General features: G+C 32.6%; 6 protein-coding genes and 2 long non-coding RNA genes across 17 annotated transcripts; 3 read left to right on the forward strand and 5 right to left on the reverse strand.

Moving 5' to 3' along the window:
- The first annotated feature begins 3,405 nt into the window (after nt 1-3,405).
- On the forward strand, nt 3,406-38,726 carry LOC134715841 (delta-1-pyrroline-5-carboxylate synthase-like). 5 transcript variants are annotated; one of them, XM_063578343.1, is made up of 15 exons: nt 3,406-3,475; nt 10,375-10,717; nt 11,627-11,767; nt 12,116-12,220; nt 12,952-13,104; nt 13,961-14,176; nt 21,345-21,504; nt 24,025-24,168; nt 27,381-27,598; nt 28,274-28,411; nt 33,554-33,749; nt 34,140-34,261; nt 35,024-35,210; nt 36,044-36,139; nt 37,851-38,726. In XM_063578343.1, the coding sequence occupies exons 2-15, from the start codon at nt 10,382-10,384 to the stop codon at nt 38,069-38,071; spliced, it is 2,433 nt and encodes an 810-aa protein (XP_063434413.1). In that variant the 5' UTR covers nt 3,406-3,475; nt 10,375-10,381; the 3' UTR covers nt 38,072-38,726. The 5 variants fall into 5 exon arrangements, with proteins under 5 accessions (XP_063434413.1, XP_063434411.1, XP_063434410.1 ...); XM_063578341.1 differs by lacking the exon at nt 3,406-3,475 and adding an exon at nt 8,841-8,911 and having other exon boundaries at nt 37,851-38,725; XM_063578340.1 differs by lacking the exon at nt 3,406-3,475 and adding an exon at nt 8,852-9,186.
- Nucleotides 38,727-47,955: 9,229 nt separating this feature from the next.
- LOC134714145 (uncharacterized) lies at nt 47,956-50,083 on the reverse strand. The gene has a single exon (XM_063575388.1). The coding sequence runs from the start codon at nt 50,073-50,075 to the stop codon at nt 48,456-48,458; it is 1,620 nt and encodes a 539-aa protein (XP_063431458.1). The 5' UTR covers nt 50,076-50,083; the 3' UTR covers nt 47,956-48,455.
- Nucleotides 50,084-68,371: 18,288 nt separating this feature from the next.
- LOC134715844 (uncharacterized) lies at nt 68,372-72,366 on the reverse strand. The gene is made up of 5 exons (XR_010106809.1): nt 72,121-72,366; nt 71,770-71,832; nt 70,657-70,724; nt 70,088-70,148; nt 68,372-68,932 (listed from the first exon to the last, which is right to left on the reverse strand). It is a non-coding gene; the product is annotated as an uncharacterized LOC134715844 (long non-coding RNA).
- A 40-nt stretch (nt 72,367-72,406) lies between these two features.
- On the reverse strand, nt 72,407-118,325 carry LOC134715843 (uncharacterized). 2 transcript variants are annotated; one of them, XR_010106807.1, is made up of 4 exons: nt 118,213-118,325; nt 113,990-114,078; nt 74,110-74,208; nt 72,407-72,546 (listed from the first exon to the last, which is right to left on the reverse strand). It is a non-coding gene; the product is annotated as an uncharacterized LOC134715843 (long non-coding RNA). The 2 variants fall into 2 exon arrangements; XR_010106808.1 differs by lacking the exon at nt 74,110-74,208.
- Nucleotides 118,326-123,492: 5,167 nt separating this feature from the next.
- LOC134715845 (golgin subfamily B member 1-like) lies at nt 123,493-204,011 on the forward strand. Of its 5 annotated transcripts, XM_063578346.1 has the most exons (37): nt 123,493-123,635; nt 127,227-127,391; nt 127,869-127,916; nt 128,402-128,542; nt 129,407-129,577; nt 130,362-130,433; nt 131,339-131,455; nt 133,474-133,602; nt 134,552-134,635; nt 143,285-143,350; nt 143,958-144,068; nt 158,138-158,260; nt 159,454-159,597; nt 160,445-161,107; nt 162,637-165,705; nt 167,387-167,493; nt 171,803-172,127; nt 174,650-175,561; nt 176,189-176,467; nt 177,044-177,115; nt 177,880-177,940; nt 180,360-180,550; nt 186,224-186,707; nt 187,053-187,204; nt 187,756-187,821; nt 188,249-188,311; nt 193,855-193,950; nt 194,373-194,519; nt 194,789-194,965; nt 198,389-198,484; nt 198,937-199,062; nt 199,532-199,718; nt 200,098-200,376; nt 200,815-200,912; nt 201,430-201,783; nt 202,386-202,451; nt 203,017-204,011. In XM_063578346.1, the coding sequence occupies exons 1-37, from the start codon at nt 123,555-123,557 to the stop codon at nt 203,053-203,055; spliced, it is 9,561 nt and encodes a 3,186-aa protein (XP_063434416.1). In that variant the 5' UTR covers nt 123,493-123,554; the 3' UTR covers nt 203,056-204,011. The 5 variants fall into 5 exon arrangements, with proteins under 5 accessions (XP_063434416.1, XP_063434417.1, XP_063434418.1 ...); XM_063578347.1 differs by lacking the exon at nt 160,445-161,107; XM_063578348.1 differs by lacking the exons at nt 123,493-123,635; nt 127,227-127,391; nt 127,869-127,916; nt 128,402-128,542; nt 129,407-129,577 and adding an exon at nt 129,896-129,946.
- Nucleotides 204,012-216,178: 12,167 nt separating this feature from the next.
- Nucleotides 216,179-217,820, reverse strand: LOC134714146 (beta-microseminoprotein-like). The gene is made up of 3 exons (XM_063575389.1): nt 217,717-217,820; nt 216,726-216,837; nt 216,179-216,320 (listed from the first exon to the last, which is right to left on the reverse strand). The coding sequence occupies exons 1-3, from the start codon at nt 217,796-217,798 to the stop codon at nt 216,197-216,199; spliced, it is 318 nt and encodes a 105-aa protein (XP_063431459.1). The 5' UTR covers nt 217,799-217,820; the 3' UTR covers nt 216,179-216,196.
- A 3,702-nt stretch (nt 217,821-221,522) lies between these two features.
- On the reverse strand, nt 221,523-229,550 carry LOC134715846 (transforming growth factor beta regulator 1-like). Its single transcript, XM_063578351.1, has 10 exons — nt 229,400-229,550; nt 229,039-229,085; nt 227,731-227,824; nt 226,970-227,040; nt 226,002-226,177; nt 225,167-225,309; nt 224,488-224,634; nt 223,649-223,746; nt 222,818-223,035; nt 221,523-221,732 (listed from the first exon to the last, which is right to left on the reverse strand). Exons 1-10 carry the CDS (start codon nt 229,514-229,516, stop codon nt 221,644-221,646), a joined length of 1,200 nt encoding a protein of 399 aa, XP_063434421.1. The 5' UTR covers nt 229,517-229,550; the 3' UTR covers nt 221,523-221,643.
- A 17,667-nt stretch (nt 229,551-247,217) lies between these two features.
- Nucleotides 247,218-250,792, forward strand: LOC134714147 (acanthoscurrin-2-like). Its single transcript, XM_063575390.1, has 4 exons — nt 247,218-247,408; nt 249,050-249,115; nt 249,468-250,034; nt 250,716-250,792. Exons 2-4 carry the CDS (start codon nt 249,055-249,057, stop codon nt 250,724-250,726), a joined length of 639 nt encoding a protein of 212 aa, XP_063431460.1. The 5' UTR covers nt 247,218-247,408; nt 249,050-249,054; the 3' UTR covers nt 250,727-250,792.
- Nucleotides 250,793-262,801: the final 12,009 nt, after the last annotated feature.

Below are 262,801 nucleotides of genomic sequence, written 5' to 3' on the forward strand. Positions count from 1 at the left end.
TTGCATCGTAGATAGTAGTCTCAAGGTCTAGCTGACTATTCACATTGCATTGTAGATACTAGTCTCAAAATCTGGCTGACTATACACATTGCATTGTAGTACTAGTCCAAAGATCTGGCAGACTGTACAAATTGCATTGTAGTACTAGTCTAAAGATCTGGCTGACTGTACACATTGCATTGTAGTACTAGTCTAAAGATCTGGCTGACTGCACACATCGCATTGTAGTACTAGTCTAAAGATCTGGCTGACTGTACACATTGCATTGTAGTTCTGGTCTCAAGCTCTGGCTGACTGTACACATTGCATTGTAGTACTAGTCTAAAGATCTGGCGGACTGTACACATTGCATTGCAGTACTAGTCTTAATATCTGGCTGACTGTACACATTGCATTGTAGTACTAGTCTAAATATCTGGCTGACTGCACACATTGCATTGTATTACTAGTCTAAAGATCTGGCTGACTGTACACATTGCATTGTAGTTCTAATCTAAAAATCTGGCTGACTATATACATTGTATCGTAGATACTAGTCTCAAGGTCTAGCTGACTATACACATTGCATCGTAGATAGTAGTCTCAAGGTCTAGCTGACTATTCACATTGCATTGTAGATACTAGTCTCAAGATCTGGCTGACTATACACATTGCATTGTAGTACTAGTCCAAAGATCTGGCAGACTGTACAAATTGCATTGTAGTACTAGTCTAAAGATCTGGCTGACTGCACACATCGCATTGTAGTACTAGTCTAAAGATCTGGCTGACTGTACACATTGCATTGTAGTTCTGGTCTCAAGCTCTGGCTGACTATATACATTGCATTGTAGTACTAGTCTCAGGCTCTGGCTGACTATATACATTGCATTGTAGATACTAGTCTCAAGATCTGGCTGACTATATACATTGCATTGTAGATACTAGTCATAAGATCTGGCTGACTATATACATTGCATTGTAGTACTAGTCTCAAGATCTGACTGACTATATACATTGCATTGTAGTACTAGTCTCAGGCTCTGGCTTACTATACACATTGCATTGTAGTACTAGTCTCAAGATCTAGCTGACTATATACATTGCATTGTAGATACTAGTCTCAGGCTCTGGCTGACTGTATACATTGCATTGTAGATACTAGTCTCAAGATCTAGCTGACTATATACATTGCATTGTAGATACTAGTCTAGAGATCTGGCTGACTGTACACATTGCATTGTAGATACTAGTCTCAAGATCTGGCTGACTATATACATTGCATTGTAGATACTAGTCATAAGATCTGGCTGACTATATACATTGCATTGTAGATACTAGTCACACGATCTGGCTGACTATATACATTGCATTATAGATACTAGTCACAAGACCTGGCTGACTGTACACATTACATTGTAGTACTAGTCTCAAGATCTGGTTGACTATATTCATTGCATTGTAGTACAAGTCTCAAGATCTGACTGACTATATACATTGCGTTGTAGTACTAGTCTAGAGATCTGGCTGACTATATACATTGCATTGTAGATACTAGTCTCAAGATCTGGTTGACTATATACATTGCATTGTAGATACTAGTCTCAAGATCTGGCTGACTATATACATTGCATCGTAGATACTAGTCTCAAGGTCTAGCTGACTATACACATTGCATTGTAGTACTAGTCCCATATACATTGCATTGTAGCACTAGTCTGAAACTCTGACAAATTGTTTGTCTTCCAAGAACAGACCTATTTCCCTGACATACTAAAAGCAGTGTTTTTGTCGACCCTGCGACTTTTGTCGCAGAAACCTCGACATAGGGATAGTGATCCTGCGGCGCCGGTGGTGGCGTTAGCAACTTCTTAAAAGCTTTATATTTTAGAAGGTGGAAGACCTGGATGCTTCTTACTTTGTATATAGATGTCTCATGTTATGAAGTTTCCGTCAGTCACATGTCCAATGTCCTTCACCTCATTTTCATGGTTCAATGACTACTTGAAAGTTAAGATTTTTTTAATGATTAATTCTCTCAATATAAGTAATAGCTAGGATAACTATATTTGCAAGGTACTTATGCCCGTCAGACATTTTTCACTTGACCTCGACCTCATTTTATGGATCAGTGAACAAGGTTAAATTTGGTGGTTTACTATATTTGGTGTATGGAATGATTGTAAGGTGTTCATGTCTAGCTGGTAGATGTTATCTGACCTTGATCTCATTTTCCTAGTTCAGTGGTCAAAGTTAAGTTTTTGAGTTTGGTCTTTTTTTCTAATACTATATTCAAAGTGTCAACTATACTTGATGTAATGTCAACTATACTTGGTGTATGGAAATATGTTATGATCTTTATGTCAGTCGCTCGGGTTTTATTTTACCTTGACCTCTTTTTCACGGTTCGTTGCTCAGTGTTAAGTTTTAGTGTTTTGGTATGTTTTTTTTAAACTATATATATGTTGTGTACAAGTTGTAAGTTTGTACAAATTACAATTTGTACAGAGATTTTGTACAAGTTATAAGTTTTTTTACACATACCTTCTTGCACCAAATGATACAGTTTTGTCTTCTAAAATGTACTAGTTTGTTGTTTTAAATTCAAATTTATAAACTTCAACCTAACATTTAGTGCTATTCTCCTTATCATCCAAATGGAAATGAGGATACCTGAATGGTTTAAATTAAAATTTTATTTTTTCTCCTGATACCATATTCGTATCCATAAAAAGTTTTTTTATGGTCTTATAATGTTTTTTGTATTTATGCTTTATATTAGATCGTATCATGTAATTGTGAAAATATGACAGAAGTATACTGTGTGCTTGACTATCATCCATTTGTGTTAAAAGCAGTTCATAAAACACTGATAACTTGTACAAAATATCTGTACAAATTATACAAATTATAATTTGTACAACATTACAATTTGTACACAACATATATACATGTATAATCAATAAGTCAACTATATTTGTTGTATGGAAGAATTGTTAGCTGTACATGTTTGCCTGGCATAGTTCATCTGACCTTGAACTCATTTTCATGGTTCATTGGTCAATGTTTAGTTTTCTTGCTTAATGTTAAGTTTATGTGACAGTTGTAATAAAGCTTTATATTTAGGACTATCAACATAACATCAATATCGATAGTAAAGGAGGCAACACATTTCAGTGTGTGCACTCTTGTGTTTAGGATAGCAAAGAGACACCGAGAGTAGGTTTCATAAAATACTCGCATAAAAAAATCAAATAAAAAGTACTTAAACATAAATTCTGACGAGCAGCTAGAATATACATTTATCTAGTGGTTTGTTAACCCATCATTACACAATTTATACGATTTTTTTATGCACAATTTTCCATAAATACACTAGCAACGTGTCGGAATCAATAACGGTAATAGTGTGATCACGTGATAGACAGCTGATTTAGAACACTTTATTGCATCATCACAATGACTTTAGATTTATAGATACCACTATTTCTAAAAGGTAAGTAGATAGGCTCAAATCACACTACTATTGGTTATATATATATTATATGTCATTTAATTATTTTTTTTGCATCTAGATCTACTGTGTGAGGAATTTTGTACTAGTCAATTTGAAATAAGGTTGTATAAAAACAAGAAAACAAAGACATTTATTTAATTGTATGTTTCAAGGATTTACTAACATTATTTGTTTTCCAACGGCTACCAACATGAGGAGGTATAATGGGAGTCATTATTTGGCCCCTGAAATTAAAAAAAAAATTAGTATAATTATTTAATCCTTTTATAAAATCCTCAGTTAAAATCATATCTCTTCAATCCTTTTAAAATTATGTTAGTTTGTATACAAGAATAAGGAGATATGGTATTGTTATACATAAGACAACGGTCAATCTGAGTTCAAATGACGAGAATAAAAACAATCTTAGGTCAACGTACGGCCTTCGCCAACGGGGAAAACCCCTGACTGAGCTATATATATATAACATTAGAACATTAAAAATGTGAAACAATATAAATTAGACTGAAACAACAGCCTAAATGATTTATACGATTATCTTCCGTTTGGGTGCTTGCTATCCTTCAAATATAAATTGATATATGAACTCATATCTTCAATTTACTAAGTATCTTATAATATTGTGAGTGTGAGTGTGATTTTTATACGACCGCAAATTTTGAAAAAAAATTTCGTCGTATATTGCTATCACGTTGGCGTCGTCGTCTGCGTCGTCGTCATCGTCGTTGTCGTTGTCGTCGTCGTCGTCGTTGTCGTTGTCGTCGTCGTCGTCGTCGTCGTCCGAATACTTTTAGTTTTCGCACTCTAGACTAACTTTAGTAAAAGTGAATAGAAATCTATGAAATTTTAACACAAGGTTTATGACCATAAAAGAAAGGTTGGTATTGATTTTGGAAGTTTTGGTCCCAACATTTTAGGAATTAGGGGCCAAAAAGGGCCCAAATAAGCATTTTCTTGGTTTTCGCACTATTACTTTAGTTTAAGGTAATAGAAATCTATGAAATTTTGACACAAGGTTGATGACCACAAAAGAAAGGTTGGGATTGATTTTGGGAGTTTTGGTTTCAACAGTTTAGGAATTAGGGGCCAAAAAAGGGCCCAAATAAGCATTATTCTGGGTTTTCGCACAATAACTTTAGTATAAGTAAATAGAAATCTATGAAATTTAAACACAAGGTTAATGACCATTAAAGGAAAGTTGGTATTGATTTTGGGAGTTTTGGTCCCAACAGTTTAGGAAAAAGGGGCCCAAAGGGTCCAAAATTAAACTTTGTTTGATTTCATCAAAATTGAATAATTTGGGTTCTTTGATATGCCGAATCTAACTGTGTATGTAGATTCTTAACTTTTGGTCCCGTTTTCAAATTGGTCTACATTAAGGTCCAAAGGGTCCAAAATTAAACTTAGTTTGATTTTAACAAAAATTGAATCCTTGGGGTTCTTTGATATGCTGAATCTAAAAATGAACTTAGATTTTTTATTATTGGCCAAGTTTTCAAGTTGGCCCAAATCGGGGTCCAAAATTAAACTTTTTTTATTTCATCAAAAATTGAATAAATGGGGTTCTTTGATATGCCAAATCTAACTGTGTATGTAGATTCTTCATTTTTGGTCCCGTTTTCAAATTGGCCTACATTAAGGTCCAAAGAGTCCAAAATTAAACTAAGTTTGATTTTAACAAAAATTAAATTCTTGGGCCTCTTTGATATGCTGAATCTAAACATATACTTAGATTTTTGATTATGGCCCCAGTTTTCAAGTTGGTCCAAATCAGGATCTAAAATTATTATATTAAGTATTGTGGAATAGCAACTCTTTTCAATTGCACAGTATTGTGCAATGGCAAGAAATATCTAATTTCACAATATTGTGAAATAGCAATTTTTTTTTTAATTAGAGTTATCTTTCTTTGTCCAAAATAGTAAGCAAGAAATATCTTATTGCAAGATTTTTTTTAATTGGAGTTATCTTTCTTTGTCCAGAATCAACTTAAATCTTTGTTATATACAATATACAATGTATATTCACTTTTTACTACCAACTGATAAATTTAAATAATCTTTACCATTCAGTGATAACAAGCAGTTTTTTACATCTTAATATTTTATGATGTATTTAAATGAGTAGTTATTGTTGCAAACTCCATTAGAATATTTTAATTGAGATTAGTTTTGGAATAAGGGAAAGGGGGATGTGATTAAAAAATTGGGTTCAATTTTTCTCATTTGAAATTTCATAAATAAAAAGAAAATTTCTTCAAACATTTTTTTGAGAGGATTAATATTGAACAGCATAGTGAATTGCTCTAAGAGAAAACAAAAGTTTTAAGTTCATTAGAACACATTCATTCTGTGTCAGAAACCTATGCTGTGTCAACTATTTAATCACAATCCAAATTTAGAGCTGAATCCAGCTTGAATGTTGTGTCCATACTTGCCCCAACCGTTCAGGGTTCAACCTCTGCGGTCGTATAAAGCTACGCCCTGCGAAGCATCTGGTTTGCTTTGCTTTGGTCTAAATATACGAGAAAAACAGGGGAAAATATAGAACTGAATATGGTTGAAAGAAAATGTAGATATAATATGAATGAATGGAAAAGAATCATAAACATGAAATATTTTTCATCATTCTAACCGTAAAATAGGTGCTATTTTTTTTTATCATATATATGTGATATGATTTACTGTGTTTGTTGGGATCGATACGTCATGCCATGTTATGTTCCATGATATATACATGTAGTCTAGACGATACTATCCACATATGAAAAGAGATGTGGTATCATTGCCAATTAGACCACTCTTCACAAGAAACCAAATGACCGTGACAAAAATTAAGAACTTTAAGTCACCGTACGGCCTTTAACTATGAGAAAATCCCATACCACATTCTTAGCTATAAAACCCCGAAATGACATATATTAAACAATTCAAACGAGAAATCTAACGGCCTAATTTATGTTTAAAAAAATGAACGAAAAACAATTTACAACACAGCAACGACAACCACTGAATTACAGCCTCCTAGCTTGGGTAGGCGCATACATAAACAGTCATGAAATTGTGCAATGCCAAGATACAGACCTATATTGACAGAGCGCATGAATGTGTATGTGTTAAGAAAGTATGCTTTTTAATTTTACTGATAACAAAATCAATAGTAATACCTTTAAAACTATATTGATTTCAAAGATCTAATTACAGTGTCAAATTGGTAACCTTATGGAATAAAATTGTTTAAAATGATCAAAAAGTTTACCAGGATCGTTTCTAAATCTCTGAACACGTAAAAATGAAGAAGCCGTAAACATGAAGATGTGCTATCCCTTGTGAAATAAGTTTTCTACAGGTAGAACCAAACTTCAAAACCAAATCTTTATATCTATGGAAGAATTTAGTTTCTATTTTAAGTAATTTGCGGTAACGAAATATCTTAAATAATGACTTAATAATTTACAAGTAATACATATATAGATTACGTTTATCAAAATATAAAACGTCACAACAGCTAGACACGGGCATAGCACGTGTCAGGTTTCGTTCCATTTTACATATATGTGTGCCAGTAATCTTTATGCAACCTTGTGCCATGCCATTGTACTTATATTAAAGGCCATTAAACGAACGGTCTGCCAGAACTGGTGTTTATATCTACATATTTATTATCTGTTCTTACATTTAAAACATCCACTATAAAAATAAAGTAAAGATTCGTTTTTGAGATTGAATATGAAATAAGTTTCGTTATACTTTATCAGAGACATATATACACATACATGTGTATATATGTCTCTAACTTTATGTAGTTTTCTCATTTATATATAACACTAAATGAAGAAAATAACATTGTATATAATTTCGTGCGTTCAAAGCACAATTCTGAATTTACCCGGCTTATTTACCAAAGACGACCAATGTCCATACCCAAAACATTTGACAGCCAGGGATTTATAAAACTTTATTTGATAAAATTAAGAATAATGGGGAATATGCCAAAAGACAACAACCTGGCTGTTTTCTAAATAAATAAGGCCACACGTTTTCGTTTGAAATTCTTTTTTATTTGCCAAGATTGAACAATGTTTCGGACTCTACGCTTCACTGATATAGCAACGAGCTCTACTTGTAAGGATCAGTGCTCTAATCATAATTAAAAAGGCTCCCCTGGCTCCAAATACGTTGGTTGCGGACACCTACAAAACTTTAGATCATGTGATTTGTCTCAATAAGTTGATTGATTCTGATTTATCATTACATCTTGTTTTACTTGTTACAAGTACCTCATAAGGGCCGTTTTTTCCTCCATATTAGAATAAAATGAGAAAATTGTTCAATCTAATTTGCGATCACGTTTGTCAAAGATCCTATCTTTAACTAGAAGAATGGGTTGTTTTGAGCCTGCATCACGATTTTGAAACTTCTAATAACTGCCCTTTGTTTTTCTTATATGATCTTATATCTTTGCGTTATAATTATACGAAAGGATTTACAGTATATCATATTTTTTTTATATCTCTATTAAAAATCGTTAATCCTCATCAGCATTTACTTTACACACTGATAAAATCAGATGAGTTGTAGTGCTAACATTTTTAGATACTTGATATCTACTTTGTTTAAATGCTAGTTGAACAAACTTTCACTATTAGTCTGCAATTGGTGACAACAGTCACAGACAAAAATACAGGATTCGTTTGTTTTGCCATGTTGCGCCCTACTGACACAAACGTGTCCTATCATGACATAGAGAGCCCAATGATACGGAGGTGGGTTTCTCCGGGGGACAATTAATACATGAGTCATATTTTGGAAAAGTATACTTATAAATTATAGACAATTGATTAAATATCAGAGGGGAATTTTAATGGGGTTACAATATATCATTACTGCCGAGCGGAGCGAGATTAAAAAAATATTTGGAGACATTTATGTTACTTAAAGTCACCGTGATAAATCTCGCGAAACATGAGATTGAACAACAAACAATGATATAAGAATGGGTGTACGCTGTCTACAAGCGATTCCGGGATTAGCCACTGGAGATATATTATACCGTGATCACAGGTCATACATGATGCATGTGCGCCACACATCTGTATCTGTAGTGGTACGTGTAGAATCCTGTTTAGGCTTTTATACACATGTTGGGGGTTGTCGCTTTAGCATGGACTGATGGCATATTTTTTTTTTTGTGTTTAAAATTTTATAATTAACCTTTTTTCAACATCTTTTATAGTATTACCCTTATATTATCTAATGTGTTTTTGCTCTTACTTATAGTTGGTCATAGTTTGTTTAATATTTCCACTTAGAAATCCGGAATCATTACATGTCCTTTCCTACTTTTTGTTTTTTCACCTAATTAACATATGTCTGTTGTTGTGAAGAATCCCTTTTCTAAAAAGGCATAATATAGGTTAAAATTTGAGTGTCATTTCATTATTTTACCCTCAAAAGTTTCCCTATTTTACACAGAATTGGGCAAGACCGAGTTTTATACTAGTTTGCAGTGAAAAACTTTTGTATTTCACTATTTGCCTGATATGCCGGTACTTCCCTACCGATACTGGTCTAGACCAGTTAACATCAGAATACACAATAAAAAAAGAATTTGGTGTACATATTGTTATTCACACGAATGACAACCAAACCATTGACACGGATACTAACTCCTTTAACAACTAAAAGAAGGTTAGTAGTGTGTCGAGTTTTGCTTAGCACTTGAATTGGTAAGTAAATTTAATCCATTCAGTTTTCTTTTGTCTAGAACTTTTTTTATGATTTAGTAAATAAGTAAGAAATGACTATTGTCACAGTGGTAAATAGCTAGTCCAAATAATTATGATAGTCTTGCAAGGCTATTATTTTTTGTCAGGAAGGCATTTCAAGAAAAAATAGCCTTTCAAGACGTCATAATTACTAGTACCAAGGATTTGTATAGTAAGAATAGTACACATCTAGCATGAAATAAGACATTGGTTCTCAATAAGCTTTATCTAAAGTCAGTGTATGCAAGTCAATTACAAACATGAGCTCTGGGTAATTTTAAAGTCATGAAACAAAATCACCTTGAAGCATATATAATAGGCATACAATACATTTCAAAACATGCACAAATACAGCTGAGCACAGATATACTGCATACTTGAAAGACAATAAAGCTGTAACGCACATATCAATATGAAAATCAAGAAACACTTATTAACCACACCAACATTGAACATACAACAACCACTGAACAACAGCTAGGCTCCTTGCTAACTTAGGACAGCTACATAACTAAGCGGGGTTTAAAAATTTTAACAGGCCCCATCCTTCACCCTAACCTGAGTGAGTACTAAGTGTAACATTACAACATAAGAAGACACACATGCATATTTCCATATTGCATTTCCAAAGTTACTTTGTAGCAAAATCTTGAGGAGAATTCTATCAGGAATCCTTTCTGTATCACTTGCCCTTTTGCATGTTATCTGGATTGAATCATAAAGATCACCAGGACATTCTTTAACATATTTATTAATAATCTTGAAAACTTCATTAGCCATTGATGATTTCATTCTTAAAATTTTTAAAGATGTTAAGTTCGATTCCCAATGTACATTTGTATAGATCTTCATGCATTGCTGAACATGCTGAATAGTCTGTAAATAAATCTTGGAGCCCAGTCTCCCAAATTTTTACCATTTTTTTTATTTACCTCCCCTCAATAGTGCCAAACTAGTGTGCAGTAATTAAAGTTAGATATTATTGTTTTCAGTAACTGCATTGCCTCATTGATGCTTGCTCCAAATCTCATTTTATTCTTATTAATAAATAAAACTTATTTAAACAATGAATTAAGGAATGAATTGTATTTTATAAGAATGATTATTTCAGAGTAAAGATGGCCCAGGCAAATACCAGACTACTTAAGCTATGGCCACATAATACATTATGCCAATGTTATCAACAAAGCTCCTGGCCAGCGCTATTATCATATCATAGAAATTCTCACAGACACCTTAGTACAGTCTCAAACAAACCAGTTCAACTATACAACCAGAAATCCTACCCAAGCATTAGTGTGATTCCTAAACACTTTTACAGTGGAATAAATTTATCTACACGAGCAGACCTCCTAGACGCCAAGAGAGTGATAATCAAATTAGGTAGTGCTGTAATCACCAGAGAAGATGAATGTGGACTATCATTGGGACGATTGGCCTGTATAATAGAACAGGTATTTATATTTTATATTGAAATAAAAACACCCTCATATTAAATATGTTAAACGTTAAAGGCTTTTTATATTTCTTAGTTGATTTTTTTTAGTTCTTTGAGCCTTGTTATTTTAAATCTTTGAAAAAAAATAAGATGAACAGTTGCATACTTTAAAGAGGATAAAGTCAAGATTTTCCTAATCATTAAAAGTGACCACTAAATTCCCACCACCACTACTCTCTTTCTCCATAAATGAAATGAAATATAGAGGTGGTGCATTCTAGTTATAGTCTAACCAGATATTATTGTTCTAATTGTCAGAGTATTTGGAAATGGAAAACATTACAAAAAATGAGAAATGAATTTAATTTTGCTATTTTGAATCAATTTCATAAATATATATATTTGTTTACAACAACAAAATTACTATAATTAATATGGATTCCTTATTTGAATAATGCTTACAGTAAAGATAATAAGCATAGTACTGGTATTTTAATATTTTTCAAAGGACGGCAAATACACATTTATTTTTAAAGTCCATGAAGTTTTTCTTTTAACATGCATGTACTGTGGATTCATTTATTTTCGTGGGTACCAATTTTCGTGGATTCAGGGAAATTTACATATTCGTGGATATCTAATTTCGTGGTTCTATTGAAGTCTGCATACACGCCTTGGCAAAATTTGTCATTCGTTGACCATTTAATTTAGTGGTTTGCCTGTACCAACGAAATTCACAAAAATTGGTATCCCACGAATAATAATGAATCCACAGTATTCACACTTTAATACACAAGTAACTAATTCTAATTTTTTTTTATGGTCCAAATTTAATTCAGTAAATGCCTCAGTTTGTACCAATAGACTGATGTAAATGTACAATCCTACAGAGAAAACTTCATTATGTTGGTTTTTTTGTTACAAGGTAGCTGAGTTACAGAATCAAGGGAAGGAAATGATGATGGTAACAAGTGGGGCTATAGCTTTTGGTAAACAGAAACTACAACAGGAAATCATCATGTCCATGAGCATGAGACAGACTCTCACGTCAGCTGACAAAAATAAGGTGAGCATGAGACCGTCAGACACTAACATCAGCAGACAAAAATAAGGTGAGCCTGAGACAGACTCTCATTTCAGCTGACATAAATAGGGTGAACATGAGACAGAAACTCACACCAGCAGACAAAAATAGGGTAAGCATGAGTTGACAAAAATAAGATGACTGCCTTGTACCAAACAGAATCATTATAACCAGTATACAAGTATTTATATCAATAAACAAAACTAACATGACTAAGGTGGGCTTGTGAAAGAGAAAAAGATTTCAGCACAAAACTGACTCACACATACATGACATAACACAAAAATAAGGTTTCTCTGTAACCAACAGAAATTTATTTTATTTTTGTAGCATGGTTTATTTATTGCCCCAAGAGCTTGTGCAGCAGTTGGACAGAGTGGTTTAATGTCACTTTATGAAGCCATGTTTATGCAGTATGGTGTCAAGGCTGCACAGGTAATTTTTATAAATAGAAAATTCAAGTGAATGAAAGGAGGTATGGGCAAACATGACTGAAGCAGTAAGCCAACAGTACAAAAAGTCCTGATACATCTAGGTCTGTTCAGGTTCTTCAACAGTAGATAATTACATACACTATGTAAAGCTCTAAATGGTCCAGAGTCAATAAGATGTAAATGAATTTAACAGACAATTACAATCTGCCTTCTGTTTAACACCAATTCAAAACTCATGGTACTACAAAAGTTCACCAAGATCATGACTTTGAACATGCACAATACACATGCAGTGGAGTATACTTTGAATTCAGTTTTGGTGATAAATTAATATCTAATAAAAAGTCTATTAGTTCTTTCTTGTAAATAAATCGAGACTACTGGTAGTGTGTGTGGTTTTAGATCTTTTGGACTACTACTTCTTGTTTTCCAGCTCTATAAATTAGGAGCAAGGGAATGCTTAAAAGGAAAGCACATGCATTCCTTTTTTTTCTTGAAACATATAAAGTCATTCAAAAACAATTAAAATTTTTAAAACAGTTAAACATTTCTATCATCAGTTCAGTTTTATTTGAAAACCTGCAATCATGGAAAATTAATTAAATTAAATTCTTGGCACAATTCTGAATTTAATCACCTCTTGTATAGCTGTTCTTCGTCAAAATGTCACTTTATGGCATTTAACAAGGAATACCAAAGAGTATAATTTGAAAACATTATTCTATTGTGTAGGTACTGATTACCAAGCCAGACATAGATGACCCAGAAAGCTGTAGAAATTTGTGTGGAACATTGAATGAGCTGTGTAGACTGAAGATTATACCTATTCTAAACACAAATGATGCAGTGGCGCCACCACCAGCCCCTGATAAAGATCTTAAAGGGGTAAGTAACTAATTTTAACTATTAACTAATTTAGCAAATAAACTCTGAATAGTTCGAAGATGAATATACTCAATTAGGTGTAAGCATTCAATAAAATTGAGAAAGGAAATGGTGAATATGTCAAAGCGACAACCACCCGACCATAGAGCAGACAACAGCCGAAGGCAACCAATGGGCCTCCAATGTAGCGAGAATTCCTGCACTTGTAGGTGTCCTTCAGCTGGCCCCTAAAAATATGTATTAATGGGGATTTCCAATAATGTGTTTGCTCTCATGAATATCTTTCTGCCAAATTATTTGGTTTAAATTGCTATGTAATTTGTGCTTTTGTTGGTCAGTGAAATGAGCAAGGGATGTATATCTCAATTTGGATAATTTATTTATCACAGCACACATAATGGGATGCATGAAAACATCTTAATATTTCTGCTGCAAGGGGTTAATAAAATATAAATTCAAATATTGGATGGATGCTTGAAAAAGTAGGAAAAATGACCTTATTAGTTCAAGGATGCAGGGATTCAGCCTGCTTATAAAAATCAAATAATGTGGGGAAACAATTGTATGGTACTGTGGATTCATTATTATTCTTTGGAGACCAATTTTTCATGGGTTTCATGGATACTGGTGAACCACAAATTTAAATCTTCTAACTATAAAGTTGTATCAAGACTTTGGCAGAACCCCAAAATGACGTATTTACAAAAATGTGAGGTTTCTGCATTCTACGAAAATTAGTACCCACGGAAATGAATAAATCCACAGTATAAAGAATTTTTCTGGTAATAGATATGACACAACTGCAATCCTAGCATTTACAAACAACAATTAAAATTGTATGTATTCATTGCTACAGGTAATTAGTCTGAAAGATAATGACAGTTTGTCTGCTAGACTGGCCAGAGAAGTCCGAGCTGATCTTATGGTCCTGATGACTGATGTCAATGGTATATATACCGGACCACCAGGACAGATTGGGTCCAGACTTCTCCACACCTATAGTCCAGATGATAGGACTAAAGTTACATTTGGTGCAAAGTCCAGAGTAGGACTTGGTGGAATGGAGTCTAAGGTTAGATAACAATTTCTGGTCCTGCTTTTGAATACTGCAGTAAATAGGATTTATCTCCCATTGATCAATGGCAAATATATTGTAAAGGTTAATAAACATGATAAATTTAAGTTATTCTTACTTTTAAATTTGGGAAAAATTTAGTAAATGGAATATTTTTGCAATGACCTTAAAGTAAAAGAATGAAATGTTAGTCTTAATTTAAAATGTTATTTTAGAAGTCAAAACCAGTCCACCACCTAAGTTCATATATTCTTATTTTTAGACATCCGTTATTGTTTATGCAATGTGAACTTTTGATTGGTAGATATAGGATATATTTGTTAACTTACTCTAGCCATTTGAACACCTTTAAATGAAATTTATCAGAATTATGTGACAGAATTATATCATGTGTATATCTTGCAATTGATATTTATTTCATCTGGTGCTTTTATACTTTATATATAAATATTTGAAAGCTGTGCTATCTAGCTGTGTGAAATGTTTTTTTTCTTTATCCAGTATGTACTTTAACGGCCATGAATATTTATGAAATTATCGCCACTGGACAATAAACTCTGCATAGAAGAAGCTTTCTTGCTATGAATGTCTTAATCACATTATACCCCTTTTAATGAGATCAAAACAGGGAAGTGATCTTATTAGACAATCACATTTCCCTATATCCATATCACCTCTGACTGTTATATATGGAAGGGGTTTAAAATGTTTAAGCCTTGTTTATAATAGACATTCATAGAAATAGTACTTTTTGTCTTGCACTTGACTTTACAGAATATGAGACATAGGGCTTATAATCCTCCTGCAGAAAAACTTGAAACTATTTTTGAAAAGGTTTATATTTTAGATGGTAGAAGACCTGGATTCTTCATATCTTGTATGCAGATACTTTATGTTATGAAGTTTCCGTCTGTCATATTTCCATTATCTTTGACACTATTCAGTGACTGCCTTAAAAAAAAAATTTTTTTGTAATGTGAAAATCTCATTTATTATGAGTAACAGGATTACTATATTTATAATTTAGGATCCTATCAAGGTCTACATGTCTACCATATAGGGTTCACCTGACCTCGACCTTTGACTCATTTCATGGACCAGTGATTATTTTTTGTGGTCAAGTTATATCTCAGTTACTATATGCCATAGGTCATCTATATACAGTGTTTGGTAAGATTTTTTTAAAGGTGTACATTTCCAATCTGACCTTGACCGCTTTTAAATCGTTCATTGTCTATTTGTAGGATACTACATGTATTAAGTAATATGGCCACTAAATTGTGTGTATATATATTAAAGGCTTAGGTAAATTAAATGTTTACCTTTTTTTTGTGTTTTGGGCAATAATTTAGTGAATAGATAGAAACTGTACACAGAAAAAAATTTCAATGAGACAAGATCAGGAACAAGAAGATTCAAGTCATGAATTTGATTCTATTTTAGGCCATAATAAATAATAGGTTTGTTTGCCCAAACGCTACCTACCCAGAAAAAAGCTGCCTACTCAAATTCTTTTATTGTCCTGATTTGAAGAAGGTTTTTTTTAATCAAATAGGCATGAAGACTTATAAACATCTGACACTTCAATTTCTTTTTTTGAAGAAAAAAAAAGAAAATGCCTACCTTCTACCCACTGTCTCAACCTTTGGGTAGGGTTTGGGCAAACCAAAATATTTTTAAGTGTGGCCTTACTCAATGTTAAAGACACACTTGTGAGCTACTCAGGCACTTTAAAGCACCAAACTTTGATTGTCAGCCTTTGTCTTCTATAAGTAGAATACACAAAACATACATTAAACTGTGTTCTGTTCTTTGGCCATGTTGTTGTCTCTTTGACACATAGCCCATTTCCATTCTCAATTTTTTTTTTAAAGAACATGCAATAAAAAGCCAGAAAGGTAAGTGATCTACAAGTGTTTTCTATTCAAGAAAACAAGAACTATATTATTCAGGATATTTATGCTTATATGTATACCACAATATGACCACACTATTTTTCTGCTTCTTTTAACTAGGAAAAAAAAGTTAAATGCCACAGACATAATGCAATCATTTATTCAGTGTAAGATAAAGGTAACTAACTCTTGTCGAAGAAGCCTCAGGATGCAGGAATTTCTCACTGCTTTGAAAACCAATTGGTGGCCTATGGATCTTAACTACTCTTTAGAATGGTTGTTGTCTTTTTGACTCATTCCCTATTTCCATACTCAATTTTATGCCTATTGTTATACAAGCAAAGATTATCCATCTACATGTGTAATTATCACCAATCAAAAAACTTGTTGATTCAATGTTCAGAGTTTTATTACGGTATAAGAAATATAGCAATAAATAGGTACACACAAAGTAATAAATATTAGTTAGATAATCAAAATGATATTGTTAATTATTAGTAAAAATTTCAAGTCTAATAATGTGCTCATTATCAGACATGTTGTAATGTAAAATATTATAAAGACAAAATATGCAGCTTTTCTCATGTATTAAGTTGCATTAAGTTGCATATGAGTATAAAATTGATGCAAAAATTGAATATTAGATTAATCTAATTTAATTAACAAACTTTAATTTGAAAAGATACATACAAAACATACCGCAAGATAAAATATGTCATATTGAATGCTTTTTTTGTATCATTATTCATAGATTTTAAAACTTGGGATGATTTTGAGCTTGATATTTCAAAAAAACACCTTTATGTTAAAGAACGTGTGTTGTCTTCCAACTGTCTTTTTGTTTTTTTCTGTCAATGAGTTGTTTCAATGACATATACCCCCACATATCCTTTGATTACTATGAAAACTAAAACTTCACAGCTCTACATTCAGAAGCTTGAACTTTAGTTTCATTACAAACAGTTTCAACTGTTTTGGGATATCAGAGGAGATAATAAATTAATTTAAGTTTATACAAACAATGGACCATATTGACATGCTGGTACAAATATAGTATCTATAAACTGTTACACTGACTCTAGTGAGATTTACTGTATGACAATAAATGTACATGTAAACAACAAGTCATTCCAGGGTTAAGCAGTTTTAAAATATGCTCCTTGATCTGATGTTAGACAAAGAATAATAATGTGAATATATTTTATCTAACTAAAAAAAAATAATAATATGCAATTTCTATATTTTGTAATTAAGAAAAGGATTTGAATAATGTCTTCCTAATGTACTGCCCACAACTTCTTTTTTATTTCAATTAAAAACAAATTTCCAACACAAGTGCTGTCAAAAAATATATAAATTACTTTTGTTTACTGGTGGTATTGAAATGTAAATATTATATAAATGTTTTAACATCCTGATATGGTCACTTCATATAACTTGGCAGCCTTGGTTGTACTGACTGCTGAATCAGATGTAGCACATCCTATGTAGAGTTGTCCACTTGGAGTGAATACAAGGGACAATGGAAATGCTATGTTTATGTCACTTGTTTTATAACATGTCATCAACAGGCCAACATTGGTCAGGATATGTAGTGTATGAGAAGGCCAATCAGCTACAATAACATTGTCTCTAGATGTTGTCACTATGTCTCCTGGTTTGAATGGTCTGTCTTTGTTGATCACTGTATCTCCTGTATAGATATTGATTATATCCCCATCCTGTCCTAAAACAACTACTCTACGTCTGTCATCACTTACTATATCCACCACATGAATATTCCCATTCCTGGTACTGGTTATACTTCTGGGACAGGTTAATATAGGTTGTTTATGTTGGTCATGTTCATACACTCTTTCATGGTCTCCATTCTTATTCATTAGTATTACAACCCTTCTCCCTTGTTTAGGGTTGTCAGTATTAACACCTCCTACTAAAACTTTATTGTCACTGTTAATATGGACTGCTATAGGTGCTAATGGTGACACATTATATACTGAGTCTGTTAGAGTACCTTTATTACAACTGATCTGTTTTATTCTTGATTCCCCTGTAGATATAAGTAGATTGTTTGATTGAGTAACAGCCATACCATAGACCTTGATGTCATAGCTTGAGAGTATCTTCAGTTTAGCTCCATCAAGTTTCACTTTTTGAACTAGACCAAAATCACCAGAACTTATCCAGAAAGAGTCATCAATAGAGGGACATACATATGTTACACGCTCAAGTTCAGTTTGATATTGTTTATTTATTTCCAGATTAACATGCGGTTTAAATGATAATTTTTTATCAAATTCCAACACCCCGATGTTAGACTGAGTGATCTTCCCTGGAATGTAGTTTGGTAAAGAGCCATAACTTGATCTTGGTTTGGGGATTTGGATGTCAATAGATTTTTCTAAATTGTTGATTTCTGTAAAGAACTTGGAGGCATTGCTTATTTGAATGAATTCATGGACATCATTGTTTTTATTGTCAGCTTGTTTTAGTATAACTGAGACAGCATTTAAATCAGATTTGATTGTGTTAGAAACAGAGTTGTGATTCTGATCTAATTTATCTCTAAGTTCTTTAAAATGCCTTTCTACGGCTGCTTTGACAGATTGTTCATGCTTAAGAACATCTTGCTTCACCTGGTCATATTTAGAATTTTCTGATGATAAAAGTTGGTTAAGCTGTTCTTTTCTTGAAACAATTTCTATCCTATCTCTTTGAATTTTACTTTGTCCTTTTTTTAACTTGTCAATTTTCATATCATATCCTTCCTGATTTTCTTTTAGATCATGTTTCTTGTGAACTTTTGACACACAGGTTGGACACACAAGAGTGTCACATGTCTTACAATAAAGACATGAATATTGCCCAGCATGGTCCTGACAGGGAATATTTGCAAAATCTAGTTCTTCCTTATATAGCCCAATGTCTTTGATATCAATTACTCTGTGATCCTTTGCAGTTTTCACTCTTAAATGTACCTTCTCCTTACAATGATTACACAATAAAAGGTCACATTCTAAACACTTCCATTTAATGGGTCTATCAGTTTCACATAATCCACAACTTACAGGAATTTGTCCTTTTCTGATAGATTGTGAAAACGCCATTTTTAAGATCCAGGTATATTACTTCCTTGATTGTGATCAGGTTACGTCCTTGATAACTTTATCCAAGGTTAATTATTTTTAGAAACATTTCTCAGTTTATCAATATAGATTTTTATAGATTGTTTGAATAAACTTTAAATCACAATTTAAAGTTTTTTGACTGTTGTTAGTGATATGCATACAAATAACAGGCTATTATTTGAACTTGGAATTATTTTTAATTATGGAATTTGCTTGATTTCTTATTATTAAATTTTTTAACAAGTTCCATGTTTTTTCTGTACTGAAATGTTCTGTGCTGCGCACAACACTTTCTATTACAAAGAAAATAGTATATTTTCAATAGAATGTACTGTGCCGCGCACAACACTATCTTATCAAAATACATTGTATGGAAAGTGTTATTAACCACTCAAAAGATTATAATACCAAATATACATGAAATTTATTATAAATTTTAAACACAGGAAATCAAGCAAATTCCATAATTAAAAATAATTCCAAGTTCAAATAATAGCCGGTTAAATGTAGAATAAGTTAAAATGGATGCGTGAAGAAGTGTACATTCAATTTGTAGTGTATAATAAACACAAACTGTATTTGACCATAAAGATAAAAGATTTAAATAATTATTTTAAGTGTGAAGCTTTTCTGTAAAATTATAATTTAACTGTAGGGAAATACGACTCAGATATCATCTTGCTAAATTGAAATAGATTGTAGATAGATAAATAACTAAACTTATTTTACATCAATTCCCCCTAAAAAGACAATTAGTGCAAAAGTTCTGAGTATTACAGTAACTGTAAATGAGGATATCTGATAGAAATTTCTGTATGAAATCAAAAAGATGTAATTTAAAACTAAACAAGGTTGGCAAAAAAGGTATCCATTCCAATTCCATGACAATGGTAAATAACAGGAATTACTAGCTAGCATATACTGGTCATTTAAATGTTCCTATTTGGTCAATAACTGGGTAAATGGACAGATAGCCACAGGACAGAAAGTCATTTATGGTTTTCAGTAGGTGTTCAATAGTGTTTTTCTTTTGTATTTTTTAAAAGAGTGACATGGAAATTTTATTAGTAATTAAATATAATGAGATTTAAAAACAAAAGCTATCAACCTTCCCAGACCGGCTAACTTTTATGATTTATGTGGGATTTCCCCCATGAGAGATGTTGACTTAAATTTTGAAATTTTTCATTATGACAATTGAATGAGTTTAAAGGATTTTTCCAGCAAATGTATGCTCTTTCAAACAATATATACAGAGGATAAAAAAAACATTTATGTCAAATTTATGGGAAGAATTAACTATAGGTTCTCTTGCACTAAAAATTAGCCATGGAGATTTTGAAAAGTATGCATGACTTTAAATTGTTTAAATTTGATTAAAGTGTTATAATTTGGCCAGATATCATACAGTTATCAGGAACTGTAAATAGTGAATTGAAGGTAGTTTCAAAAATATCTGTTAAATTGTTTAAACAAACCTTGACATTATCACAGTTCTGTTCGTAATCTAAGAAACTTTATTCAATTGCAATAAACACAAACATTGAATTACCACACACTTAGCATACTTACTTCGTTTATAAGTTCATTCAGACAAAAAAAAATGGGTCTCAGTACAACTGGAATAAAGTACATAAAATTCTTAAAACAAGAAAATGTATTCAAAATTTTAATTTTCAAATGCATTTTTGCCTACAATCCAATTGCGACTAAAAGGGGTTACAATCCTTTGATGGAGAAAATAATTTGTATTAAGCTTAAAATTTCAGAAGGAAGATAACCTGGATGCTTTATACCTTGTTTGTGGATACCTTCTGTTATAAAGTTTTTCGTCTGTCACATGTCCATTGTCCTTGACCTCGTTTTCACTTGGATTTTTTTTTTTTTTTGTCATGTGAAATACTCTGTTTCTATGAGTAATAGGATATTTGGTATCTGGGTTTCTTGCAAGGTTTAACGTGACCTCAACATCAACCCAAGCATTAGTAATCATGGTAAAGTTTTTATGGTCAAATCAATTTCATTGGATACTAAAAACAATAGGTAATCTACATTTAGTGTATGGAATGTGTCCAACTGACTAGTTTCATCTGACCTCAACGACATTTCCCTGGTTGATTGGACAATGTTTATTTTATTCAGGTTAAGGCAGCTGAGTGGGCCTTAGATAATGGTGTTGCCACTGTAATTTGTAATGGTAACCAGGATCATGCCATCAGAGATATATTTGCTGCAAAGAAAATTGGCACCTTTTTTACTAAGACAGAGAGTTCTGCTCCCGTAGAAGTTCAGGCTATACATGGTATGTACAAAGTAGTTATAATCAACTGGACAGCAACCCAACTATACATGTAGTCAAAAAGACTTATTAAGGGCAACATAAATTCTTGAACAAAAGGCAGGGGTGAATAAAATAAGCCATGCTCTAAACCCTCCTACAAAATAATAAAAAAATATTTATAGGAAAGCTACAGATAATAAAACACTTTGACAAATTTAACTTAATTTCAAAGGTGAAAATTCACATACTTTTTTTCAGACTTTTATTCATGTATCTCCCATCAAAATGAGGTCAGTGGCATCTGTAAAAGCACAAGAGCTTAAGCCAGATATGGGAATTCATCTTTTGTCAAGAAAGAGTGTGTTTGATTTCACAAACCTTTCATTTCAGAGTCACTAATATTTTTCAAAAAGTTTAAATTTGTTGAACATATCATGTCAAGTGACAAAAAGAAAGCAGATAAGTGATCCTTCAGTTAATTAATTATACCCCACGCAACGAGTTGCGGAGGGTATAATGTTTTTGATCAGTCCGTCCGTCTGTCCGTCAGTCCTGTTTCTTGTCATCGCAACTCCTCTCAAACCACACGACAGAATTTCACAAAACCTTTTCAGATAATAAGGACATACTATGTAGTTGTGCATATCGACAGGAAATTGCGATTCAATTTTTTTTCTAGGAGTTACGCCCCTTTGAACTTATTTACTTTAATGTACTACTGCAACAGTTTGTCATCGCAACTCCTCTCAAACCACACAACAGAATTTCACAAAACCTTTTCAGATAATAAGGACATACTATGTAGTTGTGCATATCGACAGGAAATTGCGATTCAATTTTTTTTCTTGGAGTTACGCCCCTTTGAACTTATTTACTTTAATGTACTACTGCAACTATTTGTCATCACAACTCCTCTCAAACCACACAACAGAATATTTATAGGAAAGCTACAGATAATAAAACACTTTGACAAATTTAACTTAATTTCAAAGGTGAAAATTCACATACTTTTTTTCAGACTTTTATTCATGTATCTCCCATCAAAATGAGGTCAGTGGCATCTGTAAAAGCACAAGAGCTTAAGCCAGATATGGGAATTCATCTTTTGTCAAGAAAGAGTGTGTTTGATTTCACAAACCTTTCATTTCAGAGTCACTAATATTTTTCAAAAAGTTTAAATTTGTTGAACATATCATGTCAAGTGACAAAAAGAAAGCAGATAAGTGATCCTTCAGTTAATTAATTATACCCCACGCAACGAGTTGCGGAGGGTATAATGTTTTTGATCAGTCCGTCCGTCTGTCCGTCAGTCCTGTTTCTTGTCATCGCAACTCCTCTCAAACCACACGACAGAATTTCACAAAACCTTTTCAGATAATAAGGACATACTATGTAGTTGTGCATATCGACGGGAAATTGCGATAAAAAAAAAATTTCTAGGAGATACGCCCCTTTGAACTTATTTACTTCAATTTACTACTGCAACTATTTGTCATCACAACTCCTCTCAAACCACACAACAGAATTTCACAAAACCTTTTCAGATAATAAGGACATACTATGTAGTTGTGCATATTGACGGGAAATTACGATTTAATTTTTTTTCTAGGAGTAACGCCCCTTTGAACTTTTTTGCTTCAATGTACTATTGCAATAGTTTGTCATCGCAACTCCTCTGAAACCACACAACAGAATTTCATGAAATTTTGTAGATAATAAGGACATACTATTTAGATGTGCATATAGGCAGGAAATTAATTTTCTTATACAATTTTTTTTCTTACACTTATTTAATTTCTCCAATGACAATTTGGGGACATGGGGTATGTGAGCGTGCTCACTAAGGTTCTTTTAATTTCATATGAAAATGAAAATAACAGTTTATAAAAAAAATTATGTCCAAAGCGCTTTTCTGGATTAAAATGTAGCATGCAGTATAATTTTTGAAATAAAGAATTGAAAAATTTGCTTAGCCATGTGAATATCCAAAAATGTCAAACTTCCAAGATAATTCCTTGAGAGCTGTGCCTTCATGGAAATACCCTTTCATGTTGATAATTTCAAATCAAACCCTACCTATAAAATTTATATGTCAATATAACAAATGATTGTTTTGGTTTTCCTTTTATCACCCAAATTTGATTTTTCCATGCATAATCTATACAAAATATAACAATTTTGCTGATCCAGTCACTGTACCGTAAAAAAAAAAAGCAGGGTGACCTACAGTTGTTAATTTCTGTTGTCATTTTGGTCTCTTATGAACAGTTGTCTCATTGGCAATCATACCACATCTTCTTTTTTATATGGTGACCTATACTTTTTCTTATTTTTGAAAAAAGGCATGATGTAAACTATAGTTTGACAAATTATCAAAAGACGTTAAACTAATATATCAAAATGACAAAGGATTATTTTGTTTGAAAATATTTGTTTATTTGTTTGTCTTATTTAGTACAGTATCTTAATGTGTAAGACAAGAAGAAAAAAAATGATATAAAAATAAGAAGTTATTTACACTTTTATTTAAATTTGTTTCAGCCAGAGAAGGAAGTAGAGCATTACAAGCTTTGACTGGTGAACAGAGAGCTGTTATAATAAACAAATTAGCTGATTTATTACTGACAAGACAGACAGATATATTGAATGCCAATCAGATAGATGTAGATAAAGCTTATACTGATGGTAAGAACTGATAAAATGTATGTCAAACATGCTGTGCCTCTTTTTCATGCTTAAACATCAAGATTTAAAAACTATTGTGGATTCAAGGAGTTGTGTAGTATAAGTCAATCAGACAGCAAGCTGACATTACAAAAAAAATAATATGTAGAGGTCAACATGTAGTTTCCAAAAAAAGATAATTGTCTTTGAAATATAACAATTTTTGTTCCCGTACTTTAACTTTAGTCGCTAATTACTGTTCTATAGTTTTGCCCATTTTTATACGACCGCAAATTTTGAAAAAAATTTCGTCGTATATTGCTATCACGTTGGCGTCGTCGTCGTCGTCGTCGTCATCGTCCGAATACTTTTAGTTTTCGCACTCTAACTTTAGTAAAAGTGAATAGAAATCTATGAAATTTTAACACAAGGTTTATGACCATAAAAGGAAGGCTGGTATTGATTTTGGTAGTTTTGGTCCCAACATTTTAGGAATTAGGGGCCAAAAAGGGCCCAAATAAGCATTTTCTTGGTTTTCGCACTATAACTTTAGTTTAAGTTAATAGAAATCTATGAAATTTTGACACAAGGTTTATGACCACAAAAGAAAGGTTGGGATTGATTTTGGGAGTTTTGGTTTCAACAGTTTAGGAATTAGGGGCCAAAAAAGGGCCCAAATAAGCATTATTCTTGGTTTTCGCACAATAACTTTAGTTAAAGTAAATAGAAATCAATGAAATTTAAACACAATGTTTATGACCAAAAAAGGAAGGTTGGTATTGATTTTGGGAGTTTCGGTCCCAACAGTTTAGGAATTAGGGACCAAAAAGGGACCCAAATAAGCATTTTTCTTGGTTTTCGAACCATAGCGTTAGTATAAGTAAATAGAAATCTATGAAATTTAAACACAAGGTTTATGACCATATAAGGAAGGTTGGTATTGATTTTGGGAGTTTTGGTCCCAACAGTTAAGGAAAAAGGGGCCCAAAGGGTCCAAAATTAAACTTTGTTTGATTTCATCAAAATTGAATAATTGGGGTTCTTTGATATGCCGAATCTAACTGTGTATGTAGATTCTTAATTTTTGGTCCCGTTTTCAAATTGGTCAACATTATGGTCCAAAGGGTCCAAAATTAAACTTAGTTTGATTTTAACAAAAATTGAAACCTTGGGGTTCTTTGAAATGCTGAATCTAAAAATGTACTTAGATTTTTGATTATTGGCCCAGTTTTCAAGTTGGCCCAAATCGAGGTCCAAAATTAAACATTATTTGATTTCATCAAAAATTGAATAATTGGGGTTCTTTGTTATGCCAAATCTAACTGTGTATGTAGATTCTTAATTTTTGGTCAAGTTTTAAAATTGGTCTAAATTAAAGTGCAAAGGGTCCAAAATTAAACTAAGTTTGATTTTAACAAAAATTAAATTCTTGGGCCTCTTTGATATGCTGAATATAAAAATGTACTTAGATTTTTGATTATGGGCCCAGTTTTCAAGTTGGTCCAAATCAGGATCTAAAATTATTATATTAAGTATTGTGCAATAGCAAGTCTTTTCAATTGCACAGTATTGTGCAATGGCAAGAAATATCTAATTTCACAATATTGTGAAATAGCAATTTTTTTTTTAATTAAGAGTTATCTTTCTTTGTCCAGTGAAGTAAGCAAGAAATATCTGCAAGAATTTTTTTTAATTGGAGTTATCTTTCTTTGTCCTGAATCAACTTAAATCTTTGTTACATACAATATACAATGTATATTCACTTTTTACTACCAACTGATAAATTTAAATAATCTTTACCATTCAGTGATTACAAGCAGTTTTTTTACATCTTAATATTTTATGATGTATTTAAATGAGTAGTAATTGTTGCAAACTCCATTAGAATATTTTAATTGAAATTAGTTTTGGAATAAGGGAAAGGGGGATGTGAATAAAAAATTGGGTTCAATTTTTCTCGTTTGAAATTTCATAAATAAAAAGAAAATTTCTTCAAACATTTTTTTGAGAGGATTAATATTCAACAGCATAGTGAATTGCTCTAAGAGAAAACAAAAATTTTAAGTTCATTTGAAAATATTCATTCTGTGTCAGAAACCTATGCTGTGTCAACTATTTAATCACAATCCAAATTTAGAGCGGAATCCAGCTTGAATGTTGTGTCCATACTTGCCCCAACCGTTCAGGGTTCAACCTCTGCGGTCGTATAAAGCTACGCCCTGCGGAGCATCTGGTTTGAGTTGGAAAGGTGAAAATCTTGAAGAGGCATTCTCATTTAATTGATTAATTGATTTGTATGTCTATTTTCCAATGGATTTTTTTGGCAATTTAATTATATGTACTGGTAGTGTTATTTATTATTACAAGAGTAGACAATGTGTTAACTATTATTACAAGAGAAGACAATGTGTGTGCCGATTATCAGTTTATCTACATGTTGATATCGTAAAATATCAGCTGCGAGACATTATATGAGGCTTTTTGTCGAGTGAGCGTAGCGAACGAGATCAAAAAGCCTTCATATAATGTCAAGCAGCTGATATTTTACAATATCAATATGCAGATAATCTGATAATCAATTTATCGGGCTATATTTGCGTGTTTCAGAAGTGTTTTCTTTGTTTCACCAGCACACAAAAGATAACTTGATAAGTTCGGGTCAAAGTTATTAACGTCGGTTCAAACATTATGACGTCGCTGATATGTCCGGGTCAAAGTTATTAAGGGCGGGTCAACGTATTTGACGTCACAAAGACATGATAAGGAATAATATTAAGAGCTGAACAGAGTGATATAGACAGTGGGACTATTATTACAAGGGTAGACAATGTGTTAATATTTTTTCAAGATTAAACAATGTGTTAATTTTATAATAAAAGTAGACAGTGTGTTAATTTTTCTTACAGGAGTAGACAGTGTGTCAATTTTTATGTCCCATTTAGGGGCATTATGTTTTCTGGTCTGTCCGTCAGTCCTTTCGTTAGTATGTTTGTTCGTCGGTTCCTTCGTCTGTCCCGCTTCAGGTTAAATATTTTGGTCGAGGTAGTTTTTGATGAAGTTGAAGTCCAAGCAACTTGTAAACATGTTTCCTATGATATGATCTTTCTGATTTTAATGCCAAATTAGAGATTTTACCCCATTTTCACAGTCCACTGAAGGTAGAAAATGATGGGGGTGGATGGGGCACATTATTGTTATAACAAGAGTAAACAATGCGTTATTTATTATTACAGGAGTAGACGATGTGTTAATATCAAGACTTGTGTTAAATGAAAAGAAGCTGAAGACATTACATACAGGACTGAAACAGATAGCTAAAACCTGTGATTCTATTGTTGGCAGAGTAACCAGAAGAACTCAAGTAGCTGAGGGTTTAGAACTTTGTCAGGTTACTGCACCAATAGGTGTACTGATGGTCATATTTGAATCTCGTCCAGATGCACTCCCACAGGTATGCTATCTTTTGTTGTCAACAAGGACCTGTTATTTAAAACTTGTCCCAGCTTTCTATTACTTACTTTATGAAGACTTCATATTAACAACTAGATGTGTTCCTTGATTATTGTGTTGTTGAGTAATAGTTTCATTGAGCCCTCCCATCCTTCCCAGTACTTTTTAAATGTTTCCAAGCTTGTTAGAAGAGGTGTCATACCACCAACTACTTTCTCAAATTTAGAAGGTATGTGAAAGTAGGCCTACTCGGACAAAAAAATAGTGCATTTGATGTCATTGTTCACCTAAACTAACCAACAATTTTGCAGAAATGAAACTTTTGAAAAACATTTTGAGCCAAATTTTACCTGTCTAGGAGTTTGCATTTAAAATTGAGGATTAATGCGCTCCATGGTATACTAATTTAAGATTTCCAGAAAACCAGGGGTTATTTTTAGTGGTACCTCCTTTCGGGAGCTCTCTTCTTTCTTATATGATTTTGCATGTATGTACCTAGTTTCTATGAAGTTAAACTTAAGGTAAAATATATAGAAAGCTGTTAAAATTGCAAAATTTGGTTTAACAGATAGGGACTTTTAATTGGTGGTATGACACCAAGAGATACACAAGTATTTGTTTTATTCTTGCCATATATTTTAAAAATACTAAATCACATATGTAAATCTATTGTTAGGTTGCTGCTCTGGCTATTAGTAGTGCTAATGGTTTGTTACTAAAAGGAGGAAAGGAAGCATCTAACAGTAATAAATTATTACATGAATTGGTGGAAGAGGCATTAGAACCTTTTGTTCCTAAAGAAACAGTAGCTCTGGTAAGTTTATATACTCTGTCAATTATGGGAAATAGTGAATATACCCAATCAATCATGGGAAATAGTGAATATACCCAATCAATCATGGGAAATAGTGAATATACCCAATCAATCATGGAAAATAGTGAATATACCCAATCAATCATGGAAAATAATAAACAAATGCTATTTTTCAATTTACATACATGCTGAAAAGAATATTTCAATGTAGGAAAATAATTGCATGAAAATCTTGATTTGATGGGCTACTCAGTATTATGAATCAAAAGAGTTTCTATTTTTTTTTATAGTTTATTGTCTGTTTAATCAAATTCTGTTGACCTAAAATGATAAGCAATCAACTTTGTCAATCCTAAGCACTAATATAAACATTGATTGACTTATTCATTGCTTGTTTTTGACATAACCTCAATACTTTCAGCTTACGATCTAGCATGATGCTTTTACTAGATAAATTATTATTGACTGAAAACTTATTTTAATAAGGAATTTACTTGTCAAATCACATGACAGATTATAAAATTGTTAAAAAATACCATTTTGCATTGACAGTTTAACCGAATCAAGGTGTGAATTTCCTATTATCTTGGCCATTTCGAGTTTAAAATACCGGTATACATTCTTTTTCAAAACTAAGTTCAAGTCATGAAATATGATGTGGAATGATTGACAATGATACAACTGAAAAGACCTAACAACTAAAGGGCAAGGATGATAACAATAGCAGGTCACATTATGGCCTTCAGCATTGAGCCATAATCCATACAATATACATCTAGAAAGGCCCCTGTTAAGGAAGTTAACTGCTCTTATTTTGAGCTCACAAGGGCCCCTTTGGGTCCCATGTGAAGTAATGTCATCACTTGGCATTCATCTGTTGTCTGTCTTCGTCTGTCATTGTAAACTATTTAGAAAATCGTCTCCCCTGAAACTACTGGGCCAAATACCTTTAATCTTTAACTAGATGTTTCTTAGGGTATTTAGTTTATAAATTGTATCCAAAGTTTTAATCCATCGACAAACATGACTGCCATGGCTAAAAAATAGAACATAGGGGTCAAGTGCAGTTTTTAAACGACCGCAAAAATTGGAAAATTTTTGGTCGTATTTTGGTATGACATTGGCTTGGTCGTCGTAATCGTCCGAAGACATTTGGTTTTCACACAATTACTTTGGTATAAGTAAACAGAAATCTATTAAGTTTTAACATAAGGTTTATAACTATAAAAGGAAGGTTAGGATTGATTTTAAGAGTTTTGGTCACAGCAGTTTAGGAATAAGGGGCCAAAAAAAGGTCACAAATAAGCATTTTTATTGAAATTTCCTATTGCTAAAAAAAAGACTACTTTATGTGGTAAATTAAGTTTTACCTTTATCCATCTGTAAGTCACAAAGGTTCTCTAACTTTGTTTGCCTCAACCAAATGTTATGAAATTTATAAACAATGCTTATTTCCACAAAACACAGATTGAGTTTCAATATTGGGTTGCGTCACTTAATTTATTCTAGAGTTATGCCCCTTTACAAATGGAAAAATTGCTGAAAAAATTGCTGAAGTTTTCATATCTGTTCCTTTACTTTAGTTTACCTTAACCACATGTTATGAAACCTATACATAATCCTTATTACCATAAAACATAGATCAAGTTTGAATCTCAGTTGCATCACTTTAATCGTTCCAGAGTTATGCCCTTTTACAAATTTTTCATTTCATTCTCTAACTTTTGGTTTGTCTCAACTAAATGTTATAAAACTAATATACACTATGCTTATTACCACTAAACACAGATCAATTTAAAATTCATCTGGTGTCACATCTACCATTCAAGAGTTATGCCCCTTTACAAATGGAAGAATTGCTGAATTTATCTTTTCTCTTTTTCACTTAAGTTTGTCTCAACCAAATGATATGAAAATTATTCACAATGCTAACTACCAGAAAACTCAGATTAAGTACAAATTCAGGTAGCATCACTTTTACCTTTCTTATGTTATATGTCCCATTATAACATTGATGCAATCAGGTTCATCATTTGTGTCCATGGGGACACATTCCCATTTTTTTTTTCTGTTGTATAAGTTCTATTATTTATATACTATCAATTTTTATACGCCCGTCTTTAAGACAGGACGTATTATGGTATACCGTTGTCTGTCCATCCGTCCGTCGTACCGTCCGTCCGTCGTCCACACTTCGGACAATAACTCAAAAACATTTTCACCAATTTCCATGAAACTCAAGTGAATTGTTTATATCTATTGATGTAAGCTCCCTTTTGTTTTTTTTTTCATTTCAGATTTTAAGTTTTGGATTTATGGGGCTTTATTCATAAAAAAGGGGGGATTTTCAACACTTCGGACAATAACTCAAAAAGGCTTTCACCAATGTCCATGAAACTTTGGTGAATTGTTTATATCTATTGATATAAGCTCCCTTTTAATTTTTATAAATTTCAGATTTTAAGTTTTGGATTTATAGGGCTTTATTCATAAAAAAAAAAGGGGTATTTTTGACACTTCGGACAATAACTCAAAAAGGCTTTCACCAATGTCCATAAAACTTTGGTGAATTGTTTATATCTATTGGTGTAAGCTCCCTTTCAATTTTTATAAATTTCAGATTTTACATTTTTCCGTGTTATGAATTTTTATGCTTAAAAAAGGGGGGATTTTCCAATTTTGGGACAATAACTAACACTTTCACAAAATTTTATGCAAATTTGATAAATTGTTTATATCTATTGACCTTAATAGTGCCAATTTTTTGTGCATTTTTATTTATTATTTGGGGAGGGGGGTATTTGACAGGGCTCACACTATTTCAAGTTGATCATATAAATTCATTTAAAGCATAAAAGACAAGTTAAAAGAGCAACGGGCGTATCTTGCTCTAAAGCGCAGCCCTTTATTCTCTAATTCTAACTCGATTTATCCTTTTCTCCTGACATCAATTTTTATTGCTTTTGTTCTGAATTTCCCATTGTGACAACAGATTCCACCACCGAATCCTGCAATACAATATTTATCTGCTCTGGTCTGTTAAATTTTAAATATTTTAAAAGCAATTTTATTGTCTTGAGTGGATAATGTTGTATCACACTCTATGTACTGGTAGAATCTGTAAATACCAGTCTTTTAAATAGCTTGTAATTTTGAAATAACATATTGAACATCCTGAAAAAAAGGTGACAACGGTCTGAATTGAGTAATTTGTGATTTTACAGATAAATGAGGTACAGTAGAGAAGTGAACAAGGGATAAGTTTCAGATGCCTATTTAAAAGCTATATATACTCTGAAATTAGATGCTTTTAACAGCTTTCAACTATTGGTGGAGGGCAGATTTGGATAATTGAAGAAAAAAACATTGAAATATGTCACAAAACTCAGATCTTACCTCACCTTCTCCTTTTAGAATGACAACATTTTTCATGAAATCTATATACATTTTTGATATTCTATAAGATATGGCTAATGAATTGAATTTTTTTCTTCAGCCTGGTGATCATGAGGGATAAAGTTTCAAACCTGCTTTAGTATTTTCTTTCTTTTTTAGCTCACCTGGCCCGAAGGGCCAAGTGAGCTTTTCCCATCACTTGGCGTCCGGCGTCGTCGTCCGTCGTCCGTCGTCGTCCGTCGTCGTTAGCTTTTAGAAAAATCTTCTCCTCTGAAACTTTTGGGCCAAATTAATCCAAACTTGGCCACAATCATTATTGGGATATCTAGTTTAAAAAATGTGTGGCGTGACCCGGTCGACCAACCAAGATGGCCGCCATGGCTAAAAATAGGACATAGGGGTAAAATGCAGTTTTTGGCTTATAACTCAAAAACCAAAGCATTTAGAGCAAATCTGACATAGGGTACACTTGTTTATCAGGTCAAGATCTATCTGCTCTGAAATTTTCAGATGAATCGGACAACCCTTTGTTGGGTTGCTGCCCCTGAATTGGTAATTTTAAGGAAATTTTGCTGTTTTTGGTTATTATCTTGAATATTATTATAGATAGAGATAAACTGTAAACAGCAATAATGTTCATCAAAGTAAGATTAACAAATAAGTCAACATGACCGAAATGGTCAGTTGACCCCTTTAGGAGTTATTGCCCTTTATAGTCAATTTTTAACCATTTTTCGTAAATCTAAGTTATCTTTTACAAAAATCTTCTCCTCTGAAACTTTTGGGCCAAATTAATCCAAACTTGGCCACAATCATTATTGGGGTATCTAGTTTAAAAAATGTGTGGCTTGACCTGGTCAACCAACCAAGATGGCCACCATGGCTAAAAATAGAACATAGGGGTAAAATGCAGTTTTTGGCTTATAACTCAAAAACCAAAGCATTTAGAGCAAATCTGACATGGGATATAATTGTTTATCAGGTCAAGATCTATCTGCTCTAATATTTTCAGACGAATCGTACAACCCTTTGTTGGGTTGCTGCCCCTGAATTGGTAATTTTAAGGAAATTTTGCTGTTTTTGGTTATTATCTTGAATATTATTATAGATAGAGATAAACTGTAAACATCAATAATGTTCAGCAAAGTAGGATTGACAAATAAGTCAACATGACCAAAATGTTCAATTGACCCCCTAAGGAGTAATTGTCCTTTATAGTCAATTTTTAACACTTTTCATAAAATTTGTAAATTTTTATTAACATTTTCCACTGAAACTACTGGGCCAAGTTCATTATAGATAGAGATAATTGTAAGCAGCAAGACAGTTTATTACAGTAAGATTTACAAACACATCACTATCACCAAAACACAATTTTGTCATGAATCCATCTGCTTCCTTTGTTTAATATTCACATAAACCAAGGTGAGCGACACAGGCTCTTTAGAGCCTCTAGTTTACAAATCTATTGATAAATACATAGATGGCACACAAACAACAAACTGGTAATAATTTATGTCAAATATAAATGATCGTTCACCCCCCCAAAAAATTACTGTTTTCAAATATAATAAAACTTCTTTAGCTAACATAACTTTTATACTTGGATTCCATTCAATTTTAATATTCACTAGGCCTTGGTTTGCTTGTCCTAGGCTACATATAGATAAAAAAAGGTGTGGTATGATTGAAAATAAATTAACTAGCCAACAAAGACAGGAGGGGTAATATATTTGATATTTACAGGTGAGCAGGAAAGAAGACATAGAAGATTTATTACAGATGACAAACTACATAGACCTTGTGATACCCAGGGGATCTAGTGATATGATAGCTAAGATCCAGGCTGCCAGTAAAGGGATACCAGTCCTTGGCCACAGTGAAGGGGTCTGTCATGTCTATATAGATAAAGAAGCCAATCACGACATGGCACTAAAGATCGGTAAATACTATTATACTTTCATAATTTAAGTCTGCTAAGAAAGGAAAGTGGAGAATATTGAGTAAAGTTATAGTCTTTGTAAGATTAAGTTTTTGTACCAACCATCTTATTTCAATACCTCCATTGTACAGTTGGTAATCTGTTAAAAGTAATGATTGAAAGTACACTAATGAGATCAATGGGAAATACTCAAAAGTGTGAATTCAAAATTGACTTTTTTTTTTGCAAAATGTCAAGAAAAGGTCCTTGTGAAGATCTCTGGTACCATATTCCATTATAGAATAAGCTGGGGGGGGGAAATTTAGGCATTTCAAAATTAATAAATGTTTATAAATTTTGTTTGTTTTGCTGAATTCGCCTGACTATATTGATCTGACTTCTATTTTTCAGTGAGAGATTCTAAGTGTGACTATCCTTCCGCATGTAATGCAGTAGAAACCGTCCTAGTCAACAAACATCTACTAAAGTCAACTTTCTTTGAGACACTTTTAGACATGTTAAAGAGCGAAGGGGTAAGTACATTATAGCATAATATTTATACATTAATTAAAATGTAATCGGTCACACAAATGTTTGCTATACAATTGTTACTACTTTACAGACATTGAGATGCAAACAAATAAATTTCAATATTATATGCGGCAAAGCTGTATTTCAGTGAATTGATTAAATATTTGGTACAAATATATAGTCCTAGAATTTACAGATTACTTTCTGGTTTGGTTCCAGTTGATCACTTTGCTGAATTTATAGCCCGAGGACTAATTGCATAAAAAATGTCAAATTTCTGCACATTTTTCTTGAATTTTCGATGTCATTTTTTCTGCTATTAGGTATGTATACATGTATTGCCAAAAAAAAATACCATTATCAATTTTCTAAACGAAATGAAACTGGATGGTCTAGCAGTTGTTGAAACTGTTGCTATCTTTAAATGTTTTTACCAAATTTTTGATAAGATGTTCATTTGTAACACTTATTCAATATGAGCTGAAACTTCACCAAATTGTTGAAAAAATGTCATTATATATTTGAAGATTGATATTGTTTGTAATGGAACATATTATTTTTTTTTAATTTCCGTGGTTACCAAAAAAACAAGAAGCTAAGAAAAATCGATATTTAAACCTTCATAAGGTAAATACATTACACTTGCCTAATTAATTGGCATGCTTTTTGTAATGTGGTGCTTAACCATCTGGGACCTATAATACATTCTTCCTCTACAATTAGCATTAGTTTGTTAATCTTTATAAACTTTATTGTATTGTCAGGTGAAGATATATGCTGGACCTAGAATGGCCAGTGTTTTAAAGTTTGGACCACCACCTGCTGTTTCCTTACATAAAGAATACGGAGGATTAGAATTGACCATGGAAATCGTAGAAAATACCACCGAAGCTGTCAACCATATAAATAAATACAGCAGTTCACACACAGATGTTATAATTACTGATAATGGTATTATTTCCTTTTAAAAGAAATGATTTTTTTAATGGATACCAACTTCTAGTTTTTCAAAACAAAAACAAAAATTTACCAGAGGCTTGAGAGCAAATACAACACAATTTTCAATAAAATGACTAATTCCATGGTGCATAACATAACAAAAAAAGTATGATTAGCACTGATTTTAAACATTGCTGATATAAAACTATGATTTAGTTTTATAAAAACCTGGCAAGAATTGTACAGACAGACATCCAGTGATTTTTAAAGAGTTATCTATACTACAAAGAAATAAATGTATGGCAATTGATCAATGTTAATAGCAAGTATATGTCACCATACAACTTCCAGCAATGATCAAAGTATATAAAATGGAGAATGGGGAATATCTTAAAGAGACAACAACCTGACCAAAGAGCAGAAAATTGCCACAGGCCACCAATGGGTTCTCAACAAAGCCAGAAAATCCCCCACCCAAAGGCATGCTTCAGCTGGCCCTTAAACAAAATTGTGTACTAGTTCAGTGAAAAAGAAAACTCCCAAAAACATATAATACTAAAAAAATGACTATTTGGTACAAGACTTACAAAGGCCAGGGGCTAATGACTTGGGTCATGTTAAAAAATCATATAAGATTCTTCATTCATGTTTATTTTTTTTTAGCATTTATAAGCATAATTTTTATAAGGCTACTTGTTTTGTAAAGTTACATTTTAAGCATTTTTGAAGAAAAATTTAATTGTTTAAATTTATTATTTTTACAACTTTTTAATCAAGATTATATACTGCATCTTCTCCATTGTTGGACAAACATTCTTGACTATTAGTTTTAATCCATTTTTCAGAACACTATGCTAGTGAGTTTTTGAAAGGTGTAGACAGTGCCTGTGTATTTCACAATGCCAGTACAAGATTTGCTGATGGTTACAGATTTGGTCTAGGTAAGTACAATGTATTGAATAAAGTTTTCTTCTTACTGCTGACAGCATACCTGTCAACCTGTGATGATGAAAATGCAGGTCATGACCTGCATTGAAGAATCAAATCTCAGGTCATAACGCGTACAAACTTTTTCGAGCAGAATTTCAGTATTAATGGTACATTTTCTTAAAATGTAAATCAAAGATACCAAAACATCAATGCATTTTATTAATTTGAGTAACACAGTCTTATGTTGTTGCTTAACTATCTATAGTGGTGCTGCAAAAGGGCAAACTGAACATAATAAAGAGCTTATCAAATACTACTATTCATATGTAATTTTAAAAGGTTTGACACTACTGGCTATGTAGCATTTAAACTTGCCTTAACTAAGCTTATAAGGAAATTAGGATTTGACAAAGTTAAAGGAAGTATAAATGTAAAATATAATTTTCAACTATTTTTCAAAAATTGTATAAAGGTATAAAAATAATGATAAGTTATTTTGCAATATGTATTTGAATTTTATATTTATATTATTAAATCTTTTTCACCCATAACACGTAAATATAAGTAATATTTTTAAATAATTACATTAGATGTATGTTTCATTATAATACGTTATTCTGATTGGCTAATTGCACATCACATGTTATTTCGTAAGCAGTTGCATGAGACAATAACATTTCATTCATGATGACACGAGGTTCCACAATAAAGTGCACAGGTGAATTTAAAAATTTAACTTCATGAAAATCGTGTTTTTATAATCCTAGCTAAAAAATGTAATTATAAGTATTGAATGCTTCTTTTTGTAACTGTGCGTACATTTTTAGAATGAAGCGCTTCCACACTTCATACAAAATGTACTTCGGTCAACTCTTTTACAACCCTATAAATTTACAAAAAGAAGCATTCAATTCTTAAATGGTGAAAAATAAGGGGAAGTAAATCTTAGTTGAAATATTTTTGTAAACAAAAATTTATTTACGACCTAAAGCTAAGGTAATTGGTGTTAATTAACAGTGTGTTTGACACCAAAGCTGTCAAGTGAAGCCATGCACTTAACGGGTCACTTAATTTGACACTTAACATAGCTAGATGAACTTATTGTTCATGGAAGAATTACGAATTTGCCGGTATTTCAATTGAATATTACTTATGAAATCAATCTCAAGGCTAAGAAATACGGGTGAAATCGGGTCATTTTCGGAATTCCCGGGTTATTTCAATGACCCGGCGGGTGATCCCTCAGAATTGTGAAAATCTCGGGTCACACCCGCAGAATACGGGTCAGTTGACAGCTATGTGACAGGTTTAATCAATATTATAATTAACTTACTGTTGTAAAAACTGTTAGATTTTATGCAACTTCAGAAGAAATACCCTTCAAGTACTGCTGCATTTGTTGGAGACATGCATCATCAGAACACAATCTATTTTCATTTCGGAAAAAAGTAACAATGCATGTAAACCCTTCATGAATACTTTGCAACCAATATTGATATAAAAGGTGAACTCATTCTCGACGCATGAAACTAACTACCACAAAAGAATTATTATGAATTGAATCCTCAAAATATTCACAATGATATTATATACAATTACTAGCTTCATTTCCAATTTTATTAGAAATTGCAGAATTATTTTTAGATAGCTCAGTGGTTGTCACTCAACATCAATATATTATGCTATTTATATATTCATTAAAACATTATATTTTTTCTGTAGGAGCAGAGGTAGGCATCAGTACAACAAGGATCCATGCTAGGGGACCAGTAGGAGTTGAAGGGTTACTAACATCCAAATGGCTTTTACAAGGACATGGACAAGCAGCTGCAGATTTTGCTGACGGACAGGAGCAATTTATACACAAAAGTTTACCATTAGACTACAGTGACAAAGTGTTAAACAGTTCAGACGTTGACAATTCTACTGAAGGACAGCAATAAAATTAGTCTTAAAATAAAAATAGAGACCAATAATAATGTTTAATTTTTTGTTTTAAATGATTATAAATGAGTCATATTGTAAACTTTTGAATTAAAAATTTAACCTGTTGATTGATCATAAATGCCAATTTCTCAGGTAATTGAGATTGTCATGTTTCACTTATTAACATTTTGATTTATATTTGGCCAAAGAAACTAATTGCAAGTTACCTAAATGTACAAAAATTTACAAAAAATTGTTTTAGTAGCTATTTCTTGTTGACTTAATATGATGTCATAGCTGAAAGCCAAAAATTTCACAAATCTTTTTCAGACTAAAATATATAGCACAAGTGTAGCCCAAACTTTTGTTTGCCACTAATAAGATCATGCCAATATACTTATTATTTTCATCTTAATGTGAGTCATATTAATGTATTGTAAATAATATTGCACTTCATTATATAACTTGTCATTTCATTTGTTAAATCAGGAATTTTTTTTAAATGGTTTATTTTTGGACAAAATTGGTCTCACTTTGTTCCCCTTCCTTTTACTTCATTTCATGATAAACACAGGAAAATGGATTTAAAATCTAGGAAATTGTAAACTCTGTATTAGTCACATGTGTTAGTAATTTCATTTTACAAAATCGAGGGTTATTAATAAAATGAAACATCTTAGCACTCCTAACTTTTTTTAGCTCACTTGGCATAGCCATGTGAGCTTATGCCATCACTTGGCGTCCGTCGTCGTCTGTCGTCGTCATAAACTATTTCAAGAATCTTCTCCTCTGAAATTACTTGGCCAAATACTTCCAAACTTTAACTGAATGTTCCTTAGGGTATCTAGTTTATAAATTGTATCCAAAGTTTTGATCCATCAACAAACATGGTCGCCATGGCTAAAAATAGAACATAGGGGTCAAATGCAGTTTTTGGCTTATATCTCAAAAACAAAAGCATTTAGAGCAAATCTGACATGGGGTAAAAGTGTTTATCAGGTCAAGATCTATCTGCCCTGAAATTTCCAGATGAATCTAACAATCCATTGTTGGGTTGCTGCCACTTAATTGGTAATTTTAAGGAAATTTTGCAGTTTTGGTTTATTATCTTGAATATTATTGAAGATAAAGATAAACTGTAAACAGCAAAAATGTTCAGCAAAGTAAGATCTACAAAAAAGTTTACATGACCAATATTGTCAATTGACCGCTTAAGGAGTTATTGCCCTTTAAAGACAAATTTGCTCTATTTGTTCATCAAACTTGCTTAAATTTAAAAAATCTTCTCCTCTGAAACAACTGGGCCAAATACTCTCAAACCTTAACTGAATGTTCGTTGGTGTATCTACTTTCTAAATTGTATCCGAAGTTTTGATCCATCAACAAACATGGCCGCTACGGCTAAAAATAGAACATAGGGGTCAAATGCAGTTTTTGGCTTATATCTCAAAAACTAAAGCATTAAAAGCAAATTTTTCATAGTTCAAAATGTTCAATAGGTCATGATCTATCAGCCCTGAAATTTTCAGACGAATCTAACAATCCATTGTTGGGTTGCTGCCACTAAATTGGTAATTTTAAGGAAATTTTGCAGTTTTTGGTTATTATCTTGAATATTATTGAATATAAAGATAAACTGTAAACAGCAGAAATGTTTGGCAAAGTTAGATCTACAAATAAACAATATGATCAACATTTAAATGGCATTTTAAAGCAAAAATAATAATTGTGAAAGGTTTAAGCAAAACGTTTCAGGTGAGCGAATCAGGCTCTTGAGAGCCTCTTGTTTTAAAAGGTTTCATAATTGTTTTGAAATTTTCATGTTTGGATGAGGTCCTAAAATAAAATATACAACATGCAGTTATGATGTTTCTACAATTAGCTTTGTTATGGTGTGGAATGGAGATATAGTAAATCTTCTAAAGAAGTTAAAAGAATCTCATTCTAATCTACACTTTGGATGATGACAGCTATATATAAAACATTTCAGTCTGATTTATATCCATACTTTGATGTTCTAATAATTTCTATATAAATTAATCATCCACATTGTGCAATATGTTTTTCAAATACCAATATGATTTTTTCAGTATCTTTTTTAAATTTTGGTAACGGATCATTAATTGTTAAAAAATTGTTGACCAGTTTATTTAACATACAACAGTAACAGAAAATGAAATAGATATTGTATATTTTGTTAACAATGAAATACTAAGTACTATGAGTAGTTGCGGGTCGTGCAGTCTGCTCATTCCTGCTAATGTTAATTTTACTACCTCAAAATTAAGAAGAGAATCCTTTTTTTGTTTAGAATGTTTGCTGTCTTTATGAACTTCCCTGGATACCTTTATCAGCATATATGTACATATATCACCTCACAAGACTATATGTGAGTGTAAGAAAATCACCTGTTTCCTAACTGAAATCCTGTGTGTCTAGAAATGTTGAATTGCACAGGTTATATATATGCTTATCATTGTGGCTACCATATTTTGATTGTTATTATGTCAATATGCTGTCTCACTGAAATTTTACTTGAATAGCTCTTTAATCATATTCTTAATACAAATAATTGTGATATGCAATATTCTCCATGTTAATTGCTAGATCTGTTTATATTTTACTATACATAAATTGAAGGGCATATTATATTGTTCTCCACCAAGCATTAATTCCAAGATCTGAATGAATTTTTATATTACAGCTTTTTCCATCTTTTTACTAGATGATGAAAAAAGTACTTCTCTGTTATCAAGCTTGTTTAAAAAAATGGTAACTAAATATTTTGACAATTCATTGAAAATGCACAAACTGATGTGTAATATACATGATAAATGTTTTATTAAATGTATGAAATAATTATGACTTTTAAGATTTGATATCAATGATCTTTTCCTGATTACCAAATCACTAGTCTTAGTCATAGTCTTGTTTTCAAGATTTATCTTTTTATACAACTTATAACCAAACATTAGAGGAAAACCCTCGAGAGAAAAGGTTTTGTTATGTTTTCCCATAATAAGCTGTAGTCTTTGATTGGTTTTTGATAGACATGTGGTGCTGGTGCTTGTTGTTTGTCTTTTATATTTCATTCATTGTGAATATTTCTATATAATTTTGAATTATACTGTTATTCATGTTAATATAGTTTTGTATGATTGTTTTTTTTTTCTCTTTTTGTACATTAAACAACAATATATTGCACACTTTGTTACTGTGTTACTTCACTGGTTTAGCCATCTCAACGAAAAATTGTATGAATATTTGTACATTAAAATCATGAAAAGTTTACACCTAAGGGTAAATAGATGATTGTTTCTCTAATTTTTGTACTATTTTCACATTTTCTGACTGGTGTGAGAAAAATATTTCTCCTCACAAGTGAAAAATCTGTCCTCGGCAAATGATTAGTCGAAATTTGATTATGACATCTAAATGTTTTGTTTTCTTCTGAATTTTCCTATTGTGACGTCATGAAAAAAGGCGACAATGCCTGATGACGTCGCATATAAAGAACACAAGTTTCTGAAAATCTTTGAAAAAGAACGATACAAAGCATTAGAGAAACAGATTCGGACCCTATAACTTGTGTATTACGATATTTCTCCACTCTCGACAGTTAAATTTTATTATCTAATAAAATTTAACTGTCTCGAGTGGAGAAATATCGTAATACACTTGTTGCAGTGTAAGAATCTATATTTATTCCTAGAATATCTAACAGTAACTACTTGAATAGTTTACTGTGATACCCTAATCAATAAGGTATTTTTATGTTCATTATAGATAGAAAAAAAAACGTTATCAAATTTCACAAATAAAAGACATTTTCTTATTTAAACAACTGGTTCCAGCTTTGGACTATGTCATATATTGTAAAATATTGAAAAAGTCATGTGTGCTTAACAATTTATAGAATATTTGTATAAAAGTTTCATATTTAAATCATACTTAAATCAAAGTTTTGTAACTCAGGTGCTCTAAATAATTACAGTTGTACATATATATGAGACTTGAAGTGTTGGGAATTTGATATTAAGAACATTTAATTACACCATTCCAACTTTATACTGATAAAAAAATATTCTTGGACAATCAGCTGCACTTTTTGTCCATTGGTAAATGACCATAAAATTGAGAATGGAAATGGGGAATGTGTCAAAGAGACAACAACCTGACCAAAGAAAAAAAACAACAGCAGAAGGTCACCAACAGGTCTTCAATGTAGCGAGAAATTCCCGCATCTGGAGGCTTCCTTCAGCTGGCCCCTAAACAAATATATACTAGTTCAGTGATAATGAACGCTATACTAATTTCCAAATTGTACACAAGAAACAAAAATTAAAATAATACAAGACTAACAAAGGCCAGAGGCTCCTGACTTTGGACAGGCGCAAAAATGTGGCAGGGTTAAACATGTTTGTGATATCTCAACCCTCCCCTATACCTTTAGCCAATGTAGAAAAGACCAGTCTGATTTAGAATAAAACTATAAATCCAAAAGTCTTTACCCATTTTTATTGTCAAAGGGTAAAGTACAGTATTTTCTAAGGGATGTATTGTATTTCTTGTCGTTAGCTGTCTATAGTCAAAGATCTGCATGTTGATTAAAATAATATATATTGATAAAAATTCTATTAATATTTTTGCAGAAAAATAACTTGTACTTCTGTTGATTTCGTTTAATTGTTTTGGATAGTTTGTTAACCTTGACAAAGCAAAACCAGACAAAAGTTGATTTCAGTTTTTTTGTCAAATTGAGAATTTGTTCATGAGACTACTGCACATTAAATGAATATTTCCATAAATCATGAAATTAAATTGTTCCACAATTAGCAGTATTGTAATTTATTAAAAAAAATATAAAATAATTTGAAGTATAACATATGTTGAAATAATGATTTTTGATTAAAATTGAAATGCTATTTGTTGTTATTTATGATTGTCTGGTATGAAGTTCAGCCACAGACGACGGACCCCGGACAACGGACGCCAAGTGATGAGAAAAATTACTTGGCTCTTTGGGCCAGGTGAGCTAAAATTTAAAAAGAGCAACACACAACTGATAACTATAGTGATGTCAATTATTCGATTCAGTTACATTTAAGTTAAAGTTTAGGCATGCCTAAAGTTTAACTATGGTGTTGCTGTCAAGTTTTATGTACAGTTCTACCATTGTAATATAACGATATCATTTGTTACTGTAACTTATTTCTGTTATAGATAAATTAAAGACATGTCGAACATTGGGATTTTATCTATTCAGGAAACACATTGTGTTATAAGAAATCCATGGTAATGATACGTATTCTGTGTAGTTCTTTAATAAGGAAATCTTGATCTCAAGTGTTCCAAATTGCATTTAATAATGACAAAACAGTGACAATGCCAAATGTTCTTTACAGGTACTGGTAGACCACAATGATATTACTATCTAATTTGGTCAAGTAACACGTGGAAGTTATAGTTTTAATAATAGACACAATCAACATACACCAAAGTCGATAGCCAATTCAGAAGGACATTTGAATAATCTGAAATCCTCTACTTCATTCCAGTGCGGACTCAAAAAAAATATTAATCTAAACTGTCCTGATTCAGGAAGACTCAAATCGGTGTTTAATTGATTCATATCCATTCACACGAGCCTTGTTAATAGTGAGGTAATATAACAAAAATACCTTATTCCATGGAATATTCAAAAATGAAAGACCGTAGTCAAATGGGCTAAAGCGCAATCACATCAAACGAATGGGCAATAACTATCATATTCACTACTAAGTAAAGGCATTTTCTTATGTAGAAAACGGTGGATTAAACATGGTTTTCAGTAAAGTTAGCTATACCTCTCACTTGAATGACAGTCGCATGCTACTACATTATATTTACAACAATGTGTAAACTAATCTTTAAACATACATATTAGGTAAAAATGTAAAAAATACTGAACTCCAACGAAAATTCCAAACGGAAATTCCCTAATCGTATAGCAAAGTCAAACCTCAAACAAATAAAACGAATGGATAACAACTGTCACATTCCTGACTAGGTACAGGCATTTTACTGTGTAGAAAATGGTGAATTCAACTTGGTTTTATAGCTAGCTCAACGTCTCACTTGTTTGACAGCCGCATGCACATGCCATTACATAAGGAACGATGTGTTAACAATATAAACAGAAATAATAGGTAAGGTTTTAGGGGTGTATCAGTCAACATTGTGTATAATATAAATCCCTACAAAAACATATATGTAACAACGAAGCACAAAAGGGCATAAAGACAAAACACATTAGCAAAAAAATGAAAGACATTAGTACTAAAACTTGCCGTAAGTCAACGCGTCATTTTTGTCATAAATGAGCCATATTTTAGATATTTTGGGCATCTCATATAGCAAGAGTATAAAATAAGTTCTTTACTTCAAAGATTGAACAACCAAGAAGACAATGAACAGTCTCAAACTTATATGCTTTGTTTGGCAATAAATATATCCATTCATTTGATCTAACAAGATTTTGACAACCCAAGGTCGTAGTCTTGACCTATGATGAAGATGTCTACCATATTGAAATCATTATATTTCGATCACAGAAAAGACACAAATTTAAGTTACATTAAAACTAAGCTATGTCAAGTGTTCTGTGCAATTCTTCAATAGTGACATCAAAATCTTATATAAGTAAGTGCTAGTTACATTTGTAGGTTAAACATATGGTAAACCCAAGTTCTTTTCACAGTTCTTTAATAGTGATAGTGTAATATCATGTTCTCTGGTAACCCATTCATGTTATAGTATAACCATGATAATGATAAGGATTCTGCACAATTCTTCCATAGTGACATCATGATCTTATGTGTTCCGGGTATATGTATGAGCTATTGAAAACACGTGGTTATGTTAAGGATTCTTTAGAATACATGAATATTGAAATGATGACCTAATAAAAGAATAAGGAATAAATGAGCACTCAGGTAATCCCATGTACAAAAACATATCATTCGGCAAGGATGAGATTTTGGCGAATCATAAGTTCTTCGTGGCTTCTATGAACATTGCATTGAACAACAAATCGGAGGACTTGTTTGTATTGGATACCTAAACTTCTAAAAATTCCGTAAAAACAACGGTATATTGCTGGCTTATCTGCATGTTCTACTAAAAAATTGTCTATTAGATTGATTAAAATTCTGTTCGCAGTTAAAGAGGGTCTTCAGATATACTTTGAAACTGTTTACTCGCGTAGTAGTATTAATCATATGTGGATTCTTAAAACTCTAAAGAACTTCTGGATGATTTTAAAACTCGGTCTTTTTCTGAAATCAGTTCTATTAAAATTTTTGATTTTTAAAACTTGTATACAACCATTCCACATGTGAAATTGAAAAGCCGTCTAAAAGAAATAATCCACAATGGTTTGCATCATAAAAATGGTAGCATTTTGGGAAACCATAAGGCATATTTTGTTAATAAAGAACAAAAAGGTAAAACATACTACACAGAAGAACAAGTGATTAGTATGCTGGAGTTTCTTATCGACAACATATTTGTTGAATTTGGAGGTAGACTTTTTCAACAAATTGTCGGCATTTCTATGGGAACGAACTGTGTGCCTCTCCTTGCCGACCTCTTCTTATTTTCATATGAATCAGAGTTCCTTCAGACACTTGTCAAAAACAAGAAGATCATAGAAGCCAGGTCAATTAATTTAACTTTCAGATATATTGATGATGTTCTTTCCATTAACAATCCGAACTTTTCTGATTGGGTTCAATTAATGTGACTACAGACACGGCTTCCTCCGCCTCATTTTTAGACTTATACCTCAAATTTGACATACACAGTCATTATGACCAGTATTTATGACAAACGAGACAATTTTAATTTGGAAATTATCAATTTCCCCACCTTAGTAGCAATATACCAACTTCACCTGCATATGGGATATACATTTCCAAACTTATTCGGTTTTCAAGAGCTTGCAGCTCCTATATATTCAGACTTTATTAAACGTCACCAGTGTCTCAGCAGAAAGTTGATGAACCAGGGATATGTCAAAGAACGGAAGATACCAAGAACTTGTTGATAAATATTCCGTATCAACTTCAGAAATAATACAAGATGGCCTTGAAGTATAGATCTTGCATACTGACGTTGGATATCATCTTAATAACGTGTTATAGTATTCTTTAGTTGTCTTTATTAATATTACTTTTACTGTTAAGTCAGTGTTTTTTTTATATTCATTTGACGTGACTCTGTGCTTATGTAAAACATCATACTTTAAACGACAAAATTATTTCATTTATTAATATTACTTTTACTTATGGATTTTGATATACTTTGAATGACATAACTGTTTTATTCAATAATACTTCTTTTTCTGTTAAGTCTTTTTTTTTATGATATACATTTGACGTGAAACAGTACTTATGTATCCCGTCATACTTTGAACCACACAATTATTTTATTTATTATTATTACTTTTACTGTCTGTTTTTTGTTATATCCACTTTACGTGACTCTCCATAATGTATGCCTTCATTTTCTGAACGACAAAATTATTTTTTGTCTACCTGTGCAAATTTCAAACGCGCAATTTTACACCAGTACTAAAAACCTTTCACCCTTTACGGGTAGAGTTTACATAAATATATAAAGTCGTATAAGATAAACAAAATGAGTATGTTAAATTTGATGTCTGCCTTTTTGTGCTTCTTCGTTACATTTGTTCGTTTTTACATTGATTAAGATGATAACACAATATTGACTGCTGTACCCCTATTTTTAACATTTTTACTCTTTGAGCCTATGTTTGTTTTGTCCATACATCGTTGACAATGTAATGGAATTTGATGCGACTGTCATATAAGTTAGAGGTTTAGCTAGCTATAAAGCCAGGTTCAATCCACCGTTTTCTACATTAGAAAATGCCTGTACCAAGTCAGGAATATGACAGTTGTTATCCATTCGTTTGATGTGTTGGACTTTTGATTTTTGCCTTTAATTTGATTTTGGACTTTCCTTTTTGAATTTTCCTCGGAGTTCAGTGTTTTTGTGTTTTTACTTTTTTCAAGTACTAGTAACATTTAAGATACAATAAAACCATGGTAAAGTCAAATGTTATATAATGTGAAGTAGTGTGTACAGTTCTTCTACACAACAATCCTGATTTTGTTGCAGTGTAAACTGTTTTTAAGGTAGATTCATGGTATACCGCCATCATGGATTGTACAATCACAGCAAAAATTTCAATTGCACAGTTTTGCGCAATAGCAAAATATCTTCAATTGCATAATTTTTTATTAACTGTGCATTTGCATTCAGATATCGCAGATCAAATTTATTCGTTCATAGTGTATTGATTTACGGTTTGTGAATGAGTTATGCCTTCCAATTAATATTTTATCGTGTGTTTTTCTATGTTGTGATGTTATATGCTATTGCTTCAGAAAAAGGAAGAAGGTTTGGTACCATTAAAACGTTTAATCCCTCTGCATGCAAATTTTTACACCTGTCCTAAGTCAGGAATCTGATGTACAGTAGTTGTCGTTTGTTTATTTTATTTATACATGTTTTTCGTTTCTCGTTTTTTTTATAGATTAAACCGTTGGTTTTCCCGTTTGAATGGTTTTACACTAGTAATTCTGGGGCCCTTTATATCTTGTTGTTCGGTGTAAGCCAAGGCTCCGTGTTGAAGGCCGTACATTGACCTATATTGTTCACTTTTTTAAATTGTTATTTGGATGGATAGTTGTCTCATTGGCACTCACACCACATCTTCCTATATCTATAGACTACATTATGTTAATTTATTTTATCTGATTAAAATATGAAAATTTTCTACAAGTAATTAATGGTAGGATTGAAGATTGTGTTACTCATGTACAGCCATCATCTTCTTTTTTATATATAAATTAATCAAATTTCCAACACAAGTGCTATCAGAAAATATATAATTTACTCTCGTTTACTGTTAGTATTGAAATATAGATGCCCTATGAATGTTTTACATCCTAAAATAGTCACTTCATATAACTTGACATCCTTAGCTGTACTGTTTAACGGTCTACTATATCCTTTGTAGAGTTATTTTGTTGGAGAGAAAACCAGAGAATAAGGCAACACTTAACATCACTGAACTAGTATATATATTTTTAGGGGCCAGCTGAAGGACGCCTCCGGGTGCGGAATTTTCTCGCTACATTGAAGACCTGTTGGTGACCTTCTGATGTTGTTTTTATCTATGGTCGGGTTGTTGTCTCTTAGACACATTCCCCATTTCCATTCTCAATTGTATACTATACATGTTCTGTAAATGTTTTTTCAACATTCTGATGTGGTCACTTCATATAACTTGGCCTCCTTGGATCTACTGCCCGGTTGTCTCTGACATCCTATCTAGAGTTGTCCTGTTGGAGAGAATGCAAGAGAAATAGGGAACATTATGTTTATGTCACTTGTTTTATAATATGTTATCAGCAGACCAGTATTGTTCAGGATATGAAGTGTATGAGTATTGATATCAGCTATAATAACATTGTCTCTAGGTGTTGTCACTATGCCTACTGGTGAGAATGGTACCTCTTTGTTGATCACTTTGTCTCCGGTATAGATATTGATTATATCACCACCCTGTCCTAACACTACTACTCTATATCTGTCATCACTTATTTTATCCACCACATGTATATTCCCATTGATTGTACTTGTTATTCTCCCTGGACAGGTTAATATAGGTTGTTTATGTTGGTCATGTTCATACACTCTTTCATGGTCTCCATTCTTATTCATTAGTATTACAACCCTCCTCCCTTGTTTAGGGTATTTTTTATTAACACCTGCTACTAGAACTTTATTGACACCAGTAATATAAACTGCTGCAAGAAGGAGTGGTGACACATCATATACTGAGTCTGTTAGTGTACCTGTATTACAACTGATTTGTTTTATTCTTGATTCCCCTGTAGATATAAGTAGATTATTTGATTGAGTAACAGCCATACCAGAAACCTTGGTGTTATAGCTGGAGAGTATCTTCAGTTTGGTTCCATCAGGTTTAATATTTTGAAATAAACCAAAAGCTCCAGAACTTATCCAGAATGACTGATCAACAGAGGGGCATACATATGTTACGGCTTTAAGTTCAGTTTGATATTGTTTTCTTATTTTTAGATTAAAATGGGGTTCATGAGATGAATTTTCATCCAATTCCAACACCCCAATATTAGACTGAGTTATCTCTCCTGGAATGAAGTTTGATACAGAGCCATAACTAGAAATTGGTTGTAGCATTTGGATGTCAATCGAGTTTTCTAAACTGTTTACTTCTGTAAAGAACTTGGAGACATCGGTTATTGCAATGAATTCCTGGACTTCACTGCTTTTAGTGTCAGCTTGTTTTAGTAAAACTGAGACTGCATTTAAATCAGATTTGATTGTGTTAGAAAGAGAGGTGTGATTCTGATCTAATGTATCTCCGAGTTCTTTAAAATGTCTTTCTACTGCAGCTTTAACAGATTTTTTATGCTCAAGAACATCTTCCTTAACCTGGTTGTATTTAGTACTTTCTGCCGATAAAAGTTTGTTAAGCTGGTCTTTTTGAGAAGCAATTTCTCTTCTATGCCTTTGAATTTTAGTTTGTCCTTTTTCCAACTTGTCTTTTTTCATATCATATCCTTCCTGAATATCTATAAGATCATGTTTCTTGTGAACTTTTGACACACAGGTTGGACAAACTAAAGTGTCACATGTCTTACAATAAAGACATGCGTATTGTCTAGCATGGTACTGACAGGGAATGTTTGTAAAGTCAAGTTCTTCCTTATATAGTCCAATATCTTTTAAATCAATTATTCTATGATTGTTTGCTGTTTTTACTCTTAAATGTACCTTTTCCTTACAATAATTACACAATAAAAGGTCACAGTCTAAACATTTCCATTTAATGGGTCTATCAGTTTCACATAATCCACAACTAACGGGAATTTGTCCTTTTCTGACTGATTGTGAACATGCCATTCTTAGTACAAGTCAACAGGTATATTCTACTTCCTTGTGTGTGATCAGGTAACCTTTCGTTGTCAACCTAATCACAGGTTAATTATTTTTAGAAATATTTCTTATTTTATAAATATTTCTTATTTTATAAATATTTCTTATTTTATAAATATTTCTTATTTTATAAATATTTCTTATTTTATAAATATTTCTTATTTTATAAATATAAAAACTTTAAGTCAATATTTAAAGTTAAATGACTGTTATAAGTGATACCATAGTTCTAGCAAATGATATGTTGGAGTTTAATTTGATGTGCGAAGAAGTGTGATTGTTGAAAATGCCTGTTTTGTCATTTGATTTTGCCAAGTGATTATAAATAAATTTTGTGTATAAACTGTCTTCTGATTGGTTAAAATTATTAGTTTTATTTTTAATGTTGTCAATTTTGATGGAGACACGCCCACGTTGTGAATTCATACGTCAGCAGGTGTGGACGTTGTTATTATCAAGAAAAATAATATAAAAAGTTCTTTGAGCCTTATTTTTGATAGAGATTTATTTATAATGAATGGCTTTTATTTATTTTGAATTTATTGAACCATAAAACTAATTTCTGACTCTTCACATTGAATAATCCGCGAATTAAATGGACTTTCTGATTGAAATTTCATCGAAGTTCAGTATTTTTTGTGATTTTACATTTTTTTGTTATATATACATGTATAACAAACACAAATTTTATTTTATTTATTAGCTTCTCAATGATAAAAAAGTGTATGTCTTATTGCAGTATATCTAATAAAATCTCTGATAAATTGAGTAGTTCAATATTTTATATATTTTTGTCAAAGGATCAAAGTAAATATATTGTTTCCAAATCTTATAAAAATTGAACAAGCCAAACTAATTTTATTCACGGTGGTTTGTACCTCATTCACTAAACATAACCTTAAAGATAAAAGATTTTTACAAAGTTTGAAGCTTATTCAATACCAGGCTAATGGTAAATAACAGGAATTACTGGCAAATTATCTATTCAGTAATTTACTGAAAAAGGGTAGTGCTTATCTGCTACAAATAACCATTGGACAGAAAGTCATTTATGATTTACAGTAGATGTTCGATATTAGATATTCTTTTCTATTTTTATGCCCTATTTACGGGCATTGTGTTTTCTGGTCTGTTAGTAATAAGAAGATGATCCTATTATACAGTCACATTATGACCTCTGACTGTTACAACTATGGAAGGTGTTTACGCCTGGTTCATAATGGACATTCATAGAATCACCTCTGATTGTTACAACTATGGAAGGTGTTTACGCCTGGTTCATAATGGACATTCATAGAAGGTACTTTTTGTCTGGACTTTGACTTTACAGAGTTTGAAACAGGAAGCAAAATTTGAAACTGTTTTCTAAAGCTTTATATCTAATATGGAAGCAGTCTGACCTGGATGCTTCATACCTTAGATATAGGAAGATGTGGTGTAAATGCCAATGAGACAACTCTCCATCCAAATAACAATTTAAAAATTAAACCATTATAGGTTAAAGTACGGCCTTCAACACGGAGCCTTGGCTCACACCGAACAACAAGCTATAAAGGGCCCCAAAATTACTAGTGTAAAACCATTCAAACAGGAACACCAACGGTCTAATCTATATAAACAAAACGAGAAACGAGAAACACGTATATATTACATAAACAAACGACAACTACTGTACATCAGATTCTTGTATGCAAATACCGTCTGTCATATGTCCATTATCTTTTACCTCATCATTATGGTCCTTTGACTGCTCAATTTTTTTAGGTTTCTTGTGATGTATAATACTGACTTATCATGAGTACTAGGACTTCTTTATTTCGAATTGAGGATCCAAGCAAGGTCCACAAGTCTATCAGAAAGGGTTCACCTGACCTCGAGCTCATTTCATGGATCAGTGATAAGTTTTTTTGTCGTAAATTTACATCTCAGATACTATAAAAAGTAAAATCACAAAAATACTGAAAATCAATTAGGAAAGTCCATAATCACATGGCAAAATCAAATAACAAAATGCATCAAAAACGAATGGACAAGAACTGTCATATTCCTGACTTGGTACAGGCATTTTCAAATGTAGAAAATGGTGGATTAAACCTGTTTCTATAGCGCTAACCCTCTCACTATAATAACAGTCTCATCAAATTCCATTATATTTACATGATGCGTTAAATAAACAGTCACAAATAATAAAATAGTCAAAATATGGGTACATCAGTCATCATCGTATAACAATTTTAAAAGGGGACAATTTAACCGAACACAAAAACATCTTCTATCTACGAACACATTAAATTGATTTGAGTGTCTGACGTCAGAAAATGTTATACGTCACTTAAATTTGTCGTTCAATGTGCATACAAAAGATTTAAAATTTACATAGGCAATGTAAGCATACAGGGTTAAAAAATCAAAAGTATGTAAGGATAAATTACAGAAATAGACCGATATTAAAACTAGTCCAAAAGTTATAGGTAGAATTTATGAGAATCCAAAAATAGTTAATACCACTACGCGATTGAATGATTTTGACGTTTGTGGTTAAACGTATATAGTAATTCATAATAGAAATATATCATAATGACATATAATAGACCAATTTAATACTGACGGGATCTTTTAAATTACAGAGTCACGTAATAAGAAGAAAAGAAATACAAAAAGTCGCATATACAAAATAAACCACAAAAAAATGAAAGCCAATACAAACACATTGACTAGATGTATAAGTACCGAGCCACGTCAAACTGATATCCCATAAAACCATTCAACAGTAAAAGTAATATTAATACTTGAATAAAGACAAATGAAAGAACAATAAAACATGTTGTAAAGATGATAAACAACATCAGTACGCAGAATCTATACATCATTTACTTTTTTAGCGAATAGTTCATCTGTTGATACATGATGCAAACGTTTTGAGTATATTAAACATGTTCCCCTAAATTGAAAGAATTGTATAGTGTCAAATCCTGAAATTACAAATAGTTAAGTCGCAAAGAAAACTTGTAAGATTTCTGCAGCTATTTTTGTTGAAATTGCACTAATTTGGGTACTGAGACATTGAACACTTAGCAGCAGGTACCTAACCAAAATATGGGATTGATCTGAAATGTCTGAGTCTCAGGCTCTGAGGTGATCTTGAAAAGTCACCAAATCATTCTCAATATGAGGCACCCATGTAAAATGTCTAAAATATTTTATTAAAAATGTGCTGGTTTTAAACTTTACGATTGACATTCAAAGTTATTAAGAGGACCAACACCAGGTCTAGAACTGCACCACTGCATGCAATTGATAAAGATAGCATGTTTACTAATTATTGCTTACAAGCAATGGGGCTACATCTCATCATTATGAAGCTGCAGAACCTTGTCTGCACCCAAAAACTAATATTCACTCAATTAATGTAGTTGGGGGGATAGGACCTTTATCGGGTGTTTTTAAGTTTGGGATTTCGGAATTGACCCTTTCAGTATCCGGGAATTCTTGTTTCCGAATTTCGGGACGTCGGTATTTACTTTATTTAATTTCGGGACTTCGTATTTTTAAGCCCTGGATTTCGGGATCAGGACAAATTAAGACATGTAGATAAAAGATTTTTGTACAAGAACTCAGAAATTTTTTAAAGGATAACCTCCAGCCCCAGACTCCAAAAATTAGTTGGGCAGGGTAATGTCTTTTTATGCTAATTATTAGGTAGTGTTTTACAACTGTAAAGTTTCACCAATATCTGTCAATCGTGCCATTGCAACAATTAATATGGACAGACAGACAGTTGCATCAAATTCCGTTATTTTTTACAACGATTCGTGAACAAAACAGACATAAACGTGTAAGTTGCTTTTTGCTATTTTTCTGATAAACATATAAGATAAAAGTAAATCTTAAAAAATTCTTTCAACAGTTTTACAATATATCAAATTGAAAAGAGAAACATAGTATTGTCTTCCTTACTCTAGTAGATATGTGTTTAAAGCTGGCATGAAACAGTGTCAAAACAAAAAAGAGCCCTGATAGTCTGATAACTCATGAGGATAAGAATAATTAAAGTCATACAGTTGTGCAGTATGTTTAAAACTAACACAAATGATAACTTTGATGATCTCAAGTATTCTATGCAGTTACATGGTTTAGTTGAAGCTTAACCATGGTGATGGCAAGTCTTCTGTACAGTTCTAACACAGTGACATCACGATATAGTGTGTTACTGTAACTTATTTCTGTTATAGTTAAATCAAAGACATGTAAAACATTGTGGTTTTCTTAATTGAAGAAACACATTGTGTGTTAACTTATAGTTTTTTAATTAGGACATCGTGATCTCAAGTTCATTTTGATTAATATGATAAAACAGTGACAATGTCAAATGTCCTTTACAGGTACTGGTAGACCACAATCATATTACTCTCTTATTTGGTCCAGTAACACGTTGAAATTATAGTTTAATAATAGACATCATCAACATAACCAAAACTGATAGCCAATCCAGAAGGACATTTGAATAGGCTGAACTCCTCCTCTAAATTCCAGTGCGAACTCAAACAATATATTAATTTAAATTGTCCTGAATCTGGAACACTCAAATGGATGTTTAATTGACTTATATCCATTCACATGAGCCTTGAAAATAGTGAGGTAATATAACAAAGATACCGTATTCCGAGGAATATTCAAAACGGAAAGTCCGTAGTCAAATGGGAAAGTCAAAAGCTCAATCACATCAAACGAATGGACAACAACTGTCATATTCCTTATTTGGTAAATGCATTTTCTTATGTAGAAAACGGTGGATTAAACCTGGTTTTAAAGTTAGCTATACCTTTTACTTAAATGACAGTCACATGTAACTCCAAATGATTAGAAGGGTTTTTTCAACCTCTACTACACCTCTACTAATACATTGACGCTGTTTAATTTGTGTTGATTAAGGTTTACCGAATTTTTATAACCGCCTCAATGAGTATGGCGTAACAACGGGGTGTGAAAAAGAAGTATAACAAAAATACAGAACTCCCACAAAAATACAAAACGACATTCCGCTATCAAATAGAAAAAAAAAGCTCAAACACACCAAACGATGGAAAACAACGGTCATATTTCTGACTTGGTACAGGCATTACCTTATAAAGAAAAACAGGTGTTTTACCTGGTTTTATAGCTCTAAACTGCTCTTAAGTATGCCGGAAAGTCGTATAGAATTCTATTCGATTGAAAACAATATGCGCACATTAGCTGTCCGCATACAAGGAAGTATTAACTTAAGATGCTTAAAACTAAAATACTAATGTATTAAATTGATGAGGTGCCGTACATAATTCATCCTAAATATATCACTGTAAGAACAGCTATATAATTAAGATAAATGATAAATATCTTCGTGGAGATTGATGTTCGCCCCCCTTTGCTCGGACTTTTTTTTTTTGGGGGGGGAAAATGATTAATCAGACTCGACTTCGTGAACTTTGCCATTTCCCGAGTATTTAATTTGTATACGACAATTCTTTACTTATAAAGATATTTTTCGCTGGTATTTACTGACTGTCAAAGTGATGTGATTTGCTATGGTGGAGTTGACCACTGCGTTGAAAAAACGTCACTCGGTCATTTTGAAATTCAAATTACAGTAATACACATTGCTTAGGCTGAGAATGTCATGATAAACAGGAAATCTTCAAAGCGACACAGGATTGAGCAAGAACGTATTGACTTCTGTTTCACTATTCCACCAAAAAGAAAGTAATAGTAAATACTCTATAGACTATTATACTCTCAGGCATGAAAAAAATGTCCACAATAACTACGAAAACATGTTTAGCCCAAACACCCCAGCCTTTTTTTAAAACATAGCTAGTTTAAACAATATTTATTCAGATAAATTCATCATGATACGATATAATACAAATATATTCAGGATTCAGAAACAAGCAATTTGCTATTACAAATCTGTCTCCTTTACAAAAATAATACACTTATTGAACAATACATAAAATAAATAACTGGCATGCTCTGTAATAAATATATGAATATGAAAAAGGCGAAAGAAGAATAAGAAAAAAAAAAATTAATGAGAAAGAAAAAAAATAAAGAAAATAAAAATAAACATGAATTATTGTAATGTATACAGTGTGAAATGCTTTGGTTCCTTTGGGAGAGTACAGCATAAAACATAGCTGAATAATGATCCCCAGTCAGTATTAGCTCTAGAAAGATTTTAAGTCTCAGGTACGAAGCATTTGATTTGAGGAGGCAGTCTGAGATATTTGAGAGAAAAAAAAACGAAAATTTCCAACAAAATTATTTAGCATTAAATGAACATGATTAATAAAAACGGGCGTATTTTTTGTGGCCGGGGTTTGCATGTCTGACCGGAATGTCTATTTCGCCAGACTTATATATATTGAATACTTTTTTCAAGACCAGACTGTAACCTGCCTGGCGGTTGTGACCTTTATGTCTCCATTTGTCCACCGTCATTCATAAATGTGTGGTCATTTCAGACACTTTCGTAGTCTTTGGTGGATTTGGAACCCCTCACTTCGGTTCCCTTAGTTCCCTTAGTTATGTTGGGTGAAACATAATTAATCAAACATTTTGATAAAAACTGCTTTTTTGTCTTTTTTTAACTGGTGTCAGTCGTATTGTAAATTTCATCGCATTTCCATGTCTATTTTTTACTGACAAGTCCTACATCAAATATATCAGTACATAGCTTTAGATCAATACTATCATTTTATGATGGACAATTTTAAATAGGGAGAGTACAGCATAAAAAAATGTCCAACCCTTTACAGCAACTATAAAATATACATGCCCACGCAAGGAACCGTTTAAATAGTGCATATTACACTTATTTTTTATGTTTCTTTGTCCAAAAAAGGTCCCAATTTTTTTTTGCCTCGCTCCGCCAGGCGAAATTTTAAATCTTCGACCCCCCTTTCCAAAATCCTGGATCCGCCCCTGGACTGCTAGATTTATTTCTATATTTAACCTAAGAGTAGAATACTAATAAGTCTAATAAAGTATACGATGTCAAAGATTTAACTGACTTCTATATTTATTTCTATATTTAACCTAAGAGTAGAATACTTATAACGTATACCATGTCACAGATTTAACTGACTGAAGATTAAGACGTTTTCTGGGATGACAGATAGCTCATCAGACATCACATAGAGGCCAAATTCAGTCGATTAGCAAAACTGTTGTTAACCTTTGACCAAGTGAAATAAAATGCTTCATACAAAATATACTTTGGTCAATGCTTTTACACCCAAATAAATTTACAAAAAGAAGCATTTAATTCTTAAATAACAATAATATTTAGTTTGTTTTTTTACCTTACTGATAACAAAATCAACATTAATACCAATAAAAACAATATTCAATGAGCTAACTACAGTGTTAAATTTCGTATAAGTTTATTCAAAGGATCGACAAGTTTACCAGGATCGTTTTTAAATTATCGGGTACGGTAAACAACATTTTCGTAAAAATGAGAATTTGCTGTCATGTTTGAAATAAGTTTTCTACAGGTACAACCAAACTCCAAAACCAAATCTTTATTTTATATTTATTGGAGAATTTAGAGTAATTTGAGGTAACAAAATCCCTGGCTTAATAATTGACCAGTCAGTTTGTTTTCGACTAATGAGTTTGATTATCCCTTTTGGTATATCTCGTTTCTCTTGACTATCAATAACTTTTATAGTAAAGCCTATGACCATGATGTAACTATTTAAATTTTTGCATTTAAAAACTCTATGGACGTTGTTGATAAATATCATGCTCAATTGGGTTGTCTATCATAATTGATTTTGTTTGCTCTCTACACCTCATTTCCACACAATCTAATCAACCGCAGAATTTTTATTATTAGAATTAAAGTTTCTTTGAAAAATTAAAGCCAATGAAAAGGGTACCTATTCTTGATATACTTAGTTACTAGATGTTGATAGCTATATATATATCTGATGGAAAACAGTCAATATAAATTTAAGTTCTTGGACAAAATTTGTTTAAGGAGTTCCACAATGATCCATTCTAAGCTCATGCAGTATTGTTTAACCTATTTCGTAATTAATTTCTTAATTTTGTAAAGGAAAGTGCTCTCTAACTATTCCGGTGATTGACATTCTCAGGACCAGTATTAGTACAAGAGTGCACACACTGAAATGTCTCGCCTTCTTTACTAATCCTTGATGCTATCTTGACAGACCTAAATATATAGCTTTATTACAACTGTCACATAAACTCAACATTAACCAAGAAAATGAAACATTGATCAATGAACCATGAAAAGGATGTCACGGTCAGATGAACCATGCCAGGCAGATATGTACAGCTAACAATTCTTCAATATTACAAATATAGTTGACTTATTGCTTATAAATAAAGAAAACAGACAAAAACACAAACACTTAAAACTTAGCAATGAACCGTGAAAATGAGGTCAAGGTCAAATAAAACTTGCGTAACCAACATATAGATCATAAAATATTTCCATACACCAAATATAGTTGACCTAATGCATAAAGTATTATAGACCAAAACTAAAAAACATAACTTTGACCACTGAACCATGAAAATGATGTCAAGGTCAAATGACACCTGTCAGCTAGACATGTACACCATACAATCATTCCATACACCAATTATAGCAGACCTATTGTATACAGTATAAGAAAAACAGACCAAAGCACAAAAACTTAACTATAACCCCTGAACCATGAAAATGAGGTCAAGGTCAGATGACACCTGCCAGTTGGACATGTACACCTTACAGTCCTTCCAAACACCGAATATACTAGACCTATTGCTTATAGTATCTGAGATATGGACTTGACCACCAAAACTTAACCTTGTTCACTGATCCATGAATTGAGGTCGAGGTCAAGTGAAAACTGTCTGACAGACATGAGGACCTTGCAAGGTACGCACATACCAAATATAGTTATCCAATTACTTATAATAAGAGAGAAGTTAACATTACAAAAAATCTTAACTTTTTTTTCAAGTAGTCACTGAACCATGAAAATGAGGTCAAGGACATTGGACATGTGACTGACGGAAAGTTCGTAACATGAGGCATCTATATACAAAGTATGAAGCACCCAGGTCTTCTACCTTCTAAAATATAAAGCTTTTAAGAAGTGAGCTAACACCGCCGCCGCCGGATCACTATCCCTATGTCGAGCTTTCTGCAACAAAGGTTGCAGGCTCGACAAAAACTGATTTAAGAAACCTTGGAGAAGGAAAGTTTTGAACTGTTAAATTGGTTTTGGAATTAACAGTTAAAAGCAAATTCAGAAGAATCTCATGTTTTTGCCTTTAAAAACACACCGACAATCAGAACTTATAAAATTTAATTTGTTTGAGAATGACACTAGTGTTAAAATGAAGCCAAACTTCTGTGTGTAGCAATATTTTATTATCTTAAACTTGATACTCATATTTCTGTTATATACAAGAAAGCAACAGAGTGAATTGAAATTTAATGTTCTGGTTTACATGTACAATTATCATTTGAAGCTGATTTAATTATCTATTAATCATTTAGAACTTCGAACTTTAATAATGGTACGATAGTTTAGCATTTTTTTTGGGCAAATGATACTTAAAATATGGGAAAATAAAGGAACACGCCTTTCGCTCTATCTCTGATGAATATAAAAGTACTCTTGAAAATTTACTTATACAATTAGACTTACCATTATTAAGAATTAAACTAGAGGCTCTCAAGAGCCTGTATCGCTCACCTGATTCTACCTAGGTTTTTAAAATCATAAAAAAAAATTAAAAAATTGGCTAAAAGTAAAAACACAACCTCATAAGGAAAGGAACATTCAGGCTATGTTTGATTTCATTCAAAAGTCCCCCACTGGCGGCCATCTTGGATGATGGATCGGCTACAAAGTAACAACACTTGGTCAGCACCTCATAAGGGAGCTACCATTTGATTTTTAGGGGGGGCTAGGATGAATAATTTTGTCCTGCATTTTTTTTTAAGCTGTAATCTCTGTCCTGCCTTTTTATTTTTCACTCTGTTCGGTCCTGCGGGTTTTTTTTTAGTTTATCCTGACTTTTTTTACCTAAATTGTCGTCCTGACTTTTTTTTTTACTCAAAACTCCTGTCCTGCCTATTTTTTTTCAAATTTCATCCCCCCCCCTCCCCAAAAAAAAATCAAATGGTAGCTCCCTAAGGAACATTCATGCCATGTTTGGATTCATTCCATTCAGTGGTTCTCTGAAAGAAGACATTTGTATATATTTCCCATAGGGTCCTTTGTTAAACTAAGTCCCCCGCTGGCAGCCATCTTGGATGATAAATCGGCTACAAAGTAACAACACTTGGTCAGCACCTCATAAGGAACATTTATGCCATGTTTGCTTCCATTCAATTCAGTGGCTCTCTAAAAGAAGTCATTTGTATACATTTCCCATTGGGTCCTATGTTAAACTCAGTCCCCCGCTGGCGGCCATCTTGGATGATGGACCGGCTATAAAGTAACAACACTTGGTCAGCACCTCATAAGGAACATTCATGCCATGTTTGGTTTCATTCCATTCAGTGGTTCTCTAAAAGAAGTCATTTGTATATATTTCCCGTAGGGTCCTATGTTAAACTGAGTCTCCTGCTGGCAGCCATCTTGGATGATGGATCGGCTACAAAGTAACAACACTTAATCAGCACCTCATAAGGAACATTCATACCATGTTTGGTTTCCTTCCATTCAGTGGTTCTCTAAAAGAAGTCATTTGTATGCATTTTCCATAGGGGTCCTATGTTAAACTAAGTCCCCCACTGGCGGCCATCTTGGATGATGGATCGGCTACAAAGAAACAACACTTGGTCAGCACTTCATAAGGAACATTCATGCCATGTTTGGTTTCCTTCCATTCAGTGGTTCTCTAGAAGAAGTTCAAACTGTAAAAAATTAATGACGAAGACGACGCTGGATGACGGACGCCAAGTGGTGAGAAAAGCTCACTTGGCTCTTCGGGCCAGGTGAGCTAAAAAGATTAAGAACTGTGATTTTAGAAATGTTTAAGACTTTACACAGACAATGTCCGGGCAGTATATGTTCATGACAATGTACAACTGTTTGGTATGAGTGCCAATGAGACAACTCTCCATCCAAGTCACAATTTATAAAAAGTAAACCGCTATAGGTCAAAGCACTGCCCTTCAACACGCAGCCTTGGCTCACACGTGAACATCAAGCTATAAAGGGCTCCAAAATAACTAGTGTTAAACCATTCAAACAGGAAAAGCAACAGTCTAATCTATATATAAAAAGGGAAACGAGAAACACAAATGAATCACATCAACAAACGACAACTATTCTGAACATCAGATTTCTGACTTAGGAAAGGTGCAAACAATTGCAACGGGTTTAAACGTTTTAATGATACCAAACCTTCACCCTTATTGGAAAAAATAGTGTTACATCACAACATAGAAAAACACACTATAAAATATCAATTGAAATGAATCAACTCAATCAAGACATATTAACACATGTGAACAGACATTGAACAAATAATAAATTTGATCTTAAGAATGCTTATTAGTTTGCCACTCATGTTCCGTTGTGCCACGTGCAAAACTTTTAATGACGTCTGTAAACTGACAAGTCTCAAGGATGCTTTGTAAAACAGGTACTTCTCAAATAACAATTATTATACAATTTTGTTTATTATATTAAAGCAAAATAAAATGTACAATAATATCATGGATATACAAATAATGAAAACATATTCATACGGTGTCAAAAATAAATAATTTATTGTCATTTAAGGATCTGTTCAAAATAAATCGTGCTATCGAATTTTATAACATAATTTAATTTTGTGAAATCTATACTGGTGTAGCAATTTCTATTAAAATCGAATGTATAAAAAATCTGTGAATTTTAGTTAGTCATAGGAAAATAAATGGATAAGCTGGAGTATATGGAGTTCCTTGCAGATAATATCTTCTTTTGTTAAATATGTGCTACAGTTGTCAAGTTGACAGAAGAATCTTGAAAAAAAGGTTAAAATTCACAGGACAACAATTTAACTTTAAAAAAATTATCTACATTCACAGCTCAACAACTTAAATTAACAAAATTGTTGGTTATAAACTAGAATGAAACATTAAAAAAAAGTTCAGACAGATGTTATCGTCTTCATTCTATAAAAATCATATACATTTAATTCCAGGCAGGATCAGAACCATAAAATCTTTACAATTATGGAAGTACACCACTAATTCATGGTCCCATTACTTTCTATGTTAAATTCCTCCATTTCAACCAGGCACACTTCTTTCATTTTAAGTTCAAATAAAGTGGCAATCATTGCATGTCAAAGCAACACTTTATGGTGTCTTCTACTGAAACAATTTGTAAGGGTTCCGCGGAACCCAGTGTCTCGCCTACTTTTGCTGTAAATCGCAGGCTCAACAAAAATGAGGAAAAAAATCAATTAAAGTATTCCTCTTGATACTATCTGATGATTGTAAGAAGCTTCTATTCAAGTTTGGTAAAAATCTAGGATAGTAAATGAACTACAGACAGTATGTAATGTTAACTGGAAGAAAATCTAAGTCCATTTAAAAGTAAAATACAGAAAAAAAGGAGCTATTTTTTAAAAAAAATTTACTTCTGGATACTATCTTATGATCATAAATAAGCAAGTTTGGTACAAACCAAGGATATTTTAAGAAAGTTATTAAAATTTTAAACACTTTAACCACAGAGTGAATGTTATGATTCCCTGCAGAAAAACTAAGTCCATTTAAAAGTATAATACAGAAAAAATGGATTTATTTTTTTACAAAATTTATTTCTGGACACTATCTTATGATCATGAACAAGGTTCTGTCCAAGTTTGGTACAAACCAAGGATAGTTTAAGAAAGTTATTAAAATTGTAAAAACTTTAACCACAGAGTGAATGTAATGTTTCCCCGCAGTAAAAACTAAGTTCATTTATAAGTAAAATACGGAAAAAATGGAATTTAATTTTTACAAAATTTACTTCTGGATACTATCTTATGATCATAAAGAAGCTTCTGTCCAAGTTTGGTAGAATTGCAGTATAGATTAAGAAAGTTATTGAAATTTTAAAAACTTTAACCACAGAGTGAATATTTGTTGACGCCGGAAAGTAGGATCGCTTAGTCTCGCTTTTTCGACTAAAGTCGAAGGCTCGACAAAAATCAACATACCTTACATGGCATATAAGAAAGAACTGGTTCTCGGAACTTCGGATGTACCAAAACAGGTACTTCAGATCTGACAAACAGACCAAATGTACCCTCTTTTTAAAATTTGGTGCAGTGTTTAAATATTTAAATTTAAAGTCCAAAAGTTTCCTACAATGATCACCAGTCCGTCAGCTTTCTTTTGATGCCAAAAATACCTAAATATCCTCCATATTTTGAAAGTTACACTCATGCGTAGGAACTATTTTGCGTTAAATATGTACTACTTTCTGGTATGTGCTTTCTGGCCGGGCCTGAACTAGTGGTGTTACACCTTATCATTGTTATTACATACATTAATTAACATTTCGTCTAATATTTAGACATGTAATAATATAGCTCCCTAAATATTTAAGTACAGACAAGTTTTCATTAGTAAATAACCAAACAAATTTTGCCTCATTTGAAAGATGTATAAAATTCTGACAAATACGGTTTATCTCCTTGAAAAATATCTCCCTATCATTTTTGTATGCTGGACAACTAGTTATAAAATGTTGTTCATCTTCAACCAGATTTAGAGTACATTTCTTACAAAGCCTCTTTCTATATATAATGTTTTATACCCGTCTCTTTCTATTTTGAGATCATGTGCACTGATTCTAATTTTACATATGGCACTTCTCAATTGAAAATAGTTTAAAGATAGATTCATTTCTTTTGAAAAACAAGTTTTAATTTTGAAATAAGTATCTAATTTACTACTCTGTGTATCTGTTCTTTTTGTATTCCAAAATTTTACAAAACCAAGTTTTTGCTTAACTGACTTGATAAAAAAGTTGAGCTTCACCTCCAAATTATGAATATTCAGCTTTTTAAAAATGAAATGAATGGATGAATACCAATATTCAATATTATTATTAAACATGTTTTTGTTACACATATAGGTATCATACAGTAAACCATCTTTCATATTCTGTATGCTAAACCAATATTTTATCATTGATAACACAACTGAAAAATATAAAGGAAATCTACCAAGCACAGCTAGGTTAGAAGACTTTTTGTTTACACCTAATATATACTTCATATATCTTAAATTGGATTTATCTACAAAATCATTCATATAAATATGCTGTAATAAATATTCATTCTACCTGGCATGCTGCAGAGCTAGTTTTAAAGAGGGGGGCAAGGGGGGTCCCAATAACTGCAAAACAGCAAATTGATTTGGCTCATAACAGATAACAAGGAATTAAAAAGGACAAAAACAGATAACAGTAAATGAAATATTAAAATAATTCTGTATTTTACAAATCAGTATTTCTTATTATGAATATAATCCTTTGGTAATGCATTCCATTTTCTATAACTATGTTTTAGTATTAATTTATGTATCTAGAATGTGTTTAAATTACTACTCAATGTATTATAATATTTTTTATACGCTCGTTTACGAACGGTATTATGGTTTACTGTTGTCCGTCTTTTGTCAACATGTCGGACATTAACTCAAAAACTTTTTAACCAAGTTGCATTAAACTTTGGGAAATTGTTTATGACGTGAGCTCCCTTTTTTTTATATATAATTTTAGATTTTAAGTTTCTGGGTAATGGGTTTTTATTCAATAAAATTGGTGTTTTTTCAGTTTTCTGATAGATCTTATCTCTCAAAAATGCTTTCTCAAAGTAAGGAATTTTGGTGAATTGTTTATATCTATTAACATGAGGTCACTTGCAATTTTTATAAATTTTAGATTTTACATTTACGAGTTAACAGGTTTTATCAATTAAAAAGGGGGGATTTTCCAGTTTTCAGACATTATCACAAAAATGTTTTCAGCAGTTCTCATGAAACTTGCTGAAATGTTTTATATCTATTGTTGTAAACTCCCTTTCGATTTTTATTAATTTTAGATTTTATGTTATTGAGTTAAGGGATTTTATTCATAAGAAAAAGGTGGTATTTTTTAGTTGTCAAAAATAACTCAAAATGCTTTTAGCAGATCTTATGAAACGTTGGTGTATTGTTTATATATATTGACTGAAGCTCCCTATGTTGCTAATAAAAAAAAAATGACCTAAAAGAGTTTGAATATTCTGACTTTTCCTAACTGATTTAATGAGGTGTGTGAATTTTTCTTAATAAGACTATGAGGCAAAGTGGTATATAGGGTAGAAAAATCAAAAGCACCAATTATAAGCATGCAATTTATCCAGTAATTCGAACAAATTTTGACACTCTAAAAGCAATTTATTCAGACTCAGCTCTGTGATCCTTTTCACAGACTATGTACCATATTATATAAAAGGGTAAGTGGTTGTTAGGACCTAGTCCTTAATTGAGATCCTTGTCAGATATTCCTGGCCATATGTCTTCCTTTTTGTCATTATTATATTAAGAATTGTTTTAATTATAGTATAACTAATCGCCGTATTTGTATATAAAAAATTAGACAACTTGTGACCGAACCACGCATGGATTAAACGAGTGCGCAGCACAAGTTTAATCCATAGCGGCGTTCGGTCACAAGTTGTCTTGTTTTTGATATTCAAATACGGTGATTAGTTATACTTTTTATTACATTGGCTAATGGCTTTTTTTTAAGAAATTAATGTTAGAAATGTAAGGAACTATATGTTTTTCCTACGCATTCACAATTTGTTTTGATCCGACGTTATCGACGTCTTGACAACGCCTATTATTGTATGACGTCAGAGAATGAAATAACCACGTTTATTTCACATGTGAAATTATCGGTTTTTATTTAACTGGGAAATCAATGTAATTCATTGCAACCAATGTAATAATTTACGGTAATATGTTCGTACGGAAAACAAGGAACATTATTCTCATGTAAAAAATTAAGATATTTCTAAATACACATTTATAAAAAATTTGTAAGGGTTCCGCGGAACCCAGTGTCTCGCCTACTTTTGCTGTAAATCGCAGGCTCAACAAAAAATGAGGAAAAAAATCATTAAAAAATTCCTATTGATACTATCTTTTGATTGTAAGAAGCTTCTGTCCAAGTTTGGTAAAAATCTAGGATAGCTAATGAATCTAATTAATGTTTTGAAAACTTAAACTGCCGACTGTATGTAATGTTAACTGGAAGAAAATCTAAGTCCATTTAAAAGTAAAATACAGAAAAAATGGAGTTATCTTTTTACAATATTTACTTCTGGATACTATCTTATGGTCATAAATAAGCTTCTGTCCAAGTTTGGTACAAACCCAGGATAGTTTAAGAAAGTTATTAAAATTTTAAAAACTTTAACCACAGAGTGAATGTAATGTTTCCCCGCAGAAAAACTAAGTCCATTTAAAAGTAAAATACGGAAAAAATGGATTTATTTTTTTACAAAATTTACTTCTGGCTACTATCTTATGATCATAAAGAAGCTTCTGTCCAAGTTTGGTAGATATCCAGTATAGTTTAAGAAAGTTATTAAAATTTCAAAAACTTTAACCACAGAGTGAATATTTGTGGACGCCGCCACCGCCGCCGACGCTGACGGAAAGTAGGATCGCTTAGTCTCGCTTTTTCGACTAAAGTCGAAGGCTCGACAAAAATGGAATTTATTACAAAGGATAATCATAAGATATACTTGAATTGTCCTGGACTTCACTTCTGTGATGGGTATATGTAAACGGAATCCTTCTCTGAATACGGGACAAACATATTAGTAGTGGTGAGACCCCAATGTCTAATGATCTTCAATTTATACCGAATATTGACAGTAAAAAAAATGCTAACATTCCAATTTTCAATAACAGTTAACAGCAAATACATTATCACAATAACAGATAACAAAAAAACTAAAAGCCCAATAACAGCTAACAAAGAATAAGACAATAACAGCTAACAGCAAATACATTTTCAAAATAACAGATAACAAAGAAATAAAATTGCCCCATAACAGCATAACAGTTAAACCCCTTGCCCCCCCTCTTTAAACACACCTGGCATTTTACAGCTATACATTAAAATGGGTTTTATTGTATGGTCATATATATGTAATAAGCGTAGAAATACTTGGATTGGAAGATGATAAAGATCTTTGCAATTTGAATACAGCTTTTAGTGATTTTTTGTATATAATTCTTCCTTTCCTTGCTTCAAAAGTCCACTAGATATAAATTTTAAACCTAAATATATTCATAATTATAAAACACATTCTATTGTATCTTTTTCAAAATAAAAATATTCTTTTAAAAGTTTACCAGGTTTGTCAAATATAATAACTTTGGTTTTAGATAGATTGACATCTAAACACCATTTAGTACAAATAGTTGATAAATCATCAAGTCGTTTTTGAAGACCTGCCTTGGAACTTGAAAAATAACAATATCATCTGCATACATGAGGCAGTCAATCCTGCGACCGTTTATATCAACAACATCTGGGCTTCCCTTAAATGCATCTGGTAAATCAGTTATAAAAATCTTGAAAAGATGTACAATTATGAGCCATTTGTAAAAGTCTTATAAAATCTAATCTATTTTTTAATTGTTTTTGAGAACTTTAACTGGTCAATGATAAAGCTATGAAAAATAAAGAGAGAACATTTTCCCGCCAAAATTCCAATGGCTAATATCTTAAATACAAGCACATTGACATATATATCTTTTTGCTTTTTTGATTCCTCAATTAATCCCCCATCAATATATACTAGTTTTATGGAAAGTTATTTATTCTCAAACTGAGCAGCAAACTTCCTTAAGGGTTAGATTAAGGGTGAGGTTGAGGGTTAAAGTAAAGGATGATAGTGAGTTCAAGGGTTAAGGAAATGCTCTATTAATGTGCAATTAAGTGCTCTATATTTTGTTACTTAGTGAGATAAAAAAGAAAGAGATTTAGGGAGTTTGCTTCTCTGTTTCAAAATAATTTACTTTTCAAAAGACTAGTTTACATTGATGGGGGATTAATAAAGAAATCCTAAGAGCCAAAAAAAAAGAAGGTCACCACGCTCGTTTATATATTAGCCATTGAAATTTTGTCAGGAAAATGTTCTCTCTTGACTTTTCATAGCTTTATCATCAACAAATTTTAAAAGTCCTCAAAAACTATTAAAAAACTAGATGGCTTCCTAAAAAGTTGGAAAATCTGCAATTTCAATAACACATGTGGACATAAACCTGATGGTAGTCTCACATATTAAAAATAACCTCAAAATCTGGAGGCTTCCAGAAAAAAAATCTGTATAACTGATTTTCAACAATTTCTTAAAGTCCAAAGCCCGTAATTTCGGCAAAAATTAGCTTTAATACAGTCAACCATAAAAGACTTTTTTATTCTATCAAATTGTCAACAATTACAATTATAATTTTCCAAAATGATAAGTATAAATTAACTTTTTTTATAACTATAATACAAGTTATTTATTTGCTAAGGAATACACATCAAAAGCTGGAACTACATATCTGTATACTACATTTGAGCCGAATGAATAACAGTATTCAAAACAAAAATTTATTAATTTACAGTAAATAGAAAAATAACAGCATAAAAAAATGAATCATTTGGCTTTCAGAATTACCATTTAAAGATTTTATTAAACACAAAAGAGCAATATATATCTGGTCTGCATGATTGTTATTCTCCATTGGATTGACCACACAAGGGCACCTGTAAAAGAAATAAAATGATATTTCATTTCTTGACAATCCATAGTAATTTCAAGAAATGATAAAATATATGAATTAGGTAATATTTTTAAATATTTGAGTGGTAATTTTTCTTTTAAATAGACAGATTTTGTTGAATATATAAATACATGTTTTCTATTTAAATTTATTGATTTACTAAAAAATATTGCAATAGAGATTGTGCACCTGAATTTGTTATAAAATGGAAAAAAAGCCATTTTAATAAGCTAATTTGGATTTTCAAGGTGTTAACATCGCTGTTAACAATATTGAATTAATCATTTATTCAGTGTCAAACAAAAGCATAAGCTATTAAGCTGAAAATTTGAAAAATTTACATACATGATAAAATTATAATTATTCAGGATATTTCAATAATCTTTCATTGTTAGGTTCTTTTTTTATGACATTTACTTTGTTTTCTCCATATATTGAATGAAGAAATGATTTTTTTTAAAATTTGTATTGAAAGAAATACAAAACTGAATAAGAAACAAAATTTATTATAATTAAGACATTGACAGCACTTGCCATTTCATTGCAAATAAATGTGAGGTTATCTCCCCTTTTCAAGTATTCAAAATTCTTTAATATGACGAAAACAATGGTTCTCGTAATGATTAAGTTCATGATTATTAGGTAAAAGTTTAAAAATGGTTCAAGAGAAAGTAGTTAAAAAGGACTATAATCCTTCTGAACATTAAAAACATCTGATTCACATCTATAAAGGCTGCAGTAGAAAATATAAATATAATTGCAAATAATAAAGATTTATAGAAATTTAAACTGTCCACAACATTACAATTAATTTAATTGAATTAATTAATTTGTATGAGGGTATTAATGCCCTTTGTCACCAGACGTCATGTAGTCATTATCAGGTTCTGTTAATGACTTGATTGAAAAAAACTTCATGATTTTTCAGAGGTCTCAAATAATGGTTGTTACCATTATTTTTTGGATAAAAAAAACACTTGATTTGTCATAATTTGTTTGATTTTATCATTAACTAAAACTTGACATTTTATTGCATGCTCCAAATATTATGTCATTCAGTAATAATTTTTACCATTATTGGTTATAAAGGTACCCCATTACCACCCTCTTGTATGTGGACAAATAAATATATTCTCACCTCAAAAAGGATCCAAATTCTACTCCAGCCAGTATCCAAAAGGACAAGCTGTGATGCTAACCTGTAATACAAAGTTGAATCAGTTAACTCTTCTAAAAATCTACAGTGGATTAAATGATTTTCATTGTGATTGAGGAAAACTTGGATTTCTTTGGATATTTGTAGAATGTTGGTCGATAGAAAATTGATACTTTGAACATTTAAGTTTGTGGTTCATAATTACTAAAGAAATCCAGTGAATCTTGATAAATAGAAAAAAAGACAAAAACAATTTCTGTTTAAAGCTTGACAGTATCTTTACTATCTTGGACAATTATGTACCCCTTTCCTCTGGAGCTGAATATCTCATTCAATGTAATTCAATCTTTATGATACCTGAACCATTATTTAACTGACATCAAACACTTTTAGATTAAAATAAAAGAAAATAGTTCCAATGTCCCACTTGTTGCACTTATTTAATATTTCCATAGGGCATAACTCTTTTAAAAAAGTTGATTGTCCACCATTATAAAAATTGTCAGAGATATTATGTGTTGCGTGGGGGATAAAAATTTGGGTATACATACCAATATGTTAGCAGTATCAAATCGCCAGTTCTTACTTCCAACACCATGGAATCAGTCCTCACATCAGCCTATAAACAAATAATAAAAGCAATATACTTGTATGAAATATTCCTTTTACAGGTCAATCCAAACACTATTGATATCTTTCTCAAAACAGTTTACTTATAACACATACTTGTTAAACTAGTCCATTGTGTTTGTATTGATAGACAAAAGTCAACTGATAAAGATTTCTTGTGGATATGCCATACTGTCCTCATTAACTTCAAAGATCCATGTAATTCTGTCGTGCAGTTTTAGAGGACTTGTAGTGAAACTGTTGCAAACGTATAGGCCAAAACTTTCAGTTCAAAGGGGCATAACATAACTAAAAGAAATAAAATGAATCATAAATTCTTATAAACATGCACTAACTTGTTTTATGAAATTCTTTTGTGTGCTTTCAGAGGAGTTGCAATGACAAGAACAGGACAGACAGGCCAAAAACATTATACCAAACACAAATTCACATTTTACATTATTTGAGTTCAGAAATAAAAAAAATCTATTATAGGAGGCTCGAGGGTATAAAAATTTCAGGAACATTTGTTTTTCATTTCAAATTTTATTTGTTACCTTTTGTAGTTGTTACTTATCATATTGTACAAAAATCATTCAAAACAAACAATCCGTGTTGGCCCCAGATGACTTTTAAAATGTTTCCATCATTGAAAAAGTTCCAAATTATCTCCCTTTGCATGAAAAATGCCATTTTTTGACTTTAAAATTGAAATATCTTTTTTAACTCATCGGTGACCTATATTTTTTAATAAAGTTTCAATATAAGCTGTACTTAAACTAAATTATTGTAAAATTTGAGCGATTTCTGTAATAAATTTCTTTTTTAATTTCGATATTACCTTTATTTCTCCTATTACTCCAACAGAAATAACCCACCTTTACAAAAATGTATGCTTCTTTCGAAGGCAGATTGTGAGCGCAAATGAACGGTGACCCCACCTTTTTATCTTATTTTTCTATTAACTATAAGATAAAGTTTATGTATAGAAAAATAAAGAGAAATCCTATATAAATGATTTAGACCCGCGAACCCCCTTAATGATTAAAACTTACTTTAAAAGTCTGATCTAATTGCCATTTCCAGTCTTGATCCTTATACACAAACCCAAAGCTGATCTACAATGTTTAAACAAATAATCTAAACTATACATATTCAGTTACAAAAAAAATATTCTGGATTTCTTTTTGACAAATAGGATATGAATGATGAAAAAAACTAAATTTTGTCTTGCTTAAAAATCTAGCTTCATATAAAATCCATGGAAATCAATTGGTCTGTGAATATTAATAATACTTCAGTTGAAAAAAAACATGATTTATTTATTTGTCTACTTTCTATATTAGTTGTTATTTACGTGCCTCGTACAAATCTAGTGTGGAAAGCCATAAGAACTATATTTTTACCCCTTATTCTTATTGTCCCATGTTAGTGCATTGTTGAGCATTCACAAACATGTTTAATCTGCGGGAGATCCAGTACTTTTTATAAGGTGGGCCCAAAGACAGACCTAAAAAAAAAAGGGGGGGCACTCCAGTCATGCTTCAGTGATTCCCTATATAATCAACTTATTTTTGGAGATATGAAACACATTCAAATTAATATATTGTTTGATGTCTAGTGTTCTTTCATGTACATTTTCATTTCTATAAAATCTATAAAAATTGTATGGCTGAAATAAACTTGCCTGATTTAGTTCATGGTTAAGCCTCAGACTTGGTTGATGATCTCTCTAACCATCTTTCTAAGAGTTGATATTGATTTCAAGCTGTTTTGAAGTGCTTTTCAACATTGGTTTTTATGATATCAAAATCCACTGTCCATTTAAATACCTGAAATGTCACAAAAGTGTTTATTTCTTTCTTCACAATAAGTTCTTTTTTCCAATTATGATGATTTATTGGATTAAATTATAATATTACATATTAAGTACCAGATGTGTGTTAAAACATATCTAATATTTTGAAAATTTGAAAAAAAATTGCTTGTAAACCACAATTTCTTCTACCCTTAAAAATTATTGTCTAGAACATTGCTTTCTAAGCGATGGTTTGTAGTCCCCAGAAAATGAATCAAATGCATTGGTATGCAACACAAGTATTATAAGTACATAATAAAATGAAAACTCAAACAGTTTTGAAAACATTAGGATTGGTGCTTATGCAAAATGAAATTTAGCATTTAAAACTTTATTGGTAATCCGAATATTTCATGCCCTTTTCATAGGCGGATTTAGGGGGGGCTCCCTTCTTGGAAAACATTTTGGTTGCTTATATAGGGAATCACTGAAGCATGACTGGAGCGGCCCCCCTCTTAGGTCAGTCAGTGGGCCCCCACTTATGAAAATTTCTGGATCCACCACTGCTTCTCGTAATCAATCTCAATTCTTTGTAGATGACATTGTCATGTTAGAGCACAGAAAACAAAAACCAAAATGAAATGTAGGTGGATAAAAGATCAGCTGATGTTGGACCAAATGAAACGATATTTTGAATGAAACAAAATTAATGTCAGTTACCGGTAACGGAAATGAACAAAATCCAGAAATTGTAAATTTTTCAAAATAAAAAAAATCAGGGCAGGACAATTTCAGAAGGGCAGGCTGGGATGAAAATCTATCAATTAATTTTTATTGGCCTTAGGAGAAATGATATCAAACAGATGTAACTCAAAATATTGACAATTCTATGTAAAGGGGTTCGAAATTCCGTTTGACAGCTTCAGTTTATGACCTTTTTTAACTGGACCAAATAACTACTCAACATTATTAAGCTCCCAATTTATCATCCAATACCTTTTAAATATTTCATGCATGAATTATCAAATATCTTTTAAATATTTTATGCATAAAATATCAAATAATGAGTAGTTAACAGGGGTATTTAATACCTCCTTTTAATTAAAACCTGATATTTTGATAATGAAACTGGCAACCTATAGTCAACTAAGATTGGAGTCTAGTGCACCCACAAGAGCAGGTTCGAACTCACAACCTCAGTGTTGAATAGCGAATGATTACAGTAGTAACCACTCTGCCACTGAGGCCCCCACAGCAAAATTTAAAGGTTTAAAATAAATTAACTACTATTTCTTAAATTTGGAAGAATAGTTGTATTTTTGTGCCTGTCCCAAGTCAGGAGCCTCTGGCCTTTGTTAGTCTTGTATTATTTTAATTTTAGTTTCTTGTGTACAATTTGGAAATTAGTATGGCATTCATTACACTGAACTAGTATATATTTGTTTAGGGGCCAGCTGAAGGAAGCCTCCGGGTGCAGGAATTTCTCGCTACATTGAAGACCTGTTGGTGACCTTCTGCTGTTGTTTTTTTATTTGGTCGGGTTGTTGTCTCTTCGACACATTCCCCATTTCCATTCTCAATTTTATGTATACAATACCTCTTCTATTCCGTCGTATAACATTGATTGATAAATACTGCACTTAGATATGAAATAGTGCTACATACTCATGGTATATCCATAAAAAGATTGAGTCTTCTACAAGTATAGAGACAGTGTCAATAAAAATGAAATTGAAGTCAAATACATATAAAAAAAAAAACACATTACAAAATATTTTGCCATAATTTTAAAATGCCTCAAATAAAGATTCCAAGGTGGAAATAGTTTATGATCTGAGAAAAATATGTTTTCTTTTAAAAAAGACCAGAGTACAAAATGTATTCAAAGCTAAAAATTTCTTCTTTTGGATATCACCAAACTTATGGGTATAGGAAAATGTGGTATGAGTGCCAAGAATACAATTCTCCATCCAAATAACAATTTATAAAAGTAAAGCATTATAGGTCAAGGTATGGCCTTCAACACTAAGCCTTGGCTCACACGAAAAACAAACTATAAAGGGCCTAAAAAATTACTATTGTAAAACCATTCCAAGAGATAACCAACGATGGTTTGTATGGTAATTTAACACATTTCCTAATTGTTGGGGTTAACTTATTTTAATGATGAGCATGTTATCTCCTTAAAAACATAGAAATGCTAAATATTGAACAAATAAATGGAGAACATGTCCCTCCATTCCCCTTCCACTAGTTAAAAGTAAAAATTAAATTGTATATCTTAAACTTTCGATTTGAATTTAATTTAAGAGTAGAATCTATTTTATATTCTATGACTAAACCAATAAAAAAACATTAACCAACCAAAAAGGTTTGACATTCAATATGAATTTCCTTAAAAATAATTTATTCAAACATAAAAAGAAAGGACAAGTGTCATTGCTTTTTTTTCAAAAATAAATAAGATTACCAGCCTTTATCTTGGATATTGGAGAAATTGTTGAAAACAGTGAAACTTTAAAATTTCAAGCCTCACTTTCAAAACATACATTTTTTTCTTCAAATTTTTAATTTATCGATTGCATGGTTTATAACTTTTTCAACATTATTAACAGTAACACAATGTTAAAGAGATTTTGATTCAAAATGCTTTTTTAACTTTATTTTGAAAATTATAAACAAAATTAAAAGCTTAAGGTGGTGTTACCCAACACCTTCACTAAAATTAATGTGGCTCTTTGAATTTTCATAAAGTTTTGACTAAGCATTTATTTTGACCCTTTGACAACAATATAAAAATTTCAAAAATATTTAAACCAACCTCTTTATCAGAAAAATTACTGGTTATATAGCAATTTGACAAACACTAATTTTGATCATTGAGAAGCTTAATATTCCCTTAACAACACAATGTCATTAAAAAGTTTAGCTTATTTTACAGAGTTATCTCCCTGTAGTGCTGACCTAACCTGGACCCCTGTTGTGTTCACTTATGGCTACACTGACAACAGGTATGGCCTAAATCCTGTGGTCATAATTCTGACCACGGTATTTAATAATTTGAAGAGACTATAACATCATGTGATATGTATTATGTATTATACTGGTAGAAAATCAAACAGAAATTAGCACATTTATAACTTTTTTTAGTTCTTATGGGAATAAAAGATACCAGCTCAGTTTGTCAAGAACATGTAAACACGCTCGTTAATTATTTATCTGTGCTACAACCATGGAGTTTATCAACAGATACTTTTTTGCGGCATCGCAGTATTAACATTTGAGGCCAATTTCCTATGACTTTAAGTGGCCATGAATTTTATCAGCAAATTGTTGAATTTGTAAGACTTGTCCAATTAATGACAAGGTGACAATTGCACCAACCCGTTCCTTTGGTGCGAAGCTATAGATAGAACAGCGGACCAGATTAGGTACCACCTTAATGCACTATAAAGTTTGGTCTTTTCAATCTCAATTGATATCAAATATCAAATGTATATCATTTCAAAATTACATAAAAAGATCCCTTTGAATAACACACACCATATCCTGAAAAACAAGATATCACTGAACTATCCATAGGACAAAAGCAAGAAACAGACAATAAAACCTGACCAATCAGAACTAGCTCAGAAAACAACGATGTTAATTGTTAGAAAAGACTTAGCACTTGAAGCACAATGTATTTCTGAAATGATCATTTGATATTTGTTTTGTCAATAGCAAATTGTTTTCAAATTAAGATTAATATTTTGTTATAAAATTCTACTATTAAGGTGGTACATCTGACCTTCGAAACAGAGGTACTCCAAAAATAACCACTGGTTTTCCGGAAATCTTAAATTATTATACTATGGAGCGCATTCAGCCTGAATTTTTATGCAAACTGATAGACAAGTGAATTTTGGCTCAAAATGGTTGAAATATATTTCTCTTTCATCAAAAGTTTCATTTCTGCAAATTTGTTGGTTAAATTAAGTGAACAATGACATCTAAAGCACTGTTTTATGTAAGAGTGGGCCTACTTTTACATACATTTTAAATTTGAAGGAGTAATTTGTGGTCTGACGCCTAAATAACACTAAGAAGCTCAATGATAAAAAAAAGTCTGTTAAACTGCTATATATCAAATGAAATTATTCTCATAAAGTGGGTGGCTCAAGTTTTTGGAGATTTTTATATTTTTATCCGGGGCCGCCCGTCCTGTGTGTTGAAAACAATGAGGATAATTAAAAACATCTTTTTTGCTGTTTACAGGTACAGTAGCTGCATGTGCAAATAAGAACTTATCGAGTTGATATTTATTGATTAAACTCACGTGATATTTAAATAATGTTTAAATAGTTCTATTTCAACAAATCATATCACAAACAAATAAAGAGTGTTTTTTTTATTTCAATTTAAATTTGGTATTTCAATACTTTTTTCATGTGTATATTTAAACATTTTCTCATTGTTGAAGGACTGGTCTGTGAACTTGAATATGAAGAACAGCAATACAATAAAAGGGTTTCTTTGCTGTAGACCAATTAAATTTGACATTTTTTATCTCATATTCTTCTATTTTTTCCTGCTTCTTGAACAGGGACGTTAGAAAGAACCCATCGAGCGTATCTTTAGTTTGGCTAAATCATTTTTCAATGTGGACTGCTTGCCAAAAATGACACCAGATAATCTCCAGAAAACTTTAGCATGACATCTCAAAGTCCCCTTCTACAGGCATGGGCAGGAAGCCTGTAGCTGTCGTAGACCGCTAGCAAACATCCGAGGCTGCCCGTCCTCGCAAGTCTGCGACGTAGGTCATTTCAACATCCATGACTGTCGTCCAATTTGGAGGTCACCAGCTACTTCCAGGAAACACCACAAGCAGCAAAATCACTTAATCCTACTCACATTGTCTATATTTCTTCAAGTCTTTCACTGTAGGCTGCTTAATTCTTCTGTCCATCCTCCTTGGTAGAATTGGAAATAAAAGAAAGTCATTATTATTCACATTAATGTACACAAATCAAAACATTTTTATACACAATTTTTTATATTTAAACATTTTCTCATTGTTGAAGGACTGGTCTGTGAACTTGAATATGAAGAACAGCAATACAATAAAAGGGTTTCTTTGCTGTAGACCAAGTAAATTTGACATTTTCCATCTCATATTCTTCTATTTTTTCCTGCTTCTTTAACAGGAACGTTAGAAAGAACTCATCGAGCCTATCTTTAGTTTGGCTACATCATTTTTCCATGTGGACTGCTTCCCAAAAATGACACCAGATAATCTCCAGAAAACTTCAGCATGACATCTCAAAGTCCCCTTCTACAGGCATGGGCAGGAAGCCTGTAGCTGTCGTAGGCCGCTAGCGAACATCCGAGGCCTCCCGTCCTCGCAAGTCTGCGACGTAGGCCATTTCAACATCCATGACTGTTGTCCAATTTGGAGGTCACCAGCTACTTCCAGGAAACACCACAAGCAGCAAAATCACTTAATCCTACTCACATTGTCTATATTTCTTCAAGTCTTTCACTGTAGGCTGCTTAATTCTTCTGTCCATCCTCCTTGGTAGAATTGGAAATAAAAGAAAGTCATTATTATTCACATTATTGTACACAAATCAAAACATTTTTATACACAATTTTTCATATTTAAACATTTTCTCATTGTTGAAGGACTGGTCTGTGAACTTGAATATGAAGAACAGCAATACAATAAAAGGGTTTCTTTGCTGTAGACCAAGTAAATTTGACATTTTCCATCTCATATTCTTCTATTTTTTCCTGCTTCTTTAACAGGAACGTTAGAAAGAACCCATCGAGCGTATCTTTAGTTTGGCTACATCATTTTTCCATGTGGACTGCTTCCCAAAAATGACACCAGATAATCTCCAGAAAACTTCAGCATGACATCTCAAAGTCCCCTTCTACAGGCATGGGCAGGAAGCCTGTAGCTGTCGTAGACCGCTAGCGAACATCCGAGGCCGCCCGTCCTCGCGAGTCTGCGACGTAGGTCATTTCAACATCCATGACTGTTGTCCAATTTGGAGGTCACCAGCTACTTCCAGGAAACGCCACAAGCAGCAAAATCACTTAATCGTACTCACATTGCCTATATTTCTTCAAGTCTTTCACTGTAGGCTGCTTAATTCTTCTGTCCATCCTCCTTGGTAGAATTGGAAATAAAAGAAAGTCATTATTATTCACATTAATGTACACAAATCAAAACATTTTTATACACAATTTTTTATATTTAAACATTTTCTCATTGTTGAAGGACTGGTCTGTGAACTTGAATATGAAGAACAGCAATACAATAAAAGGGTTTCTTTGCTGTAGACCAAGTAAATTTGACATTTTCCATCTCATATTCTTCTATTTTTTCCTGCTTCTTTAACAGGGACGTTAGAAAGAACCCATGGAGCTTATCTTTAGTTTGGCTACATCATTTTTCCATGTGGACTGCTTCCCAAAAATGACACCAGATAATCTCCAGAAAACTTCAGCATGACATCTCAAAGTCCCCTTCTACAGGCATGGGCAGGAAGCCTGTAGCTGTCGTAGACCGCTAGCGAACATCCGAGGCCGCCCGTCCTCGCGAGTCTGCGACGTAGGTCATTTCAACATCCATGACTGTCTTCCAATTTGGAGGTCACCAGCAACTTCCAGGAAACGCCACAAGCAGCAAAATCACTTAATCGTACTTACATTGCCTATATTTCTTCAAGTCTTTCACTGTAGGCTGCTTAATTCTTCTGTCCATCCTCCTTGGTAGAATTGGAAATAAAAGAAAGTCATTATTATTCACATTAATGTACACAAATCAAAACATTTTTATACACAATTTTTTATATTTAAACATTTTCTCATTGTTGAAGGACTGGTCTGTGAACTTGAATATGAAGAACAGCAATACAATAAAAGGGTTTCTTTGCTGTAGACCAAGTAAATTTGACATTTTCCATCTCATATTCTTCTGATTTTTTCCTGCTTCTTTAACAGGAACGTTAGAAAGAACCCATCGAGCGTATCTTTAGTTTGGCTACATCATTTTTCCATGTGGACTGCTTCCCAAAAATGACACCAGATAATCTCCAGAAAACTTTAGCATGACATCTCAAAGTCCCCTTCTACAGGCATGGGCAGGAAGCCTGTAGCTGTCGTAGACCGCTAGCGAACATCCGAGGCCGCCCGTCCTCGCAAGTCTGCGACGTAGGTCATTTCAACATCCATGACTGTCGTCCAATTTGGAGGTCACCAGCTACTTCCAGGAAACACCACAAGCAGCAAAATCACTTAATCCTACTCACATTGTCTATATTTCTTCAAGTCTTTCACTGTAGGCTGCTTAATTCTTCTGTCCATCCTCCTTGGTAGAATTGGAAATAAAAGAAAGTCATTATTATTCACATTAATGTACACAAATCAAAACATTTTTATACACAATTTTTTATATTTAAACATTTTCTCATTGTTGAAGGACTGGTCTGTGAACTTGAATATGAAGAACAGCAATACAATAAAAGGGTTTCTTTGCTGTAGACCAAGTAAATTTGACATTTTCCATCTCATATTCTTCTATTTTTTCCTGCTTCTTTAACAGGAACGTTAGAAAGAACTCATCGAGCCTATCTTTAGTTTGGCTACATCATTTTTCCATGTGGACTGCTTCCCAAAAATGACACCAGATAATCTCCAGAAAACTTCAGCATGACATCTCAAAGTCCCCTTCTACAGGCATGGGCAGGAAGCCTGTAGCTGTCGTAGGCCGCTAGCGAACATCCGAAGCCGCCCGTCCTCGCAAGTCTGCGACGTAGGCCATTTCAACATCCATGACTGTCGTCCAATTTGGAGGTCACCAGCTACTTCCAGGAAACACCACAAGCAGCAAAATCACTTAATCCTACTCACATTGTCTATATTTCTTTAAGCCTTACACTGTAGGCTGCTTAATTCTTCTGTCCATCCTCCTTGGTAGAATTGGAAATAAAAGAAAGTCATTATTATTCACATTAATGTACACAAATCAAAACATTTTTATACACAATTTTTTATATTTAAACATTTTCTCATTGTTGAAGGACTGGTCTGTGAACTTGAATATGAAGAACAGCAATACAATAAAAGGGTTTCTTTGCTGTAGACCAAGTAAATTTGACATTTTCCATCTCATATTCTTCTATTTTTCCTGCTTCTTTAACAGGGACGTTAGAAAGAACCCATGGAGCTTATCTTTAGTTTGGCTACATCATTTTTCCATGTGGACTGCTTCCCAAAAATGACACCAGATAATCTCCAGAAAACTTCAGCATGACATCTCAAAGTCCCCTTCTACAGGCATGGGCAGGAAGCCTGTAGCTGTCGTAGACCGCTAGCGAACATCCGAGGCCGCCCGTCCTCGCGAGTCTGCGACGTAGGTCATTTCAACATCCATGACTGTTGTCCAATTTGGAGGTCACCAGCTACTTCCAGGAAACGCCACAAGCAGCAAAATCACTTAATCGTACTCACATTGCCTATATTTCTTCAAGTCTTTCACTGTAGGCTGCTTAATTCTTCTGTCCATCCTCCTTGGTAGAATTGGAAATAAAAGAAAGTCATTATTATTCACATTAATGTACACAAATCAAAACATTTTTATACACAATTTTTTATATTTAAACATTTTCTCATTGTTGAAGGACTGGTCTGTGAACTTGAATATGAAGAACAGCAATACAATAAAAGGGTTTCTTTGCTGTAGACCAAGTAAATTTGACATTTTCCATCTCATATTCTTCTATTTTTTCCTGCTTCTTTAACAGGGACGTTAGAAAGAACCCATGGAGCTTATCTTTAGTTTGGCTACATCATTTTTCCATGTGGACTGCTTCCCAAAAATGACACCAGATAATCTCCAGAAAACTTCAGCATGACATCTCAAAGTCCCCTTCTACAGGCATGGGCAGGAAGCCTGTAGCTGTCGTCGACCGCTAACGAACATCCGAGGCCGCCCGTCCTCGCAAGTCTGCGACGTAGGCCATTTCAACATCCATGACTGTCGTCCAATTTGGAGGTCACCAGCTACTTCCAGGAAACGCCACAAGCAGCAAAATCACTTAATCCTACTCACATTGTCTATATTTCTTCAAGTCTTTCACTGTAGGCTGCTTAATTCTTCTGTCCATCCTCCTTGGTAGAATTGGAAATAAAAGAAAGTCATTATTATTCACATTAATGTACACAAATCAAAACATTTTTATACACAATTTTTCATATTTAAACATTTTCTCATTGTTGAAGGACTGGTCTGTGAACTTGAATATGAAGAACAGCAATACAATAAAAGGGTTTCTTTGCTGTAGACCAAGTAAATTTGACATTTTCCATCTCATATTCTTCTATTTTTTCCTGCTTCTTTAACAGGAACGTTAGAAAGAACCCATCGAGCGTATCTTTAGTTTGGCTACATCATTTTTCCATGTGGACTGCTTCCCAAAAATGACACCAGATAATCTCCAGAAAACTTTAGCATGACATCTCAAAGTCCCCTTCTACAGGCATGGGCAGGAAGCCTGTAGCTGTCGTAGGCCGCTAGCGAACATCCGAGGCCGCCCGTCCTCGCAAGTCTGCGACATAGGCCATTTCAACATCCATGACTGTCGTCCAATTTGGAGGTCACCAGCTACTTCCAGGAAACACCACAAGCAGCAAAATCACTTAATCCTACTCACATTGTCTATATTTCTTCAAGTCTTTCACTGTAGGCTGCTTAATTCTTCTGTCCATCCTCCTTGGTAGAATTGGAAATAAAAGAAAGTCATTATTATTCACATTAATGTACACAAATCAAAACATTTTTATACACAATTTTTCATATGTAAACATTTTCTCATTGTTGAAGGACTGGTCTGTGAACTTGAATATGAAGAACAGCAATACAATAAAAGGGTTTCTTTGCTGTAGACCAAGTAAATTTGACATTTTCCATCTCATATTCTTCTATTTTTTTCCTGCTTCTTTAACAGGAACGTTAGAAAGAACCCATCGAGCGTATCTTTAGTTTGGCTACATCATTTTTCCATGTGGACTGCTTCCCAAAAATGACACCAGATAATCTCCAGAAAACTTCAGCATGACATCTCAAAGTCCCCTTCTACAGGCATGGGCAGGAAGCCTGTAGCTGTCGTAGACCGCTAGCGAACATCCGAGGCCGCCCGTCCTCGTGAGTCTGCGACGTAGGTCATTTCAACATCCATGACTGTTGTCCAATTTGGAGGTCACCAGCTACTTCCAGGAAACGCCACAAGCAGCAAAATCACTTAATCGTACTCACATTGCCTATATTTCTTCAAGTCTTTCACTGTAGGCTGCTTAATTCTTCTGTCCATCCTCCTTGGTAGAATTGGAAATAAAAGAAAGTCATTATTATTCACATTAATGTACACAAATCAAAACATTTTTATACACAATTTTTTATATTTAAACATTTTCTCATTGTTGAAGGACTGGTCTGTGAACTTGAATATGAAGAACAGCAATACAATAAAAGGGTTTCTTTGCTGTAGACCAAGTAAATTTGACATTTTCCATCTCATATTCTTCTAATTTTTCCTGCTTCTTTAACAGGAACGTTAGAAAGAACCCATCGAGCGTATCTTTAGTTTGGCTACATCATTTTTCCATGTGGACTGCTTCCCAAAAATGACACCAGATAATCTCCAGAAAACTTTAGCATGACATCTCAAAGTCCCCTTCTACAGGCATGGGCAGGAAGCCTGTAGCTGTCGTAGACCGCTAGCGAACATCCGAGGCCGCCCGTCCTCGCAAGTCTGCGACGTAGGTCATTTCAACATCCATGACTGTCGTCCAATTTGGAGGTCACCAGCTACTTCCAGGAAACACCACAAGCAGCAAAATCACTTAATCCTACTCACATTGTCTATATTTCTTCAAGTCTTTCACTGTAGGCTGCTTAATTCTTCTGTCCATCCTCCTTGGTAGAATTGGAAATAAAAGAAAGTCATTATTATTCACATTATTGTACACAAATCAAAACATTTTTATACACAATTTTTCATATTTAAACATTTTCTCATTGTTGAAGGACTGCTTCCCAAAAATGACACCAGATAATCTCCAGAAAACTTCAGCATGACATCTCAAAGTCCCCTTCTACAGGCATGGGCAGGAAGCCTGTAGCTGTAGTAGACCGCTAGCGAACATCCGAGGCTGCTTAATTCTTCTGTCCATCCTCCTTGGTAGAATTGGAAATAAAAGAAAGTCATTATTATTCACATTAATGTACACAAATCAAAACATTTTTATACACAATTTTTCATATTTAAACATTTTCTCATTGTTGAAGGACTGGTCTGTGAACTTGAATATGAAGAACAGCAATACAATAAAAGGGTTTCTTTGCTGTAGACCAAGTAAATTTGACATTTTCCATCTCATATTCTTCTATTTTTTTCCTGCTTCTTTAACAGGAACGTTAGAAAGAACCCATCGAGCGTATCTTTAGTTTGGCTACATCATTTTTCCATGTGGACTGCTTCCCAAAAATGACACCAGATAATCTCCAGAAAACTTCAGCATGACATCTCAAAGTCCCCTTCTACAGGCATGGGCAGGAAGCCTGTAGCTGTCGTAGACCGCTAGCGAACATCCGAGGCCGCCCGTCCTCGTGAGTCTGCGACGTAGGTCATTTCAACATCCATGACTGTTGTCCAATTTGGAGGTCACCAGCTACTTCCAGGAAACGCCACAAGCAGCAAAATCACTTAATCGTACTCACATTGCCTATATTTCTTCAAGTCTTTCACTGTAGGCTGCTTAATTCTTCTGTCCATCCTCCTTGGTAGAATTGGAAATAAAAGAAAGTCATTATTATTCACATTAATGTACACAAATCAAAACATTTTTATACACAATTTTTCATATTTAAACATTTTCTCATTGTTGAAGGACTGGTCTGTGAACTTGAATATGAAGAACAGCAATACAATAAAAGGGTTTCTTTGCTGTAGACCAAGTAAATTTGACATTTTCCATCTCATATTCTTCTATTTTTTCCTGCTTCTTTAACCGGAACGTTAGAAAGAACCCATCGAGCTTATCTTTAGTTTGGCTACATCATTTTTCCATGTGGACTGCTTCCCAAAAATGACACCAGATAATCTCCAGAAAACTTCAGCATGACATCTCAAAGTCCCCTTCTACAGGCATGGGCAGGAAGCCTGTAGCTATCGTAGGCCGCTAGCGAACATCCGAGGCCGCCCGTCCTCGCAAGTCTGCGACGTAGGCCATTTCAACATCCATGACTGTCGTCCAATTTGGAGGTCACCAGCTACTTCCAGGAAACACCACAAGCAGCAAAATCACTTAATCCTACTCACATTGTCTATATTTCTTTAAGCCTTACACTGTAGGCTGCTTAATTCTTCTGTCCATTCTCCTTGGTAGAATTGGAAATAAAAGAAAGTCATTATTATTCACATTAATGTACACAAATCAAAACATTTTAATACACAATTTTTCATATTTAAACATTTTCTCATTGTTGAAGGACTGGTCTGTGAACTTGAATATGAAGAACAGCAATACAATAAAAGGGTTTCTTTGCTGTAGACCAAGTAAATTTGACATTTTCCATCTCATATTCTTCTATTTTTTCCTGCTTCTTTAACAGGAACGTTAGAAAGAACCCATCGAGCGTATCTTTAGTTTGGCTACATCATTTTTCCATGTGGACTGCTTCCCAAAAATGACACCAGATAATCTCCAGAAAACTTCAGCATGACATCTCAAAGTCCCCTTCTACAGGCATGGGCAGGAAGCCTGTAGCTGTCGTAGACCGCTAGCGAACATCCGAGGCCGCCCGTCCTCGCAAGTCTGCGACGTAGGTCATTTCAACATCCATGACTGTCGTCCAATTTGGAGGTCACCAGCTACTTCCAGGAAACACCACAAGCAGCAAAATCACTTAATCCTACTCACATTGTCAATATTTCTTCAAGTCTTTCACTGTAGGCTGCTTAATTCTTCTGTCCATCCTCCTTGGTAGAATTGGAAATAAAAGAAAGTCATTATTATTCACATTAATGTACACAAATCAAAACATTTTTATACACAATTTTTTATATTTAAACATTTTCTCATTGTTGAAAGACTGGTCTGTGAACTTGAATATGAAGAACAGCAATACAATAAAAGGGTTTCTTTGCTGTAGAGCAAGTAAATTTGACATTTTCCATCTCATATTCTTCTATTTTTTCCTGCTTCTTTAACAGGAACGTTAGAAAGAACCCATGGAGCTTATCTTTAGTTTGGCTACATCATTTTTCCATGTGGACTGCTTCCCAAAAATGACACCAGATAATCTCCAGAAAACTTCAGCATGACATCTCAAAGTCCCCTTCTACAGGCATGGGCAGGAAGCCTGTAGCTGTCGTAGACCGCTAGCGAACAACCGAGGCCGCCCGTCCTCGCGAGTCTGCGACGTAGGTCATTTCAACATCCATGACTGTTGTCCAATTTGGAGGTCACCAGCTACTTCCAGGAAACGCCACAAGCAGCAAAATCACTTAATCGTACTCACATTGCCTATATTTCTTCAAGTCTTTCACTGTAGGCTGCTTAATTCTTCTGTCCATCCTCCTTGGTAGAATTGGAAATAAAAGAAAGTCATTATTATTCACATTAATGTACACAAATCAAAACATTTTTATACACAATTTTTTATATTTAAACATTTTCTCATTGTTGAAGGACTGGTCTGTGAACTTGAATATGAAGAACAGCAATACAATAAAAGGGTTTCTTTGCTGTAGACCAAGTAAATTTGACATTTTCCATCTCATATTCTTCTATTTTTTCCTGCTTCTTTAACAGGGACGTTAGAAAGAACCCATGGAGCTTATCTTTAGTTTGGCTACATCATTTTTCCATGTGGACTGCTTCCCAAAAATGACACCAGATAATCTCCAGAAAACTTCAGCATGACATCTCAAAGTCCCCTTCTACAGGCATGGGCAGGAAGCCTGTAGCTGTCGTAGACCGCTAGCGAACATCCGAGGCCGCCCGTCCTCGCAAGTCTGCGACGTAGGCCATTTCAACATCCATGACTGTCGTCCAATTTGGAGGTCACCAGCTACTTCCAGGAAACGCCACAAGCAGCAAAATCACTTAATCCTACTCACATTGTCTATATTTCTTCAAGTCTTTCACTGTAGGCTGCTTAATTCTTCTGTCCATCCTCCTTGGTAGAATTGGAAATAAAAGAAAGTCATTATTATTCACATTAATGTACACAAATCAAAACATTTTTATACACAATTTTTCATATTTAAACATTTTCTCATTGTTGAAGGACTGGTCTGTGAACTTGAATATGAAGAACAGCAATACAATAAAAGGGTTTCTTTGCTGTAGACCAAGTAAATTTGACATTTTCCATCTCATATTCTTCTATTTTTTCCTGCTTCTTTAACAGGAACGTTAGAAAGAACCCACCGAGCGTATCTTTAGTTTGGCTACATCATTTTTCCATGTGGACTGCTTCCCAAAAATGACACCAGATAATCTCCAGAAAACTTTAGCATGACATCTCAAAGTCCCCTTCTACAGGCATGGGCAGGAAGCCTGTAGCTGTCGTAGGCCGCTAGCGAACATCCGAGGCCGCCCGTCCTCGCAAGTCTGCGACATAGGCCATTTCAACATCCATGACTGTCGTCCAATTTGGAGGTCACCAGCTACTTCCAGGAAACACCACAAGCAGCAAAATCACTTAATCCTACTCACATTGTCTATATTTCTTCAAGTCTTTCACTGTAGGCTGCTTAATTCTTCTGTCCATCCTCCTTGGTAGAATTGGAAATAAAAGAAAGTCATTATTATTCACATTAATGTACACAAATCAAAACATTTTTATACACAATTTTTCATATTTAAACATTTTCTCATTGTTGAAGGACTGGTCTGTGAACTTGAATATGAAGAACAGCAATACAATAAAAGGGTTTCTTTGCTGTAGACCAAGTAAATTTGACATTTTCCATCTCATATTCTTCTATTTTTTCCTGCTTCTTTAACAGGAACGTTAGAAAGAACCCATCGAGCTTATCTTTAGTTTGGCTACATCATTTTTCCATGTGGACTGCTTCCCAAAAATGACACCAGATAATCTCCAGAAAACTTCAGCATGACATCTCAAAGTCCCCTTCTACAGGCATGGGCAGGAAGCCTGTAGCTGTCGTAGGCCGCTAGCGAACATCCGAGGCCGCCCGTCCTCGCAAGTCTGCGACGTAGGCCATTTCAACATCCATGACTGTCGTCCAATTTGGAGGTCACCAGCTACTTCCAGGAAACGCCACAAGCAGCAAAATCACTTAATCGTACTCACATTGCCTATATTTCTTCAAGTCTTTCACTGTAGGCTGCTTCATTCTTCTGTCCATCCTCCTTGGTAGAATTGGAAATAAAAGAAAGTCATTATTATTCACATTAATGTACACAAATCAAAACATTTTTATACACAATTTTTTATATTTAAACATTTTCTCATTGTTGAAGGACTGGTCTGTGAACTTGAATATGAAGAACAGCAATACAATAAAAGGGTTTCTTTGCTGTAGACCAAGTAAATTTGACATTTTCCATCTCATATTCTTCTAATTTTTCCTGCTTCTTTAACAGGAACGTTAGAAAGAACCCATCGAGCGTATCTTTAGTTTGGCTACATCATTTTTCCATGTGGACTGCTTCCCAAAAATGACACCAGATAATCTCCAGAAAACTTCAGCATGACATCTCAAAGTCCCCTTCTACAGGCATGGGCAGGAAGCCTGTAGCTGTCGTAGACCGCTAGCGAACATCCGAGGCCGCCCGTCCTCGTGAGTCTGCGACGTAGGTCATTTCAACATCCATGACTGTTGTCCAATTTGGAGGTCACCAGCTACTTCCAGGAAACGCCACAAGCAGCAAAATCACTTAATCGTACTCACATTGCCTATATTTCTTCAAGTCTTTCACTGTAGGCTGCTTAATTCTTCTGTCCATCCTCCTTGGTAGAATTGGAAATAAAAGAAAGTCATTATTATTCACATTAATGTACACAAATCAAAACATTTTTATACACAATTTTTTATATTTAAACATTTTCTCATTGTTGAAGGACTGGTCTGTGAACTTGAATATGAAGAACAGCAATACAATAAAAGGGTTTCTTTGCTGTAGACCAAGTAAATTTGACATTTTCCATCTCATATTCTTCTATTTTTTCCTGCTTCTTTAACCGGAACGTTAGAAAGAACCCATCGAGCTTATCTTTAGTTTGGCTACATCATTTTTCCATGTGGACTGCTTCCCAAAAATGACACCAGATAATCTCCAGAAAACTTCAGCATGACATCTCAAAGTCCCCTTCTACAGGCATGGGCAGGAAGCCTGTAGCTATCGTAGGCCGCTAGCGAACATCCGAGGCCGCCCGTCCTCGCAAGTCTGCGACGTAGGCCATTTCAACATCCATGACTGTCGTCCAATTTGGAGGTCACCAGCTACTTCCAGGAAACACCACAAGCAGCAAAATCACTTAATCCTACTCACATTGTCTATATTTCTTTAAGCCTTACACTGTAGGCTGCTTAATTCTTCTGTCCATCCTCCTTGGTAGAATTGGAAATAAAAGAAAGTCATTATTATTCACATTAATGTACACAAATCAAAACATTTTTATACACAATTTTTCATATTTAAACATTTTCTCATTGTTGAAGGACTGGTCTGTGAACTTGAATATGAAGAACAGCAATACAATAAAAGGGTTTCTTTGCTGTAGACCAAGTAAATTTGACATTTTCCATCTCATATTCTTCTATTTTTTCCTGCTTCTTTAACAGGAACGTTAGAAAGAACCCATCGAGCGTATCTTTAGTTTGGCTACATCATTTTTCCATGTGGACTGCTTCCCAAAAACGACACCAGATAATCTCCAGAAAACTTCAGCATGACATCTCAAAGTCCCCTTCTACAGGCATGGGCAGGAAGCCTGTAGCTGTCGTAGACCGCTAGCGAACATCCGAGGCCGCCCGTCCTCGCAAGTCTGCGACGTTGGTCATTTCAACATCCATGACTGTCGTCCAATTTGGAGGTCACCAGCTACTTCCAGGAAACACCACAAGCAGCAAAATCACTTAATCCTACTCACATTGTCAATATTTCTTCAAGTCTTTCACTGTAGGCTGCTTAATTCTTCTGTCCATCCTCCTTGGTAGAATTGGAAATAAAAGAAAGTCATTATTATTCACATTAATGTACACAAATCAAAACATTTTTATACACAATTTTTTATATTTAAACATTTTCTCATTGTTGAAAGACTGGTCTGTGAACTTGAATATGAAGAACAGCAATACAATAAAAGGGTTTCTTTGCTGTAGAGCAAGTAAATTTGACATTTTCCATCTCATATTCTTCTATTTTTTCCTGCTTCTTTAACAGGAACGTTAGAAAGAACCCATGGAGCTTATCTTTAGTTTGGCTACATCATTTTTCCATGTGGACTGCTTCCCAAAAATGACACCAGATAATCTCCAGAAAACTTCAGCATGACATCTCAAAGTCCCCTTCTACAGGCATGGGCAGGAAGCCTGTAGCTGTCGTAGACCGCTAGCGAACAACCGAGGCCGCCCGTCCTCGCGAGTCTGCGACGTAGGTCATTTCAACATCCATGACTGTTGTCCAATTTGGAGGTCACCAGCTACTTCCAGGAAACGCCACAAGCAGCAAAATCACTTAATCGTACTCACATTGCCTATATTTCTTCAAGTCTTTCACTGTAGGCTGCTTAATTCTTCTGTCCATCCTCCTTGGTAGAATTGGAAATAAAAGAAAGTCATTATTATTCACATTAATGTACACAAATCAAAACATTTTTATACACAATTTTTTATATTTAAACATTTTCTCATTGTTGAAGGACTGGTCTGTGAACTTGAATATGAAGAACAGCAATACAATAAAAGGGTTTCTTTGCTGTAGACCAAGTAAATTTGACATTTTCCATCTCATATTCTTCTATTTTTTCCTGCTTCTTTAACAGGGACGTTAGAAAGAACCCATGGAGCTTATCTTTAGTTTGGCTACATCATTTTTCCATGTGGACTGCTTCCCAAAAATGACACCAGATAATCTCCAGAAAACTTCAGCATGACATCTCAAAGTCCCCTTCTACAGGCATGGGCAGGAAGCCTGTAGCTGTCGTAGACCGCTAGCGAACATCCGAGGCCGCCCGTCCTCGCAAGTCTGCGACGTAGGCCATTTCAACATCCATGACTGTCGTCCAATTTGGAGGTCACCAGCTACTTCCAGGAAACGCCACAAGCAGCAAAATCACTTAATCCTACTCACATTGTCTATATTTCTTCAAGTCTTTCACTGTAGGCTGCTTAATTCTTCTGTCCATCCTCCTTGGTAGAATTGGAAATAAAAGAAAGTCATTATTATTCACATTAATGTACACAAATCAAAACATTTTTATACACAATTTTTCATATTTAAACATTTTCTCATTGTTGAAGGACTGGTCTGTGAACTTGAATATGAAGAACAGCAATACAATAAAAGGGTTTCTTTGCTGTAGACCAAGTAAATTTGACATTTTCCATCTCATATTCTTCTATTTTTTCCTGCTTCTTTAACAGGAACGTTAGAAAGAACCCACCGAGCGTATCTTTAGTTTGGCTACATCATTTTTCCATGTGGACTGCTTCCCAAAAATGACACCAGATAATCTCCAGAAAACTTTAGCATGACATCTCAAAGTCCCCTTCTACAGGCATGGGCAGGAAGCCTGTAGCTGTCGTAGGCCGCTAGCGAACATCCGAGGCCGCCCGTCCTCGCAAGTCTGCGACATAGGCCATTTCAACATCCATGACTGTCGTCCAATTTGGAGGTCACCAGCTACTTCCAGGAAACACCACAAGCAGCAAAATCACTTAATCCTACTCACATTGTCTATATTTCTTCAAGTCTTTCACTGTAGGCTGCTTAATTCTTCTGTCCATCCTCCTTGGTAGAATTGGAAATAAAAGAAAGTCATTATTATTCACATTAATGTACACAAATCAAAACATTTTTATACACAATTTTTCATATTTAAACATTTTCTCATTGTTGAAGGACTGGTCTGTGAACTTGAATATGAAGAACAGCAATACAATAAAAGGGTTTCTTTGCTGTAGACCAAGTAAATTTGACATTTTCCATCTCATATTCTTCTATTTTTTCCTGCTTCTTTAACAGGAACGTTAGAAAGAACCCATCGAGCTTATCTTTAGTTTGGCTACATCATTTTTCCATGTGGACTGCTTCCCAAAAATGACACCAGATAATCTCCAGAAAACTTCAGCATGACATCTCAAAGTCCCCTTCTACAGGCATGGGCAGGAAGCCTGTAGCTGTCGTAGGCCGCTAGCGAACATCCGAGGCCGCCCGTCCTCGCAAGTCTGCGACGTAGGCCATTTCAACATCCATGACTGTCGTCCAATTTGGAGGTCACCAGCTACTTCCAGGAAACGCCACAAGCAGCAAAATCACTTAATCGTACTCACATTGCCTATATTTCTTCAAGTCTTTCACTGTAGGCTGCTTAATTCTTCTGTCCATCCTCCTTGGTAGAATTGGAAATAAAAGAAAGTCATTATTATTCACATTAATGTACACAAATCAAAACATTTTTATACAAAATTTTTTATATTTAAACATTTTCTCATTGTTGAAGGACTGGTCTGTGAACTTGAATATGAAGAACAGCAATACAATAAAAGGGTTTCTTTGCTGTAGACCAAGTAAATTTGACATTTTCCATCTCATATTCTTCTATTTTTTCCTGCTTCTTTAACAGGAACGTTAGAAAGAACCCACCGAGCGTATCTTTAGTTTGGCTACATCATTTTTCCATGTGGACTGCTTCCCAAAAATGACACCAGATAATCTCCAGAAAACTTTAGCATGACATCTCAAAGTCCCCTTCTACAGGCATGGGCAGGAAGCCTGTAGCTGTCGTAGGCCGCTAGCGAACATCCGAGGCCGCCCGTCCTCGCAAGTCTGCGACATAGGCCATTTCAACATCCATGACTGTCGTCCAATTTGGAGGTCACCAGCTACTTCCAGGAAACACCACAAGCAGCAAAATCACTTAATCCTACTCACATTGTCTATATTTCTTCAAGTCTTTCACTGTAGGCTGCTTAATTCTTCTGTCCATCCTCCTTGGTAGAATTGGAAATAAAAGAAAGTCATTATTATTCACATTAATGTACACAAATCAAAACATTTTTATACACAATTTTTCATATTTAAACATTTTCTCATTGTTGAAGGACTGGTCTGTGAACTTGAATATGAAGAACAGCAATACAATAAAAGGGTTTCTTTGCTGTAGACCAAGTAAATTTGACATTTTCCATCTCATATTCTTCTATTTTTTCCTGCTTCTTTAACAGGAACGTTAGAAAGAACCCATCGAGCTTATCTTTAGTTTGGCTACATCATTTTTCCATGTGGACTGCTTCCCAAAAATGACACCAGATAATCTCCAGAAAACTTCAGCATGACATCTCAAAGTCCCCTTCTACAGGCATGGGCAGGAAGCCTGTAGCTGTCGTAGGCCGCTAGCGAACATCCGAGGCCGCCCGTCCTCGCAAGTCTGCGACGTAGGCCATTTCAACATCCATGACTGTCGTCCAATTTGGAGGTCACCAGCTACTTCCAGGAAACGCCACAAGCAGCAAAATCACTTAATCGTACTCACATTGCCTATATTTCTTCAAGTCTTTCACTGTAGGCTGCTTAATTCTTCTGTCCATCCTCCTTGGTAGAATTGGAAATAAAAGAAAGTCATTATTATTCACATTAATGTACACAAATCAAAACATTTTTATACACAATTTTTTATATTTAAACATTTTCTCATTGTTGAAGGACTGGTCTGTGAACTTGAATATGAAGAACAGCAATACAATAAAAGGGTTTCTTTGCTGTAGACCAAGTAAATTTGACATTTTCCATCTCATATTCTTCTAATTTTTCCTGCTTCTTTAACAGGAACGTTAGAAAGAACCCATCGAGCGTATCTTTAGTTTGGCTACATCATTTTTCCATGTGGACTGCTTCCCAAAAATGACACCAGATAATCTCCAGAAAACTTCAGCATGACATCTCAAAGTCCCCTTCTACAGGCATGGGCAGGAAGCCTGTAGCTGTCGTAGACCGCTAGCGAACATCCGAGGCCGCCCGTCCTCGCGAGTCTGCGACGTAGGTCATTTCAACATCCATGACTGTCGTCCAATTTGGAGGTCACCAGCTACTTCCAGGAAACGCCACAAGCAGCAAAATCACTTAATCGTACTTACATTGCCTATATTTCTTCAAGTCTTTCACTGTAGGCTGCTTAATTCTTCTGTCCATCCTCCTTGGTAGAATTGGAAATAAAAGAAAGTCATTATTATTCACATTAATGTACACAAATCAAAACATTTTTATACACAATTTTTCATATTTAAACATTTTCTCATTGTTGAAGGACTGGTCTGTGAACTTGAATATGAAGAACAGCAATACAATAAAAGGGTTTCATTGCTGTAGACCAAGTAAATTTGACATTTTCCATCTCATATTCTTCTATTTTTTCCTGCTTCTTTAACAGGAACGTTAGAAAGAACCCATCGAGCTTATCTTTAGTTTGGCTACATCATTTTTCCATGTGGACTGCTTCCCAAAAATGACACCAGATAATCTCCAGAAAACTTTAGCATGACATCTCAAAGTCCCCTTCTACAGGCATGGGTAGGAAGCCTGTAGCTGTCGTAGACCGCTAGCGAACATCCGAGGCCGCCCGTCCTCGCAAGTCTGTGACGTAGGCCATTTCAACATCCATGACTGTCGTCCAATTTGGAGGTCACCAGCTACTTCCAGGAAACGCCACAAGCAGCAAAATCACTTAATCGTACTCACATTGCCTATATTTCTTCAAGTCTTTCACTGTAGGCTGCTTAATTCTTCTGTCCATCCTCCTTGGTAGAATTGGAAATAAAAGAAAGTCATTATTATTCACATTAATGTACACAAATCAAAACATTTTTATACAAATTTTTTTATATTTAAACATTTTCTCATTGTTGAAGGACTGGTCTGTGAACTTGAATATGAAGAACAGCAATACAATAAAAGGGTTTCTTTGCTGTAGACCAAGTAAATTTGACATTTTCCATCTCATATTCTTCTATTTTTTCCTGCTTCTTTAACAGGAACGTTAGAAAGAACCCACCGAGCGTATCTTTAGTTTGGCTACATCATTTTTCCATGTGGACTGCTTCCCAAAAATGACACCAGATAATCTCCAGAAAACTTTAGCATGACATCTCAAAGTCCCCTTCTACAGGCATGGGCAGGAAGCCTGTAGCTGTCGTAGGCCGCTAGCGAACATCCGAGGCCGCCCGTCCTCGCAAGTCTGCGACATAGGCCATTTCAACATCCATGACTGTCGTCCAATTTGGAGGTCACCAGCTACTTCCAGGAAACACCACAAGCAGCAAAATCACTTAATCCTACTCACATTGTCTATATTTCTTCAAGTCTTTCACTGTAGGCTGCTTAATTCTTCTGTCCATCCTCCTTGGTAGAATTGGAAATAAAAGAAAGTCATTATTATTCACATTAATGTACACAAATCAAAACATTTTTATACACAATTTTTCATATTTAAACATTTTCTCATTGTTGAAGGACTGGTCTGTGAACTTGAATATGAAGAACAGCAATACAATAAAAGGGTTTCTTTGCTGTAGACCAAGTAAATTTGACATTTTCCATCTCATATTCTTCTATTTTTTCCTGCTTCTTTAACAGGAACGTTAGAAAGAACCCATCGAGCTTATCTTTAGTTTGGCTACATCATTTTTCCATGTGGACTGCTTCCCAAAAATGACACCAGATAATCTCCAGAAAACTTCAGCATGACATCTCAAAGTCCCCTTCTACAGGCATGGGCAGGAAGCCTGTAGCTGTCGTAGGCCGCTAGCGAACATCCGAGGCCGCCCGTCCTCGCAAGTCTGCGACGTAGGCCATTTCAACATCCATGACTGTCGTCCAATTTGGAGGTCACCAGCTACTTCCAGGAAACGCCACAAGCAGCAAAATCACTTAATCGTACTCACATTGCCTATATTTCTTCAAGTCTTTCACTGTAGGCTGCTTAATTCTTCTGTCCATCCTCCTTGGTAGAATTGGAAATAAAAGAAAGTCATTATTATTCACATTAATGTACACAAATCAAAACATTTTTATACACAATTTTTTATATTTAAACATTTTCTCATTGTTGAAGGACTGGTCTGTGAACTTGAATATGAAGAACAGCAATACAATAAAAGGGTTTCTTTGCTGTAGACCAAGTAAATTTGACATTTTCCATCTCATATTCTTCTAATTTTTCCTGCTTCTTTAACAGGAACGTTAGAAAGAACCCATCGAGCGTATCTTTAGTTTGGCTACATCATTTTTCCATGTGGACTGCTTCCCAAAAATGACACCAGATAATCTCCAGAAAACTTCAGCATGACATCTCAAAGTCCCCTTCTACAGGCATGGGCAGGAAGCCTGTAGCTGTCGTAGACCGCTAGCGAACATCCGAGGCCGCCCGTCCTCGCGAGTCTGCGACGTAGGTCATTTCAACATCCATGACTGTCGTCCAATTTGGAGGTCACCAGCTACTTCCAGGAAACGCCACAAGCAGCAAAATCACTTAATCGTACTTACATTGCCTATATTTCTTCAAGTCTTTCACTGTAGGCTGCTTAATTCTTCTGTCCATCCTCCTTGGTAGAATTGGAAATAAAAGAAAGTCATTATTATTCACATTAATGTACACAAATCAAAACATTTTTATACACAATTTTTCATATTTAAACATTTTCTCATTGTTGAAGGACTGGTCTGTGAACTTGAATATGAAGAACAGCAATACAATAAAAGGGTTTCATTGCTGTAGACCAAGTAAATTTGACATTTTCCATCTCATATTCTTCTATTTTTTCCTGCTTCTTTAACAGGAACGTTAGAAAGAACCCATCGAGCTTATCTTTAGTTTGGCTACATCATTTTTCCATGTGGACTGCTTCCCAAAAATGACACCAGATAATCTCCAGAAAACTTCAGCATGACATCTCAAAGTCCCCTTCTACAGGCATGGGCAGGAAGCCTGTAGCTGTCGTAGGCCGCTAGCGAACATCCGAGGCCGCCCGTCCTCGCAAGTCTGCGACGTAGGCCATTTCAACATCCATGACTGTCGTCCAATTTGGAGGTCACCAGCTACTTCCAGGAAACGCCACAAGCAGCAAAATCACTTAATCGTACTCACATTGCCTATATTTCTTCAAGTCTTTCACTGTAGGCTGCTTAATTCTTCTGTCCATCCTCCTTGGTAGAATTGGAAATAAAAGAAAGTCATTATTATTCACATTAATGTACACAAATCAAAACATTTTTATACACAATTTTTTATATTTAAACATTTTCTCATTGTTGAAGGACTGGTCTGTGAACTTGAATATGAAGAACAGCAATACAATAAAAGGGTTTCTTTGCTGTAGACCAAGTAAATTTGACATTTTCCATCTCATATTCTTCTAATTTTTCCTGCTTCTTTAACAGGAACGTTAGAAAGAACCCATCGAGCGTATCTTTAGTTTGGCTACATCATTTTTCCATGTGGACTGCTTCCCAAAAATGACACCAGATAATCTCCAGAAAACTTCAGCATGACATCTCAAAGTCCCCTTCTACAGGCATGGGCAGGAAGCCTGTAGCTGTCGTAGACCGCTAGCGAACATCCGAGGCCGCCCGTCCTCGCGAGTCTGCGACGTAGGTCATTTCAACATCCATGACTGTCGTCCAATTTGGAGGTCACCAGCTACTTCCAGGAAACGCCACAAGCAGCAAAATCACTTAATCGTACTTACATTGCCTATATTTCTTCAAGTCTTTCACTGTAGGCTGCTTAATTCTTCTGTCCATCCTCCTTGGTAGAATTGGAAATAAAAGAAAGTCATTATTATTCACATTAATGTACACAAATCAAAACATTTTTATACACAATTTTTCATATTTAAACATTTTCTCATTGTTGAAGGACTGGTCTGTGAACTTGAATATGAAGAACAGCAATACAATAAAAGGGTTTCTTTGCTGTAGACCAAGTAAATTTGACATTTTCCATCTCATATTCTTCTATTTTTTCCTGCTTCTTTAACAGGAACGTTAGAAAGAACCCATCGAGCTTATCTTTAGTTTGGCTACATCATTTTTCCATGTGGACTGCTTCCCAAAAATGACACCAGATAATCTCCAGAAAACTTCAGCATGACATCTCAAAGTCCCCTTCTACAGGCATGGGCAGGAAGCCTGTAGCTGTCGTAGGCCGCTAGCGAACATCCGAGGCCGCCCGTCCTCGCAAGTCTGCGACATAGGCCATTTCAACATCCATGACTGTCGTCCAATTTGGAGGTCACCAGCTACTTCCAGGAAACACCACAAGCAGCAAAATCACTTAATCCTACTCACATTGTCTATATTTCTTCAAGTCTTTCACTGTAGGCTGCTTAATTCTTCTGTCCATCCTCCTTGGTAGAATTGGAAATAAAAGAAAGTCATTATTATTCACATTAATGTACACAAATCAAAACATTTTTATACACAATTTTTCATATTTAAACATTTTCTCATTGTTGAAGGACTGGTCTGTGAACTTGAATATGAAGAACAGCAATACAATAAAAGGGTTTCTTTGCTGTAGACCAAGTAAATTTGACATTTTCCATCTCATATTCTTCTATTTTTTCCTGCTTCTTTAACAGGAACGTTAGAAAGAACCCAACGAGCGTATCTTTAGTTTGGCTACATCATTTTTCCATGTGGACTGCTTCCCAAAAATGACACCAGATAATCTCCAGAAAACTTTAGCATGACATCTCAAAGTCCCCTTCTACAGGCATGGGTAGGAAGCCTGTAGCTGTCGTAGACCGCTAGCGAACATCCGAGGCCGCCCGTCCTCGCAAGTCTGTGACGTAGGCCATTTCAACATCCATGACTGTCGTCCAATTTGGAGGTCACCAGCTACTTCCAGGAAACGCCACAAGCAGCAAAATCACTTAATCGTACTCACATTGCCTATATTTCTTCAAGTCTTTCACTGTAGGCTGCTTAATTCTTCTGTCCATCCTCCTTGGTAGAATTGGAAATAAAAGAAAGTCATTATTATTCACATTAATGTACACAAATCAAAACATTTTTATACAAATTTTTTTATATTTAAACATTTTCTCATTGTTGAAGGACTGGTCTGTGAACTTGAATATGAAGAACAGCAATACAATAAAAGGGTTTCTTTGCTGTAGACCAAGTAAATTTGACATTTTCCATCTCATATTCTTCTATTTTTTCCTGCTTCTTTAACAGGAACGTTAGAAAGAACCCACCGAGCGTATCTTTAGTTTGGCTACATCATTTTTCCATGTGGACTGCTTCCCAAAAATGACACCAGATAATCTCCAGAAAACTTTAGCATGACATCTCAAAGTCCCCTTCTACAGGCATGGGCAGGAAGCCTGTAGCTGTCGTAGGCCGCTAGCGAACATCCGAGGCCGCCCGTCCTCGCAAGTCTGCGACATAGGCCATTTCAACATCCATGACTGTCGTCCAATTTGGAGGTCACCAGCTACTTCCAGGAAACACCACAAGCAGCAAAATCACTTAATCCTACTCACATTGTCTATATTTCTTCAAGTCTTTCACTGTAGGCTGCTTAATTCTTCTGTCCATCCTCCTTGGTAGAATTGGAAATAAAAGAAAGTCATTATTATTCACATTAATGTACACAAATCAAAACATTTTTATACACAATTTTTCATATTTAAACATTTTCTCATTGTTGAAGGACTGGTCTGTGAACTTGAATATGAAGAACAGCAATACAATAAAAGGGTTTCTTTGCTGTAGACCAAGTAAATTTGACATTTTCCATCTCATATTCTTCTATTTTTTCCTGCTTCTTTAACAGGAACGTTAGAAAGAACCCATCGAGCTTATCTTTAGTTTGGCTACATCATTTTTCCATGTGGACTGCTTCCCAAAAATGACACCAGATAATCTCCAGAAAACTTCAGCATGACATCTCAAAGTCCCCTTCTACAGGCATGGGCAGGAAGCCTGTAGCTGTCGTAGGCCGCTAGCGAACATCCGAGGCCGCCCGTCCTCGCAAGTCTGCGACGTAGGCCATTTCAACATCCATGACTGTCGTCCAATTTGGAGGTCACCAGCTACTTCCAGGAAACGCCACAAGCAGCAAAATCACTTAATCGCACTCACATTGCCTATATTTCTTCAAGTCTTTCACTGTAGGCTGCTTAATTCTTCTGTCCATCCTCCTTGGTAGAATTGGAAATAAAAGAAAGTCATTATTATTCACATTAATGTACACAAATCAAAACATTTTTATACACAATTTTTTATATTTAAACATTTTCTCATTGTTGAAGGACTGGTCTGTGAACTTGAATATGAAGAACAGCAATACAATAAAAGGGTTTCTTTGCTGTAGACCAAGTAAATTTGACATTTTCCATCTCATATTCTTCTAATTTTTCCTGCTTCTTTAACAGGAACGTTAGAAAGAACCCATCGAGCGTATCTTTAGTTTGGCTACATCATTTTTCCATGTGGACTGCTTCCCAAAAATGACACCAGATAATCTCCAGAAAACTTCAGCATGACATCTCAAAGTCCCCTTCTACAGGCATGGGCAGGAAGCCTGTAGCTGTCGTAGACCGCTAGCGAACATCCGAGGCCGCCCGTCCTCGCGAGTCTGCGACGTAGGTCATTTCAACATCCATGACTGTCGTCCAATTTGGAGGTCACCAGCTACTTCCAGGAAACGCCACAAGCAGCAAAATCACTTAATCGTACTTACATTGCCTATATTTCTTCAAGTCTTTCACTGTAGGCTGCTTAATTCTTCTGTCCATCCTCCTTGGTAGAATTGGAAATAAAAGAAAGTCATTATTATTCACATTAATGTACACAAATCAAAACATTTTTATACACAATTTTTCATATTTAAACATTTTCTCATTGTTGAAGGACTGGTCTGTGAACTTGAATATGAAGAACAGCAATACAATAAAAGGGTTTCATTGCTGTAGACCAAGTAAATTTGACATTTTCCATCTCATATTCTTCTATTTTTTCCTGCTTCTTTAACAGGAACGTTAGAAAGAACCCATCGAGCTTATCTTTAGTTTGGCTACATCATTTTTCCATGTGGACTGCTTCCCAAAAATGACACCAGATAATCTCCAGAAAACTTCAGCATGACATCTCAAAGTCCCCTTCTACAGGCATGGGCAGGAAGCCTGTAGCTGTCGTAGGCCGCTAGCGAACATCCGAGGCCGCCCGTCCTCGCAAGTCTGCGACGTAGGCCATTTCAACATCCATGACTGTCGTCCAATTTGGAGGTCACCAGCTACTTCCAGGAAACGCCACAAGCAGCAAAATCACTTAATCGTACTCACATTGCCTATATTTCTTCAAGTCTTTCACTGTAGGCTGCTTAATTCTTCTGTCCATCCTCCTTGGTAGAATTGGAAATAAAAGAAAGTCATTATTATTCACATTAATGTACACAAATCAAAACATTTTTATACACAATTTTTTATATTTAAACATTTTCTCATTGTTGAAGGACTGGTCTGTGAACTTGAATATGAAGAACAGCAATACAATAAAAGGGTTTCTTTGCTGTAGACCAAGTAAATTTGACATTTTCCATCTCATATTCTTCTAATTTTTCCTGCTTCTTTAACAGGAACGTTAGAAAGAACCCATCGAGCGTATCTTTAGTTTGGCTACATCATTTTTCCATGTGGACTGCTTCCCAAAAATGACACCAGATAATCTCCAGAAAACTTCAGCATGACATCTCAAAGTCCCCTTCTACAGGCATGGGCAGGAAGCCTGTAGCTGTCGTAGACCGCTAGCGAACATCCGAGGCCGCCCGTCCTCGCGAGTCTGCGACGTAGGTCATTTCAACATCCATGACTGTCGTCCAATTTGGAGGTCACCAGCTACTTCCAGGAAACGCCACAAGCAGCAAAATCACTTAATCGTACTTACATTGCCTATATTTCTTCAAGTCTTTCACTGTAGGCTGCTTAATTCTTCTGTCCATCCTCCTTGGTAGAATTGGAAATAAAAGAAAGTCATTATTATTCACATTAATGTACACAAATCAAAACATTTTTATACACAATTTTTCATATTTAAACATTTTCTCATTGTTGAAGGACTGGTCTGTGAACTTGAATATGAAGAACAGCAATACAATAAAAGGGTTTCTTTGCTGTAGACCAAGTAAATTTGACATTTTCCATCTCATATTCTTCTATTTTTTCCTGCTTCTTTAACAGGAACGTTAGAAAGAACCCATCGAGCTTATCTTTAGTTTGGCTACATCATTTTTCCATGTGGACTGCTTCCCAAAAATGACACCAGATAATCTCCAGAAAACTTCAGCATGACATCTCAAAGTCCCCTTCTACAGGCATGGGCAGGAAGCCTGTAGCTGTCGTAGGCCGCTAGCGAACATCCGAGGCCGCCCGTCCTCGCAAGTCTGCGACATAGGCCATTTCAACATCCATGACTGTCGTCCAATTTGGAGGTCACCAGCTACTTCCAGGAAACACCACAAGCAGCAAAATCACTTAATCCTACTCACATTGTCTATATTTCTTCAAGTCTTTCACTGTAGGCTGCTTAATTCTTCTGTCCATCCTCCTTGGTAGAATTGGAAATAAAAGAAAGTCATTATTATTCACATTAATGTACACAAATCAAAACATTTTTATACACAATTTTTCATATTTAAACATTTTCTCATTGTTGAAGGACTGGTCTGTGAACTTGAATATGAAGAACAGCAATACAATAAAAGGGTTTCTTTGCTGTAGACCAAGTAAATTTGACATTTTCCATCTCATATTCTTCTATTTTTTCCTGCTTCTTTAACAGGAACGTTAGAAAGAACCCAACGAGCGTATCTTTAGTTTGGCTACATCATTTTTCCATGTGGACTGCTTCCCAAAAATGACACCAGATAATCTCCAGAAAACTTTAGCATGACATCTCAAAGTCCCCTTCTACAGGCATGGGTAGGAAGCCTGTAGCTGTCGTAGACCGCTAGCGAACATCCGAGGCCGCCCGTCCTCGCAAGTCTGTGACGTAGGCCATTTCAACATCCATGACTGTCGTCCAATTTGGAGGTCACAAGCTACTTCCAGGAAACGCCACAAGCAGCAAAATCACTTTATCCTACTCACATTGTCTATATTTCTTCAAGTCTTTCACTGTAGGCTGCTTAATTCTTCTGTCCATCCTCCTTGGTAGAATTGGAAATAAAAGAAAGTCATTATTATTCACATTAATGTACACAAATCAAAACATTTTTATACACAATTTTTCATATTTAAACATTTTCTCATTGTTGAAGGACTGGTCTGTGAACTTGAATATGAAGAACAGCAATACAATAAAAGGGTTTCTTTGCTGTAGACCAAGTAAATTTGACATTTTCCATCTCATATTCTTCTATTTTTTTCCTGCTTCTTTAACAGGAACGTTAGAAAGAACCCATCGAGCGTATCTTTAGTTTGGCTACATCATTTTTCCATGTGGACTGCTTCCCAAAAATGACACCAGATAATCTCCAGAAAACTTCAGCATGACATCTCAAAGTCCCCTTCTACAGGCATGGGCAGGAAGCCTGTAGCTGTCGTAGACCGCTAGCGAACATCCGAGGCCGCCCGTCCTCGTGAGTCTGCGACGTAGGTCATTTCAACATCCATGACTGTTGTCCAATTTGGAGGTCACCAGCTACTTCCAGGAAACGCCACAAGCAGCAAAATCACTTAATCGTACTCACATTGCCTATATTTCTTCAAGTCTTTCACTGTAGGCTGCTTAATTCTTCTGTCCATCCTCCTTGGTAGAATTGGAAATAAAAGAAAGTCATTATTATTCACATTAATGTACACAAATCAAAACATTTTTATACACAATTTTTTATATTTAAACATTTTCTCATTGTTGAAGGACTGGTCTGTGAACTTGAATATGAAGAACAGCAATACAATAAAAGGGTTTCTTTGCTGTAGACCAAGTAAATTTGACATTTTCCATCTCATATTCTTCTATTTTTTCCTGCTTCTTTAACAGGGACGTTAGAAAGAACCCATGGAGCTTATCTTTAGTTTGGCTACATCATTTTTCCATGTGGACTGCTTCCCAAAAATGACACCAGATAATCTCCAGAAAACTTCAGCATGACATCTCAAAGTCCCCTTCTACAGGCATGGGCAGGAAGCCTGTAGCTGTCGTAGACCGCTAGCGAACATCCGAGGCCGCCCGTCCTCGCGAGTCTGCGACGTAGGCCATTTCAACATCCATGACTGTCGTCCAATTTGGAGGTCACCAGCTACTTCCAGGAAACGCCACAAGCAGCAAAATCACTTAATCCTACTCACATTGTCTATATTTCTTCAAGTCTTTCACTGTAGGCTGCTTAATTCTTCTGTCCATCCTCCTTGGTAGAATTGGAAATAAAAGAAAGTCATTATTATTCACATTAATGTACACAAATCAAAACATTTTTATACACAATTTTTCATATTTAAACATTTTCTCATTGTTGAAGGACTGGTCTGTGAACTTGAATATGAAGAACAGCAATACAATAAAAGGGTTTCTTTGCTGTAGACCAAGTAAATTTGACATTTTCCATCTCATATTCTTCTATTTTTTCCTGCTTCTTTAACAGGGACGTTAGAAAGAACCCATGGAGCTTATCTTTAGTTTGGCTACATCATTTTTCCATGTGGACTGCTTCCCAAAAATGACACCAGATAATCTCCAGAAAACTTCAGCATGACATCTCAAAGTCCCCTTCTACAGGCATGGGCAGGAAGCCTGTAGCTGTCGTAGGCCGCTAGCGAACATCCGAGGCCGCCCGTCCTCGCAAGTCTGCGACATAGGCCATTTCAACATCCATGACTGTCGTCCAATTTGGAGGTCACTAGCTACTTCCAGGAAACACCACAAGCAGCAAAATCACTTAATCCTACTCACATTGTCTATATTTCTTCAAGTCTTTCACTGTAGGCTGCTTAATTCTTCTGTCCATCCTCCTTGGTAGAATTGGAAATAAAAGAAAGTCATTATTATTCACATTAATGTACACAAATCAAAACATTTTTATACACAATTTTTCATATTTAAACATTTTCTCATTGTTGAAGGACTGGTCTGTGAACTTGAATATGAAGAACAGCAATACAATAAAAGGGTTTCTTTGCTGTAGACCAAGTAAATTTGACATTTTCCATCTCATATTCTTCTATTTTTTCCTGCTTCTTTAACAGGAACGTTAGAAAGAACCCAACGAGCGTATCTTTAGTTTGGCTACATCATTTTTCCATGTGGACTGCTTCCCAAAAATGACACCAGATAATCTCCAGAAAACTTCAGCATGACATCTCAAAGTCCCCTTCTACAGGCATGGGCAGGAAGCCTGTAGCTGTCGTAGACCGCTAGCGAACATCCGAGGCCGCCCGTCCTCGCGAGTCTGCGACGTAGGTCATTTCAACATCCATGACTGTCTTCCAATTTGGAGGTCACCAGCAACTTCCAGGAAACGCCACAAGCAGCAAAATCACTTAATCGTACTTACATTGCCTATATTTCTTCAAGTCTTTCACTGTAGGCTGCTTAATTCTTCTGTCCATCCTCCTTGGTAGAATTGGAAATAAAAGAAAGTCATTATTATTCACATTAATGTACACAAATCAAAACATTTTTATACACAATTTTTTATATTTAAACATTTTCTCATTGTTGAAGGACTGGTCTGTGAACTTGAATATGAAGAACAGCAATACAATAAAAGGGTTTCTTTGCTGTAGACCAAGTAAATTTGACATTTTCCATCTCATATTCTTCTAATTTTTCCTGCTTCTTTAACAGGAACGTTAGAAAGAACCCATCGAGCGTATCTTTAGTTTGGCTACATCATTTTTCCATGTGGACTGCTTCCCAAAAATGACACCAGATAATCTCCAGAAAACTTCAGCATGACATCTCAAAGTCCCCTTCTACAGGCATGGGCAGGAAGCCTGTAGCTGTCGTAGACCGCTAGCGAACATCCGAGGCCGCCCGTCCTCGCGAGTCTGCGACGTAGGTCATTTCAACATCCATGACTGTCGTCCAATTTGGAGGTCACCAGCTACTTCCAGGAAACGCCACAAGCAGCAAAATCATTTAATCCTACTCACATTGTCTATATTTCTTCAAGTCTTTCACTGTAGGCTGCTTAATTCTTCTGTCCATCCTCCTTGGTAGAATTGGAAATAAAAGAAAGTCATTATTATTCACATTAATGTACACAAATCAAAACATTTTTATACACAATTTTTCATATTTAAACATTTTCTCATTGTTGAAGGACTGGTCTGTGAACTTGAATATGAAGAACAGCAATACAATAAAAGGGTTTCTTTGCTGTAGACCAAGTAAATTTGACATTTTCCATCTCATATTCTTCTATTTTTTCCTGCTTCTTTAACAGGGACGTTAGAAAGAACCCATGGAGCTTATCTTTAGTTTGGCTACATCATTTTTCCATGTGGACTGCTTCCCAAAAATGACACCAGATAATCTCCAGAAAACTTCAGCATGACATCTCAAAGTCCCCTTCTACAGGCATGGGCAGGAAGCCTGTAGCTGTCGTAGGCCGCTAGCGAAAACATCCGAGGCCACCCATCCTCGCAAGTCTGCGACGTAGGCCATTTCAACATCCATGACTGTCGTCCAATTTGGAGGTCACCAGCTACTTCCAGGAAACACCACAAGCAGCAAAATCACTTAATCCTACTCACATTGTCTATATTTCTTCAAGTCTTTCACTGTAGGCTGCTTAATTCTTCTGTCCATCCTCCTTGGTAGAATTGGAAATAAAAGAAAGTCATTATTATTCACATTAATGTACACAAATCAAAACATTTTTATACACAATTTTTTATATTTAAACATTTTCTCATTGTTGAAGGACTGGTCTGTGAACTTGAATATGAAGAACAGCAATACAATAAAAGGGTTTCTTTGCTGTAGACCAAGTAAATTTGACATTTTCCATCTCATATTCTTCCAATTTTTCCTGCTTCTTTAACAGGAACGTTAGAAAGAACCCATAGAGCGTATCTTTAGTTTGGCTACATCATTTTTCCATGTGGACTGCTTCCCAAAAATGACACCAGATAATCTCCAGAAAACTTCAGCATGACATCTCAAAGTCCCCTTCTACAGGCATGGGCAGGAAGCCTGTAGCTGTCGTAGACCGCTAGCGAACATCCGAGGCCGCCCGTCCTCGCGAGTCTGCGACGTAGGTCATTTCAACATCCATGACTGTCGTCCAATTTGGAGGTCACCAGCTACTTCCAGGAAACGCCACAAGCAGCAAAATCACTTAATCGTACTTACATTGCCTATATTTCTTCAAGTCTTTCACTGTAGGCTGCTTAATTCTTCTGTCCATCCTCCTTGGTAGAATTGGAAATAAAAGAAAGTCATTATTATTCACATTAATGTACACAAATCAAAACATTTTTATACACAATTTTTTATATTTAAACATTTTCTCATTGTTGAAGGACTGGTCTGTGAACTTGAATATGAAGAACAGCAATACAATAAAAGGGTTTCTTTGCTGTAGACCAAGTAAATTTGACATTTTCCATCTCATATTCTTCTATTTTTTCCTGCTTCTTTAACAGGGACGTTAGAAAGAACCCATGGAGCTTATCTTTAGTTTGGCTACATCATTTTTCCATGTGGACTGCTTCCCAAAAATGACACCAGATAATCTCCAGAAAACTTCAGCATGACATCTCAAAGTCCCCTTCTACAGGCATGGGCAGGAAGCCTGTAGCTGTCGTAGGCCGCTAGCGAACATCCGAGGCCGCCCGTCCTCGCAAGTCTGCGACGTAGGCCATTTCAACATCCATGACTGTCGTCCAATTTGGAGGTCACCAGCTACTTCCAGGAAACACCACAAGCAGCAAAATCACTTAATCCTACTCACATTGTCTATATTTCTTTAAGCCTTACACTGTAGGCTGCTTAATTCTTCTGTCCATCCTCCTTGGTAGAATTGGAAATAAAAGAAAGTCATTATTATTCACATTAATGTACACAAATCAAAACATTTTTATACACAATTTTTCATATTTAAACATTTTCTCATTGTTGAAGGACTGGTCTGTGAACTTGAATATGAAGAACAGCAATACAATAAAAGGGTTTCTTTGCTGTAGACCAAGTAAATTTGACATTTTCCATCTCATATTCTTCTATTTTTTCCTGCTTCTTTAACAGGAACGTTAGAAAGAACCCAACGAGCGTATCTTTAGTTTGGCTACATCATTTTTCCATGTGGACTGCTTCCCAAAAATGACACCAGATAATCTCCAGAAAACTTTAGCATGACATCTCAAAGTCCCCTTCTACAGGCATGGGCAGGAAGCCTGTAGCTGTCGTAGACCGCTAGCGAACATCCGAGGCCGCCCGTCCTTGGAAGTCTGCGACGTAGGTCATTTCAACATCCATGACTGTCGTCCAATTTGGAGGTCACCAGCTACTTCCAGGAAACACCACAAGCAGCAAAATCACTTAATCCTACTCACATTGTCTATATTTCTTCAAGTCTTTCACTGTAGGCTGCTTAATTCTTCTGTCCATCCTCCTTGGTAGAATTGGAAATAAAAGAAAGTCATTATTATTCACATTAATGTACACAAATCAAAACATTTTTATACACAATTTTTTATATTTAAACATTTTCTCATTGTTGAAGGACTGGTCTGTGAACTTGAATATGAAGAACAGCAATACAATAAAAGGGTTTCTTTGCTGTAGACCAAGTAAATTTGACATTTTCCATCTCATATTCTTCTATTTTTTCCTGCTTCTTTAACAGGAACGTTAGAAAGAACCCATCGAGCGTATCTTTAGTTTGGCTACATCATTTTTCCATGTGGACTGCTTCCCAAAAATGACACCAGATAATCTCCAGAAAACTTTAGCATGACATCTCAAAGTCCCCTTCTACAGGCATGGGCAGGAAGCCTGTAGCTGTCGTAGGCCGCTAGCGAACATCCGAGGCCGCCCGTCCTCGCAAGTCTGCGACATAGGCCATTTCAACATCCATGACTGTCGTCCAATTTGGAGGTCACCAGCTACTTCCAGGAAACACCACAAGCAGCAAAATCACTTAATCCTACTCACATTGTCTATATTTCTTCAAGTCTTTCACTGTAGGCTGCTTAATTCTTCTGTCCATCCTCCTTGGTAGAATTGGAAATAAAAGAAAGTCATTATTATTCACATTAATGTACACAAATCAAAACATTTTTATACACAATTTTTCATATTTAAACATTTTCTCATTGTTGAAGGACTGGTCTGTGAACTTGAATATGAAGAACAGCAATACAATAAAAGGGTTTCTTTGCTGTAGACCAAGTAAATTTGACATTTTCCATCTCATATTCTTCTATTTTTTCCTGCTTCTTTAACAGGAACGTTAGAAAGAACCCAACGAGCGTATCTTTAGTTTGGCTACATCATTTTTCCATGTGGACTGCTTCCCAAAAATGACACCAGATAATCTCCAGAAAACTTCAGCATGACATCTCAAAGTCCCCTTCTACAGGCATGGGCAGGAAGCCTGTAGCTGTTGTAGGCCACTAGAGAACATCTGAGGCCACCCATCCTCGTGAGTCTGCGTAGTGGGCCATTTCAACATCCATGACTGTCATCCCATTTGGAGGTAACCAGCTTCTTAAGAGGAAATGAATGTTTTTTGTGGATCAAATCAGTCAATCAAATTGATTTACCTTCTTTTCACTTTTAATTTTGACATTCTTTTCCTTTTAATAACTGTACACATATAATTCAGGTGCTATTCATATCCAGCTAAGATGTCAAATTAAAGTTCACATGAATATGATTTCAGTGAGGTTGAATTATTCACTTGCAAGTGAATACTTTATAGTCATTGTATTAAGCTGATTTTGAAAATTGAATCATGTTGTCTGTTTACAGTGATTTATTATTTCACTATTTGCTTTTCATTAATGATTGAGCCAAAAAAGTAACCTATAACATTTTTTATATTTCTCGTAGCTAGTGCCCCTTTAAGAGTAGAATCTATTACAAATTTATGACTAAACCAATAAAAAACCTTTAACCAACCAAAGAGGTTTGACATTAAATATGAATTTCCTTAAATATGATTAATTCAAATATGACAAGAAAGGACTAGTGACATTGCCAATTACAAGCCTTTAACATGGATATTCGATTTTAAAGATTGGTTTTGTAAACTTTTCAACATTCACAATGTTAAATAGATTTTGATTCAAAATGTTTTTTCAACTTTATTTTAAAAATTATAAACAAAATTAAAACCACCTTTATCAAAATTGTGTAATTTGGCTTGTTGAATTTTCATAAAGTTTTGACAAAATATTTACTTTGACTCTTTGACAAAAATAAAAAATTTCAAAAAAATTGAACCAACCTTTTTATCAGAAAAATTACACTGGTTATATAGCAGTTTGACAAACACTAATTTTGATCATTGAGAAGCTTAATATTCCCGAACAACACAACGTCATAAAAACATTTAGCTGATTTTACAGAGTTATCTCCCTGTAGTGTAAGGTACCACCTTAATGCACTATAATATTTGGTCTTTCCAATCTCAATTACTATCAAATATCAAATGTATATCATTTCAAAATTACATAAAAAGACCCCTCTGAATAACACACACCATATCCTGAAAAGTGAGATACCACTGAACTATCCATATAGAATGTAAGTAAGAAACAGACAATAAAACCTGACCAATCAGAACTAGCTCAGAAAACAACTATGTTAATTGTTAATTGTTAAAAGATTTTTTGCACTTGAAACACAATGTATTTCTAAAATGATCATTTGATATTTGTTTTGTCAATAGCAAATTGTTTTCAAATTACGATAAATATTCTGTTGCAAAATTCTACTATTAAGGTGGTACATCTGACCTTAGAACAGAGGTACTCCAAAAAATCCCTGGTTTTCTGAAAATCTTAAATTAGTATACTATGGAGCACATTAATGCTGAAATTTAATGCAAACTGATAGACAAGTGAATTTTGGCTCAAAATGATTGAAATATATTTCTCTTTTAACAAAAATTTCATTTCTGCAAATTTGTTGGTTAAATTAAGTTAACAATGATATCAAAAGCACTATCTTGTGTTAGAGTAGGTCTTCTTTTACATATGTTCTAAATTTGAGGGAGTAATTAGTGGTCTGACGCCCACACAACACTGAGCAGATAACTCTGTAAACAGAGCTGAACGTTTTAATCACATTCTTTAGTTTAGGAAATATTAAGCTTCTCAATGATAAAATAGTGTCTTTGTCATACTGCTATATATCGAATGAAATTTTTCTAATAAAGTGTGTGGCTTAAGTTTTTTGAGATTTTTTTATTTAAGAGTCAAAGCAAATATTTTGTCAAAATTTTATGAAAATTAAAAGAGCAAAATTTATTTTATTCAAGCTGTTTAAATCAAATTAATTAAAAGTTAATGCTGTTTTACAATCTATCACGATGCATTCAATAACGAAAAATTATTTCACCAATATGCCCATTATCCTCAGGATCTTAAAAATAATTTTGACCGAAGCTGTCCGGAAACTCTATATGAAAGTTATTTCCCCTTCTGTATTTAAAAAATAGGTATCTAGAATGTAATTATTAATTGGTAAACCATAAGTAATAGAGACCTAGGTTTCTTTTGATTTGAAATCCTTGGATAAAAAAAAAGAAAATAGTGTCAAGGTCAAAGGTCAAGGTCATTTCCTAGTTTTTGATTTTGGCTTATTTTCACCTCTTTTCAAGCACGATATAAGATATAAAATATCAACAACATATTTTTACTGAACCCTTTTGCCGCTGAGTCCCGGTTTACCACGATTCACCCTTCAGACTGCTGACGATGAGTCCCGTTTTAACGGGATTGGAATACATCTTTTAAATTTCCCGCTCAAAACAGTGCAAACATGAGTTATCTTTCTTTGATGAATACCCAGATGAAAGTGTAAACATGGCGCTTCCGTTTGTTGAAAACGGTGTCAAAATCAGAGGAAATTTACAGAATTTACGGGAATTTGAAATGAGAGAACATTTTTTGTTATGCATAAAGAATATGGAACAATTGAAGCCAAACTAGTATACTATTTTTACATCAAATGTCCTTTTATGTCCAAAACACTTGGAATGGACATCGTTCAGTGTGAGGAATTTGTACAGCCTCATTATTTTTTTCAAAATTTTGCCGTTTTGGGTTAAAAAATTACGATTTTGGGTCAATTAGCAGAATTTACAGAATTTCACTAAAATAATGCCAAAAGAAACTTTGAATATTTTATGAGGAAAAAAATATCAAAACATAAAAAAACCTGTGAACATGGTGTTAGTGAATAAAATAAATACACAAATAACGACAAACAAGTTTTTATTGACATTTATTATGAAGATCTCCCACTTGAGAATTTTTTTTTCAGGGTAGCCATCGTCTCAGAGTAGCTTCTGTCTGGGCAGCAATCGGTGAAAGGGTAGTTAGTTGCGACATGTTGTAACACATACATATTGGTCTAAAGGGTACCCTTACTTCAAATTAGTTTTCTCCCCTCTTCTTTTTTTTTTAAATATGCATATGGTGATATAACTCATGAACCAAATATAGTTAAGACCTAGGGTCTTATGATTTGAGGTCCTTGGTTGATGACCTTGAAATTGACATTCTAGATTTTGACCTTTGCTTTTACCTCATATGTATACATGATAAAGCCATGGGACTTTTTGCATTAGGTTTCAAGCCATTTAACCTTTGAAAAGCCAACCAGAAATGGCCTTGTGTAAACCAGAAGTAGCTATTTTTTGTACTTTATTAATATAAAAGTATATAAAACCAGATATTTTTGGAATTAGTGTCAAGTAAACTTTCAAATAATACCAGAAGAAACATTTTTCAAACCTGAAGTAACATATTATCTCCCTTTTTTATAAAAAATATTTCATAGAAACCATATATTTTTGGAATAAGCGTTCAATAAGCTATAACTTGATGCTGTATTAATTACATTTTAAACCAAATTTCACTACTTTCATATCAAAGTACATGTTTTTTGGTAGAAAGACCTTTAATTGTTCTCTGAACAATGGTTTTTAATGTTACTTGAATCAGTGATTTAGAAAATCATTCATTTAAGTAAGTCCCCTGACTGATTAAATCAGTTTACTAATACTAATACATTGCCTTTATTTCTTCCATTGGACCAAGTCTTTAGCTGCTTTTTCTGTCCTTGGTAGAATTGGAATAAAATAAACAAAAGGGTTTCTTTGTTGTACACCAAGTGAATCATATCCAGAAATCAACGCCACTTTGCTTATTTGAATATTATACTAAAGAAATGGATACGGGTCACGGAAATTACATTAAAATGATAGGGAATTTTGAAAAAATGTCTGTTTTAATTTTAATTTAATTGATAGACAGGTTGCCGGGGCCGAAAATGAATATACACAACAATATACACCACTTAAACGAAACATAATGACTGTTGTTGCAAAAATACAGGTTCCTGACCTATTTTAAAAATCGAAGCGAGAGGCCTTTAACATTGAAGTGTAAAATACAGGCTAAAATGGCTGAAACGTCAAATTTGCAAACTTCGTGTTGAAAATTGGCTTACAAGGTCTTTACAAAAACAGGTTGCCGGGGTGAAATTTGATACTTGAATTTCCGAAGAATAAGCAAGTCCAAACCTTGTATGTGTAGTCGTTAAACTCTAGGTTCCCACATAAAATTAAAATGTCACTATTTCAAGAAGAATAATCTCACGAAAGCACGAAAAATTCACTAAATTCGCGTTCAGTGGTTTGATTTTGACCGCCTGACCACTATACGGAAATATCAAAGTGATTGTAAATAAGGACTCTGTGACGGGCAACTTATAATATCCGTGTTTCAAAGATTTTAATGATATCAAGCCTATCAAGCCAGTCCAGTTCAAACTACTATCACATGGTACAATTCTCAATTACATATTATGAATATTAATTAGCAAAACCACTACTAATTTCTGGCTATGTTTGACATTTTCCCTTTTTTCTTCTTCTATTTTTTCATGCATGTTTTTCTCAACATCCATGACTGTTGTCTCATTTGGAGGAAACAAGCTACTTTGAGGAAATGCCACAAGCAGCAAAATCATTTAATGGTACTTACATTGCCTATATTTCTTCAAGTCTTTCACTTTCTGCTGCTTTTCTGTCCTCAATTTTTTTAAAACCTTTTCTCATTGTTGAAGGACTTGTCTGTGAACATAAATATCAAAAGATATAAACAATTCATCAAATTTCATTTAAATTGGTTAAAGTGTTTTTCTGGTTAACATCCAACATGTCAGAACCGGGGGACAACGGTATACCATGATACGTCCCATAAACAGGCGAATAAAATTCACTTATCTGTTTTCTGCACTTTTTTTGACATTCATGAAGATATAGATTTGATAATAGGTATATATTTTTGTTATAATGACATGTTACAGTCCTCAAGACAAAGTTTGAATTTTGTTCGGTCTGATGATTTGCTGTAGAGTTTTTAGTTCCTTTGACTTAAAAAATTCCATAAAAATAATAAATTTTCCGATTTGTTTCTGATTATATGATACTAGTATCCAGATTCCAGAAGTAAAATTTTGTAAACCAAATCCTTTTTATCGTTATTTTACTTATAAATGGACTTAGTTTTTCTGCAAGTTAACAGTACATTCACTCTGTGGTTAAAGTTTTAAATTTCTTATAACTTTCTTCCTACCTTTGATTACTATCATACCGTACTTGAACGGAAGCTTGTTTATGATCAAAAACTAGTATCTAGATGGTAATTTTGTAAAAATTTATTTCCTGCTTTTCCTTATATAACATATATGGACTTAATTAGTTTTTCTTCCATTACGTTATTATACAGTATGCAGTTAAACAGGTTCGGGAAAAAAAACCAAATGAATGTTATCCCTAAAATGAAGGACTAGCTGTTCTTCAGACAAGGGTCATTTTACTGTTGTAGAAAAGTAGCAGTCCATCACTGAAGATTAACATAACTGTTAATGTCTGTGTCATTTTGGTCTCTTGTGGACAGTTGTCTCATTGACAATCATACACAAAGTAAAAATAATTCAGAATACCAGGCGTTTTACTTAGAGAAAAAAGGAAGGAACCAGAAACAAAATGAATCACATAAACCACAAAACATATTTATAAAGAAAAGCTTGATTCAGGAACACTTTATTAACAAAGTGAATTTTTATGAACGAATCTACCAAGATTTACAATTCCCCAAATCATACACTTCACCCTATTACCAACACAATTAAAAGCAGTACCTCCCTCGGAGCGAGGCCAGTTGAATTGGTACGGGATGGCCAGTGGAGTGCTGTCTAATTTGGAAATGAACTGACATTTTATGATCTACTTTCATCATTTCTACAATATTTAATACCACTAGAAACCTCCATGAGAACAACTACACAGACATGTAAGAATAGCAGCTAACCACATCGTTAATTACTCTATTGACTAACTTTCACTTTTAACTATACTATATTCTTATTTTACTTTCACTTTCTATTTATATCTATAAAATCGTCATAACAACCTTTATTGTTATGTTACTTTTGGCGAACCACACAACTGCAAAATTTGTATTTCACTGTTTGATTGCATGTGTAATATTGTCCTGAAGTTGCCACCCTTGTTGGCGAAACATGTCGACCAAAATAAACTCTTACCATGAAGTAATTGATGGATGTTGTTGACTTTATTATGCAGGAGAAAAAATCATTACATTCGGAACAACTTTTCTAAATGAGGGTCAAATTATTTTAAATAATAAAGAACATACAAGTCAAGGAATATTACAAAATTCTATGACATGTTTTGACCATATAATACCAGATAGCTGTATGGTTCTTTGGGAAATTTCTTCAAAATAATATAAGGCCACGGCTTTTTAATTTGTTGGTCAGTCGGAAAAAAAAAAGAAAAAAAAGATCTTTCAAGACAGAAAACTGATATGCAAAATAAAAATATATTTCACCTTTCTAATAATATGTTTGTCATACTATTTTTTCATCGTTCTTAAATTTTAGTTTGATGAAATATTATTGCTCAGCTGTAAACATCGCATGACATTGTCTAATAATTTCCCGTAAAAAAAAAGGGGGGGTACACTGACAAAGACGAAATTAAATCGTCATTTCATAAACAAGAAAAACAGATTCACGTCAGTTATTTGACTTAGCTTTTAATCATAACTTGGTGAAAAATAATAAGCACGAAAACTGATAAAGAAAAAAAAAAGTAAAAACTTCGTACGAAAATAGGTTTCAACACACGTGTCAAAAACGTAATAGACTCGTCCACTGGAAAAACGAGAATATCAGGTTAAATAATCTGTTGTCTCTTTGACACATTCCCCATTTCCATTCTCAATTTTATTCCTGTTTTTCCTCCAAATGGACGATATTTTTTATTATCTATAAAACAAGAAAATATCAAATGATTTGTTAAAATTCAGTATTTTAACTTGATGTCTTGAACTTCCACCTGTCCACATTTGGACAAGTCTATTTATATGAGAACATGCATCTTACGGACTGGTGACAAATAAGGGAGACGAACTTATTGTGTAATTAATTGGTTTTAAACACAGGTTTTGTACCGCAAAATTATTTGCGCAAACAACATTTCAAGGTCATTAATAATTGATTTGTCTATTTTAAGAAACAACTGAAAGTTTTATTTTTCACAACAGGAAATGTCATCACTTCTGTTAGTTATTAATGCATTTCATTTCATAAAAAAGGATATTTTAATTATTTTTCAGGGATAATGCATTTGTTAGGGTTGGCGAGAATAAAAAAAAGCCTGAAAATTCGATTTTATTTTTATTTTGGAAATCGTCAAAATCGGGTCGGCGGATCAGTAAACCAACAAATTAAAAAATCCTGGCCTAAATATGTGCTGATCATATGTACTAAAAAGTGTTTTTTACAAAGAAAAAACTGTTTTTTATCACTTCTAATGTACCCCTCATTAAAGGGATAGTCATTTCATTGAGGAGTACATTGAGGGTTTTTTGTCGTTCCCAACCTGTTCAAAGTTTTAAAAGCATTTATTTCTTGTACAGAAGCTTTCTACAATCAAAAGATAGTATCTGGAGGAATTTTTTAATAATTTTCCCTCCATTTTTTGTTGATCAGGTTTGTGTTGTTTATTCTTTAGTTTTCTATGTTGAGTCATGTGTACTATTGTTTGTCTGTTTGTCTTTTTTCATTTTTAGCCATGCATTGTCAGTTTATTTTCTATTTATGAGTTTGACTGTCCCTTTGGTATCTTTCGTCCCTCTTTTTCTGAGCCTGTGACAAACAGAAAAAGTAGGCGAGGCATTGGTTTCTGTGGAACCCTTTCATTTTTTTCTGCTTTAAATCCAATCTAATCAGATCAAGTTTGTTCTAAACCAATGAATTTTTTACCAGTTTTCTATGTTGAGTCATGTGTACTATTGTTTGTCTGTTTGTCTTTTTTCATTTTTAGCCATGCATTGTCAGTTTATTTTCTATTTATGAGTTTGACTGTCCCTTTGGTATATTTCGTCCCTCTTTTTCTGAGCCTGTGACAAACAGAAAAAGTAGGCGAGGCATTGGTTTCTGTGGAACCCTTTCATTTTTTTCTGCTTTAAATCCATTCTAATCAGATCAAGTTTGTTCCAAACCAATGATTTTTTTACCAGTGCAATACTCACAGAATGTTTGTTCATATAAAAAATTGCTGAAGTCTTTGGGTAGTATAAATCTGTAAATTGCCATAAATTTGATTTGCAGAGGTGGATTTAGGGGGGGGCTAGGAAAAAAATTGGTTGCTTATATAGGAAATCACTGAAGCGTGACTGAAGCGGTCCCCCTCTTAGCTCATTCAGTGGGCCCCCACTTATAAAAAATTCTGGATCCGCCACTGTATTGCTCAGTTGATTATAAAAATAATTATTCTACAAATTAACAGAATTGGGTGATTTTATTTCTATGTTATAATTATTTACACTTATTGATTTAAATACACTTTAAAATTCAAATATCAGCATTTACATGTATACCGGTCCACTCGAATACCATATTAGCTCATTTAAATATATGTTAACTTTAATTTTCGCAAATTTGACCTTTTAACTTTCATTGGCAGGAGATATGACTTGAAATGAATATCTGGACTGGTAGCAATTAAACATAAATAATCTAGCCAAAAACAGGAGGTATATCATACAAATATTTACTTGTTTTCGTCATTCATAATAATCATTTCGGTTAACATTTTTTTCTTTATAAATTACACAGTGATAGGGCCATTTTGTGTCATTAGTCTAATGATTAGAGAAAGAATAAGACTGACCTGACTGATAACATAATGAATTTCCAACCACAAAGTCAAGTTATTAATTAGGTGTTCATTTTTTTGCAGTTCCAGTGTTTAGATCATGACTTCCGGTCTCGACAGAATTTACCCGCCAAATACATTAACCAATAAATGGATAGCGGCTTAATGAACCGTGAATAGGCTAATGCGTACGGTGAAACCAACAAAAAAAAGCAGGATTCTATCGATGTATTGAGTTTTCTGCTCTTCGGTGGGGTTTCGTATCTTTGTCACATTCCCCACTTTGAAGTTTCATTCTCAATTATATGCACGTAAACAAAAGACAAGTCCGCCTGTAGTCCAGGTCTTTTTGTAATACATATATTATATACAAATTATAATTAATTTAATTTTTTGATAATAAATTTATTTTTAAAAACGGGGTGCCGGATTGTCTTGGTGCCGATTTGTGCGGATACCGAAATGTCCAAAATGGATGCCGAATTGTCTTCGGACTTGGGTGCCGATTTGTCTGGGTGCCGATTTGTCTTGTTACCCAAATGACCCAGGTCCACAGGCACTTGTCTCAAAAAAAATTTCCTATATACCTTAATCAGAGACATGTATACTAAATTTGATTTATATGTCTCTGCCTTAATATAACACGTGTTATATTAATAATTAAGGTATATAGGAATTTTTTTTTAAGAGACAAGTGCCTGTGTCCAGGTCCACGTCAATAGATTAGGCAGCAACCATTTGATTTTCTGGGGGGCTATGGTTTTTTTTTGGAAAAAAAGTTTGTTTCCAGTTTTTGGTGAAAAAAACAATTTGTTTTGGACCCTGAGAAAAAAAATTGTTTGTTTCACCCTCAGCTGCCACTATATGTAATGCTAAAATTGAAAGGAAAAAGTTGTTTTCGTTTTGTCGCTAAAAAAATAGATTGTTTTTCGCCGAAGGCGAAAAAAAAAGTTTGTACAGAAAAAAAAAAACATAGCCCCCCCCAGAATATAATTGCTGCCTTAGTATATATGAAGGTGGTACCTTCGTGACAAATAACGGTAAAATTTCTTGGCAAATGATGTTTACGATTATTTTTGGTGCATAACGATAAAATGTGCACGTTCATTTAGACGATAAAACAATCGAATTATTTTGACGAATCGCGTTATTTTTTCACACAAAAATAACAGTATTAACGATAACTATTTGAGACCTCTGACGAATCACGGTAATATTTTATTAATTTGACGCTAACGGTAGCCGAAAATGACCGTTTGACGCCTGACGGTAATGGGCATTACTACCCTCACATATATGCCACTCACGGTCTTGATAAGTGCACCTCCAGGATGTTGGGCCTGATACTCAAATGTTGGAAGTAATACATTGACTTTTTTGTTTTGCGCCTGTCCCAAGTCAGATCACAGGGCCGTAACTACAATGCAAATGCCTCATATTAGATTTGTGTCATCAAAATCTTAAGGTCTTGGCAAAATTGCTGAAACTATTATCTTTAAAGAAGGAAAAACATTACAAATAAAATCAATTAAATTATTATAATATCGAATAATCAATTTACTGGATAAACCATTCCCAACATCATTTGTGCCTACATGCAATAACAAATGTGTGTATTTTCTTAAAAGTGATTTGTTGTCTTTTACAAATTGATGAAGAGTGTATATATTAGCACCAGATATAGCATTGCATTCCAGCCAGTTAATGTTATTTACATATTTACAAGTAGAATCTGACAGCAACAAAACCTTATTTTTTGACACAATGTCTACAAAAAAATAAAATAAGATAAGATAAACAAACAATATTAATTCAGAATTTCATCAGCCATAGCTCTTGAAATAGACAATTTGTCATGTAAATCAAATTCTAAATAAACTTTATATGCGTCACTACGCAAGTCCCCGTGAAATTGTATCAACTCGGAAGGAAGTTTACTGTGAAAAGCCCATGTAGCCCCTCCTCTGCGAAAAGAATGAGAGAAAAATTTGGAAGAATTTAAACCACATTTTTTAAAATGTCCCGTAGTCTTTTCTGAAAATAAGAATAACATAAAATTTTATATCCTTTAAATTGTGGAATTAAAAAAGCGGGTTTATCACCATCGGCTGGTATAAGATCGCACATACGAGTGTACGCAGTGTACGGACAAAGTGGAGACCCTTTTCATGATCTTAACCAATGGTAACTCCAGTTTCCTATTACCAAATTGAATGGTGGTTTTTGACCATTCCATTTTAACCAACAAATATTCACTAAAAACAATAACGTTATTTCTGCATAATTGTTTGTGTGGATCAAAATTCTTTGCCGAAGTTGGAACTAAATTTGACGTTCTAACCATAAGAAAAAAAAGCAAACAAAAAACAGCACCAGATAGTGATATCTGACGTATTAGACATATATAAAAATTCACACATTTTCAAAAGAATCTGTGGAGTAATAGGCAGTCCCCCAGATCTCTGCGAGGCATATGAATCAAATCAAATCAAATCAAATAATTTTATTGGTGTAAATTCCTATACAGAAATGATACCAGCCGACATTTACAAAATACAAATACAAAAATAAACAAACAAACAAACAAAAACAAAAAAAACCTTAACAAAACGTATTTTCTCAATGATAAGAGATACATATTTTATATTTACATTGCGTGGAGGTGTTATTCATACAAAATTATTAATTCAAGCCATTAACAATTAGCTTTAATATTATAAAAGTTCTTAACAACATTATGTTTGCTTTAAATGAATGTTCAAATCATACATATCGCTTATTCCAGCTACACTTACAGTACTAATGTCTAGCGCTTTACATTGAATGAGGAAATGGAACTCATCTTCAATTCCATCCTTACAAATTGGACAAATTCTCTGTTCTAAAGGTGTTCTAGTATATCTACCAACTTCTATTAGTGATTTACTATTACTAATTCTGATTTTTACCATTTTAGAAATAACACTTTTGTTAACTTCCAGTAGAAGATATTTTTCTAATTCAAAATTATTTTTAACTTTGCGATATATGTTCTTAGTTTATTACCATGACTATTACCATTATTGATTTGAGTCACAAATAAGAGCTTGTTTCCAGTATTTTATGAATTCCTCTTCTAATTTCTTTTTTTCTTTGACATAGTATTTTGATTTTCCCAGACATGTTGAAAGCCAAGTTTACTTAATAACACTTTTAATTTACTACAAAAACCATGAGGAAAGTTTAAGTTTTCATTGTATGCTTTCTTTACCATACTATCACTGTCCATGTTAATGATATGAATCCAGAAGTTAATTGTATTTTTTCATATGATGATTTTGACGAGACAAACCTCTAACAGAGACATATAATACATTATTGTATTATATGTCTCTGATACAACAAATTAAAAAAAATTAAAAAAATAGAAAACAAATAATCAACTGATTTTTGGGGAAAATGAGAACGGCTAAAGAAAATATCCTATGTCCTAGTTACAATGATTCACAGTCACTGTTAATAAAGAAGGCAAAAGAGGACCAAACAGTAAAACAATCAACCAATCTCAATAATAGATCCGGTAATTCAAATACGTGAACCAGTTCAAATTTAGTATTGAGGCATCCGGTGTGCATTTTTGACTGTAAGGAAAAGTTGACAAAACATTCAAATGCTGAGGTAAATGACATTTGTCGGGCATATCGGGTCGGAAGGGTCATAATCCCGTAATCCCTGGCCTAAAAACATGAAATCTAAATGTCCCGAATTTAAAGAAATTTAAATCCGGACAACTCGAAAGAATTCCCAGGTCCCGAAACTGGAGAAAGTATAAAATCACGAAATCCCGAGCTTAAAAAAATCACCAAATCCTGATGTCCCGTAAAAGGTCCTGCCCCTCCTCATCATTGTAACAATGTGTAGGAAAAGTCAGTCAATTGGTAACAACTTTAGATGATAATCCTATATGTGAAGATTTACCTATATATATTCACAAATGTATTTATTATAGTTATTACAAAAATGTACATAATGTTTGGTCCACGTGGTTTGGTCCTTCAGAATCTGGACAAGCTTAAACCAAGTTACCAGACTTGTTTTTTCAAGAAAATATTTTGTGTGCTTATTTCAACACTAAAGTCATTTGGTTCTTTCTATAGAGCTCAACATTGAATTATAGTCTCAATTTTCCAGCTATTAAAAAAAAATGAAGTCTTTCATATTTGAAAAAATGTGAATATCTTTTCTTAAGTTCCTTGAAATTCCATTATTTCTTTGTTCTGACAATGTGAATCATTCATGTTAAGTTTATTTCCGATGATATAAAGATTGTCCTAATGATAGCGCTATATAATTAATTATTAGTCATTTTAACATCTGTTTCTGGGAGGCAGATCATTATTACATAACATTATAAAAATAACCATAGTGTTGAAACTTATTTATAAGAACTTAAAACCCTCAAAAAAGAAAATGATGAAAATCAAATCAAAATTGTACAAAATTTCATGTACATGTACTTACATGTAGTATCAATAAAAAAACTTTATAAATCCTTCCATAAATGTACTGTGTAAAATCTACATAACTTAGTTCTGTTGTTTCTTTATTTATATGCCTCTAGGTAAAAAAGCTAAATATAAAATTAAGGCTTTTTGCTAAATATAAAATTATGGCATTTTGCTCAATATGTTATTAAAATTATAAAGCATTTTGCTTAATAATTTTAAAGTCCATTAAACATGGTAGAAATATTATTAATTAAGTAGAAAATATACTTAAACTGACTTTTGAAGAAGAGGTAATCAGTGATAAATCTGTCATGATTAATTGTTAATCAACTTGAATATCAGACTATTGCAAAAACACACAATCAACAGTAACAGATGAAACACTCTGCTTCATACTGGGAGGTATCCAGTGGGAAACATTGGAGAAAATTATAGGAAAATAAAATACAATTAGATTTTGACTTTATAAATTCACCAAACAGTTTTACCATGGTTGAACATTTTAGTCTCTAGTTAAATCATCATTACTATGAAAAAAAAATTATCCATGATTTTAATTTTTAGAAAAATTACAAATTCCCCAAGTTAGGTGCCTGTTATAATTCTAATGAAAAGAGTGAAAGGAATAAAGAAAATTTATGCAGTGTATGTAAGTTATAATTAGTTAAATTAATTCCATTATTCTGCCTCCTGTGAGTGCATGAGCATCATATACAATCAACTGCCAAATTCCACGAACTGTTTATTTTATAGCCAAGTATTTTTTTATCCTATTTTCTCCATGGCAATCTGATTTTGTGCCAAAGTTTGTGATTTTTCGTCAGTAAGAACAAAAGCCTGCTGTAGTCAACACCCCTCTGTTATGGTGGTATGGAACTGTGTCATTCTGAAGGCTATGACGAGTGTCATGTGAGGCCTATTTATAGTACATTGGGACATCTTATCGCTATTGTAAGTTTCTTTTAAATTTTTAATGTCTAAAAATAACTTTGTTTGTTGAATGGGAGAATTAAAGATTCTTGTTTAAAACAGTTACATGAATCTAATGTATTTGCATTATGAGGACAATTTTCTCTCAAAGAAAAAGAAAGGAAGGTTAATTATTGAATATATATACATGATATATATATACAAATGTATAGTGATGTAATTTTAGTCAAAACTTGTATAATCTTTCTACTTGTATTATACAATGACACACCATCATGACTGTTGTTAAATATATATATGATGTAAATATCTACAATCATTCAATAGAAACTCCTAACATAAATAAGTATCCTTTTCAAATGGGTCTTTGTCATCCTGGAGCTACCATTAGCATATAGTCCAAATAATTATGACGTCTTGAAAGGCTATTTTAAATTTTTGCTTTGACGCCTTCCTGCGATGTAAGGCGTCAAAGAAAAAAATATAATTGCCTTTCAAAATGTCATAATTATTTGGACTACCATTAGCACATTCCTGGTTTACAATATGTTCTCCTATTTATTTGTATTGTAGAACTGTAATATTATGTTGTCATTTCAATGTTATATTTAACTTTGCCATTTAAGTGCAAGGTTTGGCATGCCAAAAAACCAGGTTCAACCCACCATTTTTATTCCCCTTTAAAAATGTCCTGTACCAAGTCAGGAAGATGGCCATTGTTATATTATTGTTCCTTTCTGTGTGTGTTGCATTTTAATGTTGTGTCGTTTATTTTTGAGATATTAAGATAAGACGTGGCAGGTACTTGTTTATCCCAAATTCATGTATTTGGTTTAGATGTTATATTTGTTATTCTCATGGGATTTTGTCTGATGCTTGGTCCGTTTCTGTGTGTGTTGCGTTTCAGTGTTGTGTCGTTGTAACCTCCTCTTATATTTAATGCGTTTCCCTCGGTTTTAGTTTGTTACCCCGATTTTGTTTTTTGTCCATTGATTTATGAGTTTTGAACAGCGGTATACTACTGTTGCCTTTATTTACAACAAAATTATTATTTTTTTACCCAGTTTTTGAGGGGTATATATATTCATCATGTTCATCACCCTGTCTATTGGTCTAGATCTGTCCATAAAAATTGTTGCAAGGGCAACCTCTAACACAATTGACAGATATTTGTGAAACTTTACACAGTTGTAGAAAACTACCTAAGACATGTAAGAATTAGCATAAAAGGACATTACCCTGCCCAACAGATTTTTGGAGTCTGGGGCTGGAGGTTATCCTTTAAAATTTTTTTGAGTTTATGTACAGAAGTTTTTAAGCTGCATGTCTTAATTTGGCTGAAATTATCTTTTAGAATAAAATGGTAACAACCAAATTAATTGGGTTAAGACTTGGTTAACTGCTTGTAAGCAATTATTACATCTATACAGAGTAACCTTTTATTTTGCCAATAGTTGAAAATTTCACAAATCAATTGTACAATCACAGTTTCTTGAATTGGCCTCAATGAAAGTAAATGGTATGTTATGATTTAGTAAACATGTTATCTTCATCAATTGCATGCAGGAGGGCAGTTCTAGACCTGGTGTTGGTCTTCTTAATAACTTTAAATGCCAATCGTAAAGTTTAAAACCAGCACATTTTGAACAAAATATTTTAGAAAGGTTATATGCATGGGTGCCTCGTGTGGAGAAGGATTTGCTGACTCTTCAAGATCACCTCAGAGCCTAAGGCTCAGACATTTCAGATCACTCCCTTATTTTGGTTAGGTTCCTGTTGCGAAGTGTTTAATGTCTCCGTACCCAAATTGGTGCAATTTCAACAAAAATAGCTGCAGAAATCTTACCAGTTTTCTTTGAGACTTAACCATTTGTAATTTTAGGATTTGACACTATACATTTCTTTTAATTTAGGGGAACATGTTTTAATGTACTCAAAATGTATGCATCATGTTTCAACAGATGAACTATTCGCTAAAAAAGTAAAATTTGCGGAAAAGTGGTCATATGACATTCACAAAATGTCATCTTTTAAAAGTGATCAAATGAAATGTTACATGCATATGGATTCATTTATAAAAAAAAAAAATATTAAGCATAGACTCGAAAAATTTGAACATTTAATAAGCATGGACTGATGCAAATTGTCCTAAATATTTGAAGAAACAAAACAAAACATTGGTTATTCAATTTTTAAGGGTATGAATTAAAGCATGGATGCTATTTAGGTACTCCTCACTACAGACTCGTGACCTTTTGGAGGTCTGTTCAAGTCCATTTTTCTATGATTCAATATGGATTCAAAATTAAATGGGTGTAACTACATGTATATAGGATAGGTCTTCAAAATTAACACAGAGTAGAAATTTTTGTCTGGTTCACAAAAGCTGTCAAAATAGGTGAAACTTGGGTATTCTCATGTTAGTTTTCTATGCTGTATTTTGTGTAGTGTTGTCATGGTTGTTGGTCTTTTGTTTTTTTTTTATATTTTTTGCCAGGGCATTGTTGTTTACACCTTCAAATATGTCCCTTTGGTATCTTTTGCTCCTCTTTCAGATTTGGTCCCTAAGTGCTCAATTAAAATAATTAGGTCACTAACTCAGAAATACTTCCTTCAACAGAACCCTATTTTTCTCATGTATGAAACGCTTAACACACATAGTTTTTTTTCAGTTTTAAAGTGTATCATTGTTAATCTGAGTGTGAGCTCTGTTCAAGGTCAATGCAGTTTTAAGCATGTTAAGAGCTCACATACATTGTGCATGTACATTGTTTGTGACATAATGTCAGATTATCCTAAACATTGATAATGCATATACATGTACATGGAATAAACTACAGTTGGTTGTTAGCTGTATATGTCTATCTTGCATTAGTTTATTAATCTTTACAGTTCTAATAATTGATACAATCATCATAAAATGTGTTAGATTATGTTAATTTCTTGTTCACTGTGTTAATATTTTTAAGATCTGTTAACAGAAGTCTTTTGATAATTCACTAAACAGTATTGAGTTTTCATAATTAAAATAAGTTTCTATGTTATTTTGAGGAGAAGCTCAATTATATAGTCCATATATATACATGTATATAAAATGAATTAGTTATGTGGTAGGGATTCACCTGATTTTGAAAAAAATTTCCTCTTTAAAGTTTTGAAATAATTGTTATAAATACTTTCTGTAAACTCTTTATCACAAATCACTGTCAACATATTCATATATTAACAATTTAATTTTGGATGTAATGTGTCTTCTGATTGGCTGACATTATTTTGTTATCAGCCCATATACATAATTTAGTCATGTGACCGTGACGTCATCAACAATTTTTCATGGTTTTCTACGGTTTAAATGGAATTTAGAATTAGATTTAAAGAAATAACTGTAATATTTTTCTGTCTTTTTCAAAAATAACATAAAAAATGTGGTGCACACTGTTAAAAAACCCGCTACACGTGTTATTCAGTATGCACCAAATTTTTATGTTATTTCTTCTTAGACAGAAAAAAAAATAGTTACAGTCATTCCTTAAATAAAAAAATATATATTTCAACGTGTGAGCTTTAATGTTTTATTTCTGTTTAGAACTTTGAACCATTTTGTATTTTCAGATAGAAAAGCTGAGAAATGAAGATGATCCTGACCCAGACCTGCCCAGGAATACAATAAAACTATTGCTGGAATGTGAATCATGTCTTGATAAGATGGCTGCCCAGGGCAGTTCTGGGATAATGGCTTTATCACAAGTCCAATCTAGGACTTCAACCTCCCAAAGTGTACGTTTTAATTCATTAGAGTAGTCAAGGTATTTCAATCATAGAAACAGCGGAGAAAAGATTGCCCTTAAAATGCATGAAATATTTGCCACTGGATGTCAAAGCAATCTATCAATTTTGAGAAAGATACAAATAATATATAGATTCTGCTTAGTATGAAAATTTCTAAATGACTGCTTGACAAAACTTTAAAAGAAAAAAAACCTGCAAACAGCAAAGAATTATAACTTTGATAAGTAAGACAACACCAACTAAAAGATTTTAGTCATGAAATATATACATGTTATACTAGTCAAGTGTTGGAAAGGAGCTGCAGGACAAGTCATTGTTTAAAGATACATATATATCAAACCATGTGACACAGACTCCTAAAAGCCTCTAGTTAAGTTTAACCTTCCTTATTTAAATTCAAATTTATTTTTGGTCAGATATAATTATCATCCATTGTAAATTACTAGTATGATATCTTTTTTTCAGGAAAGGGAGTCAATTAGTTCTGAGCTTGATGTTAAAAATTCAACCATGGTAAGTTAATTCTAGAGATAGATTTGTTCTGAAATCAAGAGTAATTAATGATTCTGCTTAAGCAATTAATAGTAAACAGCATAGAAATTTGTGTAGATGCTATATCTAATGTATTCATAAATGAATATTAGTCAATGAGGGGAAAATGAAAATTTTGAGATTTTAAATAAAACTAATCAACCCTCCTCAGTTGTTTTCTTACATCATTGTTAATTTCATTGTGAATAAATTGTGTGATAATGCATATGAGAGTACCTATTGTTCACAACTAAGTAGTCTTGGTTATTTTGGAGCTTAACACAATGAATATATACTCATTTAGTCTGGATCCATCCATCACTCGTATGTTATTAGAAAACATCTAAATTTGAAGTCTTTCAGAATTTAGCCAAAGTAGATCTTTTTTGATAGATCATGGGATATAATTATCAATATAAAGGTTTGGGTTTTGTAATAGATATATGTATTAAAGTTTATTTTTTCAGAAGTTGAAAAACTGTGAACAGAAACTGAAAAACTTTAAAGAAAAGAATAAAAAGTTTCTTGAGAAGAATATAGAACTGACTACTAAGAACCGAGAGCTAGCAGATAATATACAAACAATTACTAAAGACTACAATAAAATGGTAATGACTATGGCTTACATCCAACAGTACTGACTTATTATAAACATGTTATAAACACAATTAATGATGGTTTACTTAAACTTGTTACAATTACATTGGGGAATTTGACTTTGATTTAGGAAAGAATTGGCTCCTTAAAATAAAAATGCTTTTCAATGTGATTCATTGTTATAAGCATTTCTATTTTTTTTACCAGTAGAACTTTAAGATCCACTCTAAAGATCAATTATCCTGATATCATACCTGATAATTACAATGAAACTAAATTGTTTGTCCATGGCATATGACGTTTCTGGAAGAATTTGAAGACAGTATTTATGAATCTGTGGATTTGAAACTATAGTTTTTTACAATTAGATGCTTCATAAAGGAAATGTTTGAGATGTATCACTTTCAATGCACTGAGCATATGTTTTCCTTGAGGACTGATAGTCCAGTAGCAGCATTACTGAGCGAATGATAATGAAAATCATATTAATTTAATTTTTGCTTTAGCAACACATGTTTCTGAAACAACATTCATCTGCAGATATGCTTGAAACCAAAGGTTTGAAGGCCAAAAATCTAAAATATTTGAGAGGATTAAAACAAATGGTCACAAACCCTCCTAGATATGCCTACTAGAGTCACAGTCTTAGTTTAAATACAATAACATTATTTATGAAACATAAATTTACAGAAAACATTTAAATAATGTCGGTACCAATATGACCAAAGTGTTAGTTACTTGGAGATAGTTCATTTAATAAGCCTGACATAATCTTTCTCACATAATTTAATAAAATTTGCAAAAGTTGGAAACCATATTATTTTATATATTATATACAATATTTATTTAAAGTGTTTTATATTTGCCTTGTTCAGAAGGAGCAGCAGGAATACTCTAAGAAGAGAATAAAACAGTTGACCCAGCAGATTAACCAAGAGAAGATGACCAATGGAGAACTGGAGATAAGACTCCAAGAGATGGAGAACTTAAAACTGGAACTGACTGTCCAGAATAAAGCTGTCACTGCCCTCAGACTAGTGTGTGCTGTAAGTAATATACTCTGGTCAAGGGAGGCGAAATGGGGTAGGGAAGGGAGGGGAGAGATAGTCTCTAAACAGGAACTGACTGTCCAGAATAAAGCTGTCACTGCCCTCAGACTAGCTTGTGCTGTAAGTAATATACTCTGGTCAAGGGAGGGGAAATGGGGTGGGGAAGGGAGGGGAGAGATAGTCTCTAAACTGGAACTGACTGTCCAGAATAAAGCTGTCACTGCCCTCAGACTAGCTTGTGCTGTAAGTAATATACTCTGGTCAAGGGAGGAGAAATGGGGTGGGGAAGGGAGGGGAGAGATAGTCTCTAAACTGGAACTGACTGTCCAGAATAAACCTGTCACTGCCCTCAGACTAGTGTGTGCTGTAAGTAATATACTCTGGTCAAGGGAGGGGAGAGATAGTCTCTAAACTGGAACTGATTGTCCAGAATAAAGCTGTCACTGCCCTCAGACTAGCTTGTGCTGTAAGTAATATACATTGGTCAAGGGGAGGAGAAATGGGGGTGGGGATGGGAGTGGAGAGATAGTCTCTAAACAGGAACTGACTGTCCAGAATAAAGCTGTCATTGCCCTCAGACTAGCTTGTGCTGTAAGTAATATACATTGGTCAGGGGATGAGAAATGGGGGTGGGGATGGGAGTTTTAATATTGATTCAAACTTTAAAAAGAATATTTGTGAACAGTAAGCAAGTCATCATTAAAATGAATATTTATTGAGTTAAATGCACATACGTTGTATATTGAAAGTCCATCGTTCACTATTTTTTCTTTGTTTGTAGGAAAAAGACAGAAGAATTGAATTATTGCAACACAGAAAAAAGAAGAAAAGACAGTATAGAAATGTAGAAAAGGTAATTAGTTTTTTGAAAGATCATGGAAAAACTTACATTTACAATATTGTTTAGATACTATAATTATCTTTGACTTTTATAAATGTCTAAAATGATTATAGTGGCTTATACAAGGAGAGATAATATTCAAGCTAATGAAGTCAATATCAAAAAATTAAATGACATTTTTATCAGCTCTTTGCGTTTACTCTATGTTCAATGATGATTTTTGGTTGTGAATATGAAGTAATACGGAATAGTTTAAATTAAACTACTTTTACTTACACAAAATGTTTGGATAGTTGTTTGGTTGTATGAATTTCTTTTATAAATTGATGGCACTGGACTTGGTCATGTGACATTACTGCATTGATACATTATGTCATTGCCTAATCATAATTCACATTGTCTGATATACCCTAAGATTTGTCTATGACCTTCACCTCACATTTATATATCTATTCAAGATCTGGAATGCCATCAGGTAAATAAACTAGTTTTGTAGTTTTTTAAGGGCTTTTTTCGCTAATGACTATCATAGCTTATTTTATTATAAGTAAACTAAGTAGAACACCTGAAAAATATACTTTTGCAACAAAAAGATTTGTAAGTGCTCCAATAGTCTGCTTTAGAATGAAAACTTTATGAGTATCATCTTCATTATTTCAAAAATTCTTGTGTAAGCATGGTAAGAGTCCTTTGTAGTAGTGCAATATTTCTAAATGTCTCAATGACATTTCTATTTATTTTCATGAATATTTTAAATTCTTTAAATTTGATTTTGAAATTTCTGCATGTGTAGTAAACTAGAAAATGTTAAGTTTGACTTCAATAGATATTATTTCTTTCGTATGTAATGGTTTTCCTGTATATTTTAAACATTGGGAGGGAAATGCATTTTAACCATATTTTATGCTATACTTCAGAGTTCTCGTGGTGTAAAGGAGACATTTTTCGGTTATGAAGAAGATTCTATAGATTCTTCCGAGACATCATCCATATTGTCTCAGGGCACCATATCTGATGAGGAACTTTGTGATGAGGTATGTTGATGGTTACAGAATATGTGTTTACAGGTTTATTTAAATGTTTAAATGTTGTTCTCAATTCTGTTTTGTAAATAAAACTTTAAATTTAATTTGATAATAGATATATTTTTCAATTAGTTGAACTATAACCAGGTTGGACTGATTTGTGGCCAACTTGAAAACATTCTTGTTTATCTGTGTTTCACTGGATGATGAGAAGATTTGAGAATTGAAAAAAAATAAAAAGTGAACCAAATCCTTCTTACTAGCCAAAAAAGGTGATCCTAGATTATATTTGAACGCTTTTTTTTCTCTCAAAGAAGTTATGAAAGTTTTACATGACCCTCATCATTGCCCCTATTTTCCAGCTTAGAATGTTTAATCTCACAATAACCTGACAGTTAGTACAAATTTTCATTCTCAAGGTTATACAATGAAAACAGTTCAATTTCCTTCAAGCTACAAGAATAGAACTGAGTCTAAGAGAGTTGTGAATAAAATTAAAGATCCCTTGTATAATGTGTTTATTGATAAATACTACTGATGTAAAAATAAGTTCCATTAACATGTTATCTAATTGGTAATCTGGTAGGTGCTGATCAAAAACAAAAAATAAATAAATAAAGGCTTCTAGAAAATTGTTAACTTAAGACTTCAATTTAATTATAAACGACAGCTTTCAACTCAGAATTTAATTATAAATAAACAGCTTTTGACTAAGTATAAAGATGAATTAAGTTTATTTTTGAAACATATAAATTTTGCCAAGTTACTTTGGATGGCTCCCAAATATAAGAAACATTTTTAGTTTTATCTTATTCTCCTGGAATAAAGATTAAGAATAATTTATGAATCATCGTACTGAAATATAAAGTTCAATTTAACATGTAAAAGTTGATTGTGATATTTATACACTGATGGATCAAAATGAAATTCTCAGACTTATTCTGATAAGTTATGATAGCTACATGTAAAAGTCTACTTCTCGTATTTTAATTAACATGACAGGTACTCCTACGTTCCACTTATTTTTTATCTCACATTTTACAAACCCTTACACCAATTGACCACTTGTTTTAAATATCACATTTTATAAATCATTATTTTTAATGCCCCAACTACCTGTGCGTCTGTTTGGTTTGTCCGTCTGTCCCACTTCAGGTTAAAGTATTTGGTCAAGGTAGTTTTTGATGAAGTTGGGAGTCCAATCAACTTCAAACTTACTACACATGTTTCCTATGGTGTGATCTTTATAATTTTAATGCCAAATTAGAGTTTTGACCCCAGTTTCACGGCCCACTGTACATAGAAAATAAGAGTGCCCGCTTCAGATTAAAGTTTTTGGTCGAGGTAGTTTTTGATGAAATGGAAGTCCAATCAGCTTGAAAATTTACTTTTGACCCAAATTTCATGGTCGTCTGAATATAGAAAATGAAAGTGAGAGTGGGGTATATGTGTACTATGGACACATCCTTGTTTGAATGTTATATGGTATTTTATTAAGAGCCATTTAATTTCCCCTGAACTGTGCAGAATCTTCTGCAATTTTTCTTCATTCTCTTCAAATTGGATGAAAAATGATTTTTGCAAGAGGAAATTTTTGATTCTGAATGGCCAATTTTAACAAAATTCTGCTTTGACACTTACACTTACATGACTAAGTTACAGGAAAAGAGGAATTGAAATGTAATTTTTTAAGAGATTAATGATTTAAAGACTACTATTATCTCATTTATTGTTGATCAGGTGGTAAACTTTACAGCAATTTTGGCACATAATTGGAATTGACACCCTTTGGAAAAAGGAATATTCATTTTTTACCCAAAAGATATCAAACTTAACAGGAATGATCTTATGAAGATATCTTACATATGATCGTTAGTTGGTTCTAATAGTTAAAAATACTGTCACCTAGATTATGAGTGTCTTATATAGTCTTCATGCAGATGTATGTCTGACAAGCCCAAACAGCAAGCTAGCATTCACTTGAATAGATGAAGAATATTCATCAAGTAAATACTTTTCTGTTTAAGTTATCAAGAGAAGAGATAGAAAAGAATTACCAGAGACTAATGAAGGAACATTTAGAACTTCAGAGATTACATAACATCTTACAGAGATATTGTGGTAGTAGCACCATGGATCCAGAAAGACATTTTAAGGTACAGAAAAGAATGAAATGTGTTTGTAACAAGAAACCATTATAAGAAATACCAAGTAATTCAAACTCTTATATCGCAGATAGTCATATCTGCATGTTCAATGCTTTATTATGCAAATTGTCTTGAACAGCCATGTTCTGCTTACCATTAGATGTGAAGCAAACAAAAAGCAATCATCAATTTTATATCACAGATTACCATATATCAAAGTAATTAAATGTCATGTTTGATAGGGAGAAAACTGTCTAACAAGATCCAAAAACACCCCAATAAATGATAAAGCCAAGGGTGGAAATCTTGCTTTTCAAAATGCCACAATCAATAAATCAATTTGTCTAGTTGCTAATGGAATATTAAGTAATCATCAGTTAATCAAGCAAGGAAATTGTATAGTCAAAATTGATGCATTATTATTTATATGAGATAATAAAAAGATAAAAGAACAGTGCTTCTGGAAGTACACCACTAATTCATGGCCCCATTGCTTTCTAGTCTAATTTGCTCAATTTCAAGCAGGCACAGCTCTTTTGTTTTAAATTGAAATGAAGTGACAATCATTGCATGTCAAAGCAACACTGAAAAAATCAACATATCATTTATGTCATGTAAAAAAGAACTGGTTCCCCTAATTTAGAATGTACCAAATAAAGGCAACAGTAGTATATCGCTGTTCAAAACTCATAAATCCATGGACAAAAAACAAAATCGGGGTAACAAACTAAAACCGAGGGACACAGGTACTTCCTAACTGACAAACAGGCAAATGTACCCTCTTTTTAAAATTTAGTGCAGTTTTTTTTTTAAATATTCTTAATTATGAGTCAAAAAGTGATCTACAATGATCACCAGTCGTTAAGCTTTTATTTGATACCTAAAACTTAGATAAGACTTATGTATATATGTCATCTGGATGTTGATATTTTATTATCTCACGATACCTGTATTTTAGACTTGTAAGCAGTTGGAATCTGACTTGTTTGATGCCACCTTGAATATAGAAAATCTGAGGACACAAATAAAAGAAAGCAAGGAGGTATTGTGGCATGATCTGCATGTGTTTTATTAGCACACGGTATGTTAGAGTGTTACTTTTTTTCCTTATTTCATTTGTTTGTGTGTTGATTTTTGTTTTGCATTGTTGATTTATAGTTTAAAATTTTATTTGCACTTTTTATAAATTATAGTTTCTGAAATCCATGTAAAAATGTTTCAAATACTTATTTGTCGTTGTTGTTGTTTATTTTATTTTGTGCTGTTGTCATAATTGTTTCGTAGAAGTTATTGCATGTTTGTTAGATGTCCCCAATGAAATGAAGCAAAGTACTGTCACATCTCAAAAGAGCATTATTTTCCTTCTAAAACCACTTCTGTGGCAGTTTGAATCCACTACCTCTAGCACACTAAGCACAATAAACCACCATTCAACTAACTGAGTATAGAAGAAGAAAAGTGGTTATACATATACTATGAAAATAAGAAGATGTGGTTTGACTGCCATTGAGATAACTCTCTGTAGAGAAAAACTGAAATAGAGGTTTGAGTTATGTGCCCTTGAGTATGGAGGTTTGAAAATTTTCAGAGCAGCGAAAAACGAGAGAAAATCTATATTATGAAGTATTTCTTGTCAAATTATTAATGAATTGAATTGAACATTTATTATATGAGATATCTGTATGCTGTATTCCGTCACCAACAACTTCTGGAAGTGTGTAATTGAAGATATTGAACATCAATCAAAGTGAGTTGATTAGTAATGAGCAACATGGCCGACCTAGTAAACAAAGATAAACAATCAAAGTTAGACAAATTTATCAACACAACTCCTAAGTCTAGAGCTAAACGTGATCAACCAGCCAGTAGTCCTGACTTATCTTCTCCTTCTTCGCAACAGGTCGAAAAACAAGCTAAGCTAAAAGACATAGAAACATCCCCAAGTCATGATGATAATCATATTCCACTTGCTGAACACATTCTTGCAAGATCCATAGAAAATGAAACAGTATTTAAACTATCAGAAGTGGTTTGTGCTACATTAAACAACCAAGCATTCATCAATACAATAATTCCTATGATAGCAGAAAAAATCATGGATCAAGTGAAGCCCAAAATAATAGAAATTGTTGATGACAGAATCCAACCATATATTGTCACTATTACCAAAAACAAAGATGCTCTAATACTGCAAGAGGCAGAAATGAAAAAACAAAGTGACGAAATAAAATCCTTAAAATCCAAGCTAGTTAAGGTAGAATCTAGAATAGAGGAACAAGAGCAATACTCCAGGAGAACAAGTTTAAGGTTCCATAATGTTCCTGTACCAACCGATAATAACGGTGCAGTCATAACACCAATTGATACAGATGATCTTGTTTTACGCATTTGTAACAAAAAGCTCAAAGTCAAACTAAATATTTTCGACATAGGTCGATCCCATCCCATTGGTGAAATGAAAGACGGAAAGATCTCCATCATCGTAAGATTCCTTTCTTATCGTCAGCGTAACATGGTCTTCAGCAATAAGAAGCAACTTAAAAACAACCCCGACAAGATTTTTATAGCTGAGAACCTAACTAAACACAGATATGATCTGATAAACAGACTAAATACTCTGCGTATCAAAGACAAGATACATTCATTCTGGACACATGACGGCACAATACTTGTTAAGAAAACTGATGTATCCAGCCCGAAAAAGATAAAATCTAGACAAGACATATATAAACTCGGTGGGGAAGTCCTTGAGGGTGATAGCCAAGATGAGGATTAGACATTCCGTTTCCACCAAGTTTAATATTCTTGTACTGACAAATTCTGTATAATATTGGGTTGTATTTAGCAAATTCATACGAATGTGTCTTATTATTTTCTTTTTTTCTTGTCGTTTTGAACTGTATTATCCTGTGTTTTGTTATTGTTATTATATGACATAGCACGTGCTTCTGTTTACATACACTGTTGAGTGTGTAAATACTGTGGTAAATGTATGAGTAGAGTTCTCAGTTTCAAAACCTATATACAAATTATTTTGTGTTGTTTAATTAACACTCAAGTGTCATGCTTACTCTAGCGTGACTAGAAGTAAATAACATATGGCCTTAATATCAAACCTTACTAGACTCCGCCTCTTATTCATTTTATCGACAATAGTAATTGATAATACAATAATTTTTGTTCTTTGCACCTGAACATCAATAATACATATATAACTTTTGTTTATCTCATCAATAGAAATGATATTTATCAGATTATTACAAACTTCTCTCGTTCAATTTTGCAACCATCACCCCCCTTTTTTCAATGTGTACAACTTTTACGTTGTTATACCTCAATTTGTACATAATTGTTACAGCATGTAATGCCGTTGAAAAACTCAATTTTGATCATTCGAAGTGCTATTGTTTGTATTCTTTAAATGTCTTTAAACGGTCCTATTTTTTAATACTAGAATACTTTGTATTCGACAATGGGTAGTGATATTGTTGCACACAGAATATCAATAGGACTGTTTTATTGCAAACTGAGCTCTGGTTGTGTAAAAACAGTTATTAAACATACTGTTAGTTTTATTGATGTACTTTTTGAAATATGTGTAAATTTGGAGAAATGTAAGTTGTGGATACTAAGTAAATACAAATCATTTTCTGATATTGTATCATTTTATATGTTGTTATATAGCTTATTGTTAATATGTGGAGATATAGAAAGTAATCCTGGTCCAGGAGGCACACCAGACCCGCCCGAAAAAACATTGTCAATTTTCCACGGTAATATTAGAAGCCTAAGAAACAAACTGAATTATATTACTGACATAATTGAAGATTTCGATATAGTATTTTTTACCGAATCACATTTAGATGTTAACGTTACTGATTTCGATTTATCATTATTTGGTTTTGAGAAACCAGTTCGAAAAGACCGGAATGCCAACGGCGGAGGCATAATTATGTATTATAAAAGTTTAATTAATATTGTTCGTCGTGTTGATTTAGAACATGATGAAGTAGAAAGTATGTGGTTCGAATTAAAAACGAAACTTCGATCAATACTGATTAATATAAATTATAGATCAGAGCGACAGTCTTCAGTTTGTTTCTGGCAATATTTTGATATGATGTTGAAAAGGGCCTTAGATGAAAATAATAGTATAATTTGTTTGGGTGATCTGAACAAAAAAAAAATTTCATGTCAGATATATCGTCAAATATAAGAGATATTGTTTTCATTAACGGCCTCATTAACATTATAGATAAGCCGACGCACTTTGATACACGTACAGGTAACACTTCGTTGCTTGATCCTATTTTAGTGACAGATTCGATACCTGTTGTCGATAAAGACACGGTACCTATTGATAGAGAGATCAGTGATCACGATGGAACATATGTCACAATTAATTGCGGATTTACTAGTAGTCGTACTTATAAGCGGAAGATTTGGGATTATAAAAATGGGGATTTTGACCTCATGAATCAAAAGGTATCAAGGACCAATTGGGAGCGTTTGATTTCTGACGCAGATAACATGAATGTTGCTTGCACTAATTTTACTAATTCACTCCTTGACATAGCATCAGAGTGTATACCTACACGAGAAATTGTAGTGCGATGTGATGACAAAATTTGGTATAATTCTAACTTGCGTCGTGAAATGCGCAAGCGCGACAGATTTCGTAAATTATTTCTACGTTTGAAATCATCTTTCGCTGAACTTAAGTTTAAGAAACAGCGAAACAAAGTAAATAACATGAAAAAGCAGGCTAAAAAACACTTTTACGCCAGTTTAAATGAAAATTTAGATGAAATCAAACAAGCGAATCCGAAACAGTATTGGAAGATTATTAATATGCACATTAAAAGCGACAGGCCTGTTCATGACGTACCACCTTTGAAGGATCCGAATCAAAATTATAATTTGGCATATGAGAGCTCTGAAAAGTCTGAAATTTTGAATAAATATTTCTGTTCTATAGCTAATTTGGAGAATCCAGATAAGGATTTACCGGCTTTTAACGATCGTTGTGCTGATTTCCTGTCATCGATTGTAGTTAGTGAACAAGACGTGCACGATATGATTTCCACACTTGATGTTGAAAAAGCGGTGGGGCCTGATATTATAAGCAACAGAATGTTACTTGCTGTCAGAAATCAAATTTCAAAACCATTATGTTTATTATTCAATAGGTCATTACGTGATAAAATATTCCCAAACCAGTGGAAAATTGCACATGTTATTTCATTATTTAAAAGCGGTGATAAATCTTTGCCCTCAAATTATAGACCTGTCTCTTTATTATCTTGTGTGAGCAAACTTCTGGAAAAAATAGTTTTTAAAAATATTTTTAATCATTTGCATTCACATAATCTATTATACAAGTTTCAATCAGGATTCATTCCTGGATATTCCACAACCCATCAATTGATTGAGTTGTATAACCATATTTTAAAGTCACTAAACGACAAACAACTTATTAGTATAACATTTGTGGACATAAGTAAAGCTTTTGATACAGTTTGGATCAAAGGTCTTTTATATAAGCTAGAAAAATATGGCATTAAAGGGGATTTATTAAGTTGGTTGAAAAGTTACTTATCGGGACGGTCTCAAAGAGTGGTTATGAAAGATTCACTATCCACATTGGGCTGTTTAAGAGCTGGTGTGCCCCAGGGGTCGGTACTTGGTCCATTATTATTTTTGATTTTCATAAATGACATTGCAGATGATCTAAGTGGGTTCAGTAGACTTTTTGCTGATGACACATCTATTGGCCATACTGCACCCGATGTTACAAGTCTCAACACTTTAATAAATATTGATTTAGATAATTTACAAAATTGGTCTGAGAAGTGGATGCTAAAATTTAATCCTAATAAAACAGATATTATGATTTTTAATACTAGGAATATGCAGAACGTCCTTACTTTTGATTTTGGTGGAGTCTCAATAGCTCCTGTAGATATACATAAACATTTAGGTATTATTTTTAGTAGTGACTGTAAATGGAATAAACATGTTGATAAACTGATAGAGAAGACGTCAAAACAAGTAAATGTACTGAGGAAACTAAAATTTAGACTAAAAAGGGAATATCTTGAAAAGATTTATATGATTTTTATTCGTCCTATTTTGGAATATTCATCTGAAGTTTGGGACAACTGTGGGCAAATTAATTCCGAAAGGTTAGAAAAGATTCAGATTGAAGCTGCACGTATAGTTACCGGTTTACCATGTTATGCTAGTATCAACTCTATTTATAGAGAGACGGGATGGGAGAAATTAAGTGTCAGAAGGGAAGTTAAAAAACTGACCATGTTTTATAAAATTGTAAATAATCAAACACCGGATTATTTACAAGAATTGGTTCCTCCGTATGTATCAGATACTAATAATTATAACCTTCGAAATAGACATAACATTAATATACCATTGAATCGTCTATCAGTTTATCAACAGTCTTTTTTTCCTTCTTCTATTACATTGTGGAATGAATTAGATTTGCATATTCGTCAAATTCCTACATTCTTTTCTTTCAAGTTACAATTGCAACAACTATATTTACATAATGTAAAACCTCCTAGGTACTATTTTTATGGAGATAGACTGCTATCTGTATTACATGCAAGGCTACGCAACAAGTGCAGTGCACTGAGCGCAGATTTAAACAAGGCCAACTTAGTACATGATGCATATTGTGCATGTGGGTACACTAGTGAAAGTGTTGAACACTATTTATTATATTGTAATAACTTTGCATCGCAAAGAAATGTTATGCTTACTGAACTGACCCACTTGGACATTCCTGTTACAGTTGATTTGTTATTGTTTGGTAATGACAACTTAGATACAAAAGACAATTTTGTAATATTTTCTGCAGTACATAAATATATAAAAGAAACTCAACGTTTCTCACTCTGATAACAACTTTGCTGGTTATTGTTTTATTTACTAGTCTAAAGTACAGACGATGCATTGTTCGAATGATTGATTTATTGTTCATAACGGTAACATGATGTTTCGCCTCAATGGATTTCAATTATTGAAGTTAAAACAAAAACGATACTTACATTAAATCTTTGTTCTTGTCATCCTTTTATCCGCATTTTAAACGGCAGAATTTAATGTCCGTATCACAATTATATATATTCACAATATTGCATGTTACTTTTACAACTTATACAGGTAAATATTATAGAAAGTCATTTAAAACACACACTAATACAGTAGGTGTTTTCCCTTTAGACTAATCGTTTGGGTGTGTTTGATTATTTAAAAGAAGAACGTTTGATATCCATTGAGCCGTTTCTATTATTCTTTGTGTATAAATGTTATATTAACAATAGTTTTGATTTATTTAATTATTTTTCATGCCTTCATGCTTATTAGAAAAATACAAATTTATGTAATGTGCTATATAAATATAATGTATATTCATGTATATTATGGAGAAGACGGAACTAAGTTGGAAAACTTGTGTCTAATCCATTTGTTTTGAACAATAAAATATGTTTAAACTAGAGGTTAATGAACTATCCACTTGTATTTTTGTCCATCTGATGAGTTGAGCCTTTTTCAACTGATTTTTATAGTTCGTTCTTATGTTGTACTGTTATAACACTGTCCGAGGCTAGGGGAGGGTTGGGATCCTGCTAACATGTTTAACCCTGCCACATTATTTATGTATGTGTCTGTCCCAAGTCAGGAGCCTGTAATTCATTGGTTGTCGTTTGTTTATGTATTACATATTTGTTTTTCGTTCATTTTTTTTTACATAAATAAGGCCGTTAGTTTTCTCGTTTGAATTGTTTTACATTGCCTTATAGGGGCCTTTTATAGCTGACTATGTGGTATGGACTTTTTTTCTCATTGTTGAAGGCCGTACGGTGACCTATAGTTGTGAATGTTTGTGTCATTTTGGTCTTTTGTGGATAGTTGTCTCATTGGCAATCATACCACATCTTCTTTTTTTTATATAGGTCACCATTTCATTTGCATGAATATAATATTTTGGTGTATTAAAGCAAGCTCTCTAAAATGTGGTTGATGTACTTAATTAAGGGTATTTTATTGTTTTAGCCCTATACAACATTTGTTGCTATGCACCTCTTGAATAGACTTGAAAACCCATCCAAATCTTTGGTCTGTGTTCAGTAACATTCAAATAAGCAAATTATTTTAAATTTGGAAGTAACAAATTATCACAAATCTCATTTGTCTCTCTTTTGGTATGGTTTTCAATCTTTTCAATAGCTTGAAATAAGGATACTTTGGATTGCACACAAAAAATGACACATATAATGTTAAACTTGGCTATATTTTACTTTTGTAGTTTTAATAGGAGAAGCCAGCAAAGGATCACAACTCTTTGAGTAAATAACATATTTAACTATAACAGTGATAGATGAAATATGAAATAATTTACCAGAATTTTAATATTAAAACTTACTAAAACTAAAACCTACTGTAGATTCAGAAATTATTGTGTGCATTTATTATTGCGATTTTGGAAAAAAAGACAAAAAAGCGAGATTGATTATTGGGCTTTCAGGTAAATCTGGATACAGATATATGTATCAGATATCAGAGTTCTTATTATTGGGATACACACCCAGTCACATTACTAAAAGCCCTTGTAATAATTTCTGAATTTACAGTATTAAATTTTTAACCAGATTTCCAAAGCTAAATTCCTTTATTGGCTTGGGGATGTACAGCTGGCGATAGCCAAACAGTGTGCTTTCATGACAAAATCTTTTCAAATTTAGATATGTTGTTTCCTGTGATTAAATGAAGGTGAAGTGAAATTTTCACAATTTAGCTTTTATTGTTGTTGAGTTGTAGACCTTTCAAAAGCGAAAAGGGATACTTAGTGTGTTGCTAGTGCAATAACTTGATAATGCTTTGATGAAATCATTTCAAATTTAGATATATTGTTTCCTGTGAATAAATGAAGGTTTAGCCAATTTTCATGATTTAAGCTTTTATTGTAGTTCAGTTGTAGAATGCAATTGCAACACGATTTTGTCCCAAAAGAAAGATTACTACCAAGTTTTCACATTGAAAAAATTAACAAAAAAGAGATCTTCTTATTGAATTATTTTCTAGCTGTCAATGTTGAAAATGCATGCAGATTATGGTGAAAGTCACTGGCTTTTATTTGTGGTAACTTAAACTACTGGATCATTATTGCTATAGCTACAATAACAATATTGTAGATGTAGCGAGAATGTCTGAGTAGTTATGATTGAAATCTTCAGGTGACTCCTTATCATTATCCCTTAGTGGAAATCTTTTGCATTATGGGTAGGTTTTTATTTTGTGGAAACCACAGTACTGAGTAGACGAGAGAAACAATACATAACCAAAAAATCAGGAAAGTAAGATTCACAAATAATTAAATGTACCCAAAATCATCGGTTTACTTTTAATAGGAGTTATTGCCCTTAAATGTGTATTTGTTTACCATTATTTTTGTAGCCTAGTTCAAATTGCAAAAAATAATGTGCCCAAAGGAAGTCCCTTGGATCCTCTAGTTGCTATGAAAATATAAATCATGCTAACTTTAATTTGCATATACAGTAATTTTATTACACAAAGAAACAAGAATACAAAAATATGCAGAAATAACATTTGATTTTTTATGAATATTAAAAAGTATCAAGTTTCATATTGGGATAATTCTTTTCAGAAAACAAGCAAACTGAAAACAGAAGTTAAAGATCTAAGAAGATCTGAAAGACAATTGAATGAAAAGGTAATTAGTACCTAAATATTGTACCTGCTTAAAGATAATAGATTACCTGTTTACAAGGCCATGTTACACTACTGTCATTAACAGTCAGTTTCATTAGCAAGTACCTACTTCTTTGATGCAGACATATGTACTTATGCTGGGAATGTTTTATACTTAACTGTCATTACAATATGCATGAGTCTTATGTTTTTGAGGTACTATTACTTATATAAATGTTAATAAAACTATGTCAACTATTTGTTGTTGTATGTCATTAGTATCTGGTTTTCATTGAGAGATTTATTCTGCTGAAGTGGAGAAGACTGGTCACTGTAGTGAAAAAGTTAATCATTGTATATTTAAATAAATTCAAAGTTTATAACTAAAATGGTATTCATTGATGATTTGATTGGTTGATTGTTGTTTGCTTTAATTCACCTGAGTACAAAAAGGGTATATGGCAGCCAGAGCTGTTAATTCAAGTATTGTGTAAATGATATTAAAAAAATATGGATTATTGTTAGGAACTAATTTTGAAAAAAAAAATATATATGAGTCTTACTCAGATATTTTTGTTATATATTCTAATGATTATTTTTTTTCACTCAATTTATGTTTTGCCTTTTAGAAGAATGAGTTGCTATCAGAAAACTCTAGGTTGAAGGATGAGTTAGTGGAGGCTTATGAGAAAATAGATGATTTAGAGTTTAGAATCGTCGAAATAGAGAGCCAGAATCCTGTAAGTTAATTATTGACTATTCTTTTGCATTATTAAATATTAATACACCCATATGTCCTTAAATTTGATATGCCTTATCACTATTTGTCTGCTATTTCTTGAAATTACAGGTGTTCTCTTTAATGTTGATGTAACAGAAGAAAATATCTTTACCACATAGAAAAAATGGGATTGTTGTATGGCATCAATGCTTAAAGTGTAGCAATTTAATAAATTGTTTTCTCAAATGTTGCAGAATCCCAAGTATTTAAAATGCCCTAATAATCATGATTTACCATGAAATAATTTAAAATTTAAAATGCCCCCTGCCTAAATTAAATTAGGCTTATATACCCAATCAGGCCAATAAAAATTGCCCTCCTGATTTAAATTTACATATAACACTGGCTTGGATAACATTTTGAACTTTTCTGATATGAACAAAGGGAGACAACTTAGAATATATTATTGACATTTTAATTTGTTGAAAATTATACCTCATCACTTCTATTTTGATGCTTCAGTTATTATATATTTATTTACAAAATTTTAAAATATTTGCATAATATTTATTCTAAATGGTATGAAGATGAATGTTTCTTTATATGGCATCAACACTGATATTTGTTAGATCTATCCATAATAATATATTTAAAGTTTGTCTCATATATTTGCCTTGAATCTTAAATTTATTTTTTTCCAATGAAGAAATTGTTTTTGTATTTCCATTTCATACATGTTCAAAAATAAGTGTTAGTGGATTTGATATAGTGATCAATGATTAACTGAAACAAATGCTGGTTTGTTAATTTTACATCAAAATATGTTGTATTAAAAAATATGCTATTATAATATGAAGATTTTGTTCTTGTCCTTATAATATGAAGATTTTGTTCTTGTCCTTTTCCACATTGATGAAACTATAAATTAATAATATGAAGAATCACAATACTAAAAAAAAAATCAAGTTTCATTTAGGGTAAGGCTGTATAGGCCAAACATTGTACATGTAGAATTAGTATTTTGATCAAATATGTCAATTATGATGTGACGGAGACAACACAAGTGTCATTCTGCTATTAACTAGACAGACTGTATGTAGGCCTGTAGCCAGGATGTAGACAGCTTGTACCTAATGGGGGTTATTCCATGTCATAACAATTTGATTTTAAAAAGGCAAACTTCTATCTGAATCTTGACTTTGATAGTGTTCATGATAAAAAAGAAATGTTTTCAGGGGGTTCTGTTGAAACCTTCCACCGATTGGTGTAAAAATCTGATTCATTTATCAATAAAATCTGTATTAAGTTTTAAGAATTTAGGTATTGCTGATGTCAAATAATGAATGTTATCTTTCATCCTTCTGGATTTATCATTTTCGTTATTGCTGGCACTTTTTTGTTTGCATAATTGGTGTTATTTTTATGTTTAGAAGATAATCAAAATATTCAGTCTGTCAATTTTTATAATTTAAACTAGAAAAAAAACAAAATCTTTAGAAATATTAAAAGTGACATTTTATTTTTTCATACTAGTAATTTGTAATGAAACAAATCTGAAATAATTAATGTGTAACAGTTCTAGAGTCTTTCTTGTTTACAGTTTAAAGGTGTAAATATTAATGGTTGTATCCAGTGAGGATATGGAGTCCAGGTTAATGTTCAAATCATAAGCTTAGGGAAAGCTGGAACTAAAAGAACTATGCTTTTAACAAATTTTAACATAATCAGCACTTTTTATTCACAAATAAATATAAAAAGTATTAAAGACATCTGTTGGATAAAATATAAAATTTGCTACCAGTTGTGGTATTTTTACAAACTTTAAGCTTTAAACATTCAATCAGTTTCCAATCTGTTATTGTATTTTATCAGCATCTGTTGATTAAGAAGAGGGAGCCAATATTTGATGTTAGTATTTCTATCTGAAGGAGGCCTTGAAATGTAGTATATATATTTTCTTTGTGACTCACCATACAGTATGTCAGAATATTGCCAAATCATAGACATTAGAAAGATAACATTTTCTATAACTTAGGAATACAGAAATTTAGATTTTTTATTATCAAGTTAATTTGAAATACATTTGTACTGAAAAGCTAAAAGAAAAAAAACCAGAAATATTTGGCAAGGAAACAAATAGTGATAACTCGTACATTTCAATTTAGTAGTAGTTTTATCTTTGACTACTTGAAAGATATTTTCTGTTGGAAAATTTGCAATTCGAGACCTTCTAATATTGTGTAAGGCCATGCATATAAAAACATAATAATGCATTTCAGAATGACATATGTTTTCAGTCCTTAGTTTTGACTTGTCATGAAGCTTTCAGTGAAAATAGTGTTTAAAAAGATAAAAATCTATCTTGAAGTTGAAAGTATGGAAATGGATTCATTTACTCATGGTCTGTTTCCCTGTAACCAGTAAAAGTAATTTATTTAATTTCAAAAATTGTCTGATGCTGTGAGAGGTACATATATGCCCATGTTCTCACTATAACCATTTTATATATGAGTATGTCAATATAACTTCAATATTACATGTATTTGTGTGTGGCTCTTTCTGTTTGTTTTGCTATTTCAACTTTTTGTGTGGAGATTGTCCTAATAGATGTTGTGCATTTAGTTACTAGCTCAAAGAGGATAACTGTTAGTAAAAGATAAAAACTTATTCAACAAATCTGCCTGAATTTTTTTTCTAAAGAAAAGTAAGAAAATATAAGGTGAAAATGTTGACAGATAGTAAAACAGTTAAAAAAATGGAAAGATAAGATTATAAAAGAAGATATTTAAATTGGCATGGTTACAGAGAGTTGATTAGTGTAATGTAGATAACATATGTCTACCATTAGTGTAAACTATCTCATTAGTACTGTAGTAACTAGTCATTAGTCATAATTATACTGTGGAGATACGATCTTTATTGATATATTTATATGTTGATGTTAGAGATCTCTAGTTCAGATAGTGGACAGAAGCAGACTATGGTCAGGTGGATAGTTGTCTAAATGGCAATCATACTGTCTCTTCTTATTTCCTTACTGTTCAGTTGGCTTTTTTTCTGTGTGTTTTTAACTTCAGGATGTTAAAGCATAGTTTGTAACATTAGTAAAATGAAGGTCTAAATAGAATAACTTGTATTTTGAAATAGAGCATATTGAAGGGGTTGGGATGATGGGGGACTTTTATTATCTAACCAGTACCCATGAAATGTTTGTCACTGGTTTTCAAAATATCATATTCCAATATTGTTGATTAAGTCTTACCATCTATAGAAGAAACATATGTTTTTCCAAATTTTCAGTTCAGTAGAAATGTTTACCAGTAGGTATTTCAGACAGAGATTCTCAGCAGCTATTGTCTGCAGATGGTCATTAATCAACACTTAAACTACTGTATTTCAATTTCCTGACATATTCCTGACATCCTGGCTTTCATTGAGGGATATGGGTATCTGTTGTATGTTTTTCATCACTTTTGCTACCGGTATTTCATTATTTCCTCATTAGTTTCAGAACCACACAGAATCTGTTCACTAATTACTTTATAATTACTTACATAAATCTTCTCTATAACAAGGAGTCAACCGATGACCCAAACATACAAACAAATATAGGATGTGGAAAATTCAATTTATTTTATGGCCTTTGCTCATTGTTGAAGGCTGAACGTTGACCTATAGCTATTAATTTCTATGTTATTGGTCTCTTGTGGAGAGTTGTCTCATTGGCAATCATACCACATTTTCTCTATAATACATATTTTTTAAACTTTTAAAATGGACTTAAAAATTAATAAACAAATTAATAATTAATTGAATATACATGTATGTATGAATTAATTTGAAACATAACATTAATATAAGAAAATCTATCAATAGAATTAAGTTAATGAAATGACGTTTAGATTTTAAAAGGAGAGGCTCAAGATACCAAAGGGACATTCAAACTCATAAGACGAAAATAAACTTCTCCAGGCCATGGCAAAAAGTGAAGGAAAAAAAAAGACCCAAAGAGAAACAGTAATACACCAAAAAAAAGTAGAGGAATATAACAGATTTGGTTAAATCAACATATACAAAATAATATATGTTACAAGTTTTCTACAATATTACATCAGAATTTGGATGATTTCACTAATTCTTCAGCCAGACATGTTTAAATAATATTAACCAACGGGAGAGTCAACTAATAGAAAACATGGCTGAAAGAAATTTTGAAAGCGATACACTGTGAAATTGACAATTCAACTTTTAAATGAATAATATCAATATTGACAATGTAATATAATTCATTGTCACCTTTAAAGATATATCCATTAAACCTTAAAGTCAATTTAAAAAGAAAAGTAATAAAAGTTATGTCTTAATTCCCTTTTAAGTTAACAAGATTAAATACTTCTTATTTAGTTTAAGTAAGTAATTCGATGATACTCTTCTTTACAATTACCCAATACACAATTATCACGAAATAATTATCTTTTAAATCGGATCACCATTTAATCAGTTTTTATGTAAAAAATACGTTAATTAAATGTCAGGTATGTTGTTATTACAACTAACTTTCAATCAAGCTGAAAATGATAAATAATGTTGTTAATTTCCCCAGGTAAAATTAGGTCATTTCTAGAATTACGTCCCCTTATGCCATTCGAATGGTAGAGTGATAAGAGAAATGAACATCTCTAGCTGGTAGGAATTGATTACAAGTAGCAATCAATTTCATACCTGGATATCCTCTAACAACTTTATTGTTTTCTAATAATGTGATTTTCTAGGATAAATATATTCTCTCTGAAGATTTATTTATGGAATATTTTATATATTAGCAGAAGGTTGGTTATTTTTCTTCAACAATTCAGTTTTTAGCCAATATTTTTTATCCCGCTATGCAGCAATTGTAATATTTGTTCAGGTGTGTATAGATTGGTGCATCACAAATATGTTGTTTATTAAATGATAACCATGTGGTGTTACTATTATTAGACAAATCTTTTATTATTTTCTTTTTTGAATAGAAAGAATTTAAGATCATTCAGAGGGATTTAAATTTATAGTTGAAAAGATGAAATATAATAGTACTGAAAAATGTTATTATGTATAAATTTGTAAGTCTTAAATAGCAAAGAACTTTTAAAAAAATATTTGAAAAGAATAATTGGTAGGGTAATAATAGATGAACAATGCAGCTGTTGAAAATAGGGGTAATTTTAAAATGATTTTTTGACAATTTAATTCCATGGCAACCTTTGTCAGACATTAGTAGTTGTTAAGCATTTAGTGTAATTTTTACCACGACTCTGAACTCTTGTGATAATTTGAAACAAATTACACAAAAATGGCTTGTATTTTGACTGATGTTTGGGTTACTCTTTAGCTCTGGGTTTAATGATTTTGGGTGGGTTTCATAATCTTGAAACTTTATACATTGCAAAGCAATTACTCATATATAGCAAAAAATTATAAATGCATTTTTATATTATGGTTGAAACTTTTTACTTTCTTTAATTTGAAGTAGAAACTTTTCTGTTTGATTTTAACAGTAACAAAATCTTTTGTTTAACTTTGACAAAACATAAAAAGAAATTGATATTGTAAATCAGTCATTTGAAAACTTAACAGTAGATTATTGTTACAAATCGCAGATATTGAATGGTATATATATAGTATTTATGAAATAAAGGAATAAAAACTTTGCCATAAACAAATTTTTCTTGGTATAAAAAGCATTTCATAGAGCTGTGAAAATGACTAATTAGGGACATTAATTAAACCAACAGCTGTACCTCTTTTATTGGAATATTTTCACAACCTTAGAACCTGGGCTTAAATTTATGCCTCATATATTTACACAGTTAATATTGGGTATATAAAATTAGTCAGAGTCTTCATGACGAATCAATCTGTGACTGGCTTATGATGAAATGGGCTAGTTTAATAATGGACTTCTGTAGTCCCTGATTATTGACTTAACCTAGGAAACATGAGATAACTTAGAGTGGATATGTGGGGTATGACTTATCTCTAACCATACAAGTGGACATTAGAAGTATGTCTATAAACAAACATCTTGTTACGCTTTCCAAATCTTAGTTTGAGATTATCAGCTAAAATAAACACCACTGAATTAACATACTTAATTTAAGGGATGAAGCAGTATAGGATAGAAGTATGTATGAAAGAATCTTTTCGTAAAATTTCATTGATTAGTTAAGAGTTATTCAACAGATATATATCGGAATTGACACCAGCTTTTACGTATTTACAACAAAGAATTTATATGAAGCTTTAAGTAACCTTTACTTAAACAGATTCATAATAAGCCTATTTCATTTTTTGATGGCAATCTGAATTTTGGAATTTTATTACTTAAACATTTGGAAAATAGGGTAAATTTGATAGGAAAGGTAGATTCAAAGAGAACTATAGTCATTAAATTCTACTAACATATGTGTAAATGTGTTGTTCTGATCAGATAGAAGTTTACAGATTATTTTTTCTGCTCGTGGCAAGGTAGACAAATTACTGTACAAACATAAAATTGTCCACCATGTTGTTGATTGGACCTTAAGGACACTTTTACCTGACCATACCTCCATAATTACACAGGTCATTCATCACGTATCTGTCAGACCCTCTGGTTAAATGTCACCACCACTTCTAGGAAGGGACGATTGCTCGTGTCCATTTAATTTCCTGTTTACATACAATATTTTTAGGAGAATTGGAGTGTTCTATAAGATTTTCTCTTCCCTTTTAAGCTGCTTAATATGTACACAAAATATTGACACTTTTGAAAAGTTATTGACATCATTTTAATTTTATTCGCATTTATGTATTTATTGGGAGGGGAAAGTGGAAATTCTTTAGAAATGATAAATACTATAATTCAATCTTCAAGTATAAAGTATTGATATAAATATTTGCTCAAAATTGAACGATAAACCGCTGGCATTGTAAGATTTTCATAGGTTATTTTTAGAAACTTTTCTATCCAATTTGCATAATTTTAATTATACTAATTACTCATAGTTTTGTGCATGAATTACCATGTCTAATGAGTCGTAATTAAATGGATGTGTCTGCAATACAGGCCAGATCATTGCAATTATTTACCTATTTGTAAGCTCAATAAATGAACCACACCATTGCAATGTCTCTTAGGTTGATGCACCAACAGAATATTGGTCAATGTTTATTGAACTAGTTGGTCAATGTTTGGACCAATTAGTCAATGTTAGGAACAATAAGTGCTCCATTCAAGACCACTTTATTTTGGCTGCATCAGATACATTTAGGCTTCAAGTAAGTCTTGAAGTGAGGAACAAATTGTTGGGACTATCTTGAATTGATAGAAATGAACTAACTGAGACTTTGGCTTTACTTCTTTTGCACAGTAATACCTTGCCACACTATCCTACATTGAAGAGTTCCGTACTATGGATATAAAAATTCAGGAGACCTACGCTAGGACTGATACTTTATATCACCCATGATTTTTCATTTATTAAAATCTTTTCTTGACAAGGATTAACTAATCAAACAAAATGGGAGAGTTTTCAAATAAAAACAATTTATTTTATATCATAAATTACTGATATTTATTTACACAAGATCACACAAGATGCAATAAACATTTTTTAGGATAGACTTTATAGCTTGTATACCCCTACCTTGATAAACAAAAAACCTAGGCAGTTTCAATATCTCTATTGTTTACTGCTTTGTAGCATGTAATCTTTATAGGCCAGAATAGTTCATATTCTGAACTATCTTTAAGATTTATATTAATCTTATGATATAGAAATAACTTCCTTTAATTTTCGAAGAACATTAAACATCGGTTAAAACAAAGTCAAAAGTGCATTATGTTACTGTCATAGCTACTTTGTAAAGACTTTAGCTTTTTGCACAAAATCTTCGGTGGCGGATCCAGGGGGAGGGTTCCGGGATTGGAACACTCCTTCTTTTTGGACGATCAATGCATTTGAATGGGGACACATAGTTGGAACCCCCCTCCTTTGTCCTGGCTTGGGAACCCCCCCCTTTTTAAAATGTCTGGATCCCCCCTGATCTTGTTCTATTTGATATGGTGTTTTTTTTCAAAGAGGGTTCTCAGAGAGTTCTGCTGATGTGAAACAAAAGATCACATCAGAGTAACAATTGTAAGAAAAGTTGTCAAATAATTTGATGTTTTGTTGCATTATGAATTATAAAATCCTTATTTTAAAATGCTTTTGTCAGAGATATAAAAACATTAAAATTGGATGTACTTTAGTATACAAAAACAAAAAATTATTCTATTATGTTCCCTGAAACATTTAAATTTCTATATGAATGTACTAACTGAACTTTAACCTTGTGAAACTAACATATGTATAACAAATGAAGGGAAATCTTCATATCTTCATATCAGGAACTATCTACACTAAACTGTAGGACATATTATGTTAAATTGAAAAATGATTTATTTATTGAGGCAAAAAACGAATGCACACGCATAGATGTAATTTGTTACCAGCTAAGTCAAAGTGTTAGTTTGTGTGCTACAAATTATGTGTGACACAGTTGTTGTATTAGTAGTAATTTATCTTGATTGATTAAATTGTTGACATGTATGCCACAGAATTTACCACATTGTAAACAACACATATATATATATATATATTTTGATGGATTTGAAGATGACAAATTAGTAACAATTTGTAACAAATATTTGACATATTTTACTAGAAAATGATTTCTGTCAATAGTAGTAGATAATAGCATTGAAGATATAGGAATAAGAAGATGTGGTATGATTTCCAATGAAACAACTCTCCTCAAGGAATCAAGAACTCAGAAATTTACAACTAAAGGTCACCCTATGGCATTCAACAATGAATAACCCATACTGCACAAGTCAGCTATAAAAGACACTGAAATGACAAATATAAAACAATCCAAAAAAGAGCCTTATTTTGTAATTATTTTTCTATTAATTATGTTCTGTAAAGATATTCCTATCCATATCTAGGACTTCCTGTTTTGTGAGAAGTACAAAGGATGGGGGACCAGCATGTAGAGCAGGATTTTTTTTAACTGGAAGCTACATTTCTTATATATTGTTCAACTTGTTCTCATTCTGAATATTCATTAAATATTTGCCACTGGGCTTTTAGCAAATAACATGCGATCATATAAAAACAATCATGAAAAGATACAAAACCAGTTATACCAGAAATTGATGTTATAACAAAGTAAATTATCCACCTTATAATAAATGTCTCTTTCCTAAGGAAGGATCTAACTGGTCAAGAAATAAAATAGAAAATAAAGTTCTCTAATGAGAGTTAATGAATCTGATTATAGATATAAGATGATGTAAAGTTATAAGTAAATTGACAGAATGAATAGGAGTCGATAAGTTTTAAAAAAAAATAGCAACAGGCATGACAGGGAATTACAAGATGATTATTTTTTCTTTCTTTCTCAGAAGTTAAAATGCTGGGTTGAAATTACACTTAAGAGAATGGATGTTTATACCATATTCTGATATCAATGCCAAGGGTAAATCACCATGCTAATTCAATATTATTCTTTCCTCCTATCTATCCTGTGCAGCCTTAGATGTTCAAAGTTAAGATGATTAAACAGGTGATTCAGGTGTACTTTGATGTTACTAAGGTAAATAGGTTTACTCAAGAAAGGGAGTGAAGTGATCATTAATTATTGAGAAAAAAACTAGTCTGACAAACGGTTACCATGACTATAGCACAACAAAATAATTATCTTAAATTCTGGGGAAATTTACAAAAGGGGTTGTAATTGTGCTGTATAAACAGTGATTTCACTTTAACTCACAGTATTTTGGATATTTGAACGTTCTTTTAGAAAAAGTTTTGGTCCCTTTGAAAATTGTATCATTTGTTTTGAAAACCCCATAAAGGTCCTTGCATTGATACTTTAAAACAAGCATTATAAAAAATGGACAAATATAAATCTTAAAATGAAAAATGATTGTAATTTAGTTATTGTGAAATGCTAATCATTATATACAAGTATTTTTCTAGGATTATAATTTTCAGATTTAAAGTTGTAGAATGATGATAACTAGCATAAATTACCAAGTAAATTGTTGAATCAGAGTTTATTGGCTCTCTCAGAAAACTTCATTGCATATTATTACATAAGGGTAAAGGAAGTTATGATGTAGTAAAAGTACATACACATGTTGACATTTCTAAAAAAAAATAATTACCAACAAAAATTCTTCACATGTTTGAACACAAGAGTAAAACACTTTACCAAAACAATATTTTTGTTGTAAATTTTTAATTTGACATGTTATATGTCTGTATTTACATTCCCCATGTTAACAGATGCACACAACTTTGCAATCAATATGTATCATACTACCATGTGTTAACAAATGTACAAAAAACATCACATGAATGAAGTATTAAATTTTACAATAGTGATACATTTCACCGAAAAATGTAGAAAAAAATGTGCCCTGAGCACAGGTGAACACTTAGATTAAAGAAAAAGATCTACCATCCACCCAATGGCCATTAATACAATAGTAATTATTGACCTATGTTAGGAGGATTTTAAATTTCTACATTAAATGTCTTTTTGTAACAGTATCAGTATAATAATCGACAAACTGTAATAATAACATTATCCACCACAAAAGACAGCTGACAAAATTATTACAATAATTATTTCTCGGCACACATACAGTATACTACGTTACGATGGTGTGATTTTTACACATGGATTTTCAGGTCAGTTTTACACAATTTTACTATAAAAGAAACCTGCTGGCTATACAATAACTAACATGCTTATATTCTCTAATTATTATTATAAAGACAGTTATTCTTACTTTAACTCAAAGAGATGTGAGACAGCAACCCAACAAAAATAACTGAAAGACATCTTGAGGGCAATATAGTCATCAACTATGTATACAGATGTCAGATGTGTATAACATATGTCAAGCTCCAGATTGCCCAAAAGTCTATTTTTAAGTGTAGAACACCTCTGAAGTTTTTGTCCATATTTAACACACTGCTACAAATGATCTTTACAAGACCAACAAGAAGCAACTGTGGTGAATTTCAAGAAAAAATATATTATCAATGGTGTACGTATTCTTGCTATGACTGAAAATAAGTTCAGGAAAAAATGTAGAATTATTCTTTTAATAATAGTTTCAAGTTCTGTATGTTGTCTGCTCCATGGTTGGGTTGTTGTCGCTTTGACACATTCCCCATTTCCTTTCTGAATTTTATCTTTAAATTTTACTGGCTTTTTTAGTCCAAATCAAAGATTTAAAATAGCAGCTAGGCAAATGATTTTTTAACTGTTTGTGGATGAATTGTGGTCTTAAAATTTACTTCAGGATATCCATGTAATACTAAATGTTGTTAGAATATCTAATAGAATGTTTCTGTTGTTTTGTTATCATTCATGTAATTTGTAAACAAGGAGTTTGTATTGCAGAAATAAGCCAGGTTTTACATTAAAACATATCTGAAAGTAGAAGAATTTTACATTGCTAGAATCAGATAACTTAAACGTGTAAACAAGGAATGAAATAGTATCGTGTGTGTTTGAGATGAGATAAACTGTGACATTTCTTATTGCTAAAACTTAGTCATCTTTTCTCAATTGTTAGAATTACGTAACATTTCAAACCTAATCAATCTATAGTTTGTTTTATAAATACTTTTTTTACGTCTGATAAATTGACAAATTTTATTGTCACCAAACTGAGCTATCATTGTTTTAGTCTTGCTTTAGTTTTATAGTAATGTAATTGAGAAGCCCCCTTATTTTGCGTAGTTTTCCATGTATGTGACAGAAGTTGAAATAGTAAATTTACCTTTGCTAACAATGTTTCAGTTTATTTTTGTTTTTTATTTCTTGAATTATGAATTTATGTGTAAATCTGCAGATATTTTCTGGAATTTTGGGTGAATAGCATCTTTTTTTCTCTTTTTCTTCTTCAAAGTATAGAAAATGTACAAAATCTATTTTTTACTTTTCATTTTTTCAAAGATAAATCTGCTTTAGGAGACACACAGATCAGTATATTCATATATATTGAAGTTCTAATTCAACTTGATTAAATTTTTATAATTTTGATGCTGAATTATCCAGCAAATAGTTCAGTGTTTTATTTTTTAACCAAAATCCACTTATAATGTTGGATTTCATACTATTCTAGAATGAGTTTCCCCATAAATCATGTAGGTAATATTACCTCCTGTCTATACAATTCCCTCAAAGGTAGATATAACTAATGTTACCTTCATGAACTAATCCCCGTTCATACCTACAGACCGGGATATACATAATTGTTTCACTCACGATAAGATGATGGCGATATAGAAAAATAATTACTGCTAAGGTCAGTTTCCTTTATAAATAAGAACGTGAGATTTCTAAACAAACAAAATATATTTGTAACTTAAAATGTTTAAATAAGAGGATATAATATCTTTGTATAGTACTTATTCATTGATCCAAGCTGTTTAGCCTGTTTTGACACTGTTTATAATGATAAAATCTTATTATTAAGATGTTTAGATCAAAATACCAGTGAGGTCTTGGTTAGTTGACAATTAAATATAATATAAAGGTCATCAGACCTACTAAACTAACATCTTCAGAGGTCAGCGGACCAAAAAGATGAACTCATATAGGTAAATAGATTACCCCTAAGTAAGCTGAATGTACCTTCTGACATCTCTTGGCTTGAATTCTTTTTGACACATATATACCAATAGTTTATAATATGTTAAAGTTGATACTTTTCTCACATTTCCACCTTAAAGTGATTAAGTATTGTATTTCTGTCTAGGGAACTTGATATAGTATCAAAACTCAATTATGGTTATATTAGATAAAATACAAGTTTTTAGAATATAAAATAACTTGACTATGGAGCCTGATTACTGATTGAAATATTTAAAATTGACAATTATTTGTTATATATCAAAGAAGCTAAGAAAAAAGAGGTGCTGTACATACACCAAGAATAATCTCCAAGAAAGAAAAATAGATGATATTAGAATCACAAATGATTGTAACTGAATACTGTATCCCTTTGAATTTTGTTGTATTTTTTGTGAATGCGTTGTAATCACATTATCTATGAGTGCAATTATAAAGATAACAGTACAAATATGATATAATAAGGAAGATGTTTTTTTTATTTCAACTTCAGAGAATATTTAATATTATAGAAGTGCTTTAAATTTGTCTCAAATAACCTAAGGATTGATATAAAGAAATATTTAGTGTGAGCTAAAGCTATGTTGTTAAGTTCCTCATGATCATAAGCTTAAGATGACTTGACTCAGCACATTTTCTTATTAGAACTAAATGTAATGCCAAAAAAGTTATGTAATATTACATTCTTTTCTCATATTATGGCAGCACATTATACATTTTGTAAAAATAATACTGCTGCGGAAGTTAGGATATCTGCAGTCAGTTAGTAGAGTATATATGTTAACGAATAATTTTTCTTTATGTTGTTGATTTCAAGAAATTATAAAGTTTCAGTTAACAGTTATATTGTGAAGCTGAAGTGAGATTAACATACAATTGATACAATATGCAGGATATAAAATCTATTACAGTCAGTAATAACATGTCTGGGTTTATTGCCATTACATAATTACATTGAGTATGAAGAAAAAGTCAAAATCATATACCTGAAAACTCTGGGAGGCTGAGCTTTCCAGAAATTATAATCACTTGAACAGTTCTTTTGTAAGAAATTCAACTGCTTTGTCTATAAAAAAATTAACCCCTTCCTAACCCTAGAGAGGAATATAATATATGTTGATAATGTTAATTGATCCCATATTTATCTGTGGTATGGAATATATGAATTAAACAAAAACATGGTATTTAAAGATAATTATTTTCTTTGCATTTGCAGATCTACAAAAGCTATCATAACAAAAGCTAATTAACACATGTATGTTTATACTTTCAATCTATTAGAGCTGCCGTTTTTTTTCTTCTAGAGTTCAGTCAAGTCATCCAGTATTAGATATTTCCAATGCTTATGATCTCTGGTTTATTTTTCAGAATCCTGACAGCTACCATGAGAGTGGTGTGTTGGAAACCATTCTGGAAGAACCAGGAGAAGTTGATATAAACATGGATAGTAACTCTACCATTGAGAACATGGACAAAGATAAATTAGTTCAGGTATACAAGATGGAAAATAATTCAGAAAACAAAGCAAATATATGTTTCCATATGAAACATAAGTCCTTGAATGGCACACAGTGTTAGCCATTGGTTATATCTCAGACTCATACAGGCATCTTAGACTTATAAAATATTCTGAATTTGAACACATTGGCATGGACCATAAAAAACAAGTCTAGTGCTATTTTGATAGTTTTGGCCTATACCATTTAGGTGGGTCTCATTGGGGTCTAAGCATGATGCGGGTTGCCGATTTTGTGTAAGCGTGACACATGGAAGTCAAATTATTGTGTCGTGAAAACGGGAAATGAAGTCTAGTGGGACACGGGAAATTACAAAAAAATGAGAATTGCTTATGTATATAGTGTAAGCGGGATACGGGAATCTGACAAAACAGTAAGCAGGATCTGGATCAGAACCCCCCAATGAGACCCCCATTTAGGAGTTATAGCCCTTAGTTACCTTAAAAAATTTAATCTCTTTTATTCCTGGACATTACCAATTGTTCAACTGACAGAATCTGTTAGAATAAAACAATATTTCAATATAAAAAAGAAGATGTGGTATGATTGCAAATGAGACAATTTTCCACAAGACACCAAATGACACACAAATTAGCAACTATAGATCACCTAATGTCCTACAACAATGAGCAAAGCCTGTTTCACATAGTCAGCTATAAAAGGCCTCAAAAGACAAATGTAAATCAATTTAAACGAGAAAACTAACGGCCTTAATCAATAGATATAGGAAGATGTGGTGTGAGTGCCAATGAGACAACTCTCCATCCAAATAACAAATTTAAAAAAAGTAAACCATTATAGGTCAATGTTAATCAAGTTCCTTTTTTCACAGTGGATATTCTGTTGTACCAGGTTTATCTTTGATCACAAGGTCACAAGGTCACCTCATTCTAGTTTTTTTTTAACATGAACACTGTCATACTTATGTACACAAATTATTTTGCTAAGAAAAAACTGTAAGCTTTAAAAGTATTATATTACCCGATATCCTATCTATCAATTTTGGTTCACTTTTTTCACTTACAGTAAATTAGTTCAGCCTGAAATCAATTTAGGACACTGCAAGATAAATTGATTTTCAAAACTTTTATAATACATGTACGAATGACTGCATGTCCCCTGTTCTTGTTATAAATATATTACGCTTATAGAATTGTTTTCTTTCAGCATGTCCAAGGTCTAGAGCAAACTGCAAATGAACTTCAACAGAAAGTAATTACTTTACAACAGGAGAAAGAAACCATGGAAACTAAACTAAAGCATCATGGGACTTTGGAAGAGAGAGAGCAAATGGAAGTGATGGAAGCTAAGGTATTGTTAGGTTTCTGTCATCAGTCACTCACTTCAGTGTTGTTAGGAATCTTTCTAGATTTGCCCTCTTTTAAATATTGTGTGTTGAAGATATGAAAGGTTCACAATTATTCCTAAATTTGCTCATCTGATATTAAAATCAGTAATATATATTTTAAAGCTTAATTTCATTTGTGCTGTATCATTGTGTCTTCTTCATGTACAAATTTTATGTACTTTTGTTTGAAAAAAAACATATAATTTTATCTATTCATTAAAGAAAATTTAAACTTATTATTGAATTAAATATTTGTGGTGAATGAGGTCAAGGGGAGATAATTACACATACTACTTATGTTAAATAAGTCTGTGTGTTCCGATTTTTCAAATATTTTAAATATTTAAGCACCTCACCTTTTGTTGTGAATAATTTAAACACATCTTTTCTTAATCTGATGTTTAATTAATTATTTAAATAATCATATTCTTAAATTATTTAAATGCTAAAAAGAGGGTATAAAAACAGAATCAATTTAAAGAAGAAACATTTTCCCAAAAAATTTAGAAAATGCAATCATGCTTTCTTTCATTGAATTCATGCTTTATAAAATAAACTGCATTGCTTTTATCTTATTTCTACAAATTACTACAGGTACACTGTATAGGCTAGTTAAATATAAACTTTATTAGTATATTGTATACATTTAGACCCTTTTTGAAGGAATATCATTATCATTCATTTCATTTGCATGAAACATCAACTAGAATTTATAACATTGGGTATTGATACATTGCTGGGACAAGGTTTATTTGGTGTTTGGTATAACACCTACTAACTTAACCTGCCAATTTAACACTGATATTACAGGTTCAAGAGGTCAATGAAGATGGTGGAGAGGCTTCTCCAAGGCATAGAGCTGGTTCTTTCGACTCAAATTATTCCTCAAGAGATATGAGCAATACTAGTTTGGACTTAAGTGGCGAGGCAAATTTTCCCTTTATGTCAAATTCTGAACATGGCAATGCATTTGCTGACAACTGTGTTGATTTTGAAACATTGAGTCGTGAGACAAATTCCACACTGAGTCGTATTTTTGACACTCAGAACATGTCTTCTAGTGACTTATCACAGCTGAAACTTCATCTTAATATGCTTAGCCAAGAGGTATGCAAAATGCATGCTGGAAATGTGTCGCTTAGAAATGAACTGCATAACAGTAGCGTGCGACAAGAGGAACTGGAACAAGATGAAAATAAATTAGTCCAAATTATGACACTTTATAAAACTTTACAAGATCAAGTTAATCAGTTTGATGTTACTGAAAAACAGCTGAGAGAAAAATTAAAGTTAACAGAAAATTCATTAGCTGAGTTAGAACAGAGCGAATCTCAGTTACGAGAGAGGACCTTGAAGGCAGAGGAAAAGGAACATAGCGCTAGGCGACAGGCTCATGAGTATTTGTCCAAAATAGGGGAGTTGAAGGAAATCATATTAGATAAAGATATGGTGGAAAGCAAACTGAGTGAGAAGGTACAATATATGGAGCATGCTCAATGGGCAGCATGACCCCTGTTAGTAGTGAACTTGCAAGCGTATCTTGTTTAAATATATTGCAGTCTCTTATAGATTGTTGATATTTTTAGCACCCAATGATTGGATGAGAGTGTGATATTAATATAGCATAAACTAGTTCCTTTTTTGTTTTTTTTGCATGTAAGTTAATTACTAAATTTCTGAGAAAAAAATGGAAAAATAGGTGTGAGCATGGTAAATTACATTTAACTTTTTTAATTAGGTGGGAGAATTATATAAAAAAAAATGTTTTGCAGTGGAATTTGACCTAGTCAAAAAGTATTGCTGCATATCTTAATTTAATTTTCTTGTTTGGTATTTGATAAGTTTTGTGTGAGAATTTAGCTGTAATAATTCATTATTCATCTTGCATGACTTCATAAACATGACATCACATATTACTATGAGTTATAACATATCTTTGCTTGAGTGTGCATGGCATTCATTTGATTTAATCTTATCATTTAAAGCTTTCAATAAGTGCATGTATCATAAATAAAAATCATTTTATGACATAAAATATTACACAATTTTACATTACTTTAAAAACATTTAAAATGACATTTTATTGACACAATATAATTTGCTGTTCATTTTATTGACAAAATGAAGATACACCTTTTAAATTAATAAATTGTATTTAAGGAAATAGTTTGAATCAAAATGATTTTATCTTAATATCTCAATAAGGTTTTTATAAATTATTCAAAAATTGTCTGTTACTGAATTCCTAGAGGGAATGTTTCAGTGTATGTCGGGACAAGGAAAAAGTATAAAAATTGTGTTATTGGAAAAAAATAAAGTCAATACATAAAAAAACTTGAAAACTAGAAGAAAAAGTAATCAATCATTGAATTAATAATTACCATACAATATTCACAACACCCTGAAGGTGAATGTAATGAAAAAATTATGAAAATTTGAAGAAAATATATTTATTTAGTCTATAAGAAAACTTACAACCAGTCTGAGTATTTTTGTTTACTAGACCAAATGTCTAACAAGTAAGATGACAGCTAGTTTCACCCTCATGAGTTCACTGATATTTTCTAATACATGTACACAATCAAACTCAGATTTTTTTTTTTAAAAGAAAGTAAATTAGTGAAATACCATGAGACAAACCGTAGCACAAAAAAAAGTAGATTATTTCATGTTACAGCTCAGTATCAAACACTTGTTAAACATTTTGGGGAAAAAACAGAATTTTGGTTGCCAATTTCTCTGAAACTTTCAAATGCATTATTATATCGTGAAGTAAAAGATTTAGGAATTATTTCTAATAACATAAAAATATTTAAAAAAGAACCACAGCATTTGCAAAATTGTATTGACATTGCCACTTAAAATCAAATAACTTAAGTTTATCAAATGTATTGATAATTTACTTGTTTATAATCCTTATTCAATTTCACTTGTCATAAACAATATTTGTTGAAAGGGTTTTTGACAGCACATTTAAATATTTGAACTCCTGACTATTTTAGGTTACTATTTTGGGAAAGGCAGAACTGATATCCACAGAAAAAATAAAGGAATTAGAGACTAGAAACAATGAATTGAAACAGAGGCTTGATTTGAAAGAGGAATTTGAGGCAGACGTTACTTTTGAGAAAAATCTAAACGACACAATATCAGAACTTCAATCTGAAAATGATTCTTTGACAATGAGATGTTCAGAACTGGAAGAAAATGAGGAAATATTAAGAAACAATTGGGAGAAAAGTGCTCAAGAACATATTAATAGGATACAATCTTTAGAGGATAAAATAGAAAGTTTAGAGTTTAGTAATATCGAACTGAAGAGTAAATTGGAAGAGCAGGATACTGAAGCAGACGCACATCGACCATCGTTAGCTCTTGAACTTTCTGAAGTTGACCAATCAAAAGGGGATTCTCAAATTAATCAAACCATTGAGTTTTTGCTCCACCGCATAAATAACTTGGAAAGTACATTAAGTTCATTGGAGGAGGCAAAAAATACAAAAATAGAAAGTTTACAAGAACAAATTGCCAAATTAAAAGAGAATGAAATTAGATTGAGTGAGACTGTTAGTGAAATGGAACGTGAAGAAAAAGAATTGAAAAGTCAATTACAATTTAATCAAGGGAAAAGGTATTCAAATGATGCTGTTGTACAGTATGAAGGAAAAATCCATGAATTACATCGGTCACAGGAAAATCTCCTGGAACATTTAGATTCAATGGAAGATCACGAGTCAAACTTGAAAGAAAGGATGAGAGAAATGGAAGAAAAATATGAAAGAAAGATTGAACATTTAGAGAAAGAAATAGCAAATTACATAGAACAAGAACAGGAATTTATAGAGAAAATAAGTGAATTTGAGAAATTTGAAACAGAAATGATGGAAAAGTTAGATGCTGCTGATGAAGAAAATCAACAATTAGCAGAAGAAAATCGGCAACTTATTGACAAAGTGTTAAAACCCAATCACCTTCATAGCGATTTAGAGGAAAGTGAAACATCTGGAATTAATGGTCAAACTGAAATGATTGATCAATTAAACAATGAATTAAGTGAAATAAAAACTGAAAAGTGTCAGGTAGACGAACTCTTACAAAGAACTAAAACTGAACTGCAACAAGTCCAGTTGGAAAATGACGATTTAAATGAACGCTTGATAGAACTTGATTCATCCGAGCAGGAATGTTTAGAAAAATTACATAAATATGAACATCAAGGTGCAGAATTAACACACCTCCGTAAAAAGGTAGATGTACTAGAAGATGCTGAGATAAAGTTAATGGATAGAGTGACTGAACTTGAAGAGATAGAGCAGGGCCTTAGGGCTCAGTTAGACAATAATAACAAGGATGTTCAATTAGGTGTTCATGATCAAGAAACTGACACGAATGACCTGAATGATAACATTCCATCATTGTCGACAGAAGGTGAAATCCCTCTTAATGACACTTGTGTTCAGGAATTCTGTGTTAAATCCCTGGCTGTAATCTCCGAAAGTAAGACTGACCACTTACCTTGTGATAAACAAACTGATACCATTGATCTTATGGATATAAGATGTGACGGATCAAACAGTCCTGGTAAGGTCACTGGACTGTTTGAACGCTTACAAGATCTAGAAAATGAAAATACAAGTTTGACGGAGAAATTGTCTAGTTTAACATCGACTGATAAACAAGTAAGACAGTTATCAGAAAAAATTAAAATGTTGGAAGGATCTGAGGATAAATTAATGGAGAGAGTCATGGAGTTGGAAGAAATTGAAGATCGTGTCAAGGGAGAGTTAAAACGAGCAAAAGCAGCGGAGAATCGTCTTGGTGAAGTTGAACAAGAATTGTCTGACGTACAAAAAACAATGGAAGATATGGAATACAAAGTGGAAAGTTTAGAATTAGAAAATAGCACGTTAAGAAATGAACTTAATTCCTCGGGTGTTAGCCAAGTACATAGTGAAGCAAACATTGAAAAGATTCTGGAACTTGAGCATGCTAAAGCTAATCTGACCAAAGAAAGAGATAACTTATTATTGCAGTTATCTGAGGAGAAAACTAAAGCTTTAAAAGCTGACAATGATTTAAAGGAATTGCAAAATAAATTCAATGAAATCCAAACTAAACTGGATGAAACTGAAATTTCAGAAAAAAGTTTGAAAGAAAATCTGAATTCTTTAGAAAAGGAAAAAGAGAAATTGTTAGACACTGTTGATGATTTAGAACATAAAGTTAAGACATCAGAAGAAGACATAGAACAGTTTGATTTATTAAAAGATAAATTGGACGAAAAAATTCAAAGACTTGAAAATGAATTGGCTCAGGTAGAGGAAAGTGAGTTTGCATTGAAAAAGGACAATATTGAGGTACACAAACTTAATGACCAGCTAACGCAGGGGAATAAGAACTTGGAGGGTCAATTGGAAGAGACCAGAAATAAGTTACGTGTGACAGAGGATGCTAAAACAGAGACAGAATCAAAATTGGAAAATTCAGAAAAATCAAACCTGGAATTACAATCAAATTTAGAAAGTGTTCAACAATCAAAAGATGAAATTGAAAAAACAATAAAGGATGCAGTTGAATCAAAGAAGACTGCAGAGAGAAAAATGGAATTTGCCGAAATTTCACGACAGCAAATGGAAAATAAACTTAAAGAGATGGACAAACTATATGAAGAAGTGCAATCAAATTTAGAAAATTCTAAAAAGACAATTTTAAGTTTAAAAAGAAAATCATTAACTGCTGAAACATCAGGTATGGAATTTCAGCTTAAAGTAGAGAAAGCTAACAAGGCAAAGAATGATGCCGAAAAACAATTAGAAATAGTACGAAAATCAAATAGCTATTTACAATCAAAAGTAATGAAAGGATCGGGATCAAGATTAGGTTCTGATAATAATCGAAACTCTGTGGAAAGTATCCACACGGATACATGTATGACATGTGGATCAAATCTGAAACTTCCAAAACAGTTATCCACATTCCAGGGTGGATTAGATGATTTAGTTCAGGACTATAGGGACCAATTAGAACTGCATACTTCTCCATCCACTGACTGTACACTCCCAAGTCATCTGGTAAGTCAAAATACACATTAATTATCTATACTTTATAAAATATATATAAAATCAACTACCAAAATTTTCTAATGCTAATACAACCACTGACATCTGAGAAAACAAACAAAGAGCTGCCTCAAAACAATTTTTTTTTAAAAAAATGGAATTGAATTCAAACTAAAACTTATGCAGCATGATCAGTGCAATTTATGATTTTAACTCAAAGACTGACATATGTATTGAAAGAAATAATAGTAAAACAAAGGATGTGGCCGTGTTGTCTATCCATCAATGTATTTTATGCATATCTCAGTTACATTGGGAAAATATTGATATAAAAACAGATTATTGTGGTCATCAAACTTGAGAAAGTTTCTCGAATGCATTTCATTTCAGAGCTATCACCCTTCAATGAGATTTATAGCTGAAAAAAATTCTTCTTGTATGCGAACCTTGGATAATCTATGAGTATTTTTCTCTTTCTCTATTTTCTGATAGTATTATTCCCTGTACAACCCTTCTTTTTGTAAGGTACAGGTTAATAACACTAGGATATTATTTACCCTGTCCTGCTGTGCTACTGTATTATCCTAATCATTAGTGTAAAGTGATCATTAAAAGATTTTAAATTATCAGTAATATTACATTGACAAGGAAAACTAAAACAGCGGGTAACTACTTAATAATCTTCAGTGGACAATCAAAACAACAACAAATAAACATCATATAACATTGTCCTTCAGTCAGACCTGTTATAAAGGTGTTAGCTATTGTCCAGTCATCTAAAGGACATTCATATGTTAAAGTATTGGCCTGAAGCTGGATGAGATAACATAGTGTCTGGATGATCATACCTATTAAATAAGTTTATTGGATTTGGAAAAGAAAACAAACTTTAAGGGATTGTCTGTGATAAGTATGAACCTTTAATAAAAAGACAAAAACATTTTAATACCAGTGCAAGGTGTCTTCATAAAATAAAATAAATTCTATTTGTGTTTTTTTATTTATATATTTTTTTTTAAATAATTCAATGTTTTTCTAACTAAGATAGTCTGTTTCCAAAAACTTAAAAAGTAATAAGAGTAAATCAGGTGAGAAAAAACATGTACTTTTTTCGTAAGAGAAGGAAAAGAAAACTGATATTAACAGATGTATTTTGTCTGTCCTTTGTCAATCAGGTTTCTCTTCCCCCTGTCATGTTGTTTTTTCACAGTTCACTCAGTTAAATATTGATTTATTCTGACAAGTTCAGAGACAAGGTCACATGATGAAGGTTATAGACAGACAGGATCATAATATTTGTGGAATACTTTCAAAATTGGTTTGTTTTTCTATGAACTGATTTCAGATCTGAAGACTTTACAAAAAAAACTAATTCCAAAATATAAATTCAATTTTTATTTGTTTCAAATCTATGTTTAAAAATCATCTGCAACACCTGAATTACAGTCCTTGATTAGATTGTAGCTGGGATAGTCTGGTCTGCACATACTCTACAGTAGCATAGTTTGTAACAGAATTTAAAAAAATGATTTTGTGCCTCACATAAAATATATGAACTTGGCCCTTCCAGTTGATATCAGTATCCCGATATTTTTCATTCTAAAGATTTCCTTCTCATCCTTGTATATATAATACTGTAATTAATTTTATACTAGAAAATCATTTCATTAGAAATGTTGGTGTTTTTTTTCAGATGACCTTAGATGAACCATTCCAAGTGATAATAAAAGATCTTATGACATGTAAACTTTGTATACAGAACAGAATATCTGGTCTCCAGGAACAAGACAAGTCACTCAGGTAGGTCTTTTGAGGTGGTCTGGACAAGAGATTGGTCCGACGAGGTCTAATGACATATAAAGTTTGTATACAGAACAAAATATCTGGTATGCATTAACAGGACAAATCCCTTCTAACGTGTCTCCAGAGGAGGTAATGATATTAAGTCACTAGAGGAATCCAAAACAAGTCACTTAAATGGGTCTCAAAAAGAATCAAGACGCACTGAATGTAATGTTTATTCTTCAGGAAAAAGACAACTGTAAGAGTTTAGATGGGGGTGTTGAAGAACTAATAGCTCATTGTTGAGGCTATTGAAACATCCATATACAAAAATAAAGCTAAAAATTTAGTACAACTATATAATTTGAGGAAATCTTGGTACACATGTTCTAAACTGGGAAAAGTTAAAGATGTAAGTTTTAGATTTGTTTATTCATCCCACTTATAGGCGACACCCTATTTAGTAGTCCATTAAATAGGCTGGATGGTTGTGGAATGTACATGATTCATTTCACTATTCAACTAACTTATTCACTTTATATTCTAATATTTATGGAATGCAAAATTATGTGATAATAATAATGATGATAATTAATATCGAGAAGAAAGTTGTATATAGCATCACTATCATAATGGGTGGGGTAGATTTTGTGGTCTGATGAAATTTGATGGTTGAATGAAAGATACATATTTATATCGTATCTAAAAACATCTACAGTTTAAATTACATGAAGCCATTTGCTGAATAAGGAGATTTGCCAAAATTGTACTAAGTTCTGTATTTTTTTTAAACCTTAGTTATGCATGCTAAAGAATGTCCCACTGATAATTAGCTTAAGATTTAATGAAGAACTTTTAAATACCTGGATATTAAAGTTTAAAATATTACATGAAGTTATTCAGTAATTCTTTTTCTAAACAGTACTAAATGACCAAAAACTTTAAAATAAAGTAATCCAGCTAGTTCCATTACAGGAAACTCATTCTAAAAATAGATATTAAATGGAAATAGAAATTGGATCCCACCCCAGCAGTCTGTATTGATATTCTACCTGTATTATTAATTAACCTTTAATTAAGTAGTCATATAAAAGTATAGCTTGCCATTTGGCATCAGTTTCTTCTAGGTCAATAATTAATGTCTTAAACAAATAAAGTATGATTGATTATTGATTTGACTTTAGTTAATCTTACCTGTCCAGGTAATCAAGGTGTATTAAATGTTTACTAGGTACATGCTGTATCTTGAAAATCAAACACTTGGAATTTCACTCTCAATCAAGGTAAACTTTACTTATCATTTGGTACATTTTACACAAATTTGTAAACAAACTTGAGAAATTTTTGAAAGTACATGTATGAATAAATTTGCAATGCTGTGGCATGCATGATGTCAGTACTTGGTATTCCCTATAATAAGACAATTGTACTAATATGTAATGTCAGTTTGGAATGGTTTTTAGTAAACAGATTTTATACCAAGCATTGTGTTGACTTTTTTTTGTCAATTCAGATGTTTGACACAATAGACAGTAACATTAGATGCTATGTTTTTTATTTAAAGTGTTGTCGAGGACTTTTAAATATATTTAGAGGTAAAAGTGTGTGTCACACTAAAACAGTTTTACTTGATGACCTAGATAATGACTTTTGCTTTCATTGAATTTTATTGAACCAAAATTTTAAAACAAATGTCAGAAGTAATACTTGTACAAATTAACTGATGTTTTTGTAGAATAATGATACAACAGGTATATTGAGTATGAATTTATATTGCTCCCCTCAAAATAATTCAAAGACATTTGGAATTATCTTAAAATTCTCATCTTCAAACAGATCTGAACCCTAAGAAAATCAAAATAAACGACATCCTACAGTTAAATGACGTTGAAATCTAATTAATTTAACAGGTTGAATATCAAATACAGCAAAACATCCTTATTAAAACAAGGCTTTGTGTTGAAGATCTTACCTACTTTGGTCTTTAATGGTTTACTTTTACAAATTGTGGCTTGGATGGAGAGTTGTCTCATTGGCACTCATACCACATCTTCTTATATCTATTTACATTATGTAGGGTCTTTGAAAAACAAAATTTTCAAATGTATGTGATCCCTGTTTTTGATGTTGATGTAACAAACTTCCATTTAATAAACTGTCTTTGAACAAGTTCAGTATACTAAGATCAACTGCAGTTTACTAAGCAGTTCTAAAAGAATCCTACTGACAAACAATTTATATACCTGACATAGTTTGGAAAATTTCTTTTGTCAGTCAAAATTTTAAAGGAATTTACAACACCCTGGCCATTAAAGGAAAATAAGACACATTAAGATAGTTTAAATGCTTGTTTACCTTGTGAGATTGAATACCTGAAGGTATTTAACCCAGATCATTATAAACATGGACAAATAGCTCAGGAGATGTACCAACATATTTAAATATAAGGACTGATCCTAAAGTTTCTCTGAAGACCAGAAATATATGAACAATATATATATGATATTTGTAAATTAAAAACTCTATTGTGAGTTTAAAGGTTTTGTTTCTTATATTGCATTCCATAGATAATTATGATCAAATAATTGTTTTATCATCAAACTTTAAAACAGGTCAGGTTGCTTGAAATTTGATACACAAGTTTTATTCATGAGCAGTACAGTTGATAAAAGATCTAGGATTTTTTTTTATCAATCTAGTCCAATTAATGAACTGGTACATAGGCAATAGCTTTTTCTGAAATCATACATTATTGAAATCCATTTTCGGGTTACAGAGTTCCGAGTAGTTGTTAATACATAGTGCCTACAGACAAATTCCAACTGAATTGCACGAACAATTACATAATCCGTATAGACCTTCCCCTGCTTTGCTAACAAAATGTCGTCATGTTCAATAATCTGATTAATTTGATTATTAAATCACTTGATTTGTTGTTTGCCTTTTATTAATACCTTATAGAAAGTCTTATTAAACCTGATTAAACGGAGTTTTATTTCTTACAAAGAACTTCACGTCAAGAATTATTAAGAATTCTCATATTGCATTCTCACATGAATATGGCTGTTGTTATAAGATGCATTGGTTATCATATGACATTATATCATAGACAAGAAGAATAGAATGATGGTTATTTAACACCACCTTTTATAAAGACTTCAGAAGTTACTTAGGAACCATAGTGCCATAATAGGTACTTATGTATTCCAGTAGATATACATAAGTCTAGTTGGTCTTTGGTATACATAGTGTGATTAAAGGAAGATATGTTTAGTGAAAAACATGGATTTTATTAATATATTCTAACCATAAAGGTACTTTTAACAGATAGGCTTTGTGGAAAACTATTTTATTCATCATATTGTAAGTTCATTTGTTTACCAGTTAATTATTTATACCTTGGGATGATCACATTATCCAGGAATTAATCTATTACTCCAAGTCATATATAATAAAAAATAATAAAAAAATATCACTGCCAAACAAAAATTGACCTATAGCTATCTTAAAAGGGTTATAAAGTTATTGCAAAACTTAATTCATTAGGAATAAATTTTAGTAATTGTTACCATATTCACTTAAAATTAAATCAAATGCTTTTTTTTCTAATTGGTCCAGAAAAGAGTTCCATAGGTTGTTTGAAAGTTCTATTACAGAAATCTCACAACCTAAAGACATTGCACCATATATTTGATATTAAGATATGTTTTATAACTTTAAATCTTAAAAATTTATGAAGTACCACAAAAGAAGCAAGTATTTTTTTTCTCTAGCATCCATTAAGCCATTATGTTCATGTGATTTTAATCAGTCAAGGACCTTATTCTAAAATTTAAGGCTGTTTGTGGATAAAAGGGTTATAGGAAATGAGCCCTTTGGACAGCAACCCAATGACAAAAATAACCAAAAGATACAAATACATGAGATATGTGTCACATCGTTCATGCTGAAGAACTAATTAAACCTAACACCAGATTCATGTGTCTTTCAAAATAATGCGTTTCGATGGTTGCCATTCTTTATCCAAATGTTCTTGTCATTCAGGGCATTTGATTTTGATGCAAATGTATGTTAATTTATTCACAAGTTTCCCAGACTGTGCATTATAGAATTGCACAAACTGTATATAGATGTTTGTCTATTGTTCAAGACGATATGTTGACCTTCATATGTCCTTGTTATTATGGTTGTCATTGAGTTTGCTCTCTTATTTGTGTATACCTTATATCTCACTTATTAAAAAATAGATAAAGATTTGTAACCTTTTGACAATACCGTAAAAAAAATGATAATCCAACTATTTAACTTTTACTTCTGTTTTTTTCAGAGATGCTAATAAGTTGTTAGAGAACCATTACAAGTCAGAGATAGAGGAATTGAATAAATCTATAGCAACAGTCCAAAAGGATAAAGTTACACTCCAGGAAGAGTTATCTGTGTTGGAGGAGAAAAAACAAGATTCCTGTCAAAGTCCAGAGGAAAAATTACCTCATAATGTAGAAACTGTGGACAGTTCTAGTCAAACTGATACCTCAGACGAAAACCAAGTCAAAGAACCATTAACCATGACAGGAGAGATGGAAAAACCAGAAGATATTCTACGTCAAAGAATCATGGAGTTGGAAAAATTAGAAAAGCATTTAAAGAAACAGGTAATGTAATCAGTTATACCTGTTTAATTCATACATGTATTTTAATTAGTTTGGTAAGAATATATGGTATGATTGACAAGGAGACAACTGCCCACCAAATACTAAAGGACAAACATGTTCTGAATATGTATAATTTATGGATAAAAAAAGAATCTTTTTCCAGACAGGAAGCTCTGATTATACTCTGAAGGAAAGGAGAATATTGTGTAAAGGTCAGTTGAAAAAAGAAGCAGTCTGATTAAAAAACTTATCCTGTTGTCCACGCTATCATAACATGGATTTGACAACACTTCTGTCTATCCTCTGTTCTGGTATTTATTATATCAGCCAAATATTTTGAAGGTGTGCATAATTAAAAAAAAACCAGAAAGGTCTTCAATCAGAAAGTAGAACAGAGTGTTGTCAGATCCCTGAAAGTAAAGCCTGGACATAGGATCTGTATTTCAATTGTATTGAGACATGAAACAAACATGATGAAGGAAAACTATCATGCACTGTATCATAAGCTTTAAAATTGAAAATGAAGATCTGGCCTTACGGTCATAAAACTTTCGAGCAAGATTGTTGTGCTCAGACTCAAGAATCAACCAATCAAAATACAGGATTTGGTGTTTCGAGCATGATTTTTGTGCTCCAAGCACTGAGCAAGGTTTTATGACTTCAACCCCTGGTATTATTGTCAATGAGACAACTCTTGACCAAATGTCACAGAAATTAACAACAAAAGTTTTGTTAAAGCTAGTTATTTGAAAAAAAGAGTGGCTAAAGACATTTTTTCCTTTCCTTAATCTACAATAAAGAAGATGATTGGGTATTGGCTGGTGAGTGGGAGATAGTCTACTAATTATAGTAATTAAGAATGTACATCTCTGAGGAGCCAAAAATTTCTAGAATTAAACTTTTTTTCTTAACCTGATTTTTGAGTTTGTAAGACTGTAACAAAATAATTGCTGAAGAAAAAATCATATGGTGGTGCACTTCTTTTTTTGCTACGTCCCTTTGAAAATTTCCAATTTTGATGATTTTCTCATTTTTCATCGATTTTTACCTATTTTTGGGCTATTCTCATGAAAAGAATCACAGTTCCAAAATTAAAAACTTTTTTCCATACTTTCTATAAAGATGAAGTGGACCAATCTGAATAAATTTTACTCAAAAAAACTATAGTTAGATGTTAATAAAAGAAAGTTTTATCATATTTTGACGCTTTTTTGTGTCAAATTTACCATGCTGTCAATTTTCTATTTTTGTGGTTTTTCTCAGTTTTAGGAACAAAATGCATATTATTTCAACTTTTTTGTTATAAATGATTGGAAAAATACATTTCTAAGAAATTTGAAAAGACCAAAAAAATTTAGGATGTACATGATTCTTGTAAATCATTTTTTTGTATCCCTCACCCATTTTCCCAAATTTTGGCTAAATATATGGACTTGATTGGTTGTAAAATTTAAAAACTGGATAACTCAAATACTGTTCATTGTAAATACACAATTTTTTCACAGAGTTATGTTTGATTATAATATTTTTTAAATTCATTGATATTTTCCACTAGTATCACATGTTTTGGGAATAATTTGAGAACAAGATTTCAATGAGACTTAACGAGACTGAAAAGTCAGAAGAAAACATCCTTAATAAGAATGATGTTTCATTTCTTTTACAATTTACTCTACATAAAACTGGGTTGATAACATTCTGAGAAAAGCTTTGCACACTATAAGTTTATTGATGTATTGACAAAAAATGACTTTTGCACTGGGATATTTTACCCAGAAGATTTTTTTCAGGAATCTGTGTAAAATAAACATCATCATGTAAAAATGGTTATTGGAATAATTTGCTGCATTATTTTCTGTTAGTAAACCAAAGAAAGTAAACAAATTGTTAAAAAAACTAAGAATAATATTAGGATTGGGCTATACAACATCAAATATATTTACTTATCTGACATGAAACTCTTCTAGACAAAACAATACAAGGCTAAAAAGTATAAAACAGATGATAAGCACATGATAAGTGTCTTGAAAAAAAGGTTTAAAACATATGATCTATTGTTTATTACAGAAAAGATTTTTGAAATACAATACATTGTATTTTATTCCTAAACAAACCGCAAAATTTGGCAACAGAAAAGGCCAATATAAAATCCTTTGCAAAACATTTCCTATCTTCAACTTTTATATTGATGGTATAGTTTTTGTAAGTATATTACATCTTTATGATTTATAACAGCAAGAGGATTTTATAAAAGTGTAGCACTTTTGTTAGGATGCTACATGTTATCATTGATGGTAATTAATCGTCACACATTTAAATAGTCGTCCTGAATATGATGAAATATTTGCTACTGAATGTGGAGCAAACAATAATTAAATCGTGCATTTTTAGGTGCCAAAATGATAACTATTGCTAATTTTATTTGTATTTTTTGCTGAAAGGATTTCAATTTTCAACAGGAAATACATCAAGATGATATCTCTATTCCTTAATAAAAACATATGAATTGCTTGTTTTTTAAGGTATCAGATTTAGAAAATGATAGAGAAGAATTACACGATATTGCAAGGAAAGACAAAGCATTGATTCACGAACAGAATGTGAAAATAAGGGAACTACAGCTAGCGGAGAAAACATTAAAGGTGCAAGTCTCAAGTTATGAAGCCTCAGAAAATAAATTATACAAGAAAGTTGGAGAACTTGAAAATGAAATAAGCAAAATGGAGGACAGGATCAGTGATCTTGAAATTCTAGAAATGAGACTGAAAGAACTTGTAAGGAAATATAAACTAGATGAAGAAGTGTGGTTATCAAAATCTGTCAACTTGGAAACATCAGTCTCAGAATTAACTGTCTCCGAATATAATTTGAAAAAGCAATTGGAAAGTGTTCAAAAGGAGAAATTAAGTTATTCAGAAAAATCAGAATATTTGGCCTTACGTTTGAAGGAATTAGAAAATGCTGAAGCTAATTTAGTTCAGAGAATGAAGGACCAAGAAAATAAAGAAAAAGCTCTTAATCAAAGACTTGGGGAATTAGAAAGTTCGGGAAGTAGCACAGAAGCACAAGCTGTGGAACTTCATAACTCAAACATTGTGTTGACACAACAATTAAATCAAGCGATTCAGGAAAATGGTGCTTTAGTCCATCAGACTTCTCAGTTACAAAGTCAGCTGATCATGTTAGATCAACAATGTGTTTCATTGCATGAAGCTTACTCACAACTCAAGGAAGAGAAACATGTGTTAGAAAAGTCTGAAAAGGATTTAGAGGGTAAAGTGAAAGCAAAAAGGTTATCTGGAGTTGATATTGAGGAACAATTACATAAACTGGAGGAAAATGAGAAAACATTGAAAGAAAAAATCAGTACATTGCAGAGAAGTGAAAATAGATTAAAGTGTAAAGTTCAACAAATAGAAAGTTTTGACAGTCAGGTAAGCTGTGAATTTAATTTTTATTGGTACTATTTGACATAGTACAATGTATCAAGAATATCAAACCTTAACAAAAAGTCTATGCCCAATTATCTTGATTGAAAACTCTAGTTTTGTGTGATCTAATGCTAGACACTACATGTACTACATATTTCTATTGATTTTCTCATTACTATGTCACCATCCTATTTAAATTGAATTAAATAAGTAAAATAAAATAAAGTGGATTGGTTTATATGTACATACATGTAACAAAAGATGAAGTAACTGAACTGTATTCAATGTCATCATACAAGTGCCAGATTCCGACAGTAGACCATTCAATGACCAGGAAAAATTTAAGATTTCCCAATTCTTTAAAATGTGATTATTTAAATCACCCTTCTTCACTGTACTTACAGAGATATAAACATCATTTACAATGTAAAATAATTTATTTTCCAAAAAATTTAATCTTGTCCCATTCCAATTATTACATCTCAATTGTATTAGATCAGCTGTAAGTTGTAGTATAATTTACCTAATTTCAATATTTTGATAAACAATGAAATTAAATATTTTTGTTGTAGGTAATATCTTTGCAAAAATAAATGTTATATATCTAGAAAAAAAATATTATATTCACAGGAATTATCAGAGGTTTCCGAAAGTAAAATTCCTCACAAGCTAGAGGAATGTCAACAAAGATTGGTCATTCTGAGGAAACAGAATATTCACTTGAAGAGCAGATTACTGGAGTATCAGAATCTAGCGTCTTCAAAGTCAGTAGTCAAACTCCCACAGAGGGAGTATAAACAGATGGAGGCACGTGTGGCCCTGATAGAGCATACAGAAGCTCAGTTACATAACGTTGAGCAGTTGAATGCTCAGTTACAACGAAGAGTGGACCAGCTGCTACAGGGGAAGGTTTGTACTAGCTATTCCATCTTGTATTTGTAGTTTTAAAGCTTTTCACTGGCCTCCATGTTAGATTGCTCTAGGTAGTCAGTTGCCATTTACCCATACAAGGTTGTTTTTTTATTTAAAAAATTGCAAGATGCAGTACAGTGAATTTAATGAGATGCAATAGATTTTCTCAATTAAATTATACATCATGTATAATGACAGGGACACATTTTTGGTCGCCAAAATATCGTTTAGTTTTAAATAATATAAAATTCAACTATACTGGTCAATATTCATATGAGGAAAAAACATGCATTTTATGAATAGCATGTCATATTTTCTTTTCCTTGCTATAGTGAGTTTATCATAAATAATGAAGTTTTTGTCAAAGGAATAGTCAATAGTGTAAAGTCGTCTCATTTCTTAGAATCTTTCTGCAAAACATATCAACAATGTCATGAATGTAATGATGTTTTGGTTTGATAGGGTTATGAAAAATTGTCTTAACTAGAAAGTATAAAAGACTTGTAAGATGTGTATTTAATTTTGAAAAATCTTTAGAATAAAGAAATGCAGTTTTCTGTATGTATTTTACAGCAAGCCCCTGAAACTGAAGAAGAAATGAAAATTTTAAAGGAAAGATTGAAACAGAATGAAGTTCATCTTCAGGTAATACATTTAATTATAGCATTTGTATAAGAAAATATGATATAAATACAAAACTACTAAGATGTCATAGATAACTGAATACATTTCGGTTAAGTTGCCTTAGAAACTACTATAGATGAAGCTTCTTGTTTACAAAATACTCCAGGCTCTGGTAGACCCATTTTCAATAAGCTTTGCCTGGTACTTGATGAAAACCTATGAACATGAATGAATCATAGTAATATTAGCAACAACATTGCAATTTATGGCAGAAAAGAGAACAACTAAAATTTTGTGGGAGCCACAGACCTGCCAACTTTAGAAAATCCCTAGGGAAAAATTACCCTGGATGAGTTATAGCACATCCAAAAATTTATCCATCTTTCCATCCTTTATTCAAAATATTTTTAAGAAAGAGATTCTATATAAAATATTTTCAAATACTGTAAATTCAGAAATTAATGCGAGGTTTTTATTATTGCAAAAATTGCGACAGAGTTGCAAACGCAATAATTTTAACTCGCATTTTGAAATGTTTTATAAGAATTAAACATGATTTTTTCTCAAAATCGTAAAAATAAAAATCGCATTTAGATCTAAAATGACAAAATCGCAATAATAAATGCACGCAATAATTTCTGAATTTACAGTAATCAATCCTTTCTTCCTTTATATTATATAACAATACATATGTTCAATTAATGTTATTTTATGCATAGTGATTAAGTTGTTCAATAACATATACTTTACATTTACATCAATAAACATGTGTACATATATTTCAGATTTTCAGACAGCTTGCTATAGATGGTCAGTGGGATGAGATTCTCCCTATATTAAATTCAGGTAATGTACAAATTACTTTGTGTAAATTTTTAGTATTAAGTTGAAATTTACACTGCCATAACCCCTTGTAAATAATGCTGCAGTGAAATCCAGACTGCATCAATAGGTGATTTTTTTAATACAAGAATAGTTAGTTATACTGTTTTGAAAAGACTATTGCTAGGATTTCTGACAGCTAAGATAAAACGCTACATAGGAGTAGATTATTTCTATAAAAACTGGCCAATGCCAATAATTACACCAATTCTTACTTTTGTTTGAACTTGAAATTCTTTTATTTTCTCTGCAACCATACAGCAAAACTGCCATTTTGATAAAAAACAGTATAAAGTTTTAATTACATTTTTATTTATGTATAGTCAATTTTGAAATAATTAAGAAAAAAACCAAACTTAGTTCAAATTTTCCCATGCATATTTTTATCTGGATGGTATATTAAATTTTCTCTTTATTTGTTTGTTATGACGCTGAGTCATTTAACAAAGGCTGGTTATTATGACCAAATAATAAACTATAAATCTTTCTCTTGATCATAAAGTAAACATAACTCAAGAATTAGCAAACCTTTTATCCACAATTTTTGAAGGAATTTGCTCTAAAAGTGAAAATTTTATTTTTTCCAACAGATTGTTATGAAATGTTTATTGACATTCCCATGAGAATGTGTTGAGGCACTGTTTTATTTATTATTTATTTCATTGATCTATATAAGGCAACAGATGCTTGGATTGAACCAAGGGGACATGTTAAGGATTACCATATTTGGTCATTGATCCAATCATTTGTAATCTGACATCTTAATAACTCACATGTTCTATTTGTTGAATAATTCACAAGAAATATCAGTTTAAAGTTCACTATTTTACATGATTTTGGTTTATGTCAAGGAGACAGTAAAACAGCAACACAAAAGATCTAAAACACAAGTGAAGGAAATTTGTTTTTTAAACAAAACAAATGTAAAGAGCCCAAAGAACTTTTAGTTGTAGGCGTAAGAAATATTATTCACCAAAATGATCATTAAACTTTAAAGACTTAGAATAGTTCAAGCCTTTTTTGGCAGATTTAAATACATGTACTTAATCAGGATTTCTGAACTTTGTGCTGCCTATAAATAGACCAGAGTATTTTAGATAAATGATTTCAGTAGGCCATTTATTTTTATTTTTATAGCCATTAATTTTGCCTCTATTTCCATGCATTAGTTTGAGGAACATCTATATAACATCAGTATTATGAGTGATCTATTGTTGCTGGGATATTAACCTACGAGAGACCTCATTTGGCCGCCACAATAAAGCTTACACTGTCAATATCTTACACCCATGTGTCTTTGATTTATGTTGACAGGTTAAATACCTTTTATACCGATGGGATTTAAATATTTTATTAACTGGATTATAATTATTGTATCATTACAAGCAAGCTTTTGACTTGTAAAGGAATTTTATAATACTGTAATAAAGGGGACCATATTGTGGACAAATTATCGTCAAAACTTTCAGGTCAAGATCAGTTCATCCCCTCGAAGATATTGCATAAATTAAACATTAAATTATTTGCTTGGCAGACCCTGCATTTTTAAAGCTAGTGAATTATAGAATTACTAAACTTATTGTTAAGTTATCTTTTATGATAAGCTGGTTAAAGCCTTTTAATACTGATTGATTTGACATCCTTCTATGGAATTTTGAACACATTAGGGGTATATAGGATAAAACGAATAAAAAAGAAGATTGTTGGTCTTCTGTAATGTTAGGCTTATCTTATTTTAGTATCGGACTTTTTACTTGAGATGATAATTAATTAATTAGTTTAGCTATTGATTCCACAAAATAAAACATGAAATGTCAGATTTGGAAAATCCAGTTTCTGAATTATTAATATAATTCACGGATCAAGGATGTAAAATTAATTGTCACTGTCTTCAATGATGAGGATCATATCTTGTATCAAGATGCTTTAATATCTTTTTACAATATATTTATGATTTATCTTTTAAGCAGTCAATATTCTTCTTATTGTACTGACTTGATGATTTAGTTGTCCTTTTCAAAGCTAATGTTATCCTTAAAAATTGTGTTCCTGTAAGTAGATGATGGTTTCTCACTTAATAAATCAAAGTCTTGCCACTTCTGTTCTGTTAAAGTTGAAATAAAGGATACCCCCAGATACAAACAGATCTGCTTAGCATTGAGTGTCAGTTTCTATGAACTATTTATGAACTAGTTTCTCAATCTGACTATTTATCTATCATCCAAAACCATAATCTTGCAAAGACCACTAAAATTCTAATTGTTTATCATACATGTACGATGAATTTTGTATATATTGTGGTATGTTGGTTTTATACATTATGAGTATTTGTATTTTTCTGTGTGAATTTGTTGTTATAGTTTGTATGTTATTGTATTTTTAGTGAATTTAATAAAAGGCTATCGACCTGTAAAATCAGCTGGTCTCCAAACAGAGGGACGAAAGACTGTTACCTCTATGGCTGGTCAACCTTTAGAAGAACTGACCAAACAGATGGTCAGTACTGACCTACATATGGCCAGATACCCTGATGACCAGTCAGATGATAGTATGGTAGATGAGTATATAACTCCGGTAAGTAAAAGAGCTTTAGTCAGACATTGGTGGATGATTTACATACAGTGTAAAGAATTGAAATTAAAATAATAAAAGAAAATAAAGGAAGTCAGATAAGAATTTATATGAATTGAGGGATAGCCTGATGTGATTGTCATACTTGATAGATCCTTAGTCATTAAAATGAGCTTATACAAGTTAAAACATGAAGGTCATTTTAAAATGCTGTTCAGTATGCTACTAGCATAGTGGCACTGACTGTGACATGGACAGTTGCGACAAAATATCATTTGTAAATTATAAGCTATATGGGTCGCTATTGACTCTCTACGGATCCATAGAGGGTTAGTAAAATCCATAGGGGACTCTGTGTACAGCCTCACCCCCTATGGATTTTACTCACCCTCAATGGATTTGTAGAAGGTCAGTAGTGAACTGTATAACAAATTTATCGCAGGTCAAACTTTTCTTGCTGCATTTTGTAGAAAAATAAACAATGAAATACAACAACATCAATAGACCGTGTCACCATTAACAGTAGACGTGACGTCATGAACCCCATATCAAATTTACTAACCCCTACAGATCCATAGGGGGTCAATACATGACAGCGCTAAACCAATCACAACATGATATTTTACCAACGGTAGGATAAATAATATTGGTAGGGAAAAGTTGATAATACATGTCTATGAGACAAAACACCAAAAACCAAAGGACAACCCATGGTTAGCATGTAACAACACAAGTGTCATTATGATATGATAAGCTTCCAATTGCAAGGAGTCTAGATAGCTAAAACATTTTACAAAGACTATGAAATATCTTATCAAATTCCTATATTGACAAACAATACATTGACTGACAAGACATGTGATTTGGTAAATTGGTGTAGTAGGATCTCAATCGTTCCCTTTTTAATCATTGATTAGTATTACATTGCTAAAAATGAAGTATATAACCTTCTGATAAAAGGTAGAACTAAGTTGTGCTGAGTTAGAGGTCACAGAGGACGGACATTTTATTCTCTTGAATCAGGTAACTTGCTGCTTTGGAGAAGGATAGCATTAGCATGTCAGGGTAGCTCTATTAAGGTAACACGATACCGAATGGCATATCTCCCGATTTCCCAACTTTTTGGCATATGCGTTATTTGCACCGAGTTACATCGAAATATGTAATAAAAAATGGGGGTCACCATTTTTGTTTTCTTGGTATTTTCATTGGAAAACTTCGATTTGGGCTACAAATTTACTTAGGTATATAGGGGAAATGCCTGTTTTTCGGCTTACCTTTTTAGATTTTCCAATGGAGGGCTTTGTTCTTATATACGGAGAACAACAAAAAACTAACATAATATTCAGAATTACACACTGAATTCATACATGTATAGAAAATCATATGTCACCATCCTTGTTTTTGAGATAAATGGCTTCAAAATTGATTGATATCCTTAGAATTTGACCGAAAACGTGTGACGTTATTGAATACAGAATGTAACGTTATTCTCCTCAGAGGTATGAGAAATGGAAAACACAAAATGTGTCGGGATCTGAAGGATGTTTATTTTATTTTCGTTTTCCCTGTCAGGTTTCCGTAAATTTCTTAGTGATATGAGATTCTACAGATATAATTTATTTCGTCCTGCACATAGAAATTTCACTAACATGAATTTAACATTAATCTCGTCTGATTTTTTTCACTTAACGAACATAATACCTTCAGATTTTTGTAAAATTCGAGTGAAAATAACATGAATTGTTTTACATTTGAATTACTGAGTTTTTAACTCCATCCTTTATGACAATGGTGGTGTCATTGCTTCATCCATGCAGATATAATTGCTCTGTTTTTGATTGTTGTTTAACGTTCAGTGGCAAATAGTTCATGCATGAAAAATAAGATAACAAAACTCAAAGAAAAATTCAAAACTTTATATTCTTGACTTGCTACCGGTACATTTGTACATTAGTATAGTGTACTTTGCGTGGTGTAAATGTGTGAGTTGCGTGCTAAGCAAGTCGGACAAACATTGCAAACTGTATGCAAAATTTCACTATTAGTTCAACAGTCTGTCATTTGTGGAAAATTGTTTTATAAAACAAATCTTGAGATCTTATATGCATTATTGAGGGGGTAGGACCTTAATCGGGACTGGGGTGTTTTTAAGCTCGGGATTTCGGGGATCGGGAATTCTTTTTTTCGAATTTCGGGACGTCGGGATTTACTTTTTTTTTAAATTCGGGACCTCGGGATTTCGTGTTTTTAAGCCCGGGATTTCGGGATCAGGACCCCTCCTATCCCCTCATTCTTTATAAGTAAAACAAACTGCGAAACATAAAAGCTCAAGCTTGAAATTCCACATGTAGGAGATGTTACCCGGAGTCTGTACTCTGCGGGCCTTTATAATTTATCAAAATGCCTAATCAAGCAACCTGTCATGAAAAAAAAAAAAAATAAGAAAATCCAGACGATATGCGCACCTTTAAAAAAACAGGTACACAATTTAAACCTGAAGCAAAAAGACTATCAAGTGTTGGATTGGCAGTCGAATTTACACGGGTGAAACAATATGATGTTGCGTGCTCTATTAGTTTCAAGTGGCGATTTTGAATTGTAGGATTAATTGCTGGTAACTTTACGTCCAGTGGCAAATATTTTATGCATGTTAAAGACGCAGTTAACAATAAGTAATACATCCCGCACAGCCAAATGGACGCCTCACTTTGGAGGCATTTTACTGCCGGTCGGAAGAAGACCAATTGACCATATTTGTATCCCTATTCACTATGGATTTTTTGGGAAAAAAAAGTTTGTTTGCAGTTTTTGGAGAAAAAAATAATTTGTTTTTTTGACCCTGAGAACAAAAAATTGTTTGTTTCACCCTCAGCTGCAACTATATGTTATGCTAGAATTGAAAGAAAAAAATTGTTTTCGACTTGTCGCCAAAAAAATAGATTGTCTTTCGCCAAAGGCAGAAAAAAAATCCATAGACCCCCCCCCCGAAAATCAAATGGTTGCTGCCGAAGTATGTGAGCAATATGTCCCACAGGGCCTAAAAGGCAACTATGTTAATTCTCTTTCCGTCGTGTTGTCACCGAACTTGTACATGTACATTATTTTCACCTCAAATCACACAAAAAAAAAACACACTACCATCAAATACCCATGCAAGCGTAATTAACACGAAAATAAAATCTAAAGGAATTCAATATCTAGCTATATCAGTCTCATGGCTTTAATCAGACTGTAACGGGACCTGCTTTTTTCATTTTATTTTTGCCGAATCAGGTTCCCATCATCATGTATTTCTCAGCCTACGTTAACTTTTCCAGGCTGCATTCAGATGTTACTGTCTATCCCGTGTAGACTTGGTCTATAGGATTACAAATCTAGCACGTTATTTTCAAAATATTTCCGAAACTATATCGGATTTAATTTGTACAGAACAATGAATTTCAGAGACTTTTTATACTGGAACATAGAGAAATTTATTCGGCAAAATAACCGAGTAAACCACTTTCTTAACATTTCATACAAACAAACTATTTTTGTATGAGTTGCAAAGTTTGCTTGTAATGTGCATTATCGCCTAATTCTATCCGTATTCTCATCCAGATAAATTTCCTTTTTCCATTTTGCCCGAGCGGTATTTTGACGAGCATTTTAACACGAATTAATATATGTACCAACATTTCCCCGTGTTTTTTACACATCATCCTAAGTTTCTATAAATTAGATTTCTACTTTCAAAACAAAAGTTCATGGGAATACGGCGTCATCATGAAAAAGTATTTATTGCAAACATATACCAAGACTAAACTTGTGATAAAACTCAGTCTATTATATTTAGATAAATGGTTCAGATGCTTAAATTTTAAAGAAACAGAATATTTAAAAGTAAAGTAATACATTTTTAAAGATTAACAATGAGCAATAATAAAAAAAGTTATTAACATTTTCTTCATCGGTCAGGCCATAAGTCTGGGCAGAGTCGATGTTGTTAAGGTCAAGTTTTCTTACTCTTTAATTATTATTTTCTAAATGATCTGTTTCTTATATCTCTATATTTTATGTCAGAATCTTCCTTACAGTAATCGTTTCCGTTCCGGACCTATTTTCCTTTAATCCATCAAGTATCCAGAAAAAGTTATCATTAAAAATGTCACATAAATACCCAATATTTTTTTTTATAATTTTATCACTTTGTGATTGCAAAACCTGATGCATTGGCTTGAATGTGTGAGCGTTATTCGATAACGTCAGGAACGATAACTCGTAGCGTAACGTCATTCGGTATCGTGTTACCTTAAACATGTTAGGGTAGCTCTATTAAACATTACAAATATTTGCTTAGCTGCATTGCTGCTGCAGTTATATTCTTGTATTAAAAGAATTTTGATTAGGTCGTCAAGTTTAATTAAACTAAAATTTATTAGAATCCTAAAGAACTGTAGTTTTAGTGGGTTTTTTACACAAGTAACATCAGTCCCCATAACTGGATTTCATATGTCATTTATGTTATCAATTAAGTATAAATTAATTGTTTAACACTTTTTAAAATAAACATACATGGGTTTAAAGACTAATTTTATTGCACAGGGGGCAAAGTTTCCCATAACAGTTAATTCTTTTCCATTTGCATTAACATTGGTATGTATATTTTTGTTTTGTACAAGTTATCATTTTTTAATAATGAAAAATAAAAATAATTTATGAATATAAGCTTTTCTGTCAAATATTACTACGGCTTATCACAACAAAAATGCTTTAAGATATTGAACATTATATCTATAATTAGCTAGAATGTGCTTTAAAGAATTTCATTCATAATAAATTAGAAAATCTGACATTTCATAGAATTCCTTTTTGCATGTTGTATGACTCTCAGTGGTTATTTTGCAAAGTTTGATATTCTAAAGAAAGGAACAGAAAAAGAAAACATGGAATTCAACTTTGTATCTTCCACAAGAAAACAACAATTTATCTGCCTCAAAGACTAACAAATTCACAATTATCCAGTTTCATTGCCATCAGCATGTAAATGATAAGCTATACAGATTACAACCTACACTTGTGTAAGGGACACTGTAGAGTAAGGAATCAGCTGACTGATAGGAATAGGTTGGGTATGGGTTATAGGGCTAGAAATTGTGTAAGGGTAATCATTAGTTTTTGGGATTGAATTGATTTAGTATAGTGGTATAGAAAAACAAATTCACATGTGTCCAGTTTCTTTGCCATTAGCATGTAAATGAAAAACTATATGAATTACAACCTTCCGTTATTCTAGGGACACTGTATTGTAGAGTTAGGAATCAGCTTACTGAGAGGAATAGGTTTAGTTTTAAGGGCTAGAACTTGTGTTGATGTTATGTATAGATAATTCTTAGTGTTTGGGATTGGATTAATTTAGTATAGTGGTATAGAAAAACAAAGGTTAAGGTGTATCCATCATTGACACAAAATTAGTACATGCAAATTAAAGCAAAAACACACAAAAAGCGAAAGGACAGCTCTTTTTCAGCTGTTCTTCATATCAAAGTCACAAAGTCTGCAAGTCCTAAGACAGCCCCTAGATGGGTTAGTTACCCTAAAGTGCACAGAGGCATCACATACTACTTTGCTGATCAACATATATAACATTGGTGTAGTAATTTTATATTGATAGTAATTTTGTTTTGATTATAGAGTAAAAGGGGTACAGATCAAAGTAAACCTACAGCAGAGGAGAAGAGGAAATTAATTAATGATCTTATCAGCCATCTTGATAAAGATAGTGACGACCTTGACAGTTCCATAGAGGAGATTCATTGGAAAAAGGTCGAATCACTCCTCCCTGTCAAATCACAGGAGAGAAAATGGATAACAGTTGGACAAGCAACTAGTTTACATTCCAGCAAACCGGGTGATACCAGGAACAAAGAAGAGGAACTGGTTCTCGGTCTAGAATTACCTTCAGAGAGTGAAGGAATGACACAGAATGGCACAGATTCCAATACGTCAAGTCCTGTCCTGAAAAGGAGAAAGTTCCTTTCAGCAGACAGTACTGACATGTTAAAGTCACACTCAGGACAACACCACACGATGCCTCCATCTACAGTCTCAAAGACTCCTGATAGTCTATCGTACTATCTACCAAGCTCAGAACACAATAGTGGGGATGATATGCATGGTAAGAAAAGTTTATATCTGGTTGTTTTAAAATAAATTATCATAAAACAGTTGGTGATTGAGAGTTTAATGTAACTTCTTTATTTGAAAAAAATAGTGGAGAAATCTACAAAAAATGTGTTGATATAAACATAAGATCAAATGATTTAAAGATTATCCATTTCCCCTTTAAAAGTTGCAATTTCCATTCTAAATGTTAACTGGTCAATTGTAGTTCACAGTTTCAGCAACAAATTTCTAAATGTACTACTTCCTAAAATTATGAATTATATAATATTTTATTTGAAGAAACATGATTTAACACTGGGATGACTTTATTCTGAATTTTTTATTTTTTTTATTTCAGGTTTTGTAGAAGAGATAAAAAGCCATGCTGCCCCAGTTAACTATGCTGCTCCAAGATCATCTAGTCTCCATGACAGTGGTCATGTGACTGCCTCGACAGGAAGAGGCACGTCTCTGAGGGAGCGAATTATGGAAATTGGAAAAACTCTAGAGGTAAATTTTTTGATTAGCAACTATTTGAACTGGTAAACAGTAACTATTGAGACAAACATGGATATAATACTTACTAAGGAAAGTGACTAAAGAAAAAAACCAAAGATTAAGACTTTGACGGTCAGAAATCCCTTCACAGATTGTGCATCTTGGGATCTTCATATTTAATGCTCAAGCCTTGCTCTGGAATCTGCTGAAAATGACAGAGAAACTTTTGTCTATTTGTACTGTGGATTGATTATTATTTTTAGATACCAAGTTTCTTAGTGTTCAAGGCTTTGAATTCAGAAATTGGCAAAACCACAAAATTAAATAACAAAGCTGCAAGTTTTCCTCAATCCAAGAAAAATTGATATCCAGGAGTATAAATGATTCCAAATTATGATTTAGTCACTCAAAATTGCTTCCTTATTGATCAGTTATAAACCTTGATGCCAAAAACATTACAGATTTATAAATAGCAGTGTTAAAACCACTTCACTAACAAATATGATCGTGATTTTCTTGTTTTCTCAGTGTTTAATATATCAAATTTATTTTGTTTATTCTAGAAAAAAGCAGCTCCTTATTCAGAAATATCAGATGAAGAAGAGAGTCTGTTTACATGGAAGACAAAGGTAAATTGAGACTAAGGAAATAGATATTTAGTTTTTTGAATGGCTCTAAGGAATTCCAGTTACGTGTTACATTATGTGTGTGGGCATGCCTTCCAAAATATAGAATTTTACAGGAAAACAAGCTAAATGATGTATTTTTCAGTCACTGTTTGATATTTATAATTAGAGTTACCTTTGTTTTGTCTATTATTGCAGATGAGCTAACTCTGTTCATATTACTTTCAGCATTCACTTTGATAAAGGAGTGAGTTTATCATAAATTTATTACAGTCAATGTAAGAAAAACAACATTATTTAGGGACAAAAGTAAATGCCAAGTTTATAGATTCCTCCTATTGCCATGAAAAAGTACAAGTTCAATAATAAACAATGATGAATTTTGGTGTATATTTATGTGAAAATAAATATGATTTATTTTATCTTTTAGGCTTATGAAGCCAGAAGAAATTTTGACAATGCAGAGAAAGAAGTAAAACACAGTAAAGATGAGGTACTACTATATTAAATCTATCTGATATCTGAGTTTATGTATGCTACATGCTAAATGCAATAATTTACAACATGTAAGAGAGTACTTTAAAAGTTAACTTGCCTTTACCTCTTGTTTTCCAGAATTATTGTTAACATATAAAAAAAGAAGATGTGGTATGATTGCCAATGAGACAACTCTCCACAAGAGACTAAATGACACAGAAATTACCAACTATAGGTAACTGTACAGCCTTCAAAAATGAGCAAAGCCCATACCACATTGTCAGCATTGAAAGGCCCCGAAATTACTATGTAAAACAATTCAAACTAGAAAATAAACAGCCTAATTTATGTATAAAAAAAGTAATGTTTCTAGCTTTGTTCTATCAAATCAAAAAACTTCAAGAGTTGTTTATTCAGTAGACTGAAGAGAACTGCTGTGGTTGTAGCAATAACACATTCTTTTGATTGAAATTTGTTTTTCTATTGTTTATCAGGGCATTCTCTGTGAATAAAGCTTTTTATGTACTCATCAGTAAAATACGGAAGCCGATAAGGGCCATTCAAAAAAAATATTTTATGTCGTTATTACGACATAGCATGTCGTAATTTCGACATAACATGTCGTTATTACGACATCGCTATGTCGTAATTTCGACATAACATGTCGTTATAACGACATCGCTATGTCGTAATTTCGACATATCATGTCGTAATAACGACATCACTATGTCGTTTTAACGACATAGCTATGTCGTTACAACGACATAGCTATATTTTAAAAAATATGTATTATGATTGACAAGAGACTAAATGACAAAGAAATTAACAATAATTATGCGTCATCATAATGTCCCCGATAATTATAAAAGCCCCTGCATGGTCAGCTATAAAAGAGGGAAGAAAGCTATCAGAGGGAGAGTCCCCGAAATGCTTTGTGGCAGACAGTGTTATTATTCAATTATTAGCTCCCTTGGTAAAACTCCAAATTTCATATTTAATGTATTTAATTGTTAAATAATTTATACGAAGCTTAATAAGTATATATTTGTTAATTGCATAGCTTTTGCTATTTGAATTCATTGGTTAAAGATATTTATTTATATTGTAAAGTTTAATATTTGCATCGTCGCAAAATCTTTGGTTACATTCTTTGGATACCTTCAGTGAGAAACTTATATATGTTATAGATACCAATTTAGATTAACATGGCCCAGAGTGCCAGGGCTATACAGTTTGACAAAGTCGTTTAGATGAACAAGTTACCGGTCGTAGAATAGCTATGCAGCCACACATGTTGGAAGAATGCAATGTGGAATTAATAGAGGACTGAAATTATACAACCAAGTCAAGCCAAGCTTTCCATCTCACTTGAAATTAGCGCAAACTACATGGCTTCTTGGTATAAGGGTGTATTGAAGTATTGATAGCTCTATTTCTACTTTCAAACGTTGGGCACGCGCGATGTTCCTAAAACCCCTAGGATTTAAAACAGAATCTTCGAAATTTCATCCAAAAAACAAAATAAAAATGTTAGAAAACACGAACCAATATTAAAACAAATACAATATATGTTTTGAATTATGTTTGTACAGCTCTTGATCATCTCCTAAGTAATTATATCTAGTATATTTGAGGATTTAAAAAGAAAGTTATGTGAAAAAAAAACGGATGTCCCCATCCAACGTTACATTTATGAAAAACTGTTTTAGCTCTTATGTATAGTGATCCTATTTCTTATTCTCTGATCTTCTTGATTCTTGACAGGAACAACGACATGTGTCGGTTCTTTGTGGCGTTAAAGCCGTTATTTTACCAAATTTCATTTGACTCGACTGCATGTTATAGTAGAAAATGCATAAAAATAGTAAGACAATAATAATATCTAACAAAAGTACAAATATTTGCCTCATGTGAGTTCAAATATTGCTGATTCAATAAAATCTTCTCTACACAGTCGTTTTTCAAACGGTAGCCATTTTGTCCAAGTTGATATTTCATTTTTCAAAGCAGTTAAGGCGTATTTTTGTATAATTAATCAAAACAAAAGTTAGATATACGAAGAGTAAAAAATGCCCAGATTCTTTCCTTATTAACTACATATTTGGGTCTTAAAGGAATAAAATGCTTCCATACATTACAAAACGGTAGCCAATTTTTCCAAATGTCTGAAAACGTCTAAAATCCTAAAGACGCTATAGATTTCCGACGTGAAATGTGCTAAAGTTTCAATTAAATGTTTATGATATTTAAAACAAATCGTGTTATGAAATTTGGAGAAAGATGTTAATGATTGCTGCCGATAAAAAAAAGTGCATGTTGCTAAAGACTCCGCCCGGGGAAATAGGTTCGACACAGGTTAAATTTTGCAATTTTTATTAATTGTATAGCTTTTAACGATTTATTTAAAAGAATTTGGAAATGGGGGGAAAATCCCATTTTGTAAAATAAATTGAAATTAATGTTACGGAAGTACTCCGAAATAGATCATTTAAAGTCGTCACTTCAGTTAGGTGCAAATTGAATCACCAATATCAAAACACTTAATACCAGTTCACGGAATGTTTTACTTCGCAATTTGTCCTGCTATTTCGTGATGAAAGTAATTCCTGTACTAGCAAAGCCGGAACTTTTTGTCAATATAAACTTGTGCATGAAATGGAGGTAATTGAAAGACGAATCCCAAACAGCAACGAAAACCGTTTCATCAAATTAAAAAAAAACGGGATGATATTTTTGTTTGCCGTTTTCGCGGACGACCCAGGAGTAGATTACCATATTTTAAAATGTATATATCTGAAGATGACTTGGGAAATAATTCTCAAGCCAAGGTTCAAGTAATTGAAGGGGCGTATTTCGACAACTTATGTGTCAGGGAAAATACAATTCTATTCAAATTTAACCAAGGGTAAAAATGTTCGATTTACTTGCAGAGTGTCAGATATATTTGAATTGGGGATGAATTAAGATATAGAAATTTTACAATGACAGCTATGCAACTTGAAAGTTAAACATCCTATGATAAAAAAAATATGAAAACCGTATACATGTACTTCGTCCCATCTTTCCTTCCTACATTACTTGCGATAGTACTGCATTTTAAGTTGAAATAATAAACATTATTATATCGATTTCCACAACTCGAGGTAATTTTTTGATAAAATGACATCACAAAACGAATAGAACCAGAATCAACCAACAATATAAAAAACCGAATAAAACTTGCAAAAATTAACCGAAGTCAAAGACCCTCTTCGAAACGTCGCATTTTAAGTGTAACGTGTTGTAGGAATACCGTGTCCAACGTTTGAAAGTAGCATTACATCAATTGATACTTTAATTCACCCTTATTTCATGTAATATGCGCTTATTTTGTGTAGTGTGCGCGTATTTTGAGGGAGATGGGATACTAGGCTGGCAAATAAGGCTCGCAAATACACATAGTATTATATGCCTAATCTGTTTATACAGTTATGACAACCATTTATTTATTGTCCTAAATTGGTTTATTTATAAAATATATAAGTTTCTCACTGAAGGCATTCAAAGAAGGTATCAAAAGATTTTGCGACGATGCAAATATTGAACTTACAATATAAATAAATATCTTTAACCAATGAATTCAAATAGCAAAAGCTATGCAATTAACAAATATATACTTATTAAGCTTCATGTAAATTATTTAACAATAAAATGCATTAAACATGAAATTTGGAGTTTTACCAAGGGAGCTAATAATTGAATAATAACACTGTCTGCAACACAGCATTTCGGGGACTCTCCCTCTGGTATCTTTCCTCCCTTTTTTATAGCTGACTATGCAGGGGCTTTTCTTATTATTGGGGACATTATGATGACGAATAGTTGTTAATATCTGTGTCATTTAGTCTCTTGGCAATCATAATACATATTCTTTTATATATAGCGATGTCGTTATTACGACATAGCGATGTCGTTATAACGACATAGTGATGTCGTTATTACGACATGATATGTCGAAATTACGACATAGCGATGTCGTTTTAACGACATGTTATGTCGAAATTACGACATAGCGATGTCGTAGTAACGACATGTTATGTCGAAATTACGACATGCTATGTCGTAATTACGACATAATTATTTTTTTTGAATGGCCCTTATCGGCTTCCGTAGTAAAAGGAGTAGGTCCGGTAAGGACTCATTTTGGCTTCAAATTTCAGTTTCATCTGACGAAAGATTTTGACCACTTGTTAAACACTTTAGTGTCTATTTCACTTGATTCAATTACTTTAAGTGAAAGATTTTAACTGATTTAGTCATTAAAAACGATCCGATTCAAGCTCAAATATGAAAAATCTCTCAAATATGCCAAAAAACAACACTTTTCAGATGGTTTTTGTCAAAAATGAAAGTGGCCGCATCCGTGTTCATCCACAACCTTTATATATGTTATGTATTATCATAAAATACAACTTACATTTCAATATTATGGATGAATATGAATGGGTCCACTTTCGTTTTACACAGAAACCGTCTAAAATTTAACTTAAATGATAGAATTTTGAAGATTTCAGTAATTAAGCATGACTTAATGGTGCTACAACCCGATATATGTGCATTGTATTGTCAAAAACAGCCCATATTTATGATGCAGAAGTATTCAACTGTCCAATAAATAACTAAAAGTTTACATTTTAACAATTTTGTAAAACTGTTATATTTTGGGGCCAAAAAGAGGTCTTACCGGACCTACTCCTTTGTTGTTATATAGTGTGATGGCATTCTCTACACAAAAACTAACAAATTATTTTTTAAACATCAATGATTCTTTATACTATTTACACTACAATACATAATGTACTATTATGGGTATATAAACATTACATTGTTTTCTAAGCTTCCTCCTGCCAAAAAACGTAAACAAAGGGTATGTCACATGTTGTCCACATCACTTTTCGTTATGCATGTTGAAAATTGCACAAATATTTCCACTGATATTTTAAAAATTGATATAATTTTCCCTGTTCATGAGCTGAGTTTGATATGCAGATAATTTTTGGACAATATAAGTAAGGAATACTTGTACAGTATTGTTCAGAATTAAGATTTTCATAGGATGAGGACATCATCATCCTATTCAAGGGTTACTGGATGGAGTTAATGCAAAACTGTAGATGACTTTCTATTTTAGGAAATTAATTTGTGGATAAATATTTCTGTATCTTATATATCTTTATCTATCTCATATACTTTTTGTAAATTGTGGATTGCATATTTACTATGATTTTTTTTATTTATATCATGATGTTTTTGGTAGATGTTGAATAATATAGAGATCTTACTTACATGTTGTTTAATTATCATATTTGTGACGCTCACAGAATTACATAATATCCTTGAAATATCAAAAACTACACTGGTTACTGCCAGAAACTGTTTTAGTAATATGCGAAGTAGTTGAAGGTCATTCCAAAACAACCTTGTCATTTTGGTCTCTTGTGGAGAGTTGTCTCCTTGGCAATCATACCACATCTTCTATTTTATATTGTCAAACAAGTGACCATTTTTTTTAATTTACAGATTAACAAGTTAGAGAAAGAACTTGAAGAAAAATGTAGATACATAGAAATATTAGAAGCTTTTGTAGAAATGTTACAGAACCTACTTTGTAACAAAGTAAGTAGAAATCAACAACTGGATGTATCTTTACTTAGTGTTCTTACTATTTTTAATAGCTTTTTTGTGTATTTATATATAAATATGGCTAAATATGGGAATTCTACAAACCTTACTGTTAACTCCCTGAAAAAAACATGGAAGAAGAGAAGTCCTTGTAGTGTGGATTAATTTATTTTCTGTGGGTAACAATTTTCGTGGATTGCGGAAAACTTACGCTTATGTGGATATTTGATTTTGTGGTTTGGCCAATTTCAGTGTACAAAGTTATAGAAAATTTGTTTTTCGTTGAATATCTAAATTTGTGGTTCACTTGTACCCACAAAACCCACAGAAGTTGGTATACAACGAATAATAATGAACCCACAGTAGATTGTAATCAAACCTTATTTCTGTAACTTACATACTGTTTTCTTTTGAAGGAGAATAAAAAAGATAGAGAAGTGCTCAATGAAATTGAAGTTGAGGTGCACAGAATGAAAGAAAAACTTACCGACCAGGTGACACGTAGTACAGGAAGTGATGTCACAACACAACTCAAACGTAAAGACAGAGAACTTCAGGCAAAGGTATATAAATTTATAAGTATTATAATATGAGATTTCATTAGTTATAGTGGAACATACTACATTGTATGAACTTCTGTCACACTTTCATAATTAAATTACGATAATGAGGTAACATTCCCAAACTGATTAAATAATTGGCCAACATTCACAGTGTTAAAAATGGAAGCTGATTTTATAGTTCAATAAAAGTTATACCAAATGTAGTGGACTCTTTTAGTTGTGAACATTTTGAACTATACAAAAATTCCAATGTTTGATCTTTTCTGTAGAGAAATGAAGTTGACAGTTTACTGGTGGAGTTAAGACAATGGCAGGAGGAGTGTAGAACAATAGAGGATATGAGAGTTAATGCCCTTGAAGCTTTACATTGTCTAGAACAAGAAGTATCAGAAACACATACATCAGAAAAACACCTGAAACAAGACTATAATAACCTGCACGAACAGGTAAATTATATTAACATTTCACTTTGTCATGAGTCGTACATTTGATAAATCTATATGATATTTTCTTGTAAAGCTAACATTCTGTTTTTTTAACTTGATTAATTTTAACACCAACCAGTAAGATAACATCAATTTCATTTCTACCTCCTTTTGGAAGCAAATGTTGTCTTTTTGGACTGGGATTATTAGGTCTAGTTGAGTTAATAGAAATATATGTGTACATTCAGACACTGTGAGGATTGGCTAGTGTGTGGCTTAGTAACAGCAATTGTGTGATATTATTCTTTAATGTTTAAAACTTAGTAAAGGGTATAAAATCATTTCATAGTATGCTTGGAATTTAGGTTCCAGTCAATGAAAAATATATTTAATGTTCAATATAAAGCAAAAATTTAGACTATACTGAAATGAATGGAAACATTGAACATTTTTAGCACATACCAAGTCACAATACTTTTACTAACAATATAAGCTGTGAATTCTTTATCTAACACTATTAGCTGCAATCCATGGATAGCGAAGCTCGTTCATTGAAAGTTGAAAGGGATCAACTCAGATTTGAAATTATTCAGTTGAAAGAGAAAGCCAAAAACTTTAGTCATCTGGACTTTGAGAAAAATAGTCTTGACGACAAAATGCAAAGTGTTTCAAGACTTTTAGACGGCAAGGTATTATCTTTATGTGATAAATACAAATTATCCACCTTGAATTTAGTATTATATTTAGCATTAACAAAAGTTTAAAAGTTAAATTTTAAAGATATTTGCTCTCTATTATTGTCAGCTGTGAATTCAATTTTAATTAGAAAACTTAACTGTTAAAATGTTTAAGAAATGTCTTTGAATTGAAATACATTTGGATCCTGTAAGATAAGCTGTTTTCTTTTTTAGTCTGTGACATGAGAGATTTATTTTTAAATTTCACTTTCTTTAAGGAATGACTGTAATATTTTTTCTGTCTATGAAGAAACAACATAAAAAAGTTGGTGCACACTGAATAACTCGGGTAGCAGGTTATTTGACAGTGTGCACAACATTTTTTATGTTATTTCGATTAACAGAAAAAATATTACAGTCATTTCTTATAATAATGTCAGCCATCAGAAGACGTGTTACATCCAATATTAAATTATTGTTAAATGTTATCAAGGAATGTGTGTCACTTGCAGCTCAATTATATTCTTATTGATGACTATAAATCTTAACAATGAAACACTTTGCAATTTGTATATTTTAAAACTAAACAGACTGAGACAGTTAACAACCAAATGAAGGAAATAAAAGAACTAAAAGTATCAATTATCTCCCTTGAGGAAGAGAAATATCACCTACAGAGAAAACTACGAGATTATGTTAACATTCAGTCAAGGGTACTAATAGCTGTTGTTGGCACTTGTTACAACTATATTGAATGTCACATTTACTTATATTTATGTTACTGTATCTCGAATGATTTAGTCCCTCACAGTAATCAATCTCTTCAACTTGCAAACGTAGTAATCATAGGTCAGTGGAATATAATTACTGAATTATTCCGGTTAATGTTACTGAAAAATAGTTTGTATAACTGTTTTGAAACCAGTTGAAGGTATTAGGATTTTATGGTCAAAAGTAGGACACAGTTTATAGTTCTGGTTTGCCAATATGCAAAGGAAATGGAGCAATGATCAAGTTTAGAGTGTCACAGTGAGGGTTTTGTGGAATGTTACTTTGTTAGCTAAAGCATGGTTGAACTTCATTTTAGCAAGTCAACCACTGAAAAATGTAGTTATTATTCATATGATATAAATAAATATTATTTCCTCACTATCCTTAAGACAAATTGGTTATATTTTATGTAAAATTTTGTAACTATTAAATTACTTAAATGGGGATGTCATTTCCACTTTAGATTTAAAGGAAACTGCAAATTTTATGGTATTTAGTTTTTGAATTACAATTTTAACATTAAAATTGGTGGTGGGTGGGTTAAATGTCACAGAAAAATACCAGTCAATTGCGAAATGTTAAATCTCTGTTGTGTTTTTGTTTGTTTGTGTATCTGTATGTGCATGCATCAGTCAAAATTGTGTGTTGTGAGTTTTAAGCAGCTATAAATCACAGCTTACCTATCTTTTTAGCTCTTAATTGAGTTGTTAATCAGTCAATCATACTGTGTAATATATTTTATACATTGTTTTATGTACTTATGTTCTGTTGATACACAAAAAACATATAGGATTCTTGCTACATAAATGATTTCAGCATTTTTTGTCAACTTCAGTAGTCCATAGGCTTTTTATTAAACACCTTGCTTCATAAGTTAAAAAGTGTAAAATTGAGAATGGAAATGGGGAATGTGTCAAAGAGACAACAACCCGACCATAAAGCAGACAACAACAGAAGGTCACCAACAGGTCTTCAATGCAGCAAGAAATTCCCACACCCGGAGTCGTCCTTCAGCTGGCCCCTAAACAAATATATACTAGTTCAGTGACAATTAACACCATACTAAACTCCCAATTGTACTCAAGAAACTAAAGTTTAAAATAATACAAGACTAACAAAGGCTTGAGGCTCCTGACTTGCATGGGACAGGCGCAAAATTGCGGCGGGGTTAAACATGTTCATGAGATCACAACCCTCCCCTATACCTCTAGCCAATGCAGAAAAGTAAATGCATAACAATACACACATTAAAATTCAGTTCAAGAGAAGTCCGAGTCTGATGTCAAAAGATGTAACCAAAGAAACAAACAAAATAACAATAATACATAAATAACATCAGACTACTAGCAGTTAACTGACATAGTACATTTTCATTGATATTGAGGATCCTATAGGTAAGGTAGATCTTGGCTTCATTTTCAACCAAGCTTCTTGACTGCTTAATATTTCAAGAGTAATATATTTACTTGTCTGTCTATTTTTTTCAAAGTTTATATTTATGAGTAACATATCTAGGGTTAAAAAAAAGGGGAGTAAATGTCCCTTCTGGTAAAAAGAAGCTGAGCTATGCATATTTTTACCCTTAAAATAAATGCTAAAATAATATTTCTTTTCCTATCATAGGGTATACATCCTCTCTGCCCCACCTGATTTCCCTTTGTTTATAAAATCAGTATAGGAGTTAATACAGTACTTGTTGAATGTTTGCTTTGTGTGATGTTTTGTATGCATGTTATAGTGATTGTCAGAGCTCATGTTTTATTGTTACTGTATATATGTGCATACATAAATGGATTTCTTACTCACTGACTTCTTGTAAAGATCTTTTAGAGTTGGATTTGTATTTTTTAATGATAGAATTATAAATTTAAGACTGAGGATTGAGTTAGTTGATTTAAAGTCAAATTGTGTTATTTGATCTTTCAACAAAATTAAATACAAACAAAAAGATTGATCAGTAATTTTTATGCATGTTATTCTGTCTTTATTTTCACAGATATCAACATTAGAAACAAATAAAGAAGATTTAACAAAGAATATTGCCATTTTAAAAGCAAGGATTAGTCATTTGTCACAAAAATGTAAAGAAAAGGTAAAACAATCTACAGATGCATTTTATTTAATAACTATCTTATGTAGATAAATATTGAATCTCACTTGATGTTGTGGTCAAATCTAGATGTATTCATAAATATTTCTTGACATGATATCCTTCAAATGCTTTGCGTACACAACCATGTTAAAATGCAAAGATAAATTGCATGTGGTAAAATATTTGACTAAACGCGCTAACCGTTGATAAAATCATGATATATTCAAACACCCGCGAATTATTCATAGATAACTTTAAAGGAAAATCAACAGAAAATTACAAAGGCATATTTTTCAAATCAAGACTATATATATCCAACAACAAAAAAAGGTTTAGATTAGCTGTTTTATTTTGTATCTATACTGAAGGTAGTGATTTGAAAGAAGCATTTGTTTAATTGTTAGTTTAAACATATATATTTATAGTGTTTAATTGTTTAGTTATATTTTCAGGACAGCCTTTTACGGCGCCTTAAAGATGAGTTTTGCCAAGGATCTGGTAAATCATCAGCTCTGCTAGAGGAGCTTAAAGTTATGGAATCTTATATGGACAAACAAGATAATGATAGTCCATCAATGGTATGCTAAACTCTGTAGTTATAAATTTAGAAATAAGATATGAATTGTTTAAGATGCAAAAATTCCAAGAATACACTTTCAGCAACAATATTTCAGATGTATACACTCTACAACAAAGGCATCATATATCATAAGGATAAACAGAACAGCATACCTACCAACACACCAGATTTAAGGGGGAAAACTCCCTCTTAATGAAAAATTTAAAATAGAGACCTTTGGACCTGTACGTTACAAGAAATTTTGAATAAAAAATGTTGTCAAGCATTATCTCCCCCTTAGTGAAGCTGATTAGAGGAGGACCCCCTCATGTAGCCCCTTGAGGTTGTAAGAACAATTTTTGCTATTGTAATGCAAGTTTTCAAAGTATAATGATGTTTGTTCCAAAATTAGTTGGAAAATAAGTCAAGCTTAGATTAAACCTTGATGTATAGTTACATACATCCGTATTTGAATTTATATTTAACAGTTATCTAATGGTAAAGTCCCTGATCAGAATGACAGACATTTAATATCAGAACAGTTTGTACAAGGAGAGATACCTAAGAATCAACACTTCATAGTAGTATCAGATTATGATCCTTCTATGTTTTCTAAAAGTAACAGTCCAAGACTGGAACTACAACTGAAAAAGGGAGATAATGTCCTCATTACAGGTAAGTTCTATATTTAAAGCTCTACCTCATTTCTTAACAGTCATTGGCTAGAAAATGCTACTGATAAAAATTAGGATACATTTTTTTTTACAGGAAGCATATCAATAGGATAAATGACAAAATTTTCTGTTTTTCTATAAAGAAATCATGTAACATAATTGTTTTTGCTTTTGATGAAAACCATGACCAAATTTAGAGAATAAATATTTAAATACAGATAATCTAACAGAAAAATAAATTTAGATAATGGGTTATTACTACAAAAATGTGATATATGTTCCCTATTGGATTTTTTGAAAGAAAGAAAAACAAATGTTGAAGGTTAACAGGAATTATAAAGATATATAACTTTTACATGACATAGATTTTTGTTTTACAGGTCCATTAGATGACAGAGGGTATTTTGAGGCTGAGGTCAATGGTAAAGTAGGTCTGGTACCAGCAGCTTATTTAGGTAGACCTCCTGTAAATGGCCACCATTTTCCAACAGCTAATGACAGGCGGTGGCAACAGTACGAGAAGCCACCAAACCACCTGAATACCTCACCAGAAAATATTGTTCAGATGTATGGCCAGTTAGTTAAACAAGGAAAATCTGGATGTTCCAGTCCTAAGTTTAATGGATTAAGGAAAACAACTGGTCAAAACATCAAACAAGGTAATAATTAACTTATTGTTGGATATGTTTTAAAATCAAATGTATCTACAGAAATTATTTAATATTCTAACAGCTTATATACATTTACATTTTATATATGTTTAATTTTGATATGTTAACAGATTGAAAAATTCTAAATGTTAAGAACTTGCTGAACATTTTTTATTGTTTGATTGATTATTTTTATTTGAAGACTCATCCAATTTTCAAAGATGACTTATTTTTTTTATTTTTCTTAACATGAATAAAAGCAGTTATGTGGTTTACATTTGCAACTCAACACCACCTATTACCAAAAACTAGCTTGAGTTCAACATCATATTGAACAATAGAACAGTGTCTATACAACATTTTCAGGTCAAAACCGTCTCAAAAAAAATATGAATTATACAGAGGCTTTTCAAGATCTGGCTTCAACAATTTTTTTATTATTTACAGTTGTTCCTGATCCACCACAAGATTTCCAGGCTGTGGAAACAGAAAGGGGGATAACTTTGTCATGGAAACCTCCTGCAACACCTGTTACTGGATATAAGGTACTATTCTCATTATATGTTCATGTTTTTAAGGCAACATAACTTACTTTGGATTCTTTATCATTTCTTGGATATTTTTTACACAAATGCAGAATATGACATATTAAAAGTCCTGATTTTAATGGAAATTCTATCATTAAGTGGCTATATTCATTATTTGACAGTAACATGTCCTTGTACCTATACACCTTATAGCTATTTTGAAATCTGTCCTGCTTGGACATTTGACGTCATTGCATACAACACTGCTTTTCTTACAAGAAAAGTTGATGACACAGTCTGCAGTGTTAAACCTAACTTTTGGTAACCCTTCACATGTTACAATAATATTTTTAAACTAGATTCATATTATACCATATTCAAGAAAATTGAATTTCTGACAGTAACTAGTAGTAATATAGACAAGTATGGGTAGGCAATGTTTTGTTGTGAATCTTTTTTTATAGATATGCTGATACCAGTTTAAGAAAACTATGTATTTGACTTGTATCCTTTATAATGTGTATGCTGTTTGTAGATATTTGTGGATGGCAAACTTCACAGACACCTAACCAAAGCAAGCATAACCAGACTGGTCCTCCACAGTATCAGTATGGATAGGGACCACATATTTGGTATCGAGTCAGTCTGTGACAGACAAGTGTCGGAGATCATAGATATCTTCTACGGAGACAACGATTCTAAAGAGGACAGAGTGTTAACAAGTCATGAATTTATAAAATTACATCAAAGACAATACTTGGGCATTTATGATTATGACCCACAGAAACAGTCTCCTAGAGCCGATACGTCGCAGGAACTGGCTTTTAGTGCTGGAGATTCCATAACGATATACGGAGAAGAAAGACGGGATGGATACTTTTATGGTTGTGTAAGTAATTGATTATTACAAAGTGCAGATTAAGATAAAGGTTATGCATTATCATAATAACATTGCATGCATGTTTCATTATATTGCGTAATTTTGATTGTCTAATGACTTCTGCGATTCATACAAAATGTACTTCAGTCAACGCTTTTACATTCCAATGAGTTTAGAAAAAGAAGCATTCAATTCTCAAATATAACTACAAATGTAGAATTTATATCTTTGAAGCCAGCAGACCAGACCCTGTTCTGTATGATAATGAAAAAGCATGTTGAATTAGAAATGTCCTGTACTTCTCAATGTTTTAATATCTTTTACCCATGTAGTCAAATGACCACAGAAACCAGCAGATTTTTTTTACTCTCTTTTAACTGTATTCATTGAAGATTCTTGCTTTAGTTAATACATTGATTGATTTAGACATTTTAGTTAAAGAGTATAAACATTTTAGATTTGTTTGTGTTGCTTTCTGATTGATATATACACAGGACATTAAGCAACCAACAATCAATCAATCAATCATTGATGTATAGATTTATCAAAACCTTTTAGTTAATTCATTTGACATTTAGCATTTTTAACATTTATTATTTTATTTTTTCTAGGTTGATGGACAATATGGTTTAGTCCCATCATATTTCGTTGAAGAAATTCCAAAGACAAATAGACAGGTAAATAGTCGTAACAAATATTCTTTCTGAGTGCAGATTACTTTTATTTTAAGGTATATGATAGTCTATTCATATTTCTATACCTAAATCATCAATTTTCTTCTAGTTCATAAATACTTGAAATCTCAATTAAGGATGAATCACTTGAAGACCACATTATCTTATCTATATCTCCCATTGAAAAAGTATCGATGTACCTAAGAACAAATTTGACTTATAAATATTGACATGATCTGACAGCCATAATGTTAAATTGTAAAATGTATAAAAACTCAGGAACAGTATGCCAGAAGCCCATTTATCTACAGCAAAAACAAAAATTCAGAAAAGTTGAACCAAATACAACTGAGGCAATTTAAGTCATACTAACTTAAAAGAAAATTTTGTTTAAAGTATTTATGTATACATTACACTCCGGGTGGGGGAATTTCTCGTTACATTGAAGACCTGTTGGTGACCTTCTGCTGTTGTTTTTGCTGTGGTCAGGTTGTTGTCTCTTTGACACATTCCCCATATCCATTCTCAATTTTATTAGATTTAATATTGTTATTGACTTTCATTACAGAAATTTAATGTTGATTCTCATAAATACAACACTAGATGACATCTCACATGAAACAGTTAAACAGTGCTATACCCAACTACTCAGGAAGATTAGAATTGGTCACATGATCCAGTGTTGACCAATGACAACAGTGCTACACAAACAGTACTAAACAATGGACCACTGTGCATTAAACTCTGTATCATTTGTTGAGAAATCATTGAAAACGTGCAATATATAAACATCTAAATTAATTAATTATAGCTTTTACTGCCGAACCATTTATCTGTATTTATTATATGGCATCATTATATTATAATAGTTGACTTATTTCATTTATTTTTTGTTTAAACCAACAGCATTGTCAAAGGCCAAAACCATACAATTCATTTTAAATTTCATAGAAAGGATTGTTTTTCTTGCCAAAATTAGTTTTTACGGTATCTACTGATTTGTAATCAAACTTTGAAAAATGAAGTAAGATAAGCCCCAAAAATGTTGGTTAGGAAATGGAATTTTTATATATGATTTTTACACAATTTATTGTCTTGTTGTTTAATACTTTGTTAAATTTTGCTATGCAATACATGTTTATGTTTTGATTAAGAAATCATATTTTGTAATTTAAAATATATTTCTAATACTTGTATATTGTTATGAATCAAACATGCTTAAAAGTGTATATTTTGTGAAATATATTTATAAGTAAAGTCTACCATTTGTGAGTCCATAGCTTCCAATAAAGTAAATCATCGTTAAATATTTACAAATAAATATTTACAAATAATCATTATTAAATACACCTTGTAAAATCTTCATATTTGTTTATAAATCATTTGATGGTTGTATTGAATAAGGAAACATTTCGGTTGTGATGATATGAATGTTTCAAGGGCACATAACTCTGTTAAAGCATCAAAAGAAGATAATGAATTTTGCAATCTCTTTGTTACAAAGCTATTTGTTATTTATATATTTTTATAAGTAAGTAATAAACATATTTTATGAAACAGAAACTATGTGTTCTTTATTTTTAGAAAAAAGAATGATAGTAAATATGAAAAAAACAAGACTTCTATCAGAAAAAAACCTCAAAACAAAATAAACCAAACCAAATAGTAACAATAAAAGGAATAAAAAATAATTGCAAAAGACAACTAAAACAATTAGGTACATGCTTTAAAGGTCCACAGCCATAATACAAGGTATTTAAATAAGAGACAGACTAGAAAATGAACACCAACTCAAAATTGTGTATAAATATTGTGACCACCAACTTGAAATTATGACTGACAATTACAACACACTATATACATACAAACATATGCATGTTGATACTCAAAAGACCAGTGAATGTATGCTAACACCTACCTTAAAAATCAGGAAGATATAGGAGAAAGCGTGAACTTGGCCATTTTGAACTCCTTGTCAGCAGTTTATAGAGAAACTATTTTCATGCATGCCAATCTTTGCAAATAAGATTCATATGGGGTTTTGCTGTAAAATATAATGAAATCGACCATAGATTTTTTTCTATCATAACACAACATGAATTCTTATAAACAAAACAAAATGTGGTAGTATACATCAGAGAGACAGCAACCAAGTGACACAAATTATCGAATGACATCCTGTGGACAATTTTCAGTCTTCAACAAGACCGGTATCTATACAATTAATATGCCAGATGCATGTTTTGTGTTCATGCAACTCCTTGGTGATGCCTAAGTCAAAACAGATGGAAAGCAAAATCTATGAAGAAGTTGAAACCCGTTGAAAATCAAAAATAAGAAAAAGCTTAACCGAATTTGGATAAGGCCATCTATGCCTGGGTATTAAAGCTGAAAACCAGATAATAATATTCATTTTTTTTTTTATTTTATTAAAACAAAAGAGCAGTGATTCCATGATGGCAAATTCTGTTATGGTTCCATATATTGACAGCCAACTCATCACAACCATGTTGTATCACATGACAGTCATGTGGATGATGTGTTATATGTACACCTTCACTGAAAAGAGAAAACACTATTTGTGTATTTGGCATACCGTATATATAAGAAAATTTTTAAAAGATAATAATGGTTTCAATGCATCACTTTTTTACTAGTACTTTCACTGCTTCCGCAGATCTTCAGGTAATGTGACTTGTATATAAATAAAACAATTGATTGACGGTATCAAATACAAGGGAGACTACTAATGTCATTTTAAGATATATATATATGTTTGTATGACATTTGTAGAGTAATTATGTAAGGTTACTAGCACAAAACAATACATTAAACTGAAATATGATTTTAATATGACTGATTATTGGTTTCCTGATTTTGTTTGTGATGAAACTATTGTGTGACTTGCATCTTTGTACATGTTCAAAACAGGGGAGGGGAACCTACATAGTAAGTAAAAGCAAATTTGTTAAAAACACTTTTTTTCTGCATCATACTTTGAATCTCAATTGTCGATAGCCTTTTACTAAATAATGAAGTATTCGTTAGAATTCGATCAATTGATTAATGTATTCATGTTTGTCAGTTCGAAGATATAGAGCTCTATTGGTTCTGACATGGAGACAAATAACAAAAAAGCAAATAAAACCATACATGTTACCACATGAGTGGTATGAACTACAATAAAGGTACATCAAAATTGTAAACCTGAACACCAGTATTTACTACTCTGTAATTAATGGCAGTAATCATATATTGCTTTTGACTACAGATTGATATTAACCAGCTGCTTTTAAAAACGTATTGACTCTCTTAAATAATAACAACAACAACATACCCTTATTAACCAGGAACATATATGTTAGATATACTTTTCCCAGCATTAACCACATAATAATATTGTCTTCTTACTGACATTAACTACTTACTGACATTTACCATCTTCCTGTATTAACTACTTACTGACATTTACCATCTTCCCGTATTAACTACTTACTGACATTATACATCTTCCTGTATTAACTACTTACTGACATTTACCATCTTCCCTTTTTAACTACTTACTGACATTATACATCTTCCCATATTCAAAACTACTAACTGACATTTACCATCTTCCCGTATTGACTACTTACCGTGACAATTACCATTTATCCGTATTGACTACTTACTGACATTTACCATCTTCCCGTATTGACTACTTACCGTGACAATTACCATTTATCCGTATTGACTACTTACTGACATTTACCATCTTCCCGTATTGACTACTTACTGTGACAATTACCATTTATCCGTATTGACTACTTACTGACATTAACCATCTTCCCGTATTGACTACTTACCGTGACAATTACCATTTATCTGTATTGACTACTTACTGACATTAACCATCTTCCCGTATTGACTACTTACCGTGACAATTACCATTTATCTGTATTGACTACTTACTGACATTAACCATCTTCCCGTATTGACTACTTACCGTGACAATTACCATTTATCCGTATTGACTACTTACTGACATTAACCATCTTCCTGTACTGATTACTTACTGACATTAACTATCTCTACGTATTGACTACTTACTGACAGTTACAATTTCCCCGTACTGACTATTTACTGTCATAAACTGTCTTCCCGCATTGACTATTTACTGACATTAACCATCTTCCTGTTTTGTCTACTTATGACACTATCTTTTCGCATTGACTACTGACTGACATTTACCATCTTTCCGTATTAACTATACTTACTGACATTAACCATCTTCTCGTATTGACTACTTTATCTTACTTATATTAATTAGATAATCGTATTGACTACTTACTAACAACACTGCATTCCATTTCTAACACATGTACACTTCTCACATAAGTCTCGGTTCACTACAGAAGACCCGTGTGCTATCCATTTACCACCATGATGACAACGATGCATTCCAAGTATTCCGAACCCTGTTAATAGTTTAGACTAATGTGTTAAAACATGACTTAGTCTTGATTCCTAGTATATAGATAAAAGTACTGTATAATTGAAAAAGACATTGATCTACTAAAAACTACGGAGGAGGACAACAATGCTGGTTGGAACAATTATCATCTGACCAGCAAGCTTGAAGTTGCTACATGAGTTTTGCTTAATGTTATTGATTTCTTGAAATCTTATCTTCACGAATATGAAAACATGTGTTGATTGACTAGTTTAACAGACTGGCACACTTCGCTGTGCTTGTCCCAAGTCGAGAAACCGGCTCGTCAATATTTGCTGAATAACTTATTTAATGTTTTTCAATGTTTACAGAACTTGGTGCCAAGTTATGAAATATCTTGGATTACTTCTGTTAAAATTCACACCTTATATAATTTCGGGACAACTTAGAGCTTGGCATATTGACGTAGAGACGCAGTCCTGTTTATTGTAGGGAACTGTATGTTGCCTGTTAGATGTCTTTTAGTTATTTTTGTGGTTGGGATGCTGTCTCACTGACTTTTACCCCACATTTTGTTAAATTCATATGTACCTTTTATATTCCAATTGATAATTTCAGTATGATTATATAGAAACATGTTCTATGATTTCCATTGTGTCAACAATCCGATTATGTGTAAAATAACAGAATTTTGTTTATTTTTTTTATATTCTACATAAAATCTCTCAAATACAAAAGAGAATATACGTGCAAAGCCGTAACTTGGCTTGTCATTTTTATATCAAAAATCAAATTACCTGGACGGAAAGAACAATGAAGACAGCAATGCCCAGACACCATAAAAGTTAGAATAAGCAGCATTTTGGTTACTGGAAAAGTAGCTTTCATCTTCCTTTCCTATAGTTGAATACGTCTATATCTGATTTATACGACCGTCGTTTTGGTTATGTGCATCTACATATGATGCCCTGTTGTTTACCATTACAAAATTAACAAGCTTCAGCTGTTTCAAATTATTATTTTCTTTTTAAGACTACTGCTTAACTCGTTTTAGGAAATAATTTCTAATTGAAACCCACTGTATTATTGGCAAATCGGATATTGATGAGTGCGATCATTGCAAATGACCATCAGTAAATTGAAAACAATTGTACTTAAAAAAAAAAAGCTGTTGTATGTCTTAGTACTTTTATTTTTTTACATAGGTCAATAAGTATTTTACTTGGCATATTCATATTATATCTTTCCTACAAAAAATGGACCCAAATTTATATGTACACAGTTTCAACAATAAAATTTATCGACAGGCTGAAGGTTTTCAAAAAGCACTTGATTAGGACCCCTTGATAGCGGACTTGTTCCTATGTTTTATAAATCATATTGTTTGGTCAAACTCTATAAATATAAATATAAATTTTGTTCAAAGAAAAAAAAATGAATAGAAGTCAGATAGAAACGTTGCCATTATTTGGGGGGGGGGGGGGGGGGGGGGGTAAATCCTTCACCACGAACCAGTTCAATCAAAAACACCTCCCTACTTTAAAAAATAAGTATGTTCCTATCACTTCTAATTCATATTCAATACCAATACTCCTTCTGTCACGTAATCTAACCTTCATCCTGAATATTCTCAACAACACTTCTCGAAAATAATGTGTAGATACCAAAGGGCGGAAATGTAGTGATGCTTAATTTATAACTTGGGAACACAAATGTGAAGTAATTATGGATTCAGTCGAAGATTATGCCAAGGAATAAACAAAACGTTTAAGACATTGATACACTTTTCCATTTGGTAAAGTCATTCTTTTCTTTTATTTTTTTCATCACCGAAGGTGAATCATCCCCTTGTGTTTACTTGTAATGATGTACAGTTGTTCTGTTTTCCTTCGGGAGCATCGTTTTTTGTGAAGTTCGTGTTGTCCGCTACTCTTATTTAGAAGTGGGTTTAAGGCTGTTCTTTGGAATGAGTTGCCGCTTTATTAAGATTGATAAAAGTCAAAATCGATGATAAAACGCAATATACAGTGGGAGTAAATGCATTGTATCTAAACATAAGACTAAAGTTGAGGTGATATACGATAGTTCTGAATAACAACGTTATCTTTGTAAGACACTGTTTATTTTGTCGGGTTCATCTCAACCTAATGAGCTATAAAGTTTTGGATTTTAATCGAGTAAATATCTAAGATAAATAAGTCTGTTGATATTTAGTTTACCAATGCATTGTCATTCTGTCGTCTCAAGAGATGTCAAAAAGATGTGGAATCATAAACATTGAAAAATGAAAATAGAAATATGTCAAAGAGACACCAACCCGACCAAAGTTTAAAAAAACTATGTTTGTATATAGATTTTTTGAGTTATGATCATCTTTTTATAAAAACAAGTCAAAGTTACGATCATCTATAGACGAAGTTACGATCATCATCGTGATTTTTTTGAATCTCGATTTCCGTTCTTCTGGTTGTTTTTCTATAATTTATGAAAAACACATTTAATGGCAATGCTTATAAAGATTTTTCTTGATATAAAACAAATCTGAAAATAAGCTGTTAAAGGGGAGAAAGCAGCCTTCTAAAATATCCCTATATTTGTGTCCGCAATATTGGGATGATCGTAATTGCAGTTACGATCATCACGTTGACACCGGTGATATATACGACTATACATTTATTCTAGAAGGTTTGTATCATATAAAACATAAATAAATTTCACTTTTCAAAACTTTTTATTTAGTTTTTGTGCCCTGTAGCCGCCACCATATCTATGTATGTTTTTCAGTTCCTTATACATTATTCGATGCAGCATTTTAACTGGCTTTTGTCGACATTCTTCTCCATCCATTGCGTCACTTGTCCTGAAAAAACGTCATTAAATTTAAATTAAAAAAAAAAGATTTTGATTTTGCATCTTATGAATAAAAGCATCAATAAAAACCTATATACTGAAACAAGCACTACCTCGTAGGAGAAACAAACGAGAATGGAAAATATCATCATTTCTGTAATTAAAACTCGGCTTACGAACTAGTACAGTTGTACATGTAAAGCATTAATGCATTCGTATGTATCAAACAAGTTGAAAATTGGGTTCGTCCGTGTTTTTTTAATAGATCTCTTTCTGAATCTTAACTATAACATACACTTACGGACCACACCTATGTAGGCCACTGCGTCTGCAGAAACAACTCATACAATACTTACGGACCACACCTAAGTAGGCCACTGTGTCTGCAGAAACAACTATCACAATACTTACAGACCACACCTAAGTAGGCCACTGTGTCTGCAGAAAGAACTCATACAATACTTACGGACCACACCTAAGTAGGCCACTGTGTCTGCAGAAACAACTCATACAATACTTACGGAAAACATCTGAGTAGTCCACTGTGTCTGCAGAAACAACTCATACAATACTTACGGACAACATCTGAGTAGTCCACTGTGTCTGCAGAAACAACTCATACAGTATTTACGAACAACATCTGAGAAGTCCACTGTGTCTGCAGAAACAACTCATACAATACTTACGAACAACATCTGAGTAGTCCACTGTGTCTGCAGAAACAACTCATACAATACTTACGGACAACATCTGAGTAGTCCACTGTGTCTGCAGAAACAACTCATACAATACTTACGGACAACATCTGAGTAGTCCACTGTGTCTGCAGAAACAACTCATACAATACTTACGGACAACATCTGAGTAGTCCACTGTGTCTGCAGAAACAACTCATACAATACTTACGGACAACATCTGAGTAGTCCACTGTGTCTGCAGAAACAACTCATACAGTACTTACGAACAACATCTGAGAAGTCCACTGTGTCTGCAGAAACAACTCATACAATACTTACGAACAACATCTGAGTAGTCCTCTGTGTCTGCAGAAACAACTTATACAATACTTACGGACAACATCTGAGTAGGCCACTGTGTCTGCAGAAACAACTCATACAATACTTACGGACAACATCTGAGTAGTCCAATGTGTCTGCAGAAACTACTCATACAGTACTTACGAACAACATCTGAGTAGTCCTCTGTGTCTGCAGAAACAACTTATACAATTCTTACGGACAACATCTGAGTAGGCCACTGTGTCTGCAGAAACAACTCATACAATACTTACGGAAAACATCTGAGTAGTCCACTGTGTCTGCAGAAACAACACATACAATACTTACGGACAACACCTGAGTAGTCCACTGTGTCTGCAGAAACAACTAACACAATACTTACGGACCACACCTAAGTAGGCCACTGTGTCTGCAGAAACAACTCATACAATACTTACGGACCACACCTAAGTAGGCCACTGTGCCTGCAGAAACAACTAACACAATACTTACGGACCACACCTAAGTAGGCCACTGTGTCTGCAGAAAGAACTCATACAATACTTACGGACCACACCTAAGTAGGCCACTGTGTCTGCAGAAACAACTCATACAATACTTACGGAAAACATCTGAGTAGTCCACTGTGTCTGCAGAAACAACTCATACAATACTTACGGACAACATCTGAGTAGTCCACTGTGTCTGCAGAAACAACTCATACAGTATTTACGAACAACATCTGAGAAGTCCACTGTGTCTGCAGAAACAACTCATACAGTACTTACGAACAACATCTGAGAAGTCCACTGTGTCTGCAGAAACAACTCATACAATACTTACGAACAACATCTGAGTAGTCCTCTGTGTCTGCAGAAACAACTTATACAATACTTACGGACAACATCTGAGTAGGCCACTGTGTCTGCAGAAACAACTCATACAATACTTACGGACAACATCTGAGTAGTCCACTGTGTCTGCAGAAACAACTCATACAATACTTACGAACAACACCTGAGTAGTCCACTGTGTCTGCAGAAACAACTCATACAATACTTACGGACAACATATGAGTAGTCCACTGTGTCTGGAGAAACAACTCATACAATACTTACGGACAACGCCAGAGTAGTCCACTCTGTCTGCAGAAACAACTTACACAATACTTACGGACAACATCTGAGTAGTCCACTGTGTCTGCAGAAACAACTCATACAATACTTACGGACAACATCTGAGTAGTCCACTGTGTCTGCAGAAACAACTCATACAATACTTACGGACAACATCTGAGTAGTCCACTGTGTCTGCAGAAACAACTCATACAATACTTACGGACAACATCTGAGTAGTCCTCTGTGTCTGCAGAAACAACTCATACAATACTTACGGACAACACCTGAGTAGTCCACCACTGTGTCTGCAGAAACAACTCATACAATACTTGCGGACAACATCTGAGTAGTCCACTTTGTCTGCAGAAACAACTCATACAATTCTTACGGACAACATCTGAGTAGTCCACTGTGTCTGCAGAAACAACTCATACAATACTTACGGACAACATCTGAGTAGTCCACTGTGTCTGCAGAAACAACTTATACAGTACTTACGGACAACACATGAGTAGTCCACTGTGTCTGCAGAAACAACTTATACAATACTTACGGACAACATCTGAGTAGTCCACTGTGTCTGCAGAAACAACTCATACAGTTTATCATTTTGGTTTTGTCATTCGGTATGTAGTCTCCTCCATAGTAACATCCAAATGGAAAGGACACTATCTTGTAAAACAAAACAATACATCTTAAAGATTAATGAAAAAATCAACAGAATATCTAAAGCATTTAAATATACATTTCTCTGTTTATTAATGGAATGTTCGTAGACACGGAGTATAATGTGCTTTTGTCAAGATAAAACAAATATTAAAAAAATATTATATACAGAACGAAGATATCCCACTCTATGCTTGATTCGATCGTCTATATGCATGGTAATATTTTATTTATCTGTAGTAAATTCATTGTAATTTTTCACAGTCTGTATCATCTTGTTAAACCTCACCAACACATCTATAACTGAAATAAGATGTTGATATGTGCCTGTGATTTACTACAAGCTACATGTTTGAATGAACTGATCAATTATTTCTGAAGGTGGCGCTCTCTTCTTTTTCGTGGAGATTAAATGGTATAAAATGAAAGTGTACATACCTTGCTTTTCGTAATACATGCACCAAGAGTAGCATTGTTTTTCAATTAGTACATAAAATAAAACCAAAATACAAAACTTCATCACGTCGCAGCTTCATCGATATGTTCGCTTCATAATCCATCGTAATACTATGAAGAATGGTACTTTGTAGGGGATTAAAATCATTCCAACCTGTTACACCAAATACGCAATAAAATAGTAATGTGTTCGGGTTTAACAATGCATGTTAAGACAAATAAGGCGACTTCTCCATTTAACAGTGCGCAATTTATTTTACGCGTGTCTCTTACGATAAGCGGGTTATATATGTCTTAGAAACAAAGCGTCAGAGAATCTTCTCAAAGTTTTTTTTTTAAATTTTGGCACGTTGAAACGCGGACGTGTAAGAAAGCACTATTTACGACGTAAAAAACCGATGCCTTTTGGATTCATAATTAAATTCAACTTTCGCACTGAACTTGGTTCAACGATAATAGTATCCAATAAAACATCATATATCTTAGCATATGCGGATCAAGGGGGTTGACTATATAGGGAATCACTGAATCATGATTGGAGCGCCCCTCCATTTTTATGTCAGTCAGTGGCTCCCCCTCCCCTTTTATGAAAAGTTCTGGATTCGCAACTGCTTAGTGACGTATTGTAATTTTACAACACGGGGGAACTAGCGGTAGATTTAAATAAATAAGAAATACACAGGTTGTACTTTCAATGTTCTATTGTTGAATCAAATTATCTCAATAAAGTTATATAAATCAAAGTTACATATGGAAGTCCATAAAACAATAACAACGGCACAGTCCGCTTGAAAGTCCTTAAAAGTAGCAATACGAGTTCCGTATTATAACGTTCGGTAATCCTCACTGACCATAATTTCTGAATGTTTCTTTTTATAACAAATGTTGAGCTACTCTAATATAGAATGACACTAATTAATACAAATGTGACAAATTTGGTCTATTCACGAGAACTTGTTAAGCTTAATCCGTTATCTCAAAATGACATTAAGTTCTATTTTTCTAATTGTACTTTAAGAAGATTACGACATATAGATTTGTGAAAGTTTGTAACAACATAAAACAGTATTAAAAATTATGAAATAAAATACAGAAATTTACACCATGACATTAGACTAAAATACCTAGCAGCTAGTACCCAACCAACGTCCAATGGCTTAAGTTGACAAATTTTTATATCTTTAACACTACATTTTGAACTTGTATACATCTTAGAAATGGATGGATCTTTATTCTCGTTAACTGAATCACAAAGATGATGATAAGATAAATTAAATAAATAAAACATGTCTTACACGTGTCAATACATAAATAACTGTTCTGTAACCAGATGGACAGACTTTCATTGAAGTATATTTTTTAATAAATCTTCAAACGTTTTTGGTAAAATAATATTTTCTACTTTATTGATTTAAGTATAGTTTAGTATATGTATAAAACTAATGTGTTCTTAATATTTATATCGTTGGTTGTTTTAAACAGTTTTAAAAAGGAGGACTAGACATTACATATTAATAGAATATATCGCTGATATCAGGAGAGACGAAAGGTATAAACTATCTAGTTTTGGAACATTATGCCACCACTAATTCTGTATCCACTCACATGCAGTGATGGCTACATCTTTTACATAATTTCGTGTTGGTTTTATTCCTGGCTATGCTAAAGCCTTTTAATAGCTTCGTGTAGCCAGTGCTTTCTTCTCCTTCTGAATTTTAAAAGTTGCTATTACTTCATCGATTTTTTTCTTAATTATGATTCGTGATCAAAATTTTACAAGTGCTTTTATTTCAAGATAATGTTTAACTTTAAAATAATGTTTTAGTTCAAGATTATGCTTATTTTATTGGCTGTTAATTTGTGTTATTAATAATCTTATTAGATAAGTATGTGCGTTTCTTTATTTTGATGTGTATTTTTCTTATATGGTTCCTTTTTTTATTGTGATGTCTTGTATATGTATGTATGCTATTGTCGGTGGTTACAACCATCCTAAGGTCACCGTGTAAAATTGTTAATTGTACATTTGCGCCAACTCTTCATAAAATGTACTTGCTTACTTGCTTACTTATTTTGAAAAGTCGTAACAATATTGATTCGAATAAAAGACACATTGAATAATAGGCGTTGGGTCGTAAAAAGATACAATTCGCGTACCCTGGGCTCATGGGACCAACGATTATCCATTGTATATCCTTTATTGAACGCTACTAAAGACTGAAATCAACGGCTAATTAGGTATTATGTGTAAATTTTGGTGTCATGTACCATTCTGTAGTGTGACATTTATCCTCAAGTGTATCTTCGGCAAAAAAATACTATGGTCTCATAAATGGCAATTGCTTTCAACTAAAAGGGAGAAGGTACCAAGAGAATAGTTTGGGAATTATAAATAATACTTTATCCTCTGAAAAATAAACGAACAGACGAATAGTATTCCTCAAAACACTGAAGAAAACTTAAGGTTGTGCAGCAAGAACTTTACCAAAAACCAGGGATTAAACCAAGCTACCCGTTAGGGTAAGCATTTTCTGTCCCATTGGTGACATCCGTCATATTACCAATAACAAGTAAAAATTTGAGATAACAAGCAATCGGGATGGTGGCTACGACATGTGGAAAAAGATACTTGATACGAGTCAACCAATAGCTTTTTTGTCTGTGCAGGTTTATTTAATACATTTTGACATTGATTTGTTACCATCTTTGTGATCTTTCTGTTTATAGTCCACGACAATGTCATTCACTTGCACTCAGTGCATTGGTAGTTAGTTGCCCGAACAATGCGTAGGTTTTTTTTGCCATTCTTTCTCTGTTGTTTTTTTTAGCATAACAGCGACCAAGAAAAATATGTATCACTGTTTTATATTATTTTTTTATTTGGCGTTCATAAGAAAACCAGACTGTATATCTAAAAAGAATCTTTTTAAAGAAAACATAATAAAAAGTCATTGCCTCGTTTAATGAAAGTAATCTAAATTTATCCACCATATTTCGCGTTAGAAAAAAGGATTTAATATACAAGTTGAACAATTCAACTATCTTGAATAAAGGTACATTTGTAAGGCAAATAAATATAAAACAAAACAAGCCGGAGTGGTCCATAGCATGATGAACTTTTTTCTCCAAATTATTTTCATCAAATGCATGTTTAATTGTGTCTCAACAGAATACGAAAAAAACCTGTTCATAATCGAACTCGGCAGTAGTTACAGACGGGAAACATTATTATCCCACCATAGCAAAGATTGGACATTCTATGGTATGATCCTTCTTCTTGACCACTCTAGCATAGCATCCATCCATCACTATCTCACAATCATCCGGGAACTCTGTCGGTCTACCTGCAGTTCTGTAAATATGTAATCGTAAATGAGTAAACTATGGGTTGTTTTTTTAGCAAATCTTAACAAATATCAAAGAGGTTAATGGATGGATTTATTAAAATGAGGTATGCAGTTTTTTTGTGTTTTTTAATTTGTCATTTTAATTATCATCTTGCTATACGTCCGAATAAAGTTGTGGTATTAAATGCATTTGATATTACATTAAGTAATACATTTTGTTTTTGTTTTTGGTTTGGATGCTGTCTCATTGACATAAAAACAGACCTCTTCTCATTTTGAAAAAAAAATCATCATTTCAATTTTTGATGAAACTAAACATTGTTCTTCGTAGATTGCAAATGCAAACATGATATTTTGGGCATGTTATAAATGTACAGCATATATTGTCAAAGTATAGATTTTATACATACGAACAGCAACTGATTCCAGTAGCACCACATGTACAATCTACACAATCAGGAGTCCACACTGTTACACTTCCCTTAGGGGGAATTAGGAAGCCTATCTTATCATAGTAGCAACCTGTAATCAATGCATAGTATCATTTAAAAGTCATTGGAACATCCCACAAACAGTACATAACTTCTTTTTTTAAATACGTTCGAACATCTTACAAATTGTACATTTTCAAAAGACATCTGCATTTAAGACCTATTAAGGCCTTTGTCTGTTTTCTGCTCTTTGTTCGGGTTGTTGTCTCTTTGACACAGTCATTCCCAATATACATTTTCAATTGTATTTGAACATCCTACTATAGTATCCAACTTTCTCAAAGGTATATAAACTTCCAAGTCTTCAGTATGTTTCTAAAAGCAGCGCCGGGATGCGGCATCTGTTTTGCCTTGGACATTTCTTGTAGCGAAATTAGCGAAAAGCATCGATTTCGTCACAGTATAGCAAACAGAAAATATCAGAGGCTCATCACGTGGAAAACCGGATAGTTTCTATTCATTTCTTGCTAAGTTACCTCCCACCAACAGAGCTAGTGATAACTGATAATATCCCGGTCAATGATACATTCATGTTTTGCTCAGTCGTATATTATGTTGTGGAGACTACTTTTTGTCTTTTCGTTGTTTTTCGTTTATTGCCATGGCTTACTTAGTTTGTCTTCAATTCATCACGGTGTTTGAATACGTTGGTATCTGTTGTCCCTCTTTATTCTATATTAAGTTTGATATTTCTTTTGACAGTTAACGTCCCTTTTTTCTGTGTATGGCCATTGTCTCGAGATGTCACTTTGTTGATTTACGAAATCTATTGATAATTTGAAAATTGCGTCTTTTCATTGTATTCAAACCTATCATGAATTCAAGTTTTAATCCTCGTAGGGTTGGTAGCTCTTTTTTTATCCCCCATGTTTACTTCTAAAAAAAAACCAGAAACACAGAAATTACTTACCTTTTTGTTGAATCATAAAACAAGCACCATTACACAGCCTATAGGAAACAGATAAAATACATAACAAAACAAAAACCTTCATACTGCTATCCTTAGATGCAAATGTTATACGTTGAATAATGTCTATTTTCCTCACATTGTTTTATTGCGTTTTGGGGTCATATATAATCCCAGATTATTCGAAATCAAGTGTGTAATATGTCTTAAATACGTTATCCCTATTGATGTTAGTTTTAGTTACTTTCATTTTATTGATAAGGTTAAAAATATATAGAACTGTAACAGTTACAGTAGTAAATTGTTTTGAATAAACTGTGCATAGCGTCATCCCCATCTGTATTCTTTTAATGAAAAAGAAACAGAAAGATCCCCCTCTTGAGTTTATTTCACAGCATGGCATTTTTTCAGAAAGAGTCCTCAATTCTTTACTAAAATATCTTCATCACCTCCCGAAATAAGTCAATTTTGACATTTATTTGTTCAGACAAAATATCAAAAAAACATTTTATTTTTTGGAAATGCAATTTGAAAGACAGGATCACTAGTGTTTTTGCCCTGATAACTGAAACTGTTCTTTCCACAGTAAAAATTTCGCTACCAAAAATATATTCTTCATCACATTCAGATTATGGACTAGGGGTTTTATTTGGTTAATTTTTCTTAATTGTAACAGTCTATTTTGTATGGACTTGTATACAAATAATCGTGCTTTCCTGTTTTTGTCGGTTTTCATTCATCACCTGTTTACCTTCAATACCATCTTTAAGGGTAAAAAGTTCACAACTCATCTGAATCTTACTTGACATGTTTATGGTTTGGCTGGTAATAATATATAAGCTATTATAATCCTTTGAGCAATTTAGTTGATGTATTCAAAACAGGAAATAAATCTTAATTCTTTTGAAATAAATCATTACAACTCTTTTTGTTGATTTACACTGTACCAGATGCACAGCAAATTATTGTTTTTCAAACCATAGAATTATCACAACAAACATTAGCAAGTGGTTAATAAACAGTACAAAAAAAAAAGAAATAAGGGACGTGTAGATACAAAATCCGTAAAACATATGTTATTGTACAAACAAGAAAACAAAGCATAAGACAGTTCTTGAACTTACAAGATCTCCTCTGATAGGAAATAATCAGTTCATTAGAACAATAATTTTGAAAAATGAGGTCAAGGTTAGACGAACACTGCAAGGCAGGTATGTTCCACATACAATTATTCCATTTCTCAACTTTGTTCATATTGGTTAACAGAATCAGAAAAACGGACATAACCACGAAAACTTAGAAATAACCAATTAACCCTGAAATTGATGTCAAGGTCAAATAATCATACAATAATCCCATACACCAAATTTAAGACATATTGCATACAATAAGTGAGAAACAGTCCTTACCTCAAAAAAGTAATTCTAACTATGAAAATAAGATTGAGGTCAGATGAAACCCTTCCAGATGAACATAAAATTGAAAATGGAAATGGGGAATGTGTCAAGGAGACAACAACCCGACCAAATAATAAAACAACAGCAGAAGGTCACCAACAGGTCTTCAATGTAGCGAGGAATTCCCGCACCCGAAGGCGTCCTTCAGCTGGCCCCTAAACAAATATATACTAGTTCAGTGATAATGAACGCCATACTAATTTCCAAATTGTACACAAGAAACTAAAATTAAAATAATACAAGACTAACAATGGCCAGATGCTCCTGACTTTGGACAGGCGCAAAAATGCGGCAGGGTCAAACATGTTTGTGAGATCTCAACCCTCCCCCTATACCTCTAACCAATGTAGAAAAGTAAACGCATAACAATACACACATTAAAATTCAGTTCAAGAGAAGTCCGAGTCTGATGTCAGAAGATGTAACCAAAGAAAATAAACAAAATGACAAAAATACATAAATAACAACAGACTACTAGCAGTTAACTGACATGCCAGCTCCAGACTTCAATTAAACTGACTGAAAGATTATGATTTCATCATATGAACATCAGGCACAATCCTTCACGTTAGGGGTTTAGTATCATACCATCATAACATATATGAGAAGAACATAACCCGTGTCTTGCCAACAACTGTTTTTAGAATAAATGTGTTTAGTTCCGACGCAAAGACCTTATCAGTGACTCAATATTAACGCCAAAATATGCAATCTTTAATGACTTGACAACAGTATCGTAATTATATCCCTTCTTAATAAGTCTATTCAAAGGTTTTGTAAGTTTCTGAGGTGAATACTGACACCTTTGGGCTTCATAAAGAATATTTCCATAAAAAATTGGATGTGAAATACCTGAACGTATAAGAAGTCTGCATGTTGAGCTATATTTACGAATGATGTCTTTATACCGATGATAAAATTTAGTAAATGTTTTGACTAGTTTGTGACATCGAAAACCCTGGTGTAATAATTTTTCAGTAATACATAAATTTCTCTCGTTAAAATCTAAAACATTGTTACATACACAAGCGAATCGTACAAGTTGAGATATATAAACACCGTAAGATGGTGACAAGGGAACGTCACCATCTAAAAACGGATAATTAACGATAGGAAATGAAAAATCATCCCTTTTATCATAAATTTTAGTATTCAGCTTTCCGTTAGTGATATAGATATCAAGATCGAGGAAAGGGCAGTGGTCATTGTTAGTATTAGCTTTATTTAAAGTAAGTTCAGCAGGATAAATTTCATTAATATACATACTGAAGTCGTCATTATTGAGAGCCAAAATATCATCCAAATATCTAAAAGTATTATTAAATTTGTTTATCAGATGTTGTTTTGATGGGTCTTTGCTTATTTTTGTCATAAATTGTAACTCATAACAATACAAAAAGAGGTCATGTACAACATACAATCAATTCACTCACAAAATATAGTGGACCTATTACTTCTAGTTTCTTAGAAATTAACACAACCCAGAAATTAACACTGAACAATAAACTAATAAAACAAGTAAATCGGTAAGCTACTGCTCATTAATGATACCACCTGCTAAAAGTGAAGTAAACAGGAAGTTGTTGAGTGATGAATATGATAAAGCATCACACAGTATAGCTGACTTATATAAACTTTGAAACCAAATTTCAGAAATCCTTGTAATGTAGTTCCTGAGAAAAATGTGATGAAAAATATTCATGGGACGGAATGACAGATAAGTAAAGGTCAGATGAACCCTGCTATACAGGCATGTACACCTTCATTTTTCATAATTTCGTCACAATAAATTAAGATCTCGAATATTGTTAAGCTATTGCACATTGACCAATGAAACATGAAAAGATGTAAATGACAGATGAATACTATGTGATAGACATGTACCTTTCAATCGTTCAATTTCCCAGATGTTTATCAATATATATCAATGTGATTAATCAGTTAGATCATATAACAACATTAGGTTCAAGTAATGAAGCAGATTCTTAACAGTTAACTCTGCTTTGATTTTCATTTTTTTGATAATCTATATGTTACCTTGACCTTGGACATATAGGTTGAGGGATAGCTGTGTAACGTCCAGCAGCAAAATATATATATATATTCAGGACATGAACAAGTTAATGTGATATGAATACCAACCCTGCTTTGTACTAGACTGCCAAGCTGAGACAGAATTTTAACCTGCTAGCTATAGTTCATAAGATAACAGTTGATCTTTAACCGTTTTCTGCACTGTTATGGTCTTACGAATCTATCTTAGTTTCTGTGACCTTGACCACTTATTTTTTTAAACAGAAAATGTGTTCTCACAATACTACCATATTTTATTTTCTAACAAAACAGAATGTTAATTTTACTAACATTTATTTCTCAATAATATCGCAGTATCAAAATGTATTGTTAACAGAAGTACATCTACACAATTTGTTGTTTTGTTCAGATAATGAATGATAAAAACATTCTATCTTTGTCACGTCTGTCTGACTTTGGCAGTGTTCATTAAAGCTTTGTTTGTCAGTAGAGATCGTAAGTTGGATGATGGTTCTGGCAGTTTGGATCCTGGAAAAGAAATGAAACTGTGATAATGTTACCTCATATGATTTTCATAAACAAATATACAAAGTAAAATTATAAAGTGAACGGGCAAAGGTGACCAACATAGTTTTTTAAGAGCTAGATTGAAAATTGAAGTACACATGTACAACAGGACCCGCATGGACATTATATTTGGACCAACTTGCGTCACAATTCCATTCTTTGGAAATAAATCTATTAATTGAACTAATTTACAGGTTTTTGTTATAAAGACAGCTGCACATATGGATACAAAGAATACAAATAAATTTTATGGCTAGACTTTTTTCAACCTGTTTGGAGTGTTTCTGATGTTTTCTTGCCTTACAGTATTCAACTAACAGATGTGATTTCACTTATCTTAGCTAGCTGTCTGTAGTAGTGGGCAGATTTTGACTCTGCTTTCCAAATAATATAATGGGGTGTCTTCTATTTACTTCTTCAAGTAAGAGGTCATTCTGTTTAGGTTTTATTATTGATCTTTTTACTTCTAATCCATACGGCAAAAGGGAGTTTGTATACCTGCAACCTGACCACATTTTGTGATTTTACCCAGCTAGACTATGTTGACCATGTGTTATAAGTCAATTTTTCTCAGTGGAGTAGGGTAGGTATTGCTTTTCAATATGTCTGGTTAATCTTGTTATCTTTTTTTCTGTACTAACAACCCCATTTACTTCATGCAAATATGTGTAACAAATTTTATGATCTCAGTAAACAAAACAAGTATCCTGACTAACTCACAATTATTTAAGACAATTTTAACCCTATCCTCCATAATGACACCTTTTGACGCCACACCTTGACTACATAATGACGCCTTTTGACACCTGTGTAGTCCCACCTTTGAATTTTTTTTTATCAGACTTAATAAAATTTGCAACTTATATAAAAAGGATATTCCTGGGAATCTATGACTTGAATTTCATTGATGAAATGTTTGTTTTGGCAATGCATTAATACTTCAAACCTGATAAATCTTTTTATACTGAAAAAGTCATATGCGAATCAAGTATTTAAAAAAAAAAATTCCAAGGAGGAAAGGGTTAAGAGCTGTATGCCAAACTCACCATTATTTAAGACAATTTTAAGAGCTGTATGGCTAGTTGTAGGATCCAAGGCATCCATTTCTACTGCGTCAGCATTTTTGTTGATTTCAAACTTGACCCATCTGTATCCAGTACATCGTTTAGAACCAGGACAGCTCTGTATTAAGTTTTGAGTAACTGGATGTGATAAACCAAAGAAATCAGCTCCTTTCCCTGTTTGTTCTAAAAATTCTAATTTTCTAAAAGTAGAAAGGATTACATAATTACACATATGATTTATTTTCTTTCATTCTCATACTCTTATTTATAATCCAAGGTCAGAATTGGAGTATATTATATTCCTTAACCATTGACATTGCCACTTATTGTCAATTTGTGTGGAGAGTTCTATTATAACAGTTCCTTATTTTTCAATTTATTTAAACCTTCCCCTACATATAACAGATTAAAGGTGTTTGTCACTGTCTGGTCTTTTATTTTCTGAGATATTTTCTAACTGTTAATTCTACTTTTAAATTTTTTTCCAGATTGTTATGAATTTAGGCACTTTTTATTATTTGATAATACTTGGCATGGTATATATTTGTACCTTTCCAATGTTACGTTCAAGAGAGAACCTATATATCACTAAAACTTGTTGTTGACATGAAACTCTTATTGTACCTTTTTTTTAAACTATGCAAATGAGTAAGATATGACAATGCTAAAAGTAATCCCACTGCATACAAAATACCATTGTTAGAAGTGGTTCTCCTTTGACTGACCTTATCATAAACTTTAACATGCAAAATAAGTAAAATTTTCATTAACATGAAAGTACTTTGATAGCATATTTATTATACCAGCACTTACTTGTTTTTCTTGACAGCTTTAATGAGTTGATTATGACAATCAGATATAGATCTGCTGTAAAATACAACACCAGGACTTTCCTCTGATGCTATCTCAAACTACAAATACAAACAAAGAACATGTATAAAATACAACACCAGGACTTTCTATTGATGCAATAGACAACACATACAACAACAGCCATAACTCTGCACAAAATTATCAGACTGGAACAAATTTTGAACTTGATCTGTAACTTGTCATTATAAAACAATACACCAAATATCAAATCAATAGCTTCAATTACGAAGAAAAAAGTCTGGAAAACTGATTTGCTAGACTGACAGATAGACAGTAAGAATGCAAACTTAAGTCCCCTTAGACTTTGTCCGTAGTGGACTAAAAATAAACACAGACTACATGTTAGTTATAAAGATCCTGTTTAAGAAAAACTTTGACCTAATCAGTGGACAGGGACATCTAGGGAAAACACCCCAATTCACATTTATTTTTAAGTCACCATGGAGAATTCTACCTTAATTGATTGAAATATTATAGATTTGTTTAACAAAATGTTGGGACCTTTTATAGGTCAGTATAAAGTATGTGTTTTGCTCATTGATTAAGTCTATTTGCTGAACTTTTGTTGCTTACGTCCAAGACATTTAGACTGCCATTGATAGTTACATGTATCTCATTGGCAATCACATAACATCTCATTATTTTATTTATGACTCCTCACAAATTAAACTCTATCAATCTATCTGGATAATCCAATATTACAAACAACCCATGGAAGTATAAACAAATTAACTTTTTCATATAAACAGAATATTTCAATTTTGACTTCATGGACTTACCACTGGTCCTTTCCCACCATCAGATATTTTGCATGTATACAGACATCTATTGTCTACATTATTAACATCAACATACACTCTGGTACTACAGAACCCCTCAGGATAGATGTTAGATACAGAATGAAATCCTGGTCTGTCTACAACAATCTGTCAACAAAAAATGTATTATTCACATAGGGTCAAATCATACACTAAAACTATTAAGTAATGCAACCGGTTTAAAGATAAGACCTGTGAAATGTAAAAACAGAAAGCATGCAATCAGCATGTGTTGTCTTTTTAAGAAACCCCCTATTTGAAGTATAAGTATCAGAAAACAGAAAGTAAATGTTAAGACAAATCAAAGAAGCCTGCAGCTGTTTAGTTGATGACCAAATATAAAGTCATTCTGTTACACAGTATTTAAGGAATGTGTAATTAAAATTATCAGATTTTCAACATATTGAAAACAGGAAGTAGTTGTCTGAAAGATCACCAAAGTCAATCACATGTTACAACTCATCATTATTAATATGCTGACCAAATAGGAAGTTTTTCTGTTTAGCAGTAATTTTTTAACATATTATATTTTGAAAAAGTATCAACAAACAGAAAAAAGATATTCTATGGATTCCAAAAATTATCGCATTTACAAAGCATGACTTAACCACCTATAATGTGACCTGTGTAACATATATACCTCTCCAATGCTGTGTATTGTTAAGTCTCCTATAATCAGAGGAAACACAGGTCTCCCTAATGAATCCAGCTGTAATGGAGGTATCACTTTCTTTGTTGGCTGATTTTTACCCCCTTTCTTAGGTTTTGGGGGAGGTAATCCTTCTGTAAGTGGAATTTTAATGATATCATAGAAACAAATATGGCATAATCATAAATTAGAAAAAATAAACTGCTTTGCTGAGCGTAGATGGATATGCCCACTGAGGTCCAAAGCTGAACAGTTGGGGCAAAAATGGACACAAGTCTAAATTTGGATTGTAATTTAAATATTTGACATATTACAGGTTTCTGAATAAATGTAGTCAAAGAACTTGAAATTAGTTATATGAATTGAAGTTATAATAGATGAACGATTTCTTGCTGTTGTGTAATGAGTTCAGTCTTTTTCAACTGATTTTAATAGTTTGTTCTAATGTTGTACTGTTACACCATTGTCCCAGATTAGGGGAGGGTTGGGTGTCCAATAACATGTCAAAAATTGCCACATTCTATATGCATCTTTTCTTAGTTAGGGACCTGTAATTAAGTGTTTTTTGTCTTTGCTGTGTTACATACTGTTTTGTTCATTATTTTGTACATAAATTAGGCTGTTTGTTTTCTTTTATGATTTGTTTACCATTTGTTATTTGGCGACCTTTTATAGCTGACAATGCGGTATGGGCTTGGTTCCTTGTTGTAGGCTGTATGGTGACCCACAGTTGTTAATTTCTGTATCATTTGGTCTCTTGTGGAGAGTTGTCTCATAACACACCTTCTTTTTAATATAATAACCCATAGCTCTCAACCTTATTTACCTAGTATTTGTTTTGTAGTTGGTGGTCGTTTCTTGTCAGGTTTTTTCTTAGGTTTAGCCTTTGTCTGTGTGTCGACAGGTTCTTCCTTCACTTTAACAATTGATGGAGGAGTTTTATTAATAGCAGCTGGTATATCTGACTGGGACTGATAATGTAAAACTTTCCTTAAAAGAAATCTGAAATGACAAAAAAAAACATATATCTACATAATTTGATCTCTGGTGGATACATTGTACTTGTTACATTGGCTATCATACCACATCATCTTATTTTTATATTGTCAATACAAAGAAACCTCTTGATGATTTATATTGAGAGCTTCAAAAAAGGTCTACATATTTGACTACTGTTGAAGGTCTATGTTGAACCTTAAAAGTCCTTTTAGTTTAGCAGTGTCAATGCATACATGTACTTCTGATGTAGAACCTTGTATTCAAGATGTGTAGTTAAATCTGATAGCTATAACCATCTATAAATATATTTCTAAGCTAGTCTATTACTGTGCATTCAATATTATTTGTTGGTCGGATACCAATTTTTGTGGAGTATGTGCATGGGTAGTGGGAACCAAGAATTCAAATGTTCCAACGAATTACAAATTCTCTTTATGAATATATGCAGATTTTGGCTTAACCACTAAATAATATATCTATGAAAAATAAAAATTCAAGTTTCCCTCAATCCAACACAAAGATTTGTACCCATAATAATAAATGAAAAGTAAAATCACAAAAATACTGAACTTAGAGGAAAATTAATACGGAAAGTTCATAATCACATGGCAAAATCAAATAACAAAACGCATCAAAAACGAATGGACAAGAACTGTCATATTCCTGACTTGGTACAGGCATTTTCAAATGTAGAAAATGGTGGATTAAACCTGGTTCTATAGTGCTAACCCTCTCACTTTAATGACAGTCTGATTAAATTCCACAGTATCACTTATTCATATCTACATATTTCACCTCCTTTCTTCTTTGACTTTGGCCACTTTTTCCTCTACTCTCACAACTTCATCACATATAGCAGCATTAACCTGAAAAATATATAAAAATTAATTATAGTTTACAGCAAAAACTAACTACATGTAAGGTAACTTTGATAAACTTTGATAAATGTGATACTCATAGCCTTCAATAGCTAAAACATTCTGTGTAGGTTACATTACATATATAAGTATTTCAATTCTTATTGATGCAAATGACAAATTCAGAAATGGAACCACAACTACTATTTACAGCAGAGTAACCAGCTAAATGCTACTGTACATGTACTTCATGTACATACACAATTTAAGTTTTAAATCGTGATAGATTTTTAAACATTATTGGAATATTTTGTACCCTTGACTTTCAGATATTTATTACATGAATTGATCTCTCTATTTGAAATTATTACATGTACATTCTTTTTGGTGAAGTTCATGTGGTGAGCTCCAGTTGTTTGTTTTGAGTCTTTTGACTCTAGATTGTATATACACGTACATGGTTGTATTTGTAATATTGCCATATGTACATCTCCATATTTTGATTCCAGATATATTGTTTTATTGATGGCAATGAGTATTTGGGTACTCGTGCACAATTCTAGCATTCAGATACATGTACTCCTTTGCCTTTTAAAAATCTAGAGACAATTCTCCTAACTTTAGTTAACTGAAAGATTCCCTTCATAAAACCAGAATGGTGTATTCCTTCAGAGAGGATTGTGCAGGACTTGTACTTACAAATATAAGATCTTTGACAACTTTCTTTAATCTTTTAAGTTTTCTGTAATACTGTTTTTGTACAAGAGAACGTGCTGATACCCCACTGGCTAATCTAAAAAATATATTTGTTGGTTTCAAAAAAAATATATATATAAAACTACAATAAAATAATATAAAACAGTACCAATTCAACTACAAATGTAACATGATTTTTTACAACAATAACTCTAGATCTATTGTAATTAAATTGAAGATGTTTGTTTGAAAAGAAGTCTTTAGAAATGCATAATATAAATTTTCATACTTAAGCATTTGTTAAGAATACCATACAAATTTCCATCCTAAATCCATATACTGTACATTTGTACAAGGACATCATTGGTTAATATAAATCAACATGCAGACATCTTATTCATTAAGACACAGGTATGTCATATCCAATTTTTTATGGTAATATTCTTTACAAAAGCACATGTACAATAATGTTGGCACTCACTTAAAAAGCTAACAAAACCTTTTAACAGACTTACTAAGACAGGTTCTAGTAAAGACACTGTTGTTTAGTCATTAAACATGTTAAAGAATGCATATTTGGCTTTAAAATTGATTCACTTATAGGGTCTTTGCATCAGAAATAAACACATTTATTCTAAAACCAGTTGTCTGCATGGCACAGGTTATAAATGTTCTTGTCATATATTTTACAATGGTACATATGTATATATATATATATGATACTTAGGCCCCAACAAGAGAGATTGTGCTTGATATTCATATGATGAAGACATAATCTTTCATTCAATTTAATTTGAGTTCTGGAGCTGACATGTCAGTACCTGCTAGAATCCTCTGTATCATGGGTTATTTTGTTCAGTTTCTTTTGTTATCTTTTTTGACATTGGACTCAAGACTTCCTTGAAACGGTTTTACTGTGCGTATTGCTGTATGCTTGTTTTTTCTACATCGGCTAGAGGTATTAGGAGGGTTGAGATCTCATAAAACATGTTTAACTCCACCAAATTTTTTAGCCTTTAAGATTGTTTGTCTTGTATGATTTTTAATTTTACATGTAGTTCATTTATATGTATATTTTAAGTATAACATCCATTCCATTACCACTGAACTGGTTATCATTTTTGTTTAGGGGTCAGCTGAAGAATGCATTTATGTGCTGAATTATCTCGATGTACAACCCACAGGTGACCTGCAGCTGCTTTCTGCTCTTTGGTCGGGTTGATGTCTCCTTAAGTCTTTGACACACAATATTTCCAATTTCCATTCTCAATTTTATTTTATAAATTATATACATTGTACAAACATATCTACCTTGAAGCTTGTTGTTGTAACAAACTACCTGGCAAATTACTTCTAATCTGAAACAGAGAAAGATATTTAATTTTTTTAAACATTTTAATAATTTGTTTCCCCTACATAATTTGACAATAACCGTACGAATACTTTTGTCTTCGGTCATATAAACAAAATTTTCAGTTCACATGCACTTGTTTCTCATAGAAAGTATTTGGATACAGGTACTAGTCGACCTTCCAATGCATGGCAATGGCAAATTATGGGTAGAAACAAGTGCCTGTATTTCAACTTTCAATCCTTGCGTCGAGTTTTTTTTTTAATTATAATTTATTTGAACCCTTTAAATTTGGTGTATTCGCCTTTAATTGATACAAACCTTTCCAGAAAGTAGGCTTATTTGTTGCGGAGATTTCTGCACGATTTTCTGATTTGCCTGATACTCCATCAGGAAGGCCGAATCTTCACTGAAAAGTCGTTTATTTTCATGTGCCATGGTTGATTGATTTTGAAAACCCAAAATTCGATCATCAGTGCGCTTTAAAAGCTTACAAAATTACGTCTAGTTACTCCGAGCTTGAATCCAGTAATGTAATACTATGCCAGCAGTGCTACCGTTGCTTTTCATAAAAAAAAATGGTTTTGGGAGAGAGAAAAAAAGATTTTTGTTCAAGACAAGACCCGAGACTTATTATATTTTGAAGGCATTTAAAAAATATGGTTGGATTTTTATCTACAAGGCCTTTTATTCACAGGCACTTGTCTCAAAAAAAACCAACCTATATACCTTAATATAACACTGTATATAGAATTTTTTTTTTGAGACAAGTGCCTGTGCTTTTATTGTATAAAGTATGTTTGTTAATTTGGCCACAGTTTTGTTTTTAAGTGTTTTTGTTTTCTCGTGATGTGAACGCATACATGTAAATTTTATAATTTAATTTGGTTAAATATATATTTCTGAACAGAAAATAATATTTGAATTTATTTTGTGAAATAATGAAAATTATCCACAAAAAAAACCAACCAAATAAACAAATAAACCCGTGACAGTTCTGCTTTTATTGGTACCAAGTTGCTTAAAATCAAACCATAATCGGCATAATCATAATCTCCCTACAAAATGAAACAAAATGTCGTTTTAAAAAAATAGGGGTCCACTCGTTTTGAAACGACATTTTGTTTTATTTTGCAGCCGGGATTATGTGGACAAAATTTTATAAAACTGTAAATAGTGCATTTTTTTTTATAATTTTGATAAATATGCAGCAAAAAAATATTTTTTTTCTCAATTCATGACCATTTGACAAATATGAGTTATTTCTGAATATAAAAAAATGCATACATTTTTAGGATAGTTATAAAATACAGAAATTACAAATTATTTAACAAAAAAGAATTTGCGTTTATCTTTTAAAACAAAAAAAGTTATGGCTTTCTTTCGAAAGAGAAAATACGGCCAGAAATCTGTATTTTGAGCAAATATACCAAATTTCGACCTCATTTAACTAAAAAAGTAGCACATGAACGGGTATTTTTTTTACTACATACATGACATATTTGATTTAATCAGGCAAAAATAGCCTATATGAAAATTCTCATCAAACTGTAAATACGGGATAAAACTGTATCGTATGCCCTCAAGTAATAAAATCAAATGTCATTTTAAAAAAGACTGAGGGGTCCATGAACTCGTTTTCAAATTAAATCAGTTTGAATGATAACAATCAGCCGAAAACTGCATCTTTTCCCGAAAAGTCACCGTTTCACTCAAACAATATGAGTAAATGTGATCTTAAGCTTCCAGAGTCAATAAACTCATTCATTCAAATCACCTGATATTAGTTGAAGAAGTCGCTATGTTTGACCTTGATTGTTTGTTTTTAATTTGTTATTTAGTCATGGCCTTGTCTTGTTTATCCATTCGTATACCCGGTACACAAATATTGAGAATTGTTCTCCATACGTTATTTAATAAAGTGAGTTTAATAGTATCTTCTCTAAGTAGATAAAATTTTATTCTGTCTCCATAAAAGAAACGTAATGAAGACATTGCATCTTTTATAACCCTGCCAAATTGTTATATAAAAATATGGAGCTATCCACCAAAGTCCAAATGACGGTGGATGTAAAAATAATAGACAACCGTAAGTCCTTCAACAATGAAGAAAAACCCATAACTTATAGTCGGCTATAAAAAGCCCAACATCACAGTATCCCGGTATGCAGAATTTTTAAATTTTATGCGTATGGATGCTTTGAACTTTACTTTGAAACTGATTATTTTATTAGTTAGAGGCTTGGGATACCTGATGAGGAAAAGCCTTGGTAGTTAAACCTTAACCGAAACACCTTAAAAAACAACACATATTTATGATAAAATATTGAATTGAACAAAATAGATTATGAAATAAAGTCAAATACTAAGAATATGTATTGGTATATATAGGATTGGTTCTGGACTCGTTATATCTCATTCAAACAAATAGATTGAAAAAACAATTTCAGATGTATAATTTACTTCATAATTTTATGTAAGCAATTTCACGATTTCATGGACCATTCATGGAATTAAAATGAAAAGAGTTACTTCCCATTCAATTAATGATTTTGGTGAAAGTTATGCACAGTTAAAATTGTCTATATATAATAATTCATAGTATACACGTCTCAAAACATGAACTAATAAATATTCAAGCAATGTTAATTGTTTTTTATTATAAACTTGTCCAATTATTTGCAAATGCCAGTTTTTCACATCCTTTTAGCGTTTTAGGAAAATCAGTATTTCTTTGAAGTATATCATTTTTTTTCATCGTTTCAACAAGACCATGTGTACAAGAAGTCTTCTCATTAATTCATATGCCATCGTATTTAATGCATGATCGGTAATGATGTAGTCATATAAAAATAAAGTAAAGCATATTTTTCAGAAAATAGAAATATGGCAGAAAAAAAATGCACTTGCATGAAAATCATACATATTATGACGTTGATCATGGTTATATAAAAAAAAAGATAAGAAAATTAAACCGTATCAACTTATTTAACTAGTCGGATAAAACAACCGTACGATTGACAAGATATCGACACGCAATTACGACTACATCGGGTTACTGTAGTTTTGGTCCTTAGACATATCGCGGGTGCAAATCGGAGAAGGTGAGAAAATGGCCGACCGCAGGGAATTGATACATTAAATATTAAATCGATGGTGATTTCTTATCTAGCAGAATAAAACTTTAATATCTATGAATTTGTGCATTTTTATACAGAATGAACATAATATCAATTTTTGATTTTTTTGCGAAGTTTCCCTTAAAGTCAAAGGTCAAACAAGAATATAAAAATGTATGCCTCATTAAATTTGTACTATGGGGTACAATCAAATAATATATACTTTATGTGTATTTATTGCTTATGAAAAATATCCCACAGAGTCCCTACGGCGTTTGACGTCGCGAAAATAACAATTAACGTTAGCAACGTCATTACCTCTCTTGTAACTGTATCATATGCCCTTAATTGGTTAATAGCCAGTGTTTTTTTTATTTATATTCTAACCTTTTTCTCATTTCAAACGAATTTACATGATTTCACCAGTCAACTGCCGGGGAATTTTGACTCAAATTCCCCTCGAGGCAAAATCCCCCTCTGCCGTGGTACTAAGTTTGCAATTTTGGATATTCATAAATAACTCTCGTGAGCCTATTCCCAACAAAATTATTTCGAATATAACGATTGATGAATTCAGATCCGGTTAACGCATATATCGGGAAATTTCACAGTCCATTGCCGATTGTTTTTTTTTCTTCGCAAATACGCCTCCATAACATGATATATCTGTTCAATGTAGGATTTTTTCTGAGACAAGTGCCTCTGGAAATAGTATATATATATATGATATACTGTTGCAGTAAATATTTATAGAACAGATTCGATCGTATCAGACTATATCAGGTTTAAAAAAATTCAGAAAATCACCAGTTCGAACGCTTAACTTTATATGCGCTCTTGAAACCCTGGCATCCTTGTAGCGTTAACGCCTTTATTTGTAATTCATGCCGATCTGAATGGTAATTTTTTTTAACCAATTATCCGTTTATTATTATAGTGCGCTAGCAGCGCTACACTACTGTCACAAGTTAGACTGCGACTATTGTCAGTGTGCCTGTCTCGAATCAAGAGCATGTTATTCAGTGGTTGTCGTTGGTTGATGTCTGTCATTCATTATCGTGTTTTGTTTTCGCATTAATCATTGCCGTTGGTTTTCTCGTTTGAATTGTTCCCCATTTTTAAGTTTACTATACTGTATGTTCATTATTGAAGGCTGTGTTTTCATCTATCATTGCTTACATCGCGTCATGTGGTCTCTGATGGCTAGTTGTTTCACTGGCAATCATACCATGTCTTCAAATATTATATACATACACTAAAGTCGAGGGTTACAACTTCTAACTTCATACATATCACACGTAATCACAACACTTAATTAAATTCGTTCTGAATCGCCCCAGTGATCTCGTGCTAGCATACATGCATTATCGCACGATTCATTAAGAAAAAAAGGTGAAGTGATCGTGTCGGATCTTAACATTCTACCCTTCGGGAACTGACAGTTAACCATATCAAATGAACGAGGATGTAGCCTTCTGTTCCAATGAAAACAAGCTTAATAAAGAGGGAGAAAAGAAGGATTGGTATATCTACGGTATAAAATACATTAAATACCACGAATGCTTTGGTTTTTCCTTCGGAACATCGTTTTAGGGAAAGTATTTAATATTTAATGCAACATGATAAATAAAACGCAGAAGATTCAAAATTAATTTAACAAATGAAAGTATCTCTTTTGAAGATGAGTGAAAAAAAGGTGCAGCAGTCGTTAAGTTTTGTAATGTTAAATGTACATATAACGGATATATGTCATCGGACTAACCATCAAAATCGACTATATATTTCACAACATAACTTCTGTCATTCTAAAATTAGTAAGTGACAAGACTCAAGGTCGTCGTTTGTTTAAAATTATACAGATGTACATTTTAATTTTGCTTGCAGTTTTCCACTTCGCAGTGCCACAACACATTTGTAACCCATGTGACCTTATAGGAATACCAATGCTTCATTTAGTTAAACATGCTACAATTTGTGGCGCATGTGGCCAGTTTTACGGAGAAAGTATGGAGAACTGCTGTTTCTGTAACTCTGATATAAGACAATTGTGTAGTATCGCTTACAACTGAAATTCTACATGACAGGATATAAGAAGATATGGAACTCTGCAATGCAATGTTCACAGTTTTCTGCAATATTGATAAGGACATGACAACTCGTTATTTATAGTCTTTTGAATAAATTCTTGATTAATAATTGAAGATAAAAAAATTACATATTTTGTTGTTTCTCATATAAAAGAAAATGAACGATTATGTGTTGCTTCATTCATCTGCACTTTTCTTTCTTTTGAAAGGCACAAGGTTTACTTTTAGCTTTTGTTTAATAATGATACCCCACTATAGGTATTGATAAACGCGATTTGATATGCGATTGATGTGAAAACGCAGCTCACATGTAGCTTGATACAAAATTTTAGTCAACTCTGACAAGTCACATGTAATTTGTGAGGAAATACGATGGAAAATGTCATGGGACGGACGGACGGACGAAAAGATGTATTTTTGTTTTGGTTTATAAAGTGGACGATGTTTAACTACACCACTTAATTCACCCGAGAAAAGATGGACACACAAATCCACGATATAAATTTTATAAAAGAGAAACCTGGGACTTTTCAAATATTCCCAGATATTCTTTACTGATTTGTTTAAATGTTGTAAAAACTAACAATAAACATACTTGCCTCTCGATATTAATTTCCATATATTTCCTGCGTTTGGAAAGAGTATTTTAAGCGAAGTGAACAAAAAAAGAAAAAGAACATTAACTACATAATCAGTGTTGGTGATTTTACTTTGAATTAAAGTTTAAACGGGTATATATTTCAGGAGGCTGAAGTTCAGTAAAAAACGTTGAATGTAAATTATATGAACCTCCGAAGTCTTATATTATAGAACTAGTATATTGTTGGTTTATGCCTGTCATATTTGTTAATCAAAACCTGTTTTGATATAACTTGGACAATTAGTTTTGCAAGTTCTATTCAATTGTTTTATATTTTTCATGTCGTGGCCCTTTTTTAGACGACTGTACGGTATTGTTTTTGTTCATCGTTGAAGGTCGTTCAGTCGCCTATAATTGACTATATCCCCTTTATTTGAGCTTTGGTGGATAGTTGTCTCAATTAAGTTGTCATTCTGTCGAAATTGTAATAAGCTGTCATTCATAATCTGTACTGTCTGCATCCACTCATGATATCTTCCAATTAGAATATTTCTAAATAAAAGGTTTTGGCAATTTATAACGAGTAGTTTTTATTGTCAATGAATTGAAGAGTTAATCGAATAATCATCGCAGCTTTCATCACCACTTTAGATAAAGTATTATTATGTTGATTTTTTGGTTATTAAACAGTTGAATGCAAATAGTTGCGCCATTTTACTGTATTGTCGATAATAATAAGGTCCAATCAAGTTCAAACACACCTTAAATTACAATTTTACCATAAATTGCAATTGTAAAAGTCCTTTGGTCATCAAAACTACATTGTTTCCATAGTCTCATTAGTCACACGGTACTATCAAGTACGTCATCAAGCTGATATAAAAAAAAAGTATCGTAAACAAGAATAAGGCATTTAAAAAAATGGCAGCGACCGAGTCTTTTGATTATTCTATGTTTGTTTTTCACGATATAACTCTGTACACTGAATATGTAATCGGTATGAAACTGTGGAAATATATACCACCGTTACTCCTTCTATTCGGAACTACTGGGAATATTCTCTCAATTATAGTATTGCGTAGAAAGAACCTCAAAAAGTCTGTTTGTACCATATTTTTCGTTGCTTTAGCGGTTTCCGATCTTCTGGTACTATATACTGGATTATTGAGACAATGGATGTTTATGACTTTCGACATTGATATCCGCCACATTGGAAATACATTTTGTAAGATTCACACTTGGATTCTTTATTTTTCGCTGGATTTTTCAGCATGGATTCAAGTGGCAGTGACGATAGAGAGGTTATGTGCTGTTTGGTATCCAGTTTCGGGTAAATACAAATGTTCACGACACACTGCTGTTGTGAGTTTGATATCTATAGCATGCTGTCTTTTAGCAATAAACAGTCATATTGTTTATGGAATTGGTGACCATGTAGAAATCATAAACGGCACGGAATCCATTACCAAATGTACTTACATGTCAAAAAGCTACAAGAAGTTTTTCACATCAACATGGCCCTGGATTTATTTAATTGTGTTTTTTCTTTTTCCATTTTGTATTTTATTTACCGGAAATCTGTTTATCATTATAAAAGTTGTTCAGCATAAGCGTGCGATCCATCGCCGTATTTCACCAGTAACGACACCATCTAGTTTCACGCAGTCTTCGAAACTAGCATCCATGAGTATAACTCTGTTTACTTTAAACTCAGTGTTTCTTGTTTGCAACATACCAATAAGTATATATTTGATACAGTATGAACATTTGAGGGATACATTGAAAGGGAGAGATAGTGCATTTTTCAACATGATGTGGGCCATTGTCAACATTCTAATGTATTCCAACAATGCTATTAGCTTTGTGTTGTACATATTGAGCGGGACAAAATTTAGAAAGGAGTTTACTGCAATGTTGCGTTGTCGAGAATCCCAATAAAAACAGTTTATCTGTTTTAACATTTTAACATCTCAATGTAGTACGATTTGACTTTATGTGTGGTTTTCTTATAGCATAGTGTCTTCTTGTAACTTCATGTATATTTGTGTGATCATATGATTGAACCATGGCGTGTTGTTTGTGATGTTCAAGTTGTTTGATCGCTTGTTTACCACTATCAGTTCTATAAAGTATATATAAAACTATTGATTGATTTTTACTTGCTTAACGTCAAGTGTTAAATATTTTATGTTTATTCAGTTCGTTAAAAAGTTTAATATAAAACAATAAAACCAAGAAGGAAGATTCCGAAAGGAAGGTCGAACGGGATGAACTTAGGGCGCGGAAAATTAAACTATTACTGGAAAATTAAACGGTATATCGGCAGGCTGATGTCATTTATGCCTGAGGAAGAAAAAACATATTTTTAGTATTTCGATTAATTTTAATTATAGTAGTTATCATTCCATTTAGAATCATGTAAATAAACTCATCGTAGATACCAGGACTAAGTTTAGTATATACGCCAAACGCGCGTTTCTTCTACAAAAGACTCATCAGTGAAGCTCGAATCCAAAAAAGTTAAACAGGCCAAGTATAGAACGAAGTTGAAGAGCATTGAGGACTAACATTCCTAATAGTTATCAAAAGTACCAGGATTATAATTTTATACGCCAGACGCGCGTTTCGTCTACATAAGACTCATCAGTGACGCTCAGATCAAAATAGTTAAAAAGCCAAACAAATACAAAGTTGAAGAGCATTGAGGACCAAAAATTCCAAAAAGTTGTGCCAAATACGGCTAAGGTAATCTACTCCTAAGTTTTGCCAAATACAGCTAAGGTAATCTATGCCTGAGGTAGAAAAGCCTTAGTATTTAAAAAATTCAAAAATTTGTAAACAGTAAATTTATAAATATAATCATATCAATAACAATTCATGTCAGCAAAAAATGTGTTGACTACTGGGCTTGTGATACCCTCGGGCAAATAAATCTCCACCAGCAGTGGCATCGACCCAGTGGTTGTAAATAAACTCATGGTAGATAACAGGACTAAATTTAGTATATACGCCAAACGCTTGTTTCGTCTACAAAAGACTCATCAGTGACGCTCGAATCCAAAAAAGTTAAACAGGCCAAGTAAAGAACGAAGTTGAAGAGCATTGAGACCAAAATAATTACCATATCAATGATTTTATATATTATATAATATTTATTTCCCTCACTTCTATGCCTACTTCTGGAATGATGATATCCTATTAAATGAAACGTCCACCACAATGACAAGTAATTTTTAAAAGTCGTCATGCTTATACTGCTTTCTTTTTTTTTAGCCTTTATTGCTAATCTTTAGTAGAAAACACCATATTGATAACTATAGTACTATAAAATCAGAATATTTATATACAAAAAATGTTCCATTGACTTTTAAAGATATTGTACCGATGACCATAGTTGCTGATTTGAAGGTTTCTTTCTTTTTGTAATAGTTTCAAAACGAATCCAATGAGAAAGACGGTTAATTGCCAAACATATCTTTTTAAGGGCTGAAATCGACAAACTGTTACAGTAATATGGCCGGCTATTTTGAAAATTGTAAATCATGTATTATTGACCGTTTTTGGTGTTTAATGTTTTTGACAATGTTTCAGACCATCCGGATTTGGTCAATAGACAAATTGTTACAGTAAAATTGGCCGGCTATTTTTTGTAGATCATGTTTATTGACCGTTTTTCAGTTTATTGTTTTTGACAATCTTATATAGTTTTCTGGTTAAAAGGCAAAAATCAAAAACATAATTCAGAAAACAAACTTACTCTTACATAAGATTATTGGTCCAAATTAGGGTTGACTTTATATGCGTTTCGGAACATTAAGATTTCAAATTGGTCCGAACGTTATCTGATCATCGATTCGATATCTTTGGAATTCAATTCTTACGCGATTTGTGACAAATTATTGTTACTATCATCGATGTATTATAATACTCAAATACGGCATCAGAAAAACTTTTAGAATTATTTTCAAAAGGTTCAAATTAGAAAGGAGAAGTATTATTGCAACACTCACACAGCATTGCTGCAAGTTGAAGGATGATAAAAAAAAAAATCCTATGTATTTTTTATTTATTTTTATTATATACCCCGCTTTGAAAATTCAAAGCGGGATATACAGTTTTACCTCTGTCTTTCCATCGGTCCATCTATCCGTCCGTCCCATGAATATTTTTCGTCCCATTTTTCTCAGGAACTACAATACAAGGATTTCTGAAATTTGGTTTCAGGGTTTAGATAAGTCTGCTATACTGTGTGATGCGTTTTCAGATTCACCACTCGACAACTTCCTGTTTACCGAAAACTTGTTTGATTTTACACATGATAGCCAAGTTGAAAATTTTCGTCACATTTTTCTCAGGGACTACAATACAAATATTTTTGAAATTTGGTTTCATGTTTTGTTTAAGTCAGCTATAGAGTGTGATGTGTTTTCAGATTCATCACTCAACAACTTCCTGTTTACCAAACACTTGCATATTTTCACACTATTAACATTATCCACTTGCGGCGGGGGTATCATCAGCGAGTAGTAGCTCGCAGTTTCATTTGTGTTATTTTGTCTTATGAGCATATATTATGGAACTCCTCCACCTCTTCCCAAAACTGTTTTTGATTTTTGTCGGACTATCGAATGTTTCAAATTCTTTCAAATAAATAATTTTGTAACATGAAATCTTATGATTGTTTTATTTGAATGTTAGAATTTTCGAAGAAAAACACTCAGCACTACAGCCTGCTCTTCCAAAAAAAAAAGAGGACTCGTACAAGAATCTATGGCAGTAGTAGACACGGCATAGATTTCAAACTAGTTTTGGATACTGACGGAATTCCAAGATAGTTTTGGATACTGACAGAATTCAAGAATAGTCTTTAATGGCGGTTACATTTGTTTATACCATTCAACTTTTTTAGTTTGTGTGTTATGGGGGAGAGGAGTGTGATTTCTTTTCATTAGATTAAAATGTGTGTTAATAGTTTCTTTTAAAAAATATTTAAGAATGGGAAGTGAAAATGCTTTAACTAAAAATGTATGCCGGGGAGGGGATAGTGTGTAAAACGAAGTACTGGTAAGTTATTTTCAGCCTACTCATTTCCTTGTATCTGAATATTATTTAAAGGTATACATAAGCGCCGAGACAGACAGTCCATATCCCCAACAAAAGATGTATAGTAGGTGCAAAACGTTTAAGTTGTATATAAATACAAGCAAATGTGGTTTGACTGTCAATGATATAGATATCCACAATAGACCACAAAACGAGGTTGTAAACAAGTACTAACCATATACAGCCTTTCCTTCCTACTTTTTTTTTTATGTGTTCCAATCTCAATTTTAATGTATTTTATGTTAGTTGCCGTTTAGACTTGCTTATTATACGATTATAATAAGCTATGTTAGTTGCTACTCATTGATGTATTTGTACCATGACCGCATTTCAACTGAATAAATCCAACATTACCTTGTGCAGGTAGAACTAATTTTTTGAAATATTCAATACAAAATTACCTTGTACGGGTAGAAATAACTTAATGAAATATTCAATAAATCTGAACATCACCCATTGCATAAGATCTTGTGTTTAACATAACATTGTTAAAGTAATATAACGTAAAACTCCAAAACACTGTCATGGGCGAACTACAGGCAAAATCGGTTGATCCCATAGTATGGATACTTGGAGCAGGACCAATAACGTTAGCCCTTTCTCTTTTGACTGAAATCCGCTATTTGTTTAATCTATATATATTATCTGTGACCGCTAGGAATTGCACCGGCTGGTCCGCGACTGACAGGGTGACAGGCGTAGGGTAAACTATATAAAGAGTTTAGGAAATTACGTTTTTAGTTAAATGCATTGTAAATGTTAAACAAAAGAATGCACAGTTATCTTTATCTGGTGTATATAACGAGCAGTGAGATCACTTTTACTATCTGTATTATAAAACATATAATTGACATGATAATTGAACTTGTTAGTCGCCCGCAATGAGCAAAATATCAATTGTTAGTAATGACATTTCCTGATTAACAAGTAAAAAAGGCGTTAAAATGATTAATTAGTTAGTTTTGTTCGGTTATTTACCTCTTCAATTAATTAAACTTGAAGTATATGGTTTCACTTCATACTGTATTGTATTTAAAATTTGATAGTTTTCACTTCACCCTAGTATTTCGATTATTTTTTTTTAATCAAAAGTTATATATATATAACTAGTAGGAAATATGGGTTTGAATAAGTGTTACAGAGTATGATTGGTAAATCATGTAGATTAGCATTTAAACTTTTGGACTGATGATGTCCTATTGAATGAAACGTCCACCACAATGACATGTAGTTTTGAAACCGTCGTCATGCTTATATTTTTTTTTATTACTGATTAAAATTACAACAACGTAAACACATCTGTAACGAATGGAGTAGGTTTTGTTTTTGTCTTTAAACAGACATTGTACTTTGTTTGCGTCGTGTGAGAAAATATACAGGAGATCTAAGAATACATATAGATTTGAATGACTGTTTGATAGTAAGAATGGAATAACAATTCATACAGCAAATAAATAATAACTAGGTACGCAACATCAACCCCGAAGTGGGGACTATCACTTACCAAATAATTCCATTTACTTTAACCCGCACAATTTATTTCGTCGCAAAAAGATAAAACAATAAACAAAAAACGAACTCGTGTTTCTAAAGAGCTATTAATGCTAATCTTGTAGAACCAATATTGATATAAGTACTATGAATATCAGTGCAATTATATTTAATCAATTTTCAATTGACTTTTATAGATACTGTATTGTTGATCATATTAGCTGATTTCAAGGTTTTTTCTTCTTATAACAGTTTCAAAACGAATTCAATTATGAAAGTCAAAGACCCATTGGTGGCCTTCGGCTGTTATGTTGTCTGCTCTATGGCCGGGTTGTTGTCTCTTTGACACATTTCCCATTTCCATTCTCAATTTTATTAATTTGCAAAAAAAATATTTTCAGGTCTGTAACTCCGATATCAATAAGTTGTAAAATATTTTAAAATAGTGCTGGCTTTTTTTAAAAATTGTATAAATTTATATCATGTATATAGATTATTGACCGTTTGATGTTAATTGTTTTTGACAATCTAATATTTCTGGTTAAAAGGTAAAAATCCAAAATATAATTTCGAAAGTGCACTAACTCTTATTTAAGTTTATTGGTCCAAATTAGGGTTGACTTTATATGTGTTTCAGACCATCCGGACTTGGTCCCAACGTTATCTGATCACCGATTCAGTATCTTTAGAATTCAATTCTCACGTGAAACAGCTTGATTTGTGACAAAAGATGATGAAAAACTATGTAGTAATTATAGATTTTTCTGTGTAATGAGCATATACTAGTATTTAGGAATTCCTCCATCTTCTCTCAAAAAACGTTTATAAATTTTTCACAGGACTTTTGAATGAAATTCTTACTATTTATTTCAAATTCATTTTAATACATAATTTTGCAAAATGAAATCTTAAGATTGTTATTTGGAATTCAAGAATTTCTAAAGAAAAAATACTACTACAGCCGGTCTAAATAAACGGACTCGGACAAGATTACAGGGTAGTATTAGACCCTGACTTGATTAAAGGATAGTTTTGGACACTTGACATCAATCGGAACCAGAATAGTTTTTGAAATTGACGATATTCCAGGGTAGTTTTTGACATTGACAAGATTTCAGATTAGTTTTATCCAATCCCATGTTTATGTTCCTATCTCATTTCAGAAACTTTTTTTTGACGGTTGCATTTGTTTATATCATTATTCTTTCTCTCCTTAAAAGAATATACACACATGACATAAAAAAGATATAAATAAAAAGAAGTATGACTGCCAATCAGACAATTCTACACAAGAGAACAAAATGACACAGAAATTAACAACTATAGATCACCGTACGGCCTTCAACAATGAGCAAAGCTCATACCGTATAGTCAGCATTAACATGTTGGGTAGACAATATGTTGACTTCTCATGGTTCTTGTATTGTTTTGGTTGTTATCATATTGACGCATAGATCGCTTTCATATATTTATTAGAAAGGTGAATGATTTATAGTCGGAAATCTAAGGCACAGGGCTTTCATCTTGTTGATTTATTTGTGTTACGGGGGACAGCAGCGTGATTTATTTTTTTAGATTTATTTTCTAATTTCATTAAAAAACTGTAAAAAACAAGAATAGGATGTGAAAATGTTTTAATTGAAATTAAAGGGGGGAAATAAAACGAAGTACAGCTATTAAGCTACATTCAGCATACTCATTTCATTGTTCCTAAATATTATTAAAAGTTATAAGAACCGAGACAGACAATCCATGACACCAACAAAGTATGAATGGTCAGGTGCAAAACGTTTACATTGTATAGAAATTTGGTTTGATTGTCAATGGTATAAATACCCACCGAACACCACAAGACAAGGCTGTTAACATTCGTTTATTGTTAACCAGTACAGGCCATACACCAGTCTATCCATATCTGTTTTGTTTTCTTTTTATGTGTGTGTGTGTGTGTGAGTGTGTATATATTAGTTGCCCTTTTAGGTTTGCTTATTATATGTTAGCTGTTATTTATTGATGTATTAGTATCTTGTCTGCATTGTAACTGAATAATGCTAGGAAACACCTTGTGCGGATTGAAATAACTATTTGAAATGTTCCAAAAAATTGAGCCTCACACATCGCACAAGATCATGTGTTTGCATAACATTGTTGAAGGAATATAACGTAAAACTTTCAAAAGACCGCCATTGGCGAGCTTCAGTCATAATTGGTTGATCCCATAGGTACTTGGGACAGGACCAATAATTTAAGCCCTCCTCTTTTTTGACTTAAATCCGTCGAATATTTCATATAGATATGTTATCAGTGACCGCTAGAAATGGATAGTAATATGTTCATAAATGTAAGGTTTTAGACTATTTGTGTAAACATATCACAGGAAAACGCGAAAATAATTGAAATGACAAAAAGTAGTTTTTAAAAAGAAAAAAAGGGGTAGAGTAATAATGAATGGTTTTCCCCTAGAATCCACGGTTGAAAATGTTACTATGTTATATTTTCGAATCATTGAATAATTTGCAAAAAATATGCGTTGTGAATGTTGTGTAAGAGATTGTAATGGATTTGAAGGAAGGGGCATACTAGAATTCTCCCCTTTATATCTTAAATGTTAATGTTTAAGGAGTTAAACATTTTCTAGTTTAATACATTGTACATGTAAACCAAAAGACAAACGCGCAGTTACCTTCACCTGGTCTATATAACGAGCATTGAGGTCATTTTTACTATCAGTATATACAAATTATACTTGACAAGATAATTCAACTTGTCAGCCGCCCGCAATGAGCAAAAATATCAATTGTAGATAATGACATTTCCTGATTAACATGTAAAAACGGCGTTAAAATGATTAATTACTAAATTTTGTTCGGTTATTTACCTCTGCAAAAATAACACAAAAAAAAAGCGACAAAAGTCTCTGATTTCCAAATATTTGACAAGAATGTCAAAGGACACACCGCAATGTTAAGTGGGTGGTGTATGGTGATTGAAATCACTAAATTGGGATTAGTTCATCTGTCTGCTTCTCCTCTTAAACTCAATATAGGAATTAAATGAAATATTCTCAGATTTTCGGCATATATCGCGTTGTATGGTTTTTTGTTATTTTGCAAATAAATTTTCTAATTTTTAGGTGGTGGCAGGATATCTTTGTTCGCAGTTTACATTAGAAATATCTATGGTCATGTCTATTACATTTAATTGAGTGTAGTTTAAGTACAGTGGCAAACACTTTAAACAGCCACAGAAAAACAACAATGAATCATAAGGTTTACTATCGGTCGACGGTAGCTTTGCCAAGATTATTTTGAAGGCCTATTTTTATAACTTTCTAGGTCTCAAAATTTTACAAAACTAGAAGCTCTAAAGAGCCCTTGTCGCTCATATTTGTATATGTGCATATTAAACAAAGGACACAAATAGATTCATGACAAAATTGGTGATGGTGATGTGTTTGTAGATCTTACTTTACTGAACATTCTTGCTGCTTACAATTATTTCCAACTATAATGAACTTGGCCCAGAGGTTACAATGAAAACTATTTTGGTCATGTTGACTTATTTTAGGTCTTTCTTTGCTGTACATTATTTCTGTTTACAGTATATCTCTATCTTTCACGATATTCAAGATAATAACCAAAAGCTGCAAAATTTTCGTAAAATTACCAATTCAGGGGCAGCAACCCAACAACGGGTTGCCTGAATGGTATGAACACTTCAGGGCAGATAGATCTTTCCATATATAAATGAACAATTTTATTACATGTCAGATTTGCTCTAAATGCTTCGGTTTCAGAGATATGAGCAAAAAACTGCATTTTACCCTATGTACAATTTTTAGCCATGTCGGCCATCTTGGTTCGCCGTCGGGGTCATCGGACACAACTGGATACCCTTATGATGATTGTTGACAAGTTTGGTTAAATTTCAGAGAAGATTTTTTGTAAAAGATTACAAAAGTTTACGAAAAATTGTTAAAAATTGACTATAAAGGGCAATAACTCCTTATGGATTTAACTGACCATTTTGGTCATGTTGACTTATTTGTAGATCCTTCTTTGCTGAAAATTATTGCTGGTTACAGTTTATCTCTATTTATAATAATATTCAGGATAATAACCAAAAACAGCAAAATTTCCTTAAAAGTACCAATTGAGGGCATCAACATAACAACGGATTGTCCGATTCATCTAAAAATTTCAGGGCATATAGATTTTGACCTGATAAACAATGTTATCTCGTGGCAGATTTGCTATAAATGCTTTGGTTTCAGAGATATAAGCCAAAATCTACATTTTACCACTATGTTCTAATTATAGCCATGGCGGACATACCTACACGTATCGAGGAATAATGCCAGCCTGGGTCCTGACACGGCCTAAGTAACAGGCTACACACTTACCGGGTCTCGACCGCGGGTAGGTACGTGGTCGGTCTATAGCGGGTTAGGGACTATAGATGATGGACGCCAAGTGATGACAAAAGCTCACTTGGTCATGTGGCCAGGTGAGCTAAAAAGGCCGTAGGCGTCAGAGCCATCCCTGACTACTTAAACTGTTGCTTTTAAAAGGCTATATTGGATAGTAACAGAAAGTTTGCGTTGCAACAAAACATCAACTGTTTCCTCAATTGAAGTTTTGTAAGGGACCTTTTCTGCACAGCGAGAACGGTTGTCCTCCCTTTTTCAGCGTCGGATATAATGTTCCACTTTGACGTAGCTTCGAATTCATATGAAGCCAACACAGCCAAAATTATGCCTCTCTGATTTGGAGTATTCCAGAAATAATTATGCTGGCCTTATCAAATTTGAAAACAGGAAATTTTGCCAAAAAGAGATTGCAAATAAATTCTCTGTAGGAAAACATTGAAAACATATAGAAATTATTATTTTAACAGCGCCAAATATCAAAACGGACCTAGACATAGTTAAAAAAAATTGTCCGACCTCCCCTCCTCGAATATGTATATAAAAGTGTGCTCTCCTAATCTTTGAAAATATATCCATAAAAATTCTAGAACGTAGTATCATTTTTGAGGATTATGAAGGCTCAACAAGACGTGTGTCTCGTTATGGTCATTATTTCGAATTATTCTTAAAGCTTGTTAAATTTCTCAAAGTTTACATGAAATAAATACTATTAGATATATGAAGTGTAAAACCATTTTTTTTGTTAGTAATTTCCCATTTCATATTAATTACTTAATAAGAATTAAAATTCAGTTATAGCCATTGATGAAACGCTCGTCTGACGTACTAAATGATAATCCTGGTACCTTTGATAACTATAAATTCAATTTAAAATTTCATCTTGTTTTAATTTCATATGATTTAAATAGATATATAATAAATTATTGACACTTGTGTAATTGTTCTTATATAATTTTTCATCTTTAAGTTATTGCTACCATTTACTTGTCATAGTTTAAAATACTGTAAAATAATTTAATGTAGATATCTTTTGCGTTTGTGTATCTGTAAATCCGCTGTAACATACATGTTTTTACTTTTTAATTGCTTTACTAAGACTTTTATTAAGATTTGCGTTTTATTATTAAAACGCATTATAAAACGCATTAAAATAGAATTTATGATAATGAATTTGAAAGATTAGTCATTGTAAAATTTTGGTATGTTAAATTAAGCTTGTTTATAGCAGTGTCATCTATCTAATTGATGTTACTGGTTATCCATTCAAAAAAATAATTCTATCGATCTTGTGTTTGTTCATAATTTGAACTTTTCATCTTTAGTTTTTGCAAAAAGTCACAGTACAAGCTTGTCTTAACATGACAGTTTACTTCCAAAAACACAACAATTCGACACAAGTATGGCTTGTGTCAAATTTGACAGCAAGTACCAACTTTATACCATGCTATATAAAGACAATGTTTGTCGGTTTTGAAACAGTAGTCATCCATTCCAGAATTGGTCAATAGCTTGCCAGTACATGTAAGTAAATATTTTCAATAAATAAGATTGATAAGTACTAGAATTAAGTTTACTTTATTGAAGGGTGAACATACTAATTAGTTTTATTTATATTCTATGTAAGCCGCAACAGTAAGTTATCGATGTTCAAATCTCATTTATATTTTTAATAAAGAAAAAAAAAACCACCAAGCTAAAAAACTCAGAGAATCACATGAACTCCACAAAGGAAGCTTGATTGATTTTATTATGCCCATTTTGGAGTTTTCAATTCATAGATTCATATCCTTTCAATACTCAAACAAATCATAATAACTTGATGATTACGTTCTTGCCATTGATCTCTTTGTAATATACCCTTGTAGTAAATCCTCTATTGGCCATCTACGTTCATACACGAATTATTAGAGAGAAAATAAAACACCACGCTTCAACTTACTGATGCCCAAAGGATATCTTTTGAAGTTATGTCGTGTGTATTTTTACTATTATTTTCATGCTACATGAATTCTCTGAAATATGCATTAGTCTGCCGTGTAGATAAATCCAGGAATGCGATAAGAGGTTTATAACATTTCTCTTTTTTATGACTTATTTAAAAATATTTTATTCAGCCTATTTTCAAACAATAGGTATACAAATGTTCGTTTGCTTATTTCCATTCAATGTGCATTAGCTATCATAATCTTGTTCACCGATGAGACTCAAATTCTTATATTTGATTTATAACATATTTAAACGTATATCCAAATTACAATAAGTCTGACATAAACAATTTATTCATTTATTCGACAGTACCTGTGCAAATTTTGTGTGTATTTTAGTCGAGACGCCATCTAATTATCTATCGAGATGACATACGAAGCCTGCCGACGGTCACATAATCCGATATAAGCATAAACTTGAAACTAAATAGTCCTCGTGCAATTTTATTTTTCTATGTCTGTTTTCATGCTACAAAGAACAAAATAAGTTAATCCTCGTTTTAACCTGTATAAGAATTATTGTTTTGTATATCTAGTCAGCAAATGTTTTACTTTTGTTTCAATTTCAATGTTGACATTGTTTCCTTTCAAAAGCTGAACAAGACTAATACATGTGTAATCAATCGCTAGCTTATGTGTTAAATTGAAGATCACATGAATACGGATTCAATGAGGTCGAATTATTCACTTGCAAGTGAAAAAATTCATTAGTGATGTTTCTTCGCTTATTTTGAGAAAATTGAACAAAATTTGGCTGATAAAAGCGAATGATTATTTCATTTTTCACTTTAAATACCGATTGAACCATTTTTCATATATCGTAGCTAATAGTTTATTGCTATCGACTCCTGATATCATATTCCTATTTTAGTGACCGGTTATAAATAATTCTTTGAGTTAAAGTGTATTTTAAATGATATTCGTTGACGATTTCTTAAAAGTCAGAGACAACTATTTTGAATAATTACTGCTTGGCATGCACAGCAAAAACACACAAATTCTATTTTGACATAAGGTTGATAATGGAAAAAAGATTGGTTTATCATCTTGTTTATAAAAAGTGTATTAAATAATTCAAATAGTATAAATGTTTATTTCAATCGAACATATAATGTTTTCTTTTTTCAGTAACCATTTTACCTTTTTATCATGATTTCAACAATTCTTTTTTCCCCAGACAAAATGAATTGTATTCTACTTATTCTGTCTCTGGCCATTGTGCTAATCAATGGAACAACCTGGGGTGAGTCTAATACTGTTTCTATAACGATACAAGTCACTTTACTGGTTTAAAAAAACTAAATGGTCAAAGAAAATGTTGCTGAATTTACAGGGTTTTTTTATAATTCAAACACATTCATTTCTCACTTCTTATTCTGTTTGATATAATTTCAATACTAAATTTTCTAGTCGTCAACACCTCGTTTCTCAATTATTTTTCAGTTTTATGTTAAAAAGTATGTTTAAAGTTGACAGTACTGAACATGTTATTAGAATTTTTTTATACCACTGAAATTTTGTAATATTATTTTTTTAACATAAACCGGACCTACATATAAGGCTAAGGCGAAATTATTGAATATTTTACATTAAAGGATCTAGAGGAGGAGGTTGGAGAGGAGGCATGATTGGAATTGGTGGTATTGGCGGTGTAGGTCGAATTGGCGGAGGTGGCATTTATGGTGGAGGTATATATGGTGGCCGTGGAATTTATGGAGGAGGTATTTATGGTGGCCGCGGAATTTATGGCGGTGGCGGAATCTATGGAGGAGGTCGCGGTATATATGGTGGTGGAGGTATCTATGGTGGTCGAGGAATATATGGTGGAGGTATATATGGCGATGATGACAACTATGGCAGTGGAATATACGGCGGTGGGATGTACGGCGGTGGAATGGGCGGTGGAATGGGCGGTGGAATGTACGGCGGAGGTATGTACGGCGGTGGAATGGGTGGTGGTATGTACGGCGGAGGGATGTATGATCCATATAGTAGTTATGGAATGGGCAGTAGTGGATACAGAGGTTACGGTCAACAAGGATATGGTAGCGGTGGATATTACCCAGGTGGATCTAGTGGATACGGCGGATACGGTCAAGGAAGTGGATATTGGCCAGGCGGATCGGGAGGTCATGGTCAATATGGTAAATATGGAAAAAAGAGTAAGTTAAATTAAAAACAACATATTAGCGTAATTCATGTGTGATCAAAATAAAAATAATAAGATGTGGTATGATTGCAAATGAGACAACTCTGCACATGAGACCAAATAGCATAGACATTAACAACTATAGGTCAACATACCGCCTTCAACAATGAGAATAATCAGCGTATTAAAAATAGATTATATCAAAATAAAAATACTCTTTATGATGCGAATTAAATTGTGAAATAGTTTTGATAGAATTTCATAATAATAGACAGTATGCATTGACATGAAATGTTATTTGAAAAAAAATATGTCAACCAAACAGAGACAGAAAACAGACGAACAAAAAAATATATATATATATCCGTGCAATATTCACAGTGAAATTCATTCAACGATTTACCGGAAATACAAGCTTGCATGTAATCGTTTCTACCTCTAACTTTTAATATCCTTATGTCTTAGTTTAAGATGGTTCTATATGTATACGGTTTGTTTTACTTGTCTTAGGTCGTAGTTAAGATGGTTCTATAGTTACATATACGGTATAATGTATAGATAATAGTTTCCAAATATTATATCGTGATAAACTTTTTCAGGTCTAACATATATATATATATATATATATATTTTATGTAAAATTGAAGTTGTATGATATGAAGAATTAATTCGATTTGTTCATTTGTTTTTACAGGGTCTTACTGAGATCAAACCATTCCAAAGAAGAACAAAAGGCGCCTCTAACCCGAATTCCAACATATGACGAACAATTATAAACTTTCATTTCATTCATGTTTGTAACAATTTTATTAGTTGATTACAATGTATCTTAAGCATAACCAATTCTGTGTTTATTTTCTATTCCAACCCAAATTATTTATGATGTGCAGCAATGAACTTTAAAAATTCAATTCATTAAAAAAAAGTAGAGATGGTAAGTTTCAAGTTAAAGGTGAATGCATGTAATGAATGAACAAGAAATTGTAACACGAGTTAGTTTAAACGATGTCAGATCTCGCAAAAAGAACAAATATAATGTTTTTTATTCTCTGTGCGGTATTCACTGGTTTTGGAGTCAATTAAGATTTAAAAAGATGTAAAAAGATGTAGTATGAGTGCCAACTCTCCATTCCACTCACATTTTGTAAAAGTAAACCATTATAGTGTCAAAATACGGTTTTCATCACGGAGCCTTGGCTTACACCGAACAGCAAACTATGAAGGGCCCCACGACGACTAGTGTAAAACCATTCAAACGGGATAACCAACGGTCTAATCTATATATAAAACGAGAAACGTTAAACACCATTGCTTTTTTTTTATATACACAATGGCAAAATACAATGGGTGTAGATTGTATTTTACCACAGCCACACTTTATCAAACATACAAGAAACATGCAACAGAGACATCTATATGGATCAAAAATGATCTTCAACAACAGTAAAGTCTTCATTTCTAACTTTAAGCTTTATTTTTATTATAGTACAATTTAGGAGTTGGATATAATTACAATGCAAGGGTGAGGAGTTATTCGGATCGCGGATGCGAAAAAGTAGCAATAGGCCTCTAAATAGATGAATAAATCAGAAACTAAAATAATCTGCCATCAACTCGAATTTCCTTACTGAAACAAAACATAACGTTAAGAATAACAGAATTATAAGCTTAAATGATGACTATTATGGAACGCTATATAGAGATGTCTCACGTGGTTCACTGGTACAACTTTATATTGAATTATTATAATTTTAATTATGTTTTGATAATACTCAATATGGAATATTCATTACCTAATAATATTTCTCGATATGTTATGATACGGTTTGATGTGGACTTGATATGTTTTTTTTTCATTATTAGATGTTGTTTCAACATTATTTAATGTGGTTGTGTTATTAGGAAATGTTGTTTTAAAATAACTTGATGTGTATGTGGCTTAACGTTATGTAGTTTTTACATTACATGATGCGGTTTTGTTATTTCTTAATGATGATTTGATAATTGTCTGTATATGGCTTTAAAATTACGTAATGATGTTTTTCAAAACTTGACATTTTACATTACATGATGTGTTCTTTCTGGTATTTGAGGTGGTTCTTTCATTTTTTGATGTGGTTATCACCTTACTTGATGAGGTGAAACCAAGTGACTATTTGGGGAAAACTATTTACATTTCTATTTTTCTATGTGGCGGAGTTAAACATGGCTATGAGCGCTTTTCCCAAACACCACCATGGGTGAATAGTGTACGATCTCAACACAGTGATAACAATAGTGATTTTGTCGAACTCAGTAGGTTACAATGAAGGAAAAGAGGACTGTGGTTGCGACAGATAGAACACACCCATCACCTGTGAAACCGATATTCCCAAAAATTTTAGTTTTTTTTTATTTAGTGCGAGAAATATCAGAGAATGGATTTGAAACATTTTAAAAGATTGATGTTCGTACATGTTCAAACGATAATACACGTTTGAATAGAATCGAACAATTCTTATCTTATAGAGTTGATGCTTTGTTGCTTTGTTGCTTAGTTTGATCCCCCTTTCCCCTTAAACTTTCGTGTGAGTAGATTAAAAGTGTCTTATTTGTTGACAATAAATAGCCCATTATAGTGCACTGACTTGACATATCAACGATAGAAGGACGAGGCTTCGAAACGGGAAAATGTGTTTCTTCACTGTTATTCTTGTCGGTAAACGGATCGAAATCATTATCATTATTTACATATTCACTATTTACCGTAACGTTAAGTTCATTAGTTGTGTCGTCGATAGTGTGTTGAAAACAACTTAATCGATAGTAAACAAATATAGAACAACAATGTTAATAAGTGTTTGTGTTTTACATTTTTCAGTTTTTCTGGATGGCTCACAATAATGATATGTCTTTAATAGGCTAGTGACTTCAATCATAAAATTTAATTTTCAAGGCACCCACCTAACATACGACTGAATTATATATTATTTGTTCTATTTGTTTTGCCCGGTCGTAAAAAAATTTGCAATTTCCGTCAAATCAAGATCAGATGCCAAGGACGAATAATTTCATATTTTCTAAGATTTCAGCTTGATTCCATAATTTGACTTTTATATACCTAATTCACTTATGCAAACAATTAACAGTCATGAATCAAATGCATTAAATATTGAAAGCGAGTTATGATAGACAGCACATGTTTCCTGAAATTCGATTATAGTTAACGAAATGTGTGGAAACTCAAACTTTTCTTTCTGATGCAACTGCTAACCACTTAAAACTAAACAAAACCCTGTAATAACTATGAAAGAAGTTTTTAACATCATAAATTTCCTTACACCAGGCTTACTTCTTATTAAACAGCAAATCATAATAACTCATACAGTAGCCCTAATAACCGCCATCTACGAAAAACAGCTTTTTTAAAATATTTTTGTCCTATTTAAACATTGTATGTGGTCAATATAAGATTTGATAAACAAATTCTTAAGAATCTGAAAAAATTAAAGTAAACAAATATGTGCGCGAATCATACTATTGCTTGAACTAAAGGGGGCGAAACTAAGAGATTGCAATCTGCATTGCAACTACCAGACTGAAATAAACATTTTTCGACTTTTCTAATTGTTTGATTTGTAGCTCCATTATGAATATTGATGTAATGAAAAGACCTTTTATTTAGTTAATGTGAGCCACAAAAAAGAAAGTAAATAAAAAATAAATTGATGAAAATTGAAATTTAAAAGAATTACAAAATGCATTAATTCATCAAATAAGGATATTCTAAAGGAAAAAATCCATAAATACGCAACGATTCTAGTTGCAACTTCTTGAATAAATTGAATGACTAGTTCTTTTTTCATACATGCTTGACCTCATGCAAGAGCTTGACAATGATGGACTCGTATTTCTCATTGAAATTGAAAATAAAAGACTGCACAGATATAGTATACTCTATCACGTATCTTGAAATCGACGATGAGGGTTGGTTGAGAACAAGTTTTACGACAAAAGAGATGAGCATAAACCAATTCACACAACACTCCTTACAACCCAATTATAAACTTTTCATTTCTATGTAACAACATTATAACAACGCCTGCATATCTATACTACTAAAGAAGCAGACCGAATTCATTCAGCCTCAACTCTTCTGAAACAATACCAAGTCGGAAATATTTATGATATGACGTATTAATGTAGGGTTTTGTATTTCCTAAATTTGTGTTTGCATGCTCAAGCGACGTTCTGCCCGCGAAATGAGATTACACTCTTTATCTAAACACTTTCCTAAATGTAACGCGATTTTGCGGCATCTTCTTGTGGTATATATATACGAGTTGATACAATATTCCAGAGATTTTCGTGATAGTGCGTAACTGCTCACAATAAAGATATTAAAAAAGTATAGTATACCGCTATTCAATAGTCATCAATCGATTTACTAGTAACTGAAAAAAATCCGGGTCACAAACCAAAATCGAGGTAAACGCATCAACTATAAGAGGAACACAACAGAATAACAGAAACACTGAACTGCTACAAAAACAATCGCCAACATACAAAGAAACAGATTATTCGATACCAACAGCCATATGCCTGACTTGGTACAGGACATTTGAAGAAAAATAGGGGTTTAAACATGGTTTTATATTAGAATTCAAATGCAAAGTTGAAATCGTCCCTTTGAATATTTTGTGGGTGCCACTACGAGTTGGTTGACAACTATGAAATATCTGTTTCGCCAGATGACGACTGATAAGTTCCAATCGAAGTAACCAAAATAACGTCATCTCTGCCTTGAATGTCACCTTGGCTCCGAGTTAGGAATTACATGAGCCACAATACGGGTGGAACATGTGGAACATGATCTGTTTACCCTTTAGGAGGCCATGAGTTCACCTCACATATATTTTTAGGGGAGGGGTGATACTCAATCTGTCGTTTTATATGTTGTTTTTTTGTATACTGCTTGTCTTTTTCGTTTTTTACCCGGCTTTTTCAGTTCGTTTTCAATTATGAGTTTGATGTCCCTTTGATATATTTTGTCACTCTTCAAGTAGTAAAAGTTTTTAAAAATGTAGATCATTGTAGTTAAATGTATCATGATCACGATTTGGTTCTATATACATATCACCGTGAGCAAATTGAGTTACTTTCGCGGATATTTGTCTTATTGCGTTAATCTTCTTCACTTTACTTTGGGGCGATGTTTGCCGAATTACATTACTGTTAGTTAATGTCTTAAAGTAAAATAATACCATAAGGGACAATCAAAAACTCAAACCATGAATCAATTAACCTTAATCAAAACTAAGAACAAAATAAAATTAAAGTCCAAGAGATGAACAACAGTCCACAAAATTTAGTTCAATAACATGCCGCTTTGGATAACCAAGTGTTTCTAAACAATGCTGCTTATTTCAATGGTGTCTATGATTTAGTCGCAAAGTCATGTTTGCATTTAAACATGATTACAAAAGTAATCAAGTTTAACTTCGTAACAACATATTTTTACGTCAATTAGCTCGTATATATTATTTTCGAACTTTAAATACCCCTTCTTTTATTAAGGAAAATCATTCTTCTCTCTGATATTGACAATTAGCAATGTGCTATCTTAACATAGAATAACAAAATCATGTCAGATTTTTGGGCAAATACAAACACTTCAATAGAAGGCTGTTCTGAGAACACTTATTGCTAATTGCATCTTTAAGTTACAAAAAATATATTCCTTGACCTTAAACATATACATATACTATTTTTTTAGCATACGAATATCGATCCCCCAAGATATACTTTGCTTTTGGAACAGTTTTTCATATTTTTTTTAGGATTTGGGATGAATCTGAATTTTCGGGAAATATTGCGAATCCAACCTCTTATTTTTTGTATGATTCAGAAATAATGTATCATGTTGTATACAGCTCATATGATCTTTTCGAAAATTTTATGGTACAAGAATTAGAAAATTGCTTTTTGTTTAGTAATCGCAAAATTGGAGTGTTTATTCATGAACTTGATTTAACAGAAAATGCACCGTACAATTTTTTTACGACCGGTCAAAACAGAAGGTGCAGATTATTAGCTTTCCATTGATACATAATGCAGACGTGTCTTAGGTGGGTGTATTACAGTCGTTATCTAAGAGTCTTTTTGAAATAAGTCACTCGCCTATAAGTAATAAAATTAAGAATGGCAATGGGGAATGTATCAAAGAGACAACAACCCGACTATAGAAAAACAACAGCGGAAGGTCACCAACAGGTCTTCAATGTAACGAGAAATTCCCGCAAGGTGTCCTTCAAGTTTGTTTTAAAAAAAGGAGCATCAAATACTGCGATTTAATGAGGTATTCGAATAAAGCTTACTCTGTTATTTACACCAACTTCTTTTTTTCTTGCATGCGCAGTCAATCCCGGACTGTTGTTTTGAACAAGGAAGTTTGGAAAGGGATAGAAAGTTTGCGTTGTAACAATACATCCACTTTTCCCAATTGCAGTTTTGCAAGGGACCTTTTGTGCACAGGGAGAACGGCTATTGTCTCTCTTTAAGTGTCGGATTTAACACTCCATTTAGATTTTTCGTAGTTCCGTATTCATACTTTCAGCAAGCATGGCCAAACGGACGCCCCTCCGATTTTGAGTAATTAGATATAATTGTGCTGGCCTCGTGAAGTCTGAAAACTAGGAATTTTGCCAAAGAGAGGATGGAAATACATATTCTGTAGGAAAAGTTTGTGTAAAAAGTAGTAGTTATTATTTTTACAGCCCGAAATATAAAAGCGCATCTAGTAACAGTTGAAAATGTTTTGTCCACTCTCACTCATCGATTAACAAAAACATGGTGTTCTCCTCTTCTTTAAAACTAGTACGTAATATTATTTTTGGGGATTATGAAGGCTTAACCAGGTTTTAAAATTGTGTGTCCTTTTATAGAATTATTTTTTTAAGTTGGTAATATTTCTCAAAACTTACATGAAATGAATACTATGAGTTATATGAAGCCTAAAGCCATTTTTATTGTTAGTAATTTCCTATTTCATTATTAATCACTTTGTAAGAATTAAACTACAGTAATAGCTACCTTAGAATTCCTTCTATAGTGCACTATAGTTTTTATTTTATTTTTTAGATTTAGAATAAACTTTTGACAGTTGTGTTTTTGTTCTAATTTCATTTTTTTCATCTAAATAACAACCAAGTAGTTTTCATAATTTATATTTACTACTGTAAAATAATTTAATGTAGATATCTTTTCTATTTTTGAGGTGCTTTACAAAGACTTTTATTAAGATTTACGTTCTATTTTAAAACGCATTAAAATAAAATTTATTATAATGCATTTGAAAGGTAGTTTACTGTTAGTCATTGTAAAATTTTGGTTTGTTAAAATTAACTTGTTTATAGCAGTGTCATCTATCTAATTGATCTTACTGGTTATCCATTCAAAAAAAATATCCCTATCGATCTTTTGTTTGTTCGTGATTTGAGCTATTCATCCTTAGTTTTTGTAAAAAGTCATACTACAAGCTTGTCTTTACATGACAGTTTACTTCCAAAACACAACAATTGGACACAAGTATGGCTCGTGTCAAATTTGACAGCAAGTTCCAACTTTATAACATACTATATAAAGACAACGTTCACCAGTATTGAAACAGTAGTATTCCATTCCAGAATTTGTCCATAGCTTGCCAGTACATGTAAGTAAAATTTATCAGACTGTTAAGTGATAGTAATTACTATATTATATTTAAGGGGCAAAGTACTAGTATGAAGTGTATTTCATGTAAGGGGCAATTAACAATAAACATAGCAAGATAACAACAACTGAGGAAATCACACGAACTCCATAAGGAGTAAGTACCTTGATCAAAATCGTTTTGGAATTTTCAATTCATAGATTCTTGTTCTTTCAATACTCACACAAGTGTCGTTGAATCGTTTTATTCTATTTTATCCTGCAAACTATTTTTCAATTAACAGGTATACAAATATCTGTATGTTAATTTGCATTCAAGGGACATTAACTATAAATAATTTATTCGTCGATTAGACTCAAATTTTCATGTGTGATGTTGAATATACTAACGCGTTTATTTAAATTACAATAAGTATGAAAAAGGTAAAACCACAAAAATACTGAACTCCGTTTAACAGTTAACAATGCATGCACTCAAGAAATCCCATGTCTATCTTGTGCCGACGGTTACATAACCCGATATAAGCATAAACATAAATTTAAATAGACCTTGTGCAATTTGATTTTTCTATGTCTGTTTCATTTCATGCTATAGGTTAACAAAAATAATTAAATATGCTTTTTACCTGTATAATAATGATTTTTTGTGAATCGCATCAGTGAACTCATTAGTTCACCTTTGTTTCACTTTCAATGTTGACATTTGTTTCCTTTCAATAGCAGCTGAACACGACCAATCCATGCGAAACCAATATCTAGCTAATGTGCTAAATTAAAGGTCACATGAATACGGATTCAGTGGGGTCGAATTATTCACTTGCAAGTGAATATTTCATCAGTGACGTTTCTTCGCTTATTTTTTCAAAATTGAAAGAAGTTGGCTGCTAAAAGCGAATAATTATTCTTTTTTTCCCTTTTATTACTGATTGAACCATTTTTCTTATCTCATAGCTAATAGTTTATTGATATCGCCTCCTGATATCAGATTTCTATTGTACTGACCGGTTATAAATTATTCTTTGCGTCACTTTTCGGATCTTCTTCGTTGACAATTTCTTAAAAGTCGATGACAACGGTTTGGAATAAAACTACTAGTCATTTGAGAAATTAAGGCTGTCTACTAGTATTAGATACTCATATATCTTCAAAATTCGAATTGTCAACTAACAAAAGTAATGCTATAAAAACACCTAAGTCTGAAGAGGAAGGTTAAATCTTTTCGTTAAATCTACACACGGAAATTTCTGTAACGTGAATGTTTTTCATGTGAAACTCATGCAAAATTCACACCAAATCGAGCTTATACTACTTGCAAGTGAATATTTCATCAGTGACGTTTCTTCGCTTATTTTTTCAAAATTGAATGAAGTTGGCTGCTAAAAGCGAATAATTATTCCTTTTTTTCCCTTTTATTACTGATTGAACCATTTTTCTTATCTCATAGCTAATAGTTTATTGATATCGCCTCCTGATATCAGATTTCTATTGTACTGACCGGTTATAAATTATTCTTTGCGTCACTTTTCGGATCTTCTTCGTTGACAATTTCTTAAAAGTCGATGACAACGGTTTGGAATAAAACTACTAGTCATTTGAGAAATTAAGGCTGTCTACTAGTATTAGATACTCATATATCTTCAAAATTCGAATTGTCAACTAACAAAAGTAATGCTATAAAAACACCTAAGTCTGAAGAGGAAGGTTAAATATTTTCGCTAAATCTACACACGGAAATTTCTGTAACGTGAATGTTTTTCATGTGAAACTCATGCAAAATTCACACCAAATCGAGCTTATACTACAAATTCACGTGAACTCATTTCAAATAAGTTTCACGTAAATAGAATTTTTGTCACGAGAAATTCATGTTACTTTCTATAATGAATCGTTTTTCATTGACTCCATTAGTTAGTATTATACCACCTTTAACGGTTTTATTTGCTCATAAGAACAAAAGTGCGTTAACAAACAGTTTGTTACGTATTTTGTTGTTGAAAACAATGTGTTCTAACTAGGAGATTCTATTAGATTGGAAAACAGATGATATGGTGTATCCATCCATTACAAGCAATCATAGCATGTTGTATATGCACAGCGAAAAAACACACATCCTATTTAAACATGAAGTTGATAGTTGAAAATTTACTAATTTAGTCTCATTTGATAAATAGTGTATTGCTTTATTCTTAGTATAGGTATTATTTTGTTTGTTTTAGTAACCATGTGACTTTTTATCATGATTTGGGATTTTTTTCAGATAAAATGAAGTGTATTCTGCTTATTCTGTCTCTAGCCATTGTGCTAATCAATGGAACACCCTGGGGTGAGTCAAATATTGTTATTATTTCTCCTTATTCTTTCTCTAGCCACTGTGCTAATAAATGGAATGACCTGGGTTAAGTCCAATACTGTATTGTTTCTATAAAGTGTCTCTAGCCATTGTGCTAACCAATGGAACAACCTTGGATGAGTAAAATACTGTAATTGTTTTTATAATGTTATTCGTTTAACCAAACTATATGTCCAAAGAAATATCTGCTGCATTTACTGGGTGTTTTTAAAATTCCGACACATTCAGGTATCTCCTTTCTGTTTAATCCTAAAGTTTTAGTCGTCAACACCTCCTTTCTCAATATTTTTCAGTTTAATGTATAAATAAAACCAATCTTTTCAATAGCTCTAAACAGATTTTGGAAATCTTATATTCTTTAATGTCTTGACTATCACAGAAAAGAGTAGAACCGGTAAGGAAGGATTTTAGCCTCAAATTTCAGTTTAATCTGACGAAAGATTTTTGACACTTTTTGAACACTTAAGTGTCTATTTCAGTTGATGAAAGGTTTTATTTGATTAAGTCATTAAAAACGCTCCGATTCAAGCTTAAAACTAAGCCCAAAAATGTCACTTTCAGATGGTTTTTGTCAAAAATGAAAGTGACCACATCCGTGTTCATCTTCAACCTTTATACATGTTATGTATTATCATCAAATACAACTTACATTTCAATATCAAGAATGAACACACATGCGGCCACATGCGGAAACCGTCAAAAATTTAACTTGAATGCTAAAATTGTGAAGATTTCAGTAATTTAGAATAACTTAATGATGTTAGTACCCGATAAATATGCATTGTATTGCCAAAAACAGCCCATATCTATGTAGCAGAAGCATTCTACTTTCTAAAAAATTACTCAAAGTTTACATTTTAACATTTTTGTAAAACTGCTATATTTAAAGGCCAAAATGGTATCACTGAACTTACTCCTTTGGTCATATTATATAACTATATGTAAACAGGCAAACGAATGAGAATAAGACCAAATTATTACTCATTTTCATTTTAGGATCTCGAAGAGGAGGTGGAGGTTGGAGAGGAGGGATGATTGGAATAGGTGGTATTGGAGGTGTAGGACGAATTGGCGGAGGTGGAATTTATGGCGGAGGTATCTATGGTGGCCGCGGAATTTATGGCGGTAGAGGAATCTATGGCGGTGGTGGAATATATGGTGGTCGTGGAATTTATGGCGGAGGCGGAATTTATGGAGGAGGTGTATACGGCGATGATGATAACTATGGCAGTGGAATGTATGGCGGAGGAATGTATGGCGGAGGAATGTATGGCAGTGGAATGGGCGGTGGAATGGGCGGTGGAATGTACGATCCATATAGTAGTTATGGAATGGGCAGTGGATACAGAGGTTACGGTCAACAAGAATATGGTAGCGGTGGATACTACCCAGGTGGATCTAGTGGATACGGTGGATACGGTCAAGGAAGCGGATATTGGCCTGGCGGCTCCGGAGGTCATGGTCAGTATGGTAAATATGGAAAAAAGAGTAAGTAAAATTAAAAACAACATACTAGCGTAATCTCTGTGTGATAAATAATGATATCAAATTAATAAGATGTGGTATGATTGCAAATGAGACAACTCTGTAGATGAGACCAAATGACATAGACATAAACAACTATATTTTACCGTTCGGCCTTTAACAATGAGCATAGTCAGCGTATTAAAAATATGTTATTTAAAAAAAAAACTCCTCTTTAATTGAGAATGAGTATTAAATTCTTAACAAAGGTTTGATAGAATTTTAATAGCAAAGTCAGTATGAATCGGTATGAAATGTAATTATGAAACTTACAGTTACCTACCGATCAAAATAAACTAGCAAAAACAAAATAAAAAGACAATCCGCTATTTTCAACTTTTTGGAATTTCATTATCTTTGTACTTGTTTGGCTTTATAAATATTTTGATCGTCACTGATGACTCTTGTTTAGACGAAACTCGCGTCTGGCGTACTAAATTATAATCCTGGTAACTTTGATAACTATTCACAGTGAAATTCATACTTAGATTTACCGGCCATCATACAAGCTAGCAAGTAATTGTTAAATATTTCTATTTCGACTTCAACCTTTACTACCGGTAGCTTTAGGTCTTAATTTAAGATGGTTCTAATATATTGTTATACGGTATAATGAATAAATAATAGTTTCCAAATATTATACCGTTATTAACCTTTCTTTGGCTTTTGTGTGTTTTTTCTGTTTTTTTTTAATGTAAAAGTACAAGAGGGACGGAAGATACCAAAGGGACAGTACAAGTTTCATGTTACATAAAATTATTTCGATTTACCATTTGTTTTTACAGGGTCTTACTGAGATCAAACCATACAAAAGAAGAACAATAGGCACCTTTAACCTGAATTCCATCATATGATGAACAATTATAATTTTTCATTTCATTCATGTTTAACAATTTTAGTTGATTACAATATATCTAAAGCATAACCAATTTTGTGTTTATTTTTCTATTCGAACCCAAAGTATTCATGATGTGCGGCATTCAATTTTAGAAATTCAATTCATTAAACAAAAACTGTGGGATGGAAAATCTCGTGTAAAAGGGTGAATGCATGTAATGATAGACCAATAACGAGTTAGTTTAGATCGATCTTACAGATGTTTTGTCTGGTTTGTCTGGTTTTCATTGGTTTTGGAGTCAATTAAAATTTAAAGACCAACTACTATTTTTGTCATATACACTATAACAATCTCTTGGCAAACTTTGAGGGGTGTACAT

Source organism: Mytilus trossulus, chromosome 4 (genome assembly GCF_036588685.1).
Source record: "Mytilus trossulus isolate FHL-02 chromosome 4, PNRI_Mtr1.1.1.hap1, whole genome shotgun sequence".
Lineage (NCBI taxonomy): Eukaryota > Metazoa > Mollusca > Bivalvia > Mytilida > Mytilidae > Mytilus > Mytilus trossulus.

Bases quoted from the DNA above. Each gene is read 5' to 3' on its own strand.
- LOC134715845 (XM_063578346.1), top strand. From the start codon at position 123,555: ATGGAACTGTGTCATTCTGAAGGCTATGACGAGTGTCATGTGAGGCCT. The intron at 176,468-177,043 runs GTTTGTACTAGC...TGTATTTTACAG, and splicing joins ACCAGCTGCTACAGGGGAAG to CAAGCCCCTGAAACTGAAGA. The intron at 198,485-198,936 runs GTAAAACAATCT...TTATATTTTCAG, and splicing joins CACAAAAATGTAAAGAAAAG to GACAGCCTTTTACGGCGCCT.
- LOC134715846 (XM_063578351.1), bottom strand. From the start codon at position 229,516: ATGGCACATGAAAATAAACGACTTTTCAGTGAAGATTCGGCCTTCCTG. The intron at 223,747-224,487 runs GTAAGTCCATGA...TTGTATTTGTAG, and splicing joins ATGGTGGGAAAGGACCAGTG to TTTGAGATAGCATCAGAGGA. The intron at 221,733-222,817 runs GTGAGTTTGGCA...TTTCTTTTCCAG, and splicing joins TAAAATTGTCTTAAATAATG to GATCCAAACTGCCAGAACCA.
- LOC134714146 (XM_063575389.1), bottom strand. From the start codon at position 217,798: ATGAAGGTTTTTGTTTTGTTATGTATTTTATCTGTTTCCTATAGGCTG. The intron at 216,838-217,716 runs GTAAGTAATTTC...CATTGATTACAG, and splicing joins TTTTATGATTCAACAAAAAG to GTTGCTACTATGATAAGATA. The intron at 216,321-216,725 runs GTATGTATAAAA...ACATATTTACAG, and splicing joins ACTGGAATCAGTTGCTGTTC to AACTGCAGGTAGACCGACAG.
- LOC134714147 (XM_063575390.1), top strand. From the start codon at position 249,055: ATGAATTGTATTCTACTTATTCTGTCTCTGGCCATTGTGCTAATCAAT. The intron at 249,116-249,467 runs GTGAGTCTAATA...TTTACATTAAAG, and splicing joins AATCAATGGAACAACCTGGG to GATCTAGAGGAGGAGGTTGG.
- LOC134714145 (XM_063575388.1), bottom strand. From the start codon at position 50,075: ATGGCATGTTCACAATCAGTCAGAAAAGGACAAATTCCCGTTAGTTGT.
- LOC134715841 (XM_063578340.1), top strand. From the start codon at position 9,134: ATGACAACCAAACCATTGACACGGATACTAACTCCTTTAACAACTAAA. The intron at 14,177-21,344 runs GTTAGATAACAA...TATTTTATTCAG, and splicing joins TTGGTGGAATGGAGTCTAAG to GTTAAGGCAGCTGAGTGGGC. The intron at 35,211-36,043 runs GTATTATTTCCT...TCCATTTTTCAG, and splicing joins TGTTATAATTACTGATAATG to AACACTATGCTAGTGAGTTT.